This window comes from Channa argus, chromosome 7, assembly GCF_033026475.1.
Source record: "Channa argus isolate prfri chromosome 7, Channa argus male v1.0, whole genome shotgun sequence".
In the NCBI taxonomy this organism is placed as follows: Eukaryota; Metazoa; Chordata; class Actinopteri; order Anabantiformes; family Channidae; genus Channa; species Channa argus.
The window spans coordinates 7,032,693-7,315,419 of record NC_090203.1 but is presented as its reverse complement, the minus strand read 5'-3'; the positions used below and the strand labels follow the sequence as shown (position 1 = coordinate 7,315,419).

The 282,727-nt window shown below is 38.9% G+C and overlaps 3 protein-coding genes across 5 annotated transcripts; all 3 read right to left on the bottom strand.

Annotated features, from left to right (window-relative positions):
- Positions 1–7,446: 7,446 nt before the first annotated feature.
- Positions 7,447–18,904, bottom strand: ifnlr1 (interferon lambda receptor 1). Its single transcript, XM_067511430.1, has 7 exons — positions 18,567–18,904; positions 17,417–17,546; positions 15,981–16,150; positions 15,711–15,895; positions 13,907–14,048; positions 12,844–12,974; positions 7,447–12,398 (listed from the first exon to the last, which is right to left on the bottom strand). The coding sequence occupies exons 1-7, from the start codon at positions 18,613–18,615 to the stop codon at positions 11,529–11,531; spliced, it is 1,677 nt and encodes a 558-aa protein (XP_067367531.1). The 5' UTR covers positions 18,616–18,904; the 3' UTR covers positions 7,447–11,528.
- Positions 18,905–67,994: 49,090 nt separating this feature from the next.
- LOC137130119 (mannosyl-oligosaccharide 1,2-alpha-mannosidase IA) lies at positions 67,995–234,759 on the bottom strand. Of its 2 annotated transcripts, none has more exons than XM_067509854.1 (12): positions 232,920–234,759; positions 163,202–163,298; positions 138,962–139,077; positions 123,835–123,915; positions 87,736–87,829; positions 82,123–82,250; positions 81,793–81,886; positions 80,164–80,279; positions 77,642–77,861; positions 73,338–73,510; positions 70,674–70,789; positions 67,995–69,428 (listed from the first exon to the last, which is right to left on the bottom strand). In XM_067509854.1, the coding sequence occupies exons 1-12, from the start codon at positions 233,457–233,459 to the stop codon at positions 69,287–69,289; spliced, it is 1,917 nt and encodes a 638-aa protein (XP_067365955.1). In that variant the 5' UTR covers positions 233,460–234,759; the 3' UTR covers positions 67,995–69,286. The 2 variants fall into 2 exon arrangements, with proteins under 2 accessions (XP_067365955.1, XP_067365956.1); XM_067509855.1 differs by having other exon boundaries at positions 82,123–82,246; positions 87,735–87,829; positions 232,920–234,757.
- An 8,635-nt stretch (positions 234,760–243,394) lies between these two features.
- On the bottom strand, positions 243,395–267,466 carry slc9a1a (solute carrier family 9 member A1a). Of its 2 annotated transcripts, XM_067510575.1 has the most exons (13): positions 266,438–267,466; positions 258,529–259,001; positions 257,835–258,085; positions 256,470–256,687; positions 255,687–255,889; positions 253,582–253,671; positions 251,667–251,737; positions 251,239–251,415; positions 250,019–250,145; positions 249,595–249,696; positions 248,780–248,861; positions 248,465–248,515; positions 243,395–248,014 (listed from the first exon to the last, which is right to left on the bottom strand). In XM_067510575.1, exons 1-13 carry the CDS (start codon positions 266,724–266,726, stop codon positions 247,728–247,730), a joined length of 2,421 nt encoding a protein of 806 aa, XP_067366676.1. In that variant the 5' UTR covers positions 266,727–267,466; the 3' UTR covers positions 243,395–247,727. The 2 variants fall into 2 exon arrangements, with proteins under 2 accessions (XP_067366676.1, XP_067366677.1); XM_067510576.1 differs by lacking the exon at positions 248,465–248,515.
- Between the last annotated feature and the right edge of the window lie 15,261 nt (positions 267,467–282,727).

Sequence of the window (282,727 nt, the reverse complement as noted above, 5' to 3'; positions counted from 1 at the left end):
CTACTGGGAAAAGCAGCTGTTGACCTTTTTATTAGTTTCTTTTCATTTGGACAACGTATCAACTTCCAGGTCAACCTCACATTCATGTTATGCTTTTTATTTATACATACATATATATACATATATATATTATATATATATATATATATATATATATATATATATATATATATATATATATATATATATATATATATATATATATATATATATGTATATGTATATGTATATATATATGTATATGTATATGTATATATATATATATATGTATATATATATGTATATATGTATATATATATGTATATATGTATATATATATATGTATATGTATATATATATATATGTATATATATATATATATATATGTATATATATATATATATATATATATGTATATGTATATATATATATATATGTATATGTATATATATATATATATATGTATATGTATATATATATATATATGTATATATATATATATATGTATATATATATGTATATATATATATATATATGTATATATATATGTATATGTATATATATATATATATGTATATGTATATATATATATATATATATATGTATATGTATATGTATATATATATGTATATGTATATATATATATATATATATATATATGTATATATATATATATATGTATATGTATATATATATGTATATGTATATATATGTATATGTATATATATATGTATATGTATATATATATATATATATATATATATATATATATATATATATATATATATGTATATATATATATATATATATATATATATATATATATATATGTATATATATATATATATATATATATATATATATATATATATATATATATATATATATATATATATATATATATGTATATATATATATATATATATATATATATATATATATATATATATATTTTAAATGCCTTTCAGTGGTTAGAAAGATGTCATTTGTTTTCTAAAACTATGAGACCGAATGAAATAGGAAGTACTGCCAACTTACTAAGAAGTACAGCAATGCTCAAAAACTCAACCAGTTTCCGTCAGTTTAGTACCTGATTTATTTAGACTACTTACACAAATTGGTTTCACTTTCCCATAGCCCCTGAAGCACAAAATGTCAGGGCTTTGTATATGTACCAGGTGAAACACACACAGCAAGCCAACAATGCTGACTTATCAACGGCTTATCATGTTTTATTAATCATTACTTGCATTCATTATGAATGTCAGTTGGAATGTGTGGGAAACATTTATTTCTTCTTAGATCTTGGAGGACGCCATACCCGTAATGTATCACTGTGGAGAAAGCAGATGGTAGTATCTTAGCTGTATTTGATGCCGCACTCAGGTCAGTTTGCAGGAATCAAGTGAAAGTGGAAGCTGATAACATGCCAGCCCCTCCAGGCTGTTTTAATACCTACCTATACAACTGATATGTACTGTCAGAAGCAGATGCATCAATGAAGTACTGTAAACATGTCTAAGTTCATTTTCATGTGGAGCTGAGACTGGCAAGAAACTTAAAGGCTGCTCCCTAATTCATTAGCACTGTTTTTGATAACAGGAGACCTGTAGCTGGTGTGAGCTCCCCAGCAGGGAGCGATTGAATACTGTAGAATCCAAACACTGTCCACTAGATCTACAATGCCAATTTATTCTGTATGCATTCACCTTTTCTTCCGGTGCCATTGCCAGTGGCAGCCTTTCCAGCGGATCCCAGTGTGCCTTGCTTTATTTGTCTGTTGTGAATTTCCCGGTGTGTTAAACAAAGTATTTGTCTGTCTTTACATTTTGTACAGCTAATGCTCATCTTTGTCTTCATCGTCGTCTTCTCTCTCTTCCTCACCACCCCAACAACTTATTTTCAACAAAGTAGACAGTATCGTAAACCCATACCTGAACCACTTAAAACAACTAACTAATGCTAAATAAATGGACGGCCTGCAAGACTGACAAAATCTGGAATTCAGAAAATCCAAACTTTTTTTTTTAGCCTTAGAAAAGGCTTTAACTAAGCACTGTCACTTGGGTTTGGTACTCAATATTGCTCTTGAGCATCACAAAATTTAACAGATTTTTTTTTTAAGCATATCCTCTGATATTGGAGTTACTCTCAGCAAATCCTATTCATTTGTCATCTACAGTATTTCACCTAATGTGCCTTTGGCAAATGGCACAGATAAATCCAAAAAACTCTTTGGTCTAATAAAGAAAGGTACGATGTATCTACATTTTCATATTGACAATAATGATGTTGGAGACTGGACGCTCCTCTGTTTTTAGGGAGCAATCATCGTTACGCAGGGAGTTGTCTTAATGGAAACTAAATATTACTAAACTTTTCTTTTCATCTTCTCACCTACTGGTGATTGGGCTCACAATAGACCTTAATGGACACCTAAATCTCTGAGATGATTCATCACTTCCTGGCCAGCCTTGACAGCTGTTTTCGTGCCTTTTTCTAATCAAGGACCCATTAAGAGCTCATTAGAATGCAACAGAAGAAAGGGAGGAGGCGAAGTGATTGCATGCAATTACATACAGACTTAAATTCATCAAGTGATTTGGTCTGGGAGATGGGTAGCTACCTTTTCATTGCAGAAATGGGCTGCTTGTTGTTATTCCTTATCTGTCACTTCAAAGTGGAAAAATACAATGATGCTGTTGGATGCTTTCACTTAGCACATGAATCAAATTTTAGACAGTAGCAGGGTTTAATCTCTTCAATAGACACCCACTATTTGTTTAAAGTAGGTTTGCCCTTGTGCCTACTGATATTTCCTCGGCATGGAAAAACAGTCGACCAGTTGGATTTTAGTAAATGGCATTAAAGTGGCCAGTACACTCCATGAGAACTGCTGGTGAATAGCTTTTGAATCTAGCTCCTTCTGTACCAAATCTGAGCCAAATCTGTGATTTTATTATATTTTATTTTTATTTTTTTGGACCAGTGCAAACAAGAAGCCAACGCTAAAAGGCACCATCTATTCCGTAATCTTTGCAGACTTTGACTTTGAGGAACATACAACAATGAGCAAAGCCAAGTAGTTAAGTCACAGGTGGTGTGGAAACATTATTTCAGTGGTATCAGGTATGTTTCTGGCAACAGATCAAACTAAATAATGATTTGCTTGTTAACTAGTCTGAAGCAGCAGCACACGAACATGAAGAAACAAATATAATTACAGTCCTTCTTTCATAATTTAAACAGCCTTTCCTTATCAGGCCAAAGCAATAACCGATGCTAAGTGTTTTTATGGGAGCACAATTATGAACATACTCAGTTGTTTAGAACACAGGTTGAAGATTGAGACTCTGTATGAAATTTGCTCTTGTGTGCGTGTTAGCCTGAATGTTATATCAGCATTTTATGAACATGACTTAAACTAAAGTTATTCACAAATTTCATAATATATTACAAGCAATTTTATGTCCTATTTTTGTCACTATAGATTTTAAATTTTTCCTGTACCCAAAATAATATATGCATTTATTAAACATGGTTACATAAATATTGATTGAGATTGAGGCAGCTGTTTAAAACCTTTTTAGTCCACTTATGGAAACAACACCTCTGAAAGTGACATGTTTCTTTATTACATTAGAAAAGCACGACTATAACTGCTTCTTGCAATTACTACTACAACTGTGATGGATACAAATAAACACTGCGATCAGTTAGTGTATTTCAAAACTGAAAAAAAATTCCCTCTCACAAGAACTTACTAACAGGAACACAACATGAATGAATCTGAATCACAATGTACAAATTAAGATACATAAACTGGCGGTTCACTCACTATTAGCCTGTTTCTAAGGCACAGTTGCTTCCTAACACAAAGGAACCAACAGATTGTTGTTACACATGCTAGAGTTATGCTTCACATATTCCCTCTGTATGTAGCAACTCAAGTGAGCTTTCATGTTCTGGAAACCTGAGACAGACCGGTTTGAGTAGTCACATTTTCTTTTCACTTTCTGAAAGCAAATGAGAAGTTGTCATAAGTCAACATTAGAGATCATAGGACGTAATTATTAGCAGCAGGTATTTATATTTCTGTGTTAAATCATTTTACTGCAATCTTGTCGTTCCCTTAGCATCTCTTTTTTTTCTAATTGTGTTTTTTTTTTTCTAATTTGGACATAAAGATTTTCAAAGGGTTTGTTGTTTTTCTTTTTTCCTTAGCTCTGTCTCCACACTGGAACTTTCTCTTTAATATTAATAGAGAGTATAAGAAATTGGGGAGTCAAAACTGAATGTCCTAAAGTAGCCATCTGAAACACTGCTTTTTAGTTAAAATTGAATGTTATTGTGTACTTGATATTAGAGGACCAACTGCAGTTTTTATTGTGTATATATTTAGCATTTCTCTGTTTTTAGTGATACCTTGAATTCTTTCCGTTTTAACTCTTATCTTCCCTTATAAAAGGGTCAACCTTGTGCTCCCAGCACTATAAATTACTTAAGTGGCCAAAACTCTCAGGCCATCAATATATTCATTGATCCAGGGCAGACACACACCCTCAGCTGTGATTGAAATTCTAGTTGTGCAAGAGCATTGGGTTCATCCAAACTACTATTCCCCACTCAAAGTTGTGCCATGCTTTTAGCACTCAAGTAGGTTTACCCTGCAATCTCCCATTCCGCTTCTCTGGATTTAAAGTTGAAAGACAAGAAAGACAGCCTTCTGGCAGACAGGAAGAAAAGAACCTTTCCATACTGCCAGCCAAGTAAAGACTCTTTTAGACACCTGTCCAAAGCAAAGCCAGTTGAAGTATGTAGGAAAGTAGCATGAAGAAAAATCTGGACTACATGCTCTGTTTCATATCCCCCCTTTGCAAAATATGCCAGAAATCAGAAATGCTCCTCACTATAAAAAGTTTTTTTTTTTTTCCTGCAGTGTGTTGTATGAATGATTGGCTGAGAGAAAAAAATGTTTTGTTTCATTTTATTCATTCTTCTTTCCTGTTTTACAACCAGTTGGAATCATTTAGAAGTAGTTGTTCCAAATTCTTTTTTCCCCCCGGCTGGATCTTTTCTTTTCTTTTCTTTTTTTGAGTTGACAATGTGGGTTCCTTACAAAAACCTGCAGAGAGCTTTAAGCAAAAACACAGAACAGTCATACAATTGCGTGAACTCTGTTTCTGCTTTGCCAGGTTCAGCTCTTAGCTCATGTTAAATCATCCCTTACAGTTCATACTTTTATCTCTGCTGTTCTATCAGCCCTGTTTTCACTACAACCACAAAGCCCACTTATGTGAAGGGCAGAAAGATTTGATTTTAAATAGCAGAAGAAAAAGTACCAAGCTATTTAAAATGTTGTTTGTTATAACCTAGAAAACCTAGAAAATATCACATGCAGCATATTTGTACTTCTTTTATAAATGTTTGCACACAAGATAGGAATATTTATTAAGCATCCCTGAACGTCTTACCTTATTGATTTTGGTAAGATTTTCAAAATGCTAAAAGAAAAGGTTTTAGCTTCAGTTGAAAGGTTTCTTTAACCTCTTGCTTCTAAAACAAATTTTTCGAAATCTTTTGACTTTTAAAACCATTTCAGATTAAGCAACTTCATATTATTTAATTTAGTTAAAAGTAAGTTCTCAGTGATGAGCACTACAGAGACAAACAGATCATTTATCGGGTGCAAACTAATAAAAATCTGGCATTTACTAATTTATTTGCATTCACTTTTTAAACATCCATGTTTGTGCTTTCTCGTTATGATAGGATTTTTATCAACAACTTTGATGTCCACGTGTGCCAGTGTGCTACAATATAATCTTTGTTTCTTACATCAGCTACACACACTCAGAGGTCCTGGCTCACTCTTTGGCATGGCAGCTGCTGGCATGCTATCAGCCGAAGGTGTAGTTTGTCTTCTTCCAAGCATAAAAGTCAAGTCTTTAGAAAATTTTAACTTTTTGTTTCCATGCATCATTTTAACTTTTGTTTTCCTGTATTCTGCAGTTGTTGTTGTTGTTGTTGTTGCCTTGGACCAGAAGTATTTTCTATGGGGCAATCTGATCATTAATCTGAGCTCTGACATGTTCATAATGTACAATTTCCTGTCGGTATTGCTCCATAGGATGTATTGATTTAGGTTTGCTATCATTTTTCATGGTGTACCTGTAGGTTTGTAGTATTTAGGTACCATTCTGCAGTGTATTGCATGTCTGCTCTTGTTTTATGAAGCCTTTCCCATGTCATAGTGAATAATGTATCTTGTTGTTGTGACTAGTGTACCAAATAACCTGAAATATTTTTTAGGGTCCATGTTTACCTTGAAAACATACACAATGTGAGCACACTAGAAACCATACACACAGTGATTGTTAGATCTTAAAAGGATAATTCTTTGTCCTGTGTTATCTTGATTACTTGTCGAGTTAAGATCTGGAATATCTGTTACCTTTTCCCTCCTACCTGTGTATATAGGTCAGGTTTTGACTGAAAGTATTCCTTGCGGGTATCTGGTAGCTGTTGCATGAAGTGCACAATAGGTATTAAATTAGGAATCCGCCCAAGGCTTGTATTAACCCTGGGAAAACGTTACATGGATGTAGGTGGTTACACTGTTTACCTCTTTGTATTGGACAGTTAAATGGGAGGATGACTTCCTCTTTTGGCTGTTTTGAAAAGAAAGGGAAAGGGGCTGTGCTTTAAATTATAGGTAAATACCCTGTCTGAATGCAAAACTGATCTGTCCATTTGAGATGATTTCAAATTAGATTCAAAGTTGGGTCATCGCTCTAAAAATTACCTTGTTGAACAGTGTCTGAAAGGCAAAATTCGCCCAATGGCCATCCAGTATGCTGAATGCCTGGAAAAAATCCTGCAACCTCTATTTTGCTGGTCCACTGGCCCACACATGCAAAGATGAAACTAAAACATCCATGTTAAGGTTTAATCCCAGCGTGTCTGTCTTACATTCTTGGTTACATTCTTTACCTTTAACAGTTGATGTGGGATTGCTAGTGGAAAAACATAATAATTCCTGTAGCTTTCCACCTTGCTAATTTTGCATGGTCCTAAACCACTGCATGATGGACATGAGTCACATAATGTCACTTTCATTGATTTTAAAAAATGAAATATACAGTAGGTCAAGCTGCCACAAGAGAATAATTCAACAACAACCGTGAGGTAATCGGAGAGTTAAAAACCCAACTCTGCTGCAGTTTTTATCAGCAGACATCTAAATTGTGGAATCCTCAGACGTCATATGCAGGCTAAATAAACTTAGCTTCTGTTCCACCAGCAGCAAACTGAGCGCACATCCCAACAATATGCAATTACTTGATTATTATTTCTGACATGACAAGTTAAAGATGATTTTATTTATTTTTTACCACATTTATTACAGAAAACATCACTCAGAGTGTTAAGTGTTAATTCTATTGATGAGTGAAAATGATTATACTGAGACAAAATATAGTGACATCTCTCATTATATTGGTTTGTTCTCCAATAGTTCTTCTTCTTTTCCTTTCGGCTGTTCCCTTTCAGGAGTTGCCACAATGAATCATCTGTCTCCATCTTACCCTATCCTCTGCATCCTCTTCTCTCTCACCAACTACCTTCATTTCCTAATTGATTTGCTGTGGAAGTCATGATTTGCATGTGTAATTCAGCATGTCGGATGTCCTACCTGACACAATTCCCAGCATTTTCCAGTTTTGGGGCTGTCAAAAGAAGATGCTGGCTTGTTCCCCCTTATGATTGCATTTTGTTCTCTTATAGCTCTAATGTGCAGCAATAGATATTTGAATAGTTTGATCCAATAAGGAATATTCAAAAGTAGTTTTTGGCCAATTGTGATGGCACTAGTTGGCATCAATGTCTCAGTAGGGGTACTATCTAAGACTCCAGTTAAGTTTGACTAAAGGTTACTAGAACAGTGCCCCACCTCCTGATATCTTGCACCTAACCAGAGCTCAGCACAGTCTCCTTTAGTGTCACAGCACTGGCGTCTCTTAGTACTAACATTTTTAATTTCAGTGGCTTCTAGTCTGATTCCTGTCCTGTATTTTTAACATGTCCATATGTATTCTTTTGATATATATACAGTATCACGTTGAATCACCAGTTGTTGCCCGCTTGGCTGTATACTTGTCACCATTGGTACAGGTGTTTTCTAGTATAACAAGATTAGTAAAAAAGATGCTAACTCGGTAGAGAAATCAGATTTCATAAGTAGTCTGGAAAATACTTAAAATGTATTGTAGTAACCTGATTACTGAAAATCTGCATATACAGACCTATTATAGATGCATGACTAAGATTTTGAACTGTATAGTGACGGATGTTGCTGCTTCCTGAATTTTTTCTTTTTTTGCATTTTGTCTCAGTGAGATTGCAGACAGCAAGACACAAACTGTCAAAATATCTTTGTATTTTAACAGTGCTGGAAAGTGACTTATTTAGACTTCTGCTGGCCACTTTGTGTTAGCTTCAGTCTGACTTTTCGTGGACTTTGATCACTTCTTTCATTCAGCCTTGCATTCCGCCGCTTGTCCTGTCTGCAGCCTTTTATCAGGTTGTAAATATGACTTTTAGAATCCTGGTTATTCATATACACAATAGAAATCAGTTTTATCCATAAGAAAGTTAGTTTGGAAAATACTTGTCCCTCCATGTTTCAGGAGAACTTGTTATTGGTGCTGTGCAAGCAGAGGGGTAAGTTTGTGCAGGTTGTTATGGAAGTGTACGGGAGGGTTATGGAACGCACCACGCAATATTGATATACGCTGTATTGTTTTGTCTTATACCTCTGTCGAAAATATATTGATATACCTTATAAAGTGGATATACCATCCAGCCACACCAGTAAACCTCTGAACCTGACACTGATTAATCATCGAATGCACTCACTCAGTGAAAATGGCAAGGCTGGTCTTCTGTTTTAAAGCGCTATGGATCGACTGTTTCCTATGACAATGAAGGGGGGGAAATTGATAAAAGGCAACTGTGTGCAAGCACTGTGTAGCAAATGTGGTTAAAGGTAGCTGCAATAATTCTAATGTAATGAACCATTTAGGTAGACCCAGTGTGCCCATTGATGGCACAGAGGGGAGAGAGTCAGGTAAGAAAGTTCAACTCCTTCTCCCTGCACATTTAAACAGCTTCTCTGTGCAGATTCAGACAAGCCAAAATAACTAGTATTTGGGGGTTTATTATAATAATAATAATCATAATCATAATCATAATAATATGCAGTCCTTGAACAACATTATAAGCTATTGATGACACATAAGCAACACAGTAATGAAAATAACAGCAATGAAAATAAATGCCAAATAAATTAAAATGTTGAAATTGGCAATGCTCTCCTCACTGCTTTACCTAAAAACATACCAAACTGCCCTAAAGAACAGGTGAACTTTGTAGACTGTTCCACCCCTAGACTGAACCACAAAATAAATCTTCTCTGGCCTTTACAAACAGCTTGGCAAAGAGGCTGTTTAGCTGTACTTTGGATCCTTTGTGCAATCTGACTTCTTTTATTACTGTGTCAAACATGTCTACATTATCAAGACTCACTGGCTTTTAAAAACAGAGCATCAAATGTGTTAAACAGATTCAGATTTACTGTTCCAATGTATATTATTATTCATCTCACTAGTAGACTGAGAGATGGTGTTAGAAACTTTTGCTGTACAGGACTAATTATCATCAAATTGAAGACAAAAGCAAAAGTCCGAGTACGAATCCATTCTCCAGAGTTGTATCACTTAATTGAGAAGTGATAGTCTTAATTTACAATGCACTGATAAGGAATGTTATAATAAAATACAATGAATTGTAATTTCTTGAGTGTTTTAATATCTTGGAAAACAACTCAACCTTGTAGAAAAACTTCAGTTTAAGTACAGAATAAAGTTACAACTTTATTTAGATTTATTTACATTAATTTAGATTTTTATTAACAATGCATATCTGTAATAAATCGGCTCATTTGTATTTGGCTGTACAACGTGTCCGTATGTGACTGGTGTCACACTCTTTCAACACCCCATCATTACTATTTAACAGCTGTACATAAAAGATAGTGTTCAGGTTATTAAAACCTTGCTGTTATCAGTGTGGCTTGGGTGACACCGTGAATCCACCTTCTAATATAGTTTTACATGCTCTGTTTCCTTCCCCGGAGAGAACGGCAAACAATAAGGAAAGAAAAAAATAAGTTCATGAACTTTGAGAATGGAAAAACAAGCATGTTTTTGTGATTTCATACATCAATGATAATACTGTAATATGCTGGAAAGCATAAAATAGGAATATATTAATTTGTAGTGATATTCAGTCATTTTAGCCCCGTTCAAAATAGCTTAAAACTAGACAATAGGAATTGGACGGTGAGTCTAAGGCTTTAAGCCACAATGCAATCAGATGTTTGATTGTCCACATTGTAATTTAAAGTAACCAGACTTGGTTTGTGTATTTAGGGTGTGCAATAAGTTCAAGTAATATGTTGTCATAGTGATGGCCCACAAATGCACAATGCTCACTTTGTGTTACTAGGGTTTGGTCTGAGATTACATTAATTTTCATTGTTTTCATTTTTTTCACAATTTTTCATTTTGTTAACTTGATGACAAAATGCTGTTGATTACCTTGTTGATACTAAACAAATTAGCACCTCTCCAGAGACACTGTATTTTTTTTGCCAAAACCACAGTCTTTCCCTAATCTTAACCAGTGTTTTTGTTGCCTAAAACTAACCACAGGCAGGGATGTGAATGGAAATCATGATCTGTGGAGTGACAGTTGGGCATTTTCTACACCTGCCATACACCTTAACCACCTCCTGCTGACTTCTGCTACTATAAATTCATTTAGCAATAGGGTTTCCTGTGTTCTCAGCCAGTGATTATGTTGCCACGAGAATCATTTAGTATTTGTATGTATTACAATTTTAGTAGACAGCTTTACGTTTTAGTGGTCACATGGGTAATAGTAAAAACTACCAGTGTGTATTTTTTTGTATTTTTGTTTTTTTGATTATGAAAACAAATGCAATTTAGTCCAAAACAGAATGTCATGACAGTGTAAAGACATCAGTGTTGCGATAAAAGATGTTATGATTATGACGCTACAGTTGCTAGATCCTGTATATGATACATGATGGCACAAGGCAGTTGTACATCTCCACCATAAATACATTTACACAATTAAGGAAGTTTCTGTCTGTAAAAACATGGGCAGTTTGTTTAACAATAACTTGACAGTGTAAACAAGGACTTTACAGCCTATTAGTACAGTAGTATAAACAATGGTTTCTTCCAATATAAACTGTTTTCAGTACTTATTGTTATGTGGATAAACATATTAAAATGGCACTGAATTTGCATGGCCAGATAGGTTTGTTACCTGTGACTTTAGTCTTGGATGAATCTTGATTATATTTTCACTTGAAAGAAAAGTCTCTCTCTGAAGCATTTGTTTTGATGTCTGCTTTCCCGTGTCCTTACCCACTGGATTTTCCTTCCCACTTTTGTAACTTCTCAAAGATAGTTTGTCCTTTTGTATATACAACTGTTATTTCCTCCAGCTTCAACAAGGATTTCAGACATCCAGTTTTGTTTGTAACCAGATTCAAATGCGGCTTCAGTGGCTGGTGTGTCCAGACATCCCTGGTGGAAATCAGGTACAGCTGTCAGAGATGGGGAATAAATAGTTGGTGTGTCTACAGTGGTATCATCACACCCAGAGTCTGACCACTCAGAGCTGTCAAAGCTCAGCAGCGATGCTAATGACGGCCCCGCCTTGGTGTCTATTAGGTCCGATAAAAGAGGTTTTCTTTCAGAGGTAAGAGGTGATGGTCCAGTATTTGTGCTGCTTTGCAACGGGGGAAAAAGCAAAGACAGCATTAGTTGTCCACTGGGATTGCGCTCTGTGTGCAACAACAAGGGCCTGCCTTGATCGCTCTCAGTAGCATCCAGATCATGAAGTGTGGCTGGTATTCGACTCATTTCGCCTTTATCCGAGGACTCTCTATGGGATGATGATGATGATGATGATGATGATGATGATGCTACATTACTACTGTTTGTATTTTTAGTAGTAACCTGCTGAAAATCTTTATTCTCTCTATTAATAACCACCACGCTGTAAATTTCAGACTGGGAGCTTGAGTCCAGGGTAATTGGGTTTGGACTATGTTCATCTGTGCCCACAGAGGAGCCAGTCCAAGCTTGCAGAGTAACGTCCTGGGGGGAATAACCTCCATTGGTAATCGAGAGCAAATTTGGCTTGACACTTGGCTGGATGGTAGCGTAAGATGTTTTGGTTGGAGTGCAGAGCTCTGGTTTGGAAATGCTGAGTTTCCTGTCTTGAGGCTGCAGTACTTTATTTAGGGTGCCAGTAGCCGTTACCTGTTTGAAAGAGAGACCCAGCAGAGTTAAATATGCTTATTTAAAATTTGAACAAGGTTTTTTTTTTTTTTTTTTTTTTTTTGGTAAAAGCTCTGCTGATGTATTTAAATTCAAAACATAAATTAACGCACTTTACACAACTGATACAATGGTCAAAGCCAGTAAAGATAAATGGAAAGGTTGGAAGAAAACCTTGTCTTTATCACCATCCACAGTATATTTGCCTTTTCAGGAAACACCATGAGTCACTGAACACTTTGACGTCACTAAAACAACGTCCACCACATTTCAGTGTGTTTAATTACATTGCGTTAGCTTTGCATAGACACACTGAACAGGTGTACAGTGATTGCTGTGCTGTAGGGCTTGATTTTCCAGTAAGGCAACATTTCCTTGTAGCAAAAACACACACACACCATGAACACTGAAGAAACTATAATCTTACCAATGATTGTGGCATGCTGTTTTGTTTTCCACCCTTGACATAGTTGTATGTATACAGAACCGACATGATGATTATGGCCGCCAGAAAAGCTGCACCGATTAGAAGCCATGGCACAAGCATCCTGTGATCAGCTGGAGGAGAAGATTAATGATGCCATTTACTCATTCAGGAAATGCAGCTTTAAAATCTGATTCCCTCAAGCAATTAAGAGTCTAAAAATTCCCACTATGACTCACAAGCTTAGGCATGTTCAAAGGGAGTAGCACAGTTGCATATTTGTGACGTACACTGTGTTACGGGATGCACCAGTGCATAGGTAGGACTTTGGGGAAGTGCTTGAAGGTTAAGTAAGAGGAACTTATCTCAACAGACATCTACACGGCAACCTATAGAAGTCAATATGTACTCTTGTTTTAGAAATGCAATACCTTTGGTGTTTAGAAAGTTGGAATTCCCTGGCTGCTTTTGTCTACATAAATTATTGTCAGCTTTAAGTAAACAATGATATAACCTAAGGTGAGAACATCATCTTTTCAAATAGACAGGGTAATCTAATCTCCCGTCTCATCTGTGTAACAACTATAGGACAGAGGCGACCGCCCGTGAGCTAACACATTTCTTTTGTCTTTTTTTAAAATGACACTTGGGTTCATTCTCAATTATTTTTAGTATATTCGGGAGTTATGGGTTCACAGTATATTCATTTTGGCCATTCCCAATATTTTTCTGAGGCTTGCCACAGATCAGACCGTAACTCTACAAAGGGACAGATTTTATTAGAAAATGTAATTTACATCAAACATTACTTCCAAGTGCATCAAGTGCAGTCACTTGATGAGATACGTTGTACACACCGTACCAACTTTCTTTGAATTGTTATAGATGGATACATATAGACTTATAGATATTATTTATTATTTTCTACATGATGCAACATGTTCATTGTGGCCTAAACATGAAACGGACACTATATGAAAAGATGGAATTTGTATGAAAGTTTGGCCATAACACATGGAGATAATCTTTTATTATCACCATGTCTTGTGGTCAGTATTTTTCTCACCTGGGACTGTGACACAAAAGGAGGCATTCTGGCTCTGTGAGCGACCAGACTCTGATAAGGGCACGTAGACCACATAGCCACAGTACAACGATAATTTGCTTTTTAAATCGATGACAAACTGGCCGGTTGTTTTTTTTTCTTCCTGTAGACAAAGTTGGTAATATAGATGAGAACTGATTAGATTTGGTCCATTCCAGTTTGCACAGACCAGATAAACAGCTTTCCCAGGCTGACCCACTACTGATTTTTTTCTTTTTTCTTTTTTTCTTTTTTTTTTTTTTGTGTTAGGGTTAGGTGTGTTTGGTCAATCAGAAGCCCATTTAACATCAGAACCGCTGTTCTAAATGTCTAAAGATAAAAACAAATGGGATGGGTATACATTATGTGTATCTAAGAGAGCAAAGAATCTTTTGACATTAGAACTATACCTGCATCTTAAAAATTATCTAGATAAAGACAATCAGTCTAAGTTACATCTGTATGCAGATGACACAATTGACTATACATATGCTCCCTTTGTAGCACAGAGATAAAAGAACTTCAGTCTGCACTTTATTACAAAGAGATTGGAAGGGTTTAAAATTGGTTTTAAATGCCCATAAAACAATTATTCAAACAATTTATCAAAAGCTTCATGAAAAATTAACCCAAAATGAATTTTGGGTTAAATTTGTATGTCTACTATCCTGGCCAGATCTCCGTTGCAAAAGATATTCCCAATCTTAAAGTGATTTCCTGGTTAAATAAATGTGTTTTTTTTCTTTCTTTCTTTTTTTTTTTAAATAAATAGATAAAGGTTATTAATGGTTGAATCTGACTGCATGGAGACATTAAAATTAATTGCTTAGTTCAGATATGCATTTTTAATCAATTTTTATTGTCTACCTTTAATATGTATGTCCAAACTTATATAATGACATCAAGGCATGTCAAGGCAACAGCTGTGACCAACGGTATTTTAGGCTATACAGTTATTGTTATTGTCTTGTCTGTTTTGAGATGAATGGCAATAGTCGGATGATAACCCAGAAGAGAAACCAGGTTTTCTATTGAAAAAATTGCACTGTAGTGTCCTGGTTACTGGAAATGTGTATATAGATTGTTTATTAAAAAATGGTGCACACATTTTACCTGACTATAAAGCTGTGGTGCACAGGTGACAAAAGATGCTGTGTCCTGACAATTTTTGGGCCCAATGCAAGTCTGAATAAAAAACCTCAGTAAAAAAAAGCGATTTTTTTAGACTTCTTTCAGTTTTGCTGTGTGCCCCTCCATGTTGCAGGAGAGCTTGAGTGAGTTGGGACATGCAGGCAGTAGAGGTGGGGTATTGCAGGGTGTTGTGGAGTGTAGGGGAGGCCAAAACATTAGAACCACCTCTTATAATGCACTTCAGTATGACTCCATTACCCACTTGGACCTCAATAATAAACACATAGTAGAATTATGACCTATCTGACAGTTTCAACCTAAAAACGGAGACATTTATAAACGTGCAATAAATAATTTATCTCGTCACACCCCAGAGAAGATTACTGTATGTGTATCATGAGGAGAAAGTGGGTTGTGTTCTGTAAAGTTTGGGGCCCTGTGATTCAGAATGTTTCAGCATTTGATTTGACTTTCAGCTAGCTAAAAACAGTTTAAAAATCATAAATTGTTAGGGTCAGGTGAATAAATATTGTTTCACACCCTAATAAATTGTGAAATCAACAGCATCAGAAAATGTTAAATGTAGCAGCTTTTAGTCAAAAAATTAAGACAAATGTGTAGTAGCTTACAGTATGTTAACCAAATGGAGACTTACCAATGCAGCTGACTTTGGTTCAGTGATCTTTAAGGTGTAAATAATTGCACCTTGATTGGGTCCTTTTGTGCTTCCATTGATAATGTCTGCAATGGAGACTCCATTTGGACCCAGGGGCAGAGTGACCTTAACATGCAGTAACAACACTGTTGTGCTTATAGACAACTTCGGTGGACCCAAAATAGCTACGAAGAAAGAAGAAGGAATAAGTGTTGTAACAGTATACATCTGTCTTGGAATAAATGTACAAATGAACATGGAGGTTCTTACTCTCTGCTAAAGGTTTAAACCTTAAGGATAATCCGTGGCTGCTGCCGTTTATGAGCACCAAAGCCTTGTATTGAATGTCATAAACTGAAGGAGTTTCTGCAGTCAGGTCACATGACAGAGCAGTAATGTTGTGACACTCCTCTTTTAGCTGGAACTTGTCCATAGTATCACTGTGCATCACACATAAGAGAAGTACATTGTGAAGAAAGAATCTGTGATACCGACGCCAATTACTGTAGTTACTTTCAGTACTGACTTCAGGACTGTAGGGACAGAGACAGAAAAGTTTCATACGAAAAATACTTCCTCTGTCCTCTTAAAGATTAACTTTATAAATGTGAACAGTCCTTTAAACAAAGACAACCTACGCTGAAGCTATTATGTGCAGGGCAAGGCTACAATAAAATAACTGAGACAAAGAATATTTTGATATGCAATATTCATATTTATGCATAATTAAAGATTCAGTATTTGAACACAAGAGGAATCACAACATTTGAGTATATAAGTATATAATTAATCAAGTAATTGTCTGATGGCCAATGTAGAAAGTCCCTCCAGATATTCCAGGTGACTATGGCTGAATGAAAAGTCAATAAGATAAGGGTGGCACTTGACATTTGTCTGGGATTCTACGTCATGAGTAATTAGACAATGTGGCATTTCCATTTTGTTAAAGCTGTTTTCTTGAGACAGAGTGGAAGAAAAAAGTAAAAAAATCTTCACTAGTAGTTAGATGGATCCAAGCAACTAGTGAGGTGCAGTTCAATAGCTGCATGCTGATTTTTGGGCAGTACCTTTTACTTTTCTATTGATATGTTGGGTAATGAAGGTAAAGCCACAAAGGCATCTTGTTATTGCCTTTTCACAAAAATACAAGGATACAGTTTTTATATGTTTCAGGATAAAGATGATTACTTTCTATGTTTTTAGGTTAGCAAATCCCAGACAAACATAAATTTAGGAGTAAACATAAAAAAATGTAAACTGTAGTCAGTGCTCTAGTATTTACGTGAAATGGATGCTGCCCTGTCCACGCAGTGTGGCTGATTTTTAAAAACGTTGTTGCAAGTGTGCTGTGGCAAATATACTTGTGGAAACAGACACATGATTATCTCATGCTAATAATGACTAATACAATGGATTGACTACGTGAACAAAACTGCCAGTGTGAGTTAGCTCTAGTGTTTCTCCAAACACTATATTCCTGCCATAGATACCCACAGACCAACTTGTAATCAAATTTATACTTCTCAACTGTTACACACTCATAAAATGTTCATTTGTAGTTTTGTTAACAAAAACACTGACTGGGACAGACCCGACTACGAATTTTGTCAGCCTACAAACATTTGTCCTGGTTTGAACGACCTAAGTATCTGAAAATAGGAGGCACAAATGTGCATAATGCCAATGCAAGTAAAACTGTGTCTTACCTCTTGTACCAGACGCTATAGAGTACCTTTTCCTCAGGAGTTGCAGTTTTCACAGGGTCCCAGTGGAGTATGTTGTTAAAGTTCTTCGAGACAAAATATACTCTAGCATTGCAATTCAGAGCAAGACAAGCTGAAAGGGGGAAAAGGGGGAAAAATGTTGGTGTAAATCATTGTATGGCTCATACTAATAAATATAAATTGTCAGATGGTGTGGTATGCTGGCTTTTAACCTATAATTATTATATGCTATTGAATCTTTTTGTAAAAGTGCAAGTGAGGACACCATTGTGTATTGTAACTAGAGCTGTACGCAACTGAATACACCAGTTACAGCTCACCTTTACCTATTTTGCAGCCCAGTCACAGAATATACAGTACTGATTGTTCAAGCTCCAGCATCCTCTCTTAGCCTATTTCTCCCATATATGAAGTCCTGGGAGATTTTGCACTGAAAGCTCACACTAATTTTTTACCCTGTAGCTGTTGAGGCCTGAGCAACGCAGCTCACATACACTAGATGCCAGACTGCAGGGAGATTATGCAACTTAGACTTTGTTTCTACTGGTGCCAGTAACTCTGAACTGTGCTTTGTTCATTATTTTGTACCAATCACAAAGTATCTTTGACACAAGGAAATATCTGCTGTGTTCTCAGCTGACATAGAGAAAAGTGATACGAAACTCAATCCTTTAGTGTAATCAGTACAGTATGTGTGTTAGAGCAAGAGCAATCCATACACTGCCCATATTCAGTATATGTCAAACATAAACTCATAGCTAGAGGTTTATCATGTCTGACGTTATTACTGTTTAAATTTTAGACATGTAGTTCCTGGAAGATGTGAAAGACACATGGGATAATATTAAGTAATGCTTTTAAAATGTGCGTGTTTCTAAAATGTACAATGATGCAGGTGATACTTCAATCAAACTTTAAAACTAAATAGCGTTTTCTATTGTTCTGTAAGTCCTAATTGTGTTGCTGAAGAGCTTTTCAAATGAGCGGGAATCGCACACTGTCAAATTTGTGTTTTTGAAGTATTGGTTTGAGGTTGTTTATTTCCCCAACAACTACTTGGAAGAAAAATTGTTTGTTAAATGTTTAAAATCTCTAAATCAAATGTGAGTTATATTAGCTCTCCTGTACTCACCATAACAGACCAGCAGGAGGAGGCTGACCCTCATAGACCACATCTTCATCAGCTATGTCGGCAACAAAAAAAAACACCTAATCCAACTTGGTATTTTACCAAGTCCTACTCTGAATTAGCTGCTACTCCGTAGTGATTTAAAGCGCCATGAAATAAAAACACTAAACTAACAAAACCATCTACACTCCCTAATCTCCACAATCCTCGCAAATAAAACCAGAATTGGTATCAAAAAGGCAATAAAATGTTAACGGTGTATTGGATGTCGGTGCATTTTCCTCTCTCCGCTTCTCAACCATCTCTACTGCTCCTGAGAAAGGAGTGGCTTTACTCAGGTGTGCAGGTGTACTTTGGTTTATGTTATCACTTTGTTCCTGTTTTTCTGCTACTGACGTTACGCCCACTCGCATTCTCTTTCTCAACTCTCTACTTCCCCTTTCCTCCCTCCTTTTTTTCCCATCTTGAGTCTCTCTCTCTTGCTCTCTCTCTGTTCTTGTCTTTCAGGTTTTTGTGGTGTCTCACGTTCACTGGAAACTTTAAGCTGCTATAGACAGAATCTAAAAGGACATTGTCATACACACTTGATGCACCCTTCAGTTGTGCATCTGTTTTACAGTATATTAGCAGGACAATGAACAAACAAACAACCTTAATAATGAATAAATGTATGAACAGATATTTAATTTCTGTCCCTATTGCTGTAATTACAACATTAGAACAGGGATTCAAACAAGCTGGGACAAACATTTGCTGGTAGATAAGAGGATAGGACACAATAGGATGGCAGAGCTAGGTAAAGTAATTTATTCTTAGAATCTGATTTCCATAGTGAAAAGGTATCTTATCTGTCAAGCTTTCATGCCTCCAAATCTTAATTTGTTATGTTTTATTAGTGACCAGTGTTGGAACACACAGACATACATTTTTTATTTTTGATAAATTCATGATAAGCTCAGCCTCTTATTTGTGTGAGTGAGTTAATAGACCTGTACAATTGAGGGATTGACATGCAAGAGGCTTTTAAGACATTTTTTTGTGTTTTTCATTGTTTGTGAACTAATGCTAACTTCATGGACATTGCCTGTATAACATGCATAGGTTACTCTTCTTATGGCAGTTACCAAACAGCTTCAGGGTCATTACCACCAGTTTCTACTGGGTAAGGCTGATTTGCATGTAGTGTAGCCTTGGAAAATCAGGGTAGATTAGTATCAGATTTTTAAGCAGGGCAACAGAAATAGTATAAAAACAAGACTGCGCAAATCCTCTATGCACTTGAGATGTTCATTTTTACATTAATTACCTAGAACCGTGAATGAGGCCTCTCATATGTCCATAAATCATGCAGCATAATAAGCCCAAAATGTACAGAGAGTCATGAAGAAACATTCTTACTAACAAGAACAATGAGGACTTTACCTATTTGATTATGAATTTATTTATAAATGAGAGGAATATTCATATTATTTAGATTCAAACAAACTAAAGTGCCTAAAGCTTTAGCACGGTAATGCATATGCATAAATGAATGTCTTAAATCTAATCTAGGAAAGGGACCCCTACAATAACAGCATGAATTGGGCCTATGTTTTTAAATGGGTAAATGTCCATTCTAGATTTCTGGCACCAGAACACCCAGTGTAATTGGGATGCAGGTATTATTGGTGTCATTAGATACGCCTGTGTAACGTGTAAACTCTCACATCTGTGAGAAATATCTATTATGGGAACAGATATGTTGTTTAAAGGAATTAATTGGATTTTCTTGTTGATGGAGTGAGCCAATTTAATATGATATTTGCCACATAATGCTTATTTGGCTTTTTGTTCAATAAACAACCTTAAAACTGTTCAAATAATATTTAACACATCTTTAAGAGCAGATCTGTGTGGTGAATGTGTGTTTCGTAGCACTGAGCAGCTACAGGTGTGGTTGGCAGACCTTGATTTACTTTAGACTCCTACCATCTTACTAGTTTCATGTCTGCTGAAGAAGTTAAACATGAAGGTTGATGAATAATTGGCAACAAAATGGTAAATTGGTTTTAAAACAGAATACTGTAACTCCTGTGGGTTAACGGACTGTTATTCAAATATTTTGCTCATCTTTAGCTTCATAGTAACAAGATCGTAACACTAATTGCATACTTCTGTTGCACAGAATAAATCAAATTGACCAAAACAGCAGGTTCACAAACATTAAATTTGGGGGAATTAAAATTTAAGATGCTCTTTTTGCCCTTTGTTAGTCTGGGTTTGTGAAATATTTTTGAAAGCAATACTTACATCATTTTACTCGACCTACTGTATAATGCTTGTCCCTTTCCTGCTTTAGTGCAATTAGATAAATTGCATTTTGTGGTGGCAGCTAACTTAGGGCAGCAGTTAGCTCATAAATTATACATGCACTTGGAATCTGTTCATTTGTAAAATCAGGGCTTGGAGAAATGAGTGTGATTGTTTGGTTTTCTCTTCCATTTATTTTAGCGTCTTGCTGCATTCCTAATTGCTCTGAGAAAAGCGCATTTATCAGAGTACACCAGCAGATTCTGTTAATAGTAATCCCCCCTTTGGTACATTTAGACAGATTCCTCCATATTGCAACCTTACTGGGTCTCTTGCAAAAGTCGGTAACTCCCCAAGATACTCCAAATGTTGTATTTGCAAAATGCAAAAAGGTTTTCTCAATTAAAGAGTCTTGCTCACATTTTTGTCATTGAACATACTGCGTGGAAAGTGTCTATAGTTATTCCTTTATTTACAGTTTGGAGCTTTCTTTTGTTAAATGTCTTAAATGCTATTAATATGTAACATTTATTTATATATAACCTAAATAATTCCTTCATCCACAATGACTAAATCAGCAGATTTCTATGCGTTCTTATTTTGCTATGTGAATAAGAGACCAGAAATTTGACTATGATTTTCCTGAATTCTACAGTTATTCATTACTAAGCTTTATAGAAAAGTGGCCAAAGATGATGCCGAAAACTTCATGATATTTAAATATGATGGTGTTTTTGGCAGATGTGATGAATCTTATCACAGGCAGATTTTCATGTCATGTTGTTCCACCAAAGCAAAGACAATTTACTGACTTCTAATCTGGTTAAAATCTTTATTGACTTCTTTCTTTTCCTAATATTGCACGTACTGATCTTTGTGTACACAATCTGTCATGAGGTGTCTGTTTTAAGTGGATTATGGTCAGCAACGCCTTATTATAGACAACATCCTGGCAGTGATTTGCTTTGATGATTTTAATTAGATTGTTGTTTGACTACTGTCTTATAACCACAGTGATTACAATATGCCACCTGGCTGTGAAATGTTAAAAAGCCCTGCCTCCTTTATGAACCTTCTAAAGTGATCAATCTAGCTTCAAATAGAGATATTTTTGTCAGAAGATACTGACATGATATGCTTCGAATATATAAACATGTGAGAGCGCTGTTGGACAATAAAAATGGAATATATCTTATCTAGTAGAGCATTATTTCATGTTTTCTGCATTTCAAAGTAGGCCTGGTTGGGCTCCGCCAATTTGGAAATGAGTGATCCGACATTTTCCGAGGTTTCTCAGTTTTACATTCATGAATACAACAGTGAGGCTTTTGTTTGTAATAATGACTCGAAGCATCTTCAGTGATGATAAAATGGCACAAAGTACACAAGACTGACCACAACCTGGTAAAAAGAACATGCAAACATTATGAATTGCTCTTGTTTGGGGCAAAACGAAATGTATAATTTTGTTTCATTAGGTGCTTATTCAGTGCTACACTGACTTGCAATTTTCACCTGCCTGTGGCCAGTGGGTCATTGGGGGGTTAAGCAGATTAAAAACACTACATCATGTTATTTTCAGATAGTTAGAAAAATTAACAGCTGTTTATTTTAACGAACAGCCTCTAGCCAAATGTTCTCTCACTATGAATTCTCAGTTTTTAAAGCTTTCCAATCCCCTTGGGTTGCATACGAAAACATCATCAATTAAATCTGTCTTTTGCTAGAGTTGGACACAGTGCCAGTATGGCACCTTTTCACATTGACTTTCAGTGAATCTATAATGTGAGAACCTTTCCTTTGCCCCCCTTGTTGCCAAATTAATTCACAGTGGAGGCATCTCTGAGTTGAGGAGAGGCTTTGATGTGGTTGGACACAAACTGAGGAGATGTGATGTACTTCTGAAGGCTCTTGCACTTCAAGAACTTCATCAATGAATCATCCTTTGCGCTGTCACAGCAGATCAAATGTACCTTGCATCTCTCACCTCGCCAGCCGGTTTGAGTCACAAAGAGTGTGCAAAACCTTTGATCTAATTTAGGTTGAACTGGGTAGATTCTCGCTCTGGATCAGCTGTCAGGGTGTGGAGATCCCCATGAAATTGATTTCCATTTGAAATCTGGTGCAGCAGTAGCATGTTGCAGAATCCCTTCTAATCTGTCTTTACAATTCATGTTTAATTTTAGAGCAGTTTAAATTTCTGTAGAACATATGTTTCTATCCAGTTTCGTTGTCTAGAAAATTAAACAGACAAGGGGGTGGAAATGAATTGGTCAGCAAAAGAAGAAAAATATAAGATTAAAAACAGTAGAAATTGAAACCAAACAATGTTAGCAGTTGTAAGCAATAACTATGATAAGTGATATCCAGTTAATTGTTTTACCAACCAACTGCTTTTGTGTTGTTTTTTGTGTCTTCCTTGTTTGAGTGTAACACATTTGCAGCAACAATTTGTTGTTGTAATTTACCATTTTATTAGTAGTTCTGTTTCAGGAAAGCTTAATGAATAGCATGATAATACAGTTTACTGTGTTTTTTGTTTTGTCCAGATAAGTGCAGCATAAACATTTTGTACCTCATATCCCTACTTGCCAGAGGGTTTATTTGGAGGGGAATTAAATCTTAAAACCCCTCATTGCCATCTCCACCACAGACTGCAATTACCTCCCTCTGCTGTACCTGCTGAAATCCTAAAGTGAAATTAATAGAAGCCAGTGGTGAAATATAACATAAACATTGCTGTAGAAGTTCACACGTCACAAAAGCTGCAATAAATGTTAAATCGTCTGCACTTATAGCATTTTCTACATTACTGGGGCTCTACAGTGTTGCTTCTCATTCACCCATTTACTTAAACACTCTCACTGTTTCTCTCTGTCTCTCTCTCTCTCACTCACTCACTCACACACACACACACACACACACACACACACACACACACACACACACACACACACACACTGAGTGCCATGCAAGGCACTAGCCTGAACAAACAGGATCATGCTGTAGCGGTCTTGATGATCTGCATTTTAGTTTGTGTTTCACCACCCAATATTATTTTATTAATATAAGCACATAATATTTCTGAGACAACATATTGTCCAACTAAAGTAGATATTGTTGCCAGTCTAATGCTGTGTTCATTTGAGTATGTTTATTCTTTTATGGCTACTTTAAAGATGGAGATCAGATGGAAAAAAACACTTTTATATTTTTATAAGCTTGTAAAATGCAATAGTGTTAAACCATATTAAAACACAATTTTTTTAACCTTTTTACTTGTGGTTGCTTGGTTGGGACCTGGTGTCACATTTCAGATGCCTGAGGAGTTCCTTTTAGAATGATTTCCTCTCTAACACTAATATTATTTATTTAATGTCTCCAACTTGATATCCTGTGACTTACCATCTACAGCTACAACAGTTTTTTTATATGCAGTATAAAATGGCGAAAATGGCTTCATCTTGACTTCTTTCAGCAATAAATTGTTTAATTGTAGTTATACATGAATGCATTACTTTTAGCAGTAATGGCAATGATTTAATTATAAACCTCAAGAAGCTTTTAATTTTGACCCTTTTATTTATTCTGTGCGTAGTATTTTGGTACTGTTTTATAAATGGTATTCTGAATGCAGAACTATAACTTTTAATCATACAGTATCTGTTACATGGATGTATTGGTACCTTTTTATTTGAGTTAAAGATTGTACTTCTTCACCATCTTGAATCTGAGTGCACTGCCAGGCTGATTGGTAGGAGACTAGTCGACAAACAGAGGAGCAGCCAGACATGCTGCTTTACACATGTAGAATGAAAAGAAGATTAAAAAATATTGTTCTAAAGACCTGTTCAAAACCAGACTAGCTGCCGCATACCCCTCTTTAAAACACAGCCTATTTAAATTAAGGTAATAATGCTTGACAGCATGCATATTGATATACTGAAAGCACACCAGGGACTACACAGCCAGCGCCATTACAAACAAAATTAAACAAAGTGATTCTTTCTGCTTCTGCTTTAATGGGCATTTAAAAACATAAAGTTCCTACAGTGTTCATGGCTCATTGGGCACATGTGACAGACAAATCTAAACAATTTAATGAACCACAACCGAGCAGTCAGAAGGTAATTATTTACCAACAAGCATAGTAGAAAATAGATTGATTGTTCTGAGCAACATGCCCACTAATGGCCACAAAATGGTGCTGTGAGATGTGGCCTTTTCATAAATTAATGAGGAATGATTTTTATTTTTTAAATGTAAAATTCATCTACAATTTGTCTTGAGGCTAAGACCCTTTGTTTGATCAGTAATGTTATTTGTGTAGTGCATACCTGGCCTTATGCCATGGCATTATCCAAACCCATCAATTAACACCAGATCATTATACTTTTAGCAGGAGGTGGAGGTATTTGTGAATACGTTGAATCTTAAGGGTCAAACTGACGAATGGAACTGGAAAAATAGCTGGATGAGGAAGGAATGCATAGATGAAATGTATTAGCTGCTTTACACTGCAAGCACAGAATATGTTCTGCCTTTCACAGATCCTTATTGTAATGGACAATTGTGGGATTAATTCCTGAGATCTTCATATGAATTATCCGATCTGTAAAATAAAAAAATCATACCTCTCTGATTACCAGCACTCATCAAAGAGAGTGTCTGACAGTCTGACACAGGCTCTGCAATTAATTAGAACCAATGGATTAAATTGAGTCATTGTTAAAACCAGGCATAATCAAGTTTAGATGTCTAAAATAATAACACTTTTTTTTTTTTTTCATTGGCAAGTCCTCTTGAAAGAATGGTTTCACTATATTTGAAAGCGTTCGAGGCCTTTAAACTTGTTTGGGTGTTATAATTAGGATGTCTCACACATACAGGAGTCACTATTTGTTCATTGGCATATCTTGAGAACCACATGTTTTTCTAGCAATGATTCACTCTTGCAAAATGTTGTTAAACTGGTTTCACAGGGGGTCAGAGAAGAAATGGGCTCAAGCCCAATGGGCTAAAGCTTTAGTGGATACATTTATGCTGGATAAAAAAAAATAAAACATTTTTCCGGCTACCAAGGCATTTAGCGGTGAAGGATTTACAGTATTTCTACCCCTGCACTGCGACTGGGCTATCAACATCCCCAGTCCATTCAGTCACAAGGTAAAATTATTTGATAGTGGTTAGAATTCTCAAATTTACTCCCCAAGTCCTATGTATGTCCAACCTTTTTAAAGCCATTGTGTGTAAAAGAAGTGTGTAACATTGCACCCCAGACTTCAGGTCAGACTGCATGTTTGGTCATTAACAGACACAGGGAGGCAGAGATAATGTCTGGAATGTTAGAATAATAGAAATAATATGTTATTATTCCTTTGTGTAGGGTTGATTGCCAATGAAGGGTGAGAAGTTGAGCTGAAAAGTGAGTGCACTAGTGACGACTGGTGGGCAGGTGAAGAATAGCAGGCCCAAAACAAGTGATCAAGTTAGGATTGCAGTGGAGGAACAAGAAGATAATTCAATATCTGTCTCCTGGATAACCTGTCCTTTTAATTCAATTCAGTTCAATTCAAATCAACTTTATTTATATAGCGCACATTAACAACAAAGTCATCTCAAGGCACTTTGAAGAATAAAGTCAAGACTATAAATAGTCTAAATAGCACTTTGAGTACATGGAAGTTAATCCATAGAAGCCAAATATGCACGACTGTCTGACTTTTTCAATATGTTTGGCTCCAGATTCTTCCTGCAAACGTATTATTATACCTTAATGTTGCAATGACACCCTCCCATTGTGACACATGTTTTAGTGATTTGATTTGCAGTGCATAATTATCAAAGGGATTTATATCAAGTTGTACAAATATGATTTGGATAACTTAAAATGTATGTTGCTTAGCAAATATGGTGTGATGTGGAGCCATAGTGGAGCTCAACACACATTTCCCTCACCATTGTTGTATGATCATATACTGCAAGTTGAGGAAGAAATTAATAAGCATGTTTTGGAACACTGATTTTGCATGCACCCTACTTCCTCCTATTACATTGTTCAGGGAACCACAACCCAGTTTACATTCTTGTTTACATTTATGCCCAAGTGAAACATGAGTAATGAAAAATATCTCATTGTTTTACAAAAAAACAGTGTTCACACACTATACAATAAAAGAGGAAACTCAGTTGATGATACTAGAGCAGGAATCAGGACAAATGTTTTGGTCCAAGTGTGTGGTGGCTGAATTTGTCCTGAGTCTGACAAGCGTATTGTATTTCATGTCTAAACATGAACTGAATTTGAGGCAGTTGAGTTTGTGCAGTGTTTTTTTTCTTGTACAGGCACTAAACAAAAGCAATTCATCATTTTAGGTTTTAATAGCACTTTAAATTAGTATAAAAATACATGGATTCATAGAGTCTATATAGCTCTGTTTACAATTACACCTGTTTATAGAAACCAATGTGGCTAAACCTAACATGAACCTGAACATTATTTCTAAATTTCTTTCCAAACCGTTGGGTCCTGTTGGGTCCTGTTGGGCTCACTTAGGTTATCCAACCTGTGGATGATACAGCTGACTGACATAGTGGATTCTGCTGTTATCTTGTTCAGTGTGTGCTCAGTCAACCCTGTCTACTCAAATTAACATTCCTTTGCAGCTCGATAGTTTTTTTTTTTTTAGTTTTTTTTCGGGGGGGGGTTGTTTTATTTGTTTTATAAGGGAATTGTGTTGTGATGCAAATTATTTCTATGAATGGTTAAAGTACTACATTAGGAAAGGAAAAAATTGTAAGGAACTAGATGACTCTAGCTAGAATCCCGAGTCCTGTCAATGTTAAGGTTTGGATATTATGGTCAAAAAGAAGTGGGTTGTTTGGGAACAAACCTCAATATGTAAATATCAGAAGTAGTGAAGTTTTAACTGCATTTAAACAAAATCATATTTGCAGTGACACCTTTGATGCACAGAAACAATATTTTTAGGAGACGGGGCTGAATTGTTCCCAGACAGAAGGAGTTTGGTTTACTAAGCCCAAACCTGTTTTCTCATTGTAAATTGCTCTGACTCAGCTAAATATAAATATACTGTAAACCTAATGCCAGAGTCTATGTTAGAGCCAACTCTAATGTGCTGAGGCCTTGAGTAAATCATCGATTAGAGTAGAGACAGCCAATATTCAGCAAACTTAGCTGTGAGGGTTTCAATGCCAGAACTGCCATTTTTAACTCAACATTAGTGAGTGATGTGGCTCTGCAGCAGCCACCTTGGAGATCTAAGGATGATACAGGCTAGTGACAGAGTTTACTACAGGCCCCATGTGTCATCCTGGGTTGACAGCCATTATCGGTCATTCTTCCCAGGAAAGAAGGCATATTGGACATTTCATGCGAGGATAAAAGACAGAATACATCATAACAGAATAATGTGGGAATTAATGCAAGTTCCCTCTTGGCTTCTCTAAGGATTCACAAATCAAAATGTGACAATTCAGCAACACAAACCAGCCCCTAGTTTGTATCCTGTGGGATATTTTACTGATCTGTGCTTCACCTTGGGAATTGAATTATAAAGGAGTCATAAATGTGCCCTTCAAAAAGGAATAAAGTGTCGTCCAAGGCTCAAGTCCATTTATACCAGTTATTGCTTTTTCAGAAAGTACTATGGATTAACATGGTTGACTTGTTTTTTCTTTCGTAGAAGTCAGTGTTGTCTGTTGCTATATTTCTGGCTATTTGTCTGGTTTTGCAGTGCACATAGACATATTTCATCTGTCAGGGCTTTAAATAATGGTCTGGCCCCCATTTTATGACCATGAAGTGCATGTCTTTTAATTACAGTGCTTCTGAGCAAAGAATTCAGCAAAGAAAAATGGGAACTTTGGTAATGGTAGTAGTAATCAACACCATCCAATCCTGTCTCAGAAAAATGACTCTGGGATTACAATCTGATGCAACATGCTTTGTGTGAATTAAGCGCCACGTTTAAAAAGTCTTAAAAAGGTGTTGGGGTGAATAAGCACGCAAGTCAGAAAAAGAGAGAGCTGAGAGACTGATAAGGAAACAGAAGCATCTGATTACTGATTATAAGTAGTTATCCTGCCGTTTCCTTTCCTTTAAAATCTGCTTTGCCTTCCTGTTGATTTTTGTGTAAATTATGTACAGTACAGTGTACAGGTAGGAGAAAAACAAATACTGTAGGTTAGTGGTTTATTAGAAAAAGTAGTAGAGAGAGTTGTTAGTGTTTGGTGTAAGAAGAACAGATATACAACCACCTGTCTATGAAGCAGTGTCAGTTTTCTGGCATTTTGGTGATTTTGTGCGAACGTCCCCCATGTTTATGATGTTGTTTACAACTGTGTACACATCATACTTCTCAGTTAGAATTTGATATTGTTCCTGTTACATCGGAGCTGTTCCCTTATTGTGGTTCTTTAATCCCATGGATCAAGACCTTCTTTAGTTTTTATCAGCTCATGTTTTATTCTTGAAATTCTCTTTAAAATTAAGTACAGTGCATTTAATTAATCAACAGTTTTACTATTGCTATTCATTAAGCTGGAAAAAGAATTGCATGGTCTGCACACAATACACTAGTCCCTTTTTCTGATATGAACCGAACTATAAACAAATTGAGACATTTTCAACCTTTCAGTCATATTATACAGACCTCTCTACAGTTTACTACAGCTCATTTTCCCATGTTTTAATGTGCATTTTAATGTGCATTTACAATAAAGAATTACAGATGAATGCCCTGATTCTGTTAACCTTTGAGTTTTGCTAGATTTTTGCTCTAGATTTAAAAGAAGAATTTATTCGTACTTGTGCGACATTTTCTTTCACCAATTTAGTAAAATAAGAACTGGGGCAGCAGTGGCTCAGTTGGTAGATTGGCCTCCTACTGACCTTAGGGTCGGAGGTTCGTGCCCCGCTCTTCCCGACCCCCAATAGTCCATCCCCAGACGTGCAGTGCCAGTCCCAAGCCAGATAAAAATTGGGGAAGTTCGTGTTAGGAAGGACATCCAGTGTAAAAACTGTGCCAAATCAACATGCGGACAAATGATCCACTGTGGTGACCCTGAACTCATGGGACAAGCCGAAAGGACAAAAAAAACAACAACAAAAAACTTTACTATAAATTACTGAAATAGAACTTCTATCATAGTTGTCCCTTTTCTATTTCCCAGCTTTGCAACAGTTCCACCACTGTGACTAAAACTAATTGTAAAACACTAAGGTTCAACCGTGCAGCACAGAAGTTTTACTCACAGTGCTTTATGATGGTGGGTAGTTTGAGTCTGCTCAACAACTAGCAGGTTTTCGCATCAGGCATCACATCATGACACAGGCTAGACAGTCTGTGGTTTGTTTCGTTCCTTCAATTACACCTTGTTAGCCTCCATTTCAACATTTTGCTTTTATGAAGTGAGCCTGCATGTCCTTGTCCACAGATCACCGTATTCTCAATTAAACTGCACTCAGTAAGCTGCTCAGCAACAGGATTATTCTGCATGGTAGTGACATTTTGTGTGTGCCTATGCTCCCATGGGTTTCTCTCACATTTAGAAAGCTGCTTACCCATTCTGACAGCATGGGAGACTTTAAGCCAAACCACATAACATCACTCTTCAAAATCAGTCAACGTTGAAATGAAATTAAACAAAAGATACAAAAGAACACCAAAAGTTCCAACTGGGTGGTGGTGAGAGTAGATTGTTATATGAAAGAAGTTTAATTTCTGAACCAGCAAAGGGCGTCACTTCATTGGATTCAGAAACAGGCAGACGGAGGGAATGATTTGAACAAATGAAACCAATTATCATTCTTAATCAAATTTTTTATAAATACATTTAACTTAATGCAAAGTAACATTTGAAATGTTTTTTTTTTTTATGCAAAGAAAATTAGCTTTACACTTAACCTCTTGATGATTTAGAAGGGGAATAATAAGGCATGTTGTGGTCACTATAGGTTGTTTTAAAATCTTAATGATTTCTCAAAGATATCTCCTTTAATTTGTGGAGCAATTTTTCTGACACTATATCTTAATTAGACATCACATTACAGGAAAGACGCATAATGAGGGAAAAGGCATTTTGTCCAGCCATCCGTTATCTGAACCACTTATCCTTAAAGGGTCGCAGCGGTGCTGGTGTCTGGCTCAGCTGTCAGAAATTTTAGAAAAAGTCTGGCATTGTCTCTCTTACTTTTATTTTATTTTATTCTTTCCCCACTCTATGAACCTTTAGGGGATTACATTGTTGCAAAAACCATGTCAGCAAGTAAGGACATCTAGAGACATTAAAGTAATTGAATCTTAATGAGGTACAAAACTTTAGTAAAAAATTTTTACTTGGCACTACCATACAGCAGAGTTATCTTCTGATCCATCACAAAATGTTACAGACCCCCAAGATGATTGGAAAAACTGATTTGCAAAAACTGCACTTTATAACATCAGCACACAGAGGGTTGTGCCTTATTGCATGGAGTTAACTCAAAAAACTAAAGCTTTTCATTGCATCATGATTGAAAGCCTCACAGTTCTGTCTGCACAGCACTGTAAATTCTTTGTGCTTATGTTGGACTTCAGATTTTCCATCTTGTTTGTGAAGTGCCTGAATAGGCAGGAAAACAGCCTGGACAGTTAGACATCCATTTGTAACCAGAATCTAGAAGAAAATACAGAGTAAAACATACTTATGGTTCAAAGCAACACTGGTTTAAATCCATGACTCCCTTACTGTTATGGGGACTATAATTTTTGCCCAATTGCAGCTGTGATGAATATGGGACTTATTTATATTATTTATCTATTCAATAGATCTGTTATTACCTATTAGAGCACTGTGGTTGTGAAAGTTTAATCTATTAATCAAAGGTGACAATTAATCCATCTCCACCATGAGAAATATGTTTCCTTTGAGAATATCTCATATGTTACTTTGGTCCATAAATACATAGCTAATGTCAGAGTCTTTCTTGGTGCTTAATAAGTTTTCACTGCTGTTGCTCTGGTATAACATGCATGAGTATTTTACAGCAAAGTTGGCTGATAATGGCCTTCACATAGTGTATTGAAATGATTCAATTCACAGTACTTTGAATACTTTTTACTTCCCATTTTAAAAATAAGACATTGGCTTAATCTGCTACAGTAGATTGTCAGTGTTGGAATATTATTTCAAAGTGGGTCAGTTTGTTTCAGAATAATTAACTCTTCTTTAATAATGAAAGATGATATAATTGTAGCTAATTATTGATTATCTGCCATTCAGTGAGGTCACTTTGGCAGTGTTTCTAAAGAAAATCTGGTAGATTTGAATGAATAGAAATATTTGATTTTGAAACTACTTCAGTGAATACCAATTACTTTCATAAATGTAAAATAAAAAATTTGAGTGAGTAAAGTGTAGCACAACCTGAAATACAGGGTCAATCGGTTCATCAATTTTTTATTTTTTTTTCCCCCACCACATTATCATCTATCTGCTCATCCTGTTCACGGTCGCGGGTGCCTGGAGTCTATCCCTGCTGTCATTTCAGGAGAGGCGGGGTACACCCAGGACAGGTCTCTAGTCTATCTTAGGGCCAGCACAGAGAGACATATGCAAATTAACAACCATTTACACTCGCATTTACATCATCTGACCATTTAGATCCACCAGTTAACATAACATGCATGTCTTTGGACTCTTGGAGGAAGGGAGAACATTCAAACTCCACACAAAAGCTTCAGCTGGCAGGTAGATTCGAGCTGGGGAGCTTCTAGGTGTGAGACAGCAGTACAAACCACTCCACCACTGAACTGGCAGCCACAACTCAATATAGTAAATTTAATCTTAATGTTATTGTGCTTACTTTTTGGTTATTTCAATGGAAGTGCCGATAGAAATTGACAAGACCAGACATGTCTGACAAGTATTTGTACCACAAATTAAACTTATTGAATGCACTGTAAATCTGAGGATTGATTTCAGTAATTCTGATTTGAATATTTCATCAAATAAACATTTCAGGCCATCTCTTAGTTCAGTTGCTTTCAGATCCATTGATCCTTTTCTGTTTTTGTTTTTATTTTCACTAATTGTTATTTTCAGCTTTCTTTTCTTTGTCATCTTTTTGTTACACACTAACACACAAAGACAGTTTCTCCTTTAGGTACGCTTTGGCACTTTGCCTGCCTCCTACTTTGTTTTGCCCTTCTCTAAAGTTTTGAATAATTTATGGCTGGGAAGAGAGGTTCAGAGCACACATTAGGAAAGGAGTCACTAGGAGTTCACTCAAGACATGCATCCATGACCTGCAGCAATGATCTGTGGCTGCTGTGGCTTAGGTCAATCATTTCAAACTGAATATGCAATTGCCTGCGTAATTCCTCCTACTTCAAAATGGCCTTGAGTGCAGGCAATTCAAATATTAGACCAAACTTCACAATGGGGGGTTTGTCCTCAAAGAGCTCATAGGCAAGTATACATTGCTCATGTAACTGTTTTTAAAACCGCTATATAAAGTGCTTTTATAATGTGAAAAAATAAACCACATAATACGGTACAATTCAGTCTGACCTGTTTATGTAAACAACTCCATCCCTTTGTTTCCCCATTGTAATAAGTGGTTCTCAAACTGAGATACACAAACTATAACCAATAATGTATATAGTTGAAACAGTTTGATACAGTAGTTTTTCATTGCAGTATGCTCACCCTCTAGAAAACATGGTTTGAAATAAATCAAGAAATGGCAAGGTAAATACTCCAATGGAAACAGACTAGCATAATCCTCAGGTAAATGATCTTCTGAGTGCTGCACTTTAAATTCCCCCTGTTAATTAATCTAGGATAATCAAACTCTTATCATTCACATGGAGGAAACCATTAGAAGACAGGATGGTTGTAAACATTTAATCAGGCGCTTCTCTCTGTTTGACTCCATATTGAACGGCAACCATGAGGCTATAGCTTTACCTAAATTATAGCTTTATTGTAATGGAAGTCTCTTATTGTCTCCTCAGCTTGAAAACAGTTTAACCATGTATTGGGACACATAGTTGATGCTAAGAGACAGGAATGTAAAACCGACAGCAGTGCCCTGGGGGTGTAGCTGCTGGGATACATACTACATAACCACAGTGTCCATGTCCCTAGTGTTATGCCCTGTGTTTCCTGTATGTATCTCCACTGTTATGCAATTTAATTTACAATTGTTTTTTTCTATTGCTGTAAATACCAAATGAATTTTTACTATCCATACTGAGCATCTTAGGAAGTTATAGATATTTATCAGGCTGCCACTCAAACCAGTCTCTTCTTAACCTACAGAGTTCTGAGTCTATTTATTTTATTTTAGTTTAATTAACCAGTAAACTTAAAGAAAACCGATAGGAAGTAGAATTTAATTTAGCAAATTCAATATTGTGTTCAGGTTGGATAAATGACTCCTTGCAGCATGGAGTCCTGCACTTATTTTATTAAATTGCTAATATCTTGATTTGTTTTGAATTGTGCTGGTGTCTTACTGTATTTCTTATAGGCCTTGCTACCATGCACTGCTCTTTCTTTGTTTTCAGGTGAATAAAGTCACCTTATTGGACCTCACCAGGTTGCAACTCCGAATTATTTAATGTTACTCCCAAGTATGAAAGTGTTGGGCAGCCAGTCAGAACTAATAAGACAAAAATGATGAAAAGGGAAAGAGCAAGAGGATAAAAGACCCCTCTAATAAGGTAATAGATATTTAAACCCAGTGAGAAGTTGATGTAAGAATGACTAAAGTTCAGCACACATGCACATTTTTGGAAATTAAAAGTGAATCTTGAATTTAAATGAGCCATGAAAGTTTTTTTTAACATATGCTGTCTTTTTAATCAGCTAATTAAGGGAGGCAGATTGAGAGAACGAGAGAGAAAAGCACGACTATAACAGAGACTTTCAGATATCAAAGATTTACAGTATCTTTCTCCATTTGCTCCACTTCAGTGTTCTGATTAGAAAACTCTAAATAAGGCCTAATTCTATTAACCTTCTGCATAAAGAGCAAAAAAAATTCAAGCCGTCACTTGGTCTTTAATTTATTATTGAAGAAACATTTAAGTCCCCACTTTCCTGTCAAGTTTTTCTGTTTCTTCTTTTTACCATTAGAATACAACTTGCATAATTTAATTCAATATACAGCAGCATGTTCAGGATGATAAGTGAATATTAATTTCTTTTATTTTCCAAGTGCTGTTTCAGTGACCTTGGCAAAAATGGGTGTAAAAAATGCTTTCACCCTGAGGATCATCTTCCTGTTTCACACAGCCCATCTCTGTTCTCAAATATCCATCCTTTCTCAGAAGTTGGCAAGGACACCTGCACCCTCTGAATGTCAGAGAAGCTTTTTAGCCACTGTATCACTGTGATCTTTGTCACATCTTATGCTCCTTCAAAACCAGAATGTGCTTGATAATCGCAGCCTGTGCAAAACACTCACACCTCAGCATTAGGTTTCAGAATAGGGTGTCATATGTTGATGGGTAAGAAAATGAAAGTTGATGAATTGACTGTCACAAGCATTTAGCTTAAGATGAACATTTTTCTTTAAAGATTTTGATGAATATGAAATCTTTGTCATTATGTCCTCAAAATTCACTAGACTATGGGAAGATTGGACTGTAGCTCAATGTTGATGTGTGCCATTATATTCACATTTCTGTTAAAGTGCATTATATTACATACCACCAAATGCCATTTAAAATCTACATTTTTTTGTTGCAGGCCAGTTTGGATAACTAAGTTTAAAAACAGCAGCCCTAGCAAAATATGCAACACAGAAAAAAAAAAAAATCCAAACCCAAATGTTTGTAGTCTGTCATTGTTATTAGATGCTGATTTGTGAAACAAACTCACATCTTATATTAAGAAGTGATTGGATGAGATGTATTTTCTGCATCCAAACGGAGTTAAACTTCCTCTCCTAATACAGTATGACCCAGACATGCTTAATTTCCCTGAACTCCAACAGTGAACTAAATACTTGGAAACAAGTTGGTGGGGGAATTTTTCTTTTTCTTTTCTTTTTTTATTAATTTATTTTTTATTTAACAATTTAATGTTCGAGAATCTACAGGTCTATGATTGTACTGGAGCTCGCTCTCCTCTCCCTGGAAAAAAGGCGAAAACTCTGATAAGATGTGACAGGCCGATTGCTGCTTGCTGTGGCTGCTTGAGAAAGCAAGACAGGTCCTGTTTGTCTGATGAGAAATGCTCTGGAGGAAGACAGACTGGACTGCAAGATAGTGGTGGAGAAGGGAAGGCGGTAAAAAGACAAAATGAAACAGCAAAGTGTTGGACTGTCTGGTGTGACCTTTTGCAAATAGATTTTTGTAAACTTGCTCCTTTCTTCTGGTGCAATGAAGGGTAATGACTCTGGCATTCTGATTATGGTGTTTTATTTTATTTATTAATTTTTTTTTGTGGAGATGTGCACACATAAATATGCACCCACACACACACGCTCACTAACAATATATGCAATGCATGCAGGCCAATTTTGAAAGGAAAGGTCAGGGCTGACAATGATTTGAAACCCATTTTGCGATGTGTCGACCACAAAAAATACAAGATATTACCAAGGGATGAAGGAGGAGAGGAAACGGGGAAGGAAGACAGAAAGATTTATGCATAAGGTTTTGGCATAAATGAATAATGTGTGAACTACAATCTGTGCTCTTCTAGGAATGGACGATATCTTAAATATATTCGACACATAGCGGCTTGTAGTAAATTACCACGTTGTGGACATAGAGTACAAATTGTCACCTAATTTTTTTAAAACAACTTTTGCTGCTTTTGCCTGTGATGTTAGCGTTCGGGTAAGAGGTGAGGTTAGACTCACCCTTTACCCTAACAATTTGTAAACAATGAAGGGAATTCAGGGAAAACATACAATGTCTTCATAGAAAAGAACATGTCAAATGAAACATCACATAGTAAAGTAAATAAAGTAAGTAAGTAAGTAATTAGATAACTGTCAGTTTAAGTTCCAATCAACCAAGACGACAGTAACTACAGTATGTAAGTCTTAGCCATCTATATTAAAATGAGAGAGAGAGAGAGAGAGAATATGCGTATATGGTTATGGTTATGTTCATCTCAGTCAGAATTTCCAGCTTCGCTAGCTCCCTAGGATGAAGAGAGTTGAGGCAGGCACAGATTGAGAATTGGAAAGGAAAATGACCACAGGAAGAATGAGTGCTTATGGGAGTGGGACTGTAAAACAGACGGGAAAAATTGGCAGTGAAATTGAGATGGTGAAGAATCAAGCAGAAAAGAGACACAGAGCCATTGGCTAAAAGAAGCAGCAAGACATGTGGAGATGAAAAATAATATGACACTACACGGGGGATGACTGCCAATCCATCTGACACATCCTCCACCCTTCATGTATATGACAGGCAATCTATAATTACTGCTTTCTGCATCTACAGGCGCTATTATGAATTAGTCCATGAGGTTCTACAACATTGATGGCTGTAAGTACCCTCAGGTGTTCACTTGTCAAATACCAGTTTTTGTTAGGAGCCATCATGCTGTAATGCTGGCAGAAGTGCCACACAGAATTTAGCAGTAAAAACTCACTGATGCATGTTTTTCATGAATGTGTAATAGTAGTGGTTATAAGTTGAAAAATGTCTCAGTGCATTGTCTGGTTCAGTGAGCTGAACGGTTTATTATTTTGGCTCATACCCCACAATCCTCTTCTAAGGCCAACGTTTCCAAGCCTCACTCAAACTAAATACATTCAAGAAGTCAGTTTAAAAGTATTTATTTTATAGCTTCATCAGTGAAGGTTTCTTGTCAACTGCCAACACTGAGGTGGAATCTGAATTCCCATCTAGAGATACTTACTGCTAAATACCTGTCCCCAGTTGTTGTATTCCTCTGGAAAGGATTTACTCCATTCATTCATTCATCTTTGCCCAAAATGGCTTCGTACATCTCACACATCTTAATAATGAAAATAAAAATAAAAAAAATAAAAAATTTAATGTAATAATTGTATTACATTAAATCTAAATCTTATAGAGTCCACTTTCCCTACCCCTTCAGTTGTGCGTTGGTAATTATAACTGATTAAAGTACTTTAAAATCTACTAATAAAGCATAAATATCCTCTAACCAGCAGAAAAAAGTGAGCCATGGCTCAAATGTCTTTTAAAAAGGAATAAATTACCACTTCTGCAGGCTGTTAAGAGTCTGGGTCACATAAGCATTTAGATGTGTTTTTGTACTAAATACAAAACATCAACAATGTTACATTTTTTAGCCTTAATTTTTTAATCTAGAGGATGTTAAAAATTGTGAAAAACACCATCACACATTCATATTAAATAGCGTCTTAGATATTGCCCAATCAAAAAATTAAAATCCAAATATATTCCAATTTTGATGGTATATATCAGCGAAGAGCGGCAGATCCTCTTACTGGGGAAGCTGGAACCAGGGAATGCTTGAGTGTTTGGTTTAAAAAGTTACTTGAACAAGTAATCAGTTACTAAAATGGTTGTTATTTAGCCAATGGCTAATTGACTGAATAATTAAGTCAATTAGCCATCTTTAAAAAATTAAGCAAGACTGTATCGGAGTGAAGGTAACGATCATCTATTCATCAGATACTGCAACAAAACTGATTTGTTTCAAGAATCAAACACTTTCATCTGTGGTGCATATTATGTTACAGTTGAAATTCCAACCTTTTATAACTATGTATGTGATTCAAATCTTTATTATACATTGTTTTCAAAGATGGGAAGAAACCTGTTATATGTCTGAGACTTTCAGTGCTCTTCTCTCTGTGGGATGGATCCCAAAGGCAGTGTTAGATTTATACTTCTGCTGTTATGCATCCCAGAGGTATTGAGTCATTCTCACATGGTCAAGTGTGTCATTTGTTTTGTTTTGTGTGGTAGATGAAACACTAAACCGTTAGATCTTTCAGTTCGAGGAAAATGCAAATGGCCTTATTTTCTCCAGTTATGATGTAGGCTTGCTCCTTTGTGTGTGTTTTAGTGCCAAACTGAGTATGAAGACAGAGCACATACTGCTCATGAATCACTGTCATTGCTAGGTTGCAGTAACAATCTCATACTCCAGTTTCGATGAATCATCAGACCAGTGAATAATTCATGTAAGGGGCGGTTTAGTCTGTGTCCTAGTTAGCATTTGCTTTGCTGACACCTGCCGGTGCATCCATAACAAAAGCAATTAGATGCATGGTCCTCCAAGGAAGATTTGGCACTCTTACATCCCCAGTCAAATACATTTGCTATGTACTCGTGCCATCTTTGCCTTTCTCCAGGACTTTCACGACCATAACTTCCCGCTGACAGATTCCCCCATGCTCTGCTGCTTTTTGTTGTTATCTGATTAGCTGGAGCAAGAGACCAACCAGGATTCATTTCACTGCTGTCTCCCCTAATTTGATTCCAGGCTGTTTCCCAAACAATGGCTAGAATCTTAAGCTTCTCATCTCTGCTAACATAGTGAAGTGTGCAGTAAATATCTTATGGAGATCTGGTAACTGTGCCTTTTGACTATTATTAGGTTGGGGATGTAGCTATGACTGACGGGGTATTTGTGTTTACCTTCATAATAAAAATGTCTGTTGAAAGCTGCTGACTTTTTAACTTGGAGGAACAGCTGGCAAACACAGTGACTTTGGACTCAGTCTTTACACTGTGTCATTTATAGATGGCTCTCTGATGTTGTTTTCTTTTCTTATATACAGGAATATGCGCTTAGTGGGGTGGGGGGGCAATTTCTACCGGCACTGCACAGCTGGGGATGGGAAAGAGCTGTTGGTGTCTTGCTCATAGACTCTAAGACATATAGCCGGGATCTAACCGCTGACCCTGTGCTCCAAATGTTTGCAGCAGGGCAGTTTATATTCTGGATCAGTCACATTCATCACAAATTCTTTTCACTGTGTAGCTCAAAGTCATATATTATGCCTTTTTAAAAATGCAACAAAAACTGTAACGTGTCAACGTATATGGCTAAGTATAGTAGTGAATTCATGTAATTGTTTCTTTGTGAATGATGGGAAATTGTCTAAATGGATCTGATCTAAATTGAGATTATTGGGTCTTCTGCTGTCACTTAAGCATCTGCGGCAGTAATTCTCTGCAGTTTTGACGGTTATGTATGCTGTCGTCGTTTCCTTGGAGGCATCTGTACGAGTCATCTTTATGGTCAACAAGCTTAAGTAATCAGTCACAACAGCTAAAGACCCATTTCCCAGGATTTGCACTGAACTGTGAAGCAATAGTGGCCATAGTGGCCCTGAGAAAAGCTCCCATTTTTCTAATGGTAACAAACACCACAAATTGACTTTTATTATAAGAGTTTGATTTATTTGGTCTAATAATTAAAACGTCCAGAAGAGCTTTAGCATTATTTTATTTTATACGCATTGATGTGTGCAGGGAGCCAAGAGGTCTGACTGGAGGTTGTGGCCAGTATGCAAACTGCCCAGTAATGTGTAAGCATGGGAATTATTAAGGTGATTTCTGTGTCTGAAATTCTAAAGACTGACAATTTGTTTTTCTGCATGTGTGCCACTGAGCCGAGGTCATTATGACATTTTCAAGTCAGCAGTTAGAAGCTTGGACCAAAAATGTTTTATAGAATTACACACGTATTACATCATTGTAATAAGTGTTTGTTGTTTTAATAAGTGATTCAATGTCATTTCGATTGTCTGGGTTACGTCTCAGGCACCAGAGTTCTAAAGCAGTCCTTCCTGAAAGGGTTAAACCACTGTGACTGCGCCAATAAAAAGCTGTCAAGATCTGAAACCTCTGAGATTCCCCTTAAAATGCATCTAAATTTTTTTTAATCACATTGATAAAATGAGTGAGCTGTAGTTTGGTCCCTGTGGGGAAATAAATGTGTCTTGTTTTCTCTGCATAATTGGCCCAGAAACAGTCCTTACAATCCCCATCTGACCCCAGACAAACCACATGGCTGTAAATTAGCTTTTGTGGGTTGTAGGAGAAGCTACAAAGGCCTTTTGAAGAGTGTTTTTTGAGCTCTAATAATTTGGTCCAACCGGGAGGCCTCCATGGTGATGGGAAATTATGCCTCACACTGAGCCAGGGCCAATGAGGCTTTAGAGAGATAAGTCTGAATTATTACTAATAAAGCTCTTTGGATTAAGCCATAGGCTGTGAGTGAGTGTGTGTTTGTGTGACTGAGCTCCCATCCATCTCTTAATGTTTCTTTTTGTTTGTTTGTTTATGTTTTGTCATTCAACTTTGGAATCTAAATGAAGGTGTTCAGACACATGCCACAATGTCTGAAAAAGACAGAAAGAAAAAAACAATGCAGCTGTCATCAACCAAACAGCAGTATGCCTTGTATTTCACGTTGCTTCATCTGTGGGATTCAAATGAGCAGGAGCACACGTCGAGTGGGCTTGATGGCTCAATCAGTGCTAGTTAATTACAGTCTCAGCTGGGGAGAGGTGCAGACTGAGAAGATCACCTCAGTGTAGATTGTGGAGCACAGTTTTAGGGTCTCCTGAAGAGCACATTATGTGAGTTGAGAGAAGGAGAGGGGCACCAGACTTGGTGGCAGTGATGGGGTTGTTGAAAAAAGCAGCAGGCACAGACAAAGCTCCTCATTAGTTATTTGCTACTGCAGGGCATAACTGGCAAGTTGCACGGAATGAAAAACAGAATCAAAGGCACATAAAATGGCAAACCTCAATAAACAAGCCCTCGTGTGACCAATGAAGGAGTAATTAAATTGTGTTGACAATGTCTGCTTGGTCAAAGCGACGACTGAGAAGCCAGCAAAGTCACTTTTATCTATGCGGTGTCAGTTTACTGGAGCACAGGAAATAAAAGGTTAATTAGTTCTTCCTTCTTGAATGTGCCATTGGCATGCACATTTCTGAAAAAGTTGTTTGATTTGTCTGTCAGTTGGGCTTTCACTTTCTCTGTGGCTTAAAGAGCAGGAACCTTCTCCTGAGAACACATAAAAGCTTTGGAACAATATAAAAGGTTAGATCAACTAAAAATACCGCAACAAGAGGCAGGTGCCATTTAAACTGTGCTGAGGCTTGGAAAAGTTCGGAGTAGCACGTTTTGATGTTATCTAATTTTAATTGGTGTGCTGCTGAACACAGAGGAATATGTTTTATTTGTTCTGTCATTTTCCACTGAGGACAATCCCCAGTGCGATGTTTTGTGTAGACCTAATTAATCTGGCTTTAATAGAGGTTAGATGATATCCAATGAAACCAATGTTGGTCTGAGTAAATGCTAGTACCAGCTTATAGAAATTAATAGGAGAGCACCAGATGGTCCCATAATTTGATTAAAAGCTCATCAAAGCTCCCCCCTGCTTACTGTTTGATTAGAATTCTATTTGGTTGTATTGGCACCAACACTTTCACATTTTGTTTTTTAAGCATAGGCCTCAAAAGCAGAAAAATCTAATTGTACCTGTATGGAAATCTTATAATAAGTGTCTGATTTTTTTATAACACCTCTCAGTCCTCAACTGGTGACTTTTTTTTATTATATTTAACAATTACAAACGAGACAGCGGTGTGAAATTTTGGGCTACTTTGAAACATGAGTTTCTGTTTTTGTTTGTTGTTCTTACCTGATGGAGACATGTTCAGGTGCACAAAAGATTTAGTTTTTGCATTACAGCAAAAAGCATCAAATCATCAAGCTGGAACCAGCAAATCTTCGGCATTACCGTATAAAAAAACGGATTAGTTGATGACCAAAATAGTTGCTGTTGTTTTTAGCAATGCTGTTGGCAGGTAATAAACCCATCTCTGTGCTAAAGTATAACGTTTTAAAAACACATTTTGCTCATTTTCTAAGAACCATACAAAAAATAACAGCAGGGGTTTCCTTCCCTGTATTGTGTTTTTTTTTTTTTTTTTTTTTTTTTTTTCCATAACTAAATGCCGAACTTGAAATCCCTGTTGGCTCTCCAAGCCTGAAGAACAGCATTAGAGGGTTTTGACAGAGTCCCACTCGGGCCTTCTGGGAAAGCTCTGCTGCTTTAAAGTCCTCGATCACAGGGAGGATTTCACCAGCATCACTACGCTTTGAATCCGCAGCTGAGGCTGCTACCGTGTCAAGACGACACCACTCAAAGCACTGCAGGGCTCAACACGAGCAACATGCGGTATTGATCTTTTTGCCACATACAGGGAGAAAAAGCAGTACAACCATACTTGCTGTAAACTGCCTCCAAAGTGCACCTTCCCCCTCTTGCTGGGTCTTATCTGATGTCCTTGTGTGGAAATAAAAATTTTGAAAGAAACAAACTTTGCTCAATTACAGAGAGTTTAATATTAGGTGCTGGAGGGTTTTGATGTGGTTAACGAAAAGCCGAACACTGTGACCTGCAAATTACAGATGCGTAACTAAGATACGACAACGCTGTTAAGCCTGCTGCTCAGTCATGTGTGAGCGTCTTCTTTCACATTTAATTTTCTTTATCATTTTTGGAGCAAATGTGGTTATAACTCTACGATTAAAGATGAACAGTATATTGATATATACTGTAACGTTTCTGTGTGTGTGTGAAAGAATATGTGAGTGTATATGTGTCTAAAAGTGTGACACAGTGATTGTGTTTGTATACAGCTCTACTGATATGCACATCATGCAGCGCCTCGCTTGAACTCCCTGCATGGGACACGTTTCTCTGCTTCCACGAAGCTCCTGACTCACGCTGGGGTTTGACTAACTGGGGGTGTGAGCTATGCAATTGGTTGGCATCAACTAGGCCATTCTGGGCTCATTAAATCCCCAGATGGCGAGGGCACAGGAGCAGTGGAGTGAATAGTAGTATTACCCAGCAGGGTGATCCATGGACCAAATGGTGTCCTGGTCTGGCTCAGGCCCACCAAACCACATCGAACCACTTCTAGCTGTGAGCTCATCTGCTAAATGGTTTATCTCACTGGATAAGCTGTTTCCTGCTATGATGAGACGGAAAAAAACCAACAATTTTGCATTAATTCCTGGAGTGTGCAATGTGTTCATCTTCTCAAACAAGACTCTGAGAATTGTTTTGCAGTATTCATATGACTAGACACCAAAACAAAAAATGTGATTGATTGTGGAGACAGGCTTCCTGGCTTTCAGCCCTTTGGCTAAAGTTTTTTAGAAGTTGAATCTCAAACTTCTCGCTTGTTGTTTTATGTAATATTTCATTACTAATTTAAGTAGCTTCATCAGAGTGGTATCACATGACCTACTTAGGCTCATTATTTGAAGCCATCTAACTAACTTTTTGATGCAAGGTGTTCAACTTCAAAAACGTGAAAAGAACCTAAAAACAGTCATGAAACACTTAACAGGGGAGTAAAGAAGACGAGTCATGCTTTGTTTGGCTTTCTACATCCCCTAACTCTTACTTTCTCCACTGTCCTACCAAGCTTGTTCAGGACAGGTGAAACACAAAGAGCTCCCTTTAGTATAGATCTATATCCCTAGCCAGACTTAGTCAGATCAAAGCTACTTGGATGAGTAGTTACATGTTAAAGCTAACCAGGAAGACGTCCAGTTGACATGACTCATCTTCAAGATGATCTGACTTGGATGGCGGAGAAGCTTCACTGACATTCAGCTGTAGCTGCAACCAAATTAAATCACCCACAGTTATAGCAAAGAACATTTTGACAAAACAATGGGCTTCTGTTGTCACAGAACTACCACAGGGGGACTGGAAGAGTTGTGACTGCTCATATCAAACTGCATTAGGTTTCTGTGGTAGAAATTGTGGCAAGTGAAGACAATGTCAACCATGTTGAAAATAGTCAACTTATTTTAAAGACATCCCTTTTATACACTGTTTTTACAATCCTTATTCTATTAGAGGGAATAAAACATCTTTCTAGAGTTAATCTCAACTTTATTTCTATAAAATACAGATCAGAAACTTAGAATGTAGCTAATAACAGCGGGACTGGCTCTAAATTAGAGATGTCCAATACTAGTACTAGGTCTGATACTGCCCTTGTAGTGCTGCATCTGACATGACTTTACACTAACTTCACATTGTTTGAGTAGGTGGGAAGAGGTGGGTTGTGGTTTGGAGGTATTGTAAGATAAGTAAAGCTAACTGCAGGCTCCACTCTGCTGAAGTCCTAAGATCTAGTCACTGCCAGTCTTTCTCAAAAAGAGGGAGATCTACAGTACTGTAACTACAGCCGTACCTGAAGATTGCTTTGTTTTATAGTCACTCTACTGTACCTCTGACTCCCTCTGGAGGTTCTACAGACTGCGTTTGCTTGTTGTCAGGTTTCTCCTCCTTCCAGACAGTCAGACTACAAATCTGTGACAGTGGGTAGAAAAACTTTGAACTTGTCCAGTTACTCTTCAGGTGTGTCCCCTGCTTTGAGCTTCACCACTGCTCCTTGGACCAATATTTTACTATTTGTTTACTACAAACACAAGAGTTTAGTACTTGTATTGGAAGGCAGTATCTGTAAGTAAATGTAGGTACTTTTACTCAGTCAGGGAAAAATTGACATCCCTACTTTAACTTGTGCATCATTTAAAAACCCAACTGTAGAAAGAGGCAATCAAAACCTAAAAATACTGAAAAACAAAATGATGCAAGACGGTACAACTTAGCTCATCGGGAATCCAAGGTGCTTATAATAAATGGATGACAACTGAAATATCTCAAAAGAGATATACTCTTTCCAGCAGCAGAGAGGGGCAGTTTTGTACTTCAGCTAAATATATTCCAACTAAAGACTGAAGGTCTGTGAAGGTCCACCACAACTACTTCAGAGCTTTGAAATATAAGCACATGCAACTGCTTGTCCTTCATTAATAAAAGGAGTCCTCTATAAGTTTTATTCATAATTTTAAGTCACAACCATGGTGATTGACTGGCCATATTGACAGACCATACGTCTCACAGACGGTCTTACCTTTTAAAGTGTAAATCTGAAAATGGTCATCGGAGAGTTTGGAAAAAGAAACACGTGTGATGCATGTTGTTTCAACAGTTTGAGAGAATTCACAAACAGATGTATTGACCAATCTGACTGCTTAAAAAGGAGAGCTGTTCCAACAGTGCAGATGGCCCTGGCAGGGACCAAATATCATCCAGAAACCCTGCTGTTTCTCACAGCCTGATCCACCTCCCACTTAACACCACCCTCACATGGAACAAATAATAGTTGTTCTCAACCAGTGGAGCATAGACTATGAGCATGACAGTGTTCTGTCAGATTTCAGATTTCACAAATACAAATAAAAACATCCCCAAAGCGGTCATACCCTTGACATTTGTCTCAAACACCCACACAGTTCAATCAGTACAGCAAAGCTACAGAACAGTAAGAAATAATGTTGCATGTTTTGGCTTCCACTCTGAGCCAAAGCTCATTAAACATGCCTCTGTTTATTAAATGTATCCAGTCTCAGAACTCAGCCCCAAAGAAAATCAGAGCCTTTTTCAGATGGAAGGTGTCTGAAAAGCAGCATCTACTTTGGGTAGAGAAGAGACTCATAAAAAAGGAGAGAAAATGTTTGGCTTCCTTATTATCTGTGGCAAGCAGACAGCTGGGGGAAACTGAGAGGTTTATGAGTAATAGGATGAAGAATAGAGCTGTGGGCCCTGCCTCTGTGATTAGTTTATATTTGCCAGGCTTTAGATGTGTCGGTGCGTCCATTTTTTGCATCTTACTATATCACCTTTTCACATGGGCACTGTAGCAGGTTTTTTAATGGGCGCAGATACCCAGAGGAAATTTTGTTTTTTTGCAAATAAATTTAATCAGTCACATGAAAATATAGTGATTTCGCCTTTGTGTATTAGCAAATGCTCGTCACTCTCCCACCTTCCCAGCGGTTGGTGGTGCTAATAATGGAAATGCACAAGGGCCCCATGTTCTTTAGTGGGCAGACAAACACTCATAGCATAAAATTGAACAATACCTGCTGCTCATGTATCCAAAAACCTAATACAACATAATGTACTGGTGTGTGTGTGTGTATGCCTAAATTTTTAAAGTAAATTTGAGTTTTGAATTTGAAGTGGATTTGTGTGCTGGTGTGTTGGTTTTGGATCAGACCATAATTTGTCAGTGTAACAACCTTTTTAACTTTGATTAAATCAGAAAGTCTCCACAGTTATGAGAATAGGAGTTCAAAATACAATCTGAAGCAGGTCCTATATTAATTATTCATTTGTTTGAAATTATGTTATAATAACCAGGTTATGGAAAATGGAGAGAAAATAACTTTCTAGTAACGTGTAGGGTGTATTGAAATTTTCTATTTTTGTGTGTAACAGCAGTGCGTCTTGGAAAACTCTATAAACTATTATTTTTGGAAAATAAATAAAACTGATATTTGATATTTGGCAGAATTTACAGCTTCTGAATCATTAAACATAAAATATTATAATATTAATAAGACCTTTCTTTGAAACTGAAGATGTCAGTGCTCCATATCTCACTTTTGTTGCATCCTTCTTCCCACACATGACTCTTGATATTGAGATGCTTTTAAAGTCTTGAGATCGAATACAATAAACATTACTATTTAAATGTTAGTGGAGTTGGAAATATGAAATAATCAAAACTCAGTGGGATTTGACTCCCATTTTACTAAAAAACTGTTATTGCTGGCAGAAAACCACAGGGCCAAGTGTTTGCAATTATTGCAAAAAAATGCTAATTTAGACGACTGGACAAATAGAACAGCATGTGAACATATCTGATGCTGTGACTACAACTGCCTATAAACAGGATTAATCCCTGTGTAAATTATTAATTCATAGATGTAGCAAGCTCCAAATATCTGTTAAACACTAATTGAGGAAACATCTATCACAGCTGCAGTGCACACTACGGAATGCCTGGATATAAAAATGTATTGCTGCAGTTTCAGTGTGATCTCTTTCCATTTATGTCAAACTGTTGCTTAGTTGGTTCTTTCATTTGATCCAGATTTTTTTTGTCCAAAATCTTCAAACAAGATGAAATGGTAAAATGTAATTTTTTATGTTGATATTGCGTAAACTCTCTTAAATTTAAAAAATAAAATAAAATCACTCATGTTGTCTAAACATTTATTTATAGACTTTTCTAGGCCTACAGTATATAGTAATATGTTAGACAAAGTGAAATCATTTATTACAGATCATTTTTAGAAACTACAGTGCCCCACATGTTTAACAGTTCCACAGTGAGATTCTGTTATCACTGTTACTCATCCATTCACACTTTACTTAAGCAAATAAAACTGTTGCAAAGCCGTTAATAAATTGCATGTATTTAGAGTAGAAGTACATTTCTATATATAGTATTTGTATTTGAATAACAAAATGTACTCATTTTCTACCACAGACACGTGGCCTCTTTCTTGTTCAACCTTTAAAACATTGTTTTTCCTACTCAAAGTTCAGTAATACAATGCCGACACATGTCTCCAGCTGGGCTTCTTTATCTGGCTGTGTGTGAGGTGGCGATCACAATGTTGGAAGGCAGGAGAAGCATTACCGGTTTCTGTTCCGGTTCAGGGACAGTTGAGCAAACCTGCAGTATCAGTATTCAGTATCTGAGCTGTATCGGAGCAGAATGCGAGGTGAAGACACAGGCATTGGAGATTTCTCAGTCTCTTGTGTTGGTATTCTGTTGAGGATTTAACAGGTTGTTTTTCTCTCAATCAATTAATTAAATACTTGATTATTTACATGTGTTATGAGTCATTTTCCTCATTAAAACATTAATGATATTATAGTTGTATATTGGGGGGTTTAAAAATGTATTCTAACCTCTGAAGCATCTTGCATTAAACTCTGTTCATGGTTCATTTGCTTCCCTCCACATTCTGTGCAGAGATTTCACTAAAACGGTAATTACAAACTGTTTGTAATTGATTAGCCTAAACAGGGGGCTGTATTTAAAGATCATGATTTTAAATTTAGAGTCACGTTAACTCTAACTCTGGGGCTGATTAAATTTGGATCAACTTGTTGTCCTTGATTAGCTCAAGGGGGGCTGTGTCTGTTTTTATTGAACATTTGATGGGAAAACATAATTTTGTTATTAATTTACAAATTTTAGGCTGAGTTAAGGGTTGCTTAATGGCTACACAATTGCACGTTATAAACTTGATGCAGAGATTGCCAAGAAAGAAGTTTTCTCATTTTAAATGTACATTGGATCTTCTTGGCTTCACATCAAGCTGCTTTAGATGGTTACATTTACCATCAGACACACATGAACAGCATTGTATTTGCAGTAGGTTGTGATGCCGGAATGCGAGTGGACTTTGAAGCTGCAGATAATGGAGAAACATGCTAATAAACTGCAGTCAACAGTGGCAACATCAACATTCTCTAGGTGGAAAAAAAATTATGTTTGCTTAAAAAAATATCTTCAGAGGCACAGTTCTTCTGTGTGTTTTTGTGTTCTTGCATGTGCATAGACATAGTGTCTGAATTGTTGTGTGAACTCTTCATGGAAGAGTGGGGAAACTGTTGATGTGAAGGGAAAAAACAACATCTCTTTGTATCCCCTGAAACTCAGGAATGAATAATGAACTCACCTCTGACGTGTTCTGTCAGACAGAACTTCAGCTGCACACAGACACAAAGTGAGCCTGAGTTGATTTTCTTTCTTTTTTTTTTTTTTTTTTTTTGATGATAAATGTTTCATGCTTTAGTGGTGATGCATGCAATTTTTTTCTTCTTTTGTTAAGTAACAAAAAATAATAACAGTTAAACTAATTACGTTAGTGCTGTTACATTACAAATGTTGTGTGTAGTACAGTAAACTATAGATTTATAGTGCAACCAACCATAGTGCCTCTCGCTCTTAATAATATCAGTATTGATTTCTGACATGTTACCCAGTCCTACGTAGTTATATCCTCATTTTCCTCCCTCGAATCTCCTCTTTGCAGCAGTAAGAGAAGTGAACTTGCGTTAATGATAAACGGCCTCAATCGATTTCCAGGTCACGTGTGATTTAGAGGTTGTGGGAGATATGAAATAAGATAAATGAGATGCACCTATAATGTATCCCTCTCTGTGCATTGTTGAAAGTCCTTCTGGGAAATGCTGTTAATCACTAATGCAGTATGGCAGAGTGAGAGAAAATAGGTTTGCAAATAATTATGACATAACTGAGTGTATCCCATATAGACCATGTCTTTTTTTTTTTGTAATAGGAATAATCCTGATTGCAAGAAGACTTAGTGCTTGTTATGGCCCTGCCTAGGGGGTTGGAGAGCAATATACAAATTCTTGAAATTCTTGTTCTTCCCTCCCTGGTCCCCAAACTAAGGTCTGGTTTCCAAGATTTGCAATCAAGTGAATAATTTATTACTATAAAAAAAAATGACGAGTGAAGCAGTATAACTCGGTGTGAACGAAGGCCAAAATGCAGCTTTTCCCCCACAGAAAATGCTGGCGAATCCCTGAAGTGAAACAAACAAACAAAATGACATTTGTTAAACCTTAACTGTCCAAAAGCAAAACAAAAGAAAGCAGTGTTAAAGAAAATGGCAGTTCACCCCTGCAGCTTCAATACTCTTTAGTAGCTATTTAAAAGACAGTGAGATGGTGATTATACTATTCAGAAAATGCACAACAAATATGAACAATACCAACAACAATAATCCTACCTAAACCACAGAATTCTCAAAAAGGCTTTGGAGGTCGAGGGCAGAAAACATACTGTGTGCTGCCCCCAGAGAAGCCAGCCTGGAAGTTCGGAGCCAGAGTTTTTAAACTTGAAGTGCAGGACAAAAGCTTGTCAGCTCCTCCTCCCGAGGCAGACAGTCCTAGTTTCTCATGCAAAACTCCACCCAACAGACAAACGCTCTCAAAAAACAGACTCACGAAACAAAAATAAAACAAGTAACAGGTCACACACGCCAGGGCTGTAACAGTGCTGTTAGGTGTGAAGCTACTAGTAGAGATGTTCCAAGTGAATCAGGGCATATTTCAAAGCATAGGTAAAAGGTAAAAAAATATTAATGCCTTTGTAGTGCTTCAAATTGATGTCAGGGCATTACTCTTTGAGTCTCCACTACTCGATCACACATTCTTTATTCTCCTTTTAATTGGAAGTAAGGGGGTTTTTAATCCGACAAGCTGTCTTCTGTAGAGATGACGCTGCTGACTGCATACGCTCTAAATTCTGAATGACACCGCAAATACCTGGTGACAGGGGGCTGCGTAATGGTAGCTGGCACCTCATCTGTTGCAGCCGAAGTGCAGCTTCTGCACTGCTGTCACAGACCACATGAAACAGCAGCTACTTTGAGCAGACAACTTGTTAAAATTAGCAAAACTGAATGAATAGATAAATGGCTTTTATTCTGTTATAATAATGTTTTGGTGTCAAAGTTGAACTGGCACTAGACTACAACAGAATAAATTTAAAAAAGCCAGTGTTCATGACCTGAAGAAACACACAGGTCTGTTGTTTTCTTTATGTAAACCAGTGACTGTATGAATAAATGAATTTGATTGTTTATCATATTTAGACAATACAGTCCAAACTCTGAAGCATTTTATCTCAACCTTGCTTCATTTTTCAGGAGATTTCATCCTTGTTTCAAGGCAAACAGAGCTGTAGAGAGTTTAGGCATGATATAACAAAACAGATACAGACTGAGCTTTTACCATCCTTGTTGTTAGCAGGTGTCTTAAAGCTGTGAGGCTATTTCCCCAAACTGCACAAACATAAAGCAGCAGAGAAGCAGATACATCCATCTGCAGAACATTGTCTGTTGTAGGCGTTCCCAGTCCATCTGTTATGACACATTACGCTGCTAATTAAACAAGCATATTAGCACAGCAAACTTTATTTATATGGTACTTTTCTAAATTTTGGGCAGTTTAAACTTGTTATGAACCTTTTTACTGTTTTCTGATGTTTACAGATGATAGATTTTTATCAGTAATCAATACCCGTCTAACCCCAGCGAGAGACAGCAGACAGCACACTGAGAAAAAGAAAAAGGCTGACAAATATGGAAGTGGCAGGGAGACAAATGGAGGAGCAAAGAGATGAGGGGGAGCAAAAGGAAAGAGGAAGTAGAAGAATATCTGAAAGAAAAGAAGGCAACAATCAAAAGGCAAAAGCACATCCAGCTGCTCCTCCAATGGGCCTCTTTCATCTTATCCCTTGAAGATGAAGTGCTGGTGTTGGCCCTCCTCTCTGTCAGACTAATGGTTTCCCAGACGTCACAAATCCAGGGGAAATCAAAGTTTTGTTACAAGTATCTGATTGCAAATTACTGGTATATTGCTCATTATTTCTGATTTCTGTTCTACAGTACACATGTGCATGAAAGGGCTGTTTGCAATCCAGATATTTATACCCAGAAGAGCTTTCCTGATTGCAAATTGCCACCTAGTGTTGTAAAAGTGTTTTTAACCTAAGCTGGGCTTTGTCAGATTTGTTTCGTTTTATGATAAAAAAACAAAAAAACTTATTTTTGGTCCTTTAACCATATTGCTTTATGTGAAATTTGCATTGTGTATGTGAATAGTTGTGGTGTGTTGTTTTTAGGTTGTAAAGACCTTAAGACACAGATGAAATTGGTTTCTTTTCTTAGCTTCTTCCCGTGGTCAGTATTGGGAGGAGTTCTAATAAACTTTAGCTTTGAAAAATATCTAATTATTCAAACAGTCACAAGGGACAGATGAGTGAAAACAGGAAGGTGAATCAAGGAAGGAAATGAGAAAAACAAGAGGAAGGAGATAATTAACGAATGTGCAGAGGGAGAAAACGGTCTACCTGCACTGGACATTGTGTTTTCAAACAGCCTCATTAATCATCATTTTATCCTTAGTAAGACCAGTGGGGATTGAACCATTGATCCTTCTTGTGAGGGTAAACACCCTTTGGGATGATTACAGCAGAGTGTAGACTGAATCCTTCACCTCCAAACTCGGTCTTTGTCATTATCGTGATGAAGGAGTGTGGCCCCCGCTCCTCTAAGCCAGTACTCTAACACAAAAGCAATCTCCACAGCATCATGAGTGAATGATGACATGTCGAGCTTAAAACCGCCGTCATATCTGCAGCAGCCAAGAAGAAAATATCAACACGGATGTGCTTTTAACTCAGTTGTTCAAACTTTTTTGTCTTGATGTTGGTATAACTGCCACACTGTTTGTCCACAGACAGAACTTAGACTCTGATGATACATCTGCTTCCTTCGGTTTAAGTGTCTCTGCTTTCATCACACACTTCTTTAAACAGTGATTGGTGATTTGAAGTAACACACTGTGTTTCTACGAGTAAGCAGAGGGAACATAAAAAGCATTTTGATCCACTGTTCCATGTTTTTCTTGACAGCGCAGGGGTTTCCAGTTTCCTCCCACAGTCCAAACACATACCGTTAGGTTCACTGGTGACTCCGACTTGTAGGCGTGCGAGTGAGTGTGACTGCTTGTCTGTCACGGTGCAGTGCAGATAGGGTTTTTGTCCTCTTACTTCACCAGTCATAGCATTTAATCTGGTGTTCATCTAATCTGAAATGTTTGGCATTTCAATCATCTTTTCACAGAGTTGCTTGGCTTTTTCTTTTGTCTTCATTGTGTAGTTTTTAGTCAGGATTCAGGCTTGGAGGTAACTGGACCATCAAAATACAGTGTATATTTTTACTGCAATCCTACAAACACATTCACTGCACTCACGTGATCTCTAATTATTTGAATGCTGTTATAAGCACTGTATATCTCGGCCCTGAGAAAGACTGGCGATCCACAGCTGTGCCGGTGGACACTCCAGCACTCCAGCACCTGTACAACCCTTACCAGGATAAACAGTTTACTACTGGATAGATAATTCATTATGTTTTTATGTTTTGTATAACACCATCTTGTCTATATTGGCTTCTGCGTCAGTGCTTCCATCTACCTGTTTTTATGCATGTTTATGTAATGGAAACAAACAGATGTTGCAAATAAATCACGACATACTTGAGGCAAGTTAGAAATGCCCGCTCCACTGATGAGAGTTCCACACAGATCTGTATGGACCGAATCATCTGTAATGTTCCTCAAATTATGGAACGGACATGAATGTTGGATTCTTTTACATTTACCTCATAGGTTGCCATGATTTGACCATTCATTACTCTATTTAAAGTATTTGTAAAATTACAGCCTTGTAAAATTACTTGTATAATTGTATTATCCACACTGCATTTAACTTGTTTTATGTACTTCAGTAAAACAACTGTCCATAACTGAAATAGACATGTAGTTAATTATAGTGTATTTATTTCTAAAACCTTCTTGTTCTATAACTAACTTTTGAAATTGCATTGATTATTTATCATCAGGAACCAGCATTAGTATTGCATTTGTATATACAGATATAATTAAGTGTATCTCAGTCCAACGTCGAAAGTAAAAATCCCATGTCATGTGTCTTAAGCTCATTTAGCAAACTAACAGTGTCATGTCATGAAACACACCAGCAGCAACATTTGGCTCACTCTACATATGGGTAAATGTTTTAATCACAAAATAAATGCTGTGTAAAAAAAACAAACTGGGAGACAGAGAACATGTAGTACAATGATTTATGTACTTTAATTTTTACCCCAAACATTTGTACTTTAGGTACTGCTAAACCCTTGTAAAACATTTTTGAGTTTATTTGTTGAGTTTTGAACTAGTTTTGTGTAAATCTGTTCAGTATAAATGAAAGAGGACAGTAAATGCACATTAAAACAGTAGGAGACATTGTGGTCACTATTAAAAAAGAGCAAAAAAATTGCTTAATTGACTTTGCTAAACATCATCGTTGAAACTGTCCAGATCAAATGTATGTACTATGTAATAATGCTACTGTAGGTAGAGGTTTTTGCACATAAGTGTGTTTGACATTTAAGCACATTAGACATAGGAGTGAAACTAATTAGTCTAATTTGCAATTTTATTAATGTTCTTAGCAAATTCTGCTTTGCTTTGCTGATGTAGGTCTGCTAAGAGGTAGTGGGTTTATAAAGCAGAGGTATACTGGTTAGTTGTTTCATTACTCTGTTAACTGATATCGAATATGTTTAACAGGGCAGCAGCTGCTATTTTGGTTGTATGACACCTTGTCATAGGATTAGAAATGAAAGTTGGAACAAACTGAGACTGACATACTTATTAGCGGAGTTATAACTAGAAGCATATAGTTTACAGCATGAGATTTGAATCAATCCACATAATGCAGAAAATACTGATGTTGTGTCCAGGCCCATTGTGTCTCAGATACCATGGCCTTTATTGACTGATTGAGTGAACCTCCATTTAGAAACATTTACAAGGAAATATTACGTTTGTCACAAAAGGTTTGGACCCTGCCAGGCTACAAAAGACAGCCAAAATTCTCAGAACACATTTTCCAGTTTACAGCTATGCTATTTGTTTTTGGAAGCTGACCCATCATAAATGCATATGTACCCACCGTCACAACGCTAACACTGGGACCTTTAACAAATACAATGTTTAACATTGTTGCACTCTTTGGGATGACTTATGTTAGAAACAAACCGTTTTGCGCTGGATGTTGTGCTCTACCATTTTGGAAATTTAAATCACAATGCTTATTCCTGGTCTAAATGACCACACTAGGAGGCAACAAGTCTGTCTTCAAGTGCAGAGATATGCAACAGTTTCTATATTGAGATAATGGTGCACAGAATCCTTGTTAGTCTCTCTTGGAATGCATTCATAGTATTGCAATCATTTTTAGGCTGAAAGAGTGACAGAAAAAGCTGTGTAAAGAAATGAATAGAGGACTTAAGGGAGCTGTTTTGCAGGTATTTGGTCATAAACCTAAGTATTGGACAAATCAAAAGCTTAATGGGTTGATATCTCTAGAGGAAATGTTAAGAAATCGCTAACATCTTCAGGGAATCCAGACCATGACAGCCTGTACAAGATTTCATGTGACTGTATCAACTAATGTTACAGTCTAGGCCAAAATGGGGGGAAACCAACAGCCTGGGCAACAATACCAATCCCCAAACTGCTTTAAAAATAGGTAAAAATCGTGTTCTCTGTCTTGATGCTTGATATGAGACTGATCCAAAGTGAATATTTTCCCTTCTGAAATGAAAGTTGTACTACAGCACGAGCTGCTGAACTGCACCTCATTGGTTTGTGGTGGAGTATCTCAATATAAGCCCATAGGTGCCATTACTCAAAGTCACAGTGCTCATTTGATTACTCTTGTGTGACAGATGGGGCCTCTGTAATAAACAGGAGCTATTATTTATGGAAATTGCTTCATGGGCAATTAGCAAGATGTGAGCGTGGGCAGACAGTCATCAAAATAATTTTATTTTCTGAGTCAGAGTAAACAATTATGTTTTTGCATTCCTGGAAAAAAAAAACATGAACTTGGAGTGTCATTGCCGGCTCTTTGCTAACAACTTGCCAACGACGACTCAATTAGACTTGTATATTGTGCATGTCTGCATTTTAATAGAATGTTGATCAGAGAAAGTTCTTTATACCTTCATGCCAGTAATATTAAACAAGTAATTTACATTTAATCAAGTTATGTTGGCTAAAGGATGGAAAATTTAACAGATACAGGGTGAGTAGAAAATCAAAAAACATAATGGGGCCCTAAAAAAAGATGCAAATTGATTTTTTTTTTTTTGCCTAATAAGTTACAGTAGCTTTGAGTTTAGTTTGTGTCTCCAGTGAATATCCCATTGAAATTAAGATTAAAGGGGAAGGTCAAAGGGAGAAAACATTTTAGAGCAACATAACAACGGGTGATGCCCAAAAAATGTTAATTGTTTTGTTTAACAAAAGTTCCTGTTGAGGGGTTGGATACATACAGTTCTTGAAGTCGGTGTGTGGGGAGTAGGAAAAATGAGTGAGTGTGGGGATCTGGTTGACTTTGACAAGGACCAGTTTGTGATGGATGGACGACTGGGTCAGAGTGTCTCCACAATTGTGGCTGTGGTGACGTGTTCCCAGTACGCAGGGTTGAGTATCTAACAAAACTGGTCCAAGGAAGGACAAACGGTGAAATAGCAACAGAGCCACGGGTGCCCAAGGTTCACTGATGCATGTGGGGAGCAAAGGGTAGCCCATCTGTTCTGATCCCACAGGACAGCTACTGTAGGATAAAACTGCTGGCCATGACTGGCATGGGACAGAGTGGCCATGCTGGTTTTAATGTTGACTGATCGGTGTATGGACTATTCAGCAATGTTGTATGGTAGGAAAGAAAAATTTGCATCCAGCATCATATCATTGTGGTTTAAGATCCAAAAGAGATGATATTGAGCGAAGTGTAGGAGTTCTCGGTCCCTACAACAAGTCAATGAGGCATTAATCACAGTGTAGATCTTCTCCCATCGATCTTCATTTAATTCCTGAATCGGCTTCGTTGCAGGCTGTCACGAACCCGATCGTTAACCTAATGGTCAGATCAATGGTTCATTCTCTTTAAAATTCAAACCTTGTTTGTGAGGAGGTCATTTGTTTCAAGCTGGCTGCCTGTCCCCTCGATGGACAACATGTTTTAAACATACTGAAGACGTCAGTCACATCGAATGTGGAGAGTAACACTGCCAAGTTGTCAGCCAACTGTCTGATAATTACCATCTGTTTTTGGAAAAAGAGTTTTTGCTTTGGAATAGACTCCAATTCCAAAGCCTTCCTAACTGCTCCATGTTCTCTTAAGAGATTTCTACTGCTGTTTCCTCTTTGGTAGAAAACTGCATCTTACATCCTGTTGTATTCAGTCAGTTATGAAAGATTGGGGAATGGGCCTTGTGGATCAGTGGTAGAGCATTGGGTTGGGATGCAAAATGCTGCAGGTTCCAATTGTACCCCATCAGGTGCGGCGCCTTCCATCCACCAAGGGCCACCTTGGTCAGGTCCCGAGCTCGGATAAAATGTAAGGGCTATGGCAGGAAGGGCATCCGGCGTTTAAAAAAACAAAAAAAAACAACGTGACCCCTGCAGGAACAAGGCAAAAGCAGTTGATATTTATGATGGATTGGTGATTAGTTTTATAAAGTACTAAAACCAGAACTATTCTTGATGATTGATTCTTCTTTTATCTCTATTTTGAAAAAAATTTAATTTACCATTTCAAATAATTAAAAAAATAATTTAAATTAAATAAACTTGTACAACAGTGTAAAACAAAACAGTTCTGGTTACACAGCTTTTGTCTTAAAAATTCAATTTTCTGAAATCAAAAATAATAAGTAGTGCAGCAACTAACAATATTACTACCTATTAATCTTTTGATGAAAACTTTCATTAATATATAGATTAGTTAATCAAATGATAAAACTGAAAAAAAAATTGAATTAAAAACCAAAGATGTTCAGTGTACATTAAAATAAAGTGTAAAAAGTAGCAGAGCCTCAAAGGTGCAATTAAACAATTTCACAGCAGCAGAGGCAAAGGAAATGAAAACTAAAACAAGTAACATGAGCTGTATGATCACACTGAGCTGTGAATATCCAATGGTTAAAAAGAAAATAAAGCCACAGAAGAATATCAGACCTGAGCTATAAATTCCGAATGGAAGTGAAAAAACTGACGTTATAACGATCAAGTCATTATTTGAACATTAAAAACCTAGAAGGTGTGTTTGGTGGATGCACAGGGTAAGTTCATTATGTTTTTGTATTTTACAGTGCTTATGAGAATCCTGAAAATACCATCTCACTGAGTAGAAATCAGAGCACACCTCAGTCATTTAGCAGATTTAATTGATAAATTATATTCCATTACGAAACCTACGAAGCAGATGAGCAATCAATCCAAGTCGAACATATTGCTCCACTGCTAATACAGTAATCTCTCACAAAACGTATTAAAAACAATTAGAAAACATCCCATCAATAGTGCACATTGTAATGCATATGTTGGAAATTATTAATTATCACTATTTTATAACTGATCCATTGTTTCTTTGTAAAAGCAACATTTAATGATTCAAACTTCTTCAAAGTCAGAATTTGCTCCTTTTGTTGATGATGATGGGAAAGAAAAACGTTTTCTAATTTGGTTCAGATGATTTGAAGACCAAACAAGCAATTGACAAAAAGAATCTTTAGATTAATTAATTAAAATGCCTCAGAAATTCATTATACCCCAGTTTTCTATCATCGTGACCTCAACATCAGACAGCTGGTCAGGCAAAAAGAGCTGATTTGAATGTGTTAATTTGGGCTCCGAGACGTTTTTCATTATTTTCTGGCATCTTATGGACAGAAAATCAATCCATTTGAAAGAAAGAACAGTTTGACGTATTGATAGTGAAGATAACTTTTAGATGCAGCGTGCATCACTCCTGTGATGGAATAATACAAGCTTAGCAGAGTTCCTTTCTGTCTGTTAATTACTTCAAACACAGGACGAATGGAAGCACAACTTTTTAGTTCTGAGGTCAATATACACTAAAATATTCAAGGTGCTAGATTTGATGATTATGGGACAAACTGTGACTACAGACTTTTTAACAGGTTAAAACATTAAAATAGCGCTTGTAACTGCTTTAGTAGTTAAAAAAAAATCTACCTCATTAAACATGTCTGGTATTGTTTTGTTATGGAGATGGAGACAACAGGAAGGGAGAGTCCTTGGAGAAGCACAGCGACATGATTAATTTAAATTCATTTCTTTCATCATCTTGCCACAGCAGTGAGGGTGTGCAGACAGCTTGGAGGTTGAGCAGGGGTTGGCATCATGCCTGCTGTCTGTGTCCCACGCTGGGCATAGCCAGTGGCCTCACACTTCCTGGAGGGATTTGTGCCTCCTGTTATGTTTGCGACGTACAAAGGAAAAAGGACAGACATGATAATGTCCACACACTGTCTTTGTAAACTGAGAGGTGTCCTTCCAATGGCTTTATCTTGGGGATTTAGCTGTTCCATTGGAGCAGGTCAGTCTCCATTTGTTTGACAGTAAAATACAGAAAAAACTAAAGGCTAAAAGTCAAATACTGCAAAAGAAAGAGACAGTACATTTGTAGTCAGCTTTAGTGGTTTTCAGTGGTTCAAGAGGAGAAGTGATGGTATTGTCTGGAAACTCTTCCTTGAATTGGTGTTTATGTTTTCCTTTATTGCCTGAGTGGATATTGAGTGATTGTATACATCGGTGTATGTTTTCCATCGTCCGATTCAGATTCTACATTAGCATTTGTTTACATAGATACGCTGTAATTGCTTTGTGTGTGTGTGTATATTTATATAACCTGAGAAAAATTGGAAAATACATTGAGTTATTTCAGTCATATTTTGATTGACAGCAAAAAACAAAAACAAAATGAGCACGGCTGGAAACCTGAATTTTATCAGCACTTCTTCGTCTGAGTAAGCTTAAATAAAATATCCTGTATACAGCTTTTGTGTTTAAGATGGCACCAAATTCTGAGGATCTCTTGGGAATCAGAACCCACACAATTGAGATGTAGTCAAAATCATAAATGCAGGTTTCTGAACAACAAATTAGACCTACTTCGAAAATAGAAAAACTAAAATAACAGCACTCCCTCGTCAGAACACAGTGATTAAAGAAAAGAAAGTATTTGCACACCTGTGTGACGGTTTGGCCAAAATCCTTAAAAATAAACATAGTTTATGTAAAACTAGCAACAGAAACCAGTTTTACAGCTGCAGTGCTCTTTACATGTTCTCAATAAGCTTTGTGTTTGTACCTGTACCTTAATAAAACAGTACTGGATGCAGAAAAATACCCTCAAAACATAATTGATTTACTTAAACACACTTTCCAGGTACATTGTAGCAATACAAAGATCAGCACAATTATGCAGAGTATAAAGTGTTTGTGGAAACTGCTTATCCTCAGTGGAATACAGAAACAAGTGTTGATGTCAAGTAAAAGTAAGTGCAACACAATTTAAAAACACTATTGCAGGTGAAATTTCTGCATTGAAAATCTTACCGAGTTCATTAAATATTATTGGTATAATAGTAAAAGTGGAAGCCAAAATGGATGTTTATTATTCTACAGTATGTGTTATACTTTGGAAAGCCGTGTACAATGTAAATCAAAATAGAATCCAATGATTTGCAAATTATTGGGATCTGAACTGCAGGCAGGCCCCCCTTGTCCCCTTCACACTTCTTACTGAGCATCAGCTTCTCTACGATGACCTTTTTACATGATCATGACGCTGACCTGTTGGTAATCAATCTAATTAGTCGCACAGTATTGCACTAAAATCTCCAAGCTTTGCAAATACTTTTAATGTCTGAAGTTTATTAATTTCTGCTGCAACTTCTGTTGTCACCTCAGTACAATTGAGAAAAATTACCTTTCATTTAGGAGGCTCAAAGGATCAAAACATTAAACTGAAAAATGGCAGCAGTGCCTTTGTGCCAGTAAACAGATTCCAGAAACAATGTCTCAAACACACCAAATAATGAACAAAGCTCACTTTAAATAGGAGTCACTATTTTTAACCTTTACCTATTGTCTAAAGTCAGAAATTAGACAAGTAATGTGTAAGACTGGCCACAGTAAAACCGGTACAGCATTCATCATGGTTCATATAAAGGACGGACGTTGGTGCAGCAGCTCAGTCAAAAGATGAAAGTGCACCGTATGTCTCAGGATTGCTCCTACTCTAGTAGAAAAGTAGGACTGCTGGCATCTTCAAAGCTGTAAGTCTCAGCAGGGAGCAGTAAATGGTGTGTCGCAGAAGCTAGGCCGTGTTGACAAATGAATATTTATAACAGTGAGAACCATAACAATTAGCATTAGCTTTAATCAGGATTCTGGGTTAAATTACTCCACTCATGAGGCTCCTCAAAGCCTTTGAACATAAAATACTTAAGTGACAAGGAGGAGAAGGGCCACTACAAAACAATGACTCTATTGAGATGGAAAACTGGGCACGGTGTTTAAAAATGGGTCAATTTATCACTGAAGCTCACAAATAACAATGTCATAAACCTGACATACTTTTCAGTCCGATAATAATTCCAGTTCTCTTTAAAACCACACGTGTTCACGCACTTTACATTAAACACTGTACATGAGCTTCAGGTTCTGTATCTGTGAAAACTATTGATCTCCCATTTGCATGTACAGTAACATACAAGACTACTGTATTTTTGTTAATGCTGACAGCAAATGGTTTAAGCTTTGGAAAGATGGGTCAAATTAAATGTGACATTTCATTGTTTTATACTAATATGTTTGACTACAGATAAAAAGTGGCCTCTTGTCTAACTCTGGTACATTTACAGCTTTGTTCCTTAATGTGTTCTGCCCCTGTCAAATAAGCTAAAGTAGAAATGACAAAATATAATCCCATGTAGAAAACACACCACAGGATCAAACATTTAGTTTCTGAGGCAGAGCCAGTAGCTACTGTCCACAGCTGGAGCTTGTGAGTGATCAGTCCTGGTGTTGGCTACAGAAGCTGCGGCTGATTCTGAGTTAATTGGTTAAGTCTAAAACGACAGCTCTGGTTTTTGAAGCTTGGTTGTAATTGATAACAAAGGTTGTATTTTTACCTCGGCATTAGCAGTGGAGCTCTTGAGATGGGAAATGTTGGTCTGTTAATCGCTTTGGTGCATACTGAAATATTTCAACAAGTAGCAGATGAATACAGAGTTGCTTTTGGTGCAGTCATTCATATTTCTCAAAAGCCATATCCTTATCATCGCAACTTGAAGGTGGATTGTTTTTTTTTATTTTTATTTTTTTAAAGATCGATATAAAAATTAGACATAAACCCCTGATGATTAGTAAGAATGGATTTTTTTGTTTTAGCAAAACATTTGACAACGGTTGCACCAACAGAAGGTTAAGGGTTTCTGCTGAAAAACAAAAAACTCATGGCATGATGCCAACTCTTCCCACATCTCCCTATGCACTTAAATCTATTAAAAAAAACAAAAAAAAACTTCCTTTCTGCTCTTTCTCGCACTTGCATCTCGTGAAATGTGAACACTTTTCTGATAGGACTTTGCTTTGATGTTTTCTCCTTGACTTAGATTCTTGCTGCCTTGTACCTCACGTCTAAGTCGCTTTGGATAAAAGTGTCTGCTAAACGACTAAATGTAATGTAATGGGTTTCCACTTATAGTGAAATATAAGAGACACTGAATTCCATAAGTAACTGAGTCAATAACAATAGGAGACACAGCTTGGTCAGATGTAGCCAGGAAAAACAAAAATGTTTCTGTTCTGTTTCTGTTGTGAATTTGGTAGTGAATGTAATTCTTTAGGTGTGTTGACATCAGTATCTGTAGCTTATGTGTTGCCTGTGTTAAATTCTCAGAGAAAACCTCACCTCTAATGCAGAAACTTACCAGAGTCATTGAAAAAAGAAATCGGACACTGATTTGAAAGTTGAATAACTGTTGTAGAAGAAGGTTTTTGCTTCTATTGTAATGTGAATATTTGGGTTTTGGACTTTTTCTCAAAGATGACACCTGGGACTTTCATTTCACAGATCAAAGGATTATTCCAAAAACTAATCAGTTTGCAGTTTATTGGGTTCACAGATTCAAAGGTAAAGTACAACTGTGCTCCATTAAATCTAATATTAATGTTGATACTGTCCTCAGTGATTAAGAGAGTCCTCAGAGAGCCGTTTGTTTAAAGATCATTTTAATCATCTATGACTGTTCTAAAACAATTTCATCAAAAACTGAGAATTTATCTAAATAAAAGTAGAATTCCTTGCAGGACTGTATTAGACTGTATTGTTTTAACTTGGGTGGGTGTTACAATGCATCTCCATCAGCCTTTGTTGTCCCTGTGAACACACTCTGGTGTAACCTTGATGGAAAAAAAGCATAAAGCTGCTAAAAACAACAAAGCCACCCCTCAGTTTGTGTTTATAGATATAAGTATGCTGCCTACCTGTCAATTCGAAAGCCTCCTACCTGTGACCCCTGAGCTGCCGGACTTATTTTTAGAAGTATTAGCAGCTGATTATGCGGTTGTGTTCCTTTCCGGGTGCTAACAAGGTGCTGGGGCAGCAGATGAGGCCGGCCTGGCAGACCTTCAAGTGTTGGCAGTGCAGAGTAGCCCGGGATGTTTTGACAAGCTCATACTGGAGCGGCACAGCACTGTGTGTGAGGGCTGAGGCATCTGCTCGGTGCACTCACTGGTGAATGTGTGTAGAAACACACGCTCTGTTCGCTCCAAGACTCGCACTCAGTCACGCACAACAAAAGCAAACCGTGGGGTTTCACACTCTCTTAGTGAGTCTGAATTTGGATTTGATGAATAAAAATCACCTCTAAGGCTCATAATGGCTAAAACAGATACCTGTAAAGCACTTTAAATAGCATGAATCTGTATGAAGGCGGCCTATATACTGTAAGTAAAGTTAGGGTTGATTAGGTACTGCAGCATGGCTGAACTCGATGGTGTCATGTCCCCAAACAGAGATCTAGTTGTTAATCACATCCAAGTTTTAATAATCATTAAATGAGATAATGGCAGAGGATGAAACAGTCCAAGTTTCCATAGTGACTTTGTGCCTAATTCCAATAGTCTCCTCATGTATAATTAACACTACTTTCTCAGTCTGTCCAATAAGTAAGACAATATTACAGCCAACTAATTCACTTTCCAGTGGATAAACTTTTTGATGCTGTGCGAAAACCAGCTCTGACTCCCCTAAATCTCCACACTGACAAATGCATCATCTGTGCTGCTTTTCAGGGTTTCCACCTCAACCATTTGTCTGCATGTAGGAGAGAAACTCTATTTTGTTTCAAAGCAACCCTCAGGCGGTCATTTTCCTGAAAACATTGGAAAAAAAGAAGGAATTCACGAATGAGTCCCTGAGTAGAGATTAATGAAAAAGAATTCGATTTTCAGTTCATTGTGCGGAACAAATTTATTCATATCTCTGTCCTTGGCCTGCGGTAGAGAGAGGGGTCAATGTAAAGCTGCGGTACGGTGGACTGAGAGCAGACACGAGAAGGGAAAACGCTGCGAGGGAGGTGAAGCCAGTTTACACTTTATACAGTGACCTTCCCAGTTGCAGTTCATTGTTAATGTAAAGCATCAACCGTGACACATTTGGAGGCCTTTCAGCTGACTTTAACTGATCAAACTTGATGTGGTGAATCCTATCAGCTCATACGCGTGGTGATTTAAATCAACCTCTTATTGTTTCATTGTGTTTATCGCTGCTGCAGTGAGCTGTCAATTTATGGAGTAGCCGGGTAAAAAAAAGTGTCACTGAAAGAAATATGGGCAGTTGCTGCTTTTTTCTGTGGTTTATGTTTAGGTGTCGGTTTGCTGGTTTGATAAATAATACATGCGAAGATGGGCTTAGAAAAAAATCTCCTGGGTCCTGGGCATTATTTTCTGTTATTTGTTAAACTTACATATACTTGATTAACTGAAAAAATAAAATAAAAATTAATACAAAAAATTTGACAATATAAATTATAATTATAATTCATAATGTTGTATATTAATTTTATGTCTTGAATATTGCGGATATGTACAGTAAAGGGATAGTTCAACATTTCTGGTCAATACAGAAATTTTATAAAGCTACTAGGCAAAAAAACTATCCTAGAATTCTTTCCTACTGTAACCTTTCTCTGCTTCTACCAGCAACCCTGAGAGAAAATAAATGTTTAACAAAGCATGAAAGTGTGCCGACAAGACCTGAGAGGGAGGAACAGAACAGCAGCAGGGGGGAGCAGGAGTTTAGACTTAAGTCTTAATTTGAAGGGCTTCGTTTCAGAAAATGAGTCATTCAGTATCTGAGAGATGTGACAAAACATCTGCAAGCCCGAGCTGTCCAACTCTCTGAATTGTTTCTGAAGTTATTCACCAACTTAAAACTTTTCTGTCAGAGTGTGACATCTCTGCTGAGATGTTTCGTGTGTAAGATGACACTGTTGTCCCGGAATGCTTGAGGGATTTTGAAGGAAACTCTTTGATTTCATCCAAAGGTGGTGATAGGTGGGTTTGAAGAGACTGAACATGTCAGTTACCTCTTCTTGTTATCAGAGACGACAAAGAAAAGCTGGTTTTTGTCTTTATTTGCTGTTATGCTCTGGCCTTGTTTTGTTCCTGCTGTCAGATGTGTTTTAAATCACAGTAATCTCAAGATCTACTAAAATGTTGTTATTAACTGTAGCGTGTAATCAACAAAATGAACAAAACATTGTCACTTTCTAATTGGGCTAAAATAACTAACTATTAATTCTATATTTGTGTGATGGTTGAAGTTCAGCAGGTTCAAAGGTCAACTGAAGCACTGAGGTTACCAGATGACATCAGTTTGTGCAGACGGTCAGAAATATGTAACTGGAAGTTTTTAGTAAGTGGTTTAAATATCATTTTCAGCATTTCTAGATCAGTATAAACAAAATAACTAAATTGTAATGTTTCATAATCAAAAGTAATACTCTGTAAAACACAATTTTATGCAGACTAACTTATTTTTGTGGATTTTGCCTTGTAAGCCTTTATGGGTGGCATTGTGTGGTTTTCTTTGTGCTTTTTGAACGTTGTCAAATTTAAATCTTTTGCTGTAGCTTCAACATTAATATCAGCTAATTTTCTGTTTTAATTACTATGAATTAAATAGGTTTGGGAAACTGAGAGACATATTTCATAGATGAGACAAAGAATCAAGAAAATAATTGATGTAGCAAATGATTTGTTTCAGCTCAAAGGCAATGAAAGCACTTTAAGTATCAGTTAAAGCAGCATTAGAAGGAGTTGAAGTGAAACTGCTTAAAAGTTAAAGTCTGGATCCCGAGTGCAGTTATAATCTGAACTAAACTGTGAGGCAAAAATGTTGGTTTAATGTGGAGGCTTGTTTGCATCAGAAGCTTTTTTGTTGTACTGTGGCATCTTCCCTCCTACTAGCATAACTTGTTTGCCATGTAGCAGTAAAAAATATACTAAAAACCTGGATTATTCTGATTAGTCACATTGTACTGCTATTATTTTGAACAATACTGTACTATGTACAAGTGTAGAAAAAAGATGGTATTAAATTAGGTAATCTCAAACTTTATGTAATAGCTCTTGTATCATCAGTATCCTGTAATTAATGCAAATTGTAGTCACATTTTCAGTGTGTTATGTAATTAGGCCCAAGAGAAGGTCAAATGAGAGATAATAATACTCAGTGAAATATTCCATAAAATAGCCTTAGATTGCTGTGTTTAGGTGGAATCAGCAGTGTATAGAAGTTAAATAATATTTGAAACCAGGTTTCTATGACACGCCAGTTATTCCCCCTAAATCTGCTGCCCTGGTTGGGACAGCTGGAGGACAAGTGTGGCACAGAGATAGTGATGGCTCTTCCCCCTTCGTTACACATCGACTGAAGGTCTTGCCAAGTCAGACAGCAGCGCCGACATTTCTGTTTGTGCTGTCCTGCTCAGCTTGCCAGGGACTTTGTGAGCAGCAGAGAGAGAGGGAAAAAAATGAGAGGGGAGGGTATTGTCTGTAGTGTTTGTCCTTCCTTATCAGTCTCAGGTGCATTAAAATGGACAGTGATGCTCCCATTTATATCCCCAGGCGAGATCAGACCAGCTCACATGTACAAATTGTGCCCTTCACTTTTTTCCTCTTCTGCTCTTTATCACGCCTTCACTCGGGTTAATAACGGCCCTTCACCGTGGCTGAGCGCTGCAGGCTGCAACTTGGAAAATATTAACGCTTAGTATTTAAACTCACACACTCTACCTTTGGTTACTGTCACCAGATCCGTAACACTTCAAGTATCATCTTTCAATTTACTGGCAAATGTCAATCATCTATTCCAATTCTATTTAAAGCCAATGATTAGAATGAACCTCTCAGACTGAAATTAGGATTCAGACAGCGGTTAGAGCTAAATCGTTTGAGGTGGATGATATTAAATCTTGCTTTGCTGGCCTTGACACCACAAGAGAGGTGCTACAGCTATACCCCATCAGTCATTTTCTGGTCGCGATTGCTGGAACTTTCCACAACCCTGAGATGGTCTCTTTTAATTAAATCTGTAATGAACTTCCCGGAAGCAAATACCGAAACAAATTTGACCAGCAAATGAGACGAGCTAGTCACTGCAGGCTCTCTCTCAGAAGTTACAGTATGAACCACCTAGACATAAAAACAACACAGCAAATGTGATTGTTTTAAATGTACAAAGTTGCACAGTTTTTTTTTTTAATCAGTATTTGAAAATAGTCAACAATGAAAGTTAAATCAAACAGTAAGAATAAGTAATTGTAATTAATATCAGCAATAACTAGACTTAAAATCAGAACTTTAGTTTTTTTTCCTTACTGAAACACCTGAGGGAAGCAAATCAAGAGAACCCAGAAAAAAATAACCACTGAATTTAGAAAACAAACAAAAAAAAAAAAAAAAAAAAAGGACACAAAATCAAGTCGAGACAAGCTCATACAGGGGTCACTCAATTCATCTGTATGTACAGCACACTCGCTCCGTATCTGTGCAGGACAGCAGTGGTGAGAAAACTGAAAAGTGAAGCTGTATGGATTTACGTGTAAAGGCAGGTGGGAAGCAGGAAAACCCATTTGGAGAGAGGATAGAAAATGTGTTTTTTCCCCTCTATGCTTGTATTACAGTCACAGAAGTGACAGTACTCCATTTGTTCCTCTGATTTGAAAGGCTGAGAAAGCATTGTCCTGCTCACAATAAAACCCAAGCATACTGTGGAAACACAACCACATCAGTTTTTTATAAAATGGTCCCTGGATGCATAAGCCACTTTTCTGACACCCCCAGACTTAAAAAAACTAAAATAAAATCATTCAAGCTTGTTTCGTTAGAAACGTGACATCAACATTAGTTTGGAGGTGAACTCGAAAACCACATTTCATGTTTGTACATTAATTGATATCCATTACAATTCAGTCTTTTATAGTAAATTGTACTGTCTGTCAAACCTCACACAACAACACATTACTGGAAAAAAGTGAAATCAAAATGCAAAGAAACCTTTGGTCAGAGTGTACTCACAAAGGGAAAACAATGCAATGGCAAGATTTAATAAAATCATTCATCACTTAACGAAATCAAAGAGCAAAACTCAAGTGTTTTTCTATATTTCTCTCTCTGACAATATGGCCCATGGTTCAACCCTCCTCCCATACATTTGGGTCTGTAAGTTATACTGGTTTCCTCACAGAGGAAAGAAGGAAAGAAAAAGGTGCTCTTTTCATGAAAGTCATGTTTGTTTTGATTGTCCACAAAAAATAAGTGCCAGCAGGAAATAACCCCGGCAGAAGGATATACAATCACAGCGTAAAACAACAACATCCTTTGCTGAAAAGGAATTGAGTCCATAACACGCTCCTGAAAAGACTGAACCTGCATTGAATTGGTGTTTGCAATATTTGTGTGACTGTGCACGTGAACTGTGCAGACATGTCTGTAACTGTCCCAGTTGCTCAGTCTTATTCGGAGACTGTCTTATCCTGTGTTGCTTCTTCCTGCAAGCAGCTCTTGCGGATGATGGGCAGCGGGTGGGCTTCAGTGTTAAAAACCCAGTCCTCCAGTGGGAGGAGGTCGTCGTTGGAGAAGAGCAGGTACAGATACCTGTGCAAACAGGAAAAATGTCCATTTTATTGAATCCAAACCTAGGCTCAGGAATGAATCCTGTCTGTTCAAATTAACTCCAACACAACCCATTTTCCTATCGTGCCAGTGTCTTGTTGAGAGGGATATTTTAGCTTTATAGTGGCTCCGGTTTTGTTGCTATCCTGTGATGATACCACATAGAAAAATGTAGATGAGCTGCATGTCCTGACATGTAAATCTTACCATCTTGGCCAGATATATAGTTGATGTTTTACAGTATGATAAATCTGCTCGTGCTACATTTTATCCAGAAACTGACATTTCAGTTTAAACTGATTTTAAGAGTGTCCTCTACTCTAGTGATTCTCATTCCTGGTCCTCAAGGACCCCTGCTCTGCTTGTTTTCTAACAATCGCTTCACTACCCACTCCTGATTCGATCAGAATTTGGAAGATATCATCTTAGATGAAGGTGGAGTCAGAAAAGACAAAGCAAATTGGTAAAGCAAGCAAAGCTGGTCCCTTGAGGAGGAGGGATAAGAACCCAAACTCTCCTCAACCACAAAGTATTACTTGTTGGGAAAAGAAACTACTTTAACTACATGGTGTTTAGAGCTCCTCTGTCATCCAGAAATGACAAAGGAGTACTATAAACACACCATTGTACTGAGTGACATTGTTTTGCTTTGAATCAATCCAACATTGATTCAAAGCAGTAGTTGCAGCTGAAAATGATGCATCACCACCAAAACAATAGAAACTTATGTCTTGTCTGAGAAATACTTGCTTTAGAAAATTAAGTAGCCTCCTTTTTTTTAGTAAAATTTTCCTTTGTTGAAGTAGATGCGCATCAGAGATAATGTTACAGAGTTAGACAGTAGCACAGTAAAACGTAGTCTGATGATGGACCTGATGCCCCCATTTTGAGCAAAACCCCCAACACCTCTGCCATCTACTAGCTGTGATTTGATTTTGCGCCCTCAATGGTTTGCGTTGCTTAATGACCCAAGAATGATAGGAGGTAAAATTGAGGCATTTAACTGCACACTATCTAGTCAGTGTACGAGTGAAAAGGAGAGAATCACCTCAAATGACTCCTGCATAGAGGAGAGATGGTGTGTGTGTCTCTCTCAGCATGCTTCATGGACAGATAATGGGAAAACTGAATCCCCAGCATCCAGCAGTGGACTCTGTATATATGAGGCTTTATGTATGCACGTTGTAAAACTCCATTTGCCTCAAACGGACACAAACTAGTACTTACTTGAGTGTCTCTGAGAGGAAGAAGCTCTGCTGCATGTTATCGTGGCTGACTGTCGTGGTGTAAACGTCTCGGATCCCAGAGAAACCAGACTCCACTCTGCAGTGCTCCTCCAGGGCCTGACGGGAGACACGGGGGAGGGAAAGCTTTACCATTGTAAAAACATTTTTTTTTCTGGACAAAGAAAAGACCACTTTTTGTAGTTGGCAGCTTGAGTCTATAAACTGAATGAAAACACTTGACACATTTATATTTAATCAGCCCTCACAGAGCAGTTTTTACTTCTGCACTGTGACAGAACCACATAATGCAACCTGCACACAATGAATCACAGGGACCATTCCTCTTATATAATATGGAGCAAAAACAGAACGTTCTTCACTTAAACTATGTGGTTCTTTCAGAGAAGAAAGAACTGATGGAACATGTCAAGCCCTTCAGCCATCTATACAATTGAAGTCCAATTCAAAATCTGACAAGGCCTAATGGAGAGTGGCTGAGCTAGCCAAGCGGATTAGCGCATTATTACCCCTGCTACAAAAGGCTGGCGTATACGTGCTAATTAACAAAGACCCTGACGTGTTAATGCTTGATGTTCATGAAGAGAAGCGTAGTGCACCGCTTTCAACCTTTGTGCCTGATAATTAAAGGCCCGTCAAACTCGTCAGCCTGATCTCTCCACTTCTGTGTGCTCTAAATTAATGCGAAATCTGTCATTCCAGCCCTGTACAGTTTACTGCAGCTAATGTCCCGTCCATCGCGCCATTAATAGTGCTGCTCCCTGCTCAACCTTCACCTCCTGCTAGTGGGATTGCCTGATCTACAGGCTAATGTATAGTGCCACAAAATATCAAGGAAGCTGGTCAGGGTAATTGAAGGTGTTAAAGGGACTCGACATAATAGGTGAGTACAATTTATAAAATCAGTCTAACCCTCTTAAGAGAAAAGTATGGGTTACATAATTATACAGGAGAGAATCTCCTACTTAAATGTAACATGAAATTATTTTTATACTGTACTGGCCTGACTGAATTTTTTGTTCTAATATTACATTTGCAGAAGGTGGAGATTTCATTATAGTTAATACTTGACATTTACATAAACAGAATAGCAGGTGTTCTCTTTAAATGGAGCAAGCACTGGTCCGATATATTATATTACAAAACTTCACTCAAGTCTGTGTTTTTAAAAAATATTCCAGTTTAACCGTAAAACAGTTTTTGATGTATTTAATGCGATGGACCGAAAAAAATCCTGATGAATGAAAACAAGGGGAAACAGACTGACTCATCCGTCAAGCTGCCAGAATTACCGAGTCACAGAATATCATTCTGATAAAGGAGCTCAAAACGATTGCAAATGGAAATTACTGACTGTTTTCAACAACATATGACTTATAAATATAATGAATAATTGGTCTCAAGTTTGACACTCCCTGCTGAAAGTGTAGAGAAGAGAAGATTGATACCAGTCTTATGTCTGTTACAGATTAAACTCCCACCAGCAGGCACTTGGCATAAAGATTGAAAATAGGATGAAAAGAAATTAGCAATTCTAAAAAATTCAATCACAGTTTGGGTTATTGTGCTGGAATGTTTCTCAGCCGGGGCCAGTAACTTCCTGGATATTCTGCTGGTTGTCGGCAACTGACCTAGTTACTATTTTTATATACGTGTACGATCTGACAAACTTCTTGATAGATATTAAAGTTAGTATGTTTCTCTAGTCTACACACCTGGCGTCTATTACGTGTCTAAATATCCTGGAAGCAGACCTCTTGTTTCTACCTTTGCTTCCTGTAAAAGAGACCATATTGTGTGAAATGAATAGTTTTAGCTCCTGTTTCTGTAAAGACCCCCTCACCCTGAGTCCACTTTGTTCTGATTGGTCAGCTCGTGGAACCCTGGCGGATCCAGAGAAGGTCTCGTGACTGAGTCAATAGAGCAGATGCAGACACATTTGGTTTTGGTTTGATTTAGTGAACATATGTTAACATTTTAGAACTTTGGCATTATACATTATAGATAACACCAGTGAAGATTTAATTTAAATTTTCCTTATCGGATTTGAGGGTCAAAGGGCAAAAGATATTTTTGTGCTAATCAGATTGTTGAGACCCCTCGTACAAATTTGTGACATCGGGCTACAGTGGAAAATTACAACCAACTCAACTTGTTTAGAGGCAAGTCTAAATCGTCTGCCACATAACCTGTAAAATGAAAAACTGCTTTTACACTTCTTTTAAACAAATTAGACAGTGCCAGGGTGGCTGGTTGCCGCTTTCCAGTCTTTATTCTAAGCCAAGATAACCAGCTATAGCTTCATATTTAATAGACATGGGAGTGGTATCAAATTTGCTCATCTTACACACACACAGCCAGAATGCGAATAAGGATATTTTCCAAAATGTAAAATGATTTCTTTAACACTACACTTCTACAAGCTACACAAAGAGAGGATCTACATCCTGACTTGATGAATGTTTCAGTTTTACAGGCAAAAAAAAGCTTAAGAGATAAAGGGCTTATCTAATAGTGCAGTAATAGACTAATCATGTCCTTTGGAAACTTTCCTAAAAGGACTAGACTAAAAATATTCTTCCAAAAACATGATACAGCTGCTGCTTCTTCTCAGATCAGGCCAATAGGGAAAGTGTTTGTGTCTCACCTCTACTGCCTCCCAACCCCACTCTCTGTACTTGGGGTCATGGGTCAGTCTCCACATGTACATGTAGCTCTCGATGACTTCTGGCCGGAGGATGTAGTATCTGTCACTCAGTCTGGTTGCTGTGGCTTCGGCTCCACCATCAAATCTGAATGCCTCAGGTCCCAGTTTGGTTGCTGGCAGAGAAACCAGGACAAACAAGTGTTCAGTTGGCTCTCATAAATGTGTTTAACATATCTGCAGACAATTTGAAAATCTAAAAACCTTCAAAGCTTACAGAGTGTCTTTTCTTTTACGGGTTAAAGATTTTCCCATTACCAGTTTTTAAAAAAAAAAAGTCTTGAGGCAGAAAAACAATTAAGACATGCCAGCTGTCCAGATAGTTTGTGGGCTTCTTATGTTCCTTATTTGTCTCATTACTTCCATTTGATTTTAACCAAAAATCCTGACTGCATAGCAAAGAGCTTCTATTCTTGTTACAGCACAAAGAAATCTATTCTCATGAAGGTCAGGACAGGAGCATCAGCATGGCAACATCTTAAATCTGGAACACTTTGTTGTATGATATCCAAGAGCATTGTCTTCTGTACAATATGCAAAAAACAAACTTCTTTTTCTCATCTGTGATTTTAGGAAACGACTGTGTGGTCACTTGGAAAATTGAATCGTGGCTGCAGGAACCATGTAGATGTCAATCACGGAGCCTTTGTAAGTAGCTGCATCATCTTGAAATCATGAGGCAGCAGCCAGCTGGCTCATTATAGGGTGTGAGTGTGTGTGTGTGTGTGTGCGCAAGACAAAGATGCATGGAAGCAATACACCATTTACTGTCCTGAAGATTATCCTAGAGATGAACCATTAGAGTTTTGCCGTGGTCAGATGCATCCTGTTTACCCTAATCCTCCGTCAAATGTCTACAACCTGAACGAATATTGAATTCTTTTAAATGAGATTTTTTTTTCACTCTAAACACTTTCTCGTGATTATAGATTTTGACTTTGAATTGATTTAGACATTTAAAGCAAAAACATAAGTCAATCTGTCAATTCTCTGCAGCTGAAACAACTCACATTTAAAGGTTTGTCTAACTGACTCCTCAAGAGTACTCTCAGTTCTCCGTTTTGAACTAGTTAGATCTCTAAATCTCTGGACTCTTAATAATTGCGATCGGAATGCTAATTCGAGGAGTTATTAGTAACTCAGACACAGAAAACAAAATAGATTTTTCCACAAATTCATCTGTTGACTAACATGTCTGTCTCAAACACAATTAAGAACTTACTCTCAGAATTGGGTTTCCCTGCTTTGGGACTAGTAAGCTTTTCCCCCAAATTCATTTTAATCTCAGCTATGTTATCTCCTTACCGCCTTGTGCTTCCTAACAGAAATTATTATCTCAGGTTCATCAAGCTTAAACAGTTGCAAAAAAAGTATGTAAACAAATATATAATAAGGTGTTGGAAATTCTTACACAACAATTTAATTGGCTCCAAGGTCAAAATGACTGTGTACAATAAATTGTCATCTAAAGGTCACAATTCAAATAATGGCCAGTTGGTCTGATTCTATCTGTGCAGTAATTCATATATTCACTACTCTGATGCTGAGTTTCAAAAATACTGTCTTCAAATGTAGTTTCCCCTAATGATTCTTTCCCAACATTTAAAGTACACTCTTAAATGAAAAAGGCTTTAGATGTGAGAATTCTGGGAGAAGTGTCAGTCATTTTCTAAATTAATGCTGTAATTAGCAAAGCTAAAAATGGAGTAAGTCAACTAGAGCAAAGCAACCCAAACAAGTTCTTCCCACCATTGAGGTAAATAAAGGCCCTGCCTACTATTTAAGCATTTACAGAATTTGACCAACTCACTCACAGTAACCAGTTGAAATCAACCAGAAAAGTTAAATACAAATTGTTTGAATTAATCTTAATTAGACACCTGCAGCAGGTCCTTAAGATGCTCTGGCTGAGGTCTTACCTCTATTCATGTCTACAAAAAAAGCGCTATGACATAGTTGCTACTTGGAGACTCAACCCCATTTGCTTCTCACGGGGTTCAAGAATGACGTGGTCCATGTTTGTCTGCGTTGAGTGCAAGGTGGCAATGACACGAGATGTTAAACATGTAGTGCTAACAAAACTGCCAATATTTGTTTTCCTGTTTCACCTCTGTGAATTTCCTGGTGGTAATGAATGATTACATGCAGTATGGAAGACACAAGTTACAATTTAGAACAAGCGACAGCATGGACAGCAGCTCATGTGTTAATAATTCATACAGCTAAGCATTAAAAGTCTTCTCTCTGTAAGCAGTAAACCTTTTTCCTTCCTGCAGCTTTGCATGAGATTTCTGTTCAGCTGCATTAGGCTGTTGTGAAGCTAGCAGAGGCCCAGTGCCGCAGCAGGAGAGTCTTTATGGTCTCAGTATTTAAGACACAGCTAAACAGCAGCCACTTGATGCACATGCAAGAGCAAATCTCACTTCAGTCTTCAGCTGTCAGCTAATCCAAGACCTGCTGAACATTAAGAGAAAACTCGAGAATCCTTTGGACCCGATCAAGAATGCGTTCCACGCATATTAAGGAACCTTAATTGTGCTTTTGGACTGTGGATTTCATCAGTGTGTTTACTCTGCTATGCCCCTCCTTTTTTCTGAATTACAACAAACTGTGGGCATCCCTACCGAAAAAAAATGCCACTTCCCTGTCTGCTACAGCTCTGAGACGAAAGAAAATAATTGAGAAGTTTAATTCTTTACTACTCCTTATTAGACATGTCGTCTCTCTGGTGGGGTGAAGCCACCAAGAACGGTTCTAAGCCAGGGCAAAATGAAATCGCCTGAGCCCTTTTTAATTTAGAGTATTCCTTTCCTAGACTCTTAATTTTTTTTCTCCTGAATGCCACAATAACCTCCTTAACAAGATACATACAGTGAACCACGACTATGATAACCCACAGCATTTCATTGCAGTGGGCTATATTGGAAGAAAGAATAATTTGTCTCCAAAAGGACTAAGAAATAAAGCACCGTCAGTTAGTCCACCACCTCCTGTAGATGGAAATATTTCAACATGTACTGGGTGGATGGCAAAAAAAAAAATCAAATAAAGACACTCATATTTCCCTGTTTATGGAGTAAATTCTATTGACATTTAAGTGAAAAATCTAATTTGTCATAAAATATTTTACTGTGAGCTTATCATCTTAAAGCACTGATTCACGATGGTCTTTTTGAGGAGCTGTACAAGCCTCACCATACAATTGATTCTAACCCACATTTATAGTTGATGTCTTTTTTCCCCTGTTTTATCCACATGCCTACACTGATTTTCTATTTACTCTGAGTGCTTTCCAAATCCAGATGACCCATACTCAGTATTGTGCCTGAATGCCTCCTGTATAGCCACAGCCTGAGCACAGCTAATGTAAAACTCATGCTATGCCTTTTAGGTGGATATGGGGTTACACCGTCACACAGCCAGTACTCTCCTATTTTAGGCTAGCTGTTATGTGCATTTTTTGGGGGATGTTATCGATGTGTTTCAGTCTCATAAGAAGTCTTATGTGATGTATCGGCGTCATTTAAATTAGGAGTTTAGATCCACTTTGGATTTTACAAGTATAATAGCAACATGTATGGCCACATTTCTCCCCATCATCCTGATTTGTGTGAGAAAACAACGAACATTAATGCTGTAAGAGTTGCACAGCTCCCTTTTTCATTGCCGAGGGCAATGGAGTTGGCCTTACAGTGTAGTGGGAAAATAAGAGTTTTAACTGAAAGCTTCAAACACAAAAGACGAGAGAGAAGGTAGATAATGGACTCAAAGCTGCTGTGAGACTTGCCTGCGACGCGTGGATGGCCACGGAGTCCTATGTGATAATTATGGTTTATTTTATTGACGACAATTCAGACATGTGACCTTCCTTTGCTGTACATATTTTAGTCAGTCTTTTTCAAGTTTATGGCAGCTCGACAGTATTGTATCTACTATTAAAAATCGGTGTATCGTTAATTAATGACGTACATCCTATGACTGACATTTTTTTTTTAAATCTACAGATATCGTGATTATATTGTGGATGTCACATGTTGTGATATTTTGATATTGTGGACAAAATACCCCCCCCGTTACTGTCCCTCCAGAAATTCCAACCACTCCCCTGTGAATTTTGTGTGAACTTGTAAGTGTTGCTGTCCTGATTGACTGAGCTTTTTAAACTGAACTATCGTGCAGCCTTTTGTAGCAGAGCCCTCTGCAAACTCTAAATACACCTCTTCACCATCTGTCACCATTCCACTCACCTGAACGCACGTAGCTCTCATGGCATGTGTGTGTGATCTCAGCAGCCAGGTCCAGGTAGTGTTGCCTTTTGTCCGGAGCTCCGTCATCAGCCCCAATGCCGATCATGCCCCCTGAGAAACAGGCCAGGTGGCCCATCTTGTGATCCAGAATCCCTCCTCTCCACTCAGCCATGTAGGTGAGACCCCCAGGTGACTTCTGTACCAGGTTCGCTTCAATCGCCTGCAGCAACCCACACATTTGGGAGTACTGTATTAATCATTGATACTGCATAAACACAACTAAAGCAAACCATGATCACTTGTCTTTTATCATTGGTTTTGTTAGTCTTCCACGTAAGCTCCTAAATTGCCAGTAGAGGTGTCAATACACCGTGTGCTCTACAGCAGCCAGACAGATCGGAAATTCAGCATCAACACCTCACAAAGTGCTGATACTTAAAAGTGTAAACTCCGTGTTCAATCCCAGATCTAATCTTTTTTTCTATTTTAAAAACAACAAATCGAATGTATGAGCTAGGAAAGCAGATCAAAGGCAATTAATACATCCTCTTTCACATTTATACTGTATATGCAATGATTCCTTCACTGTGTTTAACATGGGTCAATGAAGACGCAACACAAGACAAAACTAAAAAATATTATATGATAAAACATTTTTCTTGAGGGTTGAGACTGATTATTTTCCTGCTAATTAGCTGTTGTTAGCAGTAATCATGGCATAGCATAATTGGAAAATGCTGTGTTTTAATTAGTGATCTGCTTTTATTTGAATGCCAGAGATAATGACTTGTGCTGTGCCTTCACCTTAGACCTCTGCATAAACATACAGTATATAACTTAATCTGATAGCGTGGGGGTCCATGGCCATTTAAATACCAAGTCGCAGAGGAGAAGAAGAGTCTGTAATTAGTAGTTCTGCCTCTGGCTTGACCCTCTGATGAGAACTAAGGAAATCTCAATGGCAATCTTAAGTTATTGTCTGTGATACTGTAATTGTAGCCGCGGGGAATGAGTTTTACTCTGACATCATTAACGTGGGAAGCAACTTCGAATATATTTTTAGGCATGTGTATGCACTACAGTGGGTTCATGTTCGCAGATATTTTTCCTGGGGTACAGTACAGTAACACTGAATACACGCACAAGTCAGTTGCCATTTAATCACAGCTGTAATTTCATTACATGGTACCAGAAACTTTCCTTTGTGGTATTATCTTCTTTCCTGAACCCTGTGACCACTGAAAACATCTCCGAACTTAATTGGTGGTATCATGCTTAATAAATGCAGCGCCACTGAATTTCAGAAGCAGTGAGAAACTTCTATACATCTATGCATGAGGCACTGGCTCTGCAATTTAACATGCCGGATTCATGTCTCCTGGTTCCAAATTTGATGAACTCATGAGATCTCTGTAAAACCTCCAAAATGGCACAAGTCTGAACTGAATAGCATAAACGCCACAGTAAGACCATAATATCTCTGTTTCAACTCTTGGCAAAAAGTGAAAACATTGTAAAGTCTCACCCCTTCATATTTTCACATTTTCATTGCACAAGGACTCGGCTGCCTGTGAGTGCTTTGGGACGTGGGAGGGCCCTACAGCAACATTGTTCTTCCTCTTGAAGAGATAGAACAATACATGCTTTCATGTCAGAGTCTCCAATAACACCTGAAAGTCGCCAGTCGTTTTCTCTGGAGGGGTCTGAATACTCATTAGATATAGTGTCAAAGTCGCTAAGTTGGCAACATGGATCACCACTAGCTCATCAAGCTTGTTTGTGACTAATTGTCAAATTATCCTTTTGTGTAAGAAGGTGGCGGGACACTGAATTTGATTGGACATACATGTAAGTTGGTTTGTCGAGTGACACCTCAAAATTGACGAATCACGTTGTCAAATATATGTGGGATTCATTGACTCTTTGGTGAGCTACGCAAGCAACGTGGTGGAGACCCTGGATCTAGTCCCTCTGTGCTTGTGTGCGGGCAGCACATTTACTCTATAATGATAATAATAATTAATGAGCAGTGGGGCTCTTCCCTCAGTCACAGTCACAGATTTTGGATGAAGTCTTTCATCTTTTCTGGCTATGAGGGCAGAAATCACTTGTTTCCTCTGATTTGAAATCAGCTTCTAACTCATGCTCCCACTCGTGCACCAGGTGTCTCTACATCAGTATGTTGTAATGTGTGAATAATACTGAGGGGTATATTTATGTAACCAATACATACAACTGGTGTAAAGCCACTTTTTCATATGATAAATAAAGCCAACAACGTTTCCTGATCCATGGTGGAAAAGGGCTTCAGATAGCGTGTGCTTCCCCCACGCCTCAACAACTATATCCCCTAGAAATCTAAGCTACGTGTGCTATATGTGACTCTGTTTTATTTGTCTTGGGTGTGAAGCACTTAGTTCAATCAAAGCCTTAAGCAAATGAATTAGTAGTATTCATCTAATGCAGTGATGTGTCAGTGGACCCATCGCTCTTTATGAAATGTAAAATGAAAATTTCCAAACCTCCAGTGCGTTGTAGTACATCTTCTTTGCATCATCGTCCGTCTTGTCTGACATCAGATAAGATTTGATCAGGTACTCGTAGAAACTGTCACCGAGGCCACCGATGGAAACGTGATCTAAAGAGGAGAACAGAAAGGAAAACGGGTTTATGTAAAATGTTTCACACAAATGCACAGGTCCTTATTCGTGGTCCTTATCGACAGTATCTTCTCCTGTCGAGTGTAGTGTACGGTCAAAAAATGTTTCTGTACGTATATATAAACACACTATAATAATTATGGGATTTCTGCATTTTTCTTAAACTAGAATATTGCCACAATTTTTAAGAATCTCATTGTCTCACAACGAGGAAGTGATTATCATAGCAAATCCATCTATTTCATCCTGGATAATCTACATTTAAACAATTATATCATGTTTCTGTTACTGTGAGGAAGCAGTGAACATGTACTGAACAACATTACATATAATAATTGAGTAATACATTTTAATTGTAGGCCATATGGCCTCTTCTGGTTTTTCAGAATACTTTAAGCACCATAATAATGAAGGAAGTATTCAGGTGCATTTTACTGTGGTACTAAAAGATTCTGATTCTGATTCTATTCACACCACCAAATCTGACACGTTTGTCCTGCTTAACATATGTGAATTCATCTGACTGTGTGCTCTGAACCCAAATAGTCTCTGGTCACTTATTATAGGAAAGAGTTGTGTGAAAGTTAAAATTATGTAACATACTTTTTACGGTCTTTGAGTGCTAATTGAAACTAGTGGCTGTTTATTTTCGCCCTGCCTGCTTCAAGTCCACATTCAGATTCATAAAGATGAATATGATACTGTGGTGGAGGCGTGCAAGAGTCTTCATCTATCCACTCTTGCTCACTGCCGGCACACACACCTTTACTGACTCCCCCGCGAGGTTATCAGTGCTGCTGTCTTTGTCCTTGACACAGACAGATGAGCGAGATGTGAAGCCAATGCTCCTTCTGTCTTTGTAGCAATAATATATACAATTTTACTTCTTTACATGCTCTCCCACAACAATTAGCCTCTGTAATCATCCAGATTACAAGCTTTTCAGTCCTAGTGTCGTCTTATTCCCTGCTTTTTTCCCAACCTCCTTTCAGGTAAATCGGAAAGATCCAATTTCCTGAAGTAATTGAATTCATTATCATTTTAATAACCCAGAGCTATGGGAGTCATATAGACACTGCTATGAGCCTGATATTAAAAATGAAAGGAAATAGACGGATGGGCAGATGATGCACACAAGTAGCTAAATGAGCTCTAACACGTGAGGTGACTCAAGGTCTCTTAAGTGTGAAAGATGAGCAATAGGGTGAAAAATGGGTAAAATGTGTAATGACACTGAGTGAACTGAAACTGTGGTAATCTGGACCCTCGGTGAGGAAAACACAATAATACTTAAATGTAGTAGGTGACAGAAATGACACTCCCAGGGCAACTTAGATGGGTTAAGGTCAAATGAAGACTTACATCCAGCCACCGGCCTGGTCCGACCTTACATACTGTATCTGACTATTCAGTACCTTTCACACCGGAGCCCACATTCAACCAATAATTGCACTGACGTTGAAAGAGAAGAAATGTTTAGTATTTACTTACGTTGGACCCAGTTGCCACTAACTGGACTGAGAAAGTTTGGGTACAGCCCGTGGGGTTTTTCTATCTTATTCAGAAGTTTCCTAATGTTCATCACCTGCAGAGACACCAGAGAATAAGGGAATATCATCAGGATCCTGCAGCGTCATAGTTTCACACATTCAGCTTACTGTACAGTATTACTGCCTCAAGGCTGAAAAGCACCTTGCAGAGAAATTGTACTAATAAGAAATCAGGCTTGTAGTGAATCAATCCCATACATGTTAAACATTTATTGTAAAAGAAAATTACACACAGTGAAACAAAATGTAAAATGAGATTCCTGTATCAAACCTTCTCCGTGTAGATGGGATTGCTGGAGAGCTCAGTGAGATGGACAAATTCGAGATGCAGGGTGCCAAACTCTGCCAAGATGCTGCTCCCGGCTGAGGCCCAGCCCCAGCTCCAACTGGTGCCACTGCAACAGAGACAATATCCAAAGCAGGCAGAATAAATGTCATAGCTGTCACATGCAGGCGAGTACAAACATTTACTGCAATGCATGCTGCGTATTATGGCCGAGCATCACGCTGTAGTGTATCTGTACTTGTAAATATGTCAAAAGCATTGAAGAAATAAGCAGAAGGACATAAAATTGAAACAAATTCTTATACTGTGTGTGATACTAGGCAACAACTATGTAATATGTACTGACATTCCTAAAAATAAAAGCACCAGTGTACAAATACAGTCTGTAGATGTGAATTTATTTTTGTAGAGCACAATATTTTGAAGTTTAGAGTTAAGTTTGTAAGCAGCTTCAGCTTCTTGGTATGATCACATTTTTTTCAGCTGTAGTAGTAAACTTGTAAACTCCAGCCAAATAGTACATTCAGTTCTTCCACGGTGAAGTTATTACACTGTACATCACATTGAGAACGTGAGGCAGCTGAGAAAGGTTGAAGAAAGCAGCCGACTCGAGTGCCTGCTGGACCTCTTGGCCTTCTGTACTCAGACTTTGCCTAATGCAACATAACTGACACACTTGGGGCTTAGGTTTGATTTCCTCTTTACATTGAAATCAGTAACCATCTACTGTTTCTACTGTACATATACATTTAAATCAACCAACTTAAATAAGATAAGCTCTACTTTTGCATTTGGCTATTAAATATAGTTACACAGCTTAATCTCATCATATCGGGACTGTGTACCTGAAACACTATGAGCACAGTCGGACCAAAATTCTGTTGTGACCAAAAGGTGGATGTGAGGGGACAGGAGGACTGTAAACCTAAAAGGAGCTGACAAGACTAGAAGGCTTACCATAGTCCACAAAGATGTAAAATATTGTCTTTTTAAAAAAATAATTTTATCCCAACTCCTCTCTCAAGCCAGCTGGACACTGGAGAAACTATGTAGATCAAACTTGGATAAGTTAAAACTATGGAGCAAAGTGAGTGGGGGCAGTTCAAACCAGAGGTAAACATTGCACTTCCTATTTCCAGGAAGGAGGACGCTGTGTCAAGTTTGATCCAAACAATCTGGCCAACTAAATGATTAACGCATTTTCAGCCACATCACATGCTTCATGAGTTATGTTAACGTGTCTCTCTGCCATGACAACTGGCCAATTGTGTCAAGCTGTGCCCAACCATGTCCCCTAAAAATAAGAGGGGAGTTTAGGAGACACAGTTGGCAACTAAAGCAACAAACTTTTTTGGAGATAACATTTTGCTGTTTGTATTCTATTTAGATGTGTTGTATTTCTGAATGACTAAGGTTCTGCATTAGCCAAAGCAAAACAAAGTGAAGGTGTAGCTGTACAGGGGACTGTGGATTAACTTTTAGTTTAGTTTTGCTCTCACTTAACCAAAAGCTGTGAGAGTGAAGCATATTAACAATTTAAAAAAAACAACACTGTTTACTACTGCATGGAACTAATATTGCATAACGTGCCTTGTAGCTCTGTCTGTGTCATGTTTTGACTTGCTGGAGCCTGGAGTTTGTGCTGTGAACAGCAGCTGCTGAAAACAAACATGAGGTGTGGGAGGGAGGTTTCTACTGTCAGTTTATTGTAGTTGCACACAATGCTCGTTGAACAAAGATGAAATAAATGTGAACTTTTGCAGATATAGTCACACTCTCTTTTGCACAGTTGCAAGTTTGCAAAACAACACACCACTGTTGTTAATTTAATCCCAATGAACAAGCGGTGCAATGAGGAAATGCAGGGGAGTAAAAGCGGGACAACTGGCTAACAGAGGTTGGGGGTTTTCATTCAAGTCCTCTGTGAGTCCATCTAACGGCCACGTACCGTACGCTGCTCCCTGCCCAGCACCTTTGTAGAGAGGTTTGTTTTGAGGAATTTGCGGAATTGTTTTGGGGAACAAACCACAACCTGACACACAGCAGAGAACGTGATGCACATGTAATATCACAACTTAATTATTTGGCCTATTATTACTAAATAGGTCAGGCACTGACAGGACTGGCTGGGACTTTTAAAGTCATTAAACCTGTGTTCACATCCATCTCACTTGGAAAAGGCACCTGGACAATAGCAGGGGACTTCCCCACGTCTTCCTTGTCTGGTTAGTTGACAGCAATAATAAACCTATTAAGACGAGTGTGAAAATATTAATACCTTATTAGATGATAGACTGGAGGAGGAGCTGCATGTCTATGCGCAGTGGAACGTGACTCATTCAGACTCTTACAGGCTGCGTTTTGCTTACATTTCATTACATTACAGACCTAGTTTTATTTTAAAACGAGGAGGCATCACTTCATGGTCATTATGGCTTTCAGACTGCCACTCTGCTGCTGTCTGCAGCCCCTTACTCTCTTCCAAAAAGCCAATTTAACAATTCTACACACAGTAGGTAGGTTGGTAGGTGGTTGGGGTAGTGTAGCCAGCAGGCTGCTAATTCATATGAACAAAGCTGCAGACTCTCTCACCTGGTCTCTCACCTGGCAGAGTGGAGAAATTGCATCATGGGATCACGCATACAATTTAAAACTAACGTTCATCAATAAGCTATTTGATTCAGTGCTGTGATTTGGGGATGATGAAACAATTTTGCGTTGCCTGGTGGCTGCAAGGAGAACTACCGTGAAAAAGTATGACATTATTAATGTCTACATCTGTAAATCATGGCACAGGTCCATGTGATAGGACCAAGGCAATCACGGCAAACTGAACAATCGATGACCAAATTCTGGTAACAACCAAATTTCCAGGATTTGTGGATTAACTTAATGCTATATACATATTTGCTATGTTCCTAGCAGTTAAACATCCCTTCCACAAAATAGGACGTTTATTTATAAAGGGTCATTTTGGTTCATTAACCTCATCTTGTAACTCACCAACACAACTTTAAAAAGCCACCTAGAAACAATAAACAACAAAGTCAGAAATGAAGAACACCCATCACGTCACTGTGGGTAATATCACTCTGTGTAAATCTAATTCTGAATAAGTCTCAGAGACAGCACACTGAGGCTCGGCTATGATTAGTTGAAGCAAAATGTACTACCAGAATGACTTTACATATCCTGTAATAGATGCCGGGGAGAAGCAGGCATCCGTAATGAATTGAATTTGTAAAAAGCGAAGAAGAGATGGTTTGTATGTGTGGGTGGGGGAGTGGAGGGGAATCAAACAGTTTGCCACTCTGATGAATGCACCCATTAAAAGTTTTGGGGCTACATCATTAGTGGCTCTGGCTGGAGTCGCATCTGATTCCTCCTTTAAGGATCAGTCTGAAAATCAAAGCAGAGGTGTGGGGTGGTGTGTTTAGACAATGGGAGGGGAGGGGAGGTCCGTCTCCACATCACTGCTGCCTGGTAAGCAACAACACTGAGACCGATCCATTAATCTTCTCCCCCCGCACCCCCACCCCCCATTTTAACAAACACAGCCTCATGCTCTTCCACAGCTGTTAGAAATATAAATAGAAGTAGAGAATTAAAGGAGAATAAAAAAAGCGAACTCAATAACAAAAAAGAAATTAATTAAAAAACCTCAATAACACACGAAAAGCAAAATGTGTTTGCAATATTGGGCTCATTTGCATTTTAACAAATGAGCTAAAATAATTTCAGTCATTGATATAGGCTTGGAACACACATAATAACTGTCTAACCTCTGTTGGTAACGTGAATGATCACAAAATCTTTGTATTTTATTTTATTGTTCTGTTTTCAAGTCCAATCTCTTCGCTTTTTAAATCTGATATACTTGATGTTATCCAGTGAAATATGCAACTTTTATTTTATTTGTGTAGGCATGCATACAATAGGAAATATTTGTTTTTATTATGGCAGTACAATCAGTGTATTTGCTGCTGCACATTGAAAGGTCGGTTTTATAAAGAGCTGGTCGAGTGCAGAGGAAATTAGGAGGATGAATATGAAAGTGTTATTTGCTTCAAGAAGCCACTTATCTCGAGTGAAAAGGGGAAAAGACCGTGTGCAACTAAATGTTATTTTCATTAACAATTAATGAGCATATATTTTTGCAAATTAATCTTTTTATGTTTAAAATGTCAAAAAAGCAAAGCCATCTTAGAAGCCTGAAGCCCAAGGAAGCATTGCACCTTCCAATTGTTTGTTCTTTCTAACCAACAAAAAAAAGCCTCAAGCCGTCAAATGTGCAGCTTCTTTTACAGAAGAAACTAAATAATGAGCCTCATGAAAGACTCTTTGCCAAACTTTTCCTACTCTCTTACTGTGGACTTTCCCTTTAAGTTGGTTGTAGAGATTTACATGGGTGTTCTGATAGTTTTGTGCAGGTGTCAGCATTTATCAAATCTGTTTTTGTATTATATTTAAACCTGTTTGATGCAATGTATTAATGTAACATATGAATTGGCTCAGAGATATATTCGCAGGTTATATTGTATAACACAATAAGATATAACTCACTGAACGCACAGCCAGGGACTTTTAACACTTGCCACAGGCTGTGCAGGTAAACTGAACTGCTCACTGTTTATGTTCTTCCCCTGAATATGTCGAGTTTGTGTGCGCGTAGTGTGGGCAGCCTTGTTTGTGTGAACTGCACATCAGTCCGTGACCACACTATGGGCACTGTGGTTCCTCCTGCCCATCTGTACCGTAGACCCATGTTGGTGATGTAGCAGGAATTAACTGTAAAATAAGGTAATTAAATCTGCCAGCAGCTGTCCAGCTTGGCTGGGGGGTTAATTGGTAGCAGGTGGATGATAGTGGTGCCAGGAAGAATCTTATAAGATTAGGAAATGAGAAGAAGGGGCGGGGGGCATGCTCAAGGACTGACCAGAATTTTCATATAAAAATATGACATTTCCGTTTGGCTAAATAAATTGCTTCCTTCAATTGAACATGGTTGTATAATACATTATATTTAGCCTCACAGGAATGTAATCAGAGTGTAAACCCCTTCTCTGTTCTTCATGCGTGCAAAGAAAACCTAAGGTAAAACCAGGCTGCAGTCTAGAGATCAACAACGAGGTGCAGCTGTCGGCGTTCATCACTTTGTACAGATGTTTTGTTTTTTTTTTGGGCTTCTCAACTGTTAAATCACTGACACTTTAAAACTGTTCAAAAAACATACATGGGCGCATTGATTTTTTTCTGCAACTAAAAATTTACAATCAAATTTGCCGCAGTTCTTTCCTCCCTCTCAAATGTGATGGTTTATTTTTATGTTCCAAGTTGTCCTGAGGCATCACAACACAAATACAGTGTTGTAACTGAGAATTAGACAAAAGTTTTTATACAATATTAGCATTTTTCCTGCTTGTTGACAACTTGCATGTCAAACTCCACTTATGTTTGGAAATTAACCTCTGGGTGCGGCTGCCAACATGAACAAACTTTTGTGCGCTGATTATTCCCAGGCAACCTGATAACTTGACAGCATCATTTATCAGGGGTGGAGGAGGACTTTTGGAGGTGAAGCAGGCTCTGAGACTCACCTCCCCAGGTTGATGACTCCTCGGGGGATCCCTGTCGGGGTGTTGAAGGCAGGCAGCAGTTTCTCTCCCAGCTCCACTGCTTTATTCTTGAACAACTGGAAAGAAAACAAAGGAGAAGGCAACGTGACAAACCTGACAAATTATACAGATACAACGTGTGTTGCTACAGTCTGGGATTTAGAAGTAGTGCACACATGTCCCTTTAAAGCTAATTATGTGAAATATAAGGCCTGCTTGAACAGCACTCCAGCAGGATTAAAAGCAATCTCATCTATGTAATCTACAACAGTCCATTTAAAACCGCACTCTCCCCATCTCCATCAGCCAGACTCTCTCAGGCTGAGGCCAAGATAAAGTTAATGTATCATCTTATGAGCCGCATTATCAGTCACCAAATCTCCATTAGCCAGTGGGAACAGGAGTCCTGACAATGAGAGAGACGTGCTAGGAGACAAAAAGATTTGAGGTAGAAGGGCAGAGGCGAGAGGAAAGAGGGGCGATTCATATAGGAGACAGAAAAGCTCAGGGACGATGGAGAGTAGAGAAAGTGATTGAGGAGAGGCAGACCTGGTCTACAGAGAGAAAACAGAGTCCAAACCGAGACAAAGCACAGTCAGAAAGATGGGGTTGGTGAACACGGCAGCGGTGTCAAGAGCAGTGACTCAGCGGGAAAAAAATCCCGACAGCGGCAAGAAAATAGAGAAAATAAACCACTGTACAGAACATAGAAGCTCTAATCCTTTCTACCCCCATTCAGAGTTTCAATAAAGCTTATACAAATACAAAATTATATTAATGCATATTTGGTAGATAATCAAGCGCTGAGCTTTGGAACTCCATGAAGGATGCAAAGAGAAAAGATAATGTGCTGTTTTAAGTTGAGTGCTTGTTTACACTGCAGCACTTTTATAAATACGCCGAAATTAGCTTGTAGCGGTTTCTGTTTGCAAGGTACTTATTGATGTACAGACAACCATCAGAGTACATTAAAGCTTTAGGGACTCTAAAAATAAAATGATGACACTGGGGTCAATGCTAACGCCACCTTGATAATAAAAATATGCGATCCATGGCTGTGTGTTAAGATTTGACCGAATTAATTTTACTCAATGTTCCTGCAAATTGTAGCAGGTAGGCGTTTACGTGTCGGAGCTACTTAACCTCCAGTTGTTTTAAAAACACCTGCATGCACTTCTTTCAGCTCACAGAGTGCACGGCAACAGCTTCCTGGGCATCTACACTGCACACAAGGTTCTAAAAACCTCTGGAATACGTTCAGAGTAATGTCCCATTGGCTTCATTTTCTTTTTTAGGAAAATGATTAACTTACCATTTTGTACTTTTAAACACACCACGTATACCTGCATTAGCAGTTGTGAGTGACTATTGAAATTACAGCTGCACTATCCAAACAGCGTGAACATTTCCTTTTTGAACGTAGTCCAGTGTTTCATGCAGGCTCATTACTAACATATTCTTGCCGATATTGTCAGAAGATGTTCGCTGCTGTGCATGACGAGCGCTTCACACACCAAAAATAATGTTGAACAAGATTCTTAATTACGTTCAAACTGTTAAAATTTAGGTCTTATTCTTTTTAGGTTTGAATGAAGGTGTACCAAGGACCAAAAACTGTCATCCACTGTATCAGAAGCTAGCGACGAGCGCTCGCCCTTGTTTGCTCATTCTTTGATCATTTAAACTATATTTTTTGCTACAAAGAGGTTCAAAAATTTACTTTTTATCCATTCCACACAAAATGAATCTCCTAATTTTACTTTTAGTCACTGGAGCCTTTTTTGATCTCAGATATAAAGTTTATATTTTTGCATCGGCATAATAATCAGAAAATCAGTGATTTTTGCTGTTGTTCAGAGAAGCTAAGCTTTAATAAAATCACTTTGGCTTTGTGAAACTGTGAGAGATATTTCTGTCTCATACAGTATACTGTAATATAGGAGGTGAGACAGTAAATGCACATTTGAGAAGCTTCATTTGGTCTTTAGCTCAAAAGAGAAAAAGGTTTGTGAGAAAATTTCTAAAGAACACTTATATAAAACCGTATTTTTGCCTTGTGTATCCGTGTCAGGAGCTGGAGAAAGTCGATTAGGAGCGTCTTGTACTCAGGCTACGCCACTCTGTCAAAAAGTAGTTGGATGAGACCAGGCGGGTAACACACTCACTAGTTAACTCTGGCAGAACAATATAAAACAGTCTCTGCCTTGATTTTTGTGTTTTTGTGTGAGCTACGCTCCTTCTCATCCATCCCCCACCACCCCCCTCCAGCTCTCTCTAATGACCCTCTGCCTGGGCTCGTCTCTCCTCATCGGTCCCTTCTTCCACCACCGGAGCCTGCAGACACACACACATGCACAAACCTCCTCTCGTTTGTGTGCTGAACTTGTACCATTTTGAGTTTTGGACTTGACACAAACACTGTGCTCATCAGCACCTGTACACATGGGAGATGTGTCAGGTAACAGGCAGGAAGCAGGGGCAGCTGAGTGATATCGCAGTCATTTGAGGTTGTTTGCTTGTTTATAAATTACGTGATTAATTACAGCAGAAACCCTTTGGCTGCCATCTGCTCTGTGATTTACTGTACACAGCGCACAAGTTAGATTATGGGCCATGTTCATAAATCTGTCTCTCATGCATCCTCCAGAACGTGAGCTTTGTTATTGAACTGCTGCTTTAATTACACTTTGTGAATCTGCGACACTTGCTGATAGCGTCCAATAATGCAAAGCTATCAGTAAATTCCAACATTGGTTTTGTTCACGTCGTTTTATTGTCTGGCTCCTCTGGCGGCAAAACTCAGTGAAGAGAAACTCTGATCTGATTTGACAGTCGACGGGTCACTTTCTTTCCTTTCAGTTGGAAATCCCTATATCGGACACAAATGTAGTTTCTATCTGCTCCTAACTGTTGAAGACACACATCAGACATGCAATCATCTCTCCAATGACAAACATCATCAGAGCCCAGCAGAGAGATGCTTTGGGAAACTTTTTGTGGTCTCCCATTTCTGTTTACCACTAAAGCATCGCAGTCCAATGCTGTGGACTCTTCCGTATCAGCTGTATGGCAAGGTTTTTGAGTTTCCATACAACATACTATGAGCCTAAATATGAGAAACAAAAATCATATCAGTTGTGACTACAAGCCCCTTTGTATTTAAGGAAGAAGTAAATCTAAAAGAAATAAAACAGCTAGTCACTGGAAGTATAGTATATACTATGTTTATAATAAGATAGGGCCTTAAACTTTTATGAAATACTACAGTACAGTGAATATCACTGCTTTATTATTTCCAACACATCCACAGTGCATGTTTTTTGGATGCGGCAGAAGTATTTACAGAAGGAAACACATTTAAAACTACAGTAAACACATTGAAATCAGAGCTACAAGCCCATTAGCTTCTCAGTTTAAAGGCCGACTTCACCTATTTTCAACTTCCTATGGTTTTAAGTTTAGAGTGCAAATGTACTATAAACGTCTCTCTGACTTGCTTATATTAAAATATTTTTCTGGTTTTGGCTGAAAAACTCCAGATGACATCACTCTGAGGAGTTTTTCATCATTAGTTAGACGACATGACCTAATCTGAAATGAAGGTTCCTCCAAGTGCTGTCATCCGGAGGCATTTTTCAGCTAGATGTAGAGAGATATTTTGATAAAGGGAAGTTTAATGGCATTTATGTACATTTACTACCCAAACCAGAACCACAAGAGGCAAGTTCAAAATCGGTGAAGGTGTCCTTTAAGAATATTTAATGAAAGGCCTGTTGCATTACGGTTCGTTGTTTTTCCTAAGTGTATCAGATAAACTGACAAGTGGAATGAAAACTACCAAAGTTTGCTTGGACCTGGCCACAGATTTGCTCTAGTGAGTATTTAGGCAGCATGCTGCAGGGTGCAAAGTAAAGTGCAGTAGTCTTCCTAAGAAAAGGTGCTATCACTTGTTGCATTTGTGTGGTATCATTAGTCTGGTCAACAAATTAGGCCCATGGCAGGTACAGTAGTACACTTCACTGTTGCTTTTGATATTTTCATGGGATTTGTCAAGTGATTTTCATAAATCCTGGCTTGACAACTTTCCAAGCAAAGCAGCACATCTCACCTGTTTTTTTTATTTCTTCTTCATATTTCCGACACGTTCTCAAGTCTAAGTAGACAGGCGACAGGCACGGTGAAACCTCAATGTGGCAATAAAATCACAAACTAACAAATTGTGTAACTGTGTTTTAGCTGCATCAGCTGCACCGATGGCTCACTCATACCGTGACTGGTTCTGAGCAAAAAGGTGGGCTTTTAATACATGAACAAACGCTGGTCTCTGCCATCACTGCCTCTACACACATTACAAGGATTTAGGAATCAAATGAGATGGAAAGTCTGAACTGCTGAAAAATGGGAAATAGATGGTAAGCTGCAGTGTCATGCAAACATATCTGCAGTGTGGAGGTTTTTTCAAATTTCTTCTCAGATTCAGAGGACTGCTTGTGGTTTTCATCTAGTTCTGAGACCAAAGCGCATGCAGAGTTTATGCATAATGTCTTTATTTAAGTCCAGCACACAATGGTATTTTTATGCAACCAGTTGCTCTGTAAGAAGAGTCAATTTAAAGTCAATCAAGGTTTCTCTGCTCCAAATCTAAAAGCCCAGTGGGTGACATTTACAAAATCAACTGATGTTGCCGTGTGGCTGAGGAAGAAAGGCATTTTCCCTAGACCACAGATAAATAATTCCTATTTGGGTGCTTATGAACACTCATCTTCAAACTAACCTCTTCTCCTTGTGTCCCTATCGCTCGCCAACATGCAAGGCCACTGATTTTTTTCTCTGAGCGTCAGAGGACTGCTTTCACTCCAGATCGAAACCACATCTATAAAGGCTGCTAAAAGGCCTCCAGGACCTTTGGCTCTAATCCACAACTTACTTAAAAAAACCTTTATCATTTTATCATTACGCTCAATTGTTTCCAAGTATATTGAAGTGCCTCATGGTAAGCATACATACAGTATGTGACACCAAATAAGTGGTTGGTCATTCTTCTACTCTGAGCTCACATGTCAATGATCATCAGGTTTACAGCCTTTTGATGACTTTGTGACGTCTAGACTGACGTCACTGAATTTGTGACTTAAGCTGCACTCTGTTCCACACCTCTGATGAAGTCTATATGACGAATAACTGGAACTCAATTGAAGGAAAACTTCAAATTGACAATCAGCCTCCATTGTATACTCCATCATTCACAAAGTGCAAAAAAAGGTATTTTGAAAAGGTAGGTGGACATGCTGCCCAATCCACAGTGAAAATCATGCCTTTGAACTAATGGCACATACCATATACAAATCCCATTTGCAGACTCCCAAATGGAAGTAGTAGTAAAGGTTCGTGTTTCATCGTGAGGTAAGGTGCACACCTGTGGGAGTGTGAGCATGCAAGAATGGCTTGTGTGTTATTTCTAAGAAATATTATTCTTATTTGAGTTAAAACCCACGACAAAAAACTGGTTCAAGGACTGCTGCTTGCTGAAAAATATCTGTGGTTTAATTCTTCGGGGGCCATAATACTAAGACCCTCATTTGCTCAGTGCGAGGTGACTGGAACAAAAAGTCGATTCTTTATAAGCAGCAGCTGCACCTGGTTTGTTTAGTTTCTCTCCCAGCAGCATTAATCATTATTAGGATCCGTTTCTTGGTGTCTTCACAGGCCTGGCATGGGAACATGGGAATATTTAAAAGAAAGTTTACAGGTATCTCAGACACTGGCTGCAGTCATAACAGATTGAAAGGAATATTACAAGTCTCAGCTTCAATCATATTGCCGAATATTTCTACCCTTTCAGCTGGATCTGAAAAAACTGACAGCAGGAGACCTTTTCTTGCACATCGATTTTGTTCTTCATTTCACAAGCTGCTGGTGCGAACAGACTGTGAAGCAGAAGAGTCTACAGGTCACAGCATCGTCATTTGATTACGGTTCAACAAGTCTGAATCTCAGTACCATATACACTCTTGCCTTTGAGCAAGCTTTACTGTTGCTTTGACTATTCAGCTATAAATAATGGCTATATTGTGCAGCATTAGTGGCGCTTAACATTCATGATAAATTTATCCTGGTCTAGACAGCAGGGAGCCTGTGGTGTAAGCTCTCTAAAAATCATTAGGAAGTATAATGACTGCTAATTTTATGAGATTATATTTCACTTCATTATAATGTTACGTATGGAACAGGTTTCTCCTTCTGCAAAGCTGGCAGAGAGAGAACTCGCAGCATGCATTCCCCACATCAGCCGCTCGCCACCAAAGTCAAAAACGAAGAGTACTCTGCATAATTTATGCAGCCGAGCGTCGTCTGAGAGCTGGTAGGCGAACATGCTAAAGCAGATCCAATAAATTAGACATGAGGACTTCTCAGAAAACAAACGCAGCAGTAAAATGGAAGCAACCGCCAAAGCCCAAATTGGAAAACAACAAGTGGTGGCTGCTCAATCAAGCCCCCGCTGGAAAGGAGCAGCTCTAAATTAGTCCACATTACAGCTATATTGTTAAGCAATGTTTATCAGCTTAAATGTTCTTCTCTGAAGTACACGAGCCACCCACCTACTCTCCACCCCTCCCTTTGACCCACTAAACTGTGCTTATACAAATAATTTCACAGTTTACAGACTGCTGCTACTATAACAGCAGTCACAGTTGCCTTTTGTTTGTTTCTATTCAACGGTGCAATTATTGTGCATATATACACTCTGCCTTGTGCTTCAGCTCTTAATGTTACCCAGAGCCAAATAAGTATGAGTAGCGGCACAGTATTATATCTGCCTTGTGTGTTCATGAAAGCCAGCATAAACACTTCCTTATGCACAGGATTATGGATGCTACTGCAGATGTGGCTTATTGGCTGATGCAAGAACAAATGGTCATTAGTGAGATGGTTCAGCTTCAATATAGTCATTCCATATTAGTTGATAGCCACCAAGTGGCAGTGTATGCTTCAGTTTTTCTTTGGAAAAATCATCATGCTGTTTTTCCATTGAAAGCAGAGTGTTGTGTACATTGTTACTGCAACAGCATGGCTGCGTGACATGAAAGAGACGACACTGCAGAAAAGTTAAACCAGCCCAAGTTTGCTCCACTGTTAAGAAAAGAATAAATGGCGACTCCAAGTTCGACTTCTGGATCCACCCCTGAGCTGCTTGTCACAGCAAATCACTGTGATCCAGTGTCTTTGCACCTTGGGAGATTATGTTGGCACAGTGGACCTCACCAACTACCCCTGTGCCACACACACTCAATGCTCCACAGAGGAACTATAAAAGAGCCTCGCTGTCACATAGCAGCACTTTCACACCTCTTTGTGCATTGAAAGACATCATACAATTGAGTGCCAAAACTTTGCATCCACTGACTTTGTTTTACTCTTTTTGCCCATTTCAAAGATTGTTTTCATCCAGACAGCTAGTATAAAGATTCCTGCAGAATTAACAAAAATAGTCCACCAGCATATGAAATCAAGGTTATAGATAATTAACATTTTTAATCCTCTTTTATAAAATGTTCTGAGATACTTTGTACGTCTTCTCTTTGACTTTGTAACCTCATCCAACTTGGGAGCAGTGTTTGTGTACTTTTAGGTGTAATTTCATTCTTTATGCCATAATTGTTCCAGATTAACCCGATTGCTTGGTTATCTTGGTTTTCAATGATATTTAGGTTGAGCAATGGAAAAACATTCACCCTATGATTTTTAAACCAACCACCAAGGATAAAATATTTAAAATATTAATATATCCCTCTCCAGCTTTATGAAGGTTTCTTTTTGGGGTCTTCTGAAAGCTATTTTCCTGATCCCATTGTTTTCACTCAACTGTAGATGATCACTGCTACTCGTAGGTACTGACCAGACAGACCCTGTAGCCCATCAATAATTCAAGCTATGATTTACCCAGTGCCACAACCTCTCTGCCATCATTACTGGGAAAGAAGAACAGGAAGAAGTGGGGGCTGATGGGATACAGACAGGAGCAGTAGTGGAGAGGATGTCAGGTCCACTTCTCATTAGGGACATGACAGAGTCTCCCAGGCTTGGTGTAGGAGGACAACAGGCACCTCTTGGCCCACTCAGCCAGACAGAAGAGCTAACAGGTACCTTCCTGTGTGGGCACAGATAGTCAATACTCTCCAAGAAACTGCAGGAAATCTGAGAGATCGTTTTAGTGTAAAAGAGAAAAACTGTTAGAGACGGACCCGCAGTTACATGCAAATGGCTGAGACATTGCAAGACTGTGTGGGGGATGGATTCAAGTTTTCACACATCATTTTTTATATCCTGTCCACAATTTGCAATCAGCAGCAGAATTCAAAACAAAGCTAAAACTATAAAGTCCTGCTAGATTCATACCAAGGCTGCAATGTTCTATACAGTTTGTATAGTAGTCGGGTGATTGTAACAAATTACTTTTACTCGTTACTGTATCAAAGTAGATTTTATGTGTACTTGTTCTCAAAAACTGAAATTTTACTACTTAAGTAAATTTATTTTAAGTATTTGAATTTGCTGCAATTTAAATAGTGCACCATTACTTCACCAATACCATTGTTAACTGAGAAAAAAAAAAGATATGCTAAGAAATGTAATTTCTGCACCAGGAAAGCTAGTTACAGTTACTTGGCGAATTTTCCAGGAAAACACAGCTGGAGTACAGCCTAATGAGTGAGATTGGCTGTGATCGGCTTCAGCAGCCCTACAACACTGTGAGCAGGTTAGGGTTAAAGAATAGCTGGACGGATGAATTGGACTAAATGGACACACACAGACCAAATGCAGAACTAAACAAATCTGAATCCCAGTCAAATTCAGTTGAGGCTAAAATTTTACAAAAAGAACAAATGAATTCACCAACTGTAAAAAGGCAACAGTTTCATTATTCAGCAAAACTTTTAACTGATCTTTCACATGTATCCGTGGTAATAGTAGGTTTGCTGATGGGATTTTGTCAGAAATTTGTTAATGTTTTGTTGCTGTGTAGAGCTGGCAGCCAAACGTGCGCTAGTTTAGTTTGTAAGCTTAAGACACAACCAAAGACATAACTATTCTGGTTCCTAGCATTCATTTGATTTTAGTCCTGATGAGGGACGTGCTGCTGTCTAGAAGTATAAATGATGGGTATGTCCACTTTAATAAGACCTAATGTTTCCTGTTATACCATCATTTTAGTGGGTAAGTTAACTTTAAGGAGCAAATTAACTCATTATTTTCTTCTTTTATCAAGATGACATGGTAGAAAAATCTTTCACCTTAGCTCCCCCATAATTTTCTGTCTGTGTCTCTACTATCATCTATTTAAAACCTTAAAAAAAAGACAAATGTGTAGCGCGAACACAGGACGGATCTAATGGTGTGCTTTCATAGTAATTAGCTCTGGGAGCATTGAGATGAGGCAAAAGCCAGAGAATAACTGCATCATTTAATAGAGAGGAATAATAAGCTTTCCTTTTGCACAGAATTGGTTTAAAATAAAGACTGACTAATATGCTACCAACAACGTTTTCAATGTTTGGTCTTTAGACCGCAGGAAAAGTCAGAGGATAACCAATCTCACAAAGATTCACAATTCATCTTCTGGGCATTAAGAATCTCTAAAATTTCACGACCACTCAACCAGTTGTTGTTAGATTTTCAGGTTGGACCAAAATTGTGGACAGACAAAGAAGAGCATGCGTAGAACCATTCTAACTAAAAACTAAATGTGTAAGATTTGTTGGTCTGGCCAACTAACAATCCTCAGGCTGATCTCGCAGTAAAGCAAAAATGAAGTAAAAAATGACAAAAGAAAAAAGTCACATTAATTTATAAAGTAAAAAAGTTCCACAATTCCTTTTCCAAATCTCTGAATATTGGAAAACAAACACTTGTTGTTTATTCTCAGAAAGGAATAAACACCTCCTAGCAGATTTCATGAGAGAGCCAATGAGATTAAATTAACACAATGCATTGAGGGGATGAGGATAAAGTATAGAAGATAAAGCAGTCACAGCCTCCGTGAGAAAGACAGATAGAATGGGGGAGGTTTGCATCTGATTCTGTGACTAGGATAAGAGGAGCCGAGCCAAGATGAGGGAGATCAGATCTGGGTTATCTGTGTGGCCTAGCATGGATCTATGGTTCAGCTGGTGATATGAGCAAGTTGTTAGGCAGAGAGAAGTGGGGCTTCTTTAAAAGCTCCTGATGGCAGAGCTGGGCTTCAAAGCTTCGACTGCCTCATCAAAGAATCGAGTCAGTGAAGGATACAGCCACAGTGCTGCCATGATTGTGGGAGAGCAAGTGCGAGTGTGTGTGTGTGTGTGTGTTTGTGGAAAGTCAGACAGATGTTTAACTGAGACTGTGTTAAAGGGTTTTTATGTGTACATCTCCACTGTAAATTAAGACGCCATATAACAAGCTCAGAGAGATGAAAGTTTATTGCAGGAATCCTTCATTGCTGCTTCTGCAGGAGGTAATTGTGTTGATAGTAGCTGACAATGAATCGGAAGGTGGTAAGAGATGTCACTAGTGTAAGCAGACTGCTCCTGGGAAGCCAGGGAGATGCTGACATGCATGTTAACCAGAGCAGCACATTAACAGCGTCATTTTCCTCGACTATGCATCTGAAGTGCAATGTCTTTAGTGCAAAGTTGCTGCCCTGAGTGACTAAAACTATGTAATCTATCCTCCTTTAAATTAATCCAAAAAGAAAAGAAAAGAAAAGAAAAAGCAATTCAGCTTAGCACAGCACACAGGCTGCGTAGGATAGATAACCCCCACTCAGACCCACAAAATTTCACCACTTTTCCTAAAAAATTGAAACTACTAAGACACTCAATTTCACAAATTCTTCAAAAGGAGTGAGAGCAAAAGCAGCTCACTTGTTATTATAGATACTTGATCGCAAAGCGGTAGGGCCATACATTATATGCTAAAAGTTAACTTTGATACAGGAGCATAAGGTCAAACCGGGATTATTCTTGAATTAAAAAAAAAGGTGTTGCAGTGATGCAGAGCATATTTGGAAATGCAGAGAGGGAGTTTGGTGGTGCTTTTCTGGTGCACACATACACACAAATTTATCACAGCTGCACACTTGCAGACAAGGCAAGAGAGTCAGAAAATGCTGCACATTTAAAAACGAGGTCATACAGGGGTCACATTCAATGTCAACAACAGACGTTTGAGTTTGAGTGTAAAAGGAAAACGGGTGCTTTTTTATGAATAATCACAATTTCTATTAAAAACTAGCAGTTTTTATTTCCACACTGGTGAATGTGCTGCAAGCTTCTTGTCTTTTATTTCCCTACCTGTGAATAAGAGTATGTTTTTAATGACATTTACCTTGACGTCCCACATTAAACCACATATCGTCGCATATGAAGTGAATGGCGTGATAACACAAAAGGCTAAATGGCAAAAACAAAAAAACAACCTTTCTACCTACAAAGTGTATGTAAAGTAAATATTTTAGTGAATTAAAATAAATGTTACTGTAAAATCAACTTTCAACAACAAACTTATTGGTCAACAAGGTGGTTTACAGAGTGCAGGGACCTCAAGTCTTTGATTCAGCTTTGGGGCCTGAGGTCAAGTGTACTCAAGTGTCCTTGAACAAGACACTAAATCTCTATCACTTGTAAGGTTGCTGCAGATCCTCTGCTCTGAGGAGCAAAGTGAAACAATAAAACTCCCCGTGGGCAGCAGTACAGAAATACAATAACAGAGGGGAAAATAAGGTGAATTCAGATTCTTTCACACAGCATGCTGTAAACTATCTACAAACGCATCAGCCGTGGACATGCCTTGAAGCTTTAGTCAGCTTCTGTTTAACAGCACTAGAGAGGGATTGCTGATGGCATGCCATTTTGCCTGTGATCTAAAATGCTCATGGTCTATACGAAATCATTCCCTTAGGATGTGAAGCATATGGTGCATCTTTCACCAGCATTATGATGGATCCTCTTGATCCTCTTTCAGCACCAAGCTCCATCCGTTAGTCTATCATCCTCTATGACTCTACCTCAGGGACCTACTTAGATGCGTTCTCCGCGCCGATTGGCCTGGCAGTCTTCCTGTTGCGGCATGCATGCTGTTGCCATGGTTTCGGCTGAGGCTGCGCTGCAGTGTTCGCTAGCTCCATCTGTCTTGGGTGTCAGCTGGGTGGAAAATGCTGTGATTCCACTCATTTTCTCACCGGGGGGTGGCATCTATCCTGCTGCCACTCCTCTGCCTCTTTGCTTGCACACATCAACACACTTCCTGACTCAAGTTCAGACACACAGCTCGACAGTAAAGAGGAGTGTTGTTTCGGGTTGGACATGCTTCACCAGTTTGAAGGTAATAATGTTAGGAAACCTGAACAGATTTGGTTGACTGCTGCCAAAAGACCCAGATGCAAGAATGTGAGTGAGAAAAACAAATGAAAACAATAGAGCTTTTCTTAGCCCAAAGAGAAAGGTCACTCGTTTCAGCAAAATATTAAACCAGCTTAAATTTCACAAATAACACTGAGCTGCTACATATTGCACATTCCTTATCTTATCTTTTCTAAATTCTGAGTATTTTTTCACCTTAACAGTGAAGTCTGGACTTGTTGTGCTGGAAAATTTCAAGTTTAACCATGTCAGAAAAGGCTAGTCCTAGTAACAATGGTGCTTTATTGATTGTATGCCCACTGAGGCATTGCCAGACCAGAGATGCATTAAAAAGGCTCAGGCTTGTATTGTTACCATTTGAGATTAGCACCATTAAAACAGTGATCACTGGCCTTTAGCCATTTCTGCTGGAACACGCTAATGTAAATCGGTCCAGTTTTCCTCCGGTGTTGTTCATTTGGTACAAACTGAATTCATGCACTGCACTGAATTCATACTGTGGACATAAGAAAAATGGACAGACCTACTGTATGATGCTGCAGTCAGCCCACTAACTAGAAAAAGACACTACACTGCACCAACTGAAAAAGACAGCTATAGGGATGACCAACTACATAAATAACCATGAATCACTTTGACACTTCTTCGTGAGAGGAGTGCTTCGATTTTTAACCTATCACAATAAGTGGAAATTCTCTAGGCTAAATATTCTTACAAGATAGTGAGTAATGGCGTCTGATATTCCCCGGACTTCTCGATGTGCGAGACCCAGGGGGGTCATCTGAGGGATCCCTGTCTTGCCACAAATGTCACAGCTCATAGATACTGCATAGGCTGTGGTCTTTTTGACGCTAATTAAATGTTACTGCTCACCAAGCGCCGAGAGAGAAAGTGCAAGAGTAAAGATGGATTAGGGAAGGGAGAAATATAAATGTTTGTACAAAACACACAAATATATAGTTCATCACAAAAACTGGTAATACATTTGAGAATATGTACACGTCCAACATGGTTTTCTATGGCCAGTAATTGATAATATGATGAGAGAAATGAAAAATAAGCAAAGCTTAAATTTTTTTTCAATAATTAATCAGCTATGTTTATTTAGTTTGTGCTGTTTTGTTTAAATAATCATTTCAAATTTTAAAAGATTTTTTTTTATTTGCATATCAATGCATTTTCTTCTAATCCTCTATTGTGAAGTAGTTTGTAGTCTGTTTTGATTCCGACTATAAACTTTGCAAACATTGATTATATTTCTCATATTTAATAATGAATGAACCCCTCTAGTCTTGGCTTCCAGGTATATATGATTTATTAATGACACAGGCGTTTTAAATACCACTCTGCCAATTCTTGTGAAAGCGTAGTCTGTAAAACTACGGTGCTTCTTTGCAATTCTTTTAACTGACGGGTGTAACAAGAGCTACAGCAGGCAGGAGCTCTGATATGCAAACTCGTTTGAGGCATGTCCACATCCACAAAGAGTAGAAGTAAGGACGGAGACCCTCTGTGTGCTGCAAGTTTAACAATGATTGAGATTGTAAACCATACATATACACAACTTACTGTAAAAATCGAATTAAAAGTAGGCATAAGCAAATGTGTGTCACGGTAACACGCTAATTTTAATCATAATTTTCTACAGTTGCATGCCTCTGGCTCTGGGTTTTAAAAGAGAAAAAAGGGATAAAAGGACAGAAAAAAAAATGGTATGACTGACTTACAGCTGTAAGGCTGCCAATTTGTTCAGAAAGCCATATTTGAGAGTGATACACTAAGTCAATATCCCCTCTGGAACAGAACATATTTGTCAGCCTGGTAAGATAATATGCTAGTTTATATATTTGTGCTAGTGATGAGCGGGCTGAGTAAAATAAATAATTTAATAGCAGCTGTAACTGATATTTTACAATAACAATATATCAAATTATAATGTAAAAGCAGGTGCTTGCACAGCATTTTGCACATTGTACAGGAGTTAAAGGTCATTGCTTAGCTCTCTGGGCTGTTATGGTGCCTTCTCACTGCTCCAGCCATGCAGCTGCTTCTGGAGGAAAAGCTCCAGAAAGCCACTGTACACTCCCTGTTTAACACCCAACGGCAGAAAACTGGTGAGTGAAGATAGTGAAGCATGTAGCAGTTAAAAAGGCATTTTCCACACAAATCGGAGGAAACCATAGTTAGATGAAAACCAGACCTAAAGCTCTTTAGGTAGTACTTACTTTGGCCAGGTAGCCAGACATTGAAGTTGCTAAGACGTTTGCCATATGACCTTAAATGATGAAGATGTGCGAGCGTGGTTATTTATTAAGTGGCCAAACAAATTGTTTACATTTACAAGTTTGCATCCCTGAGACTGGATGAACTCAAGTCACTGGTGCCCTGGATCTAACGCCACCCACCGGCATGCTACCATTCACAGACAGCCCACCATCTGTGAGTAACGTGACTGTTCCTCAACTCAGTATAGAAATGTGCACATAGAAATGGCACTGTGATGGACGCTGACCCTGACAGGCAACAATGAGGCAGAACAAGGCCAGGTGGCCATCAGCTCGCCACTTGGGCTGAGAGACAGCTGTTGATCCCATCAGATGAGCCTCAGTCGATGACCCAACAGAACACTGAGATACCGATACTGAAAATGATCGGATTTCGGGCCTCACATAACCTGTGCATATCTGTGTGTTAGGACTGGATCTGGTCACTGTGTGCTACAGTACAACAACAATTTTTTGCTGTTTCGTAACAGAGCAACCCAGAAGAGAAGGATATCGGTCTACTCACAGTCGACCATGCTTTAGTGTGTTAGGTTAATAAATGTAAGGTGCTCACTCAAAGATACGTGCTCGTTCTTTACAAGGACAAAAATGACTAAGTGGGTAAAGTCACCTTGGTCTGGCAGTCCAAGCCAGCAATACACTAATCTAGAGAGCACTTCATGCAGAGTGGCATGTGTTAATGTCCTAGTGCAGTCAGGACACTCATGCTTTGTTGGGACAAGTCACAAGTTCTGTCACCCTGAGTAAGCTGGCTATACCCAGTGAGGCTGAGAGAGCAGGCTACTGGTCAGCTTGTATTAATTTCAGAGGGCTGCAGGGACTTGCTGTGTCCACAGTGGTGACAATAACAGAGCCAGGGAGTCTCCTGGGAATGCATGCTGTCACTCCTGCCACAGTAAAGTCCACACAAGAGGCTTAACATTTCTTTTTTCTTTTCTATTCTTTTCTTTTCTTTTCAGCTGCACCTGCCACTGCTACAGCTTGCTTCAAACAGCAGTGGCATGTGAGAAGCACTCACCTGTCTTTGTAGGAGTGTGTGTGAAAGAGAAAAAGGAGTGCTGATAGTTGGCAGCCCTGGTGTGCACCCAGTTTGAGGTGGTAGATGTGTCACCTTGTGAGGGCAGCTACCTTCTTGGCAGCTGCAAACCATCTCGCCGTGGCTCCATTTTTCACTTGCTTTTCACTTTTTGTTTTTGCCTCCCAGTGTGACATCTTAGACCACTGATCTACCAATTTGCCAATGCCTCAAACAACCCAATTAGCAAGCAGATGCAAAAAACAACTCAACTGCTTACTCAAACTTAAAAAGTAGTGGGGGAAAAAAATCATTACAGAACCTATTAGATTTGAAGTTAGTCAAGTGTGTTAAGAAGAGAAGCTGGTTTCACCTGTGGATGGCAATTAACGTGTCCTAAGTGTCTGGCAGAAAAACTGTACCAGAGTGCAGGGCTTCATTATTACAGCTTAATTACATAAAATTATTTTTTTCCCCTTTTTTAGTTCCTCAGTTTTCCTATTTTATGATCTTACTTCTTCTAGTTCTTTTTAACAAATTGTACAAGAATGATTGTGAATGGTTCAGTACAGTGGATGATTTGACTGAGACGCTTTTAAACCTGCAAAAAATAAAAACATCTCAACTTAATCACCATATAGATGCTAAAACCAACTAAAAAAAGTTATCAATTCATTTATTTTTTTTAAGCTACTTTTTTTAAGTAAATCTTTCACCACTGCTGCTGCTAGCTCACCACAAACAATACAACACCTGAAGACAAAGCAGCATAATACATGAAGGGTGGGGTCAAAAGTTCAAAGTGAATTTGAAAAGCATGAGATAGGAAGCTTTTTTCCCCTTGGTGCAATACCTTTAGAAATTTCCAGACTATGTCCGTGCTCTGCGGGCAGAATGTGAGGGTATGGATGGTGCCAAAACACTGTTTGGCACAAAAAGAAAGCACTTCCCGGCCCCACTACACTGGCTCTCTGCCCAGTCACTGCTAGCCTTCGCTGGATCCCGCCAGATTCTCCACTTTGAAGCTGCAAGGACATTTTTTTTCCCCATGAAAGTCTTACAGGCAAATCAAGACATGTTCCCCCCACTGTGTTACAACACAGGTTAACTTGATCAATGCAATCACAGAGCTGCCGGGGGAAAAAACAAAAACAAAATACTAAGTCGAGGTTCATTATGGCAGAAATTTGCATGCAACGTCAAGGGGGGGAAAACTTGATTGGCTCTGACTGATATCATTATGAGAGCGGTGATTGTGCAACCACAGCCCTTAGACAGTTGGCAGTAAAGAAAACACAAAGAAGTGAAATGTAGTCTTTACCCGATGTGGGTACTGGAAGCTGAGCGGAGGTCACCATGTGTTCCATTCTCTGCTGTAATGAAATGCCGTTCTAGCTGGAATTGGCCCAATTTTGGCCTCCAAAAACAGCTTGGATGATAGAAGAGGAATTGGTGGCAAATGAGCTAAAGGGGAGCAGAAACTGTGATGGAACTGGCCGCAGAGAACGGACATGAACTGGATTCACTTTGAGGCAATGATGTGGAGGAAGCAGGTGGAGTCAAGCAGAACAGAAGGGAAGTGTTACTTGTTGTCTGCTGGGATGTAATTACAGGTTAACAAAATCATCATGTCTGAGGTGATGCTCATACCTTTCACCTAATTTGGAGCGTGACTGTTCATCCTTCATACATCTGCTCTGCAGTTATAGCATGATTAAAACTAAACCAATACATGGGTGTGTAGATAGCGGAATTAATTCAAATATGACGGTTACTTAATATAATATATCGGTTACTTCAGACACGTGACAGTCATCTATAGTCACAGCTTTCTTCTTCTACGCTGTAACTCATCTAATTGTGTAGAGTCAAAAGTGTTGACTGTGCAGGATTCAACAAATCCCTCATACTGTTGATTATTTGTGCTCAATTAAATAAAATCACATTGATCCTTAAAGCTTCACTTGTTAGAAATCCAAGAATTCATCATAGTAAAAAATGTGCAGGATTGGTTGTTCAAGTTTTTTTTTTCTATAATATCTTTTCTTATTGTCTCCCAACTGTGCAGAATGATGTGTCAAGTTTCACACTCAAAGGGTGTTTTCACCTTTATATATCGAAGAGGGAAAGTTCACCAGCACTCACTTTGTCGTTCAGTATAATATTTGCATACCAGGATGACTACAAGCAAAATCAGGTATGCAACTTATATTACACAGATGTAGCACAACTTCCATGACATAAACAAAATTAATTCTTCAAAGTTAATCAAAAACGCTTTTATATCCACTGAAATTTGGGACTTTCGCTACCAAACGAGCTGGTTTAACATTATGACAGTGTTTACGAAATTTACGACAAATATTCCAGAATTTGACTGAATTTGCTACAATCCACATTAACAAACAAACCAATCAGAATATGGCATAAAACGACAGGCTAGTATAAAGCAGCTACTAAAAGCATATTTCCATCAAACTCACTTCTGCATCTGACACAAGAGAGATGTGAAATCAAGGGCTTAGAACTCCTAATCCAAAACAATTATCAGTTTCAAGGCTGATATGGGCACATTTCAAAGCCTAGCAGTCTTCCAAAATAAAGCCAATGCAGTTACAAACCATATTTAGTTATTTAGGGGTATTTAGGCAGATTGAGGTTCTGAGTGCTTCAAAAGCATCAATGACCCACGCTTGTGTAGCGTAGGCCTTTTATAGATTAGTCGATGAAAATGAGAACCATTTACATCAAGTAGAACATTAAAACCACGTGAATATGTCGTTTGTGGACATCGCAATGACGTTGCTTATAGAAAATATTGTGAGGAAAAAACTGTAGGCTTGGAACAGAAAAGCATTGTTGAGAAAAGAACAGTCTCCCGTGCTACAATAATATTTTGCAGACCCATTTCTTCACTCTGAGCTTCCTGGTTTTGCAGCCACTCACAGGGAAACACTGTTATAGATGGATCTAATGTTTCAATGTAATGTATAAGTGCCTGTGTCCACAGTGAAGTTTGCTCGTACACATCTTTCAAAGAATGTGTCAAGTTTTATTTTTCAAGGGAAACAAAGCATGGCATCAAAGAGCTTGAAGAATCTGATCTTAAACGCGGTTACAAAGATGAAGCAGATGCATTCCCAATTGGGATGTTTTAAGCTTTTCGAAATGTCACATTGTAAAAAACAGAAGCGAGAATGAAGTGGCCGCTGGCAGAGAGGTGTCCCAGAGCATCACGGATGGAGACGTTCAATGGCTCCCACCTTCTTTTATGCAATGTGAAGACATCAAAACAAATATGCCCTGTCTCTCGGCTTCCTTTTCCCTTCATCTCGTATAATGTGCTTGCCTTCAGGTTGCCATGGATACAGGTAGACCCAAGGCTATACAGAGAGAAGTGAAAAGGCTTCGACTGTGAACTCACTTTCTCTCCTCTTATATTGATTAACGGGTAAAGTAAATAAAGAAATATACTTGGGGGAAGAACAGAGATCATTATGAATATTCTACTGTTTTGCTGCAGTAATTATGAAAATGCAAACTGTCACAATGGCAACACACAATTGTTTTTAATACAGCTGCGAAAGCAAATCGTCCACATGTGGCTTCAAAGCCAACTGAGAACAGAAATATATTTATTCGCCTCTTACTCCACCACACCACCTCTCTAAAGTAGAAGATGAATCAGGTGTTTGCTATGGAATGGTGCGAGTTGTTTACTGATTGAAAATGTCAGCATGAGACCGAGCTTAGCACTTGACCCGGCTCCTGGCCTGTCAAACACTACTTCTTCCTTCGTAGTGAATTCATCATTTCCATCTTAATGGGAACATTTGACTGACACCTGCCATCCTGAGTTGCAGGCTCATGACAGCAAACACCACAGTGTATGAATGATGGAAAAGGTGAAAGTAAAAACTTTTCTGAGTGAACAGCTACTTATGCATGTAGGTAATTTATTATTTCTAATTCAAAGAAATTGAACTGACAATTTTGGTTTGAATAGTGTATAACAAAGTTAATTGATTAATATCATTATTCTGTATTTACTAGGGAAATTGTTAAGGTAGATTACTTGTGTGTCAATTGTCCTGTTAGATTTCTTTATTCTGTTGTTTGAAGCAAGGCTGCTACAATTACTTCATCCATATTCTGATTATTCTGCTGATTACTTAGGTTTATCATAAAACGTGAAGCAAAAGGGAAAAATGGCCATTGCATGAAGATGGTGCTATCAATTGAATAAGATTGCATAATCCAAAATATTATTTTATAAAATATCAATTTTCTTTTGGTCAATGCCCTAATTGACCTATTAACTACTAACTTTAGCTCCAAATATACATAATAGTAAATATAATATTCTTTGACTTTGCATCATTCTGTCTGCATAGAACATCAGTGGGACTAGTGTGCTTTAATACAGCCTTAATCAAAATCCAACAAAATAATAAATATTTGTTGCACTATGTGCAAAAGGCAGAAGGCTAATGCAGCCTCAATGAACTCCATCTTCACATCGGTGTAATTTATGGCTGATGTCGGTGGTGATTGGTGCAGAAAATGGGTTTATCCTATGATAGCATGTAATGGCTGAGTGGCCACAATTATTTTTCCAAGTGAATTCCTATCATACAGAAAAACTGATTTTTATTTTGATCAAATGTATCATTCTTTGTCTGTTTTGGTTTAAAAGATTAGTTCAGGCAAATCCTCCAGATTCTCTGTAGCAGTGACGTGGTGATTTTAACGACAGTCACCAGTTAAGGTAATAGCACATTTTTGGTAGTATGTTTGTTGGAATATGACCATTAGTGACTAGTTTCCCTGTCTTGTTGGGGTTAGCTGATGCTAACTGATGTTTTTTTTGTTTTGTTTTGTTTTTTGCAGTCTCCTTGTTTTTGTGAAACAAATTTGAAAGAAGTTTTATGCATTACTGCAGTTCTAATATACTTTATTGTAGACAGTCCATAAACTAAATGTTAACCAGGTCTTAAATGTAAAGATTTTGTTGTTATGAAGCAGAACTGAAAACCTATTTTTTAAATTAATATTCTTTTTGTTACAATGTTTGGAATCTGCACTCAGTACCAAACCTTACAGATGAAAAGAGAAAGCAGACAAAGAGGCATGACTGCACAGTGGCCTGAAGCAGCTTGAGAATATGGACGGGACACATATAATTGATTTATGCCACATGTTGGGTCTTTTCATGGGATTGTGGGTATGTGTGAATGCTTTGTGCATTTCTGCCAGTGTTTATTATGTTTATATATAGACATGTCAGTGTGCTCATCTACAGACTTAAATCTGAGCCCTCACACATCGAGGTTCCATTCATTTGTACTATTTGTACTCACTAAATGTGACATCTACCACCTGGCTACTGTCACCTGGTGATAAAATACTTTCCTGCAAAAATGGCAGTTGTCCTACTTTCCAGAAAAAAACAGTTCTGGGAGTTATTACCTGATCTACACTACACACCTGTCTACCTCCACCACCAACAAGCCCAGAATTGTGGGTTTGAGCCTGCATGCATATTAACCCATATATAAAGCTCTTTTCACCCAAACTGTCTGTATGTGCTATAATCCTATTTCTAACCTGCTCAAAGTGATGGGTTCACTATCCCAGAACCACTGGAGCATGTGAATACAAAATCCTTCTTGTAAAGTCAGCATTTATCTTCACCTGTACATTACTGCAGACAGAAAGGCGCAGAATATTGCCTGATATGAATGTCATCCACATACATAAGCATTTTTCCGTAAAGTAAGAAAAGGCAGGTTTCTCAGACAGGCTTAAAAAGGCGGAGCATGGACTCTAAATAAGGTCTATAAGTCCTCAAAAAACAGTAGATGACATTTAAAGATGTCACCTTGGACACATAAGAAAATGTGGGAACTCTGACTTTTCTGACATTTTAAAGACTAATTAATCAGGAAAAGTATTGCAGACTAATTAATAATGAAAACAAAACTTGATGCACCTCTATTCTTATAATCTCAGCTGAATTTATCCTCATTTTACTTCAACTAATGATTGTCAATCAGCAGCTTATTTTGTTGATTGGATCATAAGATTGTAGAATGTGGTAAGGAATACTTTCATAAAAGGTCAAAGTCTAGCATTTACATTGCTTATTTTGTCAGACAAACTCTGTAAAACATATTGAGCTTATTAATATTCGCATGAAAAGCTAAATAAACATAAAAACACACACACACACACACTGTACAGGTGTTTTTATTCACACCTGTATGTCCAGCATGTGTAACACAATGAGCTGCAGCGTGTGTATGTGGAACTGTAAACGATAATCTAAAAACTGCTATTTACAAATACATGTACTCTTCACTACTACCTTCCCATGGAATTATCAAGCACAGTATGATCACACAGATTCCTTTATTTCCTGCATGACTAGACAGCGACACTGGGGCTAAAAACACTCAGACCATGGTTTGTGACTGATGGCAAATTTCTTTCAAACCCTCTGCACTGACTGTTGCAAGCCACAGTTGTAAAACACTCAGGATCGATTTTTTTGAGTTTTTCCTGGGGAGGGCTTTTTTTTTTGCCACAATTCAAGTCTGATCTGCTGCTTGCCATGACTAAATGTATTCTCTGACTTTAGAAAGACCACCCAGAGGGACAATAAAGCTATATGACATAAACAGAATGTCAACAGCAGCGGTGAGCCATCAGTCAACTGATGGGCATCCTCTGCCTTGTTGCTCACCAAGACACAAATTGCACCACGTGAGTATTAAAAGAACTTTGTGCAAAGAATCAAATCAAGTGGACTTAAATTATTCACAGTACTGTATGAATCATAATTCCAACTGCTCAGTACCTAAGAGCAATCAATCATGGAAAATCATACAAAAAAACTCTCCTTTAATCTCTTCCTTTCATCTTCCTTTGGAGTGCAGCAAATATCAATGATTTTCATACTTAGCATACAAAAGGTTGGGGAGGAACAATATACTGCATTTACATACAGGAAACAGGATTACAATTAATCATCCGTGTACAGATGTAGCTTTCTTTAAGCCCCGGAGAGTTTCTGTGTGAATGGTTCTGCGTCATGCAGCCCCAAGGGACAATTAGGATATAATAAAGTAGATTCAAGAGATAATATTACAAAACAGTCATTATAAAGAATGAAAAGCAGCAAAAACCTGGAAGAGGCCACACATCTGTCCTACTTGTTTTATTAGAAATACCGTTTTGATTTGTGGTGCAGTACTGTATGTATGTGATGTTAAGCTGCTCAAAGAAGCAAAAGAACAAGTGAAAGATGGGGGAAAGATCTCCTTCACTGAACCTCTAAGATGTATGAACTCTCCTCACTGAAAGCATGCTGTGAACACACGCTCTGCCACAGGCCATCGGGGACAATCTGTTTGCGTCCCCCCTTTCTTTAAATACACAGTGAAGCGGAACTACCTCAGGTGGAGCTGTGAGCTGACTCCTTTATCCCAAAGCAATCCCACTTTCTGTGCAGCTAAGAGTAGCAGCATACCTGGAGCATACAAAGAGGGGGGGAAACGAGAAGCCATGTATTTGGTTGGCAGGGATATGGAGTCATTTATAAAAAAAAAAAGAAAAAAGAAAAACTTGGGAGCAGAGCCTGAGTTTATATTGCAGTAGCAGCAACTACAAACACTATAATATTTTTACACTAGACAGTATATCATCGTTGCATGTTCAGAGTCAAGACGTGTTCTTTTGGTAGACGACTGAAGGAATCATGCTCCCCGATCATCGCCTCAGAGCGGAGAGCTTCCAAATCTTCGTTTGCAGTGCGTGTTTACTAAGACGCCCAGCCCATTAGCTAATCGTGTTAAGCTAAATATGAAGAAAGGGATCAATTAAAAGAAAGATAATGTGCATGTGCATTTGTCTACATGTACAATACCTGTGTATATGTAAATGAGTGTAGCATTGTGGCTGGATGTTTGCTGCCACACACAAACCTACAGTAAAGTCGTTTGTGGCGAAGACGTTAAGCCTGTTATTTACCTGAGCTGTTACACAGATGTGGAGCTTCCCCCTGGGAGGAAGGGAGAATGAAAAATAACTGCATTTCCTCAGGCTGCAAATAGGGGGATTTCATTCATAATTTATCACCTAATTGATTACTGTAAGTAGGCTTTCTAACCTGTCTCACAATTAATGTGCTGCTTTTAATGTGCCTAATTAATGGCCACTGCAGCACCATGCAAAACACGCACTCAGTTACACGTGGAATTGAAAAGCTCCATCAGCCTGCGCTGCATCACTGTGCTGGGGATAACATGCAGACATCGATCAGGCAACAAAGAATTCAATAAGACAGACTTGGTCCTCTAGACTAAACTGGACTATTTTTCATATTCATACATTTTCTTTGCTGTTGTGTTCTGTCTTATTTGTTCAGCAACCACCCAGTCCCCTGTTCAGACTCGTCTTTGTGGCGCTGCGTTGATGCTGCACATTCACTAAATATATACATTTTATGTCAGTGAGGAGTTATTGTTTTGTATACAAACAATACACACACACAAACACAAGAGTACAACCTCACATTGGCATGTGCGTTTGCCTCTCAAGTTCGTGTTTAGAGAGGCCGCCACCCAAACCAATTCCACAGAGTCTTCTTTTGAATAAAAAGCGATAGTGACCAACACTGTCTGAATTTAAAATACCTTCTTGGCAGCATGATGATGCCATGGTGTGTGTTTACACTTGAAAAACAAATGCTACAAATTCAAATGTTCATGTTTATCTCACTCCTTTCCGTTTCAATAAAAACACAGGCAAGAGTCCTGGCTAAACTTTAATACTGTTGGCTGTGGGTATTTTTGATTTGCTAACTTGATATTTTGCTGGCTTCTTTAAAAATCATTAACTACATTTGAAATAGTAAAATATGAAGGAAACCAATCAAAGAAAACTTGTTGTGAGGGGTTCAACCCATTTAAATCTGCTGTCTTTATGTAAGAGAAATAATAGCAAACTAAGAAAACTGTTGATCTTCATTTTACTGTGACTGCAGAACTGTATGATCTGTATCACTCTGTCTGTTGCCCTCTTCAACAATAAATTAGCCACCAGTCCCACCATGCACAGACTCTCTATTTCCAGGAAGCCATTGATTGCAGCCAAAGCCACCAGGATCGATAGTTTCACTGTTAAAAGCCAGCTCATTGACCCCTTAAATAATGCTGTATAGTGTACTGAGGCAATAATGGGGTCTCTTTTAGTAAATCACGTTCCTTTTGTCTTCAAGGGCTGAAAAACACCCAGAACCTTTGCCTTGGGTAGTTTCTTTTTGGCGGCTGTCAATCAAAGTATATGTTGGACTCTTTCGTCAGTTTGCCCTCTGAAGAAATGTCTCTGTGTTTGAATTGCTTATGGACAGAGAGCAAGACTAAAGCCATAAATAGGATCCAGTGCTTATGAGCTCTGCAAAGTGTGAATGAAAAAAGCCTGGGATGCCACAGGGATGACATCATTAGAAACAGCCTAATGAGCTCCTAGATTTGATTTGTTGGCCTGTGTCGCATCCTTTCTGACTGGCAAAGTGGGTGTTCACCAAATTTTCTTCAATTGACCTTCGGGCTCATTTGGGCTTGTGCCCAAAGCGTGTCCATAGTCTGGGTCCCAATTATTCCAGTAAGCACATTACACACTGGTCGAAAAGGGTAACTGATGGGTTTATACATTTATTACAAGAAGAAAACTAACAGACTGATTATGAGAAGAGACATGGGGGCCAATATACAGAAAAAGAAAGGATCTTGTGTTTGTCTGGCAGCTTAAAAACAGTGAATGAGCTGTTATTAGCTGTACCTATCCAAACAAATACTAAATAAGCTCCATGCACTGATGAATATAACATTTGAACAAGCTATAATAAAAAATGTGCGAGCAGCTAAGCTCAGTTATTTTAACTCGGCATAAATGCGATTAGGTGTTTGTACACAAAGCAGAATAGGGGTTTGCGATACGGAGCTTTCCTTTTGGGGCTAAGCCCATGGCACAGATGATGGTGCACGGTAAGTTACTGCACGATTATTATGATCCACTTTGATCTCTGGAAATTAAATTTCTTCCAAGACCACTTTTCGGCTCTTCAGCAAAAGGAGACAAATAGATAAAATGCACAGGCAGCCACACTGCTCATACACACAGGCAGCAGAACACACATGCATGGACTTAATGCTGTTCATCTAGAGCATCTCAAAAGTGAGAAACACACACACACACACACACACACACACACACCCCAGAGGCAAATCTGGGGTCAGTATCTTGCCTAACTACACTTGGACTAGAGCACCAAGAAACTGAACCACTGACACTGCGACTGATAAACTGCCTTATCTTGTGAGCCACAAGTATGTATGTGTAAGTTCAGGCTCGTTTGATTTTACTGCACTCATTCATGTAGACCGTTTTACAGCGAACGTCATGATCAAATCTTTGTGTTAATTGGAGGTACAGTAAAACAATTAAAAATTGGAGGTGAACACAAATTACCTCAGGCTCCATCACCTGCTCCACAATGTCATCTTGCTGTGTTGTCGGGTGCCAGACTCAGAGGAGTAAATGTTATAACGTGAAGTTTCATTTTATACCAACTGCCACTGACAGAAAACTATACCTAAATGTGATCAGACAAGGTGTAGTGTGTGTTGTAAGTAAGGATTTGTTTCTGTCATGCACATCTGAAATGATTAAAATCCAAATTCAGATATTTAGATGCTAAAAGAGTTTGAATTAAAAAAAACATAGATATACATATACATATACATACACACACACACACACGAACACCTAACTAATGTGGACTCAGTTATTCCACATCGTCTTAAAACACTTCCTCCATATATTGGCACAGACACACTCAGCATCATCTACACAATATATCATCTCCTTCTATTTTTCCCCCCACTGCACTGGCTAACCATATATCTCCCATTTCAACCAGACTTCATTTTCTCATTTTCTTCGCCTCTCAGCACAGCTTATATAAGAGGTAGCCAGCAGGATGGGGGATGGGGTGTCAGAAAAGGCAATGTACCCACTGGCAGGGGGAGTATATCCCTGTCTCACCCTATAGGATGGCTGAAAAGTGAATCTCTCTATGAACAAACTGATTAATATCTGCGCTTGCTGGACCACTGGCCATGGTACTCAAACTGACTGACTTTACTCTGTAAAAAAAAAAAATAAACCTTGGCATATATTTACCAATGCAGGTCACAGCAAAGCAGGGGGCAATAAATGAGATTAATTCTCTGTTGTCGACTCCTGAAGAAGGTAACAATAAATTTAGTGTGTGGACCCAAAGGTCTAAATGTAAAATGGAAGAAATGAGACCCTTTCAATGAGATGCTGCAGATATCACAGATAAAAATATGGAGGGACATGAATTTGCAAGGTAATGTGAGCTGATCTCAGAGCAACCAACGCATGCAATCAAGCCTTTCAACCTGGCAACAACAAATCTGAAAGAAACAATAGGCCTACCCAAACTACAGTTCCACCATGCTGACTAAAAGGGTTGGAATTGTGCCCAGGTGCTCATGCAAATGATGAATCCAGATCACATTATGTTTGTGAATCGCGGGCAGACATTCAGTGCTGCTTGGTGCAGGTGCATATGGCGTGACAGCTGACATTTGGGTAATACTGTGGCCTTAGGCAAATGGTCTCTGCAGCATGCTTGGAAAGGAGGTCAAATTAAGAGGGAACTTTACCAGAAGGTGTGGCTGGGCCTGAAATCAGACATAACTAATCAAATTACATTTTTCTTGTTTTTATTGCTTTTAAAAACTGAGTGCTTTGCGTCACACCACTCTGACGTCCCTGAACAGGGGGTGCAGAATCACCACTGAGTACCACAAATTGAATTAGCTTAAAGGAGAGATGTTTGATGGTGTTCTGGTACTAAGTGAAATGTTTAATGCAAGTTCGTCGACTTTAAGTGAACACAGCCAAGCACAGATGTTAGGATGGTATCATCTGTCAAGCCTTACTCAATAATGCTATGATGGAGAATGTAATTGATGGCTGGATTGGGTTATTTGTTTCCCCAAACAATGGAAATGCTACATCTTTGTGCCCCATTAAAGCCGTGACAGGGTGATCAGGATGGACATGTAATGCACAACACACAGGACTCTGACAACAACAAAAAAAATGTTACAGAGTCTTGTGTTTTTAGTTTTAGCATAAAGTTATTGCATCTGCCATTTTGGACTTCTGTTTTTAAACCAAATCCCTAATTTTTCGTGACAGATAAGTGCTCTGAGAGCATAATCTTAATCATAAAAGGTTGTGGTTTGATGTAGTTTTCTAAATCATAATTGCAGGAAAATGTTAAAATGTTAAACATTTATTGATATGCTCAATATCAATCTGTTTGTTAGATGTTTATTACCGGGAGATGAGGAAAATCGGGGAAAACACCAGTGCACCAAGACTCCGGACCCCACCATAACTTAAGACAAAGCAAGGTATTATGAGAAGAAGAACGTAAACAAGGTCAGACATTTTGGGGCTTCTGGTATAAAAAAAATTTTTTTTAAAAAAAAGTAGAGGCACAGTTATTTAATCAACTTGAATTGTGTATTGAATTTGCTCGTTTAATCAGAGGCCTTTCAGTCCTCGTTACTTGTACTGTTCAACCAAAAATTCCTTTTGCATTTATACACACAATTCACACAGGGGACCCATTTAGACCAATTTGCATCCTTGTATCAGAGTTTCTTAATATGCAGGGAAAAAAATAAAATATACTCCCAACAATATGCCCTTTCTTAGAAATGTAACAAGCAGCTGCAGGACTTGCTTGTAAGAAGCAGCCATCCCTGTGTAAATCTCTAAACACACCAGCAACTGAATGTTTGCCGACTGTAACTGGCATCATAACAACGTGCATATAATGAGGGGCTTCAATTCAATTTGGCCAACATATAATCAACAAACAGTTGTGTCTAACGTATTCACACAGTTTAATCTATGAAGGATGGCACCTGATGTGCCGTGGCAGGCGGGCAGCACCGTCACAGATCCTAGTAATCTTTAGACACCAAAATCAGCACAATCTTTAAAAACAAACTGCTGCCGAACACAGAGTTTTCAGCAGGTCACACAATTTTATACACATTGCAGGCAAGAAATAACTTTGGGATAGTCAAGAGAAATGGAACTTCACCACTATACAGTATGCACCATTACAAAATTACAGACAGATGGCTGAATATTTGTTTACATTTTGACTATTGAGCCCATAAACGTTACAAAAATGTTTACTTTTATCATAAAATAAATATAAATGATAAACATTTTTTACATGTTTTATTCACTACAGGTACAGAAATTGTCAGGGGACTTGAAAATTTTCTGTAGGCGCTGTAAGAAAACTAGACAGAGAAAAAACCAAAGATAACAGAAGTGCAGGCACATATATACTGAAAATCATGTTCATATTCTTTCTGCGTATCAGGTAGTGATTGATTCTTAAGACATACTGGTCGACATTAGCTGTGTTATGAATATCAATTTGCTGTGCATGATCTTCTTGAGCTGGCGAGTAAAGGTCACATCACTCAGTCTAAAAGCAAACTTTGCCCCTCCGTTAACACATGCAGCACACGCACTGCAACTAACATGACAACAGTTTTCCTCAGCACTTAATGATGTCACTTAATGATGCTGCTACAGAGAGAAAAACATACAAATGGAAAAAAGAAACAAGTTTATCATCTCGAGTGAAATTTACAATTTATTGCCTTTTCCTCAATGTGATGGTTGTGTTATTTTTATTGTCTGTGTGTGATCGCTCTCCTGTGTTATGACCCAAAATAAAACCATATTTGGAGATAGAATTGGGTCGCTCAAATTAGAAGGAAAACAAAGTGGGCTTGTGCAAATACCATACCCCTGAACCACCACATTCTCTTGCACAAAAATACCTAAAATGTTTATAAATATGATATTATCAGACCATAAACTAATTTTAAAGTTTAAGCACATAAAACAAAGAAACAGCGTTGTCACGGGAACTTTAGGATCAGCACTGTTCCTCTAGAATAAAAAAGTTAGAGTCAAGGCGTTTGGATCTTCTCTTGTGATGAATTTGGATCAGCTCATCTCATTGCACAAACATATGAAAGCCATAGAATGAAGACCTCAAACCGGTTGTAAATAGGAATGTGACTGTGTAATTGAACCATTACCAACATAAGAATCTAACAGTTCGTTTCCTCCCAAGGGGAAGAACCACATCAGCATTTTCATTCTCAGGGAAAATCTCCCTGATATCAGTAGCTGTGCATAGTTGAGGAGGTTTATTTTTTGAGTGAGTGTTTTGACCTTTATTTGTTGGCTTTTGGGATTTTGAAAATTAAAATGAGGTTCATAGTGTGTCTGCTACCAATGACTGTAGAGTCTGACTTCTAATCCCTACCTGCCTGCAGCAGGAAAACATATGAATCTTTCCTGTCTTTACCTTTCTTTCACCCAGCATCTATGATTCCCCCTTATGGCTTTGTTTTTATTTTCTCTTCTTTCTTCCCACTTCTTTGTCTTGCCTGCCTCCCTTCTCTCCTCACCATCTTTCCGTCTTTTCTCTGTGCCTCTGTGAATCTTTCACGGCCAGAAACGGTCTGTCACACATCGGAGAAGACCAATTACAAGTGGAGTCTAGAGTCCTTTCCCCATAAAACTGGAATTTAAGAATGCATTCTTACAGTTCCACTTAATTTGCTATGGTCACATCATTCTTCTGACCATTAGACATTTTAAATCAGGAATTCAACAATCAATAGCTTACTATCAGCATATTATTAGAAATCCAGCTTGTTTTCTAAAACACTGATTCATTCTTGATACAAATTTTGTACACTTCTTGAGTTAAAGTCTGTCTCAAGCTGTTTATCTTTATGAATAAATCATGTGCTTATGCAACCACCTGTCTGTTTCATATACGGAGGGGATGACAGCTGTCTATCATCTCTTGGTGTAGGATTGTTCTTTTCCAAAAAACAGTAGAACTACAGTTGAAATCTCTGAGATGTAGAGAAAACTATATTCAGAACTATCCCTGGTTGGATTTTCACTGGCCAGAAAACAAATGACCATCTTCTGACAACATTTGCTATAATTTCATACATTTTTTAACATTTCCCCAACAGTATTTTTTGTCGTAAACTTCCACTCTTATTAAATGGAATCATGTTCATACCTATTTCCCTGGCCCCCACCACACGCTGGTAGATAGCATGTCGTTACAGTAAAAGCAACAAAAGGCCGCAGTGTTTAACAAGAGGCTTGTTTTTTAAATAGAAAACCAAGCAGAATGTGTTTGGAAGGTGGTCTGTCTCATTCACAGCTGGTCCAAAAGTTCTGCATGAGCAGCTATTGTCGGAGTAAGATAATTGTTGCAACACAAATTTGTCAAAATCCATCGTGTGCAAAAGCACAACTGCATTCATGCTGAAAACCTTTGGTATTAAGTGTAACCGATTTCCTTTCCAACAACCAGCAGTGTAATAGTTCTGCATTCAATTAATTCAACTATGTGCTCTAACCACCAACAAAAGCATAATTACAGTATTAAACCTGTATTAAACCTGTAACATGTAATAAACAGCTAATCAATTTGAATTTGTTTGGAAATACTGACTGTTTAACTTGCCAGTGCATTTCTAAGCAAAATTAATTCAATCATATTGGTTTCAACATATTCTCTAGCATACACCATCTTCTAAAAATCAGTCTTGCATTGTCGTATTAATTATACAGTATTAGCAAACTGCTCAAATTCCCCCACTAGAAACACAGGGCATCTTCATTTTTGTTCTACCTGTACCTACAGTTCTCTAGACCCCTCCCCCCTTCACCACCTTCCCATGTACTCTCACACTGATCCGCATGTGAACACACTACTTCGCTTCCTCACCTCTGCTGATCCCCCTCTTTCCCTCTCTGCGTCTTGTGTTTCCTCTTGCTGATGAGCATATGAACACACGTCTTTCTTCTCCTCTGCCGGCTGCTGCCTCCCTCTCACACTGCTGCTTCATCTCTGCCCACAGGCAATTTTCACACAAGGCTGATTGAATTCATTCCCTTTCCCCCTTTTTGCCTTCACAGTGCTCTGTTCTTGCTAAGGGAAGGGGGTGAGACAACAACGTGTCATCACCGCACACATGTGTATGAATATAAATGGACACTGACAAATGAAACACACACTGCATGCTCTGCGTGCAGCTCTTTGTGTGTAAAGTAGAAAAATTGAGTTCCAGATAGCATACAAAAATGCTTAGAAGGGTGAAGCAAGGGGCAGACAGAACATGTGCAAGCACGTGAAATGACATGTATGCTAATGCTCTAGTACTGTATGTACTGAGGCAAATACAGAGCCACAGATTCATAGAAATTTATGAGATGCTCCCCTAAAATCAGCGTATGCTAAAGCGTATGGACATGTTTAAAATATACACTAATTACACAGCCAATGCACAAAATATTACAGTAATAAGATTATTTAATTAGTTGAAATAAACTAATTGACAACACTTTGCTAATCATTTAAGGCATAAATGAATCTTCTCAAATGCGATCTGATGAATTTTCAGAGGCAATGTGCATGAATTTTATCTTTATGTGTTTCAATTTCGGTGAGTCAAAAATGTAACAATCTATTGTAGTATATTAGCGATGTGGTGCCATACAGTATAGTGTATTTGCACTTAATTTCCCCTTGGACAAGGAGAAGAAGAAGCATGTACACTGTGGCTAATGCAATAACAGCCAAACTCAGCCGCAACAGCAGCACAGCGGACAACCACCACCTTGGACTCCTGCATTAGTACACCCATGTTATTACTGTTACCATCCTTTCCATTATGCCAACAGGACGTGAACACAGCAAAAACATCTGCTGCTAGAACCACATTGTTTGCAAAGATGTCAGAATGTATTTAGCTGTGCCACCTTTCCTTGTTATTATTATGTAGTCAGACCTAGTTCATTATGCAACAAAATTATCACAGAAACATGGAAACTATAACCCAGGAAACCAATGTTCAAGCTGTCATTTCCATGTGAGAAGTGAGAATTGATCTAGAGTAGACACAAGAGCGAAATGAATAACAGTTGGCCCATTGCTAAATTAACATTTAGTCATTCTGATAATTATCAGAATGACATTCTGATAATTATCAATACTGTTACCAACCTCCATCCTGCCTGCAGTCGCCTGGGCACCTGTTCCACATTCCTCCTTAGCTCAGGGTGGACTTCTACCTTAATGGCTAGCTTGATAATCGCTAAATTATAACAGCAGCACCAACTCATGAATATTTATGACACAACCTTACTAATAAAAGTGGATAACTACTTACAGACAAATACATTTGGGGACTACAAATAAAACATGCCATATGATTGATCTTTACTATTTTCAGAGTTTAAAAAAATAACAACTGAGAAACAGAAAATTATAATTGTTGATTTGACGTTAGAGAAAGATGGATTTATATTGCAGGACATACACATAACATCTGGAGAAACCGCTCCTTCTATCAGAGCCCTTTGATTTGGTTTAAGATTGTGTCATGGTGAATGATGAAAACGCGACACAAGGAGCAGAAAGTGACCAGACTTGTGTGAACAAGATGTTTAACCTGGAGACTGCTTCCATAAAGGCTAAACTTGATCCTTCTGTGGCCCCAAGAAAACACACATATAAACAGTACACACACACACAGAGCCCAAACAGGAGGTTATTAATGGTCAAGGTGTTGCCCCAGTTCTCCTCTAAGCACTTCTCCTGCAAACTGCACTCTACAAGGAGCCATAATCATCACCCATTCCCCCAGCAATCATTCATAGCTGCAACAGCTGCCCTATGTCCTCTGGTCAAACTGGATCCACAATCTCTTAATAGTCCCCTGCACTGTATCGTGGGTGATTTAAGTCTCTGCAGTTGCGACAGACCTTCAATCTATCGGCTTTATCATTGGGATAGAACAGACTCTGAGGAATGGTCCCTAATGGGTAAACTGAGTGGGGGGGTAGGTCAGGTAGTGATAAAGCATGCTCTCAGGGATTCCTCACAGAATGCACACAAGTGTGCCAGGTGATGGATAACTGCCCCAGGTTAAAGGGTATTGATACGTCCGTCAGGAGACCGTGACAGTGTGCTCCATCTCAATAGATTGATGGTGAACTGTACACAGTACAAGAAAAAAAAATTCTAAATGCAAAGAAAGAACATGGGAAAAAGGGGATGGGAACTTGTTGATGACAGAAATGGAGGAGCTTAATAAAAATAGAACAAAAGTATGATGTAGCAGAAAGGTCTCACTTTTCACAGATTTACTTCACCCAAACTAATTGACACTGATATCTTTGTGTGATACAGAGATAAGAGCAAAATTCATGAATAACATACTCTACTCTTTTCTTGCACACTCTCACACAGCGATATAACAGGGTCATTATCAATGCTGTATATAGAGATTTCTATGGACCAGTGAATAAAAAAGGAACATTTTCCACATGGCATTAATGCACGCAAATGTGGAATAATGGATTCAAAAATGTATTCTGCTCTGGCAATGTATTCATTTTTCACTCATCCAGCGGTGGTGGATAATTTTATGCTGCCCCCCCCTCAACTCGCTCAGTCTGCAAATCAATGTCCATTAACCCGACTTGAGTGTTTATATGTCAGTGGATCCTCTCTCCATTAATTCTGCCTCTGAACTGATTTCAGCCTCTTCCGCTGACACCGTTCAAAAACAGTACAACTACCGAGTATGTTGTGTGTGTACGCTCCAGGAGGCTGCCACAGGCAGATGCTCATTATTGTGACACATTGACCTCCAGTGGCTTCACAATACACTGATAATGAACTGGACCATTTGTGGTATGTGCTTGTCACAGGCAATTTTTAAAGCTTTATGTATCCAGCCAAGGTTTACAGAGCCTTAATACTTTTCTGGCAAGGCCAAGTTTCACTCATTACGTTTCAGAGCTTTACACCCGAGAGATGCGCATTGTAACCCCAGGTTTTTACAATGAGCAACTTCACCAGAGTAACTGCAGCCTCACCAAGGACGCAGCTTCACACAGAAGACAATAATTCTTATTCATGTTCTACCAAAAAGACTTTCAGTTTTAGGCTTGGTTCTGTAACCTTGAAACACTGCAACAATAACACTTTACTACTGCAAGAATAGAGTGTGAGCTGATTTGAACATAAACACGATGTCCTCTGCTTTCATTTACTTTTTCATGGAATAAAGTTTTTAATTTTGACTACACAAAGACATTTTGAAATTACCCTGTGCAGTGCAAACCCTGTGCAGTATTTAAGCTGTTTGTGTTTCTATGAGTGATTGATTGTAATAAAGATAATTTTATCAGCTTTAAGGATCTATATATTAACTGAGAATAACAATTGTCACTGTTAAAATGCAAAGAATTTGGTGATTTTATCACTGGGACAATTTAAAATGTCCTGTGGTCTGATAAGCCAAATGAATTATGTATTGGGTTTTTTTTTAACGATGGATGTCTTTTCCTTCATTGACCAGGAGAAATCCTTCATTAAGCAAAAAAAGGGGAAGAAGTTTTGATTTTAAAATTAGTAAGTAAGTGGTCTCAACCGCTTCCAAATGCTTACAAATCATTGTTAAAAATAAGAGGTGATGCAACAGAGTGGTAAACCTGCCCCTGCTGTCGTTTGAAACATATTGCAACATCTGATATGTTGTAGCTGATTTGTTTCTAATAAACAACAAATTAGAACAATTTACAAATGATTGCATTCTCCATTTATTTACATTTTAAACAGTGCATCAACTTTTCTTGAAATGGAGCATTCTCATAGTTGGCTTCTAATCCCCTTAGAGGGAAACATTGTACATTTTGCTGGTAGAGGATTTGAATGCACTGCTTTGTAATTCGGTTTACAGCTAGCATAGTATTATTAAGGCTTTCTCAATCAATCTGTTTTTTATACTTGAATAATCAGCAGCTCCTTTGGTTTTTAAACCAGTGGCTATTTACTGTAATCTGCAATAAACACAACTTTTGAATGCACAACAGCGTAAAAACCACATTAATCCACATTTTCCAAAAATGAAACAACAAGCCTTATGTACATAGAGCTACAGAAAAGATTTTAAAATGCTATTATGAGATCATTCCACATGGGCACTGTGGTGACACACAAACACTGACTTACACAAACACAGTCACACTCAGAGGCAGCTTGTTCATCATTCAAACTGCAGGGCTGGTTGGGGATAAAGCAAAGCGGCAGCAGATCTCACCAGAGGAGGGGGAAAGCAGACATCTATTAATCTTACCTCCTCTCCTGTCAGGTAGTACGCTGACAGCAACCCACCGACGTAACGGATGTTCACCTCAAAGAGTGATGCTTCGCCGTTCTGTTGAACCAAGAGAGAGAGAGATCAAATTGTCAAATGTTGTATTCAGCCAAGGTCTCAGTCAGAGGTAAAGCAGCACAGTGATGTCTATGGAAACACTATAGTCATGAGTTATATTTGATGTGACTCATGGATTTTTGAGTGAAAATTATGTATTAAATGGAGAAAAGAGTAGATTAGTTGCCCTTTGAAACCCTTTGGTTATACTACAACACAGGTGTGTATATTTTCTATTTCACATCACACACCATGCAGGTGACAAAACATAACCAGCCATCATCCTGAAGAAGCTTAATATGAAGGCTCCATTTCTATTTTGTTAACGGTCTAATATTCAGGCCCACTGTATCTGTCCACTTGTTGTCATTTCCAGTCGGCACTGTTGTTGTGCTTGTTGTGACTAAAGCCCAATCAATGTAAAAAAATATGTTCATGCAGGATGACTTTAAAGAATATTGTTCAGTATCTTCTTCTACTTTTCCTTTGGCCGTTCCATTCCAGGGGTCACCACAACGCATCATCTGCCTCCATCTAACTCTGTCCTCTACTACCTCTTCTCTCACACCAACGAACTTCATCTCCTCTCTCCTCTATAAATCTCCTAAAGAATAATGTTCAATATAAACCACATTTAAAAAAATCTATCGGTTCCACAAGAAGCAAAGGTGCAATTTGTTAAATTACAACTGTAGAGAGAGAAGACAATCTTTAGAATAAATACAGTTGCATGGTGTGTTTGCATCAAAGAGCTTTTATTTTAGGTGTTTTTACACAAGCTCAAAAAAATTAAAAGCTACAATGTCATTGCTTAGCCTACAAAAGTGCTGACTGGAAATGGCATCAGAGTACAACACCAAACTCATATCTTTTAACTACATTTCAGATGCTGGTGGTGACTCAGAGCAAAAGCAGACCTTGAGCAATAGAGGACTGTGTTTCTGAACATATTGCCTGAGTTTAGTTACCATGGTGGCAGCAAGTCCTGTCACTACTGATGTATCGTATTCCCTTGAATCTTCACATTTTGGCATGTTTGTATTAGTAAATCCAGTATGTCGTACAGACTGGTGAATATTTAATACAATCTTATTTTTTTAATCATTCAGTATTTCAATAGGCTATGGCTATGGTATAATTATATTCTAAACATAATGAATTGCATGGAAAGACCAAACCAAACAGTGCTTTAGTCTGTTTATCTACACAAAGGTGAGTGTGTCTCAGAATGAACTACAGCATGTCACTCAGTGCAACAGCATGGTTGACTGATCTGATTTTAATATTTGTTTTTTTTAAACCAACTTAATTTATAAAAAAATAAATAAGGAAAACTGCTATATACTGTATGCTTGAACGAGTACAGAGAGGCAGTTTTTCAGTGAATTGCCATGACAACGAAACTTGTATTTGCCAGGAGATAGCGTGACAGAACTACAAAACCTCTGTTGATTGACTGATTTATTAGCCTGATTACTCATGATTAGGAGACTGTGGTGTGTTCAGACGTCTGACAGTATAACACAAGAATGATAACAAGCCAATAAACTAGTCCAAGCTCAGCATCAGGACTAATTGCCAACATCTAAGAATTAATATTAATGTATTAACATCATCCTTAATGTCAGATGACCAATCCCATAGATATTATTTTGAGTTATTATTAATCACTTTCCAGGCTGCAACAACCAGGCTCCCCAATGCAGCCTCTCTGCTTTCTTTGTAAACCTGTTGAAACAAAGTTTACCTCTCCAAAGAAATCACCAACTAACCTTAAACAAACAAATATGAATCAAAATCAAGACAGAGCGTCAAAGTCATGCAATTTCATTCCCTTTTATTCCCAAATTTTAACTGGGGCCACCAAATACCCCAGTGCACTCACCTCCTAATATAAAAACAGCCAGCAAACATGCATTCATTTGCAATTTCTTTTGAAAATGTTTGAGGTTTTAAAACATTTAATTGAAGCAGGTAAAATTTGTGCTTTTAATGGAAGCTGTATTACTTGTGCTGATGTGGACTGTAGAAAAACATTATGCTGAATTACTACAACAGAGGTTTGGGGGTTTTTTTTTAGCATTCTTTATTAGCCTGCCTCAAAAACAGAGACTTAGTAAAGTGTACAATGTCTTCTTGGGGTGGGGGTATGATTTTAACTTAAACACACTATGTTAATTGTATTAGTTGAAATAGTGCAGAATTTTCTTATTCTCACAGGTAAACTATGGAGGACAGGACCTAAGTTGCTGCTTCTGTTTGCCAACATTATATGTGTTTGGTCTGCTTTCTTTTCCATATAAAACATGAAATAAAACGATAACACTGCATGTGTCTCAATATGTCAACATAATTATTGCCTCTTACGCTAGCTGAACGTTGAAGCACACTAGCATTCACTGACTTGGAGACCTATTTAGAAGGAAATTGCCATCTTGAGTGTGGATGATAAGAAAACTGTAATTGGGTAGCAGAGAAGGCAAGTAGCTCCACTTAGAGGAATAACATAAAGATGGGGAATCACCAGTGTCTGTTCAATGGTGTCATTTATCTCCATATATATATATATATTCACTTTAAACATTTATATACTTAACCTCATTTTGTAACATAAATGGGTAATTATTAGAAAATATGAAGCTACCAACAAAGCTGGTCACTTCTACATTTTATATTGCATATTGTAACTTTGATCCAAACAAAACCTAAAGTTATATAATGTGTCTTTAACCAATCACAACGGGGTGAACTTTAGGGGTGATGGAAGCCAGGTGACGGAGCCTAGGCCAATTGTCTCGTTCTACTATATGCTTAATTTTTTCTGTAATGCCATAGTGCAGCTTTTGGGGGAAAAAAGCAAATGCTTCCCAAAATGTCTATGCCCAGATTTAACATGCACTGTGCTTTTAAAGTGTTATCTAACTCTGGCAACCAGTCAGTAACAGTACAGGTGTTGTATAACCAAGGTGCTGGGGCTGGCTCCATCCCTGATGTCAACACACTGATAGTATTTTCTGAGACAAAGCACTGACACTTCTGGCAGGGCTGCTGAACTGAGCTGTCTTGCCAACCCTGAAATGAGTGCCCCGTTCAGTAATGGTACTACAATGGCAGTGATTAGGAATAGAGTGTCTATTTATCACCAGTGATGGTGGCACTCAGCAAGACAGGCAGAAGGCACAGCGAGGGAGGACATGCGATGCTGACAAAGGTTTTAACAAAATCTGACTTTTACTTCCCAATACAAGCCCAATGACTCACTTACCAAGCTTTGTGTACACTTCCATTCACACCGATTCGAAAATTCCAACATTAAATTACATTAAATCCAACATTTAGATAAAAAAACAAGCCTGCAGGAATTGTTTCTAATAAAAAGGTTTTTTGTTGACGTCTATTTGAGTCAGATGTATTTTCAGGAACTGCTAACACATTTCAGTAGAAATAGGGCAACTGTTCAGATTTGCATCTCCATTAAATTAAATAAACATGCAAACCCTGAGGCCCAGAGAATGCACAACAAACAATAAAACTTAGGCTGACATAAGGCCAATTAAATTATATCACAAACAAGATATCAAGAAAGAAGATTTAAAACCATTTTAACATCTTCTGAAAGACTTTATTCATATAAAAAAAAAACCATTTTATTTGTACAGAGGGTGTCGTTAACAGCAGTTTGGCTCACTCTAGAACCTTTAGATGTTGGTAGCTGTTTACCAGCTTTACATTTTAAGTTGTCCAAATCAGAAGTGAACTGCTTGCTTTTTATTCACTATGCAAGTTTAGTTCTTGATTAAAACAAACAAACAGAACAAAAACTTTGTAAAGTGATCATGGCGGTGCACTTGAGCAATTACTAAGGCAAACGTAAGAGTTGATGCTTGTAAAAGGACAACAAATGTGTAAGTATTACTAAATTTATGTTTCAGTGATTATGCTCTGCAATACTCATGGTAAAGTGGATATTTTCATCTGCATAAAGGTTTAAAGTGGTATTTATTATTGAAAAAAATATCAATGCAGGATCAAAGACTATTATGGGAAATGTCAACATTAGTCATTCAGTGCTATTGCTTGGACCCGTCCCAGGCCTTCAAGGTTTCTTCCCTATTTTCCTACAAATTATGGATAAATTACAAGGAAATCATAAATGTTTTCATTTGATGCTTTAGCAGCAAGTAAAATTTATTGCGCTGTAGCTCCTTGAGGCATGTTTTCGCATGGCAAAGCAATCATAACTGCTCAAAAAAAGGTAAGGAGAATAACACCTGTTTTCACTTTTTTTTTTTTTTTTTTGGTGTCTCTCTTCACGGTGCTCAACTTGAGGACCTAATTAGGTGACAACAGGAGACTGTCAGGGTAAACACTGAGGCTCCACTTGGTGGAGGCACCACTGCCACCAAGATGAAACTGCCTCCAGTTTTTCTGTCTATTTTAATTTCTCAAACTACTGCAGCGAAAAGTAAAACAACAGACTTTCCAAAGGATGATTACTCAATTGCAAGAACAAATCCGCATTGCAGTCTTGTCAGTGTTAAAGTGGATTTAAGCTACCTCTCATATTAGACATGAAGTTTTTAAAAGTGTCAAGGGAAAACAAGTTGAGAGCTACTATAAATACTCCGAGTGTTTGAATGTGCAACTCTCTTGGTGCCTTGTATAGTTTGATTGCTTCCACACCTACTTTGGTTTAGTTAAATTAACACTGGTGCCTTCACATGGTTCGTATGGTTGGTCTAAGATGATGTGAAAGGTCATTTAAACAGCTGACAGCGATATAATGAACCAGATCAAGAGGGCCTACAAAGGAGATCTTATTTTGATTACATATAAATTCTGGTGAGGTTCATCTGTGGTGTGAAATCAAATGAACCAACCAAGTGAGCAGAAATGCGAATGTGAGAATTCAAAACTACAAACTACAAATAAATCCACCCACTGCTTGTTTGCTGTTCGTTACGAGATAACAGATCTGCACAGTGTAAACAATGCATATACTGTACTCACATAAATGATTTGAACACAGTGGAATACTTCACTAATTAGTAGTGTTACTACTAATTAGTGAAGTGTTCCATGGTGGAACATTTGGCAGCCTGCTCCATCAAAGATGCCCTTAAAGAACTCCAAATACTCCACACCCTTCATTGCATCTTTTATATTAACATTATCAGTAAGAGATTATCTAACAGCTAACTTAAGGCCAATTCATGCTTTCGACATCCGCAGGTTCACCATGGTATCTGTCATGTAAATTTAATCACTTGGGGTTTGTAAAGGTCCTGCAGCGTTCTGCAGACATCGGCATGCAACTGAAAAATGTGTGTCCATGTGGGCAGTCCACTGACCGTGCTCGACAGAGACAGGTAAACTACATGCCCATTTAATGCATCAAAGATATGTACTGTTTAGTTCAACATTTTTGACCTTGCTCTTGAGAAGTGGTAACATGCTGTTTTATCATTTTCCCTTTATGTTGTTCATTAAAAAATGACAAAATAGCTCTTCTTCTTCTTGTCATCTACTGATCAGAGTTGTCATAATGTACTGCAGTGTGTGTGTAACGTGTCTATTTCTACCAGTGGTTCTCAAACCAGGTGGGTTCAGTCAATCAGAAGCTGGAACAAACATGGGTGAAGTGGGGAGAAAAAACCTTTAATGCCATCTTCCAGCAGCAACTAAACACACCTGATCCAGGCAATCAGCAGTGAGTAATGCAGGGTTAGTAAAAAAAAAAAAAAAACAAACAGAGCAGGGGTCTTGAGGACCAGGATTGAGAATCACAGGAGGACCCAATCACAACTGTTGTAGTACGTGCGCATACTGTATGTAGCATGAGTATGTGTCAGTTAGAGGACCAGCATTAATAAACCAAACTACAGGTAGTAGTGCCCAAATATAGTCTCAAACAAGACAGGTAACTTTAATTTGCATTCAACTGTGTAAATCTAAAATGTGCACGACTCTTACGCAGGAAAATCCATTGCAGAAATAAAGTTAATAAGTGTAATGACTACAGGATATATTGCTGTCAACTGTGTAGGTGTTCTGCTTCGCCAGCATCACGCAATGTTGCTGACAGTTTTTGATGCTTGTTCCTTTGTTGACAAGTTTTCAACATCCATGGCAATGATTGCCACCAGACACAGCCCAGATTTTCCCGGGACAACAGCCTGATTGGCATGGCTGCTGTGTTGCTGTGTGCCAAGGAGCTGACTATGCTGTCGCCCAGTGGTGTTCCCTCCTCAAACGCTAATGTAATGATTTGCTGCTAATAAAGAGGCATCATTGTCACTGGACAGTTTACTCCCAGCATCACCTCCATCCAGTTTTTGACTGGTTCTCACATTTCAAAGCCGAATTAGACTAAAGGAAAAAAAAATCAACCAATGAGCCAAGGATAAAAAAATTAAGCAGATGATTGCCTCTCCTACCAGAGCTGGTGATTCACACTTACGGGCTGTGGTTTAACTTAACATCACTAATTAACATCGAGAAAACATGAAAGGGACCAATAAGATCGTGCTACTCCAATCTCTGCGCACTCAAAGCTGCTCCCCTCATCCATGAGGAGTTTCCCAAATCTATTCTTCTCTACCTAGCTTTGCTTAGGCAAGAAAGCTATGGCTGCTTTTTCCCCGTTCTCTTAATGTACTGTAATTATGGTCTTGATCAGCATCCAAACTTTGAAAGTGGTCTCTGACGTTAGCATTTATGACTGCTAACCTCTGAAAGAAACAAAGCAGTTTTCTCTGATGGGAGAGAAGGGAGCTCTTCACTTTATGCCAATAAAATGGGATTTAAGATCAGTATCTAGGTGGATGATATCCACCCAGCTGTAAAGAGTAAAATATTTAATTTGAAAGTTTTAATTTGTTTGATCATTTTATGTGAATTGACAGCTCCACAAAGCTAAAGTGTGTGGGCGGGCACATTACATAATACTGTTTAACGAATCTTCCATATTGTTTTAAAATGTTTTTAGACAAGAAGCTTGTCGAAAAAAGTGAACGATAGACATCCATTATTACAGTAAACTCGCAGCGTATTCTGTGAGACTGATGTCCCCAATTAGAGTAATTTAATGACTCAGTGCAGTGTTGTTCTTTGAATTCAACCTAATGACAAATAAAGCAAATAATTAAACAAATCAAAAAGAGTTTGTTGCCTTGAGCAATAAGCTCCTATTAATTTTTCAGCACCAATCAAAACATCAGGGAGATCTCAAGCCTTTCTTTGTTGTGCTTATTTGAAATTTCGAGTGACTGTTTCTGATTGTTCAAATAGCATTTTACACAGACATTATCAGCTGTGGAACATAGAGTTCTTTTTTCTTCTTACTCTCTACTCTCTGCTCTACTCTTAATGCATTCCCATGATGCATTTTATAAGCTGGGGGTAGATGCTTCAGTGAATACCTATTCCCACCTCAGACCAATAAGCCCTGATTAAGTGGTCCAAGCAGAGAGGTGTTAAGATAATGTACTGGTTAATGGGTTGAATCTTATTATTATGTAGGATTTACATTTTATTTCTTTGATAAGATGCATCTTGTAGAATATTGCAATTAATCAGTAACTAATATCTCTCACTATCATCATATAGGCATGTAAATGCAAACAAAGATAATGCAACCCGTATCACAAACATCTCCATTAAATACATTACGTTGCAAATTAACAGTCTGGTGAATAATTAATCAAATGCTGCCAGAGTGATAAATTATAGCTGAATTACAAACCAGCCCTTCATCTTTTCTCCTCACATCAGCTGCTTCCCAGGATATCAGTCAATCTGCTGCCGTCTATTTCTAGTGCTTTTCTTCATCTTTTGATGCGCTTTCTAAATACATTCCCAGACACAAACTGTAGAACAACAGTGGGTGTACAGGTCTCTGCTCTCCTGGGGGTAGGGGTGGGAGGGTAGCAGCTCCCCATTGAGTCTTCTATGATATTGCTCAAATCTTGTGGGACTTTGAAACACTCTCACTCAGCCTTTATTATTCAACTCAGTTGTCTATCTTCCATTTTTTGACTGGTGTGTGTAACTGTCTTCCTTGGTCTTTAATCATATGCATCCCACTGTGTCTGGCTCTGGTGGCTGAGCCATATCCTTCACTTTGTGTCAGCAGCACTGGCTGCGTCTCATTCCCAAACTGAAGACGAGAGGCATCTGAGCTGCCTAATGTTCCACTACATTCAGGCAGATATATTAAATGCCCAGCTATGCAGATTAGGGCATTAACCAAGCTAATTAATGCATCAGTTATAAATGTTTCTGTTTCACTAACTTCAGTGATGTTGGAATGGAGCTAATTTGCAGATTTATGCGGTGGAATGTAGTTCTTATGTCCTATTTTTGAGTAACTGTGACAAAGTATTACAACATACAAGTATTTATATTATAGATTATTCTGTGGATATTTACTCACAGTTAGCTAAATTAATAATTTAGTGAACAACACACTGTATTAGAAAAAATATTTCCCAGAGCCCAAAATAAGGTCTTCAAATGAGAAACTGAAAAAAATATTATTTACAATGAGTTAGCTACAGTATGAGTCTTATAATCTTATCTGCACTCTTAGACTAAATTAGTTGGCTTTGCAAAAAAAAAAAAAAAAGATAGCTAAAAGATATAAAACCAAGATATTTGTTATGTTAATAAAACATTATTGGTGTTCATATATGAGGGGTTAAAACGTGCTTCTGTTGTACTATATTTCTCAGTATAGCTCAAAAGCTTTTTCTTGAAAATGTCAATCTGAAGGTCAGAAAACTGTATTCTAGGCATCAACATACAGTATGAAACTGGTCACTAGTATTTTTCAAAGATGCAAATCTGAGCCTCTGAACCCGAGCCAAACCCTATTGTAATAGCTAGATCCTCATGTCAGCATTTGCCTGAGCCAAATGAGTCCACAGGGACAAACCGCATGAATCATACAAAACCTGCTGGTAAATATCCACCATCATGAAACACTGCTGAAAAATGTCCTTTGCCCAACACGTTCTGTCAGTTCAGCCGGACCTCAGCTCAGGGGCACGACATCCTCACTGAAGCATCTCCCCTCGCCCACAAATGACACCGTTTCCCTTTGGACGTATTCAGGACTGGGAGCAAGTTTGGTCTTGCTTAGCATAGACAGAAGGTCAGAGGGGGTCAAATAACAGCTCTACAGAGGTAAACAACAACCTTGCTCCAGGTCTGCTTGTTACCAGCTCGTTACCACTTGATCTTGTTCTCAAACATGAGCGCACTAAAACAACTCATTAACAACTGATTAAAAGAGCCTCATTTAAATGCTGTGGGAGCATAACATGGATGGGGACTATAGTGGCCTTAATAATGGCATGAAATTTCCAAATTTAAACCACCTTAAATACAAAATATTTTAAGAATGTTTTGCTTAAGATATTTTAGATGAATTTTGGCTTGGCTTTTTTCTTGCTTTTCAGTACAGGTTCAGTTGACAACTCTGAAGTGTACAGTAGTTGGTGAGATGCTGCTGGCAAACACAGGCGATTTGAAGAAGTTCCTCTCCCAAGTCGACTATCTCACTAAACTTTCGCTTCTGTGCCAAGAGAATGCATCTAAACTGGCACAACAAACTCTCTGGGCCCTCTGGGCCCAGCATCCTTTTGAGGTTAAACAGATTACTACAACAACAATAAGCAGTGTACAGTATCTGTGCTCCTTCTACCAACAAGTCATTTACATCTGGACTATAACAGGACTAATAAGAATATGTACACTTGAGCTATTTTCAAACGCAATACTTCACAGCTGCTGCTGCAAAGATGATTTGATCTAATAAAATTGAGACCTCAAGCCAATGCAGAAATTTTGTGCCGTATAAAGAAATCTCAAGCTGTCAGAAGACTAATCATCAGAGGTTCTTTTTTTTTTTTTTTTTTTTTGGTTCTAGGATGCGTGAGGGATATATGTGTACTAACGTCTGCCACATTTTTTAGAAAATACTTTAATATTTTACTTCATGGCTATCGAAACAACCCCTGCTGTGTTTTTCTTCAAGACGACAACACAAAACGCAGGCAAACCAAACAGGAATGGGACTTTACAGCCATGCTAGCAGCTCTGAGACACCACATAGTTGTGCCTTGAGGTATAAACTTATATCCACACTTTAGGTCATTTTAACTTTATTAAATTGCCTAATTGATAACATAACTATCAATGAAGCCATCATGCTACCAGAAGCGTTTTAAGTAGTAAAGGAGTATGAGTTTTTATGTTATTATGAAGTACCTTACATGCTGTACCTGCTTCCTAAATATCTCTTTTTGGTTCTGTTACCTAATGTCTTGGACTTACAGAGCTGGTATCATAGCACTTTTGTTCTTTTTTCTAAATAATGAATATTTTAAACATATCTGTGACATTTGATAAATCCATCTTTACAAACAGCCCAGATTCCCCACTGTTCTGAGGCAGGCTGTTTCTAAAGTTATTAACATAAAATCTGAATAATCCATGAGCCCCCACTCTGAGTGCCCCCCCCAGCTTTGGTAGATCAATGAAATTATGATGTTATCGAATAAGGTAAATTATCTTGCACCACTGCTTTACCAAAGTAATAGCAACTGCTACAAAACTAGGCCTTTAAGTGTAAACAGTAGTTTTTAATAGGGATCTTTGAGGCCGATCCCGAATGTCAAGGGGAAGAACCCGCTGATTCACAGTTGAGAACTGTAGGAATGTGTCTAAATTTAACCATCAAAGTAAATAAAATATTTTTTCAAATGTGTCTGGAGGTGACAGTCTACAAACCACAGAGTCAGTGGTTTGACTCCTGGTTCCTTCTGGCTAAGCGTCAAAGTGTCCAAGGGCAAGACGCTACATAAAGCCGCAGCTGCTAGGACTTTGTGCACCCTAGTTCAGTTAAGTTTATTTAACATCTGCTTTGCACTAGTTTGTTTACTTTCCCTCAGTAGTTAAATAAATAATTCAAGTTTAATATCAGGGAGATTTAATAAATGCTCAAATGGCTTGCCATAAGCAGCCTCTGTCAGTGTGAGCATGCGTGTCAGTAAACCAATATTGTAAAGCTCTTTGGATAAAAGGACAGAAAACGGGGGGAAAATTTAATGGCTATTTACGGTGATGGGCAGCTCAGCAGATTACTATCCCTAGCCCACCCTAAAGCTAGTTTTTGTTTGTTTTACTGCTCTCACATCCCTATGTTCCAAGCCACTGTCAGACTTCTGACCTCTCTATGCCTCAAATAGTTTGGGGCCCATCCACTACCACTTTGTCCTATTAAGTGACACTTTGCTTGCACAACATCTGCACACAAATTGCTCTATAGCTGCAGAAATAGGCAGCATGCACCATGAGAGAAACACAGCTCTTTTCTCCAGTCTCCACCGATGACACCCATGAGACTTCACACTCACTTAAGTCTCATTTGAGATGTGGAATTATAGGCCTGAATGTGCTAATTATCCAGTCACTTTGTCATTCTGGTTTGGCTCGGGAGATTCTCACTGAGGTGTATCAGGAATATTGCATGTGGCTAGTTACGCTGAAGAGGCATCGTGGGAATCATCAACAAACACACACAGGGACCCTGCACAATAGTAAATGTTAAATCACAATAAGATTTCTCTGAGAAAGATGTGAACAATTCAGCTTCAGAGGTCGTTAGTTTACAGAAAAATTAGTTTGCAGAAAAAGCTGAACATTAGCTTAGAGGCTAATATAACATAATGTACTAATAAATTGAATGTATAGTTTGATAATATAAGAATTTGATTCTTTATTAAACAATTCATGTCTATTTACTCTCGTTTAAAATGACAATGGCTGTGATGATCCACCCAAAAGCAATCACTCAACCACAATTTCAGACCGTACTGACAGAGGATTCATGTAGGGACAAAGTCGTATAGCACTTTATGCCTCCAACACACAAAACTAACAACAGATAATAGCTAAGTCCTATTCAGTCTGAAGAAGAATGGTGGCTGCAACGCCAGCTTCTTATTTAAGCTTTATGTGACAGCAGCTTGAACAAAAATATGGCAAAAGTGAAGATTGTTGGAAACATTCTAGATCTTCTTTTGTCTCAATAATTGGCTCTGCCACCAGAACAGGCCAGTCTGTCTATTGAGCCACTCATCAGGATCTGCATCAGGAGCTTGTTTATTTCAAACCCATATGGTCAAGATGCATTTCAAATAATTTAATTTGGGAAGTTGGCACAGGGTTTTTACATCTGTACTTTCTGCCTTGCTAAATCCATTAGTTAAATGTAAAAAGTGGAAAAATTCAGCAGTTGTGTTTGTTTCAACAACTTTCATTCCTACAGAAAGAACAAAATCCCCTGGTGGGCTGAAACGTGCTTCAAATGCTGTCACATCTGTATTACTGTAAAGCTGTCCTTGTCTGTGTGTCCTTGTTTCACTGCTAACGAGTTAACGTCAGTATGTGTCAAGCTTGTGACAGACAGGCGTGAGCAGATAAATCTAACAAGCTGCTCTAGAGTTTGAGTGACCGTGTCGGGTGACAGTGTAATGTAATTAAGAAAAATGCATGCATCTAAAAATAAATAAATAAATAAATAAATAAAAAATAAAAAATCAGAAATCAGTGTCTGCTAAATATCTACTGAGAATATTAACACCAAAACTGTTCAGAATAAAAAAAAAAACAGCAGAGTAGTATGACTTGCTAATTTACACAACTAGACACTAAATCTGCCCTGAAAACATTAGATAGCCAAAAATGCAAATTAACTTAATTTTAAAATAATACTAATTATTTAAACAATACAGTTAAATACACAAAAATGTTCTTTTTTCTATAAATAATTCATGTTTATCTGTTTTTTTTTAAATCTGAAAAAAAGCTTGCCTGTTTAAACAATAAGTACACTATTGTCTAATATACACTACTGCATTTCCGCAGCTCTTACACTGCATGCGTTTCCTTGAGTGGTATTTTGATGAAATTAAGAAATCAGAAAATTTCCCAAGGCTCTTGGAAAGCTTGGTGAACCATTTCCAAGTGTGTCTGACAATCTGTATATCTGAGTCAGTGAGATATCTTCTCTGCAGCAGTCGTGTAGATGGGCAAACTGCACAAGGTAGTTTAGTATCAAAATAAGGATCCTGTGACACATAAGTGTTTGTCAAGTGTACTGCGCACTCTCAGAGGTGATGCAGTTATTTGATATCTAAAAACAATATGTCTCTGTATACAGTAGATGTGCAGATATTTGTTGCTGTGTTTCTGTGTGAACAAGGCTCCAAAGCTGTCCCAGTCTTCCCCCATTTTGCACAGATCGGTTATGACATTTTTTTTCTAATTTCATTCTAGCACATCTGATTCATCAATGTGAATGGATAAATATACATGAATTACTGCAAAACTGGTGGATTTGTTTTCACAAAAGACAAGATTCTCACTGCCCAAAGACGTCTTTGGTATAAAAATGGCATCTAGTCACATCTTTCAGGACACAAAAACAGCCTTTCCAACCAGACATGTAAATTATTTGCCCTTAAAGTATCACAAAATTGAAGAATGAATACAAATTGTCACAAATTGTCCCAGGGGAGATGAAATAACTGTCTGATGGGTTAACCCCCCTAAGAGATCACCAATCAAGGCATAAGGGAGTCGGGCTGACGGACCGTGGCAGATCACTCCCGTGACAAAGTGCAGTGTGAAGTGTAAATCTGTGTTTGTCGTCTTTATGATTGGTGACAGCGTGGCTATTTGTCAGTAGCTCCCATTAGTGCCTGTATGAGCTCTACAGCTCCTCTCAAACCGAATAGTCATCTGCATTCGCCAGGATAGATCGGCCGCAGGCAGAGAGAAAAACTGAGTGTTGGAGTGTCATGCCTCTCTTCATGGCTGCCTTTCACTATGCATATGTATTTGCTGGCGTGTGTATGTGCCGTAAGTAAGCTAAAAACTGAAGGTTTCCTTTGATGTGTGGGCGAAATGAACAGTCCACTGTGCATTTCTTTATGACCTCGAAACTGATGCTGCTGAACTCCGCGAGATAAAAGCACATCATAAACACACTGCTAGTGATTATAAACTAGGCCTGCTCCCCAGTGGAACAAATGTGTGCGCACAACTCCTGGCTTGATAATATCTATTCACACAAAATTGTGCGGGGAGCATTGCGAGCACTTTGCCACACATGTCAAATGCAGTCACGAGTTGTTTGCTTAGCAAGAGACCTTGAAACAACTCTTTTAATGCTACTTGAGGAAATCAAAACATTCTATAATTGAAGCGTCAGACAACTTGTCAATAGGCAGTAAAATGGAGTAATTGCTGCCTAGCATCTTCCGTACGACATTGACAGTTTTAATGACAGCTGAGTTTTTAAGCTTTGTGTAATTACACACCATTACGTAAACCACATTTTTATGTGGTAGAAACATTGACTGAGAGGTGGCCCAGGAGCGATCTCTGTTTTTCACAAAAAGAAAAGTTGCCCCCACTTTAGTAGTTTGCAGGGAACCACACATAAAATGTCCTCATTTAATCCCGACATGATTCTCAGGTGTTGTTGGCCTCGTCATTGCAGGCTCAATAAAAAGGGTCACAGCCTCTTTTTGCCTCCACTCTCCCTTAACTGTTCTATCTAAAGCATCTCTTTGACCCCTCCTATCATCTCTCACTTTTTTTCTCCATGCCTCCTACCTCACAGAGACCTTTAAGAGAGGCAGAGAATCCTATCCTATCAGTAACACTGCGTGGCCAGTGGCCACACAGAAAGCTTTTCATTGCTGCGGGAATGTCTCAAGCTTTGGGAAACTGTCAAACCCAGTGGACACATTGTTGGTGTTAAAGCACAAAAGCACAGCTTAAAATCAATTCGGCACACAAGCTCACTACTGAAAACTTCATTATGTTAATGTAGTCAGAGTGTACTTGAGCTTCATGGTGGGTCAGGGTTTGGCACAGAGCTATCTGAGACTTTAAAATGAGTTTACATACTAAAAATTGAGTGACACATATTTTTAAAAATTGTCCAATTAAACAAGAAGAAGTAGTGTCTTACTGAGTTTAAGTCAAGGTTGGTCTTCACCCACTCCTTGGCATCGTTATACTCTTCCATCAGTCCCATAATAAACAGCGTGTCCAGTGAGTCAATGATGGATGCTCCTCTTAGGCCACCTGCAAAATTCAGGAAAGAGGTGAGTTAAAGTCTGTTGAAACCCAGGGTGTCACACAGGAGAAATGCTTTTAACTCCATGGGAAACACTTAATTTTATCCCCCCATTTATCATTTGTAAGTACTACACTCACTACAGCTCTGATCTTTTTGGCCCCAAGCGATGCAGATCATATTTTTTAAGGAATTGTGAACAAACCAAATTAGCATTTCACATCTGGGCCACTTTTGCCTGTTGTTCCCTCATCTGATTCATAATCGATCTCTGGAAAATTTTTAAAATCTAATTTCTGGTCACATGCGTACTGTAAATTGCATTATGATAACCGAATGTCATCATTAGTCAGTGTCATATCTCACAGCTTGGAGGATGGAAACGACCATGAGAAATGCATTGAGTTTCAGATTTATTGTATATTACTAGAGAAGCTTCCGGAATCAGGCCTGGAATCAGGCATATTAGGCCACAACAATTACAAAAAGGTCCGTGAGGGAGCAATGTAATGTGAAAGTTATCATGTTAAACATTTCACGTCTTGAAAAATGATTTCACCTCTGAAAAATTCAATAAAAAGGCACAGAGCTTGAAACCACACTGAGAAATGTCTTTCACATTGCATTAAAAACACCTCTTCCCATAAATTCTTAATAACACAATATAACATAAATGAATATCATTAGGACATTTTACTGGTTGGAATGTGTCCATGTATATGTACAGTAGTAGTCATTTTATTAGGTACAATTGCACAATCTGAATTATTGTTTATAAAGTTCAGAGAAGTGACAGTTCAGTATTTTGTTTAGAATTTAAGTCACGGTCCTTGTGGTATCTCACATTATAAAGGTGTGTGAAGAACTATGCTCGTCACTTGTCAAAATGAAACAGAGAGCCATTGACTGACAGGTAATCCAGGACGCCCGTCTGTGTACTCCCTACTTATTCCACTGCTGTCATTGCAAAAAATAAAAATAAAAAATAGCTTCTTCTTGGTTTTACCTTGACTTAAAAGGGGTTCTGTGTGAGCTGTAGCTTAATAAAGAGCTAACAACATGTTGTAATTTACTGGAACCCACCCAGATGGCATTGTCTTTGAAAAAAATTCAGAAAACTAAGACCAGATTTGCATTTACTTTAAGTCAAATTGTGAGGGTTTTTTAATAAGACATATAAAATGACAACCAGTACAGTAAATAACAGATTTTTTTATAAGATGGGTTCTAGGAAGGTAGATAAGTGCCCAGATTTAACCCCAAACCTTTTAATATTGTGATTAGCAACAGTAGCTTGACAGCCTCTGTGATAAAAAGCAAAACATGAAAGTCCCTCACATGCTGAGCTTCTGTAATTGCTGCAGTGATGTTGAGTGATAATATGAAACCAGCTTTGTGTGGGCCAGATGAAAAGCATCTTCTCTCTGAGATTAAAGGCATCAGCTAAAAAGCATCAGTCACTGCAACATGAAAGTCAAGTCACTGAGGAATCAACCACCAGGGGGGAAAAGAACTAATACATTGATTATAGCAAACACTTAGCAGCTGTTTCTGGATTACTCTCAGTGTACTGTATGTGAGTCCTTCTTTAACAGTGTGTGTAAATGTCACAATTCTGGCCTGGCTGTGTAAGTCACTGTGTGTGTGTCTGTCTTTAGGAATCTCATTTGAAGCTATTCATTTCATTTTACAAACTAAATGAGAAGTGCTAAAGGATGTTTATTCTATCCTTCTGACCATTATGAGAAACTACAGTATATTTTCCTTCTCATATGACCAAATATTATGCAAATGTGGCTGAACCATATAGAGACAGCTCAGCACAAAAAATACATATTATTTCTAATGAATTACTATATAAAGCGTTGAGGGGCAAATTGTGGTTTGGAAGTTTAATAACAAGAAACTGTGACTAAACAGACAAACCGCTCAGGGGCTCAAATTGTAGATTACAACAGCAAAAATGCAATAGTGTGGAAACTGACCTGGTTAAATGAGAAAACAGGTTCAAATAAAATCACTATGTTCATCCTTGGGAACAACCTAGCCTACAGTAGATAGTTGGATTGATCTGATGTAACCATGCAGCAACCTGGCACATCAAAGTCTGTAGTTTTTTTGTTTTTTTTAATGGAAAAAAAGTAAGGAATTACTGTTGAAGCTCGCCAAAATATGCTAATTCGTAATTAGACCTTTGCATAACAAGACAGATCCTGAAAATAAAAAAATCTGGATCTCTCTCATCCACATGAAACAAAGGAAAGCAGTAAATAAAATTAACAGTTCATTCTCAGTTGCAAACGCATACACACACTGAAAAGTGTATTAGGACAAACCACTTTTTTTTAAATTCCCCAAGGCAGCAAATGTATGCATGCCAAAGCTTGATTGCCTAATTTACCCAGTGCTAACACAATAACTTTATAAACCAGACTCTGCACTGTGGACAGCTAAAGCGTTTCTTGTATAATGTGATCTAAATAACTTAGAACAGACATCAAACTGTCTTACTGTCAACAGGTCGGTTTCAATTAACAACTCAGCGCTTTTCATCTGTTAAAAGATTTTCATTCCTAATCAGTATCCACTTTTAAAGCCAAGCAGTGCGAGTTGAGCTCAATAGGATGTTTAGCTGTTATAGTTTAACAACTTTCACTACGCCTGACCTTTCACCTCATATTACTGCTTTAAGGAATGGTTGATGCGCTCAGTCAGGTGCCATGTGGAACAGGGATCAATGACAAGTGCCATATGTTGTGACTACTACTACTACTACTACTACTACTACTACTACTACTACTACTAGGTGCATTCAAGTCCTACTAACGCTTATATTATAATACAGCTCCATACCAAAACCTCACAATGTTGCTGCTCCATGCTGTAGTTCACATTTTCCACACCCTTCCACTCCTGCCATGGTTTCCCTGCTGGCAGTTAACCTGATACAGTCAGCGAGAGGGCAGTGCTGGCTCCAAGCAAGACACTTGTAGTCTACACAACTCTGGGGAACCATCTGCCGACATTGTAAGCCATATTCTAGTCCATATGCAGTGTAAAACGTATGCTGGTATCAAACCAGGAATGTAACTAAAACTTTTTTTTTTTTAGTTAGATCCAACTAAAAAAAAGTAGAACTAAAAATAGAACTAAAACTCCATTGTGTGGGACGGGACATTTTTAGTGTATTTACTGAGCTGTCTTATCTTTATTAGATAACAAACAGTGATGGTGACAACCGAGCGAAGGGGTGTAATCAGATATCTAATGCCCTCAGGTTTTGCAGGCCCAGAGGTAGCACTCTGTGGCTGCAGGCAAAGCAGACGAGTGTGGAAAATTCCTATTGAAAACAGCACCAAAGCTAAGATGATTGATTGACTCTGAGGATAGACAGAGCAGATCAATCCATCATGGTGTACTCCTTCAGCTTCCATGGTCTAAGACCCTATTTATTTCTGTAGCCCTTTGCTACAAATGGAAGGAGCCTTGGAGGATTCTCTGAAGACAAAGGCAATGGCTGTGCTTTATGGTGCATTTATAAAACATGCCAACACTGACAATCATTCTAATGTCCTCCATAATGCATTTAGCATTATATTTATTTCCCAGTAAGGCTACAAACAAATTCTTTATTCACACACTGCAGATGTATCAGATAATGTCTAGACAAATACAACCCAAAACCCAAGTTTATAAAAACAATGCATCACATCAAGTACACTCTTGGATTCGATATACACTCACGTCAATAAAAGTCAATAGAAGTGCTGGCTTCAAAGAGAGACATCAGCACATAAATGACAAAGGCTTGATTAACTACTGGGCTAAAACCTTAAGCTGCCCCTGGGCCCCAGACCCAGGAGACATTATTACATTGTTAGTGTGTATTGTGTTTTAGTATGTAGAGCTTTACTCTTTAGTTTATATTGTGCTCAGATCTGGCATGATGTATGAGTTTTTTTCCAGCATCGCAACACTGGTTGCTTTTTAAATATACATATCTGTATAGTTTTGACTTTATTATGTAAAGAGCCTTGAGATAACCATGTTATGAATTGGTGCTATATAAATAAGGTTGCATTGAAAAATTTAACTGAAACCATAAATGACAGGTTGAAGCTGCTGTAGCTATATGATGTTGTGGTTTTTTCAGTTTTATTTCTAAAATACTCATGTTGTAATATCACATAGTGACAGTAACATCCCAGCAGCACTGTAATTTCAAGATAAAACAATGATACAACTCCTGATAAAATGTCAAGAGAGCTGGAAATAAGGTCAGGACACACAGAATTAAAGAGCCTCAGAAATCTTTTAGCATGAAGGAAACATGAGTGTAAATGAAGTTGTTTCCCCTCTAGCATTATACACACGCAATGGATGGTCACGCTTAACCCCACTGTACACTAGCTCATGTGGCTGCTTTCCTTTCAGAAGGAGAGGACTAACTAACAAACCAACTAACTAACTAACTAAATACTGCCATTGCCAAATTGTCAGTCCATCGTATTAATGCATGAATCAGCAAGGACTGCTCTGTCACAGCTCTCAGCCTCTCAGTCTCCCCCCCCCTTCTGCCAACACGGCACAGAGAGAAGAAAAGGTAGGCAATGCGAAGTTCAACTTAAGGTAATGTTTGGAGTGCTGCTTGTTATAGTGTTTGCTTGACTTTGACATCACACAGTGCATATTTTACACTGAATTCAGTAGCTTTTATAAAAAATAGATCATTAGTACGGGGTTCTCACATTAGCTGTGTGCGCTCGTGCACTGTAAAACAGATCTCAGTAGATACTGAACGTCAAACCCAGTACAACACACCAAAGAGTAAAATGGCTGCATTCTGACGTACATACTTAAGCGCTGCTAATATGTCAAATCTGTTTTAAAATAAGACCATGGAAGAAGGAACACTATGCCTGCCGACGCCTGGTTTAGTGGAGGGATTCCTGTCTCGCCTGGTTTCATTTTTATAAAATAAAGAAAATTGGTTTATTATGAAATGTGTAATGTGATTGTAAAATGTAACGCAACAAAATGAAGTTAAAAGCCTTGATATTTGCTAATAGATGAAGTAGAGTAAAAGTCAATTTAGCCATAATTAAATCTACTGTACATTAAAAATGTACTTAAGTACTGTAACAAACTACTTGTCTAAGATGAGCAGCAGACCTAGACACACATTCACACACTGCCTGGTGAGTTGTGAGCTACCACCCACCTGACTTTGGCCCCCTATGATCGATTAACAAGATAAGACTCACTTATATTTTAGAAGATACAGTATGTCTCAGCATTGCTGCCAGGCTGTTCAATGATTCTGGGTCACTGATGTTTTGGCCAACGCAAGTGTAACAAAGAACAGGTCACAATAATGCATGCACGTGTGTGTGTGTGTGTGTGTGTGTGTGTGTGTGTGTGTGTGTGTGTGTGTGTGTGTGTGTGTGTGTGTGTGTGTGTGTGTGTGTGTGTGCGTGCGTGTGAGTGAGTGTGTGTGCGCGCAGGCACGTGGGCACACACCAAGCCATTAGTAAGACATTGGCTGGTGGATGTTCATTCATCATGGCTGTCAGAAGGCCAGTCAGCGTCGGTCAGAGGGGTTACATTAGACGGCCACGTGTTCACAATTACATATGATCAATTACTTACTGCAGCCTCTTTGTGTGTCGTGATACTACTGATTTTGTTTAAACACACACACACACACGTACACACCCAACCCTTAAATATCTAACAATATTAAGTATACTTTATGTAATCCCCAAGGAACAGTCTAGAGGCAACATTTCTGCTCCGATTTCATTTAACTAGCATGTAATGTATGAAATGCATGCAAAACATATGCTGAAATTTCTGAAATGCCATCTCGTGTTTATTTTAAATTCCACTGACTGAGTACATTAAAAGTGTGATATAGTTAACAAGTGAGAATAATCTTATTTTGAAGAGCTTGTTTTAATACTGTGCAGAATATTGACTTTGATATACATAAATATATTCAATTGAATACAGTATAAATTCAAAATCCTAAGAGCCATGTTGCTTTAATAAGTGTGTAGAAACAGTTTTACAGTAACCAGGTTACTACATTGCAACTAGTTCCCTGATTACCTGAGAAGCCTGGTTTCTATGCTGAATTAACATTAGACTTTTCCACCAATCTCATGACAGAACCACACCGTGACAGAACAACAAAATATTGATTAAATTAGGCTATTTAATTTAGTGGCTTTGACTAACAGCATTTGGCCCACTTCGTAAAAAATACTGACATATATTAGATATCGTGTATTGCTATTCAGCCAACATATACAGATAAAATACTTTTTGTCCGTACCACCAAGCCCCAACCCAGGGAAAAACAAGACTTTAATCAGAGCCATGCATTTTTCCATTTCAAGTTGTGACTCTTGGCACAAACAGCCAAAGGATTAAGATACAGGGTCGATAAGTCACCTGGTTGACATCAAAGTGAATCTAACTGATGCAGACACTGGGATTCACACTAATTGCACTGTACTGTTACCAGTGGTTGCCAGTATCAAATTATCAATTGCCAGGGCAATGAGCATCTTGTTAGTGTTAATGCTGCCTGGCCCCGGAGAGACATGGTTAGCGAGCCGGCGTGCCTGTGTGATGTTACAGGTTTCTAGCTGTTTGCTATTCACAGCACATGGTTGGCACCGCAGATAAAAGTGCACTAAGGAGATGACTCTGTAGGTGAGTGGACTTCTGATGGAGAGCGCCAACAGAGCAACACTGGGGAAGAAGAAGGTTAGTTTAGAGAGAGAGGGATTAAGTAGTGTTACTGAGGTGAACATGAAAATGTAAAAGTAAAAAAATGTCTGGTGCATCAATCAAGATAGATTTATCTAAAAGTAATACCAGTAACATGCTTTAGTCTCCTTGAAAAGCCGTAAACAGTTGAGGAATTTTAACAACTGAATCAACTGGATGAACTGTAATGATGATTAGTATTTGGAAATGCACACTTTCTTCCCATGTCAGCCATGTTTCAAGATTACATACAAATGTTGTTCTCTCTACAAAACTCAAGTTAAAATGAAAGCATTTTGAGCAGAAATGTTTGATTAGGCCGTCCTACAAAGAACAACAACACCATCCGTTGTTTGAGCATAATGCCCCAAAATGCCATGTTTTCATTCAAGTGACAAAAAGCCTTTAGCTTCTCTAGGAATTATGACTGTTCGCAGAAGGAAAACTAGTTTAATGTTGTCGTTAAGCCACAAACACTGCAGAAGGAGGAGATTAGATGATTGGATCAACAAGCTGTTTCATCCAGAGTTTACAGTGACTTCTGTTAAATATGACCCTGGCCCCTCGTTCATGTTAACAAAGTGTTAATTAAACCCCAATGTCCTGTTACCTTTGCAAAGGGCCTTTTTACAGTCAAAACTTTCCCTAAACCAAGTTGCTTTTGTGCCTAAACCTGGAAAAACTTTACCCTGAATTCACTGCATGTTTTTGATCTCTTGTTCTCAAAATGCAAGGATAAACTCTCAGAGCAGCTGATAACAGTGCAGCCATCATATGCAGTTTTAGTGATGCAGGGGGGAAAAAAAATCTGCTTTTGAAAAACTAGACCAGATTTAACTGGAAACTGTCAAATTCAACAAATCATACTCTCTATTTTAATCATATTTAATGTTCAAAAAGTAAAATACTCCAGGAAATTCCTTCGGCAAAAGTGGTTGAAGAAATAAAACCTTTTTTTATATATTACTGTGTGGGTTTACAGTGCAAGCAGGATGCTCCTGTAGTGACAGTGGCTTGTTTACTTTGGCTTCAACCAGGAATTGTCCAAATACATTTTGTGTTGCTTGTGTTTGTAAGCACTCCAACACACCCAAAAGTATTTCTGAGGGCCAAACAGTGTGGGTGACAGTTTAAAGATAAGCCAGCAGAGACCAACAGCATCAGAGGGAACTTGCACTAACCATGTAAGATCCTTACTTCCAGATCCTATGCTTACTACACGATGTAAGTGAGGGATACTAATCCCACTGATTATCATTGTAAAGACTGTTCTGCCAGTTTCACAGAACAAGGATGTATACATGGGGCTAATTAGATGTGTTCAATTGAATCCTTGCCTTCACCCTAGCCTGAACAAATTTGTTCTCTTTACACTTGACAAATTGTGCAGGCAACACATGTCGCATTTTCCGATCAACCGTTAAGAAAATCAATACCAAAAGACTGAAATCTCAGCATACCTTTCCTAGGTGTGTAATGAAAACTGATCATTTCAATGCTACAAATACAGTACCGCATCACCTGGTTCTGATTTTGATTTTTTATTTTTTTTTTTAACTCCCTTCAGACAAGACCAACGGCGTATTTAAAGGGAGCCTGAAAGAGCAAGTGACAGCCTCGGAGTCAGAGCTGTCTGGAGAGATCTGTTTACTGCGATGCCTTGTTTAAATCATAAGTCTAAAGAAAGCTGACCCTGCTTCAAGCAATATGCATATTTGTGCTGCATGTGAGACATTGATGTAGCACTGCTGTCCAGACGAGAGCAGTGGAAGATGAAGAAGGGAGCTGGGGTGCCTCAGAAAACAACCTAAAGATGGCCAATGACTCCTATAAGCTCATTCTTTGTGTGAACACATCATAATGTACTGCATGTGTCAGTAAAAAAATGACAATATATGTACAAATATAAGTTAATATATAAAAAACCCCTATTGTAAGTTAACTTTAATGTCAATCCAAAACTTATTTGTAGGCTTCCAGAATCCACGTTTCTTCTCACTCTAATTCTTAATCTGTTTTATTCTATTTTGATACCAGCATTATCGGTGCCTTTAATAGATGATCTGGAGCTTTTGATCATATTACATGATTTTAATCACCATTCAAAAAGGTGCAAACATCCAGTGTGATTTTAAGTATGTTACAATATGAGTTTTAAAGCAGCTTACTGACACTAGAAACAACCACAAGGTACATTTTGGTGTTACCTCTTGTAGAGCATTTAATAATTTTTATATAATCATATATCTAGCTTATTATTTGTTCTGTTCTTTGCACCTCAGTTAGGACACACAATAAATATTAGATATTTGACTGCTTAATCATTGGGTACAACATTTGCCCAAAGAGTCAGTGCTCTATCTTAGAAAAATTAAGCGGTTCTGTGGATACATCAGTTTTACTGCCTTGCTGCCATGGCTACCATTGCTGTGCATATAAATCTCTTGCCTAGCATGTGTGCACACATACACTATTTAAAATAAATAAATAAATTCCCACTACTACACAACCTACACAACAGGTTAGTCCCCATAATGGAACAGGCACTCTCCTGATTGCACCCCATGTCACCATTATGGTAATCCCACAGACAAACTGCCCTGCAACTAATGGTGCTTTGTGCCTTCCAGCTTTTCAAGACAAAATGAGAGAGTAGAATTTGATACATCAGGACACATTAGGGGCTAAATGATTTAAAAAACAAAAACAACAACAACTTTTTTTTAAAAGCAATATTGGAGTCAATCCTAATAAGCCACACAATTAAAAGTATCTGTCTCATGAAAACCTACATGCATTTGGAATGTCACGGATATGTGATTGGTTATTCTATAAAGATTTTCTAAAATGGTCAGGACAGATCTGTTGGTAAGAAAGAAATAAAATGATTGGATTATGGTGATATTTCAAAGTGTTTCCTCTAATTAGCACCACACATCAGCTTGTTTAAATCCCTCTGTTGTTTGGTGTCATCGTGTGCACCACAGGGAAATGATTGGACCAGAGGGGAAAACATAGACAAAGTTATCTGAAGAGATCAGAACGGAAATTTTAGACAATTATGCCTAAGATAAAGGTTGTTAGACCATCTCCAAGCAGCTTGATGTCTCTCTAACTACAGCTGCAAATATTATATGATATAATATGTCCATGGGACTGTAGCGCTGAACATGGCTGTATTGGAAATTGACCCCAGATTGAACTAAATAAAAAAGATCCAAGGAAAAGCTGAAGTACAATGTCAAGGTATATCTGCGTCTGAACACGCCACCCGTCGCTTTATGAGTGACAGTGAGCTCAATGGAAGAAGACACAGGATGACTCCACTGTTGAAAGAAAAACAAAACTAAAATTTACTTAAATCCCTATTGACAGGCCAGAGTGCTTTCTGGAGAATGTCCTTTGGACAGATGCAACAAAACTAGCACTTTTTGGCAAGTCACATTCGCTCAATGGTCACAGAGGAAAAAGGTTTCAAAAAAAAAAAATGCTCTCTCTTCATTGTTGTTGTTCCATGTCAGAGCTTGCTTCTTCTCAGCACGGCCAGCAGCACAAAAGCTACATTTGTTTGTGTGCAGATTCAATGTCCACTTTCACTCACGTCTCCTGCAGACAGGAGAGGGCAGCTTAATCACAGCCTAAATCGCCGTTTTGCAGTTTAAAAATTGAGTTCTGATAAACATGTTAAAGGAAATGTGCTCCACTACGGGGCCTGCAGAGGATGAGCCAGAGGCTTTAGCCACTGTAGCATCAGGGACAGCAGGAATCCTTTATTTTAGAGCATATCAATACTTAGTCTGCAAGTTCCACCAGAGAGCTCATGAATACTTGTCAGAGGGAGACGATATTAATCTCTCTTTGACTTCTGAGCTACTGTAATTTATTTTGATGCAGTACGCCGATATAAATTTCTGTCTTCTACTTTTTTGGCAAGCCTCTCTGTACTCCAGTATTGGTGGAATGTTTGTTTTAGATGCAGAACTATATTTTAAACATTATTTGTGTGATTATAATGAATTTGTAAAGGCTGAACAGAAGTTGTAGAACAAATAAATGGCTAGATCAGTGAAGGCACCAGTGTCATAAACCACAGTGTTTTAATTTGTGCTGCCCACATAAAGGTAGCAAAGTTACAAATTTGCCTAAAAATATGAAAGCGGAAACAGGGTTTGATAACTATTTTTTAAAAGGATTATCAAAAAACTATCAAAGTTTCAAAGACTAAGCAGCCAATCAACACACCTTCCCACATATTAATCTATTCACTGATAAATTCATAATGCACACAGTACAGACGTGATCAGAGAGGCTCCAGACTTCAAGCGCTACCTACATCAATCTAATTGAAGCAATCAAATTTGCCACTCTGGGAGAGCATGGCATGTCAGTGTAGCACCAGTGCCTGATATGACAGAGTCATATATGAGATTACACACCGCAGACTGTGTTATCCAATCCCTCGCCTCCACCCTTTCCAAAAGCCTCTCAACTGCATTGATCGGTAGACATGCCAGCACACAAGTACAGAGGGGATCATACATCTGATGCTCTGTCAACCCACAAAACCTGAGTGAAGATGACAGCTAAAGCTAGAGGCTCTGATTAGGTAGCTGATAAAGACTCAGCCACAGCATAACAACAACAGTTCATCCGGTCAAGTCTACAATATTTCTAATATTTAAGTACACCATCTTTTGAAGGGTTTAGCAGGGAGACAAATGTTAGAATTTTTCAGTCTCAGGTTTGATATTAAAATTCACCTTGCAAGTTTAATCTCTGATTTCTATTGGAGATAAAACAACACAGTTGTGTCCACCAGACCTTCTCTTAGCTGAATGGAGCTTCCTAGCTCACTAGCTGTGCACTGAAAAATGTGCAGCCCAACCAATTTAGGAGAGCTGTAATAACCTGTTGACAAAGAGCACCCGTCAGCTGGAGATATTAAAGTGGCCGTCTTCAAAGAGCGGCCGCTCCGCATCATTTGTGCAGCCCTGCAGGCATTTAAAGGTAGAGAGGTATGTGTGCGTCTATAGTTTGTATTTATATGCATGGTCGTACCTTTTAAGGATTGGTCTGAAGGACACCACAATTCCATCAGGTTACTAAGGTTCCGCTACTTACTGTAGCTTCTAGTATTTGAAGTTAAAGGAAACCATGAGATTATAAAAAAGAGAGATTTTAATTAAAACTATTCCACGTTTGTAATCAGTCTGACAATTTGAAGTCCATTTAAAGACCACTTGTCCGTACACTGAAAGGTATTACAGCATCCTCAACTGCAATTTCATACTCATTTACAGAAGAAATGCAAACATTGTAACAATATTTTCAACAGGAACTGGAATACGGTAAGAAAGCATCCACATTCCTCAATATCAATTCCTATTTCATTGCTCCACCTGTTTATTTTAGTGACAACCTCTTCTGTTTCAGCATGCCAGAGGCTGTTGGCATCCTTTAACAGCTCAGTGTGAAAGTTCTTACAACTCTCACTGCAGTATGCAACAGCACAAAGAATTTGTTTTACGCAACTTACTTATACCACCGCCTTTCCCGTTGCCTTCCCTCACCACTCAGGACACCACCCTGCACAGAGCCTGAGCTCCACCTTGCACTGAGAGAGTAGGTCGTTTTGAATATTGTAGCACATATGGTCATGGGTTTTTGGTGCAGAGCTCAATGCAGGAACAAAAAGATTTCTGCTCTGTGGGTTACCAGTGTGACAACAGCAACTTGGAGAAAAACCGACAATAGACAGAGAATATTCGGAAATGTAAACGCTATTGTGTCTTTTCACAGAACATAAAAGGCAATATCGATAGTGTTACTTGAGAATGAGAAAGGAGCCAAAAACTAAATGTATCTTTGCACCTGGCAGACATGGGTCTGAAGGGAATTTAAAGTAGGCATCTTGACTGAGAAGACTGGAGGTCTGATTCGTTTAAGTGGACAGTTTCAAAGATGATGGATGAAAAGATGGGCAGGCGTGTCAGCACTTAGGAGGAGTGAGACTCTTCAGCTTAGTGAAATATTAATGCTAAGAGTAGAGACGGGGTAAATTAAGGCGAAGCTTAAAAAAAAAAACTCCTGTATATTAATAGTCCCTAAAATAAGTGAATGAAGCTAAATCTGCTCCCTAATACTACCACAAGCTTAAGAGCTTGGCAGGAAATGCTTGTGATTAAAACTGGCAAACACTGATTACTACACACCAAACAGCATGTCTCCGGTTGCAAAGACGTCATCAGTGATTCCGGCAAAACGTCAGAGGACACAAATCGGTTACCACCTATTACATAAACAGAGTTTAGAGATTTCAACAGCACCAAAAACAAACATCACAAATGGGTTTGGGGACTCATCTGGACAAATCAAATTTGACCCTCGCCCTTGTACAGATCCATCGACCCTTTGACTGAATCGTTACAGTTGAACAGAGCACAATCCCTTATAATCCTCCTGCTTCATCATATATTTTGCAACCAGTTTTTCATCATCTTGGCTATAATCCCCGCGTAGAAGCTTGTGATGAAGTGCTCATGCCCACTGAGGGGAATTTGTTCTAATCCGAAAAGGGAAGAGCAGAAATTTGAAGGTGATGGGAATGTTAGAGGGCTCCACTCTCGCCTCGTCAGAGTTTAGAGGTAAAATTACTTTCCTCAAAGCAAATTAAGTCATACCTACGTTATGTGACATATTCAGTGAGGAAACCCGTCACAGCAGATCCCAAATACAATTAGTTGCTAGAGGTCATGCATTCTAGAGCCACGCAATCTAAATGTCTTTGTCTGAACCTTTCATTTCTCTTGGCACTGGATTCTACAGGAGCGATGTATCTTCATATACCCCTGTGATCTGAAAACAGTCATGCTTTCATAACCCTGTCACTAGCTATAGTGGGCACGAGTGAAGCGCCGAACCCCCGTTTATGGCGGGCTATGATCTCCAGGCAGTTGTCATTGCTTCTGTGCCAGCAGATGCAGAGCTGTGCAGCCAGGGCCGTACTTTACATGTGCCGAAACAAAACCTGCTCTGACAGCAGGTTCTACCCCAGAGCGCATTATCAGAGGCTCCGTGTCAAGTCCCTCATCTACCTGCACCTTAAATGCTCCAGCATGTCCTCACAGTTATCATTAAAAACTGCATTTCCTTCATTCCTTTGATCCAAAATTTCGTTCGTTGAGTGACTTTAACCAACTTTTTCTGACAAAAAAATCTGTCTGAGTACAAGTACATAGTGAGATAGTTTTCTTGTCTTCATACTGTAACAAATTCCTTCAAATGATTATTTTTTTTAAACTTAGCAAGTTCTTCAGTATACAGAATAATTGATGTTTGCTAGGAATTAAATTTTATATGCTTGGTGTTTCAAATTGATTACTCATTCAAAAATATGAACAAAATTTTCTACTTTATTTCAGGGATGCCACATGCCACAAATGCATTCTTTACTGGGCATAAGTATTTGGTTCTAACACTAATAATAGCTCATAATATCACTTTAATCCAAACAGCCGCAGGCATTGATCAACTGCAGGGCTGATGTTGTTACCAGTTGCTTAGCAGCCTACATCTTTTGTGTCCTATTTTAAATCATAAGAGTAAACAGCTGCTGTGAGTTTTGAGACTTGTTTTTTGAAATCATCACAGCTGGACCCTAAAAACAAAGTCAACTAGAGCTGCTCATATCTATTATACCAAGTTAACACAACACACTCTGTTTACAAAATGCTTTGACAATATGATGGCAGGATCTCAAATGTTGAATGGGACAGACAGACATCCCCCATAAGTGCTTCCCCTTGGCTGAGTTAAACATTTTTGTGTGGGTGACCGATGTTTGAACTACCTGTTGGCACCACCACCTGACTCTGAATGAGCATCAGAGAATGTGACTAAAACTTGTGAAATTATTTTGCACAGTAAACTACAGCAGTCTGTTGGTTATACAGCAGCTTTAGTGAAAAAATGACTTACAATATGTCACATGTCCAACCACCTGTCGCAGTTTGAGGCCTTATTGGTTCCAGAGTAAGTAGGTGATATTAAATGGAAGGTTTGGATGTGCTCTCCAGGGAGGGGGGAACCTGGATCCTGATTTGTCACCTGGCGCTGGTCACTATGGAGACAGATGCTTTCTACCACACCATAATGAAGCCCATGGGATACCGAAATGGATGGGGTAGAAATGTGAAGTGGGTGGTGGTGAGAACCCTTCACTCTAAGTGTGACTAATATGACAGGGGGTGATGAGCACCATTTGCGTAGCCCTTCGTTTAACCATAATGACACGGGAGGTTGTCACTCCCACCCCTGTTCACTCTAACCTTCACAATGCCCCCTTTAAGACCCAGCACAGGAAGAATTGGGAGGTAATTGTGAAGGAGGGAAAAACCTGTCTACTCTGGCTAATATTTGGGCGGAGAGGAGAGCAGGCAATTGTTAGTGAAAGCATTTGCCTGCTAAATGCTTTTAATAAAAGGGTTCTTTAAATAACAAAAAGAGGAGCGCTTTGCAAATGACAGAGGTACTCAAAGTTTCACTTAGGCCTGAGAGCAATACGCATGTGTTAGTATGCATGCGTGGGTGGGTCCAAAGTCCCTTATGAGTCTCCTATGAGCAACAATGTCTTAGCACATGTGCTGCCTCAGCAGGTGTCTGTAGATATATCCGCCACTTCCTATGATAATAATATGAAGACTATTACTACTACTACTACTACTACTACTACTACTACTACTACTACTACTACTACTACTACTACTACTACTACTACTACTAGAAAGTGAAAATCCTGCATTAATTGGAGGGGCTACCAGAACGAATAATTGCTCTCTAAAAATATATACATACATTTTGCTTTTCAGTTGCACCTCCAGACAGGGACTACTAAATAATAAATACCCAGGGCTTTATCATTTGGGCCATTGATGCAAGATAAATCAAGTCTTCAAACCCTTTCCTCCCTCCCCCTCTATTCTCCATCACGTAAAAAGCATCTGGCAGCACTTTACATCATCTGAAGAGCCCTTGGGACATTCTAATAAACACTACTGGTTTTAAATGGTCCCCAGGCAGGCACAGAGAGTAAAGGTGAGGGGTTCAGCCCGTGTCACGTGAAGCAGCTCACTTTGTATTCCAGGACCACACTTAAAAACGGCTGACCTTATGCTGTTTAAATTTACCTCTTGCAATGAAAAGGGAAAACTGAAGGAAAAGCAGTGGAAATGAAAATGAGACACAAAATCACTGCCATATGTAGAAAAAGGTCTTTTGTTTTTAATTTGTTGTAAAGAGACAGAGAGCTTTATTGCATTTGTGAACAGCAGCCTGTGGCCAATCCCCTTAATAGCCATAAGACAACTATTGTTGATGAAAATCTCTGGAAAGAGGGAGGGGAGGCTCAGCGTTATGTTCTGCCTTGTCCCCAGCATCTGTTGAACAATGGTTTGGGTTGGAATTTAATATACCATGTGTTTCAGTTAGTGACCCACATACGTAGGCACGAGGGTAATAACGTTGTTCAGAGGGATGAACACCATCCCCTTGATCCTTTGTTTAGGCTGCAAGGCTGGTTGGCTTCTCACTTTGGTGAGAGTAGAATATATATATATATATGCATACACACACACACACACACATACAGTGGGTGACTTTCCATTACAATGGGACATTATTTGCTGATGTCAAAAGAGGAAGACATTGATATGTGAAAAAGCCATGCTGCATGTGAGATGCATGAGAGCTCACTGGGATCTGTGGTTTTCTTTAAGGAATAGTTTGGCACTTTGGAAAAAAGCTTATTCACTTCCTTCCCAAAAGAGAATGGTGCTAATTTCATACCTATTTATCTAAATAATCCACATAACTCTGCAAAACCAGAAGTTGACATATAACACTTTGGTTTTTGTGAGCTTAGTGAGCTTAAGAGATGCAGGTGGATTTTGTTAATTTTCATTTGAGACGTTTACCCCTTGTATCCAGACTTTGTGCTAAGCTAAGATAACCAGTGGTAGATCCCGACATACCATCACAAAGCAGTATTAATCTTATTGTGTACCGTCTTAAAAGAAAGCCAACACACCTGATTCTGTAAAGTAAGTAACTCCTGTAAAGTAAGAAAGTAAAAAAATGTTTGAACTAGGGAAAAGTTACTATAATTTCAGCTCTGTTAATTCAAAATTCATGCTTTTAAATTATTAGTGTCTGAAGTCACAGTATTTTCATTTCAAAACAACCAAGCCTATGTACATGGTGCCCATGGTGATCACACACACCCTAAAAAGAAACATTGGCCTGCATTTCATCATATTTTTTCAGTGCAGAGAAACAAAGGAGGGATTTGATGTTGGGGTCTGAGACTGTGAGATGTTTTTATGTCACTTATTCTAAAATCCTCAAGCCCAACAAGCCTTTAACAGATGCACATTCAAAAAGCTAAGACAGCAACAGCCAAGATTCTTTGTGAGACATGGATTTGCAGCCCTTTGTCCCCTGCAGAACTCACAGATTAGAAAAAACTATACTAGCTATACTACAGGGGAAAGTTGGAAAAAAAAGTCAGCTATATGCAAACATTCTCTGATGCAGTGCACAAGAGTCTGGAGTCTTTAAAAAGTTGCCCTGACAGAAAGAAAAGGAAAAAAATAAATTAATCATCTCATGAAAACAAATTCCCACCATTGTTGGTGTGTCTGGCTACAGCTTAAACATTAGTGTCCAGTTGGAGCAGAGTATGTGAATCATGTACAACACAACTTAACCCATCCCCACAACTACAGACTCAGGCCTGATACAACAAGCTACTTTGAGAGTGAATTCACTGTAACCCTCTACTTTGCAAGAGGCTAACACAGGGGGCCAATTAGTCTCCCTGTACATCTCTGCTGTGACCAAAATGGGATAGAAATGATAGCTAAAGTTCCAAAGATGTTAGATGGACAGAAAAAGTTGACTTGAGGGATCCTCTCGAGCTTTTTCCCAGACTGATAAAGAGAAGAGTAACACTTCCTGGAGACTATCCAGTAGCCACAGACCCTCCTCTTTTACAGAGTTCTCCCAAATCTTTTACGATCTGCTGATAAAGGACTAACAACATAAACAGTCTGTCCAGCCTTATTTGGCGATGGTGAATAGTAAGATTTACCAAAGGCAAACAAAGATAGTGCAGAATAAACAAAAAGAAAACTCACAGAGTGGCTACAACTTGGTTTAGCTGAAGGAAAGTAAAATATTCAGGGCGTTTTTAAAATCTAAAATATAAAAAAAAAAAAAATAAATAAAATCCGCCAACTATATGCATAATTACCTCAGTAGTGTAATAATGTTTCAGAGAGCAAAGATCAAAACACATGAAAAAATGGTGGATTTTTGCTTGGCTTTGCTTATCTTCGTTTGGTGAGCCTGGAGTAGTGGTTTTAAGATTAGGATCAGCACTTTCTTTTAGCACTTTCTCTGCACAATGTTACCTTTTCAATGATAATGCCCTGTTCATGTTTAACAATCATTTCAATTCAAGATTGAGGGCTTTGTTCAGTTTTGCTCGGAGATAAGCTGGAAACACAGAAACATCACTACTGATACTTTTAGTTAATGCTCTCCACCATAAAAGTAGGGCATGAGTGCTCTGGGAGCCAAACATTGAAAATAATTCAGTGCACTGAGGGCTTTGGCTTGCGAGCCTTGCACAGTTAACAAGTGTCCCAAAATGACTGTGCATCACTTTCCCACACTATTTTAAATCTCTTCATATCTCCATGTTGTATTCAAGTCGTAAAAAGTTGTACAATCAGTGCCCAGGCCTTTCCTCTGAGCAATCTGACTTTTCCCTACAGAAATCTTTTCCTTGCCCTGAACTCATCCATAAATGTAAAATCCCACCTCTCATGTCAATAAAAACATGAATATCAAGCTCCAAACTTTGCAGCTAAAATATTAAATGTAAATTAAATAAAAATATTACTTAATTATGCAAGGATTGAATCCATCTGGGTGAAAGTTCATTTAATTTTATGAATACATTGTTAAATTAATGAGAATAAACTAAGTACTGCATAAACCTAGGTGAATTCCTCGTTACATAAATGTTCTGCAAGATCAAGATCAGTGCAAGCTACACACTTTATTTTCTATTATTCTTCAAAACAAAGTTGGACTGTTCCAACATATAGGCCAACAAGTTATTAAAAAATAAAAAACAGTTTAGCCCTATAAGTTGACTCTCCAAAATAAAAGCATTCAATCAGTGCGACGTCATGCAGTAGGATGGGTTTTGGTTGCTGGTTACACTTTAGATCCTTTTCCAAAAATACTGTTTAGCCATCATCTGACACCATCCAACATGTTAACCTGTTAAAGTGTGTGATTGTGTGATTTTTGTTAACCTAAAAAGACTAATTGCTTGGCATCAGTCAATGCTGGCATTGCCTGTGGCCAAGTGGTGGGGGCGGCTGTAGCTCAGTCATCCACAGACCACAGGGTCAGTGTTTCGATCCCGTTACAGTGAACCCCCAACAGCCTATTCCCATTCCCAGCTCGGTCGAACCCTGGTAGAAAATGGGGAGGGTTGCGTCAGGAAAAACTGTGCCAAATCAACAGGCGAACAATAACCCGCTGTTGCGACCCTGAACTGTGGCATTACCCCATAATCTGAGCCATCATATTCTGTGACCTTTAGGAATGAAACACTTCACTTTCTGACTCTGTTAATTCTATCATACCGCAATTTGTTTAAATTGTTAATTGAGGTCATGGTTTTCCTGTAATTAAGTTTTTAAATTACAATTAAATTGATCAAATCTGTTATCAATATTACTATGAAAAGATGGGTAGCTTTTTCCTTTAACAGTAAGTTCTATAATTTGTCAGTGAGTTATTTCACTACTTTCAATTAAATTTAATACATAATCAAAACAATTGGCAAGTCAGTTTGCAACAAAATTCATATTTGATAAAATGTTCTAATGCAGTGTTTATATACTAGTACTAAGAATGCACATGCCTCTTTGGGGAGCTTTTCCTTTGTGGCAATGAGTTTATGAATTTCTAGCACACAGCGTACAGAAAATTCTATTTGTTACAAATGACTGACATTTAACCTATCAGCAACTGTTTATCTGTGAAATATATTTGAGCATTACTATTACATTTTTAAAAATATGCTAACATTATGCTTTCTATGTTTTTTTAATGAACAAAGCATATTTAAACTTTTTTATGGATTTCTGGGCTTTCACTGCAAGACCTCACAAAGTTATGACTCAGAATTACTGAAAGGACTGTAAATAGCCCAGATTTCTCTAATTGCCCTGAGCAAAAATAAACTTTTAATAAGCTCTAAAGAAATATAGTATTTGAAATGACAAAAGGGATATGTGAGGGAAAAAGTGTATCAGAACCAACTTTGCTTAAGAAGAGAGACTAAAGGAAGCCGCCTCCAGCCTTGAGGGTCATGACAAAGCAAAGAAGAGAGGGATTATAGTAAAAATTAAAAGGAATGTGGGCTTGAGAGAAAGACTCAAAGGAAGATTATAGTAAAGTGAAAGTGTGCCAGACAAGCTGTGTGAGGAGGAAAACTTCTCTCTCTGCCTTCCTATGATTTGGGTTTTGCTGGATGTTTCTGGTGACTCTCGGCATATTGGCTTCAGACAGCAATACTAACTGATCCAATCTTGCCACATCTCTGTTTACTCTGGGGATTAAATTAAAGAACAGAGCATCCAATTTCATACCTGGCTTCCCGCACCACCCTTCACAATGTGACATTTACTCGCTAGCATGATGCCCTTTCGCTCTTCCTTTCCCTAAATCCCACTTTTGCGTTACTTATAGATAAAACACTGTGGCAAACAAGGATGGATGTCAGTTGTATACAGAATGGGAATATATTTGTTTAAAAATTAACCATAATTTGAAAGAAGTCTTTCCCTTTCCCCCACACCACACTACGTGTATGGAACCATTTCTCAGCCATGTTGCCAGAAACAAATATTTTTATATGCTGCAGCTTTTATTGTTTGCATTATCAGCTGGATCTGCATTTAGGTGCACTGCTTAGTGGAGTGCTGTGCTGTGCTGGACTGATAAAGATGGCAATTAGCTGCCAGAGGCTGAGGACTATACATTATGCGAAACCTTTGACTCTGACAGCAGATTTATTTTAAAAGTAAGGCTTTAATGTGAGAGTATTGGCTGTGTAGAAATAGAAATAGAAATAGTCACTTTTTATAACAAACTGATAATAAACATCCGTGCATACACAAATTGCTACAGAAGTTTACTCTGGGGTTTAAGCAGCATCTGGAAGAAACAGTCTGCTTCTTCTTTTAAAAATCATATCACTGACTGTAATGTGTTTAATATTTACAATGATAAATAATTTAGTTGTCTAGTACAGCAGATCCCAATGATGATTAATGCACCAGTTTGCATATTACTGCCCGTTTTAGCTGCCTTCATCTCGCCGTTTCGGTTCCTCTGTGTATGTCCCCCTATACACACTGTCCTATAAAAATGTATATGGGCCACAACTTCCAACTAAAACACGTGTTTAGTGTTTATAGTTAAAACCCAGCGTGAAGTGGCAGACAGTCCAAATAATAGAGAGGATGGTGGTGGAAGTTGAATAACTAAGAGGCAAATAACCTAGTTATTTTTCTCTAGAGTAATGGGAAATGTATATTCGTATGTAGATAAGAGCTCAGGAACCCGTAACACATCAGAGCCACAGCTTCCATGTAGATACCACGTGTTGTTCACACATTTCTAGTCATTAAGCAGGCTGGAGAGAAAAAAAAAAGGTCTGCTTTCCAGTTGCATATCTAGCAGAGCCATCAGCACAAGAAAGATTCTGCAGGTTCTTGTTCAGTAAGAAACAAACCGAAAACACCTTTAACTATACAGTAGTTATCGAAGGTGAAATGTTAAATTTGAACACCATTACTGTGAGGGTTCATAAAGCCTGATCATGTATAATACACCCACATCAATGCAATGGTGATATCAACAGCTAAAATCTGACCCTGAGCTACAAATCCAAGCACAAAGTGGCGTCTACAACATGACAGCTATTAACCTCTTTAAATCCAGCTTTAGTGGACCCCACTACTAAAACTAAAGCTGTTCGTCCTGGATCAGTAAGAATCCACTATAGTGATTGTTTTCTATTATGCCAGCTATTGCAATTTGATGAGATGATATAAAGGCACTTTGCTGCAAGTCGGCCTGGAGTCTACTTTCTGCCCTCCAGCAGTCAGACACAGCTTAATGCAGCTTTAACACAAACAAATCATTCACCTAACTCTATCATAATCTCTATTATACCTCACGTTTTAATATTGACAAAAGTACAGTCCATTAGCTTCCATTGTCCTTGACTGTTATTGCTTTCCAAAAATGCAACCACAACTGCAGTTTGCGGAAGGTGCCTTAATAACTCCTCTTTGGACACACCTGAGGTAAAATGATTAATTTTCATTTCCTTACATCCGATTAAAAGGTTATACAACAAAGAAAGCTTCCTCTAAGAAAATATCAGACCAATTAAACTCATAAATGTCAATTCAATCAACTAAATTTATCACATTAAAAAGCAGCAAGTGGGGAAATACACTGTATTTTTGGTCTTTGTTATTTTATTAGTTAACAAATAGGTTTTTTTTCCTGCCTGTCAGTGACTGATGTAGGCAACGTATGGTGACTAAAAAGGGGCTGATTAAAACAATGTCTAACTGGTCAAGGTATTCTCTTTAGTCTCATAATAAGTTGGCAACAACAAAGTCAACTGAGCAAACGGTGTCTTCACATTATTTTAAGCACCACTACTAATGACCACTAATGTTGTTTTTTTATCACATTATCCTCATTATCCTGTGTGTGTCTATGTGCTCAGAACTCCACAAAAGTTCTTAATGCACTATACCGGTTGACAAATGCAGTAACTGAGATGTTGTGACTTTAAAAGAGCCACTCAAGAATGGGCGTTAATATATTATTTTAGTAAGATTTCATTAGGAAATTTGTTTTTGTTTTTTTCTAATCTTAGATTGGTCGCTTTAAAATATAACTCATTGCATGACAAGGGCAGCATTTCAAAACCATTCCTCTTAACAACAGTACAAACTTAACAAGAGGGAACAAGAGCAACAAATAGAATGCAAACTTTTTTAATGAGAGCTTGCATCATTCCTTAAAAATCCCGAATCCTTTGAGATGTGACGGAGGGAGACCTCAGGTACGGAAGAGAGTACCCGTCCAACTCTTATTAAGAGCTGATCCTCCTTTTATTAAGGGATTTATTGTGGGATTTCCCTCTGGCTCAGCAGTGTGAACTGAGTGATACGCTCCAGTGAAGAGGACCCGAGGACACCTCCGGATCTGCTGCAAATTAGAGGCTGTTGGAGACTGTGACACCCCTGGCAGGTTGTAAGGTTTCTTCTGTCAAGTGAAAGGTATGAAAGATGCAGTGACAAAAGCTCAGTGCGGTGAAAGCAGGGATTACTGGTTACCGTTCATCCGAAAGCTCAAAATAAATGATTTTTAAAATACTCTTCAGTAGGATCTGTTTGGAGTTAAGGTGCAAGAATACAAATGTTTTAGCTTATTGTTTTGTTTGTTTTCGCCTCTTTTCAACTCTGAACTGAACGAATATTTCAGTTTGAATGACAAAGGTACTATATTGTGGGGCTTCCTTAGGAAAAACTACCCAGAAGACCAACAGAAAAAGGATTACAACCAGAAAGTTGAAGGACAGAGACAGGGCTATGCAGCTAACCACCTTAGTTCCCACAACAATGCTTCTGCACTGCTCTTCCCTGAATGAAAACATCACCTTCATGCACAATCATGTCAAATGTCTATGAAAGGTTTCAGAGCACGATCCACACATGCAAAATAAAGCATTAATATGGCTTCACTGACTTCTTTGCTGCAAGCAGACTTGGCTGTCAGTTTTGGTTTAATCGCAGATAATAGATGGACAGCCTGCATTGTTTCCCCTCACTTGGCGAGATTAACTTCGATGTAAGGTCTGATTGTTTTTTGTGATCATTGATCCCATTTCTTGCTTTAATAAATGCATTTAACTGCCCAATAACAAATTCGTATTTTTTTTTTAAATCACTAATCTTGAGGCTGGTCGAGTATATGAGAGAAGTTGTTTTTTTGTTTTGTTTTTTTAACCAGAGTGTGTATGAAATCAGCAGATGTTGTTTCCACTTAACACCTTGGAAATATCTCCAGCTCCAACTCCCAGTATGTTTTGTGCATGAAATCTTTTCCAAAAAAAAGTTAACAAGTGTTTAAAAAAGCTATGACCTTTCTGTCCTTTTGACCCTCAAGCAAAATAGCAACACTTACCAAACATGTTTCCAATGTGCCCATTTCTCGTCAAAGGCCGCAGCTCATTCTTGCCCCAGGCGTAGCGCTTGTAGTTGTCCCAGGCAAACTTCATCATCTGCAACATAAACAGAGGGCAGACACGCTGGTCACTGCATTGATAGCAAAGTAACACACCTCCATCGGAAGACAAAATTAAATTGGTACAGCTCAAGGCAAAAGGAATGACTGATGACGAATCCTGAACTATTGTTCAGGATTAAGGTCAAGCACGCCATCATCACATATAAATTACAACACAAACAGTAAGATTGACATTTCCCCTGCAGTCGCTCCTCCTAAATTAAAGCTTGAATGATGTTAGTAGATAACAAGAAACTTTATTAGATAACAATTCCTTTTAAAGAATAAAGTATTTTTGAAACAGACGCTCTGTACTCCTCCTCCGAGGTCCCCAAGTTATCTGGATGTGATATACAAAGTAAAATACAAGACGGGCAGTAATAGAGAAAAGCCCAAAGTTGAGTGACGCATCTCAACCTGTAGCACTAAAAGCTCCTCAAGAGGAGCCAGAAGTCTGAAGATTACACTTTATTTCCATATTATTTTGTATTTTATTTATTTATAATTCAGTTAAGGGATGAGCTTTATCAAGCTACCTTAGATGCACACTGATCATCATACCTAAATGTGCTAGTTGAACAAACACACACCAGCTTTACAGATTTCTCAGTGAATGGTTTGAATTATAATTTCCAATTTTTTCAAGAAACAGAATATTGCAGCTGTTCCAAACTGCCTTGCCTCAAAGTGAAATGCCAATAGTCTTGGAGCGGTGGAAGAAATATTACTGTTAAACATGGGGATAAGAGCACTCACGTTCCGACAGTTTGTTCAGAAAAATGTGATGACGTCATGATGATGCATTTGGTTGCCCACATGAGGAGTAACAAATACAGTAGTTGTCAATATAGTCAATAATAAAAATTGAAGCCCACCAACACCTTAACTCCTTGACCTCTGCACAGCTGGTCTATCACATTACAAAGTTAATGTGAACATCAGATTGTTGGTTTCAAAAAGTTGGACATAGCCCATGTCTAATCTGAAGTCACAAAGGTGTGAGGGGAGGGGGTTTCTGGGGCTACTTCTGTTTTAGGTTCAGCTGTTAGCAAGTTGCAGTATACAACAGCAGTAAGCTAACAAGTTTACAAGATGTATTCACGTAAAGGCCGAACAGTATAAATAATGTTATTGCATCACTTAAAAAAAGTTAAGTAGATTAACTTTAAATCATATTTGAAATACTTAATTTTGTCAACAGAGCACATACCTCAGATATAAGCCACATTTCCCTATAATTTAATTTAGATGTTTTCATATGAAACAAGAGAAGCCTTTCTTCAGGTCATCAAAGGGATGCTTTGATACATGCACACTGGAACAACAGTCTTAAAATAAATCATAATAAATTCTAGCCGCCGCTATCCAGAGTATATTTGACTGTGGTGCTCTCAGCAGTGACACGCTAATGAAATTCAATTGTTTACAGCACGATATAACAAACATGCAGAAAGTGCAATCTGTCTTAAGATGGACAGACAGTCTGGCATTTGACTTTTCTGCACTCTTGGTTTCAAAGTGTTCATTTATTATCAATACTATTTGAGACTGTGCTCTCCAGAGGTGGGCACACATAAGCCTGTGAGAAATAGACAACATGAATCCGATTACCTCCGACAAGGCCTTCAGCTGAAAATCCTCTCACCCTAAAGAGCTTATTACAAACACCTCCAGAAATACACAGTTCTCAAAATAAAACAACACTGTTCAAATACAAATGTAAATGTACTGTGTGTTCAGGCAAATGGCAGCTATGAGTCAGGAAAACTAATATTTTATTACAAGTGAATTATATACATCAACTTAAACTTGATTTGTGATTTTGCATTTGTGCTTCATCACACACTGAAGCACAATGGATTGCGTTGAATGACTAGCATTCATACATCAAAAGAAACCACACAATGTTTATTGGGGTCGTCTTTGTATTTTTCCTTTGTGGCCTTCCCTACGTCTAAAGAACTGCTTCAAATCAGACAATGCATGTAGCTGCAATGTTGTAGAATAAGAAAAAGAACCAAATTATATGATGAAAGGGAAGAGCACCAATGAATCTTATGGTGGAAAGAGTGGTTCACAAAAGTAACCACGCTGTTCTGCCTTGAAGAAAAAAAACACAGAAACTTTCCAAGTTTTTTTTTGTTGTTGTTTTTTTTTTTTACTTAACTTGTCCTTTTTAACTTTAACTTTATGCCTGTCTGTCTTGCTCGCATGGTGGCTTGAGAAGCATAAAAAAAAAAAAAATAGGGAAAAGTATTTGCACAAACTGTGGAATTTGGTAAATGCTAGAACTCCTTGGCCGTCTGGCTTTTTGAAGGATGCTGCAGCCTAGTTTCTTAAAGCAATGATCAAATGGCATGCTGCAAACTGCAAGGGCAGCGGGACATTCAAAATGACAGCATTAATATGTAATGGCATAAAAAAAGGACTCAACTCATGTTGCACTGCAACTAATAATACAATGTCAAAAACTATTAGTTTTATAATGATATAAAAGAGAAATTCGTGACAAAAATAAACAAACCAGTGTTTTTTTTTATTTCATCTATTTCTAATTTCTCACAATTTTGTGACATTTTATGGACAAATAATTCTACCTGAGCCATTTGTCAAACAGAATATCCTGACCGAGACATTTCCACACAGTTTTCAAAGTGTAGGTGCAATCAAACTCACGCTCGGTAAGAATATTTGGCTTGGCTTCTTGCTGTGACACACTGCCGGTGTTTCATTCCACTGGAGGGAAACATATAGCTGCGGTCACACAGCTGTAGATTTGCTGGTTTAACAACTCATCATCACAACACACACACACACAGCACTAATCAATAGCTGCAGGTTTACCCGAGCATGCCATCCAAATGTTTTCATGTGACCAAGGGCGCGAAAAGGCAGAAATATAATCCGACAGGACACTGGTCCTTGGTTAAATTAATTGGCTGGTTGTTGGGCAGAAGAGATCAATAACGGAACACAGAATCTGCGTTTAAATTGAAACACGGATTCATCTGGGATACAATGTTCCAATACCAAGACTATACGTCAGAGGTCAAATACCACTAGACACACAACACGACAGCATACACGACACAACAAGATCATAAAAATGACATAAGCTGCTGCATAAGTGATTGCATTTGCACTGTATTAGCTCAAGGCTTCATTAAAATCTCCCTGGAGAAGAGATGCAACAGTGTGCTTTTAATCAGGTCCAACACAAACAGGACTATCTGTGAGAACCCTGAGAACGCTGCAATATTACATTCCCTTTTCCCCTTTCATGAAAAAAAAAAAAAGAAAGTTTAAAATGTCACATCAGCCCTAGAAATATTCCGGAACATAAAAGAAATATGTCAATGTAACAATTAAATATTCAATCCTCCCATGAGGAAAAACACTCCCAGTGGAAATGACACCACAGGAGGGTACAATTATCTCCGTGTTGGCCCCTTGCCTATCCTAGAAAAGATGAGCATATCTTTCTGCATCCTTCAGAGATCTCTGGATGGAAAACTACAATAGCAAATGATAGCACACAGTAAACACCAACTGACATAAATTTGATGCAAAACCCCAATAGCACAAACTGAAAGTCACTTCAGGGTTATGCATTGGCTTTGGAAGAAAGATAAAACCTTGGTTATTTTATTTTAATCCACTGTATTCGACTGAACATGTGGAGGTTGTACGCACTGAGGGGTTTCTCTTTGCGTACAGAATGTATACTTACTTTCAAAACTCAAGTTTGCTGAATTGACAACTGCTGCCTCTACCCCTGCCTTTTTTGCACAAAGTAACTCTCCAAAGAAGTCACTGATTGCGGATGACAAAGAGGAAGACCTAATATGTAGAGTTGTGAGTCATGTGAAAATTCTTTTAAAAACGAGCAGAACAGGTTATTACTGAGCACTCATATTAGTAAGAGGTTGAGGGTCTAAAGGGTTTTTTTGCGGGTAAGTTCAAGGCAGTTTGGTACATTTGCACATAAAGTAACTGGCATCAGAGCCAGTTGTTATGGCTGTTAAAGCTTATTTTTATTTGTCACTAAAAAGACGAGACTTCCAACAGGGTCCATGTTTTACAATGTCAACGGATGACGCAGAGGCAAAGAACAAGCTAGGACACATCAGAGAAAGTCTGAACCAAGGCTGTGATGATGTAAAAAGAAAAAGGGAGATAAAAAGCAACTTCTAAACTAAAAGCCCTGTTACAGAGGAAGAAACCGTATAATGAGATGTTGCTAGAGGGGAAAGTCTGAATCTGTATTTTAGATGAAGTGATAAGTCTTCTGAATGGTAGGTTGGTGCTAATATTTAATAGTCTGACCGATGGCAATCAATAGCAAGAGCAAACAAAAGCAAATTACTGCCATAACCATCAGCACAGCACATTTTTCGATGGGGCTGTTCGAAAAGAATATAACTCTGTATTTTCCTCTCATAACATGCTGTACATAACAGTTTGTGCTATGCATGAGCTGCCCAAACTTTTGGTCTTACACAAAAACTATTCCCTGGGAAGACATAACACTTTCTTTCCTTCAACAGTCACTCTGGGTGACAATCTTTTGTTTCTAGTGAAAACTACCCTGCACAGCTTTAATGAATCTGGCAAAAAGTGTGAATAACTTGCCTAACAGCTATTATCTTTTACAGAAAGAATGAACATGAAATGAATGAATTTAATAAAGTTTGTAGTTGTGGTAGAGCTGCTTGGAGAATTCAAATTCACTGTGGTTACGGCTAATTAGCTGACAGTGTGGGATGAAGTGGACTGCACCAAGAGTGAGTATTACTTCACTGTCTCATCGTGAACACGGTACTGGCAGCTGCGTTTGGACTCTCAGACCTACATGCCGTCCAGCAGAGGTTGATCTGCAAATATTATATCTGTGGTCTGAATAATTTGTTGCCAACTCTGGATGGTTAATTAATTAACACCATGTTTTCCTGCTGTGTGGGTTTCTTTAAGGATTTCACAGCAGACTGTATTTCTGACATCATGAATGAAAATGTTTTACGGAAGAGAGATGCGGCTGTGGAGATAAAATTGGAAGAGACTGGTTACTTATGCGCTAACCGAGAACCATAATCAGAGAGCTCACATTCTGAACATTCTAGAACCCTGCACCTTAACTATAGCTGCAGCTGATAACAAGAACTGAGCTGCAGCTTTCCGCCACCGAACGAAGCATGCAGACCCTACAGAGTCCTATTTGCAGATAGCTTAAGACACGTTTTGGTATAAAGCAACAACCTTTAGTGATGTTTGTTAGAGAGAATGGTAGCCTTTAAGGAATATATCAGAATCCCTGGTTTCTTGCAGTTTAGGGCATTAAAAAAATTCAGCGCAAAGCCCATGTGTCAGTGCAGTGAGTATCACTCCCACTGGGACCGTCCATGCTGAAAATGCTACTGTGTATGGCACTTTGGGTTTGAGCATCCATCAAACAGTATGTGGTGCAAAAACTGAAGAGTCCTACTTTCAATCTCATGACCAACATGTCAGCTGTGGATAAAACCCAAATACACCTCCTGTATGTAAATATGTTAGGTCTTGATAGCAAACACTAAAATATCCTGTTAGATTTCTGATTAAATTCTAATGCACACATCCGGAGAAAGCAACAATGAAGAGAGGATCATAATGGGATTTGACTAGAGTTGTCTGAACTCCAACATGAGAAGGCATCTGTTAAGAAAGTAGTTCACTTATTCCTAATACAGTCCAATATGACAACTGTCACTCTGCATCATCTGAGGATGAATGTAGCCAGATGGCATCTATCAAGTCAAACTGGTTTAATTTTAATGTCAATCTGCTGCTCAGGTGGTTTAAACCTGAGACGACTGGGTGATTATTAGTTTTTAGTGGCTGAGGCATCCAAATTAGACAGACACTTGGCAGGGGAGAAGACAACTAGTGTCAAATCTGTTCACATATTGGTATAAAAATGAGCCTCAGCTTCAACACGCCCGTGAAAGAACAAATACTGGACTTTTGGAAAAACTAGCTGATCACTTCAACTTTTAATTTTGTCAAATCATAAATCCACAGAGTGCAGTCTCTCTTTGAAAAACACTGACAAAACTCTATAAACTGTGGTGACCACAGTATCGCTTTCTTTGCCAAAACTACATGGCTCATTTGACACCACATGAACAATGGTCTCATAAATATACATAAAAGCATGCCCCAAAGCGCTCTTGACACTTTCCCACCTTGCACATATTGTAATGCAGTTGTTATATTTGGTTGCACGAGCAAGCCATCCCTTTAAACTGAGACGGCTTTGGGTGGATCATGGATAATAAATCACCCTAGCACCGTGGCATGGCAGCCCCAAGACATTGCTGCATTAATGAGATGCTGTGTCATCACCTGAAACTGAGGGGACCTTTAGCAGGAAAAAAATAAAAAATAAAAAACAACACAATCAGCTTTTCCCCAGTGTTTCCCCACGAACATCCCACCTTAACACACACAACCCTTTCCGCCGCAAACACTTCCTCCAGCATTCAGGATTAGACCTGATCAGGACCACAGCCATTTCCTGCTCATTAAAACCACATTTATGGTGAGCAGTAACTGAGGTTTGTAGGTCTCTGAAGGCCAGTCAGGTCTCATGCTGAGTCAGCACAACACTGTGGCGATGTCCCACAACAAGAGCCAAAGTTGGACAATCAGGAAGTGCTGAGCTGCAGATCATTCATGCATGGAATTAACAGACATCTGGGACCAGCATCATCACCACCTGATCATACCTACTAAATAAATCTGGATTTACTCGTGAAGTATGCTGTAAAAAGCTGCAACAAGGGTTTATCTATGTCTATTATCTTAAAATAAAGATAATTCAGAAAAGCTACATGAATAAATACAAATCACAACAGAAATCTGATTAGAATATGTCCTGATATCAGCAGCACAACACTGATGCAGACAGCTTAACTTGAGCTGTAAGCTGCAGATATTTTTCAGGAAATAATACCAAGAGAATTAGGTTCCTTCGTGTTAATCCCATGTGAGTTTCTCAAATGTTCAAGCCAACTACTAGCAGACATTTAATATATTATTTAATTACATGTAAAATATTTAGTGTAAGTTTTAAGTCTTTAAAATTCCATCAGTATTGGTTTTCACAATGCAAATCATACCAAGTGTTTGTACAAAAAGTGCAAAAAGTGCACATGTGCATTTGCCTGTATCCCCCCCTCCCTCCCTCTCTCTCTGGCAGGTGTCCTCACCACTGCTTCCAGAACAGATCATTAGGAGAAATATGTGGCCTGTGCCAAATTGTCTCCTGAGTGTCTCCCATTGGTGGGCTTTAAGTTCCAAAGAGCCATGAAAGATTCATGCCAAGAGAGAGAGAATCGCCACAAGGAGCCTATTAAAATGTCTGTACTTAGGTCTTGAATTGTTGGGGAGGTAGACCGGCAGTATTAGCGTGCCTAAATTGCCCCAGTAGAGCCCAATGATGGGTAACATGGAGAGAGAGAGAGACAGAAATATGATGATAGAGTTGTGAAAAACTATAGCATTAAACTGACAAAGTTAAAGTCAGAATCATAATGCACATTCAAGGAATTTGCCTTAGACAGAACGGTGTGGAGACTGGTCAGTAATGTGGCGATTCTGTGACTGCTTTACCAGCCAAAGGGGGCAAAAGCGATACAATGTGCAGCATTTGTCCCCTCCAGTGGTCATAAGCATGACAGCTGGGGAACAAGCATGTGCATAAAACACCTACACAACCTAAGAGCAAGAAAAGACCAATATGTCAAATTATAAACATGTTGCTAAAAACATGTTGTTTCTGACGTTTGCAAGTCACCACAGTTTAGGAAGTCAATTTAGCAACACAATGCAAACTCCCATGAAATAGATGAGGCAGAAGTCTGATAAGCAACTCGGCACAATTGCTGAGTCCCTCCAGGATTTCAGGGACCTTTATTTTGGATCGTTGCAGTTTAAAATGCCTTTCCCAGCACATTTAAAAAAAAAATTAAATAAAAATTGCGATGCATGTTGCAATGTTTTTAGGATGTTTTTAATTGCTAGGTCTTGCATGATTGGTCAAATTAATAATTGCAATCGCAACATTGCGAATTCCTGGAGGGCCCGACTGCTGTACAAAGCAAACTGTAGTCAAATCAAACACGCTCGTAAACATGTCCATCTTTGGGCACATAAAACATTTCATTTTGGAAAATGTGAGCTGTTTAGAGCAGAGAAGCTGGGAGTTGTTATAAATTGTAATATACCTGAGCTGCTGTCCCAGTGGTTCCATCAAAATTTCCACACTTACATAAAGTGTCTCTAATCAATATTTTTCTAATAACAAATCCCTGGGGCAGCAACACCTGACATTCATTGGCAATGGAGACCCAGTGAAATCACTCAGTACACACCGATGCATGAGACACAAAAGGACCTCAGCAATGGCACAAGAAGAACTCGCAGAGAGCTTAATTGTGTGGAAATGGGCTGTGATAGAGTTTAAAATATTATCACTGTCAAAATCATAGATCTGAGCTGAAACCATAAGTGAAAGTAAATGTAAAGCATTGCAGATTTTTTGTAAAATCAGTGCAAAGAGGCAGATGATAGACTGACAAAGGCAAAAGGTAGTGAAGGGAGCACATGAGAAACAGCTCATTTGAGTGGGCGTTCCTCACAGTGAACCATACAGGGTCTTCTAAGGATCGTAAAAGTGAGGCCACCATGATTCTTACAAATAAATCCATAATGTCCCCCCAGCCGGAGAATTCAAACATTTCCACAGTAGGTGTTTTTCACCAGCTTTAGAAGCTAGAGGAAGACAGTTACCACAAGTTATTTTGAGACAAAGAGAAGTAGATCAGGTTAGCTCAAATACACCGGGGAGAGAAAAAGAGAGCGCCATTAATAGATTTATCAAGGTAAAATGAGAAGCACCAGATTTGTACAAAATACGCTCATTTCTGATGCAGTGAGACTTGGCGACTCTGTGTAAAAACAGAATCACCTATCTGATGTTACTTTCAGATTAATTTCACCTCAAGTCGGCACCCTGATAGGAAAAAAAACATTCAGCCATCACATTGAGCAAATGGCAACTGTGTGTTTTGTCATTTTACTCAGCTCACTGTCTGGCACACATTTGGTTAGTTTGAGGTGAAATCAAGTTCTGTGAGCAAACACAACTCACACCATCTACTCATAATAATTGGCACTGGCAAAGAGTGTCAGGCATTACTGTATGTTTTCCTGTGGTGGGTTGACCAACATGACATTTTGCAAGTCTGCAGCACTGGGACATTACAGTAGGTCAGAAAAACCCCTCAGTCAGCTGGCTGGTTCAGTCTGTACCACTCCAAAAAGAGAGCAACATGATCAGGCCTGACCATCCTCACCGTTTCGCAGCATTTGTAACTAACTGAGCAACACTGTCAGATGCCCATGTGAGTCTAATTCTAGCCAAAACCAACATTTTTAACATTTAATGAAGTGGAAAAAAAACAAACACAATCAGCAGATTAACTGTGTGTGATGTATTTGTACATTTAAACCATGACGGTGATAAATAAAAACATAATTTTTACATTCATTAAAAACAGAATGAAAGCTTAGCACCATACATTATACTTCTAATTGTGACTGTTCAGACTGGCTGGTGGCAGTGGTGTCATGCAAAAACAATAAAGCCCAGATAACAAGTCATGAGTGAAAACTCGGAGGATTGTTCACTTTCACTAATAGCTTATCACCCTAGAAGAGCCAAATTTTACTGATTCCCCTCTACATAGTCTGGTACAGTAGTTTTGAAACACCTTCGTGATCCTTCAAACACTGAGTCAAGCCTTTCAATTTAGAGATGTCATGAATGCATCAGCCTCACCACTGCTTTCATCTTAAATTTGTGACTTCTCTGGGCGTGAAAAATCATTTGGATACTGAATGTGGTCAGTGGTGAATTAGTCTGGCTTGTGTTCTCCTCAAATGGCATTGCCACAGAAAATGGAAATGAAACCAATTTGTTTATTACATTTCTGTTGATAAGACTCAATTTGCATACGAAAAGTTTGTGTTGTTGCTTAATTTGATTGGTACGGCTGGAAAGATAAAACTAATGGGAAATTAGATCATTTATTGTTGCAATGCATTATTTTCCTCAACAAAAATGTCTGCTGCTTGTTTGTGACAAGAAACAACCAGCTACTAGAAATGCTTTCATGTCCTTCATTTTTAAAACCAGCAGAGCTCTGCCTTTTATTAGCAGGAACGGAAAAAAAACAGAACTCCTGAATTCTAACGTTTTAGCTGCAGATGCGAAATGTACAGAAGAAAATCAGTTCCTATAGTTATTCTCACTTTCAGACACCTGCAATTAACAGAGGAGAATGATTTCTTTTCTGAAATATGAACGCACAATGAGTAAGGCTATATTCTGTTTCTTTGCCTCTGAGCTGGTGGGGAGACATCAGTCACCTTGCTGGAACTGTTTGACAGCTCCTTTTTGACATCCAAACTCAGAAAAGAGGCTATTTAAATACTTAGACAATAAACCCCTCCACTCCCTTACGATTAGGCGTCTGAGCGGATTAACATCTCACTAGGTCTCATTGGAATTTTCAAGCAAAATGCAGTGACGTCTACAGAAACACATCATCATGCAGTGAATTTTTTTTAATTTTTTTATTTTATTAACAGATTAAGGCCATAATCAGAGAACTAATACAGGTCTGTATTAGGAGATATGAGCTTGCCATGTACACTAAAGACCAGTGATTATTCATTAAACACAACCCGTATTCTAATTTTGTTCTGTGATTTAATTAAGCATGCGGTTGTGTCATTTCCATCAAGTCAAAAAACAGACAACCACTCAGAGCGTTGTAAATGGAGTTAATAATGATATTTAAACTGGTAATAACGTATTAACTGATTACATTAACTTTTTGATTTACTTACAATTAATTCCAATTCCAATTACTTACAAATAATGCAGTTTTGACAAGTAGTTTAGACTTGTTTTTAAACTTAGTTTATATTATTTAGTAGTTATAGGCCCAATAACTACTATAAAAAATAGGCTACAAATAATATATAGGCTCAATAAATATACTATTATACTTACCAATGAGCTGCATCTAAATTTTTTCTTGCTATTTTTTTTAAAATCACATTTGATAGTTATTGTGAGAAATCATTAACGTGATCAGTGTCTTCAAATAGATGAATATCATTAATTTAATTAATTATTAATAATAACATAAAGGTAAATTGAGCCAATTTTTCATTTCAAAAGTGTGTATCAAACTGGTAACCCTTCGCATTAATCGGTACTCAAGAAGTAGCTCTCAAGTTTCAAAAACGTTGGTGACCCCTGATCACTGTACATCTGTGGTCCATATTTTACAGTATCATTCGCATAAATCTCTCTTTGTCAACACTTTGGATTGCCATCATGTCTCTTGGCTCAGCTTTTCACCATGCTTGTTGTGTTTGTAGGCTCATGATGTTTGAGTACTTGATTCCCTTCACCATGAAACAGCAAACATGAGCTCAATATTACTCAACAATGGTTAGCTAGTGTAAGCTCAAATAGGACAAAGTTTCAATTCTTGGATCTCTGGTTTGGACTTAGTACATAGACGATACCCAATTATTCATGTGCGTACATGATGTGATTATAACTACTAATGTTTCTTTTATATTAGCTACTGTTAGTACTAGGGACAGAGCAAAAAAAGAAAGAAAAAAAAAAATCTGCACATTAATTATGTCTTTCCCATGGCTTCGTCTCTTTATCTAACCTCTTGTCAAGAAACAGTCAAAGTGCAGGTATCTTTTCTTAGTCTGTTTTTTTTAAGAAATAGAAATCCAAGATCTTTTACATTATGGGCACCTACAGAAAAGTAGGCACCTGGAGTCATGACCTTTGTGTCAAATGGAACAGGTCACCACAAGGTTAACATAATGTAAGACTACTTGTGTAGCTGGCTATAATCATTATTACGTTTTGAGTGATATGAACATTTTATTTCATTTTTAAATTAATATACTTTAGGAAAAAAGGGAAATACAATTTTTAAGCCATGTAGAGAAGGTAATGCAAGTAATGTTTTCTGAAGTCAAAAAGAGCAGTGATCCAATCAATTTGCAGCAGCTATAGAAAAGTTTAAAAACCTACATGAGAAAATAATAGCTTCAGTTTTTGTATTTCCAGTCACAAAATCTTAAATGTCAACACCCATTTCTGAGCTACATCTCTGACACATTGTTTTGATTGTACTGTATGTATTTTTAGCATGGCACAACAAACTACATTGCCAGCTTGATGTAAAAGCATTAAAGCTCTGTGTAAAGCCAGCATTATAGATCCCTTAGGTCTGCAGTTTCATTTTTTAAACACAAACCTGGAGCAGTGAAAGAGAAAGATTGATCACATCCAACATTATAGTATCTGAAAAATAAGGTGATCCGCTCGGCAGAAATGGCTGAGAGCTCACGAAGACATTTATCTGAGGCACTCTAAAACTGCAAACGAATGTTATTGGAGTGACAGAAACACTTATGCTTCAAGGTATCGATCCACTTCAAATGGATTAGCAATCATATGTGAGCTCGTCTGTTCCCTGATGCTTCACAGCATTGGGTTCTAGTAACTAGAGGCAAAAAGAAGTTCAGCTGGAAAACAATTTAACCACAACTTTGAAATAAAAACAGCGATTACAGCAGCTAAAGGTGACCCTGCAGTCTATCATAAACACAGCTTTGAAGCCCCAAGATTAGTCTATCTTCCTTACAGTGAAACCCACACCTTCAAAAACACCAATCATATCACCTCCTGGCCCCTCAGATAACAGCTATTACACAGCTGCAGAAGTCAAAGAGGACTCTGGGATGGTATTGAGAGATGGGGTGACAAAGGTTGTGGGGGAACACGTTTCCAATGCTGCCCAATTTCTGAGTGGAGTGACATGCTCTGGTCATCTCTTGATAAAGTTCTGTTTGCACACGGAAGGTGAGTAAACAGCATTAAAGTATACAGAGGGCTTTATTTCAGAGACATGATGAGCAGAAAGCTCTACACCTCAACCCAGACATGGGAGTGGAAGTGAAGACGGATATAAAATCCATAAAGTCCAGTCAAATCGAAATGTTTGAATAGTGATTAGTGGTGGTTTAAAGGGACATGCTTCTATAAAGATCACAATCCATAGGAAGGCGGGACATGACAGAAACTAGATAACATGGGTCTCCTTTAGGACTGATATTTCATCACCAGTGGTGTCTGCAAAGTCTAAATTCAGGGCACGGAGAGCTTAAATTGCCCCTATAACCACGGGTGGATGGGTGGAGCTCTATTACCAAATGCTCTTGTACCAAGCACAAAAAGTTTAAGCAACCACACATTCCTGTGAGGTGAAGCTAAACACGAGTCGAGAGGGTGTGAGGGTTATTTCTTCCAGTTACAGACACAAACTGATTTAGCACATTGGACTGTGAAATTACAATTATATCAGAAATGTAAGCACCGTGAATAAAAGAAGTAACCATCAAAAGCCATAGCCAAAATGAAAATATTATGTACAAGAGATGAGAGTGTGGAAACAGTGCAAATGATTAAAAGGTTCAAAGAGAAAAGTTAAAAAAAGACATCAAATATAATTTTTACTCTATTAAAGCAGAAAAAGAAATTTCTGTGTTGAAAATGAAACAGGCAATTCCATCTCGATTATTCCTTTCCTCTGTCATGGAGGGATGTCTATTGGTAACCACTTGCAATTCTATGCATTATCCCCTCGGTCAGGCATTTCAGTTGGAAAGGAGGCAAATTCTTAACAAAGTGGTCTAAAAATGAGGTGACATGCTTGATTTATTTTTATTCTTCTATGTTTTATTGGCTTTTATTGGACACTGAAAAATGCAGAGTGACAGGAAATCAGGTCAAAAATACTGTAGGGGAATGAAATTGCAACAAAGGGTCTGCTGGGCCAGGAGTCGACCGCCCAACAAAATTACGATTACATGGTATGCAATCCTAAATGTTCGACTAGTACTAACAGTGCTAACAAACTACTCTACATGTAGATTTAAACACATAGTCTTATAGAAGTACTACTTAGTAATAAAACAAAATTTTCTATGCATTGAAGTGCATCTCACAAAATTTCAGCCTCCTTTTGAGTTTTTACCTCCTGATAACCATCTTCTTGGTGACCTACTGCCTTTACATCAAACGAAATGTTCTTTGTTTCAGGTTTGAGCCACTGTAAGATAATGAAGCCACCAAAAATGTGCTTAATCATAAGCATGGAATTCTCCCACTCTGTTACTTACACCTACTTATTCCCGGTGGGGTTGTAGTCATAGAGTTGTCTCACTGTGACAAAGAAGCACTCCACATCTAATGAGCAGAACACTTGAACTGGATGCAGATGAACAACCTACGGTGACACTATCCGTCAAAAAAGATGTTGAATATGAAAAGTCTGCATGGAACCATCACTAAAGGTGATTTGAATTATTAGACGCATTTCCATACAACACTGTAAAATCAGTAGCAATCGTACCTTTTGTTACTTTCCTCTGTTATCAATAATATAAACTTCTTACTAGTATTCATCAAGTTAGAGGTATCTGCAGCATTAAAAAGGCCCTTTATTTATTGTTTTTGAGTGAAGCTAACTTAAAACAATCAAGTACAGCAGCAACAAATGAGGAAATGACACTACTTAACCAGTGGGAGGCAGCAATTCACAAAAAGGTGCTTAGTCTGCCAGGAAAACATTTAGGCAGGTATTCACAGGTAATGTGAACAAAGCATCCCGGTACAATTCATAAACCCAGTGGAGTTGATTATTGACCTTTTTCCACTTTTGGAAAACCCTCTGCTGGCATTTGCTAAGGCCAGATGGAGGATTACATTTTTCAAAAGTGCATTGCTGCAAGTAAAATACATTTCCCATTTGTGTACAGCGTGAAAAACATTTTCTACTATGATGCGATTGAACTGAGCAGTAGATAATTAATGCTAATTGACAAAAGAAGTGTCTTTAGATGGAAGAGGTGGGAGGCTGTGGGGTCTATCAACCTTGGTAGTAAAGGCATTTTGTAATGCAGGTCCATGACTGAACTCACTGTTACAAAAGTAGAAAGTTATTTATGAAAGAAGTTTGAAATACTAAAGTTACACAAGTTACCATTGCGTGATTTTGTAAGGCAATGGGTTTGTACAGTTTTACCAAGTAAATCGACTGCTGTTAAAGTGTCTGCAACTCAGACATTCAAAGCTGTAATCACGTTAGTTGTGTCACGTTAGTTGGCCCAACTTGATTAAGTACGTTGTTTGAAAGACAGCACACAGTACACTTAACTTGAAATTACTTTGTTTTAAATAATTCTGAGTACTCTATACTGTTACGAGCACAAAATAAGTACTGTATTTTGTTTTATTAGATGTGTATACTAAACTGTAAGTATACTATACCTAATTAGCATTTGTATGTAGAAATACATTGTCTATTCCAGTTTACTTGCTTTTTTTTCCCAAGGCCATTGGTTTGCTTTTTTTTGTGTGTTTGTTTGGTTTTTTTAAAGTAAGGTCAACTAATCAGTGTGCAGTGAAGAACCACAGTCAAAAATCTGCTTCATGCTAAGCTAGAGAGTGTTTGTCACATCTGGAGGCTGTCATTCCCCTGGGTTCCATCCGTCGAAGCCCAGGAACATGGTGTTATAGCAGTTCTGTGTCTCAGAAAAGCTTTCTGTGCCCGAGTTTCAATCCATTTTACCCCCTAAAATGCATCCTGGGAGCAGGAGAAAATGAGTTAGAAAGTCTGTGCGATGCCTTGCTTTTCTGAGCATGGCCATTACAGAAGATCCACACGGACTGAGTGAGAAACTCAAACGAAGAGGTCCATCTTGGCTGGTTTGTGTGAGATTATTGTTTCACCCCTTGATCCTTTCTATTTTTATTACCGTCTGTCCTTTTGCCTGTTTTCCCTTGCCTTTTCCATGCTTACCTTTGTTTTATTCTTTTTACTGTGTCTTGGCCAAACTCATTTTTCCTTCCCCTCTCCCAGTGTCTGCCTTCCTCTCCTTATTTTCAGCTCATCTTCACTCTCCTGCTTCTATTTTGGTTTAACTGATGAGCTAGTGAATTGGTACAGTGTATGGAAAAATGGAAAATACATTTTCATTTGGCAGGTAATATTTGTCCACATAAAGTTGCCATCTGTCATCTCTGTGAATGGCTCACTACAGATGGGCAGCATTTCTGACTTATAAGAAAAAGACTTAACGTACACCTGCAACCACTTACGGCCATTCAGTGGTTTAAGCCTTGAGAGTTGAGCTGACTCAATGACATCCTTTTCAGTACAACAAGGTTCTTTCATTAACAGATACTGTTGAATCTAACATTTGTCAAGCACATGCAGTCCTAACTGTTGAGCTGGGACTCAAATGATTTTTCTTTACTCAGGTGTCTGTAAAATGCTGATAACTCCCAGACACACTCATATTGCTACCTTTTCTTCTGTCTCCCCTTTTCCGTGATCATACTCTTTGTCATTACTATTGAGTGTGTGTGAGCACACACAAGACTTAAAGAAAGGGAGACACAGAGAAAAAAAAAACAAAGAAGAATAGAAAGCCCAAGTCTGATTGGAAATGTGAGAAAAAAACATTAAAGCAAACAGAAGAGAGGAGGAGGGCGCATATATTAATCTGCTCGGCAGTGGTTCGAGGCAGGTGTCTGTGTCTTTGCTCGCATTTTTTAAAATGCAGGCTGAATGAGGCAGTGAAACCTGCAGGTAGCTGACTAAACTAACAGACTTTATAAGAGACTGTAAATAAGAGCCTGATAAATATGTACTCTGCAATGTCTCTTTGTCTCATGCTGTGAATGTATGTGACGCGCATAATAAAATGCAATCTGCATTAGCTGCAGACTATGAGGAGAAGTGTGTGTGTCAATGAACAACAAACGTCTAAAATACTACAAACACTCCCTGATTTCTTAGCTTGATTCTCACATCCTTCCTTTAGCTTTTAACTTCCTATAGCAATCATACTCCATTTTGATCAATCATGGCCATCATGGTTGAATCGAGGCCTACCAAACACTCTATTCCAGAGAGATGGGTTTCACTGAACAGACTTCGATTAGAGGTGAAAATCTAGGCCTGATCCAGACCTGATCAATATGTAACTTTAGCCAGGAGGCAAGGATTCTTTCCAATACAGCTAAAAAGCTTTAAAGCTGTCTGCTCTTTTGCTGATGCACATAAGACTTACTTTTTCCCCAATTTACTTGACCCCTGACCTCTTGATTTAAAAGAATTAGATTTTAAAAGATGCCTTGCTACCATCATTTATTTTCATCAGTGTTACTGTACCAAAAAAGTGGGAGCTACACTGCAATACAGTGTAAAACATAAGTTCATGAACTTTTATGAAGCATTTATATCTGAGAACAAAACGTGAAAATCTCCTGACCTCCTGACTACAGCCCTTGTTCAAAGCATTTGACAAAAAAGCCCTTCAAAAAACCCATAGACTTAGAGGTAACAGGAAGTGCAAAAACGCAAACGGATTTTCAGGTTTTAGGGCTCATTCCTATGTAACTCAGATCAACTCCCTACACCGACCCGGGACAAAAATGAGCTGTAGACCCCTCAACTGACCCCTCAATTACCCTCAGCATTCTGTTCATTCTGTCCATATCCTGATACCGTGAATATTCCAACATGCACCATGCACACAAATTAGACAATGTTGGTTAATTGTACATTGTCAAGAGCATCAAAAATGAACCAATGCTCCAAATGTATGCATAGTAGCGATTAGTGTTACAAGTACCAGCTCAACTCAACTTGCTTTTTTTGGTACCATGCACTTTTGATTTGCATTGCAGTTATAGTGCCGGAACAGTTTGGCTGGCAATCGTAACAACAACTCGTGAAACTACAATGACACCATCTTCCTGCAACACACAGAAGGAAAATGAGGGATATTTAAAAGAACGCTGTTCTTGATTCTCTGTATGTGGCCGCTTGTCACAGCAAGACATTGTTTTTCCCTCAGATAAGACAGATGGTAGCAAGATAAAAAAAAATCCTGAGAGTTTGAGAAATACTTCTTTAGAGTACAAATGACTAGAGGACTGTGGTCGCTCAAAAGAGATATCCATATTGCCAAACACTGGCTAGAATACAACTGCATTGCTTAGTTTGGAAATCATATTACTAGGCAAATATAACACCACAGCTAAAAGATGGTTGCTTAGCGTAACAAAGTAAAGTGCAAGCTTTCATGTTAGAAGAGCTGAAAGAACTAAACTTGAAATTTAATTTGGAACTTGTGGCAAAAGCTCTTTTTTCTTTAAATCATTTTACATATTTATTTATATTGCTAATACAATAATACTATAATTGATATTGTTCAGTATCTATGATGATTATGTTTGATGCCCATATGCCACATTAATTGTTACTAATGTTTTGTTCCTCAAACATACTTGCATTAATGAGTTTACCACAAAATACCAAAACCACCATACATTGAACTTTAAAGCTCCAGGGCGATTGTTTGTTTGTAATCATTTATTAGGTTTAAGTATCTTAAACTACACTCGCCAAAGTCACGATGTAAAACTTGTACTTTCTCCCCAACTATCTAAAAGGATTTATATTGACAGTGCAGGCCTATTTTAACATCTGGCTGCAGCTGCTCCATTAATCCCCCCCTCCCTCCACTCAAGTACGAGCATCAACATTCCCATCAGGCCCTCTCTGGGAGAGAGGGCAGATGAAGTGTGCATTGATCTCTCCCTGCGAAAACCATATTGACAAAGGCCTGGGATGAGCCCATCCTAGTCCCCTGGTCCTAGTCCTCCCTTGGGCATTTTTACCAAAGCGTCTATGAGGAGATAAACTGAGCAGCAACTTCCAGAGTCATCTTAGATTCTTTTTTCCATTTGTAATGCTGAAACAAAAAGAAGAAAGAGAGTGAAAGGCAGAGCAGGGGCTGAACTCAAGAGAAAGCATGGATATCAAGGGAAACCAGAGTGCAGAGATGAGGAGTAATAGAAACAGGACAAAAGAGGAAATAAGAGAGGCAGGAAAAAGAAACAAAAGCGCTGAGGTCCCATTTGCTTTGAACAGGAACACTTTATGAATCCAAACTTTACTCTGACACGAGTTCGTATTACTTTTTGCTTCTAGCATAGACAATACAAAAACCAGTGTTTGAGAATAGAATGTGGAGCTCACTCGGAGCTTTTTGTGTGTCTTTTTAAATTTTATTTGCGTATCCAGAATGTACACTTCCCTTTTCTTCTCTTCCACTTTGCCTTTAGAGAGAAATTAGAGACAAGACTGCAAAGGCAACAGAGAAGCTTGAGAAAATTGCTTCAGTGAAAGGATTTTTTTTTTTGTTTAGCCACAGGGGTCCTTGAAAACAGAATGGCCTTGGCTTCATCACCTGCCCTTTATTAGTTCCTTAGTGGAGAAAACTCCACCGAGGCACATTCCCGGTGTCCCTATTGCCCTGAAGAATGGGCACCTGGAAAGCCCTATAAAACGGATAAAAACAGAAATGTAGCAGAATTGCTGGGTTTTGTAAACCAGTATTAAAACGGAATCAGGTAACAAGAGACAGTATTACAATGAAGAAAAAACACTAAGCAACAGAGACCTCAAAGGTAAATATAATGAAAAACGTTTAGCACATATTTCTGTGTCAGTATTAAAGTCCAACACATTTGTTTTGAATAATTTTAGCTCAATTAGCGAGCAGTCAGTTACAGAGCTGTTCACATATAAAATATATCATATCCAAACACATACACACACACACACACACGTGTGCTCAATTCCACTTTATAACTACAGTGCTGATTACCTTAATGCGTGAGCAGTTGCTTGAGTAAACCAAAAGAAATCCAATCCAATCAAATTACAGACACCTGAAAGGGGGGAGTAGTAGAAAATGGGGGAAAAATAAAACTTTCACTTATAAAAACACTTTGAAAGTGCCACCACTGCAACACGCTGCCCTATAACAGTGCCAGGTGTGTAATCCGTAAACCACGCATATAAAAACAGACGGATAGAGCCAGTGCTGTAAATTCTCTGCAAAATAAAAAGATGGCCCTCTGAGATGACAGCATTTGATTTAGCAGCCATTTAATAGGAGGAAAATAAAGAAGTCGAAAGGAGTTATACAGCCAGCAGGAAGGGAGAGCGTCTCACCTGTCCGCTTCCTATGCACTGTAGGTAATTTAAGGGAGGTAAAAGAGAAAATTGTGGAGGAGGCAAAATTAAATTGTGCCTTGGGGACCTCAGTCTGTTAAAGAGAAGAGAAAGTCAGTCAAAAGGCACATTTAATAGACTAAAGGTATATTAAATAGGCTGTGGTGTATATTACAGAGTTGAAACTGCAAGGAAAAATATTATGACACTAAACTGGATATCCAAAAACATTTTATTATTTCAAGCACCTAATTAAAGAAAAACGACATCTTACAAATCAACAAGATTGATACCTACTTAGGAGTGTATATTAAAGTATGAATAGAGGGAAAAAATCTAATTTGCATGTTCAGTACTTGCCCTGTGTATGTATGTAATCAAGCAACTGCACTTCAACATGCATGTTAAGCCAGACTATAGCAAACAGAGGCTTCTGGTGCTGTGTGTGGCAGCATGGCCAAGGTAATGGCATTTCATGACCCATAAATCCCCTTATACATTTTTCCATTTTCATCCTGAGGCTGATTAACAAACCCCCCCCAGGCAGAAACCAGCAATCCCTATAGTCCCATAAAGGGAACAAAATAAATGCCTCCATCCACAACACAATTTATCTTTACTGCTTAAGGTGGTCACAGCTCTGGCCTCCCAATCACAGCCTCACTAACATGACTTATAGCACAAAGAGTGATGAGAATGTGTATATGAGCAGCATATGTGCATTTCTGAGGGTCTTTATGGCTGCTAGGAGACTATAGGGAGAGGGTTTGCTAAGGCAGAAAAAGACCCCTCTCACACAGGGGTCACCTAAGCCACTTTACATGGCCTGGAGGGAGAACATAAAATGACAAGCAGTGGAAAATGCCAAGTGGTTTTAATGGCTGTTTCAAGCAGGGAAAAACATTCTTCAATGAAGGGGAAAAGTTACAATGAGTTACAGAAAAACTTCTGTAGACATTAGCACAGTGAGCGTCTATGTTGCATACGATGTGTGTGAAAATCCATGTTATCCTGTTTGAAAACAAGACAATGCTGTGGTTTAATGACATGTAAACAAGGTTGAGCCGCCTTTCTGTATCAGATGTACAGTACCTGTACGCGGGGGACAGCTTTCACTACGATCGGTATCAGGAATTATGGTAGAAGTATCAGATTAAGAACCAGATTATGAACCAGATTAAGTCCCGCAACATGTACAGTAAAAGGACATAAACTAAAAAGCAAGATAAACAGTGAACTAATGAGAGAGAACAAATTAGAGAAATTAAAATATTCCCTTTTCATTAAGTTAGAAGTACGTTAGGTAATCAAATCATAAAGCAGCAGATCCTCACAAGTGCATTCCTGCTACACACTTGGGGAAGCACTGAATTTACATAGAACACCACAAATCAACGTTTCTGCTTTTAAACTAAAGTGGAATTTTAATCGGTTTTCTGTATAATTTGCTTTATCTTCATGGTTCTTCTGATGAAGTAAAACAAAGACAGGAATGCAAAACAAAGATTTTAAGTCTCAAACCCCTTCACCCACCAACACAATTTTGTCAAACCTTTTCTTTCCTGCTGTTCAGGGTCAGGTTCAAATAATGTAAGAGGTCAGAGCTATATTATTAAAGTATGGCAGATAAGGATTAACATGAATGGTAGGCCTACTATACATAACATTATTTAGAAGCTATGTTGACATCACACGCAAATGTTACTTGGTCCAGTGTAAATGTTATGGCAAAGTGGTCAGAGTGTTCATGCAGACATGAATCACACACATTCACATGCTCTCAGTTTAATGGAAGGAGTCTGTCTGATGTCTGACTCTGAAAGGGGCTATAGAGTCATGACTGCCTCCTCTCAGATTTCAGGTCCTGGGTGTTTCCTTTAATTCCTGAGTGCAATAGGAGCTGGACATGTACAGCAACGTACCTTCAGCTGTATGAAGTATGATCCATCATGTAACATATGTCAGTGTGTAAACATATCTGTCAATTACTCAATCAAGGGCAAAAAATTAAAAAGTATTTTTTTTCCCCCCATCAATGCTCCTCAACTTTGATCTCTTTGCTAACACTGTATTTGTTTGCAACGAGGTGCATTCTTTGTACAGAGCGAAAGGCCGGAAAAGCCTATTGATTCTGCTCCTCCATCCATCTCTAAATGAAATTCATAAGCTCAGTCTTTCATTCCACTCAGGCCCAATCGTGATCGTGACAGTGCTCTACGAATAAATATGCAGTAATGTAATGTAAATGTAAATGTGATGGCTGGTTTAGTATCAGCCCCGCAACACAATCAGATTGTCCTCTGATTATCAGAGCGCCTCCAACCTAATTCAAAGTCAAGAGGAACAGGAGGGTTTTACTCTCCTGACAAGGACTGGACTCCTTTGAAGAAAGTCTGATGAAATCAAGGGACTCATTATCAAGAGAGAATAAGGTGAGAGGTTAAACTCTGTCACTTATACAGATATAGCACAAAAAGGATCTGCCTTTTATGAGTGACATGGTGATTTGAATATGTGGCATTTGGTTGTTGGTAAAGTCATGGTATCCTTTATGATCTGATCTGACTTTGGTTATTGTGATTATCAGATGTGGGAGTAGATTAACAGATAGTGAAAGTAACGGGCATTTGGGGATTTTACTGAACTGTTTATGTGAAATGATGTAGCATATTACATGTAAGGGCAATTACAGACCCTTCAAAAGGTGAAATAACCAATAGAACTGCTTATTATGACCATGTCATCAGCTTTAGATCATTTTTAAACACAAAGGCCTGATTAAGTAAGTAAAGTTATACAAATATTTGAATTTTAATCACTTTTTTAAATTGAGGTACTAAGGTATTCTGGGATCTAACCGAGTGTGGTATGATGTGGTGTAATGATATGCAGGGCTGGTTTTATTTGATTTCTGAATTTGCCCACACGGTGTTAAAGGAGGTCATTAATGTCCCCTGCTGTCTACTTGTACACTCCAGCAGAGGAAACAATGGGCAATAACAGGAAATAGACCAGAATGGAGTTACAGTGGTGTTCAAACTCACTTGCATAATGTCACGAGCAGCAATGAGAAGACACGGCATGTTTGCAGCATGTTCCTGTCACATTTACATTATTTATGTAAATTACATATACTGGAAAGTTCTGAAAATGTCAAAATGTCCACATATTTTAAAAGTACTACTTGTGTTACAGTTTGTGCTGTAATCTGTGTGACACTTTCTCCTCTAGTGGCTGAATACTGCTCGCTCTCCCTCTCTCTCACACACACACACACACACACACACACACACACACCAAGAGAGGTGGGGGAAGGGAGCGCAGACTATACTGTAAACCAGATAAAAGGAGATAGTGGGTGAGCTACAGGATACAGTATGCAAGCAGGGGATCTTCTCTGATAAGCTTCCCACTCATACATATGCAGCCGGCCTCGAGAGGAAAGACGCACAACAATTTCAATGCACTAAAGGCCAAATACAAAACAAATAGTAGGGGCAAGAAATGGCAAGGACCTTCTGACAAACACTACTGTAGATAACTGAACAAACTGAAGCTGTGCTGACTCAAAAAAAAAACCCACTGAAATGTTGGGAAGGAATCGCTGAATGAAATGCAAATCCACACGGTGACTTCACACTCCAGTTGGCTCGTGCTTGTGTTACTTCTACCATAATTCTTTATGTATGAGAGCACAAGGTACAGTACAGTATCTCCTTTATTCAGCGCTCCAGGGACTCTGTGCTGCCGATACTGCTCAACAATAGCCCTTTCTAACAGGGCATACTGTAAAAACCAAATAAACAGCCACAGAGCCTGAGTTGTGCAGTATAGAGATGCACCATAATAATCTGGGAAGTAGAGTGAACGAAAAGTTGCACGGTGAAAAAACGGCCATTGCATCGACCTTGCTATGAAAACTTTTCCAGAAGAATAAACAAACCTGTTATTACACGACTCACCAAATAATCTAAGTATGTGCTAGATGCCAGATGTAGAGGGATGTATAAAGTAATATCCATACCACACCAAACATTTAAGAGCATTTTACACTACACATTTAATTGGACATTTATTTGCATTGGCATCCTCTGATATGATAATGAACGAATCCGGTAAACACCTTGGAGCATGTGACTCGGGAATTAAGCTAAGAGTTCATTTGAGGTGAGAAGAGCACTCCATCTCTCTAGACTCCCAATAAAATGCATTATACAGTACTGTATACATTTAGCTGAGTCATCAGTATTCTCCAGGCCAGCTTACAGCTAATGTGACAGGAGTTGCATTAGCTGCTAAACAGTTAATAACATGAACAAGTCACAGTTAATTAAGGAAAAGCTTGGTGTACTGGACTCCATTATTATTACTGCACAATAAACCCACACCAATTACTGACCATGCTACCATAATAAAGAAAACAGGAGTCAGAAAAGGAAACCTGAAACAGATTGGGAAACAGCGGAAATTATCCACTCATCACCATCACTGTCACAAAATGGTGAGACTAGGATTAATGGTCTATACAAACCTGGCTATTCATGTGGCTATTTCACCTCAGTAATTACACCTCAGGAGGCCCAGGAAGAGATGCTAGTCAGTCTCTTGATAACTGCACTGCCTCTTCTCCAGCAAACCCCATTGTGTGCAGGCCACAGCCTTTCCAGCTACTATCTTTCATCATGACACATGCACCAGCACACACATCAATCCATATTTTCCCAATTAGCTTTTGTGACAGGCATGATATACTGTGTATGTACAGGTGCAAGCACACTCACACACATGACCCCTTTTGGCCCCACATTAGTGACCGGAGCTTGTTGATTCTTAATCGCAACACCACTGATATAGACCTCACTCTGGAGCATCATTTCCTGCTGGGTCAAGTCTTGTTTTCCATTAAAGAGACACTAAAACACCCCCTTACTTACTCTTTCAATCTTTACATAGTACAACAACTGCTTACAGCTGATTAGAAGAACGTTTTCCGTCTCGTTATAAGTCTTAAGTTCTTGTCTTTGTGGACAATGATCACCTGGTGACTCTATTTCTTGAAATAGACTACATGTACTTTATTTGTCAGTTGGTTCCAAAAATCCACAATGTATCATTGAAGAGGTCTCTCTGCTTTGACACGACCCCCAATCATTTAAAATTTCTTCAGCCATGTAACATTTCTTTGTATGGAAAATGTTGCATGTCAATGTTTTCAATAGCTCATTGTTACAAAGGGTACATCGTGCAAGAGAAAATAAAACAGTTTAGTTAGAGTGAAATATTTTTGTGGTTCTAGTGAGGAACCTCTGCTGGTTTCCTTTTTTCTTTTACTTTTGTAGATTTAGTACAAAATCAGGTACGACTTAGCAGGATCATTAACTTTAAAAAATAATAACTGCAATTACTAATTACTAAGAATTAGTTACTAGAACTGCTTTGGAAATATACATTTATATGTATCTTTTAACTAGATGATTTTCCAGAACTTTAAATAAATATTACTTACTCAACTAAAACACAAAAGTCAGGGTTTATTCATCTTTTAAAAGTTCAAATTTAAGCACTTTTTAAGCACTATCAAGGTCAATTTTAAAGAATTTCCAGCACTTTACAGCTGTGGTAAATTAGGTATTTGGACATAATAGATAAACACTGAAAATTAATATCACTTAAAATCATATTTAAAGAAACTTATGCTATAAACAACTAAAATTAATTTCTTAATAGCAGAGGAAATTAAGATACACATTCACTTGACAAAAAATTTGTTGCTGACAAATGTAAAAAATAAGACAACAAAAACTAGTGCCAAGTAATGCAAAACGTTGCATTATACACCATGAGATCATAACCACCTGTACAACCTAAAGGTCACACATGAAAACAGACTGGATGATCAGTAACATGCAGACCATTACTTGGGCTCGGGAGAAGATTCTGGGGTAAGTGGGGTCTGTTTTTCTGTAAAAATGTTTTTTCCCCTCACCTTAATAAGGAACAGCCTTAAATAGTTACCTCTGTCTACTCCCTAGCTTCGGCCTCTCACCTTTACCATAAGGTTTTTTCATCCCTTGCTCTCACGTGACTGTTTTTTTTTTCCCTTTTCGAGTTCAGGGTCGCCACAGCGCCTAATTTGTTGTAGGCATGTTAATTAAAGTAAAGCCAGAGCCACACATTTGTACCAGGATTTGTATGAAGACCCACTGACCTAAAGAATGTCACTTTTAATTCTTCTCAGTTCACTCTTTTGGCTGCCTGTATCAGAGGATGCTAACAAGCTTTGCTAGCAGGCAAACCATTTTGTGTAGAACCTTTGACTGAACTAAACATGCTCCAGCCTAGCTGACAGAAAGAGTTTGCACTTTTATGTGGGGGGTGAACGAAAAAGGGTCCTCTGGATTTATAACAAGACAAAACGAGAGCCTCATTGCCAATTGTGTAATCAGTCCATCGTTTTAACTGCACAGTCTTAAGTGTTACTCTAGATTATTTAATGCCAAAGTGTGTAAATTCTGTTCAGGTGAACTTCCCGTAGTCGTCTTTGCTGAGACAGCAAAGAAACGATCCACAAGGGATTCCAACCATCTCCCTTTGATAACGCATGAACACACTTTGATATCACTTTCACTTCATTAAATATGACACCTAATTGCTCTTCTCCTAATCAACCATGGTCAGCTGCACTGTACCAAATTCCCCTACACCCCCTGTAGGTACATATTCCCAAAAGATGAAAATCTTTTTTCAAGGAAAAGACTCTAAGGCAACAAAAGAGCTGTGAAATGAAGGACTGTGCTGTTCTTTGTGAGGGGGCAGCCTTCAAGATAAGTCTTATCAGATTGACGAGGGAGATGAAGAGGCAGGGCTAAGGTAGAGGGGGTATGATCCCCCTAAATATCTCCATTGTTGCTGCCTAAAATATTGAGACTCATTAAAGAAGAGGGATTCTTTGAAACTGTTCACATTGGAGGAAACACATGCAGAGTGATTAAAAGAGAACCTTTTGAAGGGATTAGTGGAGAACTTATTCATGTGATAAAGTGTCTCTTTGAAAAGGAGCATTTGGAGAATAGCAACTAATAAAGTCACAGTCAAAAGCAAGGTATGTTATTAACCATGGCAGAGAAATGATCCTAGCTTTACTCTGAAGAGACATCCTTTTTTTTTGCCTGTGCAGCCGTAAAAACAAATATTAAAATATTTCACACATTGGTGCAGTGAGGTCAAATGGTTGGCTGCAAATAAAATAATTTCACAACCACATGGAGAAAGTAAAACAAAGTTATTGACGTATAATTGCAGGTAGACAAATAAAGAGAGAGTGGTAGCTCCTCCTTGCTGACAGAACAGGTTGCTGTGTGGAAACAGAGACACCTGGGAAATTTAGTCTGCAACTTCCTCCCCAAACAGCTGTTAGGTGTCCACAGCTTCCCGAAAAACCTGCTGAGCTCACTGACTGTGCACAACCATTTCTTCTTGACCCTTTCCTTCTGGCGAGCAAACAAACATACACACAAACTCACATGATGGGATCAACGTAAGTAAGTGGGTGACAAAATGAGTAACATTTGAAAAGTCATGAAGTAATTGGGGGACACAGCTAGATCGCTCCTCCCATGAGGCACTAAAGGTGAACAGTGTGAACATGCTTCATTGTGCCTTAAGTGTATTCATCCCTGTCCGTAGATGGAATAGAGTATATATCATAGATCTTTAAATGACAGACCTACAAAAGGCATATAGAACTCACAACGTGAATCAATGGCGACTGTGGTGCAGGAAGGTAGAGCAGTCGTCCACCAATACCACAGTCTTTGGTTCGATCCCCGTCTCCTCCAGTCACATGTCGAAGTGTCCGTGAGCAAGACACCGAACCCCAACTTATTTGCTCCCGGTGAGTATTGCCCAGCTCCCCCATTGGTGTGTGAGTGAATGCGTGATTTCGAGTGTGAATGAGTGAATGAGAAGCACTGTAAAGCTCTTTGAGTGCCAATAGATAGAAAAGTGCTATATAAGTGCAGGCCATTTATCATTGCTTTGAATACGGGGGGGTGGGGGGATACACGGGCCAGTTCCAGAGAACTGCACATCACAGAACATACACTACATCTGCATAAACATAAATGAAGAAAAAAAAAACACGCCCACATACACAATTAAACCACCCACAGGCATCTAAAAAAAAATAATAAAAAAAACATGAAGGCATTTTAACACAATCCACCCACCCATTGTTCACATCTTCTATCCCTAAGACACATACACCACAGCAAGCAGCGCTGTGAGAAAAGCATCTGAGCCTTCCATTTAGTCTGATAGTGTTACATCTGCAGAGGATGAGGTCACCAGTCTGTTTTTGCTTATTAACACCCACCAATCTACAGTTCCTTCATCAAGAAGCAACAACAAAGCCTGGAGCTCAAAGTCAAGACAACACAGGACAACCCCGTCAGCTCTGATGTCATTTAGTGATTTACGAGCCATGACTTCACTCTGGTTGGACACAGATTAACTTTTTCAGACTGGTTGAGGTTCTTCTAGAACACCATCAAATATGTGCGTTACCCACTTTTCTAAGAGACACACTTGGCTTCACATGTACTGTTTTGTGTTTGAAAGCATGTTTTATGTTTAAACAAAACCAAATCCTACAAACACAGTCAAGTTGATCAATTACACTGTTTATATTGGGCGCTTTGTCTTCTAAGATCTCATAAAATTAAAGTGCGGGTCTCACAAAAATGTTAATTTCCTCCTTACTGTGAAAGTAGCTTAAAAAAACAACTCTCTCTCTCACAAACAATTTTGACTTTCAACCCGGTAGAAATTGGGGAGGGTTGCATCAGGAAGGGCATCCGACATAAAAAAAACTGTGCCAAATCAACATGCGTAGCGACCCTGAACTCACGGGACCAATGGTACCAATGATTTTCTATTTTTGCGATTGTTATTTTTTATTTAATTTAATTTCATCAGAAACTGTGGTATCTGAAAAATTACAGTTGCAAGTCTGAAACTGCCGATTGTGTGTGACAACGATGAGTAAGTGTCCAAAATGTCTCTAACTGCTCACTAAGTGTACATTATATAGGGAGTAGGAAATTAGTGAGGGGGGGGTGGATTTTAGCCACAGCCGTTTTACCCAATCTGTTTAAATTCCAAACTATTTTGTTTGCACGTTTCTTCTAGAATGTGCTCAAATGTTTGAAAAGTTAAAGTGTACCTCCTACAAGAGTTCCCGTAACATCAGCCTTTGGTGATGACAACTGCAGCTCTTCTTAATCAGCTCCCTACTGAAATACAATGTTATAGGCTCACAAAAACCAGTCCTGCCCATAAAGGTTTTACAGCTGGACTGTGGTATTTGTAAACCTGACAGCACCTGGCTATATCTGACAATTTGTTTGCCACAAATCATGTTTCCTGCTGTGCTGCAAGGAAAGAATTTATTTATTTATTCCGTAAGTAAACAACAGCAGCTGTAACTGAGGATACTGACATCTAGTGGCCTGCTGTGACGGCCCCTCCCTCGCCATCGCACACAGTTCCTCCAGCTCGACATCACACGTCAACGTGATGGAAATCTGCTCGGATGGAAAGCGGATTGCCACCCATGGGTCGCTCTATTCCCTCCAATAAGTCTGGATAATCCCAGATGCTTAGCTCACTGCCATCGCTTCCCCTGCAAATTAATCAGTTCATAATCTCTGCCCTCCATCTAAACACTCGATCAAGGCAGAGACAAGATACCAGCGTCATACTTCGTGTGAGGACAGGACCCTGATCTAGATGATGTTTGTTTGTTGAGACAATGCAGAGAGGAACATTAGCATAACATCCTCCTTTGTATAATGCTTTAGACATTAGTGCTAAACAGCCATTCTGTGCAACTAGGTCTGCCACGTTATGACATTTGGATGGGATTAACAGTCTCCTGAGAGCATTCATGGAGCAATGATGGTGAGAACACGAGCCCAGGACAAATGAAATATGGGTGACCGCAGACTTGGGTGGGTGGGGGGTGGGGGTGTGTGCTGAGAACAGATACTGACACATACTTATTCTGTGAACGTTTAAATGTGCATCAGCTGCACAAAATATAACCTCTAAATAACCTGCAAACAACTACAGGGGGAGAGTCACTGTCACAGTTGGTGAAAAAGGAAATACACACAGAGCATACCAAACAATATACACAAGGTCTGAAACACAGCTGTTTGGCTACACTATTGTCATCTGCCACAATTCTAGAGGTGCCACACCCTTTAACACGGCTACATCCCCTGAACACCACATAACAGACGAAGTCTTTTGGGGTTTTTATAGTATGATGCAACAATAAATGGGAAACAAGTGGAGACAAGTGGCAATGGCAGAAGAGAGGGCTGAATAATTGGGAGGGGAAGGTGAAAATGGCAAAGAGGGAAACAGGAGAAAGCTGTAACAGGAGGAGGACAGCTTACAACTGCTATAGCTTAAGACAATACAACTGCACAATGTCAGAGAGGAGGAGGAGAGAATCTAAGAGGGAGGGAAGAAATTATCAAACAACAGCACTGAGGTTGGGCAGCGGCAGTAAGCTGGCGCAAAAGGCCACCAGAGGATTTGAAATATGGACAGTTGTGAATGAGGGCAGTGTGGCATCCTCATCCTCGCACATACACACACTCACTGAGATACACACACCAGATGGGCCTTCAGGGATTAAGGCGAGGTTATTCGTTCTCACTGAGCACCACATAGGCATGAGATCTAACCCGAGAGCTTAAAGCAACCACTGGATTCTGCTGGAGTCAGACGTTTATTTTTTCTTTCCTACATTCAGACTGGAGAGAAATATAATGCCTCAATAATGCTCTGGACATTTCTGGAGCCAAGCTTTTAGCGATCCAGTGTCATTAAGCCATATTTCTGCTGTTGTTTCAACCACATTCTGCCCTTAACACAGTCGCAAAAAGAAAGAAAAACATGCATTTCCCCAGGTTTCTTTAACCACCTGCACCAAGAACAGAGGAGTCAGTTTCAGTGCAGCTCTTCAGCAGAAGATCATGTGGAATAATACAGTATATTATATTTTTTTAATCGCAGCCAGGTCACATCTATTGAATAAAAGCCAGTACTGATAACTTTGACAGTTCTCAGCTGTGCAGTGCCCGTCCAACCCCAGTAGAAATTGAGGAGGGTCGCGTCTAAAAGGGCATCGGGCGTAAAAACTGTGCCAAATCAACATGCGGACAATGATCCGCTGTGGCGACCCTGAACTCACGGGATGAGCCGAAAGGACAAAAAACCAAAACAAAAGCTGATAACTTTGACAGTGTATTTGCAGGCCTGAACTGTGAAGAATAAAATGCATATGGCTAAAGAGAGCGAGAGAGCAAAAAGATTGGAAAAATAAGAATAATTTCACATTACCTGTTGAAGAGGCACCACAGAGGCAGCAATCACCACAGCAGCAAAGCAGGAGAAACAGAGGAGAGAAAAAAAGCACAGGTTAGCATTTTTATTCACACTCAAAAGCAAGAGGCACTTGAATTGAAAAATTTCACATTCCCATTTCTGCAAAGATGCGCTTTTGTGCTTATTGAATGACTCAAATTCTTTAGTAAGCAGCACATATATCATGGCTCAAATTTATACAAGTGCATACATTAAAAGCAATACTGGGCCACAACAGATTTGTTGATATAGCATCAATTAGCAGATAGTTGATTATTCACCTTGAGGTCCAGAGTTTTGTCACTGGCTGCAATGAGCATTACAGTTATGTGAAATTACATTGGCATTCATTTTTAATGGAAGCACAATCTTGATTATGTCTGTTGATGAGCTTATAAATCACAGACTTTCTTCCGTCATTATTGGATCAGAGGGACGTTTTTAAATCACCTGATTTTTTTCCTTCATTGTTCTAAAATAAACTGCATTATTAGTAATTTCCATGCAAGGTTACCATACAGCTGATTAGCTCCAACTCCACATACTCCAATTACTAAATATACTGTAGATATGACACCCATTTCCTGTTGGTTGTATTCGCTGTTTTGGTGCTTTTCTTTCCCCCCTATATCGAACACACAAGCAGAAACACTCATTTGCTTTTGGCATCATCTTTATTTGACTCATATTAAAAATGTTTGCGTCCATTGAATATACACTGCACAAGGGTATCAAGTCAACACACAGGCTGAACTGGCCTGTTTGTAAAGTCAACACAGGCCCAGTTCAGAAGCAAATAACCAAAGAACCATGGCAAGATGCATTTCGATGCATTTCTGTTTCTGTGCTCTAAACAGCCTGCACTGATTCACACACAGTACATTAATGTGTCACTTAGAGGGGAAAGGCATCAAACAGATATCCTGCTGTACATACAAAAACGCAAGTGGGCGTAATCGGATATAAGCAGGCTCCGAACATCAAGACAAGATTAACTGAAGACATACGATGGCGAGCACACACAAAGCAGACAAAAACATGCCCAGCATGTATGTGTATAAATGGAACACAAACATGGGACCTAAATTGAGCACGGCAGCCTCTGTGGTCCGTCTTTAGCCTCGCAGGATGTTTGTTTGTGGTGAATTGCAGGGACTGAAGACGGGGCCTGATGAAAGATAAGCATGCATGAGCACCCTCATTCCTTCTACTCCACTGCGCTCTCTTGTTAGCCAAAATGTCAGAGCACTGGTGTTTTTGCAGAGAGCCACACTTCCACTTATGCTTTACGGAGCCTGTGCCTGGGCCAGGAGAGCCCCCTCAAACTATAAACAGCCTAAACCTGTTTGTCAGTAAACGTCCCCTTCAAACTGTCTCCCTCCCCACTTTTATTCCGTCTCCAACTGAGGCTGATTTGGCTGAAGGTAAATGGAGTTGGATGCTAGCTTTCTGAATCATTGGAGCAGATAAATTGCCAACACTTGGAAATTAAGAGAGACTATAGAGAATAACCAGGAATGGAGGACTTGCAAACAAATGTGCTGACATTACAAATCCTTACATGCCGTCAAGCTACTTGTGTGTTTGTCTTTACACCACAGACAACTCTGACAACATGCCCTTTGTGAGGTCTACCAGCATCATTTCAGTGTACCACTTTAAAATAAAAAGAGCAAAAGTAGAAAACAACCCCATTAAATGTTCATTTCATGCAATAGTGGGTTAATTCTCCACCCACATTTCTTTTTCCTCAAAGTGGATGTGAAAAGCCTGTGCTGCTATGGGATGTGGGGGTGACGGGTGGGAGTTTACACACAATAAATGAGCTCTTTTTAAACTTGCTTAATCTCATTTGCCCCACTAATACACACCAACACACTAGACTTAAAAAACGGCTCAAACGATACAGAAACAGAGATTCTACAGTACATACAACAATGCCTGATACACCGAAATAGGCATCTCCTCACTTCCTGTTATTGCACTGACTCATGCCTCTGTCCTCTGGCATCAGTTTACCTTGAATGAACTGCAGGCGTATTAACAAAGGGACACATGCAAGCCATTTTCATTGACAGAGGCTTTGTGTCAGTGTAAAGGGTCTTGTGTGAAAGGCCCTTCCCAAATCTTTTATTATCTCATGGTCTTTTAACAACCACAGCAGCACTTATCATTTTGGTGAATTTTTGATGCCAGCAGCACTATGAAAGATTCACATAAAAGACCGGCGGCAAGTGCAGACGTGATTGACACAAGGAGCTGGGCAACTTGTGCGGTTTCTTACTGATGCATGAACTAGACTTGGGTAGGCTGTCCAAATACTCCTCTGACAATGTTTTCTTTTCCCCCCATAGCAGGAGCAGGGAGGGCCGAGGCTCAAAGGCCTGTCATCTAAGATCTGGCAAATTCTTTTAGTAAAAAAAGATGAGATAAACAGGTCTCCAATATGTGACAGTTATTAAGTATTGTACTCTACTGATGTTGAAGGAAAAACCCGATCAAGGTGTCTGAGCTCATTAATGTCTCATTATAAAACAATTTTCAACAAAGGCACTAAAATGCCTGTTAATATTCCACTACTTTGTGTGGAGAGAAAACAAAGCACTATTCATTTTCTAACCGTGTGCTCACTTCAAACGATTGACCAAAACCAGCAGATATAGTGCACATTTTCAGTAAAACCACTTCTTCAGGTCAGAGCTGCAGGATTTGAGCACGTGATAAGTTAAAATCTGAAATTCGGGATTGTAAAACTGTTTGGCTCAAAACGCTAAGTGATTGGCTTAAAACATGAATTTAACAAATCGCCTCCTATGCATCTAATGAAAAAATATAAAGAAACTTGTTAAATGTTCAAAAAGAGAGAGTACTTTCTGAATATTGACCGGGTATAACAAAGTGTTTACATTTTTATATTTGATCATGGATGCCATATTAGCCTATTCAATTGTTTTAATGTAAAGCAAACAGCCAGAAGCTAGTTATCACAATCTGATGCCAACAATAAAAAACACAATCGTTCCAGCCGACCTTTATGTCAACTGAGATACTGCAGATAAAATATCATTGATATGTTTACACAAGGTGCTTGGTGATATTCATGCCAAAAATATTAAATTCTGCAGAAAATAAGCCTCCCTGATTATAAGAATAATACTTGCAATTACGTTTAACCAACTGTGTTGTGACTTTTCCCATTTAATGTAAAACTAGAGAAAACGTATACAAATTGATCATACAGAATAAAGTTTACACATAACTGCATGAAGAAATGGTAATAGGTTTAAAATGTGTTCATTCATTCATTCAGGATGTTTGTGTCAGGTCTGTGTGGTAAATATATGACCTCTGTTATCTGTGGTTTAACTTACTTTATCTTATGATGAAGACCTGACATATAAGGCAACAACGTCACTGACTTTTTTGAAAAGCTAAGAAACTATGCATCCACCGGTTGCCTCACAGTAAGTCACAGGCAAAAATATTTTAGAACATATCCCTGCATAAACCATACATTTACGGATGCACAGGGCCGATTATCTTTGTCAGCGATCTTGGTCGATCTTCGCATCTGGAGATAGGAAACTTAGCCAAAAACAAAACAAAAATCGAATCAAAGTCCTTTGAATCACTGCATCTTTCCTGATAAACTTAGTGCAAAGTTCGATCAGAAACAGCCAGTGGAGCAAGTAATGTATCCATCCCTCATACATGTCAAACTAGTCCCCCAATGCACAGGCACATCTGTGCATTTAGGCTGAAAGGCTGAAAACAAACGAACTACCACCATCAATTACTGGTCCTTAAATACACTTATTCCTTCCCTACCCATCCTTCCTGGACATACGCAGACATCAAACCTTGTTACTTTGCTGCATATAACCAACATAGAGGGGAAAGCAGAGATTGCTTCATACTCTGTTTCTCTTCCAAGTGCGTGAGCATGTGCAGCATGCCCCAGCTTCTTCATGTATGGTTGCGGTTACATGTGTGCTGTGCACCTATAAGCCCTCATGAGCTGCAGGCATGATGTTTGTAACAGTAGGTCAGCGAGAGACAAATAACATAATTAGAAAAACACTTTCATACAGTAAATACATGCTTACATATTAAAACACACCAGGAATACTACATGATGCTTTTGTGTGCAATAGAATTGTGAAGATATAATTTTATACCATTTTACAAGCTGTTGACAACACATAATGGTTAAAGGCTAGATATCATTATATACTAACAATTTCTATCACAATGTGTAGAAGGAAATATTCCCCATTTATTCCGACTTTAACTGCGAGTCAATTGCATGAAACCAAAATGTCAATAAGATAAGTAGCAGGAAAGATAAGAAATGTCACACTTAATCCCAACAAGCACACACACACACACACTGTCAGACTAAGCCTATTAACAACCCCAATAAGCTAATGAAGGCTGGCTAAATCATGAGTTACCGAGCACCTTTATAGAAGTGGCTCTAATTGATCCAATAAGGCCGTTAAGAGTTTGTGTGAAATGAGAAAACAAAAGCTAAGGCCATTTCACTGGCAGACTGCAGCTACTTACCCTGCCTCCATCAATAGCCTGTGCTAAGTAGACACAATGGATTTCAGACAAATAACAAGTCAGTGTCCAATATGGAAGCAGAAGCCTTACCCACCACGACCATAACAGGGTGAAATATGGCTTCTTCCTCTTTATGAGAGAGAGAAAAGTTGAGTCCAAATAGTACAAAAGTGGAAAGCTTTCTATTAAAAAAAACAAAAAACAAAAGGATCAGTTTTAAAACACAGATTTTCTAAGCACAACCTCCTAAACCCTTGAGACATATCACCTGCTGTTCTATTTCCCCCCCATATTATTTCATAAACAGCAGGCTGGAGTGAGACTGGCAGGCTAACACAAGCAAGAAAGCCCAGTTTTAATTTGAAGAAAGGAAAACTGGCATATAGACCAGTATACATAAATTAATCATATTCAAAGTGCCCAAATACAGCATTAAAATTTCATCTCGTCTAATGTCATCTCCATGTGAATTTCCATATTCTGTAAAAAGTTGAAAATAACAAAACAAGCCAAAGAGATGAGTGATTTGTTCCTGTGAAACTTCTAACGGCTCATCCTGCAAAGCTAAAAACTTGTTTACCCAATGCAGCCGAGATTTCGAAGCCTTCTCTCTAACCTCAGCACCCCATCCTCCTGCAGCCATAAAACATCTGCCCACAGACAAGAAGCGAGAGTTATCGATGCGCAAGTCAATCCATCCACCTCAGCTAACTCCCTCCAAATGCAGGAAACCAACCATGTCAGCCCCTTGCAGATGGAGCAAGGGGCCATAAAGTCAATACCGTATCCATCAGCTAAATAGGCTGCCAAGAGTCATGATTGTTTATGGTGGTGGGGGGTTGAGACAGTGTGTGTGTGAGAGTGTGAATGTGTATACAGTTTAGGTGAAGAAGATTCAAGTTGTACAAAAGCGCCGTCTCCATCCTAGAGGGTGTCAATACACTGTGAGGAGAATATTGGTATTGCTCTGAAGAGCTACTGCGTTACAACTTCACGGCTCATCGCTCGGGTTCATAAGTGGTAAAGGTTAAATAGATAATGACTTCCATAGCGCGCTTGTCTAACTATAAAGGCCAACTGATGTCAATTAACAAGAAAACTCAATAGTGACCAAAGATCACACCACCTCTGGTAATAACTTTTAAAGAAAAAAAAAAAAGGGGGGGGGGGGGGGGGGGGGGCTTTGTGTGCAGGGTAATCATGTTAGCTGATGACGTCAGATTGGCCCTCTATCCCTCCCTCCTCTGCTGTCATCCGTCTCCTCAATATCCCAGTCAAATCTGACACCTCTATCCCTACACCTCCGTGTAAGACTCCAACTGACAGGCCAGCTCTCGAGAGGGGAGACCCACAGGAGAAAATCGCAACTGGGTGACAGTGAGTGGCAGAGTGGAAAGAGCAACACGTTCTAGCAAGACGGATTTAAAAGCAGAAGAACACATTATAGTGATATTATTCCTAATGCTGTTAACAGATGAAAAAATAGATACACTCTTCTTTTTTTTTCAGTTCAGACATGGAAGGTGTTCAACATTGAAATGTCCTTGGAGCATCTTAACATTCAAGGCCTTACTAAAGGGAAGCTGGGATTGTAAGTAGCACTGCTGTAATAAACAACCAGTGATTGTACCCACAACCTTCCTCCAGTTATTGACCTGGCTCTTTATTTCTTGGCCAACCTGCTTCTGAAACAGTCTCAAACACTGACTGTGAATGTCTGCACAAGAGATGATCTACATAATCCACCACTATAAATACAAAAAAATATTTATAACCTTTTTTAAATAATGATATTAATAACAATAATAAGAAGTTCAAACATTAAGCGCACACAATGAAAAAATGAGCTGAATCTACTCAAGATGAGGTTTGTGAAATTTTGCTTTATCATCAGTGCTACAGACCTCCAATGTTGTTCAAAAGTTATTAAAAACTCATCAGGAAGCCATGCTGTTAAAGTACGTGACATGCTTCTTCATTACCAAAAATATGGGCCATCAATCAAATAAAAAGTCCAGTATCTGTTAAGATGTAATCACTACCAGCAGGAAGAGCATGAGTTCTAATCCTATTAAATAAATAAGGCAAGACTATTATAATACATGATCAATAGATAATTATTTTTATTGCGCTATGTTACCACCTTGTCTTAATTGTTCCCAGCTACACACAGCATACAAACACACACACACACACACACACACACACACACAAGACTGTTCACATCCAGCGCATATGCTGCACCCAAACACAAAAAAAAAAAAATCTGCTGTAAAATTACCCCCAGCCATGCTTTTATGCTGCTGGATGGGTAGTAGGTCTGCTGGCCTACTCGAACAAATGGGAGAACAGCAATGGAGAGTGGGACAGACCTGGCACAGCCGGGTTAGAGAGCTGCCCCCAGGGTCGCACTGAGGCTAGTCAGACAGGCAGCAGGACTCTTGCTGTGTCTGACTCATCACTGGGAGTCATGACCAGCCCTCAGTATGCTGCTCTCAAAGATACAGAGCCAAATAGATGACTGGCTTTCCTGACACTCACCACACTCACTCACAAAGATTACTGGATGTCTTATTTTATGTTAGCTGGAAGGGCAAGCATCATTATTTTCTGACTTGACTGACTAACTGCTTCTCTGTTAACATTTCTCAAGAATTTAAACTGCTTGAGCAGAAATAAGGTTATAACATTAGACTGTGATTTAGGTTTTGCATGTGTTGAACCTCTTAGGAGGCATGCTTTACTGATTAAGATGAGAAACCTTGGCAGTGCTGTTTTATGATCATTGATTCTATGCATAACTTGGTTAAAGTGTTTCGCAGTTGCAAGCCAAAGTGGTCCATAGAGTGAACAATTTCTGTTGCTTAAGAAAATGGAGCAGGGTGTTACATCTTCACACTAGAGGATCCTGTAAATTTCAAATTTAAAAGTCGATCTTCACTCTGCAAAGTACCCCACACAACAGATGATCTATACTTTGTAATGCCCCTAAATGCACCACACAGAACATGCACCAGGACTTGCAGCTTCCGACGCAGATGCTTGTTAGGTGTTCCCTAAAAAAAAAAAAAAAAAAAAAAACCTGTGCACAAAAGGCAAAAGACCTTTGTACATACAACAAGAGAAAAAACACCCATCCCAAAGGATATAATATTCTTTTAAAATCATACTGGTGTATGAGATTTTATCTTAAAAATGTCCATACAATACTTTTTTGTAAGAAAAACTTTCTGAGATGTTTAAATCATTAAAGCCATTGTGCATGCCTACTGAGGTGAATAGGTCATGTGTTTGAGGTCAGTTTCACATCCCTGGAGGGATGTCATTAACCATTTCTGTGCATTTTTTTCTCTCCATCCACCCTCTTCTTCCACAGAATCTATTACTCTGCCACTAGTATTGTATAAATTTGAAGTCTGAATGTTTGTTATCCCTAGGCTACCGAAGGCCTTAACTTTGTAGAAGGCTTGATATAAGATATTTACTGCAAGGCTGCTGAAAAACAGCCCTGCATGAATCAAACTATGGAATGAGATTGTGTGCTTTTTCCAGATAGTGGTGTTTTGGTTTGTTTGGAGGCAAGTGCCAAAGCTTTGGAGACTTCTCTGCTGACCTTATCTCTCCACTCGAAATATCTGATCCAGACAAGATGCCAGTCAAAAATGTTCTGGCAGAGAGAGCAATGGGTTGAGTTTTTGTATCCACATTGTAAATGTAAATTATTAAATTTGTTTGTGAGGTTGGTAAAAAGAATGAATTAAGAGCAAATGTTAAGAATCTATGAAAATGTCCATCACTGTTTTAATTAGGTAGTTCACACACACAAATCAACAAGACGCTTTTAGGTATTCAACACACATGTTTCAGTTGTGCCTTCTTCAGTGTGCAAAACCTGTGTTCAGTTTTAAATGACCTCTCTCACCAGTGTGTTTGTCCTAGGCTAACAGGTTAGCTAGGCTGCAACAGCCGATTAGCTGCTTTGCTGCCCGTGTTAAATGATCTGTCTCTACAGGGTGACAGGCAGCTCTCTGGATGCCTCAAGGACATGGACAGCTCAAGCTATGAGGTTGGTCTAACAAGCCCCTGACAGAAATGATAATGATTACCTGAGGAGAGGCTGCTCTATGTGGCCTCAGAGTTTTCTACAGGAACTAAATTTGAAGCTATGCGGTAGTAATGTGAACCCCGGTTAAAGGCACAGCCCATTTATTCCAATGAAAAACCTGCAAATTAAGCTTAGCATTTGTTTATCTTTCATCCATTGAGGTTTGGTTCTACACCCAAGTGCCACTAAAGTTAATGGCAGTTTTTCTGTCCCACATTCAGTAATCCAATGAGCCATATGCCATTTGTCGATCTATTTAACTTTGTGACACTGGAAGGTGAAGTATAGACAGTGGGTAGGTAATGTGAGCAAGCTGAATCCATAATTAACTGATGACGAGCACTACTGTGTTATTACACAAACCAGTGCTGCTGTGGTCACTGGATTATGTTTCCAGTTTAAGATCATTTAGTATTATATTCTAGATGGACCTTTATCATCACAGATCCTGTTTGTGCCTTTGTTCTTTTCTGTTGTGTGAATGACCTCCATCTTTACTTAACCATCATTGTTTCCACATCCAACCATCTTCTTGTTTCTGGACTGATACACCTTCAATGAATAAGTACTGTGTGATTCTGGTAACAAGATTTAAAACCCACTTCTGTGATAGACTGAAACCATTGCTGACCACTCATGTAGAGAGCATACAAATCAATTTACTATTTGCATTTAATACAAAGAGCAAACAACATGCAGAGAATCATACTTTGCCGATATAACACAAGTCAAATGAAAGGCAAAAGTTTCAAGGGAATTGCATATCAATGCAAATATGCTCCAGTTCATTCCAAAGCATTTTCTGTTAAATATTCACAAAGAAAAGAGATAATTTAAGCAATAAACTAAGAAAGACCTTTCCAGGACTGTGATCTATTATACAGAGCAGAAGCAAAGACAAAGTTAAGGTTCAACTATGTTAACAGTGGCCTGTATCAGCTGCACTGCACAGCTCCTTTGTCAGTAATGACATAAATTAGATGTGGTAGATATTGTGCAATTAGAAGTGATTGTCCTTCATTGCAGTGTTCAGTGGTACGTTAACGCACAACATAAATGAATAGAATACAGTAGGTGACTCAGTCTCCACAACTAAACTGAGTTTAATCGGTTGTTGACATTTACGCTCACATGCCTTTCGCTTCCATAACACACCTTTAGCTTCACAAAGGGAGAAAATGAGGAAAAGCAGCTTTTAAAGCAGTGAAAAGGATAGAGAAAGAGTAAGACGATAACTAAAATGTCAAAGTCTGGGACTCTTCCCTGTCTTTTGCTGACAGAAAGGCAGATCACGAGCCACAGCTGGAACCTGTGGTCATATTTAAGACTCTCCTCTATTTCTTTCCACACTCTGTTTTTGGACAAGACGCATGCATCGTCACCAGAGAGAACGCAATGGAGGGTATTATTCTTTCGATAGCAGGGAATACATTTTTTATGAGAAACCCCTGAGCTGAAGTCAGAGAAAAAAAAAAAAACTAAAGCACTGGAAGATCAGAAGAGTAACGATTTCCAGCTCAGCGTTTGGCTGAAAGTCTCAACCAACATCTGGGCCAAATTACGCAATGTGGCCAGCCGACCACATCTGTCTGTATGACTAATCACTGTGACATAGCAAGGCTCCAACCAGCTCAATACTTATCTTTGTGAACAAACTGGTCTACTTGCACATAATTGTAATTGCATGACAGTACAATGACCACAGAAAAGGGAAATTTCCATGTCACAAATGGTCAGTATTGAACTGCAAACATCAATTTTCACAGTGGACTTTGTTTCATGATGTTGCTGATAGAGTTGATCATGGAAAGAGCTTCAAAAGGCCACATCACTAGAACATTAACTAGGATATTTTCTGACAATGCAGTGCGGAGCAATGGTTGTTTGAGAATTACTAAAAGTTCAGACATAAATGGCTGTATTCAGATTTGTATAAAGCCTATTCTTCCTAACAGAGGTTCTCTTTCTGCCTGATCATGTTAAGCTTCAATCGACCTACTGAGGCTGCTCAAACAAGCCTGTGGGGGGAGCACAGAGGACAAGCCAACAACAGAAGTGAGCCAAACCCAGAACAGCTTCCTCAGTGGTGCTCTTATCTCACTCTAGCCTGGGGCTCCCCTTGGGATCCGAGCTAGGAGGGGGAAGACAGACCTCGCTCTATGAATTGGCACCATCAACTCTGAAGTTACTTGCGCCACACTGCCTGCCAGCTACTGTGGGACAAACTTGATAGAGGATAAACACACAGCATGTGTGTGTATTTGCATGCATGTGAACCTCTCTATATGGATGTAGGCATAACCATTTTCCAAGGTCAGCTCCGTGCTAGCAAATTTGTTTCATAAAGTTCAATGTTTTTTTCCCAACAAAAAGGACAAAAGCACAGTGATCAAATGCATTTGCCATTTGTTCCATTTCACCACACCTCTAAAGACAGCATAGATACTAATCTGGACAGCGAATGTTGTCAATAAATGAGCATGTAGTGTCACACTTAACTTATCAGGCAACACGATGATTAGAGTTCAGGGAAGGAGGGGGAGGCCGCTCACATTCGTCATGCTTTGGGGGTTAGGCTATGTCCAAGCAAGACTGATACCAACGTCTCTACACAGACACAATTCTACTGAAGCGGCAGGCTGCTGTTAATTTGCATAATGAAAAATCATAAGCAGTGATTAGCATATAGGTGTAGATGGGAGTATTACATGCAAGCATGTATTAGTACTGGGTATGAACTGAGAAAGGTTTTTATACATACAGCTTGAGTTAACAATCCACAATCTTAACATTCATAAAAGATTTGCTATGCTGACTGACACAAGCACAGTTAATTTATCAAAGTTATTTTGGTGCATATTTACTGTCAATGGACTATTTGATTTACACGTTTTACCAAAAAAATAAATGAAAAAAGACCCTGACATATTAGTACTATTAGCAGCAACACAGCAGTCACAAAAACTGAACACACAAACTACAATCACCACATCGCAGGTGTTCACCCCCGCAAACCAGTTAAATTGCAGTTTACATGTGTGTCTGTCCCGAATCACAAACTGCCCCATTTTAAACATGAGTGAAAGTGGATGTCAGTGCCTAATGCAATGTAACAGTGAAAATGCTGAAGATACTGTGGTGTTTGATTACAGTGTCAATGTGTGTAACTTTAACCACTGAGGTTCTGACTACTGAGCCAAAAAAAAAAAAAAACACAGGAGAACGCACAGCAGGTCCTGTTCAAACCAGTGCGGCTCAGACAGCTTATATATCTAGTTCAGTAGCAAACAGAGTATAGGCTGTCATGCTCCTCTACGGCTTTCTCTGAAGCACTAACATTATTCAAATACACTCACACACCCATTTGCTCAGGCAAACGTACACATTCACACCCTGGAGGAAAACATCCGCTTCCTAATTAGGGCCTTGAGTTGGGTTATATGAGACACGCCGGGAAAGTAAAGAAGAAAGTGAAGTACAGTGCACAGCTGTATGAAACGGAGCTGGTGGGACTGGCTGTTACACCAGAAAGCACAACTGCTATCAGATTGTGAAGAATACACCATGTGACTGGGGAGGGCCAAAAACAACTGATGGAGATATCCTCCCACAGGAAAAATAAAACATTTATCTCAGCAGACAGCCAAACTGAATAATGGTTAACTGTTATGGGACATGTCTGATTAACAAGCACGCAAGTAAAAAACAAAACAAAAAGAAAGTCGTGATTATTCTGCCGTTTTGTTTTTAGCTCTGCCCCAATTTCTTGTGATTAAGGATTCATCTATACTAAAATCACATTCTCAATTTCCTCATATGATGAAGACAAACACATCTCACTTAGCTAGCAAATAGCATCTCCCCAGGAGACAGAGGCATGTTGGTGCACGAGCTACTGCAAGTACTACAGTACAACCAAAACAGTAAAAAACAAGAATCTCAACTGTATTGTGGTGTTACTGCATTGGTGAAATCATGTAATAGTTTAAACAGCTAAAATCAGCAAGAATAATGTGGGTACAGGAGCTACCCTGTGTGACACTGGTACACATACTTCTTACAAACTTATGAAAATTTTAAGTGAAATCACAAGTTTCTAGTTGCAATCTCCCATGCCATCAACTCAATTTATTCCTCTTCAACCCTATTACATACTACTCCTATAATCTGGCTATATGACATTATAATCAGCAGGATTTTGTATAAAACGAATACTAGTAATGAAATAGTGAGACGTACAGTATGAGAGTAGGTAATTTATAATATTTACTCATAAAAACAACTATTCAGACTAAGCAGTTGAATAGCAATAAGACATTTTTGTGCCAGCTTTTATCTCAAAAATAGGTTTTGTAGGTTTCATTTGGGTATAAATGACAAAGGCTTTTCCGCTCTGTTAGAAGTCAGAAGCAATACCGCTAGAAAACAGTACCAAGGGGAAGAATCCTCAGTGGAGGAGGAATAAAATAAACACATCAGGCTTGGTAGGTGGGAATCAAACACACATTAAACAAAACAAAATTTAAAAATTCATGAGAATCCTCTGAAGGCAGGGATTTAGCCTCGAGCTAAGATGAGAGGGGATGCTAACTGATACGCAAGTGTTGCAGCTGACTCCACCTGTAGGCAGTCACAGTCAAAACAAAATGAGCTTGATGTGACAGTATTGTTGTTGAGAGAATAATTAAAATACAAATGCTCCAACTGTTACTAGCGTGCATCCCATCTTATGTGTTTTAAAGATGCTGTAGACTCAGCAAAAATAATTGGACGATTTCTGGAAATTCCAAAGCCTGGATCCCTCCTGACCTTTATTCCAGCCTCAGCGTAGCCATTATATGACAGCTGTGATCATTAAACTGTGAGCAGGGTCAACAAGGTTAAGTTTAAAGACTGTCAATGTTTCACAGTGGCCATGGGTGGAAGCGCCACGAGGCCACTGAACTTTAATTTCAGTGCCGTTATCAAGGCCACTGTGAGTGAAGTCAGCCAATTGCAACACAGTGGCATGAGACAGTCACACAGCTAAAAGGCCATCTCTTTGTACACAGTAGGAAGCACATTCTAGGGTAATGGAAGCAAGGTGAAAGAAGATAAAAGGACAAACACACAATGGTGTTCTTGAGACTAAAGGAAAACAGGTGTCAGGGTCCACTGACCACAAAGGCTGCAGAGGACAACCTGTTTCATCAAACAAATGCCACGTGCAGCTCCTAGCTGTAGCCAGAACACAGCGTGAGTGGCAGTGATTGGAGAAGTCGAAAGGCTGAACGAAGTGAGCTGGATCAACGTCTACACCCGACCCTTATTCAGCAGTGTGCTCTCACATCCTTCATAATCCTGCCAAGAGCTGCCATTGTAAGTGTCCTTTGAATGAGCCGTCGTCAATCCCAAGATTAGCCAAAGTCAGATGTGACTGGAAGCCACAATGAGGAATGAGACAGTTTAAGTTACTCATTTACCGACACAAACATGCACTCTGCATACACTCCAGTCACGTATTGTTACTAAATATTACAACATTCAAAAGCTGTTATTAGAAATATGAGCTAACAAACAGTCTTAATATTATTATATTAAGTTCCTGCCAGTCATTTTTGTACATGTGGTTTGTTTTTTCTTTTAATCCTATCTGTTCTATGGTTTCCACAAATTTAAACCTTGAATATTGAATTGAACATTGAAATTGAAGTTTGCAAAGCATTAAAAATCTCAAATCTTCCAGCCGTTCCAAAGAAGCTGCTGTCAAAAGTGGCATTTCTTGTCCTCTCTCTTGCAACACCTCAATTTTCTTCACCAAGTTTTATGTACAAAAGCTCACCTCTATTATCCTTTCAAGACTGTGGGTGTATGCACACATGTCACAGCTTGTAATATTAAGCTCCCAAGCAAGAAACCCAACACCCCAACCTGTAAAATCCAATACAGGCAGAATCCTAAATGTCCAAAAATAAAGCCTGCCAGCTTTCAAGTAAAAGCTTGAATGTGCAAAGTTTAAGGAAGAGCTCAATATTTTTCAGCCTGGTCTTAATAGAAACCTGAGTGCCATTTGTGCATATGCAACAGGCTGTTTGTCATTAAAAATCTTCCTGCTTTCCACAGTGTTAATGAAAGTTTCCACCCAAAACTCGACTGCACTCTAATAAATGAGGACCTTGCCGTGCAGCCCTTGTTCTGTGGAGAAAATGCATTTCAAAGTTCACCTGAGATTTATGCGAAATTTCAGCAGTACATAAGCCAAATGTAACTGTTTTTCTAAGGACAGAATTTATATATATATATATATATCATATTTATTACCAATCATAAGTGTCCCTGCAACTCTCAGTAACAACCAAATGCTCTAATATAAACATAAAAAAGCTCAGTATGGGTGCAGCATAGAACATAAGCAGTTAAAAAAATAGACACTGTACATGAGATGTTACTTGATGTGATGCCAGCTCAACAGTCAGGCATACAGTATGTGACAGCTTATGCGTGTTATCACTTACAACCACAGCATCCTGTTTCCTGACTGGCTGACATGCAGAGCGAACCACAAGCCAACGAGGAAGAACGTGGCGGCTGCTCGACTGAGGAGCACAAAAGGCTGCTCTCTAGTAGCAGCCTGCGACAGGCTAATTGGTGCTCAGCAGGGGTAGAAACAAAAGCTGTGGTGATGTCACTCAGGGGCCACAGGGGACTCCGAAGGGGTATGCACACCCCTCCTTACCATTTCTACCCATTCATTACCAACAGCTCCTTTCCAAACACAATGTCTTAGTGGCAGCTGAAGCACTGAATGTGTCTTGACTTCACCCATGACAAAGAATTATACTGTTTCCCATTTAAGGGGCTCTCTGGTCAAGACCTATGAATAGCTCTCCATCCCCATTTCCCACAGGTTTTCCCAGAATCCCTTGCTGTATAATAACTGTGTTGTCACTCACCCCATTAGGTGTCAGGGCCATGCAGAGGCCTCCCTCCGCTTCTTGTTTTTGAGGTATATGCCATGTTAATCCCACTATAAGCAGAGGGTGAAACAATGTTGTCTTTGTTTCTCACTCCGCTCGTCATTAACGGGGGTTGGTTGCTGGGGCATAAGCGGGAGGAGGCGAGGACTCTGTCTCAGCATTGAACAGAAACAAGTGCAGCCTCCCGTCATTCACGTCTGTGCCGACTAGAGATGTCTTTGGAGTGGCACAAAGAAAGCAAGGCTGTCTATTGTGAACGACAGGCTAGGCATCTTTGCCTGGTTTTCCCTCCTCTGATCACTGAAGAATGGGGGTGGTTTTACAAATGTTGTCTCTTGCACTCAAGTCCTTTTCATCACACACTCAATATTTCTTTGTTTACTTTTCTCTCCCAGAAAGATTACTTCCTAAATTATAACAATTTGCCACAGAAAAAACAAAAACACTGGTTGTAACAAAATCAATGCTGCTTGTATGCTGGAAAGTTGTTCTTGCAGAGCGTGGTACACTGGAACACCCAGTCTCCCAACTGACATTACCCCCACAAAAAACGAATGCAGGCCAGTCGGTCATTCACTTAAATGAGGGCAGTATGGCGCTACAGCATGAGTGTCAATGGAAAGGGTCATCCAGCAAAACGGTTACATCTGGCTCAACTTCTGGTGCAACACAAGGTCAACTAGCAAAGGAAACAGGGTGTGATTTCTTTAGAATACAAACATGTTATTTCTCCAAACCATAGTGACAAAACATAATTGCTGCCATGATAATTTTATAGAAGTATAAAAAAACCTGTCGCTGAGCATTAGCCTGCTCTGCAGTGTTCACCTTCTTCTGGAGATGATCATCTGGACCTAGATTGTATTTCACCTACGGCGATACGTTTTCAGACAATGAAATTTGACAATGATCTTTTAAACTGCCTTGGTGTTTTCCTAATGCTATGTCTTAAAGGAGCTATGCTCATGTTTAGTTTCAAACTAGATGACAAATTATACAAATTTTAAAAAGCACATATGAGCCTATACGAATTGGTTGCTCAAACATACTAATTAGTTATCAATATTTTTATAGAAATTAAGAGTAGGGAAAGAAAACAAAGCACAAAAACTAGAATAGAGGGTTGCAGATTGTGTGCGAAGCAACAAAGAGGACAGATGAAAAGGAAAGACTAAAACATCTTGTAACTCCTTTTGACATACACATGCAATTAAATTCACCAAGAGATGAGCTATTCTTGTTTGGGTGCAACACTGTCTAGGTAAAAATACACCAAAGACAGGCAGCCTGGATTATTAAAAAACGAAACAACAAATCACTATTCAGAAATCCTAATTGCACTTGGAAATGTGACATTACTTATTGTGTATTTTAGTATGAAGGCCTCAAATAAAAAGGAAGAAAAACTAAACAGGGAATAAAGCAGCTGGTCTTGAAAATGCAGATACGAAGAAAGGCAGGTAAGAAAAAAAAACAGAATACAGAAAATATATAAGTATGGGATACTACATCTCAGTGCATTTATGCATCTGTTTATCATTTTCCACCACCACCAGCTGCTTTTAGACTTACAAATAGCACTTTTGTTAACAGACTCTGCAATGGTAAGTATCAATAATTTTAGTAACCAGGATTGAGATTGACAGGATTTAATGGTGAATTTAACTGTACTTTCTATGTAGCCAGATGGAGCATCTGCATCCATGTCAACTCCTCGTCAAGTCTTCCTTTCTTATCCCCTATTCTCACAGTCAGTCATTCCAGCAAGACGAGCAAGGCCTGCGTGCTTTGACAAGCAAATTGGGCACTTCACCACCACTGCTGCGGCTGGGAAAAAAGAAAGTTGGACCTCTCTTCTGAGAACATTTCTGGGCAGGGCAGGGCAGGGCAGTCAAATCTCATGGCTCAATGATATATCCAGAGCATACTGTGCAGACAATTTATATTAATTCCTCTTTTTTCAACACCTAGCGTTGCTGGCCCTGCCGTCATCCCTAAAGTGAGTTGCTCTGACATCACCTGCAGTCTGAAAGAGAGATACACTGACACTGCTACAGGACACAAATATATTCAAACTACACTGACAAGGTCAAATTACAGTATACATTAATATAGGTTTTAAAAACAACTTTCACTGTTGTTTTCTTTTCTTTTGTTTGAGAAGTATACAGTAAACTGTCACTGAGCTTTGGATTGGTAAAGTACCAACGGACACCAATGTAAAAAGTGATTATGCTCATTAGTCTGAGTATCTCTGGTTTCCATTTCACCTTTAATGCACCATGACATTCATTAATGCAGCATAAATCATCTTTTGAGTCTGCAAACATAAAACGGCCTGTAATGTGTCTTATTTAAATGATAGAGCTATTTGCCTCAATCCACAGCTTGCTGTTTCACCATAGATGCCTGTGATAGAAAAAAAACTGCCTTTTATTTATACTTTTTTTTTTACAGCTGTTAAAACTTAAAATTTGGTATTGTGTTTGATAAATAGGGTCTGGTAAAAAACTCCTGATTGGTTTCTCCTGTGGGATTCCTGTTATTACACAGGCTACAAAACACAGATTAAAGTGGGGGTGATCATAGTCCAACATTAGACCTAGTAAACATAGAACAAAATCCAGGAGTTGGAAAAAAGCAAACCTTTTTTTCCACAGAGGCTAAAGGGAATGTCAAAACCCCACATAGATCAGTTAAGTTGTCTACATTCCCCAAAATCTTTGGCTAATCCTTGGTGAAGTCAAAACATAGCAAATAGCAATTTTCTTTTTCAGACACAGTATGCTTGTGTTGGTAAGAAAAACCTCGCTGACCCCTGTACACCAGCTATCTCCCATCGCTCACAGGATTATACACAATTACATATGTCTGAAAAGGGTTAGTGACCAGAAAACAGAGAAACCTATTCAAACCTAAAATAATACCATTTATAAACAAAACAATTCAAAAAGATTCAATTTACCATCAAAAACTAGCAGATACTCACATGTGAAAACTGAATCCAGATAATTTGGGCATTTTACTACACAAATTTATCAAAAATGTTGTTTAATTCACTATATAAATATAACCCATATTGCAATGTATACTATATTCACCATATAAATACACTTGCTAACATTTTAAATACTACCAGTTGAAGCCAGGACAGCCTTTTTGTTGCATTAAATTCTGTACCAGAAATGTATCTGTAAATGCAATTTGCTTTCTCCCTACAGGCAGGAGTAACATTAGATACAGTAACCATATCCACATCTGGCTTTTGATGCCAAAGGCAAGCTTGCGGTCTTCTATATGTTAATATAATGTCAGAACAATTTGTAAAATTTTCAAAGTTGATCAAAAAAATCTGGATCACTACTTCTGCTAACATGCAAAAATGTCCTTATATGAGCTTTCAACAAATTTCAGCAATTAAATAGCCACCAAAAAAATCTAGAAATGCATAAAAACTATGCCACAGGAAACGTAAATTTGCTCAGTAACCGAAAAACATGTCATAATGACTGAAAAAATAATTTGGTGTGATGGTGGTGGCGGTTGGGGTGGGGGTGGGGGTTGTATCTCGTGAGTGTGCTTGGTCATTGCCAAAGCCAGAGAGAGATTAGTAAAGCAATGTCTACCAACATGCACACGCCAACACTACGTATCACCCTCCCACCCCCCAATGAGTAAATAACCTGAGAGTCAGCCACTGACCTGACAGAAAATTGCCTTATTGATCCCCACAGCGATTTTCTGACCTAGCCTTTTCTTCCCAGGACACACGGCAGCAGTTTTGTCAGGGGGTACTGTAAGGGGAACTCTACTGGAATAAGTCTTTAGATGCATCTGTATTTGTGTGTTGGCCAAAAATGTTTATTAAGAACTGGGAGATTTGATGGTCCTGCTGACTCATTTTCCACAGATTCTGCATAGGAGAAATCGCTTTTGCACATACTCCATTCCCATGGAAGGTTAGGTGGAGAAACAGCATCAGTACTTACTGAGTTGTCTCATGAAAATACATTCTTCTATTAAATCAACCACATGCAATACAATACTTTTCTATTCTCCTGTAATCCACAGAAGGGCCGCTGAGTGAGACCATCTTAAGCTGAGGCAAAACAATGGTCTGTCAGGCCTTTAAGTGTATTTAGCCGCAGGGTCCAAAACACCTCATAGCAAAATGCCTTAACACACACAAACACCACAATTACTGCTTTAACTTTTACACAGCTTCCTCACTTGAAAATCATTCCTTCCCGTTTCGTCTTTCCATTTGGGCTGCAAAGGCTCTCTATATGAACCATCAGCCTCAAATTGTTTTGGGGAGGCTGGCTGCTAGTCATGTCAGCCCAAAAATAAAACCACAGAACCCTTTCCTGGCTCTAAATGTTTGAATAACAGGTAGGACAGTGCACAATTTCATGCCTTTTTAATGCCGGTGTACTCAAGGTGCTCATCGGCATGTTTGGGCTAATAGAGCTGAAGTAAGTTTTAGCTCAGCAGGATGAAAAAGCTACTTCAACAAAGGCTGTGGGTGGGGGAAAGCAAGGGTTTAAATTGAGGGACGGGTTAAATGGGTTTATATGAGAAAGAAGTTTAAATGTTACAGTTCCCATGGTGTTTCAATTTACCAAGTGGACCTTCAATCTTGCTGGGCTGATGTGATGTGACTTTGCTCTTTTGTCCAAGATGTTCTTACATTTCTTATCGGATGAGTTATGTTTCATTTGACTTATGTAGTCACTGACCTTTGCATTGCTTTGCTTTCTTTAGCTAATCAAAAATCACGAGCAAACTTAATTAAATGAAATCGTGAATTGTCTTTACCAGGAGAACTGATGATACCCTCTGGGGGACCTTCTGGAGCAATAGGGCACAACCAAGACTACAACTTCCATAGTATGAGCAAGGAGTTGAGCAAGGAGTTGACCAAAGTGCTCCAGTCACCCGGAGGTGTTTTTCTGTCACAAACAGACATGTTTTTATAAAGGAGAAGTTAGAGGGATATGCATACTCCCCACAAACAAACTATAGGAAGCAAGAATAAAATCAGTGAAGTCGCCCTTTAATTGTGTCATGTTTCCTAACCATATTAACTGATGGGTTACAAATCCTTTGAATGATAAGTAGTAAATTAAAGCCAGACGTCTCAGGCCACAAAAGACCCTGGGGCCTCATAAGACCTCAACACAATTGAAGCATGAGGGTGTCCAAAAGGGAGGCTGTAGGATTATGAGGCAAGAGTGACTGATGACAGAGGGTTGAAGGAGCAGCAATTTACAGCTTGACTTCAGCATGGAAAGCAGAATGTTAGTGCACACCGCCACATGACTCATAAATCCAAATTGTTTTCCTCGTGTTGCCCAATAAAATAAGGCCGATTTCCTGGCAGGCTGGGGGTGAGTGAGAATGAAGCGCTGATAGGGCACTTTCAAAGAGCTGCTCTCCAGGACGTTTGAAGTGTCAATAAAAGTCTGCAGGAAATATCCCTCTCTGATTCCTGCACTGTTTGAGTACCCGTGGATGAGTGTGAGGTGACCTCTGACCCTGCTATGTCTGAATGAGAGGAGGATGACACTGAGAAGGCAGTCAGGCAGCAAACTGACACTGATAATGTTCTGAGGGAAAACACCACCTCTGCTGAGTCCACATCCTGTTTCCTGTCTCAGAGTTGGAAAAATAAACATCATCAACCATTGTTTCCAGCTGCTCAGTCAGTTTCACTGCAAGACATTTATCTGCCATGGGGGAGGGGGGCAGTTTAAGGGCACCAAGACTTAGTGTCTCTATGGCTACTAAGATGAGTTACTAACTACTAAATATAATATGATGAAATGAGACCTGAGATTAGACACAGTGGGGTGCAAACACTTGGAATTATCGAAATACAGTCTGCAGGAAGGTGGGCCGTGCACTAAGGGAAACACCAAGACAACTTTCTTACACAGAAACCTATATCAAGGAATAGCATTAAAAAAAGATTACTGTACATTTATGCAAGTCAAGCAAAAAGGAGAAACAAAGTATAAATTTAAGTGAGGCAACGAATGTAGCTCGTTCTGAATAGCTGGGTGCTATAGTATGCTTACCAAAATGATACACCCAGTTATCCCCATTTAGGAGCCGCACTTTTTATGCTAATGTAACTCAAGAGACTGCAGATACCCACTGGCAAATTAACAATGTTCAAATGTTAAATAGATTTTTTTTTTTTAAAGAGCAAAGTCAGCACAAATATTACTGAAAAAGGAGAGTTCTAGTGCAGTGCAAAAGAGAGGGCGGAGTAGAGCTGAAACAAGAACTGGAAATGCAAAGGGGTTCAAGGGTTTTGTAAAACTCAGTATTAAAATAAAATTAATGCTTTTTATTTATTTATTTATTTATTTATTTTACACCAGTTTCTCAAAAATAGAGACCTAAATGCCAAAACATTGAAAAAAAAAATACACTAAAAAGAAATGTTTGTCATGATGACAATTTTGTTGTCCTCCTCCTTTCCGACTCAATTTTAAACAGGTCATTCCTTGCGTTATGCATTCACAACTATCGGCTTGGGTTGTTCCAAGCCTGGCTGATTCACAGCTGCCCTCCAGCTAAAACTATTGAATTTCCACATGTCAACTCATCATCTGACCCAGTCATCCAACAGCAGCTGCTCATTCCTAGTTTATGCTGTAGTACACACAGACCACAGCTATCAGTTACACTACTCCGAAACCTTTAGCCTGCTTTAGTGTCCATGTTTTTAGTGTGTTCTGCCTGCCTGTACCTGATCGGATCATCTGCCTACCCATTTCAGACTACGCCCTGCCTGCTTGATTTGGCTCCAGATCAATTTTTTTATTGTAAGAGACATTCCTGGGCACCAGGCTTGTTGAATGTTGCATTAGTTTATTACTGTATTTAGTGTCTGAGACCTGATGAGTTTGTTTTTTTCCATTTCTGTAGAATACCCAAATGATATGGAAATGCTAAAGGCAAACCTTTTACCACCTTGTTGTCATTCATAAGAAAATGGAAAACCCAGAGAGACGCAGTAAAGACAGGGTAGCATGTGACATCTCCTCTGAGATGTACAGTGTTCTGTATACAGTAGTGCAGTAGCTATGGCCATTTTGATTAGGAAAATAGAGGGTGTGGGAAAAAAACCATGGCAACAAATAAAACTCAGTGTGGGTCTTTGTTTAAACTGGGTTTTATCCAGTAATGTTCAATCTGCATATTTCAGTGTCCAATGGTGTGGGAGTGGAGTCATCAGCGGTCAGCTCATCTCTGAGTTGTGGTGCAACTTCCTACACACTGAAATAGGATTTGAGATTGAGGGTAAAGGCATGAATTTTGGGTTGAGGATGGACAAAAAGTGACATTTCTGTAAGTCAAAGCTCCTGTCTGTTCAGATGAAGTTCATGCCCTTTTGTCTACGTTCATTACATATGTGTGACCAAATACCACCAAAACTGTGCGAATTGCATCACCTGACTCGGCTGCAAGCAATTAAATAGAGTTTTGCTTACTTAGCTTCATCATTCCTGGGGATGCTACAACACACAGATGAACAGCCACTTCGTACTTCTCACACCAACATGCTGATCTGTCCTACAATTTACCCTGCCAACTGTATTATCACAGTTTGTCATCATTGGAAAAGGAACTGTCATGCTTATGCCATACACAATGTGTAATAGCAGTCTAGATTATACTGTATATGTACGTGAATGAATCAGCATGGCCTAAGATGCAAACAGCATATCGTAACTGGAGATCAGTTTGCCAGGGAATCCATCCGTTTCACTGGGCAAATCATCTCTCTCGACAAGTGCAGAAGCAGAGCAACACAGAACAGTCTGAACAACAAGCAAGTACATGAATGAGTGGGAGCGAGAGGGAGTGAGATTGAAAAAGAACGAAGAGAGTAGAGAGGTAAAAGAGATGACAGAGTTATGTGAAATGAAGGAGGAGGAGATTGGGAGCAGATGAACACTAAGCCCGGAAAAAACAGAGACTCCCCGTAATTTACACTCACTGTAAATTATTAATCCAAGAACTGAACAAATGAGTTCAGTGCACTGGGAGGGGGAGATGAATCAGCCCAGTGCAAGATTCCCAAGAGTAACTGCCAAAATTGGACTAGTCCTGAGGGGGCAGAAGTGACACACATGAATGATCAGGCCTAGGTAAAGGATTATTAAAAATCAATGACTTCTTTGGGTTATGCTTTCAGCCAGACCCCCTTTCATCACCACTTACCAATAAATCAGTAAATCATGTATTGATCAGTAACAGTATCCCCAGGATCCAGTTTGTCATTATTGTCATATTAGAAAAGTCGGCTAGCTGCATGGAGCTGAAGGACACCTGGAACAAAAACAGTTCTAAAGAGCTAACACAACAGTTAATGTAGCCAGTGGTCAACATTACCTTTAGCACTCATTTTTTATAATGCAGACATTTTATACATTATGTACAAGCACAAATACAAATAAGTCAAATCAGTTGTATTGCCTGTGCCTAACAAGAGCCCTCTGTTGGTTTTGATTTGGGCTTTACTAAACTGTTAGCTCCTTTAGCTCCGTCAGCATTGTAAGGTCTCTCATGTGCCAGGTTCCCCGTCTAAATAAGCTGGTTCCCCCTGGCCAACTGACCCATGTTAGCACTGCAACAGGCATGGTTTTAAAACTGTAAAACCGCACAGAGTTAACTTTCAGCCAGCTGCTAGCAGAAGTGCAAAACACAGATTGATTGACTGAAAAATAAAAAGCTCCTCTAGTGATGTATAGAAGAATCCTTGCTTATCAGCAATTCAAACTCAGTATTATTAATCAGTCCTCTAAATTAGAGCACTGATGGAAAATCATCACATTACATTTATTTTCTTTATCTGTGACTAAAAACAGGTCCACAAACCAGGTGTTCTTTTTTTGTTTGTTTGTTTGATTTTGCTTTGCAGCTGTTGACGTGTGTGTTATCATGACTTAGGCCGTGAAACCATACTGGTGCATCCTGTTCATTTTAATTACCCTTGAGATGGGTCAACAACTAGACTGGAGTCCACCTGAGGCAAAGCAAATTGATAAAAGAAAAGGCACAAACGTGTATATACAGGTCCAACAAATATACAGCTATGTATGTCAGGACAAAAACCAAGCCTTAGGGAAACCAAGAGACTCTCAGTGGACCTTAGTGATGACAAAACACAAGGTTCACTGTACCAATTCTTCAGAAGTCATCTGCAAAAATAGGAAAACTTCCTGACATCCATCCATCTCTGCAGTACTCCATCAAACCAGGATTTTGTGGTAAGGCGGCTTAACATTAGGGCAAATTCCAAGCATCTGACAGTGAGCGGTTATAATGTCTTTTACTTTAATGGCATTTAAAGGACTTCGGGAGCATGAGGAAAAACATTCTCTGATCTGATAAAAAATTAAACTCTCTGGGCAGAACTCCAAGCACTATGTCTGGCAAACACCAGACACTGCTCATCACCTGGCAAATGCTTATACAGTGAGGTTTGCACTTCCTTTTTCTAGTTCCAATTATTTCATCAGTTATCAAGATTGTTACCCATGTCAGAGGTCTTACAAAAGAGCACATGATGGAACATCACATTACATGATTAAACGCTTTTATCAGGTGTACATCTATACGGATTATGGAAACTACTTGGACCCTCATGCCACTTAAAGCTGTATACCCTTGTAGTCAGCTACACTGATGGTTGGCGTTTGACAAAAAAAGATAGCAGCTTCTCTTGGTTTAACATGACTGATTGATGAGTCAACTTATTTTTTTAAGATAACAAAATACATTATAATGTCATCTGGTTTGATGTACAGAACAGAAAACAAGTGATGATTTTATTGTAAAAATATATTTAATAGATTTTGACTATTCACAAGCAACAGTACAGAACAAAGAAACAATCAAAGCTGCCTAAAGGTCCATTGATGTAGAGTTTTTAAAAACAAACTGCAGCTCACAGACAAGGTAAAAATTTAATACAACCAAGAGCACTCAAGGAAGTGAGGAAGCCTCAATGAAAAGATAACACTTGGCCTTAACATGTTTTTTTTGGTTTTTTACCCTGTCCTTTTGAAGAGGGCTTTTGAATAAAAAGGTCAGTGATGCTGAATAATCAGACTAAACAGGAGATTGGTTGTGGATTTTATGCATTTACGTGTTGAAATGTCTTCTGAAAAATGCCCTTGGGACCTTTTGTATCTTTAAAGGCTGACAGCCTGTTTGCTTTTGCTTCCACATAACAGCATTTGCTTGCCCCAAATGTCAAGTAATAAGATCTCAAAGGTCTCTCTCTTGGGTCCTAAATGAATCTATGAAGTGGAATAATACACTTATTCCTGCATGTACCAAAAAATACACAAAGCGTGCAGTGGTTGGACCAGATGTTAAATGGACCTATCGTGTTTCATTCACTCTAGTCAGCACATAAGTCGTCTCCCGTAAAGACTCAGTGGGCCTCAATGGTCCCCATGCAAATGTTGCTTAAAACGTCACATCCCTGCATTGCTCTAATCTGTTCCAGCCTCCCGTTGCTTGATACCGCTGGGCTCGGCTCTTCGCTTAATGGTCACTGCGGAAATAATTGCAACCATCCATCTCATTTTGCTTGGGACATTCAATGGCAAAGTTACTTCTACTGTCATCCCACAGGGTCTTGCACACACACATATTGTTTTGTGTGCAGCGTACCCCCTCGAGATCCTTCTGTTTTTCCATTTACCTTCACATAACTTCCACCATAAGCTTAATAAATTGTTTACACATAAAGATTAAAAAAGCTGGGCTGTTTAAATTCTTTTTTTCTCCTCATCAATCTACACTCAGTACCCCGTAAAGACAAAGGTAATTTGTAAAAAAACATTATTTAAATTATATTTCATATACACAGGGAAAGTGACTTATTTGGACTTTGTGTTAGTTAAGTATCCATTACACTTTAGGTGGACTTTGTTTTAAAAATGAAGGGGCATTTCCGGGTTAATGCTCTTTCATCCTTTTACTCAGTTGCGTGTTCCTGCCTGCAATTTTTTTGTTACACGTGCAGTTGGACAAAGCCAATTAGAAACCTTGTTACACATATGCATGGCAATAACGAAAAAAATTGGTGTTCTCCTATAGCAATCTGCTTGGGGAAACCAGTTTTCGCTAATCCCCTACCCTGAAACCAGCTTTGCTGTTTACATGACCTTTATAATAATTTTTAAAAAAGCTTTCCTGAGAAAGCAAACAGTCTATGTAAATGCACTGTATGTGTAGCTTTCTTTTGAGTGCAATATTGCCCAAAGTTTCACAATATATTTGCCTACAGGCTGACAAACTATGGTTAATTGCAGCTAGGTTTTATTCTATTCATTACTAAACACTTTTGTTCTTTTTTTTAATGATGTAGCTGCTTTCCATACATATTATTTAAATTGGGCAAAAAAGCATTCTGTAGTTTTTCTACCAATAATTTCATGCACCGTTTAACACATGCTTTAAAAAAAAGTGCTCTTTTAGAATAATCTCTTTAGGCTTTTACCTTAAATATCAAACTGGTTTTAGGGCTCATGAAAATCTCAGGCCTTTTACATTGTGTTGTATAAGTGTCCGTTACACTGGCAGTTCAAGGGCTAAAGACTAGTTAGTCATTTTTTTTTGCTCTCACCATTTCCAGAGGACCACAGCGGGTAACGTTATAAGAGCAGATGAATAGGCTCCCATCTTCATGGAGGGGGATGGTGAGAAACAGGTCTCCATTCTAATGGTGAGCCACATTAACTCAGATGCATCATGCTTTCAGTAGGGTTTACACATAAGAAGTCTAATTAGATCATTTGCATAGCTCTGGAACTCTGGTTCTCACACAGGAGGTAAAGAAAGAAACTTAGGTCTTAGAAATGGCTCAGATTTCTCTACTTTGTGCTGACTGAATGATTGCAATCACACTATTGTCTTACATGCAGTAGTTTACAGAAGTTTAGAGATAAAATGCATATTTTCATTACATTCGATAGCACCATTTCACGTATGTGTTCATTTTCATTATATTTCATTTCTTTGTGTAAAACTACTTGTAACAGGTTTATTTGATTTTACAACTTATGAGCTAAATCTGTCTGTTGGCACTGTAAAAACTGACACATACAATGAAAGAATTACTACCTATTGTTGCGAAATTTTTCCTGTTCCATCTTTTCTTTATAATAGGGTAAATTATGGCTGCACATACAGTTACTATAAATTCAGCATAATTTTAACGTGCGTGCATAATAGTCACATCAAAGGATGTGCTAGGTGAAGTAACGCAACTCAAAAGTCATGCCACATCTTTTCTTCTGCTTGATACAAAATAAAACTCAGTGTTCTCATATTCCATAAGTAATCTACAAGAGACGTTTTTCTGATATAACATACTGTCATTTACTTTTAGTGTTCTAAGATACACAGAGGTTGCTGCTAGCGGGTGACGTGCAGACTCTTCTTTCACAGAGAACCACCAAATCGCAAGCACTCTTGATCAGTTTGATAATCTGACCACTTGTTATTGTTACAAAAAAGGAGGGTGGTGGTCAAAAACAGGCAGTCAGTCAACTTCAACTGTCTTCTCAAACAGCAGGGAGGTGTCCTCAACTGTATGTCTTTACAAACTGAAACAATGAGCAAGGCTGCAAGTACTTGCACTAAGGCAGCAACTCATTGATGATTATGTAGCAGGTGCAAGTGATCCTTCTATGTGCAAGTACTTGTCCTGCTTGTTGTTTCAGTATCTAACATCTCCCTCCACTTTAGAAGAGCAGTCACAATGTTCACCTGCTTGTGTGTTTAGTGTGCTGGGACCAGTTGCATAGCCACTGTTGTGCATGAATGCAATATAAAAGTGGTGTTCATGAAACATACGCTTAAGTTCAGTTTACTCCCACCAAATAAGTCAATTTACAAATAAACAGAAAACTGAATATCATTAACAAGGGTGAATGTACCTGAGAAAGTTCATTAGATGGTTATTGGATGTGTGTCCACTACTGTAGCTTTCCCTTATCCTACATTGGTGGAGATGGACCATGGAAAAACTGTTATATGCAGTATCACTTTTACTGCTGAAAGTATCCTCAACCTATCACACAGGGGTCTTTGTGAATGAGGCAGAAAAAAAAATAGCCCTGGGATTGTACAGACTAAATGTGGGTATTCATATTAGTTTTGAAAGAGTACGACATTGGCATATGTTTGATATTAACTGGAATTTCAACTGTAGTTTGTTATTTCAGTTAAACAAATCCTAAAGCTAAAAAGAGATCTGAGAACACTTTTTTAGCTGATCATATCACGAACCAATATATCCTTTTGACATGACTGCATTCACAAGTTGTAAAAATTGGTGAAGTGAAACAACACATTGGGGGTTTTACTAAAAACATTAACCACAGTCACATCTGGCAGTGGGAATCGAGGTCCACCCATTTCCTGTTATTGCATTGCAATTTATCATGTCTGAAAAAGAAAAATGGTACACCACTCTAAGAGTTAAACCTCATCTGTTTTCTTTATGCATTATCCTTTTCTGTTAACTAACAGATCAAGACATAATTAGTTAACACAAAAGGATAATACATCTGTTGGAGGATATTAAAAGGTTTACAGATATACTATTCTATAACGCAGGACCTTCTTTCAAAAAGTGTACTCATTCAAGGATTGAATGATAATGAGTTTTTGTAATATCAAGTACATTTCAGGCAAATGTTTCTTGTCAGTAGCATTTTGAAGAAGCTCTTAAATGTTCACACTGTGACAGCTGCTTTAGTGAATAAGGGCATTTTGAGGGGTATTTTGCGGACGACTGACAGTTCATTTCCGACTCCCTTAGTTCTCTCTGGTCAAGATAAATATCCAAGAGCTTTTGAAGGGTTTACTTATTTTTAAAAAGCACTGCATGTACCCATCATATCCCCATCAAGCTGTCTCTGTCCAGTGTAATATTACTTTGTCTGGCACAGTCAAGAAACAGGCTCAGCAGCCTGTTACCTACACTGCTCATCCAATTAATAATCACTAAACTGTCTCACGCGCACAAACAGTCATTTGTAGACCATCCAATCGGTTTATTTGTTATTCCTTTGCCTTTACACTGACTGCGGATAGATAAAAATTGCAATTATCTAGCTAGCTATCATCCAACCTTGACAGAAACAAGAGAAATCTATATGGCTCCCTAATGAGCACTGAGCACCATTGCTGCCATTTGATTAGGGACTTAATTGTTAAAATAATGAACAAACACACCCAGCTCTGGCCAAGATGGTCTTGTAAGCATTCAGCTAATTAATGGCTATTTGCCCACTAATGCTGATGAAGGAGAAAATCATTAGGGAGACACATTTTCTTCTCAACCTAGGAAACCTAGACAGCACTGTTTTGACCATGGGAAGAGTCTGGTAAGCTTTCCACATGAAGCTATTGTTCCCGCTTCGGGCGAAAACCTGATCCTGGCCAACTAAGGCCACTACATAAAAGATGATGTCTTCCGGGGATCCACCTAAATTTTAGGTCAGAGGCGTGACAGCATTCTCCAACCATCTTGAAAGTAGGCTGAAACCATGTCACAACATGACGACAACAATGCAGACAGGCCAATGTGCAACAACAACAGCCAGCAAGCTCACACTGGCTCTGTGGCGAGGCAGAGGAGGGGGAAGTTGGTAGAGAAGTGGTAGTTATGCCTGAGGCCGCACATCGTCATGAAGCAGGGGAAAAAAAAAAAATTATAAAAAAATTACAACTAGGACTGAACAAAAGAAAAGCAAGGAGTAAGAAGAGCGTGAAGAAATATCGGGACAAGCCAGGTCTCCCCACCCCACTCTAATGCCTTGCCATTACCCTGTAAACACAACCACGCATGTTGTTTCTGACCAATTAGGCAGGCATAAAGCCAGGGGGCTAGAACTCAGCTGGGGGCTCAGATCGTCTGCGGGTTACATCTAGGCCACTCTCTCTCCTCTCTCCACTTCATGCCTATTTGTGGAATCTGCTCGAACAGCAAGACCAAAGTAAGGGGAAGGTGATGGGTGGAAGAGGTGGGGGCCATTTAATTCAGCACCAAGGGAAGTCAAGAAGAGCCTGCAGCAAACAAGGCCATCGTGGACCTTTCATCTTCTCTACTTTCTTCATCTATAGCAAAACACACACCCACACATTCACTAAATCATACGCTGACTGAAGCTTTTGAAATGTCAACTGGCCTGAAAGAATGTGCCACATGGCAAAACTGTAGTGGGACCTTGGAAGTCCATGAATATTCACAGAAATACAGTCAGTAGGAAAGGCTACTTCTCTTGCTCTCTCTCTCTCGTCATTAAAGCGGGTAAAGTCAGCATGGGCAGTGAAAAAGTGCAGATATTAGTGTGAAAGAATGTTTATTGGTACTCATTTATTTGTGCCTGACAATCACGCCAGAGGAGAAGGTAGAGATGTCAGAGATACAGGCAGAGACAGACTAGATAGGACTTTTCAGAGAACAACATGCAACTTGGGAGGATCCATTGAGGAATGAGTGTGTTTTCCAATAACCATAGGCCTTCAGGAGGCAGGATTAGGAGGTGTACACACAATGACCCCTTTATGTCAGCAGTCTGGTTAACTCAAGATAAATGTTGTACAATTCACAGCCACGGAAAGGAGCGACTGATTGTGTAAAAAAGATTTTTGAGATTCAGGATGATAAAATCTGAGAAAAGCAGAATTCAACTTTGAAAATGAATTTAAAAAATAGACACGCACATAAACACAAACACACACACAAAACTGCACAGCTCCTTGCACTCCCTGTTTGTGGAGGACACTGGCACATGATGCAGGCCCTGCAGGATACAGTAAACAGAGATTTGGGGGGGGTGGGGGGCTCCAGACAAGTACAGCAAAACTAATAGACTAGTGAGGCCTGATTTCAAAACCCTGCAAATACAGAAGAGCAGGAGCAAACAACATGAGGGAGTTTTGGGGACGAACTGGATTTTTATTGTGTTACAAAGAAAACATCTGCAAACCGTTGAGTAGGCCACGTCATCAGGAAAAAAAGAGAGAGAGAGCTGTGTGGGATTTTGAAACTCCTGAGGAACATTTGCCATGTTAGCGTTAACCACATCTTTTTTCTCTTTCCATTTCTCGCTCTCTCTCACACACACACACACACACACACACACACACACACACACACACACACACACACACACACACACACACACACACACACACACACACACACACACACAGATAAACTAAACTAGCTCCTGTTAAATTCGGGCATAACACTAAGATATTACATGAGAGAAATGCTTTTAAGGAATTTCACCTTTCACTTTCACCTCTGACCCAAACACACAAATCATACACCAAGATAAACACCTCTGCAAGCAACCTACATGCATTTCCATCTAAAAAAAAAAGAGATGTGTGTAAAAGCATGTGCACAAGAGTTTGTTCTCTCTCACACACTCCCCTATTGAAAACCATGCTTCAAGTTACCCTGAAGCTGGTGCACCTACCAAAAAGGGAATGTGGGGGAAAAACTGCCATGAATGCAAAAAGGATGTTAGCCAACATCTCCCCTCTTTTAACTCACATATTTCCTTTTCCTCTCTCCATTTCATCCGATAACTTACTTCCTGCAGTGATTGCCTTGGGGTGGAAAAGAGTTGGTATTGTTTAGCTTAATCAGCCTTTATCAGCCACAGAGGTACTGCTAGGCTATGTATATGATGACGTTTCTATATCTTGCTGTTATTCTACGGAACACAAAACCTCTTGGATGCTGCTGCTGCTTTGGCCTTTAGGGTCATCTGCTAGGAGCTTAAGTCCTGACAGCCTTAAAATTATTTTTGATTGTGCCACTATAGACTAGGGGCCAAAAGGGAAGGAAATAGGAGTGTTGACTATTTCAACACTGTCAGTTTTCACACTTCTGCCAACAGTATCTCTTAATTCCACTTATCTTCAAACGGTGCAAACACACAAAGAAACACAGCATCCATTTAACATGATACATCTAAAGGACAACGATACATTATGATGAACAACATTATTGTAAACAGTGTTTACAACAAAATTGAAGAAACATAGTCCCTTGAAATAGAGGGTAAGTGACATGTGTCAATTACACTAAGAAGGTCTATTTACTAGAATCATGCACCAAAAGTACAATGTTACTCAAATTAGTAATTTACCTCTGCATTAATGCTTTATATGTGCTGTAACAATGTGTTGGTTTCGTAAATTTTTAATCTCACCCCTCTACATATTTAGGTTGCATTTTACAGTGCTCTGTTTTGATGACACTACAATTGCTAATAAACTATAACACGAAAAACCCTTTTGCTTTTTATGATAATAATCTGACTTCATCCAACTCTTATGACACACAATACTACACTGGGTGTAAGTAATAGAAATTCAAATGTGTCACTTGCAAGGGGTAATTTGCTGAGAATATTATTGTCACACCTTTTATTCTGAGGAGTTTCAGAATGGCTCTACTAACAGTTGCAGCAACTATCAGTTTTGATCAGTAAACTAGCAACATCTATGTGGTTTTTAAGAGCTAGCAGAAAAAGTATTTTATGTTTGAGCAAGAAATAGAAACTAAACCCATAATGTGTCATTCAACTGTACTCACAGTTGTTAAGTACACTAATATAATCCTGTACGTGCCAAGTCATCTTTTAAATTCACTGTCACAGAGTAAATATAGGCGTCACTGTCACTGTGTCATACAGACATGTTTGGGTTTACTTCCTAGGAAACTTTTATTGGTGGCTTCACTGCAACGTTGAAAAGCTATTTTTTAAAGACATAACCTTGGGCTCTGTGACATTATTATATTAAATATTCCCAATTTGCTGTTTTTCATATCAGAAAACTGTACTATCAATAGAAATATAGTAAATTAATTGGTAATAAAAATAATTGTTGGTTGCAGCTCGACTATAATATAAATAGTTTATATATCCCTGCATGTTGTAACCAGTTTAAAAGTAACACTGGTAGCCCAGGTTGTATGTATGTATAGAAGCCAGGTGGTACGCTCTTCATTGTTATCAGCTGCCTTATGATGTTAACAACCAGGGAAATTATTCTACTGTTGCTGCTAGTTTTCTTATGTACAACTTAAATGCTTAAACTTAAATGACCATGTAAAATTAGAACAAACAAAAGTCTCACAAAAGAAAACAAATCTCAGAAAATAGATCAATGGGTCAATTTCTTCTAATGTAGCACAATGCCTGCATCAGCCTCCTGCAGCATTGACAGGCTGATAATATCTGCTTCAGCTGCCATTGATTTGAACAATATATCAATAACCCGTGGGCCCTGCGGCTCACTCCGCCACATCAACAAACCAAAGATAACGATGGGCTCACATTCCAAACACCAGCCAGTGACATTTGCACAGCATCAACAGGGAGAGGAAAAGCACAAATGTTCCAGCTCTGTGGGAGCTCTAGGAGAGTGTAAGCCTTTCCTTCGTACTTTGTTCATCTTCCGTTTCTTTCTTCTGGCTCAGCAGGCAACCATTTTCCTGGCTCAGACTGAAGGTTGTTTGGCACACCTGGTTCATAGCGAGAGACAGCAGGGGGAATGAAGAGTGAGGGAGGTCACAGCACTCAGAGCTGGCCAAGAGGCACCGGCTTAACGGGAGCATTTTATTCACAGAGACACCAGCTCACTGGTCATTACTGCTATAAGGGGATTTCAGACCCAGCAACAAGCTCACCTATTTCTGAAGCTTTGTGTTAGATTTGTGTGCCTGTGTTATGTGGCAGTTTAGTTGTTAAAGTTTGGTCAAAGTATTAAATACTTTATGCAGTACATCATCTGACTGTGAACTTGCAATGAAAAAGTTGTAATATACATTACATTCTACTCCTATTTTTAGCTTTAAACTAGGTATTTAGCTCTTAGGGTTGTTTTCCAAAAGAAATCCATTATCCTTAAATTGCAACAGTTGTGTAGAGGCCTGTCTCAGCTGGGTTAATTTGACCAGCATTTAATTGTACTGTATTAAATATTTGACATTATTCTTCAGTGTGGATGGAGACTATCCTTTCACCTAAATGTATTTCAGCTACATCTGCTCATGTTTTCTGTTCTCCTTTGTGAATGTGAGGCAATCTATTTCTCTAAGATACTGTTTATTACTGTAGATCACAAGCACACACATTCGGCAAATGTATCTCATACGGCTGTGCACACTGATGCAGGTGGGCTTAGAGTCGGTTGGATAAAACACAGTGACGACACTTCCATCCAAAACTGTCAAATTTCACATTTATTCCTGAGCCGTTCATCGTCTAGATAAGAGGCCAAGTGCACACACACCCATAGACACAGGACAGAGTAGTCATGAAGACTTTTATTGCATCTCTGGAGGAGGCTCTGACACAAACGGCTGGAGTGTTTCTGTCCTCTCCCTGTAGTACACTGTCAATTGCATCTCCTCTCCATCCTAACTTCTCTCCAGGTGAATTCATCATTCCTGTGTTAGAGGGCACATTATACGGTATATTCCAATTTCCTCAAGCACGACTGCATCAGCCTATTTCCGTTTAACATGCAGAGGACGAACAACTGAAGGCAAATCTCTAAGCTTTATAGTAACCGCCTTTTAACGCACACTTCACAATGATGCATGTGATGTTGTACAGACCAACAGAAGAGGAAGATCCTGCAAAGAAGCAACGATCATTCTGACTCTGCGGCTGTGTTTGTATGGAATGTGCTACTTATGCGCTCAGAATCTGGTATTTTATTACTGCACTCACTGTTCTAACCTTACTGAATGTAAAAGGACATCAGCAACAAAATGTGCATGCAGAAAAGGACACCCTCCTGTTGCCCCAGGCACACAATTCTGTGGTACGACTACTGCCACTCAGGCTCTTATGCTGCAGCCAATGAGGCAGCAGAATGGTAGTCCAGGCAAGTCAGTGAGCCATGACATCACAGAATTACAAATTAGAGACTATTAGGAAATTACTCTCATCTTCACCCTGTTAGGGACTTTTGGAGCAGAAGGAGCAATCTACTAGCAGGGAGTTGTTGGAATAGGTAATAAGCACCTTGGCAACTTTGGCAGTATTTGATGGTATCCTGGGGCCTAGCAAGTGGTGGGGCTGCCTTCAAACATTTGCCTTGTGTGATCAGGCAGTCATTGTCCCTTGTTTCACCCTCTCTTGGCAGTGGGTGTGCACACAGAGGAAGAAGGTGGGGAGTCTGCTTTCTAGTTGTTGGCAGTTTAGAAAAACGATGCCCATTCACAGTCTGGGCATTGAGGCATTCACTGGGCTGGACCAAATCCTTTTTGTTGGATCTGGGGAGGGGGGGGATACCCTCCCTCTGCATTCCCTTACAGTGGGGGGAAAAAAAGCCTTTTACAGAGATACTCAGCCTGGGTACCACAGCATGAGCTGAGAGACAAAACAACTAAAAATGTAATTCTGTGTGTTTTATGCTCTGAGATATATACATCAAAACATGTTGGTATTGTCAGCTGTATTGTTGGTGTTAATGCACGGTTTTTAAATCTGTAAACCTGGACAAAGCACGAGCTCACGATGTGTCAGCCTGCACTGACATCATGAATGTGAGCCTTCAGGAAAAAGTAAAGGCATATGGAAAGGTGCCAGCAGGATTGAGATGGTGGAAACGGTAGCAACAAGAATAGCAGACCACAAAAACACACATTACAATATGGACACCAACCCAGAAGCACACAATGTACGTAAGCAAGGACTTCCAGTCCTACCACACCATAGTAAAGGTCTTCACTCCGGGAAACACAATTAATATTCTGCAACTATAATTAACTAAAAGAGGGGGTGATGGAAAATACATTTTCCTTAGACGAATACGACCCTGGGGGAAACACTTTGCAGAGCTCAGCTAAACAGAACAGGAGAGCAAAGTCACAGACAAGTGCATCAAAGGAGAAGCAATGAATCAGTGGGAGCTCAGTGCATGAGGGCAAATAAATGTCTATCCTCTGACTCCTCACTTATCATGTTGCACATCACCTCTAGGTATGAGAGGCATCTGAGCAGTGTGAGAGGGTGACAGCAGGCTGGAAGTGAGAGCAACAACAAGACTTAGCCATGTCACACACCAAGGATGAAACCCATCCCCACATGCAGGCCAATGACTGCCCTGCCATTCCACTGCCCCATTACACTCCTCCCTCCTCCTCACCAGCCTCACTTGCCTTGAGTGGGTACAGATGTGTGATCCACAAGCGCACCCACTCTGGAGCCCTTATCGGAGCCACAAGGCTCTACAAAAGGCTGGAACACAGCTTAAAGAGCTCCTGGCCAAAGTGTTGCCGCACACAGTCACATCATTTGGAGATGAATTGTATGAGAGAAACAGAGATGCAAAAACTAAATGCAGGACATTGCGCCATGCAGGCAAGCTTGGAACAACAAATAAGGCAATGTCTGATGAGGTGACATTACAAAAGTGCCCTGCATTCCCACACAAGAAAGTGCAGGTTGTGCATTTATTTTGCTGAGCTTAAGTTCTGCCTAACTTAGAAATTTCATCACACTGTTTTTACTCTTAACTCTGAGTGTTTTATAAATATATTCAACGTCATGTAATCTCAGTTACAGACAGTGAAAACACTCGAGTCATCATCAGCACTGACAATATTCCCTGTTCTCATTAATAGAACCCCAACAGGAATTCATCCAGGAAAATAGGCACTGGGTAAATTTAGACAGCTGATATGACTGAAAGGGGTCTATTTGGTCTGTTTGACAGGAGCTTGGTAAACAACTGTCCCACTGCTTCTATAGAAAAATCGTCTGCATTGTCAGACAAATTCAGACAAATCAAACTCAACAACGGAAGTATAATTACTTCTTTCAAGCGGGCATGTCTGTTTATTAAAGTCTGACTAAGGCAAAGTGCTGTTTATCTGTTGGGTTCATTGTGTTTTGACAGCATGACTATGCTTCCGTTCAAAGGACTGTAAGTGAAACTTATTTGCTTTCTGTATATTCAGAAGCCACAGAGACTCAAAATAATGTGTTTATGGCCTATTTTGCCAGTAACTGCAGTGATGAAGGGTACCTGATTAGATGATTTAATAAAGAGGAGTGATCAGAAATTACTCAACTTGTTCTTCTTGACTAAACCCTCTTTTCTTTAACCCCAATCTTTACTGTCCCTGACGCATTATTGTAAATTAACGGTACCATACAGTAAATCGATTACGTGATTGACACGATCCCCTTTGCAGGGTCGCTTCACTCTCACATCCTTACCTCTTTGACTTTCTCCCGGCGCTCGTTGGTCTTGGGGTCGCTCGGTCCGCCGCCGTCTCTGCCTAGCGGGGGTTTGAGGAGACACCATTTGAACTTCTTGTAACTGAAAGTATCCGAGTTGGCACCATGGTTAGAGGAGGTCGCCTTCTCCGAGGCGGATTCCGTTTTCGCCCTGGGTAGAGTAAAATCCTCCTGCGCTTTGCCCCCGGCCATCCGCTCCTCGGTCGCCTCATGAGAGACGGATGGTTTACGGTTCAGACTTTTCAGCTTGGTGCTCGTCTCCCCTTTGGCCGAGGTCATGCTCTGGTCTTTGGGTCTTTTTATGTGCTCCCTGGCATCGTTCTCGGATCCTACAGTGACCGGCTGTGTCTCTGTCTTGGACAGAAAAATGCGTTTTAGTCGGACAGAGTCAGGCAAAAAGAAAAGGGCCCCAAAACACAACGTTACCAAACCCGAGAGAAAGAGCAGAAACACGAATTTCTGGGACAGGCGCAGACCCATGCCCGATGCCGACACACCGGGCAACTTTCGGAAAACCATTGAAACTTTTCTTGAGACGCTGCCTTACAGTATTTTCTCCGAGACTACACAGTCTCTCGTCTGCACTAAGCACGCTCTCTGCTGCCCTGAGGCATGCAGCTATAACGTCGGGATACGCGGGGACTTTTTGCGCACCCCCGTTGACACTTCCAGAGCAGCAGTCTGACACAACTGTCTTTACGCTCGCTATGGACTGGATCTACATAAGCGAAAGTTAGGCCTGCCTACATCTACGATTTACCAATCATTTGGCAACACAACTCTAGAGCGTTGGGTGAATTTGTGGATAACACGGTCAAGGACATCTAAAGACCAAGATCTGAGTTTGTAAATGTAAATAATAAAACAATACGGGGCCTCGGGGCTGTCAGATAACTGGCACTGGCGTTTTACTGAAGCTACAGACAAGAATAACAGGAAGACTATAGCACGCGCCCGTCTAACAATTAAATGCACTTTTATGAGAGCTAGTTAAACGTCTTGCAGTCTGTCAGGCATGTGAACAAAGTTGCGTCTCTGTGCATTCTGCCACGCCGTGCAGCTCGTCAATAACACACTGCCCTACGGTGCAAAACCTCAAGCGTGAAGCAGAGCATCTTTTCCTTGTCTCCGTTTATACGGACCCACGTTGCCGCATTAGAAGCTCCTGAAATCGCATCAAATACAGACGAGCCGTTTAGTTTGCATCTATCCCGTGCAGCTGGTTGACGGAAACGCGTGTATGGTCATGTCTCCTGCTTTATCTGTCAATTGCGCTCCTCCAGCAGCCTCCGCTCCCCCCGTTTCCTCTGGCGTCAACACGCCGGGCGAAACAAATCGGTGGATGACATGAAAGAAGGCGGGTTTTGTCCCATGCGAAGTTATCCTAGCCCCCGATCCGAATCCCTAGAATAAACAAATCCACCATCCAGTCCGCCGGTTTCCAACGAAGACAGACACGTCGCTCCAGTACCCGCCGTCCGCCCGCCTGCCGAGCCTCGCTCTCTCGTCTGTGGTGCGCACTTGTGTCGCCGTGCCGTGGACGTCCGCCTGCGTAAAAAAAAAAAAAAAAGCTAGGGGAGAGGGCTTGGATTGTATCATATAGCGCAGGCAGGGCGAAGAGGAAGAGGAGGACGGGGGAAGAGCTATGAAACGGTCCGCTGCTCGACAATCCAGTGGGCTGGTCGGATGTCTTGATGGATATTCACAGCGGCTTATCAAATCCCAGTGAAGCCGCTTGGGCACAGGGAGAGAGGGGTCTGAATGGTTCTGTACGTTGGAAAGCCTTCCCCACCACCCCCGAGGAAAACGAGCTTGTTTAATGCTAGAAAAGCTTTTACAAGCGGGTAGATATGTTCGCTGGAGAGGTCTCAACACGCCTTGACAATTAAATAAGTCAAACACTCAGCATTGGCCACTGTGTTCATTTTGGGGAGGAGATTCAAGCCCTCCGTACAAGACCCCCATTCGTTGTTTTTTGTTTGATTCCCAGACCTCACAGTCCATGGGGGAAACCCACCAGACGAAGATGCATTAATTAATTAAATATACAAATACACACATTTATTTTACGGTGGGTGTGTTAGATTAGCAGGTTTACACTGATAGCATCTACACCACCTGGAGTTCGGCCCTGAAGTGGCATTTAAGCTAACTTGGCTAATAATCGGAATTCCCCCAAGATAAACGCTGATAAATGTTTGACAGCTTTGACGTTGTGTGATAATACTCACCGTTCTTTTGAAGGCATTTCCCCGAACAGACTCGCCTAAAATAAAAATAATAATAATTTTTAAAAAAAGCCAAGGCGGGTGTAGTTACACTAAAAAAACAGTCCTAAAGTTTAGGACATGTTTCCCGCGTTGAAACTCTTAGTTAACCAAACAACTTTGGCAGCCGGAAGTGACGCTTTCTTAAATGTTTGTGTTGTTTCTTTTTCAGTAAAATTACAAAAAAAAAATTTAGGAAAATTAGCCAAAATCTAAGTTTTTTTAAGTTTAGAATGTTTTTTAAATATTTGTTTGGTATCACATTTGGTGTATATATTTATATTTCTTTCTGTATTCTACAGTAAAAACAAGGAGAAACGTTCCAAAGTATTTTATGAGTCTCTAAGCAATTTGGAAATGTCTTTAAAACTGTAATAACTGTGGCGTTTGACGTCAAAACACCTGCAGTGGGGTTTGAATTTTGGCTCCTTTGAGTTTTATTAGAAAACCAGAAATTCTCAGTTATAAAAAAAACATTTTCCAGACCACAGATGGCCTATAGATGTTGTGAACATCAGGTTCCATTGTTCACTGGGTCATTTCATTTGTGATTTCTTTTTTGCCTGAGGTCCTGTGGTTTTTGCACAACTATAATCCTCCAACACTGAATATCATGAATGCTATGATGTTCTCCCCACAGCAACACATGGAAGTTATTGCTAACACAGGTTTTGGTCAAAAATGGAGCATGACTAATGTGGAACATGTGGAACAAAGGAGTCAAGGTCCATTTTCTTTTAACAGTATCGGTTTCCATTAGATGCTCTGTTGTCATGGAGACTGATCTGTTGACTGAATTCAATGAGAACAAGCTGAAATTGGATGTCAAAATGCTAGAAAAGGAACCATGAGTTGGGAAAATACTGCTGTATTTCAAAGGCCAAAAAAGAGCTTCTTAGATTTTGTTCAACACTTTGAATCATGTGATTGCACGGTGCTCCATTCTCACTCACATTCACATCTCTATCAATGTAGAGTCACCAATTAACCTAACATTAAGTTTTTGGAGTGTGGGAGAAACCAGAGTACCCGGAGGACACCCTTGCAAGCACAGGTCACCTGGGTCAGCTTGAATGAATTCAAAACAATAGAACCACCATGTTGAGTAAAGATTTTTTTATGGAGAACGAGATCCTTCACTCCCACCCACAATATATAGCGACAAAGGTGATAATGTCATCATATAACACTGTTGTACGATATCTTTGTGGCACCAAAGTGTAAAACGTTTAGGTGACATTTATTATCCAAGAACAAATACAGGGATCTGGACATCAGGGACCTTAATGCTGGGTATGGCCATGAACACAGTGTTTTCTCAGGTTTAAATAAGATAGATGTGCCCATCAGCTGGCTATTACTGAAAAGCCTGAACAGCACTATTCTGCTAATGCTCCTGAAAGCAGGAATGAGAAAACAAAGGTCTGATCGGTTCCAGTATTGGCCTTTAATTTCAAGTCCTCCCAACCCTCACTTAATGGCCTCCATTGGTCCTTGGAGATCAGGAGTGTTGGTGTCATTCTGTTGTCCTTAAGTTGCCTCAGTAAATCCTTCAAATCAATAGATCTTTAGTGTCGTTGGCATTTTCTGACTACATCTGTGATGGCTGAGGAACTCCTGGTGAACCTGCAATCCGGATGTTCCTCTTCACTTGCCTCCGTCTCCTTCTCTCCTGTTGGAACAATCATTTTTTTTCCTTCCAGCTATATTAAAAGTTGATATTAAATTGTAACATTTTTTCACACTTTTCAACACTTTTTAACAGCGGACACATAAAACTCCCCAGGCTCTTTTTTGTTTCCAGGTAAATATGGTGAGATTAGTAAATTTTAAAGTAATTTTACTGCTCTCGACCCCAAATTTGCGCTGCTAATCCTTCTCCCTAAGACTGGTTGTCAGTAATTCACAGAACAGAGGGGCGAAAAGAAGACAGCTGTTGAATTAGTCTTTTTATTTTGTGATCCAAGAGCATTTCCCCTGAGAGTAGGTAAATCTATGAAGCATTTTGTGGGCTGTATCACTGACAAAAGGACAGTTTGTAGTTAGAGAGAGATGAGGGCTTTGTAATGGATCAGCGTATGCGTTTAATGAGGCTTGAATCTCGTGTTGGAAGCACTGCAACAGACACGTAGTGGTCACTGTATTACAGTATAAGACAATCCAATAAAGCTGTTCTGTTCTACGTAAAGACATGGTGCCTACCATGATTAGTTGTTTTCTTTTTTGTCTGCTAGAGTAAACAAACTCAATACTTAGGTAAAAGTGCAAGTACCTGCCAAAAAGTACTTAATTGCAAGTAGAAGAACCACTTTTCATTCTGTACTCAAGTTGAAATATTTATTATATGCTCTGAAATGGACTTAAAGTACATGAGTTCAAGTACTCTTTTAAGAAAACCATTTATTATTATTATTGTGTATTGTATTAATTTATTCACTCTATTAAATGTGATGTTGTTGGTAACATAAGCATAAAAAAACATTTAATTATAACAAAAATAGGGATAAAAGTCTTTGTTACCTAGATAATTACTTCATGTACTGAGAGGTGGTTAATCCAGGATTACATATCATCATTTATTATTTTATTTATGGTTTTGTTATATTTTTATTAAGACTGTGCATCTGCAAACGAAACTGTAAAATAATAGCAGTGGATTAAAAAGTACATTATCTTCATTTGAGTTGTCGTAGAGTAAAAGTAACATGAAACGGAAATTCTCTGGTAAAGTACAAGTACCTCAAACTGTACTTAGATACATGTATTTCTAATCTTCTCCCTACTTTAAATTGTGAGGACACAAAGTTTAAAGCACCTCTCAGAATAATAATATATCACCATGAAGTATGACCTTGGTGCTAAAACACACAGTTATATTTTACCTTTTTGTTTTTTTTAAATGTCATTAATTATTGTAGAGTTTACAGACTCACCACCACCAAGAGGCCCCAACATTTCCACTGAAAATAAAAGGGGTTTTATACGGCTAAATGGCTCCTGGATTCCCTCTCACCTCTGAAAGTAACTGCCGTGTGACAATGCAGCGTGCGCTTTCGTTCATGCCGACTGCGGCCCGTTTATAATGCACCCCTGCACACACACCCATAACATCCTCTGGAACGTGTAGACATTCCCATCATTTATGTACAATGATGTTTTATAAGCATGGGGAGGAAAGCGAGCACGGTTGTTTGCACGTGGTTAATAAAGAGACATTTCTCAGTTGGGCTTACTTGTCAGATTAGTTATCAGTTGGAAAGCATTTCCAAAGCCGAGGTACATTAGGGAATAGAATGTATCCACTTTTCTACTCTTGCAGTAATTGGTGTGTGATAATGATCAGAGGGGAGAGATATGTACGTTTTTTGCTCTCTAAAAAAGCCACTTTATTTACATTCTGCAGTCAGTGATGAATGGACGTTGAATGTTGAAAAATCACAGAAGGTATGTGTGACGTCTGGAAACAGCCGTGTTTAAAATGTTTTCTGCAGTGGGTCACAGAGTATAACATGTCCTGTGATCCATAACCATTTCTGCTCTTGTGTTCAAAAATTCAATTCTGTTCCAACCTGCGCTGATGTTTTATTCATCAAACGAGATGCCAATGAAAAAGTCCATCTCTGTGTTCTGCTCGTTCTAATACATCAAACAGGAGGCAGAGATGTATTGGCCGGTGCCAGCATGTCCAGATTAATAATGTCACCGCGGCTGCTGTTTGTTTTTTTAAGCACTGCTGCAAAGCCTTCCCTGACACTGGGAATCATGGCCCGACAGGACACTCGATGTCGAACCATAAACATCAGGATGCAGTGCTGACCCTGGTGCGTGACGTAGACAGGGAGCACACTGCAACACTCGATGAATTCTCGGTAACTTGGCAGGATGAAGCACCTCAGACCCGAAGGCACCTTATTTTAGCGATTGATTTGTTGAAGCCGTTTACTTCCTGTGGTAGAGGAAGTATACAGATTTTTATGTAAAAGTAGTAATACCCCAAAGTAAAATGTGTCATTACAAAACTATTAGCATCAGAAAAAGTAAACATTAGGCATTATGGGCTTTGTTAGCATGTTTGTTATGGATAATATTAATATTACTTTTGCTGATGACTTAAGAAAATAAGCAGCATTTTCATGATGTAAGGGGTGGAGGCCACAGTAATTCCAGTTACTTCAGAAACGGCATTTCCGTGTTTTATGAGCTGATCACGGGTTTTCTATGTGAAATCTGAAATTGCACAGCCCTTCAGCTTTTAGTCATTGTCACTAAAATAAAGAAGAATGCTGGAAACCTTACAAACTAAGCAGAAATAACTGTAAATAATTGTTTATTAAAAGTAATATTCTGTGGATTTATGCACAGAATGTAACGACTACAACTACTTTCCACCAGTTATGTCTGTTACTGGCGCAGGAACACAGTTTTGTCCTATGTTTGCACTTTTCTTTTGAAAAGTCTTGATTTTCCTACTTGTTCTCCTTCCTCAGCATTAATAGAGTCCAGCTCAGATCAGCCATCAGTGCAAACAGTATCAGCGGAACAATAAGCTCAGCATTGTTGCCTTGCTGCAGTTATATTTGTCTGTTCCTTTTATAGACAAGACAAACAGCAAACTGTGTGTGTGTGTGTGTGTGTGTGTGTGTGTGTGTGTGTGAGAGAGAGACTGTTGAGTGACCAGTCTGCATCAAACTCATTATGAAAATATTTCATGTGTAGCAAAATATTTTCAAAGCACATTAGCCGATACTGAGAATCACAGCATTCACTTTTCAGGGGCATCAATGCAAATGCTGGAGGTTTTTATAGCCTAAACACAACAATTAGCCATACATTAGAGGGGGTGTGTGGGCCATGTAAATGAGTGCGAATGCAATAGCAAACACACCATTAAGCTGATGGAATGGGGCCACAGCAAGTCTGACTCCCACCCCAACGCACTGATTAACATGCCAGTGTGCTTCCAGTCTACTAACCATTCCTACAGTGAAATTACAATTGAAAAAGTAGAAGTATGTTCAGTGAGTACAGCACTTGTTTTGGCAGATGTGTTTTGTGGCTGCACACTGCCACCTGCTGGTTTGTTTGGCTATAGCACATATTGATTCTAGCTTGGCATACAATCCACCTGTCAGCCATTTACCCTGATGTTAGAAGTGAATACAGTTTAGACAGGTGATGCTCACGAAAGCCTGCAGCTCACTGTCAGTCACAAAGGTTTGCACGTAACAACTAAACTGTCCTCTGAGTCCTCTGTGCTTTTAGAGGTGACCCAGCGTCCGACTGTTCCATAAAGGCGCAGCCACTTTAAATATTAAGGAGCGATTAGCAGGAAATAAACAGAAGAGCCCTCATTGCAAAGGAGACCAATTTAGCCAGCACCACCAAGATGGCAGCTCGCTTGACAGATGATGGAGACACACAGTTTTAACTACAGCAAAATAACACTAAACAAACACTCAGACCAATCCATTTGAAAAGCTTTCAGACTTAATTTCACACTCCACATATAAATTTGCAGCAGCATGGAAGGCTATTAAATGCTTGGCACAAGTTTATTTTGCTGTGAGAAACAAGTGCACAGTGACCCTAACTTCCTCGGTCCTTTTTTCTTTCTGATCATTAATAAGTACAGTAAATAAAATGCAGTGCTTCTTATTGCAAAATCTGATCTGAGCTGAAATGTGGTATAAGATACAGTATTTATCAAAAACCCATCATACTGTACTAAAGTGAAAGCTCGTGGACACTTATCCAGTATTTTACAACTCGATATAAAAAACCTATGCATCAGTAAAAACAGTGTTTAGAAAATTGGGGCTGAAGCCTCAGAAATAAAGTAATAAAAAATACTCACTCTTTTAGTAGACTCATGCAGTTGGTGGCTTCTCCAGTCAAAACACCACAGCTTATGTGTATTGCTACGGGTTTGACAGGAAAATGGGAAACACACTCTTCTAACAGTTGAGATGATATTACAGTCGCACCCTGTCTGTAAAGCAGGTACAGTTTGATACAGTAGCCAATTGTAGCTCTGCTTAAACACTGGAAACAGAGGAAACATCTGGCCAGTCTCAGTACAAAAAGGCTGCCGGTACCTTTAAAACTCACCAATTAATAAAGTGTTTGTTTGATCTGGACAAAACTGTCAAGTTGTGGTTTTACATAGTGTTGTGTGTATTGCAGTTAGCACTGGTGTTTTCCACGCAGACACGAGCAGGATATGATACTTACCTACTCATTTATCCCCTGGCGAAAAAAGAAAACGTGGCAAGTTGAGCTAAAAACTGAACAATGGTTTGTAATATTAATCCATCTTAATCAGCTTGGAAAAACAATAGAGATAAAAGTGCTTGTAGTGGCTTCTGTTTGATCATGATGAGTCCTATGATAGTTCCACATCAGCGGTATCATGAATGTAGTGTTTTTTTATTTTTAATTTTTTTAACTAATGTTTGCTTGTGGTGTTGGTAATCTGGGGATTTTTCCGTTTACTTACTGGATGAACATTGGCTAAATGCTCCCAAATTCATTTTTCAGCCACCGACAATTGTAGTAATTGGAGTCTGAAATTAGACCCTTCAGATGTAAAATTAACTTGGCCACCCAGAGGCTCTGCTAGAAAATGATAGAACGCAACAACTGCCAACAATTAAAAAGTGTGAATATTCTAAATAGAGCATATCCATTCCAAAAATAAAAATAGAGTGAATGTGGCTGTCAGGCCAAGCTGGTAAAGGAGCACATGAGTCATTGTGATTTTCCATTTAACAGGAACAGATGTGGAATAAACAAACTCTCTCCGCTTTCTCTCTGGATCTCTCACGCTTCCCATGCAAACTGCGCCACTGCCAAGCGGAGTAATGCCATTAGACTCTAACAAGGCAGACAGTTCATCCTGAGTTTATTACACTCAACAAAGTATCCAATTATAAAATGTCTCCCAGATATATAAATCTAACTCATCCTTATTACATTTTACTTCTGGGACTCATTCTGTCTATTTTCAGAAAGCTGTTTGCCAGCTGATTTTATTTTAATTACAGTGTGCACATTATCCCTGTTGGACAAAAGAGGTTAGAGCAGTTTCAGTAAAACTGTGTTGGTCCTGAAGGGACATTTTTTTTTATTTGTATTTTTTATTCTTGCTTATTTCTCCCACAATAACTTCAGCCCCAAGTGATTCAGGGTCTTGGACACATCAGCTAATTAACACCCTGTACTTAGATGCATGGTTTAGAGCTAAGGTAGAGGAACATTACTCACAGTAAGTACTCTTTGTTTCACAAGGACTTACTAGAATTCCCTGGTACATAGTAGATGAAACAACAAGCTTACATTACATTATTTATACAGCTGTACTTACATATGCTGCAGATTTAGATTTTGTATAGAAGATTACACAGTATTTAAAGTACTTTGAGTACCTCTACATCAACTGGCTGGCTCTTGTACTAGCTGACTACTTGTAACTTAAATGTGCTTTTTCTTAACCTAAGTACAATTTTGGGGTATTTCTGCGTTACTTGATTATTTCTCTCTTCATTTCCAGCTACTTCATACTACTTTGCCTTCACTTGCTTAAGCTGCTGATCTTGTGCTTTTGCACCACATTTGATTAGGAACCATATATTTGTTACTTTTCAGATTTTGATTCAAAAAACAAAATACAGTAGAATCTTAAGACCTTATTTGCCCCAACTCTAAATTTCACAACCTACTTCGCAGTACCTAAGGTAATTCAAATTAGATTGGAAAAATATGATAATTGAAAAACAAAAAGTATTCAAACGAAGCTCCATCTTAACCAGCTGCAACATTAAAACTGAAGCGCTAATCCATTATTACTTGTAATCCAATAATTCATTCTGTATAAAATGTACCTTCAGCTTTTCAGCAAAGTAGTTTTGCACTTTGAATTGAGGGCTGTTATTAACACTGTGATGCTGACACTTTTACCTCTGGACAAAGCCAGGCCACCAGTTTCTCCCTTCTTCTCCTTAGTCCAAGATAAGCAGCTGCTGGTGTCTGCCTCATGTAATAGATCTTCATAGTTATATTTCCCCAAGTCAACTTTTCCTTTAAGTGTGTTGCCCCTTTAAAATGTTTCAAGTGAATTCAACAGTTTTTCCTCCTTTTTGGGTCAAACAAAACGACCATTTCTAGAAAACACGACACCTGAACACACTGTTGCTATAAAGTAAAACTTTAATTTGGTGTACAGTTTCTGACATAGTTTCACCTCTGGTTGTTAGTTTGACTGGTCATTACAGGGATGCTGAAAGCTAAAGATTAATGAACACCAAAGTGCACATGTGTTGTCTTTGAGATTCTGATTTGTACATAGATATAATTAATTTCTAATATATTGTTTTCATTTACATATATGTATATACATATTCCTATTCATGTGAATATAAAATAAAAAAAATCTTTAATTATTGCGAACCCTTAATTTGCAAACAGCAAATCATTGACTGACACAGCAACTCAACAAACACATGACAACAAAATAAAATAATGAATAATAAGGTAAATATAATCTTAGGACAAAAAGGTGTAAAATACCAGTATCCCCTTTAGGACTAAAAACACCGACCTCCTCACCATTTCTAAGGCCCATTCTAAACCACCTAAACCTCCACCCCGTGACATGTCACCCGATCGCCGTGCACAATGCAAACACTCCATTAAAGCCACTTGTTACTTTCCTCTAACATTAGTGTTTTAAGATAAAGGTAATGCTTTTTAAAGTGCTCTGTGTGGTGTAAAACAGTGGAGTACAATTAAAACGGGATTAGGCAAATCGGACAAGGATGAGGAGGATAAGGATGTGTTACGTTGTCTGACTGGAGGCAAAAGAAAAAAAAAAATAACTGCAAGAACACCAGTATGGGATTTAGGTACAGAGTAACAGTCAGTGTGCATGACTGAATGTAATTGATGCAGAGATCTTACATTTCCCAGTTAAACAGTCCATTTTGAGAAGCACTGACATCACACATAAAGCTTATAAGTCCCACTGATGATCATTTACAGCTGTAAAATGAGTTTGTTTTGACTTCACAGTTCTTCACAATTTAAACACAGGGTGACAAATGTTTCAGGAGTTGTGTAATAGGTAAACATGAGGAAGAATCTCCAGTGAAGCGTAAAAATGTCTGTAAAGCACATGGTGAGATGCAATGAACATGAACCCAGATCAAGCACTTGAGAATAAAAACAAGGTGCTTAAAAAACCCTGAAATACTAATTAAAAAAATTAAGCCTTTTAAAGCACGCAGAAATGTAAAGAGCAAAAACCACAACGTTGAAGTGAAGGCTGGTGACACAACAGTGTTGAAAATGGATTTCAGTCCAAAACATTCAAAAGGAAATTGCTCCCACTACAACAATTCACTGCCGCAGAAAAACGTCCACGGTGGAATTTTAAAATGAAGAACAGAAAGCAGTCATTGGTAAAATAAGCAGAGACATCGAAAGTTTTTTTTTTTTTTTGCTTACTTTGTGCGTTGAGCAAAAGGCAAAAATGACATGCACGACTGTTGTAATACATGAATACAGTAAAATAGGTTCTTCTATAGGCGGTATGGCTTCAGATTAAGGTTGTCTGCTCCAAACATTTCTCTCCAAGGATTTGGAGAATGTTTGCCCCAAAAATTGTTTTTGGAATGAAACAGAAAATTATGAAAATAGTGTTTCTTTTCTTCTTGAGAAATTAAAAAAAATCTTCGGAATAATGTGATGCAACCAGGGACATAGTGTCTCTTGTTTTAAGCATTGTTTTAATTTAAATTGTAGTTTGTTTGTTTTTTTGGTTTCCCTTTAAATTGATCACATCCCCAAGTTACATAAATTCATATACACACTGCATTTATCCTTTTGATATGAAAATACTTCTGCAGAGTATGCATATTTTCAGAGAATTCCTTTTGCTGTGCATTCAAACAGTTACACATATTCATGAGTTGGAGTACGGTAAAAAATGCAATACTCACTATAACCTTGGTGAAGCCTACCTACAGTGAACGTCTCTGTGGACATTAACAAATGGACATTAAATAAGACAGAAACAGTACCAACGGTTAGACAAACAAATCTCAGGCCTTGTGTAGCTGCAGTTTATCCACATTTTAAAATCTTACATTTATTGCTGCATGTAAACATCCGTATCCTTTAAGCAATGACAAAAAGAGGATGTGAGGATAGGAGAACGTACCCCGTGTCATTGGGCTTGTCAAGCCAAGGTTTTTAACAACCTCTGTTGACATTTTCAGCCCACTTTCTCGCTCTGACACTGTCACGCACACACTGACATTTGAGAAATTCAATTTGGACTAGTCAGGGAAATGAGACGCGTTAAAGGTTTCCCCTCCAATCTCTTCACCACAATTATCCTTTGGTGCTTTGGGAAGCAGGAAAAGTGTTAAGGGCAGAAAAATTTGCAAACACACTTAACTACACTGCTGCAGGTATGCTCAGATTTTCATGTGCACACAGAGAAGATATCCTATTGCCTTCGCTACAGTAACCATAGCACAGATGGTTTAAAAAAAAAAAGGGGGAACAGCTAAGGACACTGAAGAAGCCAGACAGATTACTCTGCTCTTTCCACTTTGGTAATACGAGCATTCTTGTTGTAAGAGGATTCAGGAAGGATTCAGTGGTCACTAAAACCTAGAAAACAGCCAGAGATGTGGAGCAGTGACTTGCTCAAGCTGTGTTTCAGAGCCAAGATTTGCTCTGTAGATCAATTCCATAGAGAAACTTCACTCTTTTTTTCCAGTGAAGTCAAGTGTTAATAGATAAGCTGAAAGAAATATCCACGAGTTTAAAACCAAATTCCGTGTGACTCTTCTGAATGTGGAAGAAAACATGTTTGAAACAAGATAAAGCAACACAAATAATGTGCATCATATTCCAATTGGTTGAACAGTTGTGTGTAATGCATTTTAAGATGCATACACACATACACACGTGTACAGTGAAGAGCGACTTACTGTATTAGCAAACCACTAGCCTGATCTGCTCACATGTGCAAAACACTGTTTTTCTGACTGTTTATTTCCCTTCTTTGATTTTCGGTTTGGCTTTAAAATTGATTTTCCTTATTGTTTGCAGTATTACATGTTCAGTTTTAGATAATATTCATAAATAGAGAATAACATAAATAAATTACATATTTTAAACATTCAGAACTGCATAGACATTTGGGTTTTCCAGGACAAACGTATAGTCTTAGATTTCAGGAAGGTTAAGAGGCATGTAACTGTTTCTGTACACACTCACCTTCTCTTGCCCTGTGCTATACTGTCCTCAAGAAAGAGAAACAATGCAAACAGGCATGTAAAAGATGCTGAGCAATGAGTGTTTGCAAGTGATGAATTAAAAATCAGCTCACATGGTTTAAAAGTTTAAAACAGAAGTGTGAAGATGAGTTTGAGATGGGCACTTTTTACTACTACTAGACATTTAACAACTGCATCCCTACCAGACAGACAGTTTTACCTCGAACACAAAAAAGAAAAAAAAAAAAAAAATCTACACAGAAATGTGACATGTCAACATGTGATTTAACTTCAGAGGAATTGGATGGCGAATCAAGCTTGATGGCTGACATCAAAACATCTGTGCTGCATCACTACCTTTCTCGAAAGCTTCCCAAATACTCTTACTTTTATAGACCAAACTCCTTTAAAACAACAGTAAGAAATTTCTCCAATCCACATACAGACAAGGCTGCAGGCCCTTAGGCACGACTACAACAAATTGTAGTTCCTCACCGCAGTGGTTTGCCCACTGACTATATTCACCCAGCTTTAAACTACATCCCACAAACACTGAAGCAAAACAATGACAAAGATGTTAGTGCCCCTGAAATCAAAACATTTGTTTATAAAAAGACAGAAAGATAAAAATGCACCAAGTCAAAAGATTTGACATAAAATAAGGCAAAAATATTTTAACTAGCTACACTGTAAATGTATGAATATCCAGCAGTTTCAAGTGACAAAATATGAGAACCGATGATATAGATTTGAAAGTAGAAACTGGATTGAAGTAGATTGCTTTGTTACATTAAATTTATTACAGGCCCAGCATGTCTCAGGGATTATAGTTTGAAACTGTAAGATCCTGAACAGCCATAAAATTAACAACTATGGAATAAGTAAGAAAGAAAAACAATCTAAGATGAGACCAAAAAAAAAAAAAAGTCATTGTCTGACAGGAAAACAGTCCGACCTTTGGTAATGCATAGTTCTTTCCTGAACGTCATAGACTCCAGTATCTCTCAGAAGTGACTGCTGTTCCAGTGCGGTCTAAAAAAAATAAAGGGGATTGACAATAACAAACTAATGGCTCTTTGTTTTAGTCTCAGTCCATCTTTTGCTTTGTGTTTCTTGGTTGGTACAGCATTAGCGGTTTTGGCCTATTAATTTCAAGCAGAGCAGTGAAGCAGCCCTCTCCACTAACCAGTAAAGGTGGGCATGCAGCCTGATTCCTCTGTATCCTGTCTGCCCCATTAAGGCAGGAACGGTTCATCCTCCTCCTCATCTGCGCTGGGACCAGGGTCGCTCAGGCACCGTACCAGCTTCTGGGGATCTCTGGCTCCGTCTGCCTCACCTGGCTTGGGAAGTCCACTGGGCCCAGAAGGAGGCTTCATAATGAGACCCTGCTCCTCCTCCGCCTGGTCAGCCTTTCTAAATTCATCCATCACATTGACAGAGTCTGGGGACTGAGGAGAGGCCAAGTCCACCTGGATGGTCGGCACTCCCCCCGACACTGGCTTCACATTGTAGGCCTGGGGGTCTACAGGCGGAACAACAGTGCAACATCAGCTCACAAACCTTTTACCAGGGTTTCAAAAAGGGATCGAGCATCATTTTATCATTCAGTCAGTGTCCATGAACATATATTACAATTAGAGAGAATGTGACAAATATTATGGTCAACAAAGTTACCCATATTCAGGACGATCAATGCACAGACTAGACAACAACAGGCTTAAAGACTGTATTCACATGCGGGAAAAATTGCACTTTTAGATAAACTTATAATGAAAAACAAAAACTGAAGCTCCCCACAGGAAACATGCGATAATCTGTCAACAGCAGGCCTCTTCCTTCTCACGTCATGAAATACCCTCATTAGTAATGAATAATTGATGAATGTTCACAAGCCGGATAATGGGAGCATGCAAGTTAGGAACTCCTGCTGGGTCATCACAACTCAAAACAAATCTCGTCTACACTCACATACCTGAACAGAGTTCGTTCTGCTGCTGATCAGGTTTGAAATCAGTATCTCTGCCTAAAATGAGACCAAACACTGGTTTACATGCCAGTTGGAGCATGCAAACATATTTCCAACAGTGGGAAAATATCTGTTGCTGCAGCTGTGAAGAGTAGCTGCTTTGTTTAGTGAACACCAACTCGTGAGCCTAGTAAAATATAATGTCTCATTCCGGAAGGTGTCACTAGTAACATGGGGAAATTCTCCCACTGTACCTGACAGTAAAATGGTGGTTGATACTGAGTGTCTGCATTTAGTTGGGCCTAAGATGGATGAATTTACCTGAGGCCAGTCTGGCTCTACACATGGTCGGGGAGTCCGGAGCACCAGCGGGAACTGTCAGGTATTTATTCATCTCTTTTATCTAGTAAAACACAGGAATGATTCAGCTTATATATTTGCATATATATATTTGGTGTATCATGTAACAGAAAATACACAGAGATCGATTTTTGTTTTATTCGATTTTTTTGCAAATTTCACTTGGCCAACGCAAAAACCTCCAGTTCTAATTCATGTTAATCAATATCTTCGAATAATCTCATTAAAATTATGGGTTACGTTTTAAGCCTTTTATGGAAATCCTACTGCATCTACACGGCCTTCAAGCACATTTGCTTTACCCAAAACAAGTGTCTATTATCATTATGAAATTACAGGCCTGACAAAATGAAAGTTTGCACTAGGGCCACTCAACCGTGCAAACAAATCAGCCTCCCGTTTGTGTCAGCACATTTCATATAGGAGTCTTAAGGTGGACTCTAATTAGAGGACAAATCATAGTTTTGGTTGAATCATTTAACTGCTGGTGGCCCAGTAGGAAATAAGAAGAGCTGATATTTATCAGCCACTTTGGTGGAGTCTACAGTTTCTTATCATTTAACACAGATTGGTTCTTGCTTTATATAGTGGATATTATTTTATTAGATTGCACAACAGTCTCTGTAGAATCATCATTAACCTCTTCACCACTGACTAATCAACAAAATATAGTCGACCATGTCTATCAGGTGTCGGTACTGTAACAATAAAGCAGAGATTGGCCCAATTCAAGAGGCGTTTCTTAAGATACTGCACTGAGACGAACAAGGTCATACCTTCTTTTCCAGCTCAATCATCTTTTGCTTCTTGATAAGCAAGTCAGTAAGTCCATCCTCATATGGATCAGCTATCAGAGTGTGTCTGTTGTAGGACCGCAGCTGAGAACCACGACAAGCAAATATCAAAATATATTACAAAAAAAAAGCTAGGTTTCATTTCTTGTACTAAGTTAAAAACAAAGAAAAGAGAATGGCCAACTGCTGTAGAAATGTTAGTCACTGACTAATCATCATCCCAAGGGAGCAATGCTCTTAACCAGTGCACATCAATGAAATGTGCATGCAAGGTCCCTGGTCAATGTTATTTCATGTATGTGTATAGTTATTGCAGATGCATTGTTTAGTGGAAATCAATGTGAAAGCTGATACGTTGAAAACTCTAGGGAATATAATATAATTCATCTTCAGATAAAATGAATACCCTTTGTCGTGTCCTCTGAAGGTTAGTCCTGAGGATCTTCCTGATCTCTTCCTCTCGGCCTTTAGGCAGCTGTGACGAACCTCTGTCTGCAGACTTGGCAGCAGGAGGCTTCTTAGGCTGGATGTTCCTGAAAAAAAAAAAAAAAACATGATCAGAATTCATGTATTGCACACAAGAGAAACTAAATTATTGTTATGATAATCAAACTACTGACATGTTCACAGTTTTTATATATTAATAATTTCTGTAAATACAAGATATGCTCAATTGGGTATGTAATCCTACTTCTACTCTGACATTTGAAAAAGGAACTTCTGAAAACAATTCAGCCCCCAGCAGGTGGCGCTCTCCTTGTTTTACCCCCTATAACCTTTCAATAGACGGACTTTCCTCCTGCTTGTAGACACGTCACGCAATTATTATGAGTGTATGAGTCATCTGTGGTTTCCTCTGTTGTTTTTGTTGTGTATTCTAAGGTTATTTGTATTAGGAAGTACACATATAGGTGTACTGATGATCATATCATATGGCTTTGATCACTGCCTTTGCAGTTTGCCTTTGTAGTTTATCTTTTAAATTTAGAATCCAGTTGTCAAGGAAACAATGCACAGCAATGGTTTTGTTAAAAGAGAGTTCAGTTCAGCTCAGCTTCTGAAGGGGGGACCAGACATTGACTACAGGAGTCACAGTAACTGGTGCAAAGGAACTGACTACAAGTGTGGGGACAGCAACAAGGTAGAAGTGAAAGGTTCAGAGTGTAGATGTGGAGGCACATGGTTATTTACCGGGTTCTGTGAAAGTCTATCTTATCTCTGTAAGAGAAATTACGGAGTTTTTTTTTTTTTTTTTTTTACTGTTTTCAAAAGTATGCTCCTCATGGCAAACAAGACCAGACTTAGGTGAAGCTTCGATGGTACTAGAAGGGTCTTTATTCTTAGAGCTAGGATCAACATCCTTTTTATTATTTTATTATTATTATTAGTATTCAATTGCTTTGCAGTAGTGGTGAAGCTCGTTTTACCTCCACCTGCCCTCCCTGGCTTGATACTTGAAGGACACTTCATGTGTTCTTTAGGTTTGTCTATCATGTCCCCATAGTGAGGGTCCCAGTGTGACCTGGGATTCATCGTTTACAAACTCCACCACATCTATAACCGTAGCCTTATGTTCGTGTTTCTTATAAATGTCATAAGCCAAATTCCTCCACTTCTACTACTCACTGCATGGAAACTGTGGAAGGCATAGCAGAAGGCGGCTTGACACCCCCTCCACTCTCCACCAACTCAATTGCTTGTTTCATCTCCATCTTGTGGTAGAAGGCGATCAGCTGAGGCTCCTTGGAACGTTCACCTGCAATCAGGCACTTCTTCACATACTTCTTGTTGAAGCGGTTCAGTCTGGAAAGAGGAAAGAATTGAAAGATGAACATAGGGATCAGAACGTGACAGAAACAGGAAAAGATGTTGGGTGGGGAGTGCAGAGCTAAAGAAAAAAGGTTAAAAGGGAGGCTTAGGCACTGACAGCAATACTTTCACATTTGTAGCTACAGATGATGTTTAGTCTCTTTTTACGCTTAAGTAATACACAATATACCATTGTCACTATGTAGCAAATGAATAATCAACAACAAAAAAACATTGCAAATTACTTGTCCTTCCAGTGGTGATGACCATAGTGTCCACAGATGTCCTCAATTCCAGTCAGGAGGTGGTCAAGGAACTGGACAAAAGAGAAATCATCTTTTACAGCTGCTGCTAAGGCAGAAACTCCCTCAAGATTTCATTACACTCTCAAACCTACACCCAGCCATTTCTAAGGAATATTTCCATGCATTGTAAAACCTAGCAACCATCAAAATTACTTCACAAGGGCCCATTTTATATCTGCTGTATTCCTACAGTATGTGATTTAGAGCAGTTTCACTGGACAAAATCTACATCTATAGATCTAGATAGGTATGCAGATAGAATTTGTTAAATTGTTAGTCAAAAAACATCCCAGATAAGACAACAACAGCAGGCAGAAAGCATTAAAAATGGAATCCGTGAGAGAAAAGCAGCATCAGCAGCAGCTAGGCGACTGACCGGACAGTAGTCACACGGCTGCTCAAAGAAGCATGGAAACGTATCATTGCATTTGCTGTTCTGGGTTCCAGCCAGCTGTAGATCACCCTGGTGTTCTTACCAAGCCCGCAGTTGACAGTCTGACAGGCAGTTGCTATGGGAACAAGTCATTAAATGGAGGCACAGAATTTACTTCCGTTTTGACAGAAATGACTGATTTCTATAAAGAATACATCACTGTTGGGTTGGTGGTGAAAAAGTCTCATTAAACAGAACAAAACCAACAGCGGCTCATTATGCAATGTTTTCCTAAGTTGCAATAATGTGATGGACTGTACATAGTTGTTGTATAAAGTACAATACTTGTGATACTATGGTCATTTTGAGTAACTTATCATTTTAACATTAAAGTGTAAAGTACAGTATTGTGTTGTTGGTTTATTGCCAACCTAATGACATATGAAGTGAAAAATTCTCTACAAGTAGCTTTAAAGGGCAAAGCATTTTGGAGGGATAGGTACAGCACATCACCTAGATGTCTGCCAAAATAAATAAGTAAATACATTAACTGCATTCATACTAAAAAACTGAGCTGCACTACATTTAGATTCTCTATTGGTTGCACTTCAGCCATTTAGAGATGTGTCCTCAGCCAGCTCCATACACTAACCGCTGTTCTACCATGGAAGAGGAGCCATTATGACAGCTTGCTCCTCTAGCCTCAAGCATTAGTGACTCACCTCAGTCTTGGTGAGTGCAGTGTGTGAGTGTGTGTAGATATATATCTAGATATATATCTACACACACACACACACACACACACTTTGTGTGTAGATATATATCTAGATATATATCTACACACACACACACACTTTGTGTATCTGTGCACGCATGTGTGTACTTATCTGAGTTTTATTATCAAAACACTCAGGAATTGTGAACCACGGTCACGAATGTGTTTGACTATCAAATACTGTGAATACAAGAAGCCCTTTGTGCGAAACAGTATGATCAACTTATGATTTACAAGCTGATAAAAACGCTAGTGTTACAGAAAAGAGCAAAGAAACTGTTAGTTATTTTATTGTAAAAATATGTGGTTTGACATTTACCGTGCTGTTCTGTATATAATATGAAGTACTACCACACAGCCAGTAGATGGAAGCAATAATCCAAATTTAAGCTAAATGGCTTCACATCCTTGTTACAGGAAAGTGGTGCAACTTTTAACTAAAACTGACAGAAACATATATTAGCAAAAGAAAACAAACCACACTACACCAATAAATCAAAATTTATTTCCGCTGCATTAAAGTGATAGAAATGGAGGGGGGAATGCTTTGTGGCTGGACAAAGGTATGTTGTAAAAGAAAATGTTGATATTGTCACATTTCATTAGCCAACTAAATAAAAAAACATTCTTGGTTATCCATATTTTTCACTGTAAATGAAATCTTCAGCATATGAAGGTGAAGGCTAAAGAAAAAAAAAAAACTGTACCTGGGTGTGGATCTCCTCATTAATCGAGCGCTTGGCTTCTTGTTTCTTCTTCACTGCCAGAAGGTCCACCAGGGGCTTGATAGTCATGCCCTGCAAGAAGAATGAGAGGCATAAAAATCACTATAAACTTCTTGTGTTAAAGACACAAATAGGTTTGTATCACCCAGACTATGCAAGTGAAATTTGAAGACATGTGGGTTTGCATAAAAACTTGAAATTAATCACGATTTGTCTAAGTGTCAGAAACATATACACCAGCACTCTTCTTTCTCTGGTACTGACATCTGCAGATCAGCCAATTCATCTGTCTTACATGGCCACTAAAAATACAGCCATACTGTTTTTACTCAATGGAATCAGACATAAGCTGACTAGTATCACACTTTTATTAGCTGGCAAATTCTCCAAATATTGCAACAACTGGTTAACAAAAACAGAAGGTTGTCACACAACCTTTTTACAAACAACTCTGCCATCTTGGCTGTAAACCTACAGAGACTGTGACAACATTGAGGAAGTTGCTTTTGAGCAAATGGAAAATCTACATTCTAGTCAGATAACAAAATCTTCTATTTGAATACTATTGTGGTGTACTGTGATGAGTATTCTCAGGAATGCAATCATAAACATCACAAAGTGTATACATTAAGTAAAACAATTGCATAATTGTCTGTGGATGTATGTTTGCTCCTGTGTATATGGTTGTAAAACTGGTCATGTTCGAAAGCAAACAAGTCAAACCCTTAGATCTCACTTTAAATAGCTAAAATTGTGTTTTCAGCTTTACTCAATTTTAGGCTTCTGAGAAACATCTTGAGGTGTAAAATCACATCTAAGTTATTGTTAACGTCAGTGCAAGGTAAAATAACAATGGCCTCTGAACTGCTTGGTTACTCTTGGACTATAAATCAGTGTTGTATAGCGTGGGCGTGCGTGTTCCAGCCTCAACATATCATTATGGTTCTTAAAGAGATTAATGAGGCCATCAGGTTCAATGTAGTGGCGTAGTAAATGACACTATATTTCTTGTCTTTAATAATAGCCTATCCGGCTATCGGGTGTATGCAAGAGGACCAAAGGTACACAAAAAGTAGAATGAAAATTCAAAACCACTTTTTTGATACCAGGGCATGATGCATAGTACCTTCTCAGTGTCTCTGCAGGTTAAATCAAACCAATTTAATATAAAGTAAATTTGGCAATATGTAAGGATAAATATTTTTGATGCACATATAATGTAGCCTGACATTATGGTAAAAGGGACATCTACCTGGTCTGCATCAGTATATTTATGCTGTAGAATCCAACAGCATAAATAAAACATTTCTTTCTAGTGCAGCCTTGGTGCAAAGTGAACAGAGTGGGTCTTTGGGGTTTTATTTTAGCTGCTGCCATTCTGGGTCAAACTTGCATCCCAGAATACTCCTCCAGTTTCACAGCAGGCTGGTTTATCCAGCAGGACTGAGCAGATGTAATGCAAAGTGCTTAAAATGGATGATATTTGCACAACCACTGACTGTCTTTGTCTAGTTTTTGAATGTGTTTGGAGGTGGGTGTGTTCAAAAAACATAAACTACCAAGATAATCTGACCACTTGAGGTAAAGTAGCTTATGTAGCATCCAATCCAGCCTTTTTCAAGAAAAAGCAGCCAACTGACCCTTTTTGTGCAGGTGCAGTGGTTCTTTGTGTTCAGTCCCCAGTGTGACGAGTGGAAGCAGGTTTCATAAGATTAAAATAAATGCTAAACTGAAAATAAATATTTGTTCTGAGCTTGGCGTTGTTAATGTATCATGCAGTGTTAATTCAAACAGTGATACAAGAGAAAATTCAAACTAGACTTACTAGGCAAATATACCACACCAAAAAGGACAAACCAGTGTAAGTGGTTTTATGCAAAACATGTGAGTAAAATCCTGTGTCTTAAAACAGTGCACCCGACGACAAACAATGTCTAATGTTTTCATTACTCCAAGTCTACCATATACGTATACCATTCAAAGCTAGGACTTGGAAAAAGCAGCAATTAGCTAGGTTGAACATCATGTTGCCTTCTAATAAAATGTGCTTAGACTCATTTAGGGCATCCTAGACATGGTATTCATACCTGAACAAAGACAGTGAAGAAGATTACAGTGATGACAGCAGTAAGGAACAACTCTCTCATGGCAAAGTGGGTCTTGTCTAGGAGGAAGACAAGAGCGAAGGCGATGGCACCTCGCAGGCCACCGTAGGCTATGATGAACTGGTCCTTTGTGGTCAGCTTGACAATGCGGAACTTGTTGATGACATAAGTCAGACCAACCACACCTACAACCGAAAACATAATAAGAAATCATAGTTAAGTTGGACAGCATTCTTTCTCCCCTTTCAAAGATGTTATCACCAGACCCTGTCAGAGTTACACCAACTTTAGCATGGCAATTTACCAGCAGAGGCACTCGTGACAGAACAAAGTCAATACAGAAATCTCCAGAGGCACTTCCTCTCGCACGCACGCACGCGCACACACGCGTGCGCGCACACACACACACACACACACACACACACACTATAGTTCCCCCTTTGAGGAGCAGGCCTCACAACAATCTATATTAATCTGCATGTATCTATGCTAGAAATAACCAACTTGCACCATTTTGTTATTTGCATCTAAACCCTACATATGTCAAAAATGTTTTATCAGTAATATCAAAATATATTTTAAAAAATCTTGACGTAAGTAACCTCAACATGTCTAACATATGCAACCCTAAACAGGATGAGCGGTTACAGATAGTGGATGGATGTTTAACACATCCTCTCCTGTTATTTTCCTGTTTTTTGCTGCACATCACAGTATGGCCTCATTGTATTTATTTGTTGTGAGAAGTATTGCAGAAGAGCTGACCCATAACTCGTGCCACCAGACAAAGGAGGACTGTGACGGTGACGAATGTCCAGTTCCAGGCATGAGGTCCGTCCACTGTGGCTACACCCAGAAAGATGAAGATTAGTGTCTCGCTGACGCTACTCCACATTTTTAAGAAATACTTGATTGTGGTGTGGGACTTGTGGGATATATTGGCTTCTACATAGGGTCGCATCACAGCCCCACATGATATTAACCTGAAGAAGAAGAGTGAAATGTTAGCACAGAAAATTATAGATTGCAGAAAACAGTGTAAATATGTTCAAGAACAAAATGTCAGTTTCTATGTTTCCAAAGATTTTCTCTTTTGAAATCTTGATTTTGGATTTTTGTCATCTGAAATAAAACTCTTTTGAACATGTTTAACCTAAAGGCATCTTAAAGAGAATCGTTTAAAAGAAGAGGTGGTTTAACTCGAGGCATTAGCAATGAATTCAGAATTGAACTTGTATACCACACGTGTTACGAAAACAAAGGGACAGTAACAAAGATGTCACCATCCCTGTCTGCTGACCACTTCTGCATTCCGTTCTCTTGTCATGCAATGTTCCTATGTCAAAACCGCAGACACCAAATGAGATTGCCATCCGTGATCCAACAGCTGCTTAGCATTCCTCCTCTATTTTAATAATGATTTGACTTTCAAAGTCTTAAGTAAATGATCAAATAAACTCATACAACTAAGCAAACACGATATTCAATAAAAACACCTTTACAAATTCTGGTTTTGATGAAAGATACAAGGCTCATCCTTGAAGCTACACATCCACTGGCACTGACAGTATATCATCAACAAGTGTCTGCAACATCCCTAACTCCTGGCACCATGAACAGAAAATGAATTGATACGCACTGGAGAAACTGATAAAAAACAGCAGCTTAGAGAATTCCGGAAGGCTATTAAATCTAGGGATGATTGAGGTGGCGACAAGATTAATGCACTATGTGAACTGGTTACATGAAATGTAATCTACCACCATGTACAGCCAAGTCCCTGGGGAATAGCTAAAATGGATTGCACCCTTCAGTGGCAAGGTTATATTAAAACCACAACTTGGGGATTTATATGTACAAAATGTAATTTAAATTCTTTCAAAATTTGTTGAGATACAAAGTTATTTTTGCTAAAAAAAAATTTTTTTTTTTTAACTAAAACTAGAAATGAGTGGTGAAGTGCGGTATCAATCCATTAACTGACCTTAACCTTCCTTTTGGTGAACAAAAAAGAAAAACCTTACTTAACCATCACAAAACAAAATATGCTTATGAGAGTTATACAGAAACATTTAATAACAGCAATATAGTTTGAAAATACTGTTCATCTCTCTGTCCCCCCAAACTTACGCCATGATGCCAGAAAGATGAAACATCTCAGATGACAGGTATGCCATGTAGCTGTATACAAAGACAAAAAGTGGCTCAATGACACGCGTGTGGGAGGTGAAGCGTGAGGTGAAGGCCGCCAGGATCCCATAAATAGCTCCTACTAGGACACCACCCAATGCCACCACCAGGAAAGAGAGGACTCCAAGGAAGCTCTGCATCAGTGTCACTGTGCCAGCACCTGCAAACTCCTCAAAAAGGTGGTACAGCACCTAGGTAGGAGGAGGAATAGAGTGAAAGATAAAAAAAAAAAAAAAAAGAAAGAAGAAAATAGACAAAGAGAAGCTGGAGCTTAATATACCATCTGGCAAAAACAAAATGTTTCTTATAAGTTACAACCAACTTCTACAAAAAAAGGCTGAAACTCTGGCTGCACTATGACAGTCATGATTTAAAAAAAAAACCCAGTCATTAAAACTGCAGTCGATGTCTTGGACTGCCAAGGTGCAAGCACTGTCAGTAAATTTAGACTGTAGAAGGTGTTGTACTCTAACAGTTCAGCTAACAGCTGGTGTGCGGTGAGCTGAGGATTGTTTTTAGGTGGCAGACTAGGCTGCACATCATAAAGTTAGTGATCTGCAGCCAACAAACGAAAGCATGAAAATAAGCAAGAATATTAGCCACATTGCGCCTAATTCCTGTTCCGTTCACTCACCACAGTGACGGCATCATTAAGCAGTGATTCGCCAAACACTAGGATATGCAACAGTTCATTGATATGGATCTCCTCAAAGACAGCAAGAACAGCAACAGGATCCACAGCTGAGATAATGGAGCCAAACAGCAGGCAAGGTAGGAGCTCTATTGAGTGGAGACTTGATGGGTTGGCTGGCTGGATCTGACACACAGCGTACAGCAGGCCCCCAATGAAGAATGCATTCCACAGAGTCCCCACAACAGCAAACATCAGGATTGTGCCCAGGTTCTCCATAAAGGGTCGTATGGGCAGGAAGTAGCCAGCATCCAGGATGATGGGGGGCAGCAGATAGAGGAAGAACACTTTTGCGTTCATCACAGGTGGGAGATCCTCTCCGGCTAGTTTGATGAGGCCCCCCACCAGCAGACCCACCACAATTAACAGGCAGCTTTCTGGCACAATGTTGGACAGACGAGGAACCAGGTGGAAACCTGTGAAAATAGAAGACAAATAAAGAAAATAAGACGCAGTGGCATAGAGGGAGACAAAGTAGGATAAAGAGAATGTGATTTATCTGGACGGTCACAGCGGGATTCGTTATCTGTATGCATGTGTGTTTTATTCTGACTGACAAGTGAGTCAAGGTGTGTGTGGAATTCCTCGCACCTGTTTTCACTTTATCCAAAGCAACAGCGGCACACACAAAGGCAAACCTACAGTGCTAACACAACATTACACGAGCATTCAACTGTGACATACCACACATGTGCAACTACTATGACTACGCTGCTGGCAAACTCTAGTTTCTGTTTTGGATGTACAAATCACGGGTGGTTCAGAGCTCTTCTGGGGAAAAAACAACAAAACGATACTTTGTGTACAGTTTGTACACAGTTATGTTCATTTCAACATAAAAGCATTTATATATTTTTACAGGGAATTTGGTGGGAAGCACTTCTTGTCTGCCCTCATTTGTTGACTGGACTAATGTGTGTGTCTTTAATGCAATTTGTTTTTGTGGGGAAAGAACATGAGAAAAGTACTGAATCATGCGTATTCTTGTGAATTCTTGAAGGAACAAATGGAAATAATATGGAAAACATTTATTGTCAACAGATGTCACAACAGGTCAACAAGTCAAGGCTTTAACTTCAATACATTTGCTATAAGCCCACATTCAGGATATAAGTGTTTAAAAAGGTCAGGTTTCGGGCTTACAAGTTTCATCACTCTTGTTGTTTCGTGTACTAATCCAATTTGGAAGTTCCACAAGCTCATTTGCAATTATTATCTAGCGCTCGAGGCTGCGTGGCTCATATGTCACAGCACAAGCAGCTGTGAAAGGAGTCTCTGGAGACTAAGGCCTTCACAAGCAGTAATGCTCCCTGACAAATAACAAAAGCCTGTGTTTTTTTGGTCTTTGGACTGGCCCACACAAACTTACTCAGTTAATATAGTACCACAAACATATAACACCCTGAGCTGCTGTCACGTGTCACATGAATAGAGAAATAAACAAGCCCTTGCCTTAGTAGCACACAAAAGGGGAAGACTTTCTCTGACTAGTGTATATTTACTGTATCAGCTGGCTGCATGGTGCAGTAAAATTCCATTACCCCCCCACACTTTACATTCATTCATGTGGCCCATACAAACTTATTTTTTGGATTAGAGGGTAAAATTTGGGCAGAATTGAAATCCATGGTGCTGTAAATTCCACAGCTTCAAAGTTCAAGCTTCTCTATACAAGAATAGATGGAGCAGTTATAGCAGCACCACAGTGCACAGTAGACACAGGGTGTGATCCCCACTGAGCAAAGAGAGGAGGGGCAAGCAGGTGAACAGTGGTGGTGGTGGAGTAGTGATAAATACAGAACCATTACTGCATAGTTGGTTATGTAATGCCCAGTAAACAAAAATTGCTACTAAAAATAATCTGGCTTTGAACTTATATTTAACACAAATTACCTAGAATCCTATTTAAGCTTTGTCCTAATGGCATGTGAAGCATTAGATATTCTCTTTTGGGAATGCAACACATCGGAAGCAGGGGGAAGGGTGTTTACACTTGGGCATCTTTACACAAGTGTTTCAGCACGCAAGCTGAACAACTGAATGCCTGTGAAAGACACATCTGCACACAGCTGCGTCTGAATCTCTGAAGCAAGACTGTGTGTTCACTGTGTGAACTTTATCAGTATTGGTCTAAGGAGGCCTAAGTTATTCTCAATGCGATGCCAAACAGAGTAATCTTCTGTTCCCTGAATAAGTCTTTAAAAATAAATAAATAAATAAAGAAATCCCACCACCCAGTAGGCAGGTGGCTGTGACATTCTGACTTGACTTCTTTCAAGACAGTAATAACAAACTTATGATAATGGGGCAAGGAGGATCAATTTTAGCTTCTGCAGCTAGTTCGGAGACCAGTCAAACACAGTGACTTTGTCTCCCGGAAGAAAAATTAGCACATCAATGCTCACAACTTTTCAGCCCTGTTATATAAATGAGAAGCTGTGTCTAATTGTGTTTGAGACATCATTACTAGAGAAACCTCTGTTGGTGTGGGGGGATGCCAAATTACACAAGTGGGCCTGCACATCTCCAGTAAGCTAATTGGCTCCCAGTTGAACTGAATAGAGCACCAAGATAGGCAGTCTGCAGAAATGATACCCATAGTGGTGTTTCATTTAGTTATTGAGTATTAAAATCAACTTGCTATCTCCATGCTTTATTGCAAATACATGGGAAGAATTGGACAGGCTGGCATTCCTGCCTCACAGCTAGAAGATCTTGGGCTCCGCCTTTCCGTGTGGATTTTACATGTTCTCCACTTGCCTCTGTAGCCTTCCTTTGGGTACTCTGGTTTCTTTCCACAGTCCAAAGACACAAATGTTGACAAGTCACTCTAAATTACCTGCAGGTCTGCAAATGATCATGAATAGTTGGCTGCTGCAACATGTCAGTTCTATGAGACTGGTGTACCCTGCCCTCTTGCTCAGTGACAGCTAGGATTTGCTCCAACATCCCCTTGATAACACAATTTTAAAATAAGTTTAGATAAGAGATTGTTATCTACTATATACTTTAGCATGTCAGCATTAAGCATAGCTCATGGCAAGCTTAAGCAGTTTAGCCCACACACTAATGCAAGCAATGGGATACAACGAGTGTTCTGTAATAGAGCATTTGTTTCTACAAATCAGGTCTTGAAGGGACTTGTGCTTTACCTTAGTGAGGAAACACATTGTATATGTACAACACCAGCCCATTTGATTGCACCATCTGCCTAACTCAGGATAAATGAACGTCTTTTGCAGACAGTTGATGAAACGTTTTTATTATCAACTCATTATTTGGTTTATCATGATAATAAAGTTATAATAACCTACAGCATGTGCATGGACAATTACAGAATGTAACACTTCTTACTATTTTATTTTTTGTTTAACTATTATTAGAAGAAGTACTCAAACTGCCACTGGCGCAGTTTCAGCTAACACAGACCGGATCATATGCAGTTTTCGAAAACTCAGAATAAAACTGAAAAGCCACAATTCAAAGTTTTACCAAAAATAAATAAATAACTAAATACAATTACATTAAAAAAAAATGAAAGTGAAACCAGAAGGAGCCATGGAAAACCAAGTGTCAGCATTATTTGAATACAGGAAAAGATTCTCATGATCCCTTGTGTAAAGGGTTTTAAATAGTGTATCTCAGCAATGTGTAATAAAGCTCAGTAAACAAATGTTGCTTTTCCAAACTCTTCTTCTGACCAAGCACTGCAAAGAAAACATTGTATGGCGTTCACACTATTGCAGAAAAACTCTGCAATAGTGTTCTGCAGAGAACAGGGGAAATCATTGCAACTGCAAAACAATACTGACCACATTTGCCCTACGGGTTTAGGTCGTGGAAGGCAACAGGTTAGTGGTCTAAGTTCATGCAGAGGAAATCAAACTTTAGTGACAGACTTCATGGGTTGGGAGAAACAAGTGAAGAAAAAAAAAAAAAAAAAAAAAAAAGACCTTTCTGCATTAATATGCCCAAATGTAAAAACTTTACCCACCCAGGACAAAAAGGCTCAGTGGGTTAAGTGAGAAGCATCCACTCAATTGGAACAAGTGTTCTATACTGGCTACACCGTTTTCCCCATTCTGTCCATAACAGCAGGAAATGTGTCATTGCTCCACTTTATCCCAAGCCCCTTTATGCAGCAAGGTAACGGAAAAGCAAAGGGTAAAAGCACCTTAAGTTGTTTGCAAAGTACCCAGTGTCAGCAGCCTGGTACATGTCGCACATTATCATTGCCTAAGTCACGAACTGTATCCTGTTGCCAGGTGATTAGCTGCACACTGCTGGCAACCAAACCTGCTGGGTCAAGCAAGCACAAAAGACAGAAACGATATAAACAAACAGTCTATTTGTTTAAGAAGATGAATGATTATACATTCATATGGTTCTTTTTTCTAAAAATCCACGTTAAACTGGTTTGCCAACGTTCTAATGTCTTAACACTTGGCACTCCACAAGGAGGTCAAGAAAGGCACCTACGTCACAGAGATGCAACGGGGTTTCGGGTAAAATAAGCCTTGGTGATTCAATGTCTGGTTGTTTGATGCAGACCAGGGACTCTCTTAAGTTTCAATTATGAATAATGCCCTGCTGCAAGTATATTTCAGTATGAAAACACATAACTCACATGGGAAATTCCACACAATGCCGTGTGTCCAACCTATGGCAGTAACTGATGTTAATACCAAAACAGTGAGACCGATGGAACACTGCCAGCAGTGCAGAGATATTGGTTTCTAAAGGTTTTTGAGTAAGGCTGACTCTTATTCACAAACCTACAACACCTCTACAATAGCCTGTGTATAACTTGTAACATATTCACTTCTCATACAGGCATTATAACTTTTAGCACAATATTAGGCTTCTTAATAGGTGTGGTGAATAATTTTTTTTTGGACTCCGTAACAACAAATGTCACATGTTGTGTCAAAGTGTGGCCAGACACAGTCCTAACTGCAAATTAATATTTAGTTGGATTCTGGCACACAGCCGCAAATTGGTTAGTGAATAATAATAAAAAAAACAACAGTAGCAGGAGGTACTGTAGGCAGAACCTATATGGCTTAGAAATGATTAAAGAGGTGGTTTGAGGGTCAACCCAGTGACACTGATAATGCCACTTTTATAATATTATCATTTGTTTACCATAGATAAAAGAAATCCTTTAAAAAAGGTACTGGCAAGTCTCTTGGAAAACTAGTTTCTCAGCAAACAGCAACTGACTGCAGCATTCCTGAACACGTGTTAATCAAAAAAAAACTTAATTGGAATTATTTACCTGTAATAAACAGTAAGAACCAAATTGTTAAAGCAAAGAATAACATAGGTGAGGAAGGACACTATAGTTGCCATGAGAGCATCATTTCTTGCAGTGGAACAACAAGAACAGAGGACAGGTTTTTTTTCTGTTCACATGCTCAAAACTCTGCCCTTGTATGTCCTTTCATAACCGAATCTGACTCCTTCACATCTGGACCTGCACGTCTCAGCCTAGACCAAGTAAAAAATACGGTCATCTGCATTTCCACGATATCACATCCGTCTATCTAACCAAATGACACAAAACACAATAAATAACTTGATTGTACTAAATGTATCTGTACTTACACAAAGCTGCTTCCATTCATTGTATATACTTGCATACCTTTTAGTTTTAGGTATTTTGAGAGCAGAGCGAATTGATTTTGACTCTCATGATGGATTCTGTTTACCTGTTACTCACTCCTAACCTATTCTGGCTGCAATCCACTCCAATTAAACAAAAACTAATGTATACTCAGATAACATCAACTCTGGATACAATAGTGTGAGTAACTTTCGTGGAGTGCTAATACACACACACCTTCTTTCCCCCCCCCCATCTGTTTGGCCAGTACTGAAGTGAAAGGTGAGACCAACTGGAATTGTCAATCATGGTACACACCTTCACTCCCACGATAACGCGTGTCTCACCGGGCACCCATGTACTACCAGGTCTGACCTCATCAAACGTTCAGTCTGAGAAGTCAGTGCCTACTGGATGCTACAAACTATGACCAGGTTTACTACAGAGTAATTGGACTGACATGTTAATATATATTACACTCACTACATCAACAAGGTCATTTAGATAGAATTAGGAAAGAATTCTCACAAACTAACTGTACAGATCGCTTCAGTCACACCCTTCCAATAAACAAAGTGGATAACTGCAGAAGGACAATATATTAAGATTTCAGGACCAGTCATAATTTGTTTTAGTGATAGGTAGCTTATGTTTTTATAATACTAGCCTGCAAAATAATTACAAGAGCCAAGCTATGAGAATGTCTCATAAATATAGGGACTGTGATGCATAGCTTAATACTGTAGAGTATATTCTCAACAAAATGGCATCCCCTGGATTTTGATTTATACCAAAAGCCTTGGACTTGGTTATATTCAATTCAAGAAAGGCACTTGTGTAAAACAACTGGGAGCAAAAAGCACTGTGAAGACAAGCAGGATCACTTAAGAGATAAATTGACTGTGGCTTGGGTTTAAGGCTTGTAAGATATTAGGTCCACGCACATGAATCAGAGAGACGTCCAAGGCTGAGCAGTGTAGCAGCCACATCAAATTATCCACAGCCCATTTTTCAGACCTTCCTGGGATAGTCAAAGGCTTTAGGTCACCACTGTCTACTGCTGCTGTCAGCGCTTACCCAGTGTCATTTCTGTTCTGGCTCACTTTCTGCTTTATACACCGTCAGGATTCCTTGAACTCACCCACTCCCGCAATCCTCATCCCTAAGTTTTACCCCGTGTCCTTGAACTGCATCCTAATGGAGAGCTACCCAAGCCAGGCGGTCCCTGTCTGCCTGCCCTCTCCCCAGAGACACTGGGCTTCTCGCCCAGGCAGTGAAGCAGAATCATCCCTGGCTACAGGCTGGTGCTCAGCCAGGCCCTGATGTCAAAGGCAACTAACAAGCTGCTGGCTCTTACAAAAAAGATAGCAGGGGACAATGCAGTATTCGGTGAAGAGCACACCATAAGGGGGGGTGAATGATAGAAGGGAAGAATACATGATGGAAAGCACAAAAAGTGACGGAGAGGTTCCCAAAAGCGATACAGGAAATTAAATTGCTGGATAGAAGTTTTTAACAAACACTAAAAAAAAAAAAACTATTTTCCCCCAGTTCCCAAACTATTTCCCCCAGTTTTGAAAACTTGCCAAATAGTTGGATTCCAAGGTCCAGACTGCTGCATCCCGCTGCTTAGTCATTATTGTAGCAAGGAGTGAGTAGCACTAGCAAAAGACCCTCTCTCCCCTCTTTAAGGTGACAAATCAGAGGAGTAGTCTGTGTGACTAACAATATAGATTTGCCCTCTGGGTCACTTACAAAATCGAGCTACTCTGGTCGAACTCGTCAGGTCAGCACACCAGTGACGTTTTTATTTGGTTTGCTGATTACAAGGTGGCAGGGTGGTCAGGACAATTCCTGCCAGTATGAATCAATCAATAGCTATATGTTAAAGCACCCTAACAGATTTGCAATCTGAATGGAGACTTGCAGGTCAGTGATTTATCTATGTTGGACTTGTGACACACACACACACACACACACACACACACACACACACACACACACACACACACACACACACACACACACACCAGTCTAGGACAATTTCCTTCTTCATCATGAGAGTTTGATTAAGAGCTGTGTGCTGAAAGAGTACAACATCTAAATATTGTTAGTGGAGCTGAAGGAGCGACTCCAGATCTAGTTAGTCCACCTGCAGTGACTACACCTGAAGCCAAGCCCGAATAAGCAAGCATGAACCAGCTTTTCCTGGAAAGGCTGAATTGAGAACACGCACAACACACTCACCTAATTTCATCAAAGAGGCGAGCAGAACCCATAACGAGATTTCAAACGGGATCTGTACGTGGTGGTAATCGACACTGAGCACGGGAAAAGCCTTTTGAGTGAAGTTATGCTCCTCGTCCTTGGATTTGTGCTTGTCCACGTCGTTTTGGTGGCTGAGGTCCGGCGAGCTGGCGGCTCCGAGTGGAAGCACCGATCCCTCCAAAAGCACCAAAAGCACCAGGAGCAGCAGACCGCGCTCCGGTAAACCTTTACCGAAACCAGCCGGGCTGTGAGAACTTGTCCGCGTCATGTCGGCGCACAGTCAAATTGGGTTGTAAAAGTCCAAACCTATCAGGTTCAAGGAAGGTGCGGTATAACTTCGTGCCGGCGTGTTAAGCTAATTCACCGTCCCAGCTAATTGTAGCCCGAAGCGACCCAAAAGCCCGTTCTCTCCCTGAGCTAGCTTGTCGTCGGCGTTGGTACCAGGTAAACAGTGGCACCGACGCAGGCCGGCGGAGGAAAGCAGGAAACGCCAAGATAGTTGATGACACTTCCTATTCCCGGCAGGTACAAAGTATCTTTTACTACGGCGGTGCTTCAGAAGTTTGTCCGTTTCTGTGTCAGTGTGTATCGATGTCCTCTTCGGTCAAAAGGTGTTATTGTTGATGCTGGAGTCAAGCGATGTTCAGCGGCATCCCCACCACGCCTGTTCCCCCCCTCCGACACCACGGCGGAGTCGTCCGTGAGGCGATACTGACCTTGAAACGGAGCCCCACAGCTACCACATCGCATTTTTGCCGCGCACCCCTTTTACTGCTATTTCAACTTTCACATATCAGCGTCCATGGATGCGGCGTTTTCTTCCCCCCTGGAGGACAGGACCTTGTCGACTTCTTCGCACACCGGGAAGAAGGATGGGGCAGGCAGGGAGGGGTCGAGTTGGGGTTGTAGAATGTGCTCCGCCTCGGGTTCAGAGGCTCGTCCCGGCTTGTCAAGCCAAGTGGCAACAGGTTCTGTCTGCAGTGGTGTTCAGCTTCATGCAACCTTCAAAAAGCACACCCTTTGGTGGGTGGGAGGAGAGTGAGGTGGACGAGTAGGGGGCCGGCCGACTATAGTGACACCTATAGGAATGGAGGCTCAAGGTGTCTCCTGTGCAAGAAAAATCAAAATAATAATAATAATAATCCAGTATGTTGTTCATGACAATAACGGCTGACACTGTTTGTGTCACATGGATAATCATGGACTTTCTACTTAAGCTCACACAGGAGTTATATGCCCAAGGAAACTAGTTCACTCCTTCTGTTCCTTTCATGTGCCTCCATCTAACCCTGTCCTCTGCATCTTCTTGTCTCACACCAACTAACTTCATGTCCTCTCTCACTAAATCCTTAAATCTCTAATCTGCATATTTTATTAAGGATGATGTTGTTTTATTACGAGCAGAAATATTAACAATGGCTGATGGAGAAGTTTGGCATACAGTTTTAGAGATTAGGGAATCAGTTACTTTATGTCCTATAGGGACATCATGTATGTCCAAGATGTCAAGGGTCAGGGCCAACCACCAACGAGAGCAAATAAGTTCTCAAAGTACTTCTCAAGAACACATGAGCAGGGAACACAATTGATACACAGACCCAATATACTTAAAACATTTTTAAACCAAACTGAATGACAAAAATACTTTTCCCATCCAGTTCGGTTTTTGGATCTTGTGTGTAGATGTGCCATTGACCTTGAAAATTGCATGGACTGCAAGTTTAACATTATACCAGCAGACCAGTGAATTTCCAAGCACAGCTCCCCGATTTAGAAACGTGTATTTTCTCTAATAACAAAAACATTGGTTCAGAGCAGGCCTCAGTGTCTGGGTGACATTACAAATGTTGCAAACCTGAGGGCAGTAGGGTAAATGAAATGCATTTGGATATTTTAATTATTTGAGAAAATAAATTGCAATCGCAGTCTTAGCAGGAAAATCAACCTTTTCACCTAACTTTCCCCATTTAAGAATCCAGACAGCCCCTCAGTTTGTGCCCTTTACTGTGATGTAAACACAAAATTACAGTAGATTATGACTATTGAGATGGATTTCTAACTCCCCAACTATTAGGCAACTAAGACAAGAAAAGAAGAGGGTTTCCAAAATAATATGACCACTCACCGACAAAATGTGTATTTCTAACAAATGTGCAGAAAGGTCTGGGATATATTAGATTGTAAGTGAACCATCAGTTCCCGTAGTAAGTGTGTTAAAATGTGGTAGAAATGTGTAGGTGTGAAGACTTGAGCAATCTTCACAAGGGCCAAAACGTTATGGTCACACGACTGTGTCAGTTCATAACAGAAACAGCAGGGAGTCACCAGTATTCAGAACAGTGGTCCGAGAAGGGCAACAAGGCCTAAGACATCTGGTCTGAACCAAGTTGTTGGAAATGTTGATGATTGTTATGGCAGTGTGTCACAACACAACGGCTTGCACCCTGTCGCACAGAGGGCTACATTTACCCAGTCACAATATTTTGGTTCATCTGTATAGCTTTGGGGTCAAATAACTGCTTTCTTGACTTTTAGACAAGAAGTTGAGCAGTCAAGCGAAGACCAAAGACATTAATTGTTCAGAGGCAAAAGTGCAAAACAAGCCTGGATTAGATAACGTCTAGTGTGCTAACATTAATAAGGTATGGTTAGTGCTGATAACAGTGTGCAGCTCATCTCACACACTTAAACACTGTCACAGTCAGAGTTCAGGCGACAAAGTGTCTGTGCCCTTAGTAATTTATGTCTCTCTCTATGTCTTTATCACTCTTTATGATTGTTAGGTGATTTATCTTTTACAGCCTCGGGTTGCTGTTGGGCTTCATAGTTTCCACCACACTGAGACGCTGCTTAGCGATCAGTACAGAGGAAATACCCAGTTCCCCTGTGGTCCCTGATATCTCCACGCTGTGCACAGCCTTACCATTACTATGCGAGAAATTAAGAAACTGATAGTTAATCATTACCGGTATGGGAAGTGATACATTATATAGGCTCTAGTCGTGCAGCTGTGACTGTTGAATAGCACTGCACATTTAACAATGATCTTTAGTTTTCCAATGTCATTTTGGTGAAGTCTTATTGCAATTTTGAATTTTTCCTAAAATGTTTATTTGTTTTTGCAGAGGACATTTTGATGTTATAGAGGGGAAATCACAGGTCTTAGTAATAGGAGTGATAATGAATTTATTCAGTTTCCCAGTGCAAATCCAGTGTAAGCTTAAAACCTGCTTGGTATCAAAATGCTGAGCCGCCAGTATTTTTCAGTTTTTTTTTTTTTCAGCTCTAACGCTTAACAAAACATGCAACCTTTCACTTTTCAAAGTTTATTGTGCTGGCTACATTTCAATGGTAGAACTTGACATTTTTCAATCTGCATCCAATAACTTAAATGGCAAGTTAAATTTGTTTCACTTACAAAAAAAAATTCAACTCTTTGAAGCATAAAGCCAAAGTAGTACAACATGACTCCAACTAACCTTTGGAGAAAATAATAGGCACAGTGCTGTGGTTAGCAGATATGAGGGAAACTACTCAGAGAAACAAATGGCTACCCTATCGTGTTTATGCTCTATCCACTTACAGCAAATCCACTTTGTGCTTCAAGGCCACATGAACTGAAAGGCCTCTGTGTTCCATGCTGTATTCAAAGCAAGTGAAAGGCACCCTACAGCTAAACCCAGAAGTTCCGATCTGATCAAAGATAAACTGTACTCTACCAAAATAAATCCCCAGCCTGAAGAAGAAGGAGCTGCATGTAAAACCTTCATCCAAGATCGAGCAAAAACAATTTTAATGAACCCTTGTAACCAAGACTGCAGTTCAAAGCTTTTGCTCTTGGGAAGCTTTCTGTCATATTCCTGAAGCTAAAGAAAGTACAAGTCTCAATGACAGAAGTCCATTTTCTCCCTTCAAACTGTGCAATTACACCGTTTCGGAATATAAAACTCTCGCTGCCCACTTTGACCCCAAAACAGTTTATATGTGTGCTTTGAAGTTTTCTATTTTTTGCGTTTATCTGCAGTTAGTTACCGTCTTCTCCCTTTATCCACGCAATGTGGAACAAAACAAGTCAATTACGCCATTGGATCCTAAAGGGGAAAGAAATCTGCCCATAAATTTTATTACTTCCACTGAAATTAAAGACAAGGAATTTGAAGAGCTTTGTGGTTTCCAGCTTTGTCTTTTGTTTTGCTTGTCTTTTCATTAAAAAAAAACAACCAATAAAACCATAGAAACAATCACATTTATTCTATAGTATAGACACACAGTGCAAACAAGTTAAACAGGGTAAACACGATGTTAAATCCTGCTTTCCACACACCACGGGGGTGGAAGGTTTACAAAACAGCTCTAGAGTTTTGGGGTGGGGTGGGTGTGGCAAGCACAGAGACTTTGTATCAAAGGAGGATTTTAACTTTTTTTTTTTTTTTTTAACAATGGTCATGTGGTAAGGGGCCCCTATTAACACTGAAGAGGTCTTACTCGCTGTATTATTTTCCCCTGTTGATACTGGCTGTCAAGAAATCCTTTAAGCCTTTTAAACAGAAGTAAAGGGGGACAAAATTCACGGTCCTTTTGTGTGCAGAAATAAATGTAAATGCGTAACTAAAGCTAAAATGATATTTAAACAGCCTGAGTTTATTAGATCAAAGGGTCAATTTTCCAGCTAAAGTCTTTCTTAGTATTCTCCAATTTTCTGTTGAGCTAAAGTGGAAGGAAAGCAAAAAAAAAAACGAATTCTGAAGTAGAAATCACGCAACATTGAAAGCTTTTCATTAAATGTGACTAATTTGGTAGGTTGAAGCCATTTAAACATTTGAATACATTTTTGCCCAGATGCTCTGCATGTTGTGTTTCCTCCTCTTACAATGGAAAGCATATGGATCTCTTAAAGGCCTGAAATAACATGAGGTATGGTAAAACATGTTTCAGTCTTCATCTGGGCATCTGTAAGGGGAGGGGGGGTGTAAATGTAATTCTCTCTTTAAGTGAGATAAATATTTCTTGTTTAAAGTCCCAGGGCAAACCAAACCTGTTTGCTTACTTTCCACCCGTGACCAAGAATCAAATTAAATGACTGAATCATAGACTAAATGTAGATAAGAAACTTTCTGCAAACTGTTTTTTTTTTTTATTATTCAATCCTCTGCATCACTGATGGCTTCCTGACTAAACTCTCTCAACAGGGCTTTTTATTTCGCGACTAGCCGCAGGATCCACTGCTGTCACCTCCTGGATTTGTAATGATGTGCCAGCTGGAATCTGGGATGAGACTTGAAAAAAACAAATGGTGACATGATGCCACCGTGTATAAGCTCTGTAAATGATGATGAACTCTGACGACACCTTTGTCACCAGCAAGAGAAGCAAAATATTTTGACAGTTTGAATCAGAGAGCACCCTGTTTTTCAGAGGCAGCTATTTGATGATTCACTCTGCAATAGTCACTTCTGATATCTGGATAATGTCTAGCTCTCTCTATCTCCCAATCTGGATATCACCCTCTCTTGGTCTCAACAGTGTTTCTTACTGCAAACCTCTTCCCCTCCATTACCACTTAGCTATTGCAGATATCACTGGTCTACTGCCAGGTCACATCATACCTAATAAGTATTTTTATTACTCCTGCAGAGCACTTGTTTCCCCAGGGTATCATTTCCATCAGCGGACTGTAGATTAAAGCCATGTGCTCATAGCACGCCAGTGGCCAGACAGTGATCCACACACTGTAATGTCTTCAGTGTAATTTGAGGTCTGCTCTGAATCAACATGACCAGTGTAACATGAGTGTTTTCAGCAGCTTATTGTAACTGACAGCACCACTGTTGTAACTAGTCATTGTTAAATGACCGAGAATTACCATCATTTAGAGGATTGAGAAACGTTGCACACAGCAGGAGGTCTTTTTGTTGCCCCGTTTTGCAGAGTGGTGTTGTCATGTCTTTTCAGTGTAATAGTAACAAGTGAAAGCTGAGAGGAAGTTGAACCCAGGAGGAAGCTCAATAGGAGATTGCAAATTAGGAAATGCAAATTAAAACTTCATCTAGTCAATAGGTTTTATATTCAGCCTTTCTGTCATGAGTTTCTTTTCAAACAAAAGACAAATTGTGGCACCATATTATTATCACTGTAGCTTCCCTTGTTTCATGCATTTCATTTGTTTTATGGGTTTAGTGCTACAAGTATGAGGATGAACAAGGACAACAACACCAGAATCAATAAAGTGTAACTACACAACTGCAATAAGGTATGTATTGTCTCCACACCGATTCGTTGAAACTCGTGGTTTTTGGACTTAACTGTTAACTAAATGATTTCTGTGCTTACAGTCATGTGAGTCTCAACAACTGTACAAGGTTTAATGGTCTCTCCTTGTTTTAGGTTCAACTTCAAGACCTTCTTCAAAGATAAAGAGAAATGCATTGTGCAATTAGGACAGAAACAAGAGCATTCAGCCTAAATAAGGCCTGACTACAGAAGGAAGTTACAATACGGAATCAAAGTTGTAGATGTGCCGTCATGGTTTCTCAGAAATCTATTATGGGTTAAGATCCAACGCCTCTTCACTGCAACATGAGAGTCATTAATTACTGTAAATAGAAAGATTTCCTCCTTCCTTCAATCTCCTTCTCGTCTCGGCTTCTAACTGAATCCAGGATATATTTGAGGGCAGACTCTCCTAAACAGATGATGCAGCACCACTTCCCAAAGTCAACCTTATGTCATTGTTTGCCACTGTGGAAAAGTGCACTGACACCTCTCTAACTGAAGGTGGTGCCATCATTCCAGAAAACAGTTCACAGTTGTCTGAAGTAGCTTACATTGTCTGTCATAAAAATGAAAAGTAATGATTTCATTCAGTGAGGACAGGGTTGAATCCCTAAGTAAAGATGCGGTGGTGAAAGTGGTGCAAATCAGTTTCAGGTGTGAGCCATGCCCCCCTGAATAAAACATCACATTGTCACACACACACACACACACACACACACGCACACATAGTTTTAATAAAAGTCTCTCAGTGTACCAGAGCCAGGCTTCGCTCTGTTCTGTCAGGTCGAGCTTTCCGAAGTGTTCCTCTCTTTGTGGACCTTTGCAGACCTTTTGGCTCTGGGGCCAACCATAATTCTTACGTCACTACTATGAAAGGTGCGCTCGCTCACCGATTCAGCAAAGGGCCACATCTGGCACCACCCAGAATAGATGAGGCGGGGGAAGGGAAGCGCTTTGAACTTCAAAGGAGGTGGTAAAATTTGCTCCATAGAGGTATTCCACTATGTATAGACACACTCCGTTATATTCAGTACAAACTTGAGAGGTAAAGTATCTCACTTGTCACTATCTGTTTTCATTAGCAGCATAATTAGACCACACACACTCATTCTGGAGATGGATTATTTTAATCAGGGGTGCTGATATTAGTTTTATTCCACAGCATGTCAAACTGACTGTCTTCCTTGTCCTGTAGAGGGCTCCCTTAAACTCCAGATTTATGACTCCATCTCTGGCAAGAAGAGGCTTATTTCAGGCTTTGGCCAAGGCCAGTTTTGATATGTGCTGTGTATCACTCCCTCCACCAGCTAAACTATGAGTTTAAGTAGAATAGTTGTAGTCATTTGGTTCAATCCAAAGCGACTTTGGTGTCTTGTCCAAGGACAATTAAGTGATTGGTGGACAACATGCTGTGGGACACCAGCATTACCCAGACTTTGGTCTGGATAAGTAACTTTCCTCTGAGTCTTATTCAATTACATGTATGTAATGTGCTGCTCTCTTTATTCTTCACATATCCCCACTCCACCCATAAACATACACATTACGCCACTCATTTCAACAATGCTCTGAGTCAACCTTTGCTCTCAAAGTGTTTGAGTGTGAACACAAATCATCCTCTTGGGTAGGTGCAGCCAGCAAGGAAGAGATGTTCTAGCATGTACCTTGACATGTCGGCTCTGTAATTCACCACCACGGTTTGATGTATAATTTATCACCACAAGAAATTCCGTTTTCATGTATTATTAAACAGAAAAAAAACCTTCATTTGGACTCTGACACTGTTTTCACTGCGCACCTCCATCCACATAGTTCTGGTTATTCAGATGAGTTTTGAAAGGTAAAACTACATAAGCCAGATGATAGAATGCAAGATGCCTTCATGTAGAAATTACTGTCTGTTTCAATATGATTTTTGTAGCTGGTATTTTGCATACGCGTTAACTGCCGAAACTTAGTAGTAGGAGAGTTTGTATTAACAACAAAATCCACAACAGTAAAACCAGTAATGTGACAATAAGTTAATACAGGTATTGAAAATGCATCTAATTTGAAAGTAGCATACATATTTTTAAAGCTAAATCTACTTTTTAAAGGTTTTTGAACAGTCTGGAGCAGCATTAAAGCTGTAAATACATTCATATATCACCTCATGGTTAAAAGGGGTTTAATAAACAGGTGCCTCTTTACACATCTAGCAGACATGGAGCAAACATTAGCGTCATCCTGGAGGTGGGTTTGCTGTCCCGGGGGGAATTGTCTCGATATTTAGCACCACAGTGCTTCTCTAAGTTCACCCACCGGTTGTAAAGTTTGCCACTTGGTGCTGAGACAGTAGAGCATGATTTGTTCGTCCGAGCTCGTTTGCTGAAAACAGCTGCCTGTTGTGACTGGAAATGAGGTTGTGGTGAGAAAACAGTCAAGTTGAAAACAATGAGCTGGAAGATGCTGAAATGGTCTGTAAAACTGATTTATAAATCTCTGTTGGTCTGTCTTCTTAATGTTATCCAATGTTAATACAAACAGATTGATTAGTGCATCTTTAAATATGATTTAAATGTTTTAATATCTACTTAACATGGTGGAATTACTATATCCTCACATGACCGGTAAATATTCCTTAGGATTCATTGCATTATGACGGAAAAAATGCTTATAAATGCATAGCAAGTATAGTCACTTTGTTCCCAGATATATCTACTGCTTTGTCCTGCACAGTATGAGGTCCCTGGTGACTGGGCAGAGGAGCTGTAATTTTCATACTGATGTGAATTTTTATGGCTGAATGTTGTGTTACCCACACACAAACTGTCTTGGGTCACTGTGTCATGATAGCATACATATTTTTCAAAACCCTGTTACTCTTAAACAAACTATCATTTACTTTTGCTTTGCTAAACATGTCACTATGCTCTGTTACTGCCTCTAATCAGTCCAACAGTTCTCAGTTTTAGTCACGTAACCGCTGCCGCTGCTCCGAGTGAGGGGTGAACCGCAGAGTTCACTGCCTCTGTGCCTCATAGTGAAACCACATAAAAGGAACGCAGTGACCAGTGCGTCTATAAAAGGAACGTCTTGTCGCACAAAGAGACCCACAAAATGTTGACTTCAACCCCTTTTAGGTGCAGGAATGACAAAAATATAGGTCCTCATGAAAGGCACTATTTCTGGGAGGCAGCACATATATACTAAAGACAGCTATGGGACCTTTTGTGGCTCTGGTTTATAATGGCTCAATGACACACTGCTACAACGTCATGACTAGTTTTATGAGTGAGAGAGAGTGTGAAACCCTGTCTGTGAACATATAAAGTACATAGACAGAGGCAGGAAGAGCCAACCAGCACAGCACAGGACAGACAACATGCTTCCTTCCTCACTCTGTGTCTCTGTCCACCACTGTATATCTGATTTATACTTCCCGAGTAGTTTTTCTGTGGGTGTAGCCACAAAGCATTAATGCACATTGTTCACTCGTTTTGGACAAGATGGATGCAAGGAAGAGGGCCCTGAAAAACTGCATCAAGAATGGGCAATATTCATAATTCAAGTGCAGTAATGATACAGCTAACGATTTCAGAAAAATGCTTTCTCACCACCCTGAAACACTAAGATTTAAATAATGCTGGACAGAAACAATTTTTTAATGATTAAAGGAAATTGAGGGGAGACATGAGGGGAGATATAAAAATCACAATCTGAAATAGAAATGAGGAGTCAGGGATTACTAAAGATCAACAGTGGAGGTATTGTAAGTAATTCAGTGAATATTTCACATGGTATTGAGAGAAGCCTTGTAGTTGTATACAATTAATAAAATGTACAGTATTTCGAGATTAGTGAGTGACGTGATGTTATTTATTATTATGCGTAGTAATAGTTATAATGTGTAACAATTATTACACATTAACACGTTAGCAGGATTTACATTGAGCATTGGTGTGAATACATATAACTTTTTAATCTGTAGTCTCATAAGCATTTCAGCAAGACAACAAGGAGGAGACTAAAATGTACATAATCAGCTGTTCTAAAATGCTAAATATTCTGCACCACACTTTTGTAGCTCTATTGACAGATAGAAATCGGTGTTGTGTTTTTAAATCAGAGGCCCACTCAATCAGCTATTACTCAACTCTTCCTGCGGCTCCGACTCTATCTCTATTGCTCAAATATCTCTGCGACAGGGTTTTGGTAATGTCACAAGAGATGATTAATAATGGAGGGGAGATCATAATAGTCTCTTGTCTTGACAGCTTCCATTCACATGGCAAATGGTTGAAAGCTTAAGGAATTACAAATTATGGCCCTAATTGTGTATAATTATCCATATATGTCAAATTACATATCTTTTGAAAAGAAAAAAATATATAATTGTACATTCAAGTGGGTCACACATACTCATTAATGTAGTTACAGTTAGAAAGTTCAGTTTGAAGCACATGCTTTCTTACTTTTATTGATGTGAATGCACATGCATGTGTGTTTGCCCTTGTTCCTGCATGTGTGTTCGCCTCCGCTGCCCTCGAGCGATACAGAGATTGTCAAGAGGCTGTGGAGGCAGCGGCTGCGTGGGGAGCATGACTCAGCGTGGACGGTGATGAGACAGGACAACTTTACAGCAGCAGGGCTCGCTGCAGCATCAGACACAGGCTGGATTTGAATATTGCATTAGAGCACTGGAGCTATCTCCCTGAACCCCCCCAAGGCTCTGTGGTGGTCTAGCCCAGGCCTGACCCTGGTGGGAGGCACCACTGAACCTGCTGACCAGATCACCCTAGAGCTGATGGAGGTGGACCAGACTCTACTTCACTGTATTTTCCTCAGCGTTTGCCAGGGCTGAGCGTGAGCCATAGTTCGCTGACGTGTATCTGTCTGTGTAAACCTGATGACATGTTAGGTAGGTGCTACTGTGAGGAGAAGGAAACTGAGCTTCTGTTTCATTTAGCATGCCTAAGTAGTGGCTGACCACAGAGTTGCATTTTGGACCAAACCCCAATCCACAAAGCTCAGTGTGCATAGAGCAGAGGAGGGTGAGAGCATAGAGGCATGAGCCAGGCTGCAGTGTAGGCACGAGGATCTGCATTTTCAAATCAAGACTGTGTGAATTTTTAACGGCAAAACAAGAACAGATTTCAGCCGTATAAATTCTACAGTAGTTTATACACAATAAAAAATGCATATTAAGATTTCTCACTGTAGGGCACACAAATGATTCTTTAGGCTCCATCAAACATTAAATGGGTTTAGAAAAATGTTGAAGGCACGTCTGGCAGCTCGGCTCAACGGGATAACGATGGACGAAATTTACAAAAAGTACAAACCCAAACTATGGCAGATTTAAACCACTAACCACAGGAGTGCTACACTCACATGTGAGGAAGCTCTTTAAACCAACATTGCGTTGAGTGTTCATTTGAGTTGCAGCTGCTACAAATGCCTACTAACTAGCCAGACATGTCGGGAACCAGGGGAACAATACAATGGACAAACACTTCTCTGTAGTCAGGCCTGCCTACTGACGGATTCCAAAAAGATGTCATCTACTACACAAGTCTGTGTGGAAAACAATAATGTTGACAGGAATTTAGTCCGGTACAAGATAGAGGAAATATTAGCCTTAAGGTAGGAGAAACAGGCTTGTGAGTGGAGCTCTGCCAGCTGACTCACTCTGAACAGTGAAAGTAGATGATTAACAAGCTGTTGCCTCAACAGTTTCAGACAAGTTGTGTAAAATTCTTAATAACCGAACTGAGTGTAAATCATTTCAGAAGTCAGGTGCTCAGAAATGATTTTTACAAAAACAAAAAACAAAAAAACAACTTAAAGTTGAATGGGCTCATCCAGATGTGTTTAATCCCCACTGGAGCGACAGAGGAGCTGTTCTTTTGTCCTGACCGCGTCGTCTGTGTCTCGTACAAGAAGATACACTCATAAAGGCCTCTTCTCAAAGAGCCATTGTCTTCAGCCTCTGCTCCAACAACACCAACAAAGGAAGATGGCAGAAACAAATAACAATTGTGCTGTTTTTGGAAGAGGAGAAAAAAAAGAACAATTGTGGGGCGACGCCACATCAGTGATCATACGGAAATGGGGGAGTGGGACGGAGAAACAAAGACACATGTAATGGCCCTTGTTCGGTGTAGAACTTGAACAACAGTCCCAAACAGTGAAGACAGCAAGTGTGTGATGTGGTGTGTGTTCTTGGGTGGTTGGACTGGGGACATGTGTGTGAACTTCACTTTTATGTCTGCACACATTGGGACATAATACGATCCGAGCTACTTAGCTTTGCTGAGCTACAAGATTGAAGCCGTCTATGTTCTTCTTTATTTATACCTATTAAGGGTCAGCAACTTTCACTAGCATAGCATTCATTAAAAGTACTAACTAAACCTGCTACACACAGTACTAAAATATTACAAAAGAAAACCATGAGAGAGTAAAGACATTTCAGATTACTGAGTTTTACAGAACTGTCATCTAAAACTATTAACTTTCCTTGTGCTTTTATTGTCTGCTGGGCACAAAGACTGCTGCAGTACAAGTACCTAAAAATTACTTATCTTGTAATAGGTTTCTATATATATTTTACTTTTTACTCCGTCCTTGTGTGGGTTTCCTCCAAGTGCTACAGTTTGTTCCCACAGTCCAAAGACATGCATGTTAGGTTAATTGGTGACTCTAAATTGCCCGTAGGTGTGTATGTGTGTGTGATTGGTTGTCATTCGGTGTGTGTGTCTCTCTGTGTTGGCCCTGCCTCTCGCCCTTTGACAGCTATATTGCTTATTGTATAAGTGAATATGTTTTTCTTTTTAATGCAAATCACAAAAAGCACATTTAGCATGTGTTAAAACTTCCTGAATTCCTGCAAATCATTAACATTGACTTATTTACTCAGCGACACTATCTAGATAATTCAGTAAACCTTCCCCTTCGAACAGGTTCCAGGTCTATGTGAGTTCTCAGGGTCAGCCCCTTTTGAAAATAATTACTTTGTACTACCGTACTGTACGGTAACCAAGTTTTCCTTTGAATCTTCCAGTGTTTATTTAAGGACAGTTGTTAGGCAACTCAGACTGTGTGCACACAATGTAACAAGAGCCTCAGTCTATTACAGACACTGTCAAATGCAAAATTATTGATGAGCCTTTGTAAGATGTTAACCTCAAGTGCAGCACAATGGGACTTGGAATATCTCTTCCAAAAGACATGGAATGACAAGCTTAATTCATTTGTTTTTGCTGTACACTAAAGACATTTGGGTTTCAGTCAGATTAGAATTCTGAATTGCAGCTTTCATTTGATGGCATTTATGGTGTAATAAGTTAAACAACATAGAATATAGCAAAGTAGAAACCCCAAAGTAGAAAAGTGACGCCAACAAACATCTTTAGAAACTCAGTAATAAATTCTGTGTTTAAAGAGCAGAAAATATGAAGACGTGGCATCCGTGCAGACAAACATGAACACATACTGTATGTGTGTAAGTATGAAGCTAAATTTGTGATAAACACACAGCAGCTCATGTGGGATCCAACTAAGCCAGTAGTATATAAAGAAGTGAGCTGCCCTAGTTGTCACTATTTCTCCTTAAACACTTAGAAGAAGTGAGTAACAAAAAGAGCAAACACAGGACTTTCTCCCTTTACATAGTCAGACTCAATACGGAGCGTTACGTGTGAGTCATCACTCCACAGTTTACTGATGCGTGACACTTCTGCTCACATCAGCCCACAGGGGTCTGTCAGTTAGAGGGGTCTCATCAGTCTCATCAACACTATACAAGATCACAGTGTATAGGTACAAAGATCAGGGCAAAGCCTAACTCATTAATTTATCCACACACTTAACCAATTTACACATGTGTATGTCAAGTGAAACTCCGGTGACTGAAGGAAGACGTGGGTCAACACAAAGTAAAAGCAACAGAGGACGGATTCTTTTTATATTAACAAAAAGGCAGCTGGATACAACCCACAGTTTTATTGTTTTTGTAAATATGTTGGGAGGAAAGTCAGGTGACACTGGACAAAGAGTGACAATGTTCACATGAGGAGGAGTTAGGGGTGGAAGGATCGGTGGACAGAGCAACAAATGCTTCCTGTGAGAGGTGTGCACGACCCTATGTGGGTGAGTGCTCCCTATCTGAAACAGCCAATGTGTTTATATCCGCAAGAGCTCTCGCTATAGTGGGTGCTGTAGACCAGTCTTTTGCAGCAGGCAGGAGGCTGCACAGTTTTGGTATATAAACATCAAACAGCATGAGAGCTTAGTTCTGGCAGTTTGATACTGTTAAACAGGTTCGTTTTCCTTAGGGGTAGTATTTTCTGGCTGCGTTAAAGGTTCCATCCAACCAATGGGCCAGTCACCAGCTAGAAGCTGTTGAATAAAGCCAGCTGGATTTATAAAACAAATTATGGGGCATGCACCACGTCAACAAGTCATTCAGTCGTAACACCCATATAGCTCATTTGTCTCTGCTCTCTCATTCAATGCACAGAACCAATTGTTGAAATAATGCCCCACCCAGGAGGCAGGTGTCTGCTGAAAATGCACCATTTTTGGCACCAGACAACAAAATTATGGTGCCAAATGGTAACCAAAACAATGCCAAAATATGGATATCTGTGTGGGCCCCCATGACAGGGGAGGATTTTGTGCATGAAGTGAGCCTTAGGCTTTCACATATAGATATCATCACATGGTTTTCAAATCCAAACCCTGCTCTTTCTTTGCTACTAAATATGTTTTTTGTGCCTAAACGTGACTTTTCTCTGAAATCCTATAAACCGTATGCTTATTGTTGTAACCAGGATTCGATACCCCGCAGTTACAGCCTGCCCTGGGAGTTGCTCATATGTTATGGTGTCCTATCACAGGGTACGGAACAAATTGCCTATATGCTCATGTAGGCTGGAAGACTTGTTTTTTTCCTGGATTTTTCCAATTCCTGCTGACTCAGCTGCAAGTCAGTCAGGTTGGACTCCTACTCTGATAGTCCTTATTAGTATGTGGGTGTGTGTTTGTCCAAGTTTTAGAAGCTAAAGAGGTAGAGCCGTGCTATGTAGAGACAAATTCCTCTCAGTAGTCAAAGGATCGTCAGTTACTATCGTTACATGGAAAGTGTGTTTTCCAGAGTTAATCAAACGCAGTCTGTCATCAGAATCTGCAAAGCTTTCCTCCATGGGAATTCCCAGTATTATAGACTTAAAATAAATCTTCCAATGCAGTGTCTCCCATAGGAATTCATAGGAATTGTAAAGTCTCCGGTTATTGTCTTGATACCAAAATATCAGATCCAGGGAATCCAAAGAAAACACAAGGAAGGGGAGCAGCAGCAAACTGCCTGAATCACCACTTAAGTTCCTCTGTTACCAGAATTGAACTGAACTGACTAAGTATTGCTCACATCTCATGACAGGATTATGAATTCTTGGACTTTCTCATTGAAATCACCGTAAAGAGCCGGATTTCCACACACCCTGTCGACAAGTTGAGGATTAAAGTGTCAAGTGGTAAAATAAAGCCTTATAGTTTATAGATTGTGAGGACTTTTTGGTTTGTGTGTGTCACCGTGTGTGTTCTGCTTTGTGTCACACGGTAAAAGGAGGCTGTCACTTCCCGGGAGCAATGAGATGAAACCAGAAAGGGTCTCTGTTTCCTGTTTTTAGCATCTTCATTGTAAATGCTTTCCCCCTGGAGACTACACAGAAAACCCCTAGCTGATAAGAGGAGCAGTAGAAGGGTTAAGAATAACAAGAGGACAAACAGATTTCAAGTTACGATGGTGTTTTTTTTCTACAGCTAATCTTTTACTAGTGATACCAGAAGAGTAATCTTGTAGTGATATCTGGCGGTACATGGTGCTACTTGTCTAGAAACTTATATAGACTTCTGTTTCTGACACTTTTATGTGGTTTTTGTAACAGAAAAAATCTATTTATTTCCCTTCATGTTTATACGTGGACATTCACGTGACAAAGTGTGTAGTCA

Excerpts from the sequence above, each read along its gene's own strand:
- ifnlr1 (XM_067511430.1), bottom strand. The coding sequence starts at position 18,615 with ATGAAGATGTGGTCTATGAGGGTCAGCCTCCTCCTGCTGGTCTGTTAT. Across the intron at positions 17,547-18,566 it reads CCTCCTGCTGGTCTGTTATG|CTTGTCTTGCTCTGAATTGC; the intron begins GTGAGTACAGGA and ends TCCCCCTTTCAG. Across the intron at positions 12,975-13,906 it reads CTTTTGTGTCACAGTCCCAG|CTGATCACAGGATGCTTGTG; the intron begins GTGAGAAAAATA and ends CTTCTCCTCCAG.
- slc9a1a (XM_067510575.1), bottom strand. The coding sequence starts at position 266,726 with ATGACGCGGACAAGTTCTCACAGCCCGGCTGGTTTCGGTAAAGGTTTA. Across the intron at positions 259,002-266,437 it reads CGCCTCTTTGATGAAATTAG|GTTTCCACCTGGTTCCTCGT; the intron begins GTGAGTGTGTTG and ends CTATTTTCACAG. Across the intron at positions 258,086-258,528 it reads TTAATGATGCCGTCACTGTG|GTGCTGTACCACCTTTTTGA; the intron begins GTGAGTGAACGG and ends CCTCCTACCTAG.
- LOC137130119 (XM_067509854.1), bottom strand. The coding sequence starts at position 233,459 with ATGGTTTTCCGAAAGTTGCCCGGTGTGTCGGCATCGGGCATGGGTCTG. Across the intron at positions 80,280-81,792 it reads TAGTGGCAACTGGGTCCAAC|ATCACGTTTCCATCGGTGGC; the intron begins GTAAGTAAATAC and ends TCTCCTCTTTAG. Across the intron at positions 77,862-80,163 it reads TGTACTACAACGCACTGGAG|GCGATTGAAGCGAACCTGGT; the intron begins GTTTGGAAATTT and ends GGGTTGCTGCAG.